We start from the raw sequence: 234,805 nt of genomic DNA on the forward strand, positions 1-234,805 counted from the left end.
TCTCACTGATCCCAGGTGTGCATGCTGTTGCAGCATAGCATTTCAAACCTCCTCAAACATCCGTCAAACAGCCATTTCTTTGTTTTATAGGAGCGTCTTTTCTAGAAAACCGCTATATATCGCATGACATAGGATCAGGCTCAATACGGATCTTCATCAGCAAAGATTTCCGGGATCAAGGATACGGCTTCGAGGCCATGAAGGGAGTCCTGAAATATGCTTTTGGATATATGGATATCAAATCCACATCAGCGTCGGCCACTCATGGTGGACTCGTCGGGGCGCCAAAACAGATCTTGCAAACTGTCATCGCCCACGTAAAAAAAGACAATGGAGGCTCTTCTTTGCCTGAAAAGATTGGCATGAATAATTATAATGAGAGTGACCATTCTTCTTATACGAGGTGGGAGATAACTCAAGAGGACTTTAAACAACGTTGGATGGATTGAACTGGTTCAAGATGTAGTAGTAGTTTTAGTTTCTGGTTATAGTGGTTTAGTATTTGTTTTTACCCTCAATGCTTTATTTAACTGTAGCATATACATTTCTCTAGCTTATTGCAATATAAAAAAGTACATAAACGCCGTGCCATCGATCTCACCCCTCATTACTTTTGTAAAACTGTCTGTATCATACAACTACCCACACTAGATTACTGTAACAGCAAAACGGCATCAGTTTCATGGCAATTAAATGCCGCTTCGTTGGTCATCGTCGTATTCGTCCATGTACTCATTCCTGGCAACCACAGATTCACGAATAGGATCAAACCCTTCAAGGACTCTGCTGGCACGCACATCTTGTGCTAACCCATCCTCTTCGTCCTGAAGCTCTGCAAAAGATGGAAACATTGTGTGGGCATCCCGTTACTTTCACAGTGACCGTGTTGAGGAGAACCTTACCTTGCACGTGTTTTTCAATAGTCTTTATCATGTAAATTCCAAGTCCGGCTGCCATTACTGCGCCAAAAAGAAGAAGGGGAAGTCGCCACATATGATCAGTTCCTGCTTTCCCGTGAATGACATCTGAAAGGTCACTTGCGCCAGCGCCAAGGTTGACATAAATCGCCCCAAATGGAGCGTTAATGATGAAGATCTATGAGCTGTGGGTCAGATATTGGGCTTACGGTTAAGTCATACATGCCTACCCCAACTAGTGTCTGTCCAAATGGCAAATCGGTCAACGCAAGGAAGTATGTAGTCAACCAAACCTAGCAGGAAACGAGATGGCTTTAGGTCTGCCTTCTTTACTCAAACCTTGGCCAGGTATCACTTACTGGTATTGCGGGATTTGAGCAACTCAAGAAAATCAGCTTCCAAACACCCAACTTTTCTCGCATCCTCTTCATAGCCTTCAGTCTTGCACTCAGCCCGGTCTCTTGTTTACGTTTGTTTCGAGGACGTCTGAAATGCACAGACGGAGTGGTATACGACGACTCTCCATATTCTGCATTCTGACTGTTTCTTACTCCAGCTATATGAGCTTCAGCATTCTCCAACAATGCAGATTCTTCATCAATATCTTCTTCGACCACCGTTGACAGCGACCCGTATAGTCCAGTTCTGATAGTGTGTTCAGTAAAAACGTCTTCGTCGTCAACCAGAAATGGTCGTAATATGAATCGTCCGACAAAGAGCACACTGGCAACGCCTACTAGCGTACCGACAGCGTCAATGACACAAGCAACACTGAACGGCTTGAATGCGAATCCGATTAAGGCCGATAGTAAAGATTTTGGTACTAGCAGCACCCCCAATGGTCCATCTACAACAGAAATTGGAGATTGAGTGCAGCAGGAATTGGAAGAAATTCAACATATTTACAGCTGCAAACTGGAATCGGCATCGTCTCAATCGGTCTTTGCATCTTCACAATAATATCACAAATGTACTTACAACAAGCAACCGAAAGCACATATCCAGCTCCAGCAGGCATGGATTCAATAGAGGCCACAGCGGAAGCAATCCATGCTGGAGCATAGACAATTACAAGCACCCCAACAACAAGTACAACAAGGGCAGCAGCTCCAATAGTTACGGGTGAATCCTTGAATTTTCGTTTTATGTATTGCACCCCATCTTGGAATGACTCCATCTCGTCAATCAATTATCGGATCTATTGGATCTATCGACTAACTGTGCAGTGAGGGCAAAGAACAATCCAAAAACAACTTTGTTGGTTCGGCGTGCGAGAAGTGGAAATTGTAACTGACGCGTTCCAGCAAACAAGGGCCTCTTTAAGAAGTAAATTGTTCAGATTCAGAGCTTTTGGCAACCTCTGTATATTCTCAAACACGCTGCGGTATATGGCATCAACTCGTTAATGCCGGTCTACTCGTCCCTCCATCCACAAGAACCTCAAGCTAGACAAGACAAATCCTTTTAGAATGGCCACAATCAGGACATTAGAACCTCATATAGAAGCAACTCATCCCTCTTCCCGACCAAACACGCCTCTATCCATTGCATTGCCAAAACGAGATTTGCCGCCGAAACCTCAGGGTGTATCGTCACCACCAAACCATCAAGAGGAAGAAGAATTAATACACAAACATTATCATGGACACTATCTTGCACCTGCAATAGCTCGTCTTCCTTCCCCCTCGACACCAACATCAGTATCGTCAAATAGGTCAGCTCTAAAGTCACCTACAGGAATCCAAGATGCAACTGTTATGGCTCAACCACATACTATACGTTATCGACAAATACCGTCGCTGCCACCTTCTCGTGAAAATTTTCCAGGAAAGACACGGACAGCATCACTGAAAACCGAAGAGCCGCAAACTCAACCCGGAGAGTCTGCATTGCACGCTTCGAAACTCGGTCTAGACGAATTCGATACCGAAGCTGTTAAAGCTCTCATGATGCTGAGGTCATCGCCAATACCTATATCACCAGATACGTTGAACCCGTCAATCAATTTGAACACACCCAGTGAAACTCGAGCACCGCCTCCAACGCCGTGGGATACAACTACAACGCACCAGGACTGGCCTAACTCGATCAATAGAGTGAGGGCTCCTACTATTCGGACTCGATCAGGACAAGGACGAGAAGCACCACGTGGTGCAAGCAACAAGAGAACTCGAGACGTTCAAGATGATGATGACGTCGAATTATGGATGGACCCTGCTTCTAATGAGATTATGATGGTTAAAGCTCGAGCAACTCCCGTGCCTGGTATTGAAAAGGCAGGGTCTCTTCAAAGTCAAAGACAAGGATCTCCTGCTCACAAGTCCAGAAAAGTCGCCAAACCATCATCATCGGCTAGTGGTGATTTATTCAGAATGTTGACACCTTTTGAAAAGTGAGTGCAGAAGTGCCTACGAAATCAACTTGTTTCCCTTGACTCACAACAATCGCAACAGGTTATTGCCAGATCCTCAAGCCCGGGAAATATGGAAATCTCACGTACAAAAATTTCTGGATTTTCATACAAATGGCGGATCCGCTGAATGTGTTTTGCACCGCAGTTCTCAAGTTGGAAAGACGACTGAAAAGTGGTGGACGTATGGGATACCGGTTTTGCTCATTGAGAAATTTAACCTTTGGATGAACTCGACTGATGTCGGCCGAGAGCAAACTATTTAGAGTGTGTCTGACGCATCATCGGCTTCGTGGGGACAGGTTTTTAAACAAACAAGTCTTTTTAAGATCTCAATTTATGATACATCATATGCATTCTTTGTGAATGGTGGCAGAGAAAATGATTTCTGGTTTCTTTTTGAGTTGTGTCCTTTTTCGTTCCTAACTTAAATTTTTCAACATTTCACCCCGCGCAATTTAAACCCTATCGTTACAGCACGTCCTCCAAAGCGACTTTGTACAAATTATTGTGGTGGGAGTTCGTATGGGAAATCTGATTTGAAGAAAGATGTTAGGGCATTCGGAATGAAACACGGAGAAAAATGTTGTGATTGACAGAATTCATTACCATCTTTTCCAGTCAACCAATATGTCTTGAGCAAGCCTTTGCCTTTGACTTGAGTCTCGCCACGGAATGAGGTCTTGTAGCCACCGATTGTAACCAGCTTCTCGTAGGTAGTCTCAGAAATTTGGATCTTCATAGCTATTTAGTCATGAAAGCAAACGTCAGACAAAGGGGCATCCAACATGAGACAAAACTGTGTTTTGCTTACAAGCTCCAGTAGACTCCATACGAGATGCAACATTCACGGTATCACCAAACAAGCAGTAACGTGGCATCTTGGCACCAACGACACCAGCAACGACTGGACCAGAGTTGATACCAATTCGTACTGCCAATTTGTAGTCAGGTTTAGAGGGTATGACGAATTTATCAACCACAGAGAGGAGATGTAAAGCCATGGTGGCAATTTCACCGGCGTGTTTCATTCCGTTCCTTACAGGTACACCGGAAACGACCATGTAGGAGTCACCGATGGTCTCGACTTTGTATGCATCGTATTGAGAAATGACCTAAAGGATTGGTGGCTTGGTATTAGATCAAGATTATCCAAAATATCTGAAAATATATCATAATACTTGCATCATCAAAAAGAGTGTAGAGCTCATTCAAGATTCCGACAATTTCAAGCGGTGAAACTTGGCCTAATTTGGAAAGAATGTGTCAGTGAGTGAGAAGCGATTAACGTGTAAAAGAAACCACCAACCTGCTAATGTCGTAAATCCAACAATATCACTGAAAAAAACGGTAGCCCTTTGGTACTGTTCAGGAGCCACTGGACTCCCGTTCATCAAAGCCTCAGATATAGTAGCAGGTAGCATTTGGGAAATCAGGGAGGCAGAACGAGCCTTTTGAGCATCAAGTTGATTAATCAACGTGAGAAGCTCCTCTTGTTTCTTGCGTTCTCCTTCAGCCAATTGACGTTCAGATTCAACTTCAGCAGTCATATCACGCACGATTCCGGTAAAGATATGGGCTCCTTCTTCCTTGACTTCGGAAATGGAAAGGTGAACTGGGAAACGTCCACCGTCCTTCCTGAGACCATGCACACGACGACCATTGCCAATGACCTTCTTGATTCCAGTGGTGAGATAGTTGAGCAAGTATTGGTCGTGGTTGACAGAGAATTCTGGAGGCATGAGGTCCCTGATGTTGCGACCAATGATTTCTTTGGCAGTGTAGCCGAATTGTTTCTCAGCAGCTCTGTTGAAACGCAAGATCGTTCCAATGGGGTCAATGTTGATGATTCCGTCAATACAAGTATCCAACACAGCGTTGAGCATCTTGCGTTCCAAAAGCATACGGAATTCAGCTTCGTGAACGTTTTGCTCCATCTTGATTTCCTTTTCTTGTAAAGTGACCAATTCTGAGATTTCATTCTCTTGAACATCTCGAGTGGTGGTCATTTCGAGGTCTTGGTTTTGCTCTAACTCTCGAAGACGTTCGATATTTCCTTTTGGAAAAAGTGTCTTCTCAGCACAACATACAATGACCAAAAACCCTTTCGTATGTATGCATACCTTTCTCTGCAGTCTCCAAAGATGCCTTGTGCTGAGCAGCAAGTTCAATCAAAGCTTCCTTGTGACGCAACTTCAACGTTTGCAAGTTCTCTTCCAATCTTGCAACTTGTTCTTGAATGCCATCTTGAGTGTCAAGAAGATTATCACCATTGGTGAATCCGGCACCAAAGACCGCAGCACTGATAGCATTGGTGGTATTGGCGCTGCCGGTCCCGTTGTTGGTGTTCAGGTGAGACGAACGACGAGATTCGTGAGATTCGATAGAGCCAGTCGATGTTGATCGAGAATCGCCAAGAGAGCGGAAGCGAGCTGAGCGACTAGCGCTGACTTCCTCTCCACGGTTGGCAGCCAATCTAGCCTTTTGAGCTTCCTTAACTTGCTTGACGATCTGCTTTTGCTGCATTTGAAGGCGTCTGAGCTCGCCATTGTGCTCGGCTTCCAACTGCATCAGTTTGGCAGTTTCTCGAAGGGCCAAAAGACGATCCCTAAAGAGCAGTTGTGTTATAGGCTTGTCTTGTCAGTGTTTTCTATGACTGGCTGTCGACTTACTTTTCGTTATAAATCTCTTGAGCTTGGGTATGCTCCAAGTCCTCGGCTTGTTGTGTGTTTGACATGCGAAGACTGGCTCCCTCTTCAAAGCTCTGATATCTACGTGGAGGTTAAACAGTTTGAGATTGGTGTTTCGGAAAAGAATATTTTTGAATGGCCGTAAACTTCCAAAAGTTCCCAAATTAATCGTGACCTGCAGGTTACAAACACATTCAACAATTTGAAAGTGAACGCATCACTTACTCGCACTCGAATCTCTCCTTGGCATGTTTCAGTTCAAGACGTTGAATATCTCGCAAATGATCCGCGAGCCTCTTGTCCAAAGCTTTACGATGATTGGTGAAAACTTGGAACTTTTTAGCACTTGCTGCTCTTGCTTCGTCTAATTAAAAGCATGTTGTCAAAATATTTCGGTTGATTGGAGTTTCATTTGACTATTGCTTCCGATAGCTTCATAACAAACCTGAAAGATGACGTGTTTCCAGCTCCGTCAAGAGCTTCTCGGACGCGATTCGTCTTTCTTGGGCGGCAGACAACTGTTTGAGCTGTTTCTGATGTCTAGCCTCCATGCTGGTGGAAATCATCTCAAAAGCTTCCCGACGATAATTCAAAGCTTCTCGAAGCTCAGCAGTGGCCTTTCCTGCCAAGTCTTGTTGCAGGATCTTGTTATCTCGAAACTATCAAGAGCAACGAACATTAGGAACCGCTGACATCTCGAAATTTGTGACTTGTAACACAACGCCCCCGAGGGCATACCTTGGTGTCACGCATAAGCTTCTTCATCATGGTCTTGGCCTTCTTTCGTTCGGTTCTTGCAGAAACTGCCTTCTCAAAAGCCTCACGCTTCTTCTTGCGTTCGGATTGTTGTTGAGAAGTCAATCTTTGCAACTCGACCTACACAATGTAGAGCAAAGTGTAAGACTTCTGGAAGCGTATTATTTCGTCTTCAGGAATGGTATGAATGAGGATGTACGCTCATTTATCGTTCCATGGGTATACAGTCCAGACCGAATAAAACAGACACGAAAATAACATACTTCAGATGCGTGCATAATAAAGGCTTCTTCCTCTTTGCGGTCGACTTCTCTCTCGGCGTCACGAACATTCTCCTCAATGCGTGTGCAATCATGACGAAGATTGTCATACAGCGACCTAATCCAAATTGTCAGTTTTAAGGGTTGAATCATGGATAAATTGACTAACCGTAACTTACTTATTAACAGTGCTTTGATAATCCGTAAACGAGTTAACGCCATCTCCTTTTGGATTCCCAGATGGACGACGACTTTGGGTCAAGCCAACCTCGCTAACCTTGAGAGCTGACTCATCGTAACTAGAGACATTTCGCTCTTTACCAAAATCTTCAGACGTGAAGCTACCAGAGAGCCCCGAAGAAACATCATTGACCTTGAGTGTCATCTCACTTCCTTCAACAGCAGTGGTAGGTGAATTCAACGTTGGATTGTGCAGGGTTGAAGTTGCAGGCTTGAATGGGCATCCTCCACCAGTGTTTATAGCTAATCCAGCGTGACCAGCCATTGGTTCTAACGTGTGCTCTGACATGGTTTTCGTGACCAAGTAACTAAACGTGAAACTTTTTCAATGGAGAGATTCTCATGAAATGCCGGATTTTTTTGACGCGAAATGCACCGTGTGTATGCAAACATTTACCCTTGTCAAAGTGAAGGTGTTTTGAGGGTATTCAGGTCAAAGCGCAGTCAGCTACCCATAAAAACTTTTGCCAAAGTTCCGTTGTTGGCAATCATGGCGATGAATCACCTTTCACACCAGATCGCCCCCTATTTAAATCGGTTGTGGGGTTTCAGGGAAAGTTAAAGCACACCTTTAACCAAACGCAGGATCCAAGCTTATGGGTCAACAAGGATATAAACTGAAATGAATTTCTAAACAAAAGTGAGTCAACGTTAGTCGAATGCATTATTCATGTTGTGTTTTTGTAGTTTTTGTCGTAATACATGGCTGCCGTCCATTAAACCAGCAGCAGATTTTAACTTTGATATTTTGATGACATTTGCATGACCAAAACCATGCACTCCTTGGTCGTGTCTTTTATCAAAACATACAGATATTGCGAATAGCTCCATTCTTGATGCTTTGGAGTTCATCCAACACTGTTGGTCTTAGTTGTCGAAGCAACTTTTTTGGAGATAAACTTTTCGGATGGCCATAATGGCTGTATGGAAAACACCCCTGATGCATAGTAATAGCCAGAAAATTGCCTTCAGAGTATATATAATCCAGGCTCTTCAATACCTCGTTGTCCCTTGGTAATGAGTGTTTGTAGTCCTGTCTGGTTCAAAAATGAAACAAACGACCTCTGAGAAATCTGAGAGAAAAGGTATAGCGATCGCTTTTATCTCATAAAGACTATAAAGACGAATTTGTGGGAACTATGTAATTCAACCATGCTTTCTAGTCGGTCCTCGCTTGAAAACGCGTCGCCCTTGCCGCAATTGCTTGATTTTGTATTTCGGGTGCCGAACGTCTGTTATAGCGCTACGATAGAGACCGACACAGCCATCAGACTGGTTTCTATTCGAGTTTTCTTCGACACGAACGCTCTCGTACACGTCTAATTGCGTCCGTTTTAGTGGCTAAGACTTTGTTCGGCAAGACCTTTTGGATTCAGGGTGATTTTTCAGCAGCAGCAGCACGGCCAGCTCTTTGAAACCTCAACCTAGCCAACTGTAAAGGACTCCCTGCCGCTTGAATAAGGCATCATGCTCCTAGACATCCTGAAAAAGGCTGTACCGATGGTGAGCATTGTGCTTGGAACTTGGAACAGCATCCAATTTTTATTTGGCATTGGAGACGAATTGATCCACTCGTGCTTTGAAGTTTTGAAACTGACTTGATCTCCCCTTCTTACATAGAGCTTGATCATCTCTGCAGTCTACTATCTCTGTACTGCACTATATCTCGGAAGTGTCTACCAAGCTCCAAATTACTTGGGTAATCTCAATGTGTGAGTTCGGCATCACCTTGCCCTTGTAGTCACCATGTTTATGAGTGATGCCACAAGACTGCGAGAATGCACCTCATTTGCATGCCTTCGCTCTGCTTGTTGGCGTTCCCCATGTTGGACAAAGCTGGTTGACATTTCTCTTGACACGTCACGAGCTACAACTGAAAACATGCTAGAGTCACTCTTTACCTCATTGATATAAAACAGGACTAAAATCACTCATTTATCTCATCCACGCAGACTTGTCGTTGATCTTGATGGCGGTTTAATAGGCCAAACGTTTTTGAACGTTACCAGAGGCATCATTGCCAATCCACCAGAACCGCTGCCCAACTTGAATATCCAGCCTGCCAGCTTATATCCCAACGTGAGCTTCATCATGGATGCCGTTGACAGAGGAGACGCATATGGTGCAATCGTCGTCACGCCTGGCTATACTAAAGCTCTACTGGCGGTATACTCTCAGCCAACCGTTATACTCGACACATCAAAAGCCTTCTTCATCATCTATGATGAGGGTAGAAATCAAAACGCCTTGAACTCTCGAGTCATAGGACCAATAAGAATAGTCATGGCCATTGCCGAAGCAGCAGTCTCCCAAATTGTAATTACTCAACAGTTGCCAGCCTTAATGGCACGAAATTCCACATCGTCCTTGTCAACGATCTTAAAACTTCAACCTGGCTTATTGACGAATCCCGTTGGAAGTACCGATATTAATTTGCATCCGGTTGGAATCAATACGCAAAACCAGATCTTTTCTGTTTGTATGATTCTAGTCATTGTAAGTGCTGTTACAAATCTGTCTGTTGACACTTGAACTATCTGACCAAATGCTCCTTCTATAATAGGTCTTCTCCCTCGTATCGTCGCTAATGACTGTAACGATAACAAAGCCGTACTTTGGCGTCGCATCATCGAGTACGGTGATTGGATTGAGGCTGTTCGTAGTATGCATCTTTTGTATACTGATCCCGTTATCATTGACGGCATGCTTGTCGACATTGAGTGTACCCTTCTCATCCGCGGGGAATTGGATTGGATTCTCCTTGACATACAGTTTACTGATGGTTCATTTCGCACTCGTAAGTTCGGGTGACATGTAAATTCGCCATAACACAATCTCATGCCACTTGTTTTAGCTTATAATGTCGCTCATGACTATTGTTGGAGAGAACAATGCAACGCCGTTACTACTGCTCCTAATTATCTTCTCCGCCACAGCTGGATTCTCGATACTGGAGCTAGCACATCCCTTCTTTGTTTGGGGATACGGATTGCCAATGTGGCGTAAGTATACCTTCTCATTCTAAACCCGACAGTAACTCATACGACGATTATCAAATAGACGCTGTCTGTGCTGGAAGAACGTTGCTGTTTGGATCTTACAACCGACTCCTATTGAACGAGCTGATAATCTTTGCTTGGATGGTAATTTCATTGCTCATCTTCTTGGCAGTGACTGTAATTGCAAACTCTCGAGCTATACGATCGGCAGAGAAGGCCGAAGTGAACGAAATGGTCAACCTGACGGCAAAGATAACACAAGAGGAATAAAAGTGCTACACAACATCAACAGCAGCACCACGGACAAATATACTAAATCTCATATTTTATAATAATACACCATACTTGTTTATAAACAAACTACACTTGCAACTGTTGCTTTACAGCGTTAACAATATTCTGAACATCAAGACCATGTACTTTATAAAGGTCGATCAAGTCACCACTCTGTCCAAATTTCACAACACCCAGAGCCTTGACTTTACATCCTCTCGCACTACCCAACCAACTCAAGGTCAGAGGATGTCCATCCTGTACTGTTATAAATGACAGGACTTGAGATTCAGGTATGCCTTTAAACAGGTCTGACAAGTGTGAAGCATTCGAGTCTCCATGATCGTTCCAGTCATGATACAGTGAATCAGGTGATGTAACAGCCATCACAGCAACGCGTCCGGGGTTAGTCTTTTCTATTTCCTGATATGATTGCTCGACCTCTGGAGCGACGACACCACAATACGCGAGAACTACTTTGGTTTTGGCTGTGGCTGGATGTACCCAATATCCTCCTTTAAGAATGTTGGCTTTGAGTTCATCAGTCATTGTTCTTTTAGGTTGTGTCAGAGGTCTAGTTGATAGTCTCAGATATACAGATCCACCATCCAGTTTCTGCATGTATTCTAAAGTGTAGAGTGTGGAATGTTAGTATTGCGAGTGTATACAACCTGTCAAAATTCGCATACCAAAACTCTCTCGCATAATGACCGCAAGCTCGTCAGCAAATGCTGGCTCATAATATATTAGTCCAGGTTGTGAGATGCCCAGGAGCGGAGTGTACACTGACTGGTGTGCCCCACCTTCAGCAGCTAAAGAGATACCACTCCTTTTAATTTGAAGAGTATGTGAGGATATGTGAAGACCTTGACGTTGCTCTGACAACACGTACGGAGTGCAGACAAGCATGAAACGTGCGTCCATGTAGGCAGCATAATTCAACGAGTCGAGACCTCTGGCGATAAATGGATCATACAAAGTACCAACAGGCAGTAGGCGTTTACCAAAGAGAGAATGCGACAGTCCAAAGGCACCTGTACATTATTGTAGCAGGATTCGATTAGAGCGTCGAAAACGATGGCAAAACCAAAACATTGTTTATACCCAAAGCCAGGAAGAGATTGGATTCAGCCTGCCAAAGAAAACCGTTAGGAAATGCAGAAATATGCAAGATTCTTAGAGAGGACTTACAATACCAAGACCAATATGCTGCCCTTGTGGTGACGTTTCCCATTTTTCTAAAAAGAAAAGACAGTGGAGACCGTTGTGACGTCTGACAAGTCAAACGAAGAAGACGCATGAAACGTGACTTACGAACAGAAGCGATTTCATTTTCTTTTAGATTGTCAGGAACCTTGTTAACGCCAAACACACCACGTTGATTTAAAAATCCACCCAAATTAGTAGATGTCGCCACATCTGGCGATATAGTGACGACGGCATTAGAGAATTCACTCTTCGATTTGCCAATTTCAGTCATGATCCTTCCGAAAAATTCTTGTGTCGATCCAACATCTGCAGGTCGATAATCAAGAGTGGGAGGTATTTCAAACACCTCAGCTTCATCGTCGAGCCGCCTTTTAGCCTTTGCGTGGAAGGGTGAAGACTTGATGTACGACTCTAGGCTCTTGGTAAAGGATGATGGACCAATCAATCTAAATGTCGAAAGTGAGAATATAGCGAAGAGTTAACTATGCAGTGAGTTCAGATACCTCTCCCATTCTTGACCTGGAGCAACGCCTAGTTTAGCTTGAACTTCCTTCAGTTGTGCTTCATTTAGCAAACCTCCATGGTTGTCACGATGGCCAGCAATTGGAAGTCCATGACCTATTCAGGAGTCGTCCAATTGAAACAATGAAAATTCCATAGTGAAGTGTCCTAAGCAAAGAACCTTCGCAAGATACCTTTGACTGTATAGGCTATAATGACTGTCGGTACTGAATCGTCTATAGAATCAAGCGCTTCCAGTATTGTAGGCATACAGTGTCCAGCAAGATTTGTCATTATCTCTTGTAACTCGGCATCTGTATATTTTGCTAGTAGAGCCTTGAGCTCCGGATTGTTTGTATCTGCGAGAATTTCTTCTCGAAAGTATTTTCCGCCCTTGTACGTCAGGGCTGAATATGTTGAATTCTCGCATTCATCAATCCACTATGGAGCGAATGGTTATTGAGCGTGTGGTAAAATAGACAATCGTGCGAAATATTCAACTTACTTTCTTCAAGCTCTTCCCACCAGGTTGCTCAAAGGCAGCTTGCATCTTTTTGCCATACTTGATAATAAATGTCCTCCAATCAGCAGCTCTAAACAAGCGTTCAATCCTCTTTACAAACTTTTCCGTAACAATCTTGTCCAATGACTGGCGATTATAGTCAATAATATAAATATTGTTTGATATGCCAAGTTTCCAAGATTCGAGCAGACATTCCATAATGCTACCCTCATCCAGCTCTGAATCTCCAACTGTAGCGATAAAGCGTCCTGGTTCACCTTCCTTAAAGTTCTTTGGATGTTTGCCGTGTTCGATCAAGTAGGTTTGCACGAGCGATGCAAATGTTGCAGCAGCGGGTGCCAATCCCACAGATCCGGAAGAGAAATCTACATCATCTGGATCTTTTGTTCGACTAGGGTAACTTTGTGCCCCTCCTAATGACCTGAATTTTTTCAATGGCTCCACGTCTACATTCTGATGGAGGTATTGGATCGCGTGGAAGCTAAAGTGACAAAAATTGGGGAGTGACAAAACGTTTCCAGGCAATAGGAGAGAAGACAGAAACATTGAAACTGATGACGGGAAAGCTTACCTCGGAGATGAGTGAGGCTTATGAGCAACACGATCTTGAGGTCGAAGTGTTTTGAAGTAAAGAGCAGTGAGAATGGTAGACAAGGACGTTGAAGATGCAGCGTGCCCTCCAACTTTGAGCCCATCACGTTTCGGCCTGATGTTATTGGCATTGTAGATCTATGGGCAAAGTGGTTAGATCGTGAATGTTTACCACGCAAATGTCCATCATTGTTGCAAGTCCATCGTTGTACACAGTCCATCATGGTATCATTCTGCAGGTCCAACGATTCACGTGTATAAATTACTCGGAACAAGCATCGAATTTAATGAATGTACCATATACGTCGAAAGCCAGATTACTCGTTCCTCCAGTGCACTAAAACAACGTGATGTTAGGTTAAATGTTGATCAAGTTCACTGTCAACCAAAAACAAAGCATGAAACCGGCTCATATCAAGTTCTCAAGGATATCAACGCGCAACTTACGCCAATTGGGCAAGATCCTTCTCAGTATACTTGGGTGGTTGTGAATAACATCGTGTTCCAGCAGTGTGTGTACAAGACACTAGCCTGCCAAGATGTAGTTTGCTAACACGTAGCATAGTTATTCGGCTGTATATCTAGACGATAGATTGGATGTTAGGTCAGATAGTATCCCAATTCCTGCTTGCGTAGGCAAAGATCAGAGTAAATCACGTTTAAATTTCGAGACTGAAACCAAGATCAACTCGCGAATTCACCATCGAATTCAATTAAGGATGCGTCTATATTACTCAATTATTTTATACTTAGATACATATCATATAAAAGTGAATTCCGCAAGAGTTCAGCACATAATCCTGCAAGTCTTAAGCCCGTCCAGATTTCTCTATTGCGGCCCAAAACCCTCTTGCGAATCGGACAATATCTTCTCTTCGACCTCTGATATAAATCACACACTGACCATCAGCAATACGCAACACAGCTTCCGTGCTTTTAGTGTATTGGCTTTCTACTTCCATAAGTTCAGGGGCCTTTCCAATCTCAAACGATCTGATTAATTCCGAGTCGATCGCAGCGTTCTGAAACGTTCCTCCATTGGCTGCTGCGGGAGACGGAGAGTCCAATATACGACACCAAAAGAAGGCATCAGAGAATAGCATGAATCTGAATTCTTTACCAGTGTGAGTGCCAAGACCATATATAGGATTAGCACCTCCAGATGATGAAGGGAAGGAGGCCATAGAATCACGTTCTGAGCCATCCCGTTTACCAAAATACGTTTCTAGTAAAGGTCCTAGCACTCCTTGTCTGATACGGTCCCGCTTACCCCCTACAGCAGCTACAGCGTCTACCTTACGTTCTGCAGAAGCGTATTCCACCATTTTTACTATTGATAGGCCTCGACTCTCCATCAAAAATCTGCGGCCCTTACGAGACACCTGGAGTCGCTCGCCACCTATCGACTTGGGCGACAGCCGTACACGAGACAAGATACCCATACCACGTTCCCGGTGCTCAGAGTCACGTTTTTCTTCGTTTAGCGAGTCCAGCTGGGCTTTTACTTCTTGCGCGGCAGCCTTCAAACTTATATAATCGGGATGTGTAGGCACCGTACAAGCCAGCAAGTCCTCTAGTAGTAGCACATATCGTGGTAATCGTTGTACGGGCAGGATCAAGAATGATTGTAGTGAGATCTGGCTTCCGTGTCTAGGATCTCGTCTGGCAGATTTTATAAATATTTTGAGTTTCCGAGTAGCAGTTTTTGGCGGTGCAGCATAATTTACGAATGATGCGCTTGATGGTGGTCGACCTGTTGGTGTAGATTCTACTTGACCAATGTATGCATTGGCGACATCAAAGTTGTTGTAATAGTCACAATATATCTTGAAGAATGGCGCGGCGGCCAAGAATGTATCTCCAAAGCACGGTAACGGCCTCAGCATTTGATTTTCCAATTGTGGGAGCAGGTGACTAGAATGAAGATGCGTTAGATGTGTGTTCTGTCGCGGTGCAAGCCAGCAAAAAAAACTATCACAGAAGTAAAGGATATAGTAACATAGTACGGTTTGCTTACCCTCTATGAAAGTTCTGTATAGTCTTGATATTAGAAAAGAGCAACTTTTGCTCAGTGGGGGATATAACTTCTGGATTAGCAACTTCTAACGGTATCACGTATAAGTCTATTAAAGCCTGGAGTTGATGTATATAAGTCCTCTCAGTAATCAATATCTCCTGGAGCACTCTAACTCTTCTATCTGGAGCATTATTTCTTGCTATTATAGGAGAGTTTGGTGGCAGACTGCTACGTCGTGTACTTGTACTTATTTGAGATGATGTGTCGTCACCACGGATGACTTCAACCCTATCAGTACGACCACCACCTGCTCGACGATCGAGATCGTAGAGGTCTCGGAGATAGGCCAAGACTCGTAATAACGGTACTCTATCGGTTGAGGTATCTAGAGTCTTTGACGATGTACTCAGCCTGCTTGAGGCATCAGTGGCAATAGAAGCACGTCTATTTTCTATCGTGTTGTTCCACCGAATCTAGATTACGCGATTGTTAGAAAAGGTCACTGATGATAAAACAGCAACATAAATATAGATTCTACAATCAAACCATACCTCGCTTGCTGTATCACCTATACTGGCTTCTGATTCATGACTACCATGGCTAGAAACAGATCTATCTCGTGGTCCTCTGACACGAGGTATAGCATTCAATCGATGTTGCTCGGCACCATACGACATTTGAGTAGCTGTTATCAACGGTGTAATCAAAGACTCCAAATCCGTCAATGGATTATGCTCCACAAACAGCCACTGTAATGTCGATGCAGCAAATCCAAGCGACGATGGCAGACTTCTTAGCTGATTACTCCCTAGTCTTACGGTATTCAATTGATGCATTTTTCTAAAGAATCGAGGTTCAATCGATGATAGCTTGTTACGCGATACGTCAAAGACTTCTAAGAGTGCTAGTTCCGATAATTCTCTTGGTAGACTAGTCAGCTTGTTTTGGGCAGCGTATAATTCCCGCAAGTGTATCAGTTCACCAAGTTCGGCTGGTAGTGATGTAAGAGCATTCCGGGACACATCGAGCACTATAAGATGGACTAGCTCAGCTATGGCCGGTCCTGGTAGATGAGTCAACAAGTTGCTATCCAAATACAATCGTGTGACAAGTCCAGTCGATGATACAGGAAGCATTTTCGGGTATTCGTCTAGGCCAGCCGCGGAGAGAATCACCTCCGATTCTGGAAGGGTATCTAATTCAAGAGCCTGTGATACCATAGTGGATGATGAATCGCTGCGATGATGATTTTGAGCTATCGAGCGTAAGCGTGACGGTGGCGATGCTGGCGAAGATGGTACTATAGCATTATACTGTGTCGGCGGTGATCCTGAGAGAGGTGATAAAGACTGCGGTGACCGAGACTGTGGTGACATGGGTGGTGATGATCCCATGCTCCGGGATAACGACCGAGTCCGGATTGGCATTTTATCTTCTTCAAGCTGCTCTGCTTCATCTAGAGCAAACCGGATTTCTACACCTTTGCCTTTACTATTAGTAATGTTATCTCTATCACCATCAAGTGAACGCTGAGGAGATGCGTCCGGGCTGGGTGACGATGCTTCTGAGCCCGAGCTTTCTAGATATCCTGTAGCGAGACCAATAGCCACTGCTAGATCTGGATCCATTTCATTTGATTCCGTTGATGGTCCTGCTGTACCTTCAGCTGCTACGGCCGTAGTTTCCGAGTGATTACACATTTGACATATGCTATCGGATGGCTGATTGAGGAATGTACATTCAGGGCACGTCCATAGGTTTTCACCGTTTGGTTTTGGCGAAGACGGACTTGGTGGTGCTGGTACTACTGCCATGAGTGGCATCGAACTTCTTGGTCTCAGCATTGGAACTGTTGGGGGGGACATTGTGGAGGTATACCTCTGTGGCGGTGGCGGAGTACGATGAGCTCTCTCCATGAGCGGTGGGGGAATTGGTGGCAGCTCTCTTTGCCTCCTCAGCCATGTTAGATTTGCTTCTACATGTCCTGCAGATGTGACTCGTGTCGGAGGCGTTGTTGGTTCTCTGGCTTTAGCAACAACAGGAGTAACAAAGTTTTCTGATGACCTCTTCCTTCTTACAGTGTTTGAACTGGCAGGAGAGTTTCGTCTCCCACTTCCAAACATACTACGTATGTTGTAATTGGTTGCCGCAAGCAGTAAACTGAATGCTAGAGGGTAATGTAGTATACGGAGCCAAAGAGATCGTTTTCGACGGCTGAGATGCTTTGATATATGGAATATCAGATGCGGTATGTAGAATGCAATGACCAGATTCAACAAATTATCTATACACAAGAGAGAATCAGCCTTGATGCACTCAGAACTGCAGGCAAAGTGCTACGTTTCATACATTTGCAGACGACAGGGACAGTATCGACGGAATCAGTCCACAGCTGTACTCTTGGAAACGTGTAGCCTGTTGACCGACAAAATTGTGTGTGTGAGTTCATAATGGTCATGATACGATTCGAAGTAGTCAATGGGAAAGGCCTCTCACCACTTTTCGAGACGAATTCATTCACGTTATGCTCTGACTCGTCGTCCGAATGACTTAGTTCGGCGCTCTGTGTAAAGTGTTGTGAGTGTTTAACAGCGTCCAACCGTTCCATGGGCGAATCTAATTGAGTCTCGGTCATCCTAGCTCATGAACTCGTACCTGTGATGAGAAGATGGAAGGCCCTAGCTCACGATGCGAAGCAGTTCTTGGTTGGTTACGGTTTTTGGTTTCTGGTGCTCGAAAACCTTGAAAAACTTGGGTGGCTGAAGACTCAGGGCCAAGTTTTTTAAAACATGAAGCGACAACACTGATTAACGTTGTAAAATAATAATATATTTATATTATATTTGCGATCTACTCGTTGCTTACAGCCTGAGATATATTCCATTGCGTTCCAACATTAGAGAAACTGGCATCACCACGCCAAGGGCCCAGAACGATGCCCAAACAAGTGAGTTCCAACCATAAGGAAGCAGTTGCTTCACAGTATTGTTGTACAAATACAGTCCTGGTGGACTATAGTTAATTCTTGGGCCAAACCATAGACACAGTGCCAGCATGTCGTGTAAGATGTAGCTAGCATTGATATAAGACTTAGTCGCGTCCAGTTTGCTTTGAAAATTTAAAATTGGTACCTCAACAAGGGGTTCTTGCCCAAAGCTGCCATATACCTTACTGGAGCCCTAGTATAGGTCTTGATCTCCACTGCATAGTCTATTTTAAACACGAAACGTCAGCCAATTGCAACCCAAGCACACTACACATACTCACAGATACAACTATAAGTCATCAACGATATTCCAGTGGTTGCGAGAACATAGCTCGGTGTCCACAAAATTTTGGACAACGGAAGCAAGGTCAGCGTATGTAAACCCACAGCCAAACCAAGACAAGATGCTCCAGTGAGAGCCATCGATTTCGCTTGTTTCGGTTTAGCATCTGGCGCTGGATCTGTATGTGCTAAGAATAAGGAACTCCCCAACATAGATCCAGCCCAACAGCTCACTATAGCTGTTACAGTAGACAACAATCCTTCATTGTCATATCCTTCAATAGGTCTATACAGATGAGATCGTCCAAGCACCGATTGATCGATATAGGCAGATGCAGTGTTGGCCAAAGGATCCAGCACTCCACGGCCAAAAACAGGCACATCTAGGAAATACGTAAGTCCCATCCATACGGCGATAAGAGCCCCCGGGAATATAACACGGAACGCGTCCTCTGATAGATATCGTAATGCAGATGAGACTGCCAAATATGTAAGCCCTGTCCGCTGCATTACACCCATTATTCTAATATCTTCAACAAACGTCGGACTGCCGAACTTGGTAATATTCGTGGTAGTTAGCCCAAGTGCAAAGAGGCTTGCCGAGCGTTTGGCAAACGTCCATATTCCTCGAGGCCTGTACTTTAAAGAGAGTGGTAGAGCTGTTCCTGATGCAAAGAGGAAGGCTGGAAAGACGAGATCTGCAGTTGTCATCCCAAGATTTCTATTTTACAGAGTCAGTCTTGTTATAGCAGCTGCTGGTAGTAACCAGTAAACCCACCTGGCGTGCACCAATGTCCTGAAGGCATCGTCCTTCATTTGGTAATTAATCACAAACTAAGCCGACGTGATGAATATCAGAGCTGTGATACTGCAAATGACAGATATATGCATCAATTGCTTTACCATTCCAACTACAGTCAGACCTCGAAACACATCCAAAGACAAAAGCCTTGGAGCTCTATTTGCATTCCTCAACAATGGAGTAGTTTCAGAGGCTTCCGCACCTCCATCTATGGGGGTATTACTTGGCTGCAAGTCTCTTGGTAGCGATGAGGGGTTTCTGTCGCTCATCCTTCGTCTTGTCGCACTATAAATTGATAAACTAGCCAACGAAGGTCAGTACTCGCGTAACAAAGTAGCGATCGCTGTTAACACGTATAGAATGCTCATTCTATACTAGATTTTATGCGATACTATACAAATAGCTACAGTTGTTGAGTACGAAACATATGGGGTATCCTGGGATTTAAATCATCACGACTTCTTTGCCACCATGATCAGTTCGGTATCAGTGCCTGTGCACATATAGCCAGTATCTGCAGCCGGTTTACAGGATCCACGAATGGTTTTGGCAGCAATTTGCTGTTCACAGGTATCGGTTTCATGACCTTGTGTTGTGTCGAACGATCTGTGTGTGATTTCACATGCCTTTGCAAAGCATCTAGTCTGGCGAAACTAGAGATAGTGAATTCGTTAGATCTCTTGAAGTTGCCACCCCTGCGGTTTGAAGACAAACACTTTTTGGTGTTGTGCCAGAACAGATAGATCCAAAGTTGCAAGACACGTTTCAAACGAGTAAACTTACGCCTTGGTACATTTAACACACCCAAAGGCCTTTATGCTGGTGTGCGTCGATGCTTGGTGTCGTTTGAGGTGCTCAATTCTTGAAAACTGTTTGTTGCATTCACTGCAAGAGTGTTTTCGCTCACTGTCCGAGTCAGTTGTATCAGATGTCATGGCGAGCTAGAAGGCTTCAAACTGTTTGAAAGACGGAAACGTAGAAAGTTGAAAGGTGCTCATCGTTGTTGTGAAATGTATGGTGCAATTTCCAAAGCCAACTTTTTAGGTGAGCTCAACACAGCTGCTGGCATAGTGTAGTAAAAGTAACGAGCAAGGCATACCTTAATACACTATATACGCGTTTCTGTATACGTGATAATACTAAAGATATATTTGTAGATACGAAGTCATCTCTTATGACGCGAATAATGTACGTAAGGACTCCGACGCAAAAGCCATTCGATTAACTATACCAGCTCCTCCTTCTGTATCAATTTCTTTACGAGCTGCAGCGACTCTGCCGTTTCGAGCCGGTTCAACCACTTTACTTTGCCATTCCATCAAGATAGCGTCCATATTACCCAAAGCTGTTCTCACTTTAGCTGCTCGTTGAGCCGCAGCAGGATCACTTCGTGCTCTGCTTTCCATGTCTCGTAACTCGGAAGCTGCACTATTAGATGCCAGATTACCAAATCGTGGGACGGATTCAGAGACGAATTTCTTGAGGAACTCGTCCGATACCACCACCTTCTTTGACGGGTTTGCACCATCCTCATCGACAAATCCTTTTAGGCGTCGTAGCACACGACGTAAGTCCACAGTTGCTTTATTAATATCCTCTATCGATTGACTTGATGATTGGACTGGTGGTGGGCGATATGGCGGGGGAGCTGCGCCGGCTGGAGAGGCTGAGCGCGGTGGCATATTATTATTCATATTCATTGGAGCATTCTGTGGTGGTACATTCTGAGGCCTTTGTTTGGGCATACTGGGTGGTTGAGGAATGTTTTGCATTGTACTAGGTTGCATAGCGTTCACGTTGGGCATGCCATTGGGTAGCAGAGCGTTGGGATTCATTCGTTGCACTCCTGGCATCCTAGGAGCTCCGACTCCGCCTGGCGGAGGTGCCAATCTCACCATTCCAGCAGGACCTCTATATTGTTTAGTGATGGGTTAGCACCAAAAAGGCCGAAATAGCAAAGACGAAATGACTATTGCTTCAGTTGACTTACCCGGCACCGGTCGCTCCGACGACAGCACCACCTGGCGATATTATAGGCGCCTTATTCAGCTCAGACTGCAATTGCGCAAACTGTGTCTCCATATCCGCCGAAATGGACTTCTCTCGTGCTCTAGCAGCGGCATCCATATTACCAGCACCTCTACCAGCTGGTGGTCTAGCATTCATCTGTGACGGTATAGACTGCATATCGGTGGGCGATGGTTGTCTAGAGGGAGGACCTGGAGTAATCATAGGACGAGGTCCCCCTTGATTTATAGGTGGACGACCAGTATTATTAAGTTGCATGGGTTGTCCTGGAGCCTGAGACCTCATTTGTTGCTGTTGAGGTCCATTTATGTAAGGTGATGGTCCCATTTGAGCCTGTTGATTTATCTGCAGCTGTTGATTCATCAACTGCTGCGTCATTTGCTCTTGGCTCATCGGTTGCTGGTTCATTGGTTGGCCCATTTGATTTAAAGGTGGTCTCTGGTTTAGCTGACCAGCGCGTGGTGGACCTTGCTGTTGTGGTGGTCGAGACTGCATTCCGTTAGGTTGTTGCATTCCATTCGGAGGTCTGGGTTGTCCTGGTTGTTGTGGCCGACCTTGTTGTTGCATGCCAGGCTGTTGCATATCCGGCTGCTGTTGCTGTTGCTGCATTACATCACCACTTTCTCCTATTGGCATTCCAGGTCTAGTATTAGCTGGTCTCATTGGTGGTCGGGGTGCTGCCATCATTCCAGGTTGTTGAATTTGCTGCATTGGAGCAGCTGGTGGTCTAGGTTGAGCCATTGCGGATGGCAGACCATTAGGTTTTGCTGATTCACCTTGCTGACGAGGGGTGACGCCAGGAGGAAGAGCGACTCGAGATGAATCTGATCGTGGTGCGACAAGAGGATTTGGCCGTGCCTATTAAAACCGAGGAACAATAACTTGTAAGAGATTTGATTTTAAACCAAAAATGGTGGTTTCAATCTTGAAGTGACACTCACAGCTTCACCACTCGGTCGACCTTGAGCTTCAGTTGGAGAACTGCTACTATTATTACTATTTAAGGCTCCATTCTGTTGCACTGGTTGTGTCGGTGTCGTTGCTTTAGGTTGTGTGTTCTTCAATATCGTTTGTGGTTGCTTTGGCACAACCGGCTTCTGGAATCCTGGTGGTGCCTCAAACGATACCACATGTGCTACAGATTTAGGATCCTGGGCAATCATCTGCTGAGTCTCGGTACGCCAAGCTTTGGCTCGACGAAGTGCAGCTTCAGCTGGTGTTGACGGACGACCATTTCCAGCATCTCCAGCTCGTATGACGGCAGATAATAGACGTAGCCATCTCTCAAATTCGGGTGTGGTTGATGCTCGTAGTATGTAAATGGTCTCTCCGGATTTGATGCTAAATGTCATTGGTATAGCATCAGCGGTTTTATTGTCACGGGGGTCTAGTGACTTAATACTTCGAATGGTACCAACAGCAAAAGACCACTAGTTGACATAACGTTGAGTTATAATACTACAAGGGGACAAAAAACAGAACGAGTTTGCGTAACAATACCTTGGGAGGATGAAAGAGACCTGTAGCCATATCCGGGCTCATATCATCATCACCAGGAGCTGCTAATAAAGGACCTATAGCAGGTGCACCTACAACAGATGGATACGCTACCCGAGCTACAGTAACAAAGGCTTCATTTACATCAGCCGGTGCCAGCTTTGTCAAATCCTGTTTGGCAGTCGAATCCGCAGGCGATGAACCAAGGCATACAAATAAGGCCCCATCGAATCTAAACAGCCGTTTCTGGTATTTGCCAGTAGCAGTTCGCTTATAAAGCCAGCCTGAATAGACCACCGACCAAGAGTTTTCTGATGGTAATCGTTGTGGGTCTGATTTGACAACTGCTTTAACTTCTTCAACTGGAGGAGCTGGTTCGTCGAGTTCGATAGATTCTTCAGAGACAGCCTTCTTTATAGTTCGAGCTTCTGCTGTTGTTTTGACTGGTGATACAGGGACCGGCGAAACGGGGGATGCGGGAGTTTCGTCGCCTGTCTTGGTTACGGTTGATAGGCCCAACCCAGCGGTTATAGCGGCAGCCAATGCTGCAACAGGTCCAGATACGCCAGCGACTGCGGCCGGAGGAGTTGAAGCTACAGGTGCTGGTGGAGGAGGTGCTACTACCACAGGAGAAGGAACCGGTTGGGGCATAATAACAGGTGGTACTAAAATCGATGGTATCGAGATTGGTGACATTCTCAACTCTATATCATCGTGAATTTCGATATGTTGCTCATCAGGTTCTTGAGCCTCCTTTTCTGCCCGTTTCTGAGCAATAATCTGTTCAAACGGCACTGGAGGAGGCGGGGGAGGTGGAGGAGTAACAGCTAATACTTGCATTAAATGTCCTTGCATCATATCAAGTTTGCCTTGTCGCTGTTCTAATATAGCTTGCCGTTGATCAAGCAGAGCCTGCTGTTCGTCCATGGCTTCCAGCATCTGCCGCTGTAAATCTAATGATGTCATGTTTGTTGCCAAGGGTCGGTTCAATATAGTTTGACTTAAATTAGTTGGTGGTGGTGCTACTGAGCGTTGGGAGCCCAATGCGAGAGACACTGACGGTGGATTTGTAAGCATGGCATTACTCAACATTGGATTCGGTGCATGCTCAGCTCTTGATCGATTTAATATTGAATTGTTACGAGACATGTCACCGGGTACTCTCAATGCTGATTTAAGACCTGGTGGATTACCACTAACATCACTTCCACCTCTAGCTCTATTACCCCCATTACGTCGACGATCTTCTTCAGAGTCTTCTTCGTCAAACCCACTAGCAGAAGGGCTATCTGTCGACATGTCTAAATGTGATCTACCAGGTGCTAGCTTTGTATTGATCTTGGGGTCAGGTTGGTTTCGAGACTCGTTATTGACTTCACGCTCCCGTTTTGGAGTATCTTGCGCTTGAGGCTGTTGGCGCATTTGTAGGCGTCTCTTCATGGCTTCAGCAGCTATTCCAGCTGCAACTCTTGAATCACTTTGAGGTCCTGAGGATGGTCCCTTTCGTTGTTCTGCCTCATCCGATGATGGATCTCGACGACGGTCAGTGCCACGACGAATATTACGGTGCTCGTCCCGTTGTTCTGTCGGGTTGTTTGTTTTCAGGCGAGAGTATTCCTATTTATGATTTAAATTTAGTCAGTTTCGTGTCAAAGTGCGGTGTTGAGAACACCAAAAAGCGTCCTTGTATGCGCGTATCATCCTTAACGTCTCTAGCACCACTACGTACCACTTGAGCAGTAGGCTTCTTGCTACCCGACTGAGAATCGAGAGACAAGCGACGCTGCAGCCTATGTTCTACAGCGACTGTATCACCAGACACAGACATATTACCATCAACTGAATGACGGCGTCCTAACGTATCTGCATCAGCAACATCTGAGCGGACATCTGCGGATGGCGCCCGAGCTCCTCGTGGGTATGGTGGACTGCCTCGTCGAAGCTGTTGCTGAGGGCGCTGTTGCGGCTGTTGCTGTTCTGCTGCAGCTTGAGACTGTTGCTGTTGTGGTCGATTATTGTTATTAGGTCGAGTAGGATTACGCCCAATAGGGGCTTGCTCACTAGCTCCAAATCTGTCATCTCGAGCTGGATCACGACGTTCATTTCGAGACTCGTTCCGTTGAATGCGTTCACGGGGCTGGTCGATACGATCTTCTTGCGGCGGTGGTCTTCTTTCGTTGCGTTCTATCCGTTCTTCTTGCGGCGGGCGTCTCATGCCTTCCAACCGTGAATTCGGACCAGTAGGCGATAGTGGTCGCTATTCAAAAGATACGTTTAGCGTCAAGTTCAAGCATTTTGTCGGAGATAAGAAACAGGTCATTTGAAGAACACAATTTTGTACCGATGGTGGAGTAGGTAGTCTCTGTGGGTTCTGCAAACAATTAAAAAGCCATTTTAATAATCTCATCTTGTTGGTACCGTTGTATCAAGAAACTTACTCGATCAAGACTTCCAATTCTACCAGGCGGTGATCGTCTCCCTGATGCCGGAGGCCCTCGAAACGTATCATCAACCTGAGAGTCCAATGAAAGTCTACGAGCCGTTCGCCGCTCATCGTCATCAGCTGGGCTCAAAGGTCTACCAGATGGATCTGCGCCACGTCTACGATCAACAGGACCTTGCCGTTGCCGGTCATCGTAATCTCTTGGCCTTTGTGCACCAGGACCTTCACGTCTACGTTCTTGCGGTGGGCCATTGTTGCCTCTTGGAGGACCATTGGGTCTACGTTCTCTAGGTGGGCCATTAGGATTACTATTTTCTGGCGTTCTTCTTCCTGCTTGGGGCCCAGCTCCAAGAGGCCTTCGATCTTCGGTAGGCCGTGGTCGACTTGCTCCTCTCGTTGCCATTTAATGCGTGCTATAAAACCGTGCTGTTTTAGTGCATTCGCTTATTAGATTACAACCCCGAAAGCTTACCTTTTACTAGCAATACATGTAGCAAGTCAACCGATGAAAATCTATAAGGTGCGACTGCCGATAGCTCTTGGGCCTCAACGCTTTCTTTTCTTCGTGAATCACGGAGCAAAAAAATAAAGGTGTGTTTCTAGGTGAACCGCAAGAATCGTGAGGCTGGGTTTTCGAAGACCGCAAAACAGAAACTGCTTGGCAAGCTGAATCACGAACGTCTGAGTTTTTCAGACAACTACCGCGTAAATCTCATTCTTTACTGCTACGTCCCTGTGACACTCTCCAATCTAGAAGATTCAACATTTTCAACTTTATTTTAAAACTTTTGCTGCCAAGTGAGTTACAACCAACAATATTCTCTCCAGCATCATCTAATCAAGTACTGAAGAATTCAGCATGCTCATTTTGCAGAAACCAACCCCAATTGTGTCTAGTTCTGTATATACGCAATTCAGGATATTGCTCAACTCGAATACTGTATGGGGAGAGATAATTTTCAGTATTTCAAAAATTTGGAAGTTGTTTTTCCCGCGTTACCTCGAGTTATTATCAAAGAATCTGTATCTCATGACGTTGTCAAATATGTCCGGAATGACCAAATTGAACTTGTCATCAAACGTGGCCTTTACAAATAGACCCTCTTGCCAATGACGGAATCGGAACTTCCATTCGATTCCAGTCACTTCACCTGTAAAGAAAACACAGTGAGATCAATGCAATAACAAGAAATTACAGAGATCTAACCTACTTTTTGTAATACGGGTTCGTTTTGAGTCGAGTTCAGCAACAATATACGACGTCCTCCACTTCCCCGAATTGTTCTTGGATGGTACAGTTGGGCTGAATTGTGGCAGCGACTTTACAACAGCATCAGCCAGTTCACTCTTCTCAACCAGTCCAGCGACAGATACCTGTCTGCGTTTCAGCAAAGACTTCATTTCTTTTACAGAGAGGCTCTCCATCAAGTTTGTATAATCAACTCTAATATGCAAGTCCAAGTGATGATATAGCTTGTTCTTCCAGCGGCGTTCTACCAGCTTCATCCACAAAATATCATCGCTACAAAGAGATTGCTGTGTAATGAAGAGGCCAAATAAGTCAAAAGGCTTTATGTCAAGTCATACGGTCGGGATACTTACCCATCTCCGCGACACCCCATACAACTGCGACAGTTTCCTCGGCGAGTCGATAAATGACAGTACCCGTAACGCTAACTCCCAAGGCAGTGGATATGATAATGGATCGACTAAGGTAGTGGAGTTGCACCCTGAACTACCCTGGACCGGTGAGTGCTCTTCGGCAGAGGCCATGTTAAATGTGATGTGGATTTCGATTTTTGTTCTGATGTCTGGGGTTGACAATTCACACAGGCAACAGACGCCGGCGATTGGGATACCAAGGAATCTAATTGTTTTTCAACAGTTCCGGGTCCTTTGGAAGCTATCTAGTTGAGAACTGTAGCCGCTGATTAATAATTATGACGGAAGCTCGACGAAGCAGTCAAGGATGGTCAGTCTAGTCGTGTACCGGCGAGACTTACACCCAAATGCGATACAGTGAAAGTCCCGTGGCCTCTCCGTCAAATTTGCTTGGCAAAGGTGGTTCAAGTAGTTCTTGTGTTGTTGATGTGTTGGCAAACTTTCGCAACTTCGCAACTCACTCGTTCCAAGACGATGTGACCTGACTTAATATTACTACATATAATGCGCCAATCTACAATACAAATGCAATTATGTAAAGGACGTGTTTCTATCTATGAAGTGACCATTGTTTACGCTGTCTAATCAGCCCATCTGGTTTTGTTGCCTCACCTCCAACTCGGATGCTCTTTCTTACACGAGACTGTAGCTTCCTCAGAATCCGTTCCGTCTCTTCCAAAGTCTTTTCAGGGAATGTTTCAGACTGGATCTTTCTTACTAAATCGGTATGGTCTTTAAACCGTTCCAACCCCAGCCGAGCTCGTTCCACATCCTTGTCTGATACCCGAGAGAACTTCATTGCTCTAAACTTTAATCTCAGCCACCTCTCTCTAACTTGTTGTGGCGACCGATCCTTTAAATTACGGGAAATGAGGGCAAACTTGAGCCCAAGTTCACCCACCATTTTAATAACGACCTGATCTTCAGCAGCAGACCATACTGTTCGTCGACCACCTGGATATCTCAATTTATCATCATACCGTCTCATGAGCGACATGGGACATCGGTTTAGACTGTATTTCGTGTTTATGTCACTCCATCTACGACCGTGAGCTTTTACACCTTCTATTAGGGCAGCATCTTCCTCGGGAGTGAATCTACCTCGTTTTATATCTGGATTTAGGATGTACCTCCAACGCCAGTATATGGATCCGGTAGTTCTATGTGGCAAGTATTTGGATTTGATGATGTTGTAACTGGCTTTAGTGATATTGTCTCCTTGTAGTGCCAGTTTAGCTTTACGAAGTAGTTCATCTTCTTCAGCAGTCCACATCAATCTAGGTCGATAGTACAGGAAACTACTTGTTGACAATGTTGTGTTTTCTTGGTCCTCTTTGAGAGCAGAAGAAGGCAGACTACTAGCACCACTACTATATAGACGGCGATCACATAGCGCGTATCCTCGGACGGCACATCTCAACAACGGAAACAACTTCATTGATCGATCTCGCTAACGTTTGAAAGAAAATTCAATGAGTGAAGGGAAGTTGAAGAGTGACAAACTTTCACCAGGTATGGCAATAGCACATTTAAACATGATTTTATCGTGACTTTCGTATGGAAATTCTGATTCGGGCCTTCTTGTTTTGTCTTCATAGCGACAAAAATGGCAACAAACCTTAACGACGTCCTGCAGTACTCGAATGCACCTGCCCTTGTGATTCCAAAAGCGTATTCGCCTACTCAGGACGCACTCAGACTATCGTATTCTCATTTACGAAGTGCAATATCTCAATTGTCAAACCAGTCGCCATTCACTCATTTGACGCAGGTGAGGTTTATCGGGTACACTCTAAATACGAACTGCAGAACCTAAATTATGGTTTATTAACGTTCATGCAATCGATATTTGCTAGGGTGATCGTGTAGCTTTCTTGATTCCAAACGGTCTTGAATTCGTGGTGACATTCTTTGCCATTACTGCTACACGCGCTGCAGCGGCTCCTCTCAACCCCGGATATACAGGAGATGAAATCAAGTTCTATTTTGAAGACATTCAACCTAAATTTGTGATTGTTTTGCGAGGGTATGAAAATGTGGAACGTGTTGTCAGGACAGCAAACGATATGCATGTACCTGTTATGGAAGTGTGGGCTGAGATCAAGGGTGGTCTTCCCCTTGTAAATGTCCATTGGTTGAAGCCAATGCCGAATGCGGCCATTCCTGCATTCTTGGCACAAAACGCACCTGCACGAGGCGTCCCGGTTGGTAGTGACACTGCATTGTTTCTCCAGTGTGTGCCTTTACTGTTCTCCAGTATTCTTCGAAGTCATCAAGCTCGATACATTGCTCACACAATTGTCGCATCCCCTATAGCACTTCTGGGACTACGTCAAGACCTAAAGGTGTACCACTGTCACATTTAAACATTCTGACATCGCTACGAAACATATCAAACACATACAGCCTTGCTCCAACAGACATCACATATATCGTGATGCCGCTCTTCCATGTCCATGGACTGTTAGGTGCACTTTTCTCAACTCTTTTTTCTGGCGGATCGGCTGTCGTTCCACCTAAATTCTCTGTAACGTCTTTTTGGCAAGAATTTTTGGATCATGACTCTACTTGGTATTCTGCTGTTCCAACTATTCATCAGGTACGTCCTGGTACTGGTGTATTTGTCAGCTCAACGAATCGCTCAATCCTAACTCAAAACGTAGATGTTGCTGTCTCGTGTCAAAGACACTTTCCCAAACAAGACCGGACGTCTCCGGTTTATAAGAAGCTGTTCGGCTAGTCTTGCTCCTGCTACACTGCAACAGCTCGAAACTGTATTCAAAGTTCCTGTGGTAAGTTGTTTAAGAAGAACATATTTCTGATTATTCAGAGGGTCCATCCAGCTCATCTGGCTCAAAGAACTAAATGCCTCAAAAAGGTTACGATTCCGGCTGTCTGACGTTCCTTTTGTTATTGCGACATAGGTCGAGGCATATGCGATGACTGAAGCAGCTCACCAGATGACTTCCAACTTTCTGCCCCCTGGTCTGAGAAAGCCTGGAAGTGTGAGTATGAGTATAAAATTATTTGGATTCTGTGATGTGGTAATAATAGGTATACGTCCTGCTAGGTTGGCAAGGGACGCGGTGTTGAAATTGTGATTATGGACGAGCAAGGCAAACTCGTGCCTCAAGGAAGTCCCGGAGAGGTTTGCATCCGTGGTGCCAATGTCATTACTGGTATGACAATTGAAACCATGAACGAATTGTGGCGTCTCACACAGATTCCTTTCTGCTAGCCTATCACAACAATCCTACAGCAACTGCAACAGCCTTCCATCCAGATCCCAAAAAGGTCAATGACTCTGCCAAGAAGTATTTTAGGACTGGAGATTTGGGATATGAGGTGAGTAACCCGCGAAACATCTGAAGATTTGCAAACGACACCTTCTTGACAAGAGTTTGTTAGGACGAGTCTGGTTTCGTCTTTTTAGTGGGTCGAAGCAAGGAGCAAATCAATCGTGGCGGTGAAAAGATATCTCCCCTTGAGATTGATAATATATTGCTCTCTCATCCGGAAGTCAATGAAGCTGTCGCGTTTCCGGTTCCGTCAGAGATGTATGGACAGGAGATTGAGGCTGCGGTTGTGTTGAAGAGTCAAGTCACTGAGGATGCTTTAAAGCAATTTGTGTCTTCAAAACTGTCGAAATTCAAGGTTCCCAAGAAGATTCATTTTGTCACTAGTGTAGGTTTGGTTGTTTTGGTGGTACTAAAGAATCTGAAAGACTCGTACTCATCAGATGCTGTTTCTAAATAGATTCCGAAAGGTCCTACTGGAAAGATCCAGCGTAATATGCTTGGCTCACTTATGGCCAAGCTTTGAACACATGTTTGTAAAGTAACCTACCAATAAACTTACGGCGAAAACAAACCGTGCTAGTTTCCGCGCGTTTCGGTTTTGAGTGATGATTGAAACTGTAGCGAAAGTTCTTGAAGAAATTGCCTACTCGGACGTTGGTTGTTTCTTTTTTCTCTTGTGTTTTGTTCAACACACGAAAACAACGAGAGATACTTATTCGATCGCCCACGTTTAAGAGCGTCGAGATGGATAGACCAGGCCAATACGCTGGCACGCCGTCCAACTATCACTCGCAACAGGGTCCTCCTTCTTCACCATCCGACGACGGTTCACTACATTCGAACGATGAGCAAGGCCGAGCAGCAACATTGAGGAGAGCATATAAACCAATGCCCAAGATACCAAATCAATCATCAGACTCTGGATTCTATACTAGACCGCCGCCACCTTCACGTGGAGCAAGTAATAGCCAGCGACCAAACAGGGTCAACAAGCAACTATGGAGCAATGTAGCGGACGAAGACACCAGAACTGGAGTAGCTCCTGTAGATACTTTAATTCCAATGACAATGGCTGGATCTTCGTCGACGGGAATGCAAAGAAGCTTGACAAGTACTAGTGCACTGCCTACCACGATTATAAACAACACAGCAACAACCAACCCGTACATAACACCTGCACCATCACCGCCAGTTTCGTCTTCGTCTCCGGTAATAGGGTACAAGACTGCCTCGGATCCTGGTACTGTTCAGGCCGGTACTCCATCAAGGTTACGAGCTTGGATGGCCGAGACTCTGACGGCCGAAAAGCTAGATGCGTTAGCAGATCTGCCTTCCAGTGCTAGTACCGCTCCAAGTGACAAGGTAGTCGTAAACAAGAACGTGCCACCTCCAGCAACCGGTACAACACGCGGCATACGAAACTTGGCTCTATTGAATGGTGATATTCCACCACAATCCCAACAACAACAATTCCAACAAAAAGGCCGATCAACGTCTGTGCCGGTTTACAGAGCCCAAAAGGACTACTCGGTACCATCACCAACAGAAGATCGTAACAATATCGCAGCTAAATCAAGTGCCAAAGTGCATCGTCGTCCAACCACCAATACCATACGAAAGGGACTGCAGCTCATAGCACCTAAAGATGACTCTGATGATGGATCAGCGTATATGGATGATGGAGATGGTGGTTACGACGGTATACAGTTGTCTTGGAGGAACTTGAATTATGTTGTCGATACTGATGCTGGAAAGAAACAAGTCTTGTTTGATTTGAATGGACAGGCTAAGCCTGGTGAATTGTTGGCTATCCTCGGTGGTTCTGGTGCTGGAAGTACGTCGCAAATCTGTGCTTGTCGGTTTTTTTGTGCTGGTATCCACCACTCATGCTTTTTTGTAGAATCGTCTCTTATGGACGTGTTGAGTGGAAGAGCTACTAGCGGTCGCGCTACTGGTGATATTCGATTCAACAACTACACATCAGAATCGGGTTGGCGTCAAAAAATTGCTTATGTTCAACAAGACGACATCTTCTATGAAATGCTGACTGTGAGGGAAACGCTGGTGAGTGTTCATGCAAACTTGTACTTCTACTTCTTTTTTCGCTGATTCTGTTGCTTTCGTTTGCATGAAACAGCGGTACGCAGCCCTCCTGAAACTCCCAGATACCATGACGTACAAGGACAAGATGCGAAGAGTGGACAAAGTCGTATCAGAAACCCGTCTCACAGATTGTCTCGATACCAAAGTGGGCGATGCCGTGTTTCGTGGTATATCAGGTGGTGAAAAGAAGCGTCTCCATATTGCCCTCGAACTTTTGAATGAACCTAGTATTTTGATATTGGATGAACCTACTGTAAGTTGATATCTCTCGTCGATTAGTGACAAGAGTTGGTACTGCAGTTTCTCCAATTTTTTTGTTTCACCTTAGTCTGGGTTGGACGCCTTCAACGCCCACAATGTTATTGAGGCTATTCGAACAACAGCGGTGGAAAACAATCGAACTGTTATGATATCCATTCATCAACCTCGAAAAGAGATTTTGGACTTGTTTGATCGTATTATGATTCTTGCGGCTGGAAGGGTCTTGTTTTATGGAAGTCTAGATAGTAAGCCCAAAAAACTGTTATTTGGCGTTACGAAATGAATTGACTCTTATATATGTCACTTAGCTGCACTACCATACTTTTCACATGTGGGATTCGCTGTGCCATTATTCATGAACCCCGCTGACCACTTCCTCGTAAGCGATAATACACTTGTTACGTGCTGTGATTTTTTTCTTTGACACATTTGCAACACACATTACATAGGACGTTTCAACAATCGACTCCTCATCCCCCCGAAACCGTGAAATGTCTGTCGCTCGTATAAGCGGTCTCACATCTCTATGGCGAGCCCAATTCGACTCGATTGCCTTCCCACCCTACGCCGGTCTCCCCGATCGTCTTCGATCAAAGAAATCAGGTGTCCTCTCATTCAATTCCTCATCAGCTGATGCAGCAACACAATTGCAAAAAGATGCTCATGAGACACAAGATGTGAAACTTCCAGAGCTATCAATGTTTGGATGGCTGAAACGGGCTGAATTGTTGACGTCGCGTCAGCTGTCAGTGTTTTATAGGGATATTGGATTGATGATTATGACTCCGATATCTAACACGGCCAGTGTCTTGTAAGTTGCCCCCGCCCTCGAGAAAAGTACAACATGTGCAGAAGCACCAACCTCTCTTTTTTTTGCAATCCTCATTTTAGGCTCTTTTTCGCAATGTGGAGATTCTTGCCTCTAACTCAAAACGGAGCTCAAGCTCGACTGGGCCTCATGTTTTACTTTTCAGTGGATCGTTACATGACGTGGGTGAATAGTGTTGCTATTGCAGTGCCGTTGCGACTGGCTCTGTTCACGAGGGAACGGACGTCTGGAATGTATACCGGGCAAATGTTGTTTTGGGCAATTGTAAGTACACATCGTCTGATCAGCGGTATCAATCGAAATATCTCAATTTTTGTGTCAATAGTACATCGGCGGTTTCGTACAGGCACTGCATCAGTTCATTATAGTCGGTCCTGCCATCTACTTGCTGTGAGTAACTAGTTTAGACGTCGCTGTGTGTTTTTAACCAGAAAGTCTAATCATAATCAAACATCTCAGGACTGGTTGTCAAAGAGTCTGGTCGAAATTCTGGATCTTCTTTGCAATCTACGTATTGATTTGCATAGCTGGTCATGCACATGGATTCTTTTTTGGCGCCATGTCGCGGAATATGGCGTTTGTGTTGACGTTCGCTATTCTTCATCTTGGAAGTATGTTTAATCCTTCGTCTCTCTTTTTTGCTGGTTAAAGACAGACAGAAATTTTATTAAAACAACATTTTTTAGTTTACGCCGCGTATGCTGGATATGTCATTGACCCGTCATCGATACCGAAGCCTCTGATTTGGATTTCGTACATTGCGCCGCCGTTCTGGACGTATACAGCTTGGTACGAGGAGTAAAACAATTGACGCGATGCCTGTAAACTTGATGCTCATTTATCATTTGTCAAATCAACTAGGTCTCAAAACGAGTTAACCGGACTTGTTTTGACATGCTCTCCAACAGACACACGTTGTCTACCAACTGGTGAAGTGCTGCTAGACATATTATCCCTTCGGACCATTTCAGTTGGAGCAACTGTAGGAGCCTTGATTGCCATCACGGTAATTGTCTCGATAATGGCCAGCTTCATATTTGACAAGACGACACGACCTCCGTGGGCTAATGCTGTCGCTGTGCTGAGAGAGGATGAAATCATGGATACTGTTAAGCGACGTGGGACGATAAATCGACAGTGATTGAGAGGGTGGGACATGTATTTATTGCAAAGAAAGGACTGTACTAGTAAAAGATTATCTAAGCACATCGGCGTGATATAATTATTTTTGGATTCCTCTTGGCTCAATAGAGACCTGTTCTAAATTTACAATAGTTGTGATGCGTCTGTTTCTTCCTCTTCTCCATTTGCAGTATCCGTGAGATCAACCAGCATGTTATCGTATTCTGAGAGGGCAGCTTGTTCTCGCCATCCACCTCGTCGTCGTGTAGTGGCGCTGGTGCTCGTTGGACTGGTACGTTCACTGATACTCTGTTCAGCACGGGTAATAGCCTCCATAAGCACTCTCAATATCTGTTCCTCAACATGGTCTGTAGAAGCACGTCGTTGTCCTCGTGTCGTCAATGCCATTGGACTTGCGTTGTCTCGCTCCCTTGTCGATCCAGAGGATGTCATGTTGGCTCGTCCGGTAGGTAAACCACCCATAGACCCGATATTCGTTGCAAATGTAGCATCGCTCCAATATCGTGGTCGGCCATGTGCTGACGCAGGTCGTGATGACGAGGCTATCCGTGTGCTCGTTGTATCCGTTTCTGACCACGAGTCGATTGGTTCGTCGTCGTCTACTTGCATGCTGTAATGTGACGCGTATGTTTCTTCTGGTTGTAGGTCGTCCATTGGTTGGTAGTTGTGGGTATGGAAGGGTGCTACCTGGTGCCTTTGACGAGAAGGTGCAGATCCTATTCCACGTCCTGCAATGACTAAATCTCGTGACAGACTTAGACCGCCTGTGTTCATTGACGCTAAATCCTGATGGGCTGATACAAAGTCCTTTTCTATGTCACTCTGAGTCCTTGGAACGACATCTGCAGACATGAACCTGAGTATGAAGTCATCGCGCTCACTGGACGTGCACGATGAGTAAAGAATGTCCGCTGTGGCAGTCTTTGCTTCCAATGGCATGTCTTTGAATAGTAGGGAGAGGACTGTAGTCTATGCTTTAAAACTGTGTCAGATGAGGCTGAAATACTACTGACATGGCGTTTATGTGACCTGGACGGTCGACCGAAACGATTGTCACGATTCTTACCAGCTCGGACGTTTCAATGGTACGCAGCCCTCTCAGCGTCCCGGCAATACTAGTGTAGCGCAACGGTGCCGCTTCCGCTTCTGTTTGTTGTCCCATTTGCAGTTGAAATTGTGAAAAAAAGTGGTTGGAAAAGTTGAATGGTGATTTTAGCGCAGTCAAGTAAGACCACAAGATAGAGTTGTTTGAATCAGGTTTTGACTCTGAATCCAGACATTGTGAAGCTGAAGAAAAGTCCGTAGAGAGACGTGATGTTGTTAGTCTACCATCAGATATGGGGTGGGTCTACTATACTTTTTGAATCTAAGCTTTTGGAGTCGTTCTTACTTGATCTGTCGGTTCCATGGCAGATAAACTAGATGGCTACCAGAGCCAAGCTTGTTACGTCCACTGAGACCTATATGCTCTTGATCCTATAGGTGTAGGATGTCAGCAGCAGCGCGACAGAGTGGAAACCCCGAAGGAAACTCGAGTTTGAATGCGAGGACATGTGAGGCTGATTCTTGACGCGTCTAGACAGGAAATTCGCTTCATTTGAATAGTATTGACATAAAGAGGTAATTGGATTCACGTGCATATGTCTCCGCCGGTGCAAAATTACAACTCTGATTCTTAAAAGTTGGTTTGCAGAGTGAATTGAATTTTGGTTATTTCTTCCTAAATTATGAGCAGGAAGCCAGCTCTGAAGGGCCTCACGAGTAGCTCTACAGGAACTGGTCGCCATATCACCGACTTTTTCAGTAAACCAACGCTCGCACCACCACAATCGAGCAGCACTGCGACATTGCCTATACCCTCCCTTCCAGGCTCAAGTAGCAATGCCAATATGGATCAAGAAGCTGCTATATTCAAGACATTAAAGAAGGGTAAGGTCTCCTACCGCTTCATGTACATCAGCATCTGCATGTTTTTAGCAACATTACATAGATCTGACCAATTCACATCATCCTAGTCTTCAAACTGAAAGAGTTTCGGGGAGCCCAGCTCAATATTGTCAAGGCTACGTTGGCTAAACGAGATGTCTTTGTTCTCATGGCCACTGGAGGTGGTAAATCCCTCACATTTCAACTGCCTGCTATGTTGGACACGGGAGTCACGCTAGTAGTGTCGCCACTGATATGTATGACCCATTATTATACGCACTTTTCTATTCGATCGCACCAGACTAACCAAATCCTCGTCTCTTAGCGCTGATTGTAAGTTTTCACACATCATGCTTTTACAGAAGAGGCATGCGAGACTGAACCAGATCACATTATAGCAAAATCAAGTGAATGCTTTGAAAGCCATTGGTGTCGCGTGCTCGGCTCTGAACTCCTCGCTCAAGGAATCAGAAAGGAAGGCAGTGTATTCTGATCTGTCTATGCAGAAACCACGTGTCAAGCTCCTATACGTCACTCCCGAGCTGATGGCCACTGATGGATTCAGAGCAACGGTGATGAAACTCTACAAGGCTGGCAACCTGGCTAGATTAGTCGTCGATGAGGTACATTCTCGACAGGTCTTTCTTTTTAAGCTTTGATGTCGTCTTCTGATCGCCTCGTTATATAGGCTCATTGTATCAGCCAATGGGGACACGACTTTAGATCTCAGTATCGTAGATTAAATTATTTCAAAGATACTTTTCCGACCTTGCCTGTTATGGCATTGACTGCATCAGCAACCGATGAGTATGTGTGGACGAAGAAGTAGAATCAAAGAACCACTGTTGCTATGATCGTCTCACACGTCTCTGTTGTAGAGTCCAAAAGGATATCATACAGCAGTTGCATCTCAAAGACCCCTACATGGTCAAATCGACCTTCAATCGACCCAACCTCCATTACGAAGTCCGTTTCAAGCCAGTCAACAATGATCCTTTCGATGACATTCTCCAAATGTTGCAGCAGCAATATAATTGGCGAGAGGATCGTTTGAAAAAGACAGGACTTGATGAGAGGCCTAGTGCTCTCTGTGGTATAATATACTGTGCTACCAGAAAAGGTTGTGAACAGCTAGCTGAACGACTGTCAGAGAAGAATGTCAATGCCAAGGCATATCACGGTGGGATGGCAGCCAAATCTCGTACCCAAATTCTCCAAGATTGGATTAATACAACAGCCAGGGTTGATCAGAAAGGAGACAAGGTCGATATTGTATGTGCCACTATCTCATTTGGTATGGGTATTGATCGGCCTGATGTTCGATTCGTCATACATCATGATATGCCAAAGAGTTTGGAAGGCTATTACCAAGAGTCTGGTCGAGCTGGTCGAGATGGTGAATTGTCTCGCTGTATAGTGTAATCCAAACAATCGGCATTTTATATTTCAGATGCACCTTTAGTGACTTGTTTTTATATTCTTTTTTCATGCCCCAGCTATTACTCTCGCGAAGACCGAGACAAGGCCTTGTTCTTACTGCAGGCTGGAAAATATGGCGACTCTGGCTATGGTGATTCTGGAAATGGAAGTGAAGACAAAGTAGATGGAATCCAAAGTTTGCACTCCTTCAATCAAATGGCTGCGTTTTGTGAAGATGTTGCTCAGTGTCGGCATGCCTTTATCGTCAAGGCAAGTACCTGCATAATGAATCGTAGATACTCATGCTTGCTAACGAGTGAAAGGTCTATAGTACTTTGGTGAAGAAGTCCCCTCAACGGCAGAAGGAATTGAAAAGTTATGTGGCAACCAGTGTGATGTTTGCAAGGATCCCGTCAAGGTGCAAAAGGCGTTCAAACAAGCATATCCAGTCGATGATGATGAGAAAAGGCCATACAAGAGGGATCTTGATGAAGGGTAAGAATCAGTGACAAATTTGAAGTGAGGAAAAAATAGGAATTCAAGTGTATAAACTCCCGTTTTCTAGCGTGTTTCGCATGGTTGATGGATCACTGGCTCGTAAACGCCCAGGTCCTGATGATGACGGAGGTTCTGGATATGGCCGTTACAATAATGGGAAGCATCCCAGGACTCGAGCAGAGGATGTGGAAGACTTTGACGACATAGATCCCGACGATCGTCCATCCGCAGGTGGCTTCTCGTCTAGCAATACTACTATGAGTGGTTTTGTTAGTGCCAGGAGTCTCAAACCTCAGACCACGATGGAAATAATAGCAGCGAAAAAGTCGATCTTTGGTATGCAGTCTGCATTATTCATCTTTTTCAGACAGAGTCATACACTGTCATTTTCTTATACCTTTCATTAAGGAAAAGGTCATCTCGTCACGAAACCAACCACCTTGGGCAAATCGCAAAAACACCATCAAATTATTGAACATCCATCACACGCCGCTATCAACATCACCTTGGAACTTCGAGAACGTGCTTATGAAAAGCTCGTTGAAGCGATGACAAAGGCCTATCCCATAACGAATGACAAATTCTGGGAGCCTGTAGGATCGAATCTTCGAATGTATGTGGAGAAGCTTTCATGTCTTTTTCTAACATTAAAAATCCGGACTGAATCGACTTCTTTCTTGATCTAGAGCTGTGCTAGAGTCAGCTTCTGCTTCTATCGAATCTCGATGCTATACCACATCAAACAACTCCAACATGTACAAATCAGCGTATACGAACAGGTTACTCGCAGCAAACCGTTTGCAACAGGGACAAGATAGTCCCAATAACCAGCCTCTGATACAAGCAGTAGAAGAAGCAAAGAAACGTGTCATGTCATAGTGATTTGTCCATATCATGTGTACTTATTGGTATCTATATTAAAGGAAGATTTATTGCACTATTACGACATGAAGTTGCTTCAAACCGACATGTTATTGCGAATGTTAAGAAAATGAAGGATTGCTTCTAAAATTATATGAATGAAAATTGATTGCTACGCTGACGATAATAATAGTAATGGTGATAACGATAAAGTTGATAAACGACAACGAATTCAGATGCCTTTGTTGTGGCAGATCATTTTGCTGTAGCCGCCTCAACACGCTTCTCAATTCGTTGCACTGCCTCACGCAGCGCAGTGAGCTCTCTCAGCATGGCAGCGCTCCCCGCAGGCTGGGAGTTTATGGTCCTGATTTGAAGAAATTAGTATCAGTACGCGTTTGAACGGGACAAGACTTACGAGTCAACACCACCCCCAGCAGCCAGACCTGCTCCTCCGTGCACAACAGCGTCTCGCATCCGTATAATGTGCTGTCTAGCTCCCTGAGCGTCTTTGACGGCAATGAGGTATGCCTCTGGGCTGAAACCAAGCCAATTAGATAACACACACTGACAGCAGTGGTTGAGCAAACTCACCCTTGACTTCCGGATCCAGCGGTTTGAATCGCGATATTCTGAACGCCGTAACAGGCTGCGAGCCACCCTTGCACGATATTAACGTCCTGCACTCTGTCAAGTGGGATCCACTTGTCGTCCTTGTTCATCCAACCAGAGAGTGCATGGATGCGTCGCTCGTCGACGACACAGTGTTGTCTAAAAATGGAGTGAATTTGAGATTTTATTGACGCTTTCAAAGCGAGACTCTTCATACCCTTCCATGTTCTTTCTCGCCCACCACGGTAGACTAGGTGCGAGCCAAATGTGTGAGTGATTTTTGGCAATACACGTCAATACAGGTGGACGATGGAAGGAAATTGAATGAAAGGAATATATTCTTTGTTCATACCATGGCCAGACAACAAACCCAAGACCAGAGGTAGCCAAACAAGACATGATTGATGCACTGCAACATCGATAATTTGAACCCTTCCTTATATCGAATTCAACATTGTAGGTGTTCATATCTGCCATTGGCAGGATTTGGTTACTCATTTATGTGCCTGGTGTATCTGAATAATTCGCTTAAGTACTAGCTTTTCGTTTTAAATGGAGACCTATTAGCGTGACACGCGACACAGCCACGAACAAACAGACTTGTAAGACTCGAGGGGATCCTAGTCATGATATCTTGCTCTTTGATCAGTTTATCGTAACGCGGTTAGAATCAGTGCCGTGTCTTTTCTATGTTTGGACCTTGCGTCAATCTTCAATGTCGGAGATATCCACTTTCAGGACTGAAGCCACTCTGCCTACTGCATGTACTTGCAGCGCGGCATCATCAATGGAGTTTCTGTCTTGGCCAGCAGCGCAACCCCCATAAAAACCGGGGGACCAGTTTCATTTCGAATAGTTTAGCTTATCAACGGGCTCAAAGGTTCGTTAACAAAATGTCGCTGTGGCAAAAGTGAATAGTAGAGCAAGAATGAGATATGTACTTCCAGGAGCCAGTTTTGTTTCACTGAGCAAACCTCAGATCGGAGTGGTAAACCAACTTTCCCATGTATTCCTGATAACGCTGTTAAGCCCACACACATGGTGCTTGACATTCGCCAATATTTCAATTTATCCTGTGCACAGCATTCACAATGGTATCAAGCAATTGTACATATTGCACGTTTTTTCAGATCTCATTCTTGTTACGAGATTTTGCAGATGTAGTGGGAATCCTCGGTGGTTTTATCAGTGTTACTATGGCATTCGTACTGACTCGACCTATTCGGCAACATCGATTCATTTTTTTTTGACTTTGTTGACATTCTACAAGACTACAAGTAACAGTAACAAAAATTATAACTGAAAACAAAGATCACAAACAATTGAACGTTATCTGCATCACTTTGCGCGAGGCTTGAAACGGAATTGCAAGCCAGGCTTGTATCCAGTTAGAGAAACCGTGGTACGGGCGAGATCTTGGCCTTCCGGTAGCTCAATATCAAAGCTAGAACAAGAAAGATGGGTGTTGAGCCCTTGAACAATCAATAATCAATAGCATAGGCAGTAACTCACCTCTGCAAGAGCAAAGCAGCAACTGTACGACTCTCAAGATTTGCAAGACGTTGGCCAATACAATTGGCAATACCATCGCCGAATGGCACGTAGCTACCAGGAACTGGCATAAAGTCGCTTTCCCAACGTTCAGGCCAGAACTTGTCTGGGTGGTGCCAGTATTCTGGATTGCGATGAATGGCTCCAGTGTTGATTGAGATGGATTGGCCGGGGTATACTTGGTAGCCACACAGCGTAGTAGGTGCCACTGGTGTTCGAGCTTGGACAGCAAGAGCGACAGGAAGTAGACGCATGACTTCCTTTACGGCACAGTCCAAGAATCTAAACGGGAAACGAAACTCGTAAGAATAAGGTCATCTAATCAGGTAAGACCAACTGCTCTTGTCACAGGAATTATCTACTTGAGTTGTGGCAACATTTCCTGGGTGAATACACCCTTAGCTCCGATAACAGCATCAATTTCGGCCTGTAGCTTCTTGACCACATCTGGATGGTCTGCAAGCTGGACGAAAAGGTTGGTCAAGGTCAAGGCCGTGGTATCGGAACCAGCAAGGAAGAACACAAAGGTTTCGTCTGCTATTTCTTCGTCATTGAAAACCTGATATTAAAACAATCGTTTTATGAGACTATAACTAACAACAAAGAATCGAAACACTAAGGATCATACCACACCAACACCTTTAGCTCCGACATTGCCAGCAAGGAGACGATCCATAACATCCCAATGAATAGTCTTTTCAAACTTTTCATTGACCGTTTTGGCGCTCATATCGATTGGAGCACCAATAGATTTGAGCATGAGCTTCTTTTTTTTCAATCAGGTTTGACAAGTAGCTGTGGAGGTCTACAGTCTTGCGATTGATGTCAGCTTTCGAAAGGCCAAACAAAGGCCACAGCATGGAAGGCACTGACAACCTCTACCAAGAAAAAAAAAGTTAGCTCGTGCACTTGGAGAATAAGTAGAGTGAACATGTACCTTCATGAGAGTTTTCACCACAGTATTCATTTGAGACTTGAGCAGCTGCCCTTCAGGAGTAGGATTGGCGGCAGATTCCACCATTCGAAGATCTTGGCTAAGAGCTACTTTTCCTATGACGTCGAGCGTGATGCAGTTCATGTTGTGCAGCAAGTTGCAATTTATGTCTCCCTTTTGAGATTTCCATTGCTCAATCAATTGTTTGGTTGACGTGACAGATTGAGAGAAGGCATGCCTCAAACGGCTAGGACTAGAATATGGAAATGTTGAAGGACAGTCAGAGAACCATATACATCACGACTTTCGAGCTGTAACTTGACAATACACTCACCCGAAAGCAGGTTGCAGAGCTTTTCGATGTAGCTTATGTTTGTCTCCATCCAATCCTATCAAACCGTTCTCCGCAATACCCTAAACACAGAATGAAGAAATGAGTTGACGAGTTAATCCAACGTTTAATGTCGTACTCTTCATTAATGCAATCAAAACTTACAGCAAAGTTTCGCGTATCTACCGTTTTCTCGAATTCCGAGGACAGAAGGATGCGCTTGGCCTGGACAAATTGTTATGGGTGAGCGAGTGTAGTTAAATCTTTTGACGATTAGGAAATAGCGAAGGAAGAGTAAGAAATAGAGATGCAGAATTATTTTCAATATATGGTATTATGAGACCAGGTTAGAATCTCGGTAATTACCTCGGCAGCGTCGTTCACCATAATACGTTCAGTTCCGACAACAAAGCGAGCAATCTTTCCATATTTTTCACCAACGAAGAGGAAATATTCGTGCACTAGATCTTTTCCTGCGTATTTGGCGATTTGAAGCATGTTTCCAATAATAGGATACACGTAGTCGCTAGGTATTTCTTTGGTTCTGCGTCGAGTGACGATGTACAACGTAGTTGCGAGTGCAACACCAACCACAGCGACAGCTGTTCCTTGTAAAACTTTGATATTCGACATTGGTAATCTGCTTTGGAACTGTCTTTGAGATTGTTGGGATGCGAGGAGAGATTCGTTTCATTTTATAGTCTCGTTAAGGCTACAAAACATGTCACATAACGCCTGAACGGGAAACGAGAACAAGATTAGACAGAATTCATTCTTCATTCAAGCTCCGGTGCTGAAGCTGAAGGTAGGAGGAGACGATGTTGGAAATTCGTTAGACCTTGCCTTGGACACACATTTTATTCGCTCAAAACGAATGGTACTTGAGAAGAAAACCTTGAGAGGTGCCAAGAATTAACAATTGCAGAGAAAAATTGAGCCATTTGAAAGAATTACAGTGCTTTGATTGAATTCACAGTGCTTTATCAATACAATTTGACAATGAAAGTATAGACATTGAAATGACTGCAATCAGTTTTCAATACGAGACTTGAATCGAAACAAGAGACCATCATTGTATCCAGTCAAGAGATGAGTGGTTCTAAAGACTTCCTGCCCTTCAACCAGTTCAACATCGAAGCTAGTAGTAAACAAGTAAGCACCTTCACCGAACCCCCTCAACTTGCAAACTTGCACCCAACTCACCTTTGCAAGAGCAAGGCAGCAACAGTACGACTTTCAATATTTGCCATACGTTGACCAATACAATTTGCAATTCCGTTTCCAAATGGTACGTAACTACCGGACACTGGAGTGAAGCCGTTTTCCCAACGTTCAGGCCAGAATTTATCTGGATCTTGCCAATATTCTGGGTTTCGTTGAATGGCACTAGTGTTTACGGCGATAGGCTGACCAGGGTTGATGGTATATCCACAGACAGTAGTAGGTACCAAGGGTGTTCGAAATTGAGTTTGGATTGCGACTGGGAAGAACCTCATGACTTCCTTCATGGTGCAGTCCAAGTATCTATAAGATGATGGCATGTGTTTATGAGAATCAATCTCAAGAATGGAGTAGAATCACGTGTATGTATCAACAATATGCTTACGTGAGTTGTTGCAAGATTTCTTGGGTGAGAACACCGTCCCGTCCAAGAACAGAGTCAATGTCATGCTGTAATTTCTTAAGTACATGAGGATGACTTGCAAGAAGAGCAAAGAGTGTCGTCAATGTCATAGCAGTGGTATCACTTCCTGCGAGAAAGAAAACGAAAACTTCGTCGCTAATCTGTTCAGGGGTAAAGACCTAACAATACCAATGTAACATGAGAGGTGTATCAAGAATGTTCGGTCAAACAGAAAGATAGTCCTACCACATCGACACCTTTTGCTCCAGCATTTCCAGCAATAAGACGATCAATTACATCCCAGTTGGTGGTAGTTTCAAACTTTTCGCTGTTTGACAAGACGCTCAAATCAATTTTCCCAGATAAGTCCAATGCAGCCCTCTTCTTTTGAATTATTGAAGCTAAGAAGTTACGGACTCCTTGAGTTTCATGTCTAGCATCAGCTCCCGTAAGATGGAGGAAAGGCCAGAGAAAGTGAGGTGCTGTGCGTCTCTATATAGTCAGAATCATTTTCATGAGATTATACTATGAAACCTGTGGTTTGATGAAAGCGACAGCTCATACCTTCATCTGCATGATTTTCAAGTTTTCCATTTCAGCTTTGATGACCAGTCCATTTTCAGAAGGTTGAGATAAAGATGCCACCATTCCTAGATCTTGGCCGAGCGCTACACGTCCGATTACATCCATTGTGATGGCGTTCATTGATGCCAACAGCTCGACAACAAAATCTCCCTTGTGAGACTTCCATTGTTCAATGAGTTGTGTAGTTGATTTCGATGATTGCAAGAAGGCATTCCTGAGATGAGCTGGCCTGAAAACAAATGAAAGAATTAGTCAAAGTGCATGTCACTAGGTTCTCGAGTTCCAACACATCGAGAAGCAGTCGTCATACCCAAATGCAGGTTGAAGAGCTTTTCGATGACGCTTGTGTACATCTCCATGCAATCCAATGAGACTGTTGTTGAATATACCATCAGTTGCAAGTCCTTGGTCAATCTTGTCCCATTCCGGAGATAGTAAGATGCGTGCAGACTAGAAATTGAAGCGAACATACTGCATCAGTTCAAAGGCTCAGCCTCAAGATTTCGTAGAGGGCATACCTCGGCTGCATCATTCAGCAAGATTCTCTCCGAAGACCCCACAACGAATCTTGCAATCTTTCCATACTTTGCGAGAGAGAGCATGTATTCGTGACTAGTAAGAGACAGTTAGGCAGATGAAAGGAACAATGCATACGAAATGAAATAATATTGCATAAATTTGCACTTACAATGAATTCTTCTCAGTATATTTTGAGAGTTGCGGCAAGTTTCCAACAAATGGGTAGATTATGTCGCTTGGAATCTGATTCTTTCTTCGACGTGAAAAGTATAGAGCGGCCAGAGCAGTGCCGACAACTGCAATAACTGTAACAGTTGCTGTAGCCTTGTTCATTTTGTTTTGTTGTTGCTCGATGTTGTTTGTGAAAGGAGTTTAATTTTGATGCTTTGTGATTTGCTTCAAGATAATTTTGTTGGAATTCTTGGAGTATAAGAAAGTTGTGGATCGCGATGCTGTTTTTTTATACACGCACGTCTGCCACGACGAAGTCATGCGTAATCTATACCCTTCCTTGTCAAACTTGCAAACGTTTAGCCTGGAGGTTTTCCCAGAGCACTGCCACTCTGTTGTCTAATATCATGTGTATGCATGTGCTGAGCCTCTAGAATGGAAACGATATTATTGCACTGCGTTTACATCAGGTGCAAGATTATGAATCATGCGTTAACCTGTCCAAACTGTTGCCAGCCGTTCGGATTTGCAGCAGCGTACAGCACTGATAAAGCGACTTCTAGAAAAATGAATAACAAAAATGAATAATAAAATATTCCATTATCGATTTGCAAACGCCTTTGATGGAAAATGACAATAAATTCATGAGTCGCGCATTCTCAAAGGTCACTCAATGAATTGAGGTCTACTGTAGTGACCTTGGTTCGTTGTCAATCGATGAAAAAACCATCTTCAAATTCTTAATGACAGATTTTATTTTGTTATTTGAAACAACTAAGAAACTTACAGACAAGAAAGCGAGCCAGCTTTACATTGGTGACATGATACATATTGACAATCTGATGAATGATGGCCTTTATATTTGAACATTCACATAACAAGACCACGAACCACGAGGCTTGAAACGGAACAGAAGACCACCTTTATAGCCAGTCAAAGTAGTTGAGGTCCTGACGACCTTTTGATACGGCATCCTTGTTTAACTTCGATTGATTGATGAGCTGTTTCGTCGATGACAGAGATTGCAAAAGAGCATTCCTAAGATGAGTAGGACTATGGTAGAGAGATGACGATCAGAAAGGATGTTGAAAAGCCATCACCGTTCATTTTCTGACGTTCAGATGAATAGACGAGGCTTTTGAGGAAGGCGCACTTCTTAACGTTGCTCGACTGTTCACCTACCCTCAGATAGAGCATATATCTATGACTGCCATAGTGCAGGATTGGTCAGCTTTGATGCATTCTGTGTGTTGATGAATGAGTGCCATCTCGTTTGGAATGCCTGTAGGCACGGCCCATTGCCACCACATGCTATATCACAAGCAAGTTGAGTTAACGTTTTTATGGGGGGTTACACAAGTCAAAACATCGAAGCTTCACTGGAATACTGTTCTTTCGTAGTTGCTTTATGCTGTCTGTCAGCTGGTGTCTTTTGGTGGATTTTGCCTAGAAAAGTGGGTAAATATCTGCGAGGACTCTTGCAAGTGCTGGCTTGACCTTCTGTTGTGTTGGATTACATTTATGTAGATGAGTCTAGTAGTCTTGTTAGTGAAGACGGTTCTAAATGACTTCTAACTCGAACTCACCACAATTATTGTTACTATTAGCACTTATTTAATTTTGTCTCCAGCATCTCACACACACACACACACACACACACACAAACTCTCATAATAACAAAAACGACATTTAAATCTACCACACGCCCACATCAATAACGACAATAACAACAAAGAACAATCACAATGATCTCATTCTTGTCAAATCGGTCGTCTCTCTCCCGTAACCTGTCCCATCAGCTATTGTAGTCAGTAGATAAACACCGCAACCCATTGTGAGTAGTAGTAGTAGTAGTAATCGGCAGCAACACCCTACGATTTACCACCGATTAAGCCAAGGATGTTATTGAAACGGTTGCAAGTCTTGCCTGGTCTGGTTGGCTCTACTACATATTACGACATCAACACCACATCGTCCACCACCATGTGAATCACAGAACAGTTATTGGTTGTCTTGGAATCCTTCTACAAAGCTCTAAACCTCAGGACTCTTTCTATGGCTGGTATAGGGGAAGTATCAGAATCTCTGGTTGATAAATAGGTCTTGATTATTTTTGCTGCTCGTCGCTCATGTCTGGTAGTATGGGCTTTCTACAGCGTCAGAAAACGAGGTCACCATGTACATAAACATTCAACAAATCACGTATAATGGCAGTAAATAGAATAACAATTTTGATCACGCAAATTGGATGTCACAAAGGCTTTCACCATGTAACGTTCACCCGGTATCGCAAAGGATCCATGAATATTAGAAATTGTGTCAGCTCCAGCGTCATCACAGCACCATTGCATCCGAGGTCACATTCGTCACGTGTCCATTTCCTGACACTTCTTTCCCTCATTTTGCTTTCGTTTGATTTCTCACCGCCACTAACTCAACCCACACACACCCAAGGAGAGGAACAGGCTCTACGAGAGGCCCAAGCTGTGATCTTGAGCTGCTCATGATGCTAGTATGTTCGTCTACTCCAGTAATGGTACCACGACAGGAGTACGGCATTGTGCGTGATTGATCAACCAACTTAGCGAAAAAAAATAATTAAGCCAGCCGAAACAAAGTCTAGTATCCCTGAGAGTGGCTGTTGGCACTATCTTTGGAACGAGAAGTGGGCTCTACAGAAAGCTTGACGTGCCTTGTTTGTATGCTGGCACATTCTCGTTTCGGAATGCTTCAACCAGAGAGAAGGCGTTATGATATGGAATATGTATACATAGCAGTACATGTGATCAAGCTTCCCGTTTCGAGACGCAAGTTAGTGGTTTTCATTCAGTAGCTCAGAGCGTCAAGTTGGTTTGCTCTAAGCGCAATTTCGCTGTCACGAATGGCAAACACTATAGAGTCGAGGGACGTTAGTATTTTTAAACCGACTGGATTTGCAACGTTAACCATTTAATGTATTGAGCAACAATAATTTATTGTCTTTTTTGGTATAAGCTGAGCGGTAAAATCAATCAACATCAATGGGTGATTCCTCCTCCTCCTCTTCATCATCACTATCTCTACCACGAGGGTGTTCTTCTCCTGCGTCACTCCAGTATTGCCATTGGCCTTCAATACTTTCTTGGCCCCATTCACCTTCCTCAGCTGTATGATGTTCTTCAGCCGTGGCCTCAGCTGCTGGCAATCGATTATCATCCTCGTCGTCTTGTTGGGTTGCTACTGGTGGCTGACCAAACAAGCCTAGTCTAGCTATAGTGTCACGGAAACCCTGTATAAATGCTTCACCCCCATTAGTTCCTTCTGGTGCATCAATACCTCCGTTCTGCTGCACTACATTGGGTTGTGGAAACAGACCAGGGAAACCTCCTGCAATACGATTTATGAGGCCATCGGCGTTGTGCTCTTCTTCGGGAGCTGCAGCACCTTCGTTACGATTCACCCATGGTAGAAGGTTTTGCAAGAAATTCGTCAGAGCATCTACTGAATTCACAGCAGCGGGTGCTTGAGCTGCTTCAGATGCACTGTCGTATATAGACTCTTCCATCGATATAGGTGGTAGTGGGTCGTGCGCAGATTGCGTGCCTGATATCGACGGCGGTACTCGTACATTATTGAAATCTGTAATCAAAGACATATTGGTCACTGCCATTTGCTTAAAATCCTAAACTAATGCCATAACCAACATACCAGTCACAAAGATGTGTCGATACATATCTAGTGACAAGCCTTCTGGGTACATGCTCTTCCATGACTCACGGCCTTCCGACAATGAATCGGGCCTAGAGAGTACAACTGAGCCTGCAGATCGTAACCACGACAACACCTGAGCGAATAAAAGGATGAGTAAGTTGTCAGAACGTTTCAGGTAACAACAAGAACTTGCCTCCGGTTCCTTCCACAAGGCATGACATCGCTCCACATATAAGTCACACAGGAGCTTCACGGCAGCTTCTGCGGTATTTTGACTATTACAAGACCACTTCAGTTCAAGGTGTTGGTGAAGCCAAAACGACTGACAAGTTCCGCACATACCCAATGCCAGCAGTGCAATGAAAGAAATCATTATCAGCAATTCGTGCGTCTGTGATGGTAGCCTTCTCATAAAGACCAGGCAAAACAAAAGGAAAGCTGGATATAGCTTGTTGAAGCATCGTTGAACTTTGAGAGTGGTCCTAAGAAGGAGCGAACGAAAAGAGGCAAAAGGGCAGATCAATATTGGTCACAATGTAAAGATAGAAGTGCTTTCACGTACTCCATTGGTTCCTTCTTTTGTATACTGAGCAAGCGCCATTGAATAAGCAAAGTTCGGCAGGTAGTTAAGATGCCTTTCTTGCTTCATTTGATCATACAATGACGAGAGCCAATCCAGCTCTTTAGCCTTCACGGCCATGAAATCAATCATGAGCAGAGCACCCAGTGGATCTGTGTGAGGATTGAGACTATTCCAACAAAAAAAATCAATTCCACATGAACTTGGAAGAATCACAAGTTGTTAAACCATCACAAACCTCAATAGCAGCTTATTGACTTCAAGTGCTGTTCTCCAGCATCCTTTCCTTGTGAGATATTGAACATGTCGAAACAAGGCAATGAAGAATGGTCTGGCAGGGAAAGAGGTCAGAATTTTCAGCATAAAAAATCTCGCTGACAGCATGAAGAATACCTGTTCTCGACCCGATCATAGGAAAGCCTACACGTTCCAAGAGCCATGTTGAACATGGAGTGGAATCGTCTCTCGAATGCAAACAAGACTTGTTCAACAAGCTCAGACGCTTGTGCAATGTCTCCATTATGCTTCAAGATTTCACTCAGCTGCAGAGCTGTATCGATATGATATGGATACCTGAATCGTAAAACAACAAAAATGTTAAGCTCCTGAACCAGCACGTCCATGAGACAGCAAGCTTACATTCGTAACAGTCCGGCAATATGCTCAGGATTATGCGTTCGTAGCACCTGTAAGAATTGATACTGTATGTCCGAGTATGCTCGAGAATGGGAGAATGTAAACCACATCTCTCCATCACTAGCTTCCAGATACTCCATCGACATGCCTCCGGTTTTGAATGGCGGCCAATGCTCCTTCGGTGTCGCGAGATACGTGCGCCTCATCGGAGCGGTTGCCACTGCTCGATGACCTGGACGCTGATGACGTTGAGGACGAGCATTGTCCTTGATGACTCGAGATCCAAAGATTCGTCGCATTTCGTGTTCTGGATCTAGATTACGTACAGATACGGAAAGGAGTTGAGCTAGGCGTTGCTGAGGTGTGACTATGAAGGAAGATGCTCCAGCTGTCGTTGTCGAGGCTACGGAGGACATTGAGGCAGACATAAAGTCCGGGGTAAACTCTTCGTATCTACAGCACAGAAAAGGCGTCAAATCATCATCATTCAGGCGCGTCAGATGATCATCGAAGAGGAAGCATACTTTTGTCCCAGTTCTCGTAGAGTTCTGTCGATATCGTCTTCTCCAGCCGTAACTGGACCGGCCTGCTTGCCCTTCTTGGTGTGTTGATCATTGGAATCGGGCTTTTTTCCCTTCTTTTTCTTCTTCTTGTTGCTTTTGGAAGTGTTTGTTGTAGCTGGTTTCTGTACGTGAAATGAGCATACTGTTTAGCGAGCGAACGGTGGATTCATCAAATACAGCTCCCAGCTTACATCTTGGGTATCCTGATCTTCATCCTCTTCATCGGCGGCGTTACCAGACTCGTTCGTATCATCAAGCTAACGAAAAATGTCTCAGTTTTGCAAAAGAAAATGTTGATGTTTGCAAAAACGATCGTTCACAATGCAACGAATTACCAGATCAAACAGATTTCTCTTGTCATTTTTGACGACTACTATATCATCGTCATCTGTTTCTTCTTGGCCGTCGTCTTCTGCTGGTTTTGGTGCAGCTGAATTGATTCGTTCTTCTTGAAGCTTTTTGAGAGCCCTCCTTGACATTACCCACTCTTAGTGGTAGTGGTAGTAAGCTGCTAAATGTTCAAGTCGCAGTTTCAGTTGTGGTTTGCTCTGTCTGACTTGCTTCACTTTCTATGTACAGATTGGTTCTTGCACTATGTGTGGTGGAGACATTCCAATCGTTGGAGAACAGGCTGAGGCCGTTCCAGCAAGTATTCCAAACACCTTCCAAACTGCTGACGCTCATTGCCATCCAACGGATACGTTGGCATCGTTGAAAAACATTTCATCACAAAACACGACGTTTATGTGCTGTATGAGCACCAGTTTTCATGACTTGGATCACGTCGCATCGCTCTACCGAGAACATCCAACAAAAGTTGTCCCCGCTTTTGGTATGCTCAAGTGGTGTTGATGTTCATCTTGATCAACATATCTTGTCTTTTACCGTTGCTTTTCAGGCTTTCATCCTTGGAAGTACAATGAGATTGCTAGTACAGCTGAAGTAATGACTCCAGAACAAGCTTTGGAGGCCTTCTCGCCTGAAGACGCTGATTTGGCAGCCAAGTTGATCGAAAATCAGCGACCGCTTCAGGTTTGAGCTCAAGAGCCTCCTTTAACTACTGCGTCATATCTAACATGTCTCTATTTTATCAGGAATGGACGACCATACTCACTGAGTATTTGACGAGTCATCCTAAAGCTATTATGGGCGAGGTTGGGATGGACAGAGCTGCATCGTTACCAAATACCAACTTTAGACTCAAACTCAATCAAGAGCATCAGTCAAAAATCTTTGAGGCTCAGCTTCGGATTGCAGGAAGATTGAAGAGGCCTGTTTCTTGTCATTGTGTTCGTGCCCATGTGAGTAATCAATACCGAGACTTCGTTCTCTTTTCTTCTCAGTTTCTGCTGTCTATAATAGGGCTTGATGATCAATATGTTTAAACGAATTGGCAAGGAATCTATCGAAGAGTTTCCACCGGCTATATGTATGCACTCGTACAACGGAGAGCCTGATACAATAAAAACGCTGCTGAAGATTCCAAAAATTGGGAATCGAATCTACGTTTCATTTTCAACCGTCATCAACGGAGGAAAATCTGAAAAGCTAGAGAAACGCATCAGGGCTGTTCCAGAAGACAGGCTGCTCATTGAGTCAGGTGAGTCGGGGACTTTGTTTCGAGGACTTTGTGCCCTGCACTCCACATCCAATTAATCTGATACACGTTTACAAACTCCCCAGATTACAACACGATGGACGCCATTGATTTGCAAATTGCCCAGATAGCTCATGTAGTTGCTGAAGCTCGAGGTTGGACGCTTGAAGAGACATGTGTGAAAACATTTCAAAACTTTTTGAGGTTTTCCAATGTTGACTAAAGTCAAGGAGCACAACCAGTATGAATATAATATAGTTATAGTGTAGTCTAAAGTTATAATGTACAGCCCTTACTCTCAAAATATGCATGGATTGCAATGTTTTTCACAAGTGATGCAAACTCTTTCTCGAACAAGATTACCAAGGACTTCCGCTGGTAGATAGTCCTAATCCGAGTCCTACAACTACTTGCGATCCAGCATCTCCTTTGCCTCATTGATCTTGCTGGCAAGATACGGGCTTCCACCTCTGTCAGGATGATTTAGCAACATGACACGACGGTGCGCTTCCTTTAGCTTTTCCTTTGGTACGTTCTCCCGTATTCCAAGTATCTGAGCAGCTTCTCTCTTTGACATTTTAGATTCGAATCCTCCTCGTAGGAAGGCTCGACCTGTTGACGATGTCACAGACCTCAATGCTTCTGGTGACGATGATTGCCAGGCTTTCATAGCTAATCGAGCTGCAAAGGCGGTAGTTGCGACCCCTAATCCTACTAGGACGGCTGTAGTCATTGCCTATCTATATATTTTGAAGTAGTTGTATGTTCACTTAAATTTTTGTGATGACAAAAAAAACGCAACTGAAACGTGTCCTCTCGTTCGACGCGGAAGACATCTGGATCATGCTGGAACGTGAGTGTACATATACCGAACGTCTATTAAGTGTTATTGCCTCTCTCTTTTCGTTATTTTTTCGCAACGCAAAACAACGTGAATAACTTGAACAGTGCTCAACCATACACACTTAGCAAAGATGAAGGCACCACCAGTTACAGAGGATGTCTCAGTCAGATTTGAACGCGACGGCAGAGTTATGGTCATCACAATTGAACGACCAAAGCAAAGGAATTCGTTACCAGCTAAAGTACAGCCTTTTGCTCAAACTTGCAGTTCGGCAAGGCTTCCTTTCTAAAATTCTCAACGCTTTAAGGTTCAATGGGGCATGCATAGGCTATTCGACTACTATGAACAGAACGATGACATTTGGTACGTGAGACATCTTGTGTGTTGCACCAAATTGTCGCCATGTCAAGACGGGCAGATGAACCACAAAAGGCGCTCAAATACTTGGGATTTCATACTATTCACGCTGATTTGATGTCTGGCGTTGTTTCAAAACGTTGGGAAGATTTGAACAACCGGCTAATCACGTACTCTACGAGGATTTGTTTTCTGTTGAGCATTCGCTTATTGACCATGCCATGTCGACCGCCTCTGTGCTGAACTTGCCCTTCATGAGGTTTATACTCACGCGAAATCCATGTTGTTTCTTAGGTGCGCCATCATAACAGGCGGTGAAGCTCCAGGCGTGCCTCCAGCTTTCTGCGCTGGTCAAGACCTTAAGAGCGTTAATTCCGCTCTGGGCCCTACCGAGTCGGCAGCAACATCGAAGCTGCCACCATCGGGATTCGGTGGTGTGTCTTTCAGAAATTTAACCAAACCACTTATAGCCGCTTGTAATGGGGGTGCTTATGGTGGAGGTAAGACCTTGTCAGTACGAATTCAACGATACACGACTCACTCTGTTTACATTTAGGTTGTGAAATCGTGCTTAACGTAAGCCGTATCAGCGTATCTTGTTAACCAAAAAGTGAATTCTTGTTAACCAAGACCTGCAGTGTGATATCGTAGTCGCAAGTGAATCAGCCATGTTTGCGTTGCCTGAAGTGAGATCTGGTGTCGCAGCACTTGGTAATGGACTTATACTGCTACCACGAATCGTGGGAAGACATCGTGCTATGCAGATGATTTTAATGGGTGCCGTCATACCGGCGAAAGAGGTACGAGATGCTCGGTATTGACACTCGTTGGTAGCGAGCTTACATTTTATTTGCCAGGCCATGGAATGGGGAATCGTTAACGAGGTGGTTCCTCACAAGGACGTATTGAAGAGAGCTCTGGAGATCGCAGATTCCCTTCAAGTTGGTTCGCCCGATGCTGTGAGGGCTTCTAAGCGAGCAATAATAAACTCTTCTGAGATTGCGGATTGGTATCTTGCAACCGACAAGACTGCAACTGAGAAGGAAGTCATCGCATTTCAAGGTGGAAAGGATGCCAAAGAAGGTAAGATATTGTAGTTGGAGGGGTGTAATCGGTTGAATGTGGTAAATGACAGTCTGTCTCCCTAGGTCCTTTGTCGTTTGCTCAAAAACGAAAGCCAAACTGGTCTGGATACTCAAAGCTTTGATAATGTTGTAGTGCTTGTTCAAAATAAATATACGTATTCTTGAGAATCAGGGTTTAAATCAACTTGTTATACAGAATCAGGCTTGAATCCACATGCTGTACACAACTTTGCTACCGCAATATGATCCTCTGTACATTCTCGGATAGATTTGAGATACTTCATTGGAAGGTGAATATCTAGATAACCATAAGAAGCATTGAGCTAGAGTGTTGGGATCGAGTGTAATTGATTTGACCCCCTTCACGTCGAACGTACGTGATGCATCACAATATGGAGGAGCTTCAGTGTATTTGCAGCCACATATAGAGTCTATTTGAAAGTTGAATAGTAAGCTACGAGCAGACCTGGAGTTCGAACGGTATCTCACAAATGGCTTGTTCTCCACCGTCTTTGACAGTTCCAGGCACAGTCCACTTCATGGGTGCGATTCCAGTTCCGACATGACTTCCTAAATAACACAAGGATTCAGTCATCCAGAGTCTGTAACGACTTGCATGCGACATTCAAGAGTGAATGTCGCATACCATCACACCAAGGCTGCTTCTTGCTGAGCCTTGAAGAGGAAAACCCAATGGACACCAGGTTAGAACTGCCATTAAACGTTAGATCTAGCTTGTTGGTGTCTCACTGACCCGCATCGACACCTATACATTTGTTGAAACCAAGTTAGTCACGTTTCGAAATGTGAAACACTGCAGAACTCACCACATCTTCACATCTCCGACTTTTAAGTCACGGATCAGAAATGGTCCATACTTCGACATGGGTTTCAGTGGTCAGTGCATCTTACTTCGCTACAAAAACATGTCATCCACATTTTGTAGCTTCTTACCAAGGAAACGCATGGTTTTAGAGGTTTGTCCTTGGTAACAAGATCTTCTACGTCCTGCATTATTCAACAGGCTATCTCTTCAATCTCTTCAATCTCTTGGATCTATGCGTCAACGGGGAAAACAGTGCGAAACAGTGCGCTGAGTGAATTCACTGTTTTTGGGCTATTTTGAAGCTATGGTTTGGAGCGGCCCGTCACGGCACCAACGTAGATCGTTCCTAATTCGTATGTGCCCTTCGTGCACTGCAATCTCATAAGCTATGGACATTCCAATCGAACAGGGAAGTGAAGAAATCACAGTTTGTTTGGATTGACGTGTCATTGGGGCCATGGCAGGACCTCGTTCCCTCGGAATAAGATGACGCAGTTATTGGATAAGAAATGGCGCCTGTTGTCGAAAGGGAGTGTTTCTTGCTCTTCAACCTTTTACCATGAAGGAACGCTCCTTCTTGGAGAGATTTTAGTTCTAAGCAAGCTCAAATCGTCTCCACCTTGCCTTGTCGCTTGCTTCTGGACACCAGTCTGAAGTTAGTGGAAGCATCGGGTAATGAGTTACCACCCCATAGTACAATTACAAGCACTATCTGGCCTAGCATCGTTCCGCGAGTCCTCTAGGACCACCGCGTCGCGAGTGCTTACAAGCACTACCGCGTTAGACAGCAGTTTCACTTAATAGGGTTTGAGGAATTGTGGTGTATGATCGTTCACCGAGATGGTTTTTTGCTTCAATGATCCATTTCATGTGATTCAAACTAGGGCTTCTACTTTACTGTATTGATACCAACACCTTTTTCATGTTAGATGCTGTTGGAATGGCTGTTCGACAAGACTAGTGCCTGCGCTAATTCTATTCATAACATGACCTTCCTTCAATTGTTGCACTTCGAAGACTTGAGCAGTGTACCATGGACCTCTTGTGTTGCACTTTGCAGACTTGAGCAGTGTAGTAAAAACAGGATTACTTTGTATTTCAACTGAACATAAACCCGTATTACTAGACTTGACTGATGACTACATCTCATTGACTCAGAGCTTTGTGTATCCATTCCATTGTGGCTTCCGCTTTTGAGCGAATGCTATTATTAAAATCAGGTCGTCAGTCGAATTCGTCGAATGCAGCAGTATTAAGACTTATACGTACCCGTAGGTCCTTCAGTCATATCTTTGCCTCGATACATTGCTTGCGCTTCAGGGGATGATGAGGCCAGTATGCTAGCTTCAGTCCACGACGCCACAGACTCGGATATCATGACTGCTCGTTTCGATGCCCGAATTCCGTCAGGAGAACCAAGCTTCAGAAGTTCAGCGACTTCGAGAGCCTTCTTCATCAGCATCTAGAGGGAGGTGGGAGTTTCTAAGGGTCGTCCACCCTGACACATGGCGAAAATACATGGATACCTCTTTAGGCACTACAAAATTCACTACGCCCATCTCTTTGAATCGTTGTGCGCTGATTGGTTCACCAGTTAGCATCATTTCCATAGCATTCTGCCAACCTATGAGCCGTGGCAGTAGGGACGCGGCAACTAGAAGGGAACTACGTGAGACATTGAAGGGGAAACCGGGCCTGCAGATGTACATCACAACCACATACATGGAGGCATGAGACCTCTTTTTACTTCAGGCAGGGCAAAGGCAGCATGCTCTGCAGCGACAATAATATCACAACTTAAAGCTAATTCGCATCCTCCTCCATACGCCAACCCGTTCACGGCAGCGATAATTGGTTTGGTAATGTCGTCGCGTCGAGAAATGCCACCAAATCCAGTTGGAGGCCAGGATGATTCTTCAGCCTTCAGAGATGTAGCAGCATTGTCTGGTCTTACACTCTTCAAATCTTGGCCTACGTGAATAAAATTGTGAGGAAATGTACCACCATTCATATTAGTATCTGATGTCCAAGACATACCAGCACAGAAGGCCTTATCGCCCTCACTAGTTAGTATACAAATCCACAATTCATCGGTACGTGCAAAGTACGAAAACAGTCTGTGCAGTTCCCATTGGACTGGGTACGACAATGAGTTCATTGTCCTTTCTCGTGTAATGGTTATTTGAAGGACATTAGGGATAGGAATTGACAATTTCAGACTTGAGGAAGTGGCTGGCAACATGTTTTCTCTCTGTTCGTTGAGCGACCGGTACTGATTATTTGTGTTCTAAGTTTCAACTGTTCACGCTTCGTGTTACAGCAGCAAAAATGGAGGAAGTCAAGCTCCCCGTGTTTTCAACTATAAAATTGTCAATTCCCATTCCTCATTGTCTTCTTATAACTCTAAATCGGCCCGAGAGTCGCAATGCTTTTGACGGTATGCTCTCGGAAATTCCAATCTCGTCGCAATTCACCGTTTCTGACTTGTTTCTGTTAGGAATCACGCATTGGGCCCTCAACTCCATTTTGAATTATTATGAACGAACCGATTACTTTCGTGTCGCCGTGCTTACTGGCAGTGGAGATGTGTTTTGTGCAGGTAACATCAAATTGAACAGACCACGAAGCCATGTGGTGCTGACTTTACGGGCAGAACGAACGATTCTTAAAAGCCCTTGATTTACCTGAAATAACGTGAAGATTCAAACGGTTTCTCAAGTCAATGCACTCATCGTTAGGTCAAGATCTAAAGTTTGCATCAAGGATTGCTGAAATCGCTCAAACTGAACCTTACAAGTCTATTCCTGCTTTGCTCAAACCAACCCCAAATGGTACGAGAAGCCGGAATGCTGTATTGGGCCTGTCGCGCATGCTAGACAAAAACGAGGGCTTCCGCTCACAATCTCATTTGTTCGACTAGGATGGGGAGGATTATCTCGTAGACCTACACTCGTCAAGCCCTTGATCTCAGCAGTCAATGGTGCTGCACTAGGCGGCGGTTGCGAGCTCGCCCTCTCGTCAGATATTGTTGTGATATCAGACACCGCTATAATTGGTTTACCAGAAGTAAAAGTGGGTCTATACGCTCCGTGGAGCGGAACGCATTTCTTGCCGAGAACGGTTGGATTACAAAGATCAAAACAAATGATTATGACTGGAGATCCAATCTCTGCTCATACTGCCAAGTTGTGGGGGCTCGCAAATCGTGTAGTGCCACGGGAACAAGTACTGCCAGAGGCCTTAAAGATTGCTGCTAAGATATTAGAGGTTTCACCTGATGCTACTCGTGCTGTTAAGAGCATGGCGATTAGGTCAATGACAACCGCTTCATGGTAACAAACCTCTAATTTGACAAGATCAGTAACTTTGAGAACTGACAACGTGAATACCGTCTACATTAGGATGGACGCGTCTAGAGAGGGCGAGACATCACGAGAGAATGATGCAATGTATGCAGGGGAGAATCGAGCTGAAGGTGTCAAGTCGTTTGTCGAGAAACGCAAACCATCTTGGAAGGGTTATTCTAAATTGTAGTTTCTTTGTCAACAACCAAACAAGATTATGCTATATTTCGTATTCATGCACGTGAAAAATGTCAACGCCGTCTATGTTTCTGCTCAACCTGTCAAACAACAACTTCTCCACCAACATTGTTGGTCCAAATCAAGACTTGTTATGTATTTATACACGTGAAAACGAGTCGAAGCTTCGTTATCTTCCCACAAACAACAATCTTCTCAACCTGTCAAGAAAACAAGCTCTCTTCCAAAATCCCTCTCCACTCACCAACAGAAAAAACCCCCATCAACATGGCAAAATCAATTTTAGGAGTATTGAGCGCTTTGTCACTCATGATGATACCAACTCTAGCACTTGAACTACAACCTCTCTGGACAAATTATGTCGCAAACTTTGAAGCTGCTGCTGCTGATCGAGGATCTGATGGAAGCATGCCAGAAACAGCTGACTCCTGGTTCTTACCATACCGCTGGGACGAACATCGTGAAATGTTGCGCTCAATGTGGATTGCCCCGTTCGTTATATTTGTCTTGTGGTGGTTCTTGCAGATGTCCATGCATGGTAAGCAAATGGCATGACATGATGAGAGTAAACGTACGCTAGTCAAGACTGGAGTTAGCATTGCGTTTAAAGTGATTGACAGTGTTTGTGGAGTGATGGTTCTTACATTTGGAAGGGCATCATGATGGTTTTCCAGTTTTAGTCTGAACATTGAGGTGTGTTGTTTTTCAAATAGCACTTCAATGGCTTTCTGGTCGAGGAGTTCGTCGTGGTGAAGAAAGTCGAAGTCTTCTTGCTAGGGAAGAAGAAGCAACAGGAGTTGAACCCTCTGAAATGGTATGAGATTCATTTGAATAAAATGGGCACATGTCGATCGGCGCTTGACACTTGAAACCAAAAGCTCTTCTATGCAACCGCATCTGGCAATATTTCAATCGATCGATTTTCTGACACAGTTCTCAAAACCTCCTTCTACCACTAGGTTGACCGATTGGCCAAGGCATCAATGGCACTCAGGACTGCATTCATCATGTCACTTGCCACAGCAGTAGTGGCATCTCTCCCATTGGCGTTTGACTGTCCCATGTCAAAGACACCTGAGCGATCTCCAGTGCCAATCCCTCCTGGTGCACGATGTGGAACTTGCTTTGACAATGGTGTCACACTCTCAGTCGTAATCCTCCAATGGGTCTTTTTGGGATTGACTGTTCTCTGGTATGCTATTGATAGCGAGGATTTACAGTATACGTGGCCGGCATCTTTTATCCTTTACATCATGGGTTTTTTGTGACAGGCGTCTTATATGCTTCAAACTAACACAATAACTGATAACAATGTTTTTAGGGCATTGTTGGAAACGATTACTATTGATAGTGCAAGTGTGGCCATCACCAGATCCATTCGTAAGTACTACTACTTTGACACTTTGATTGTCGAAAGTCATGTCAAAACCTGAGGTCGAAAGTTGAATCCTCGATGTCAAACACTGAGGCCGAAAGTTAAATTCTGGATTCCAAAGACATCATACGCATGTTGCAATCCTCTCACTTGTAATCTTCTCAATAGTCGCTCTGGCATCCTTCCCTGTCATCGCAGCCATATTCATCATTGTATTCGTCAAATGGCACGGTAAGCTTTCAGATTTTCTTTTCAATTTCGTCAAGATGACTATGAAAGTGATTCAGCACAGTCACAGTTTTGAAGAGGTCAAGTCACGTTCTAGAACTGACTTGGGTCTTTTGTTTTGGCAGGAATTTCCAACCGTGACGCTGCAGCTAATTGTCAATAAATTGACAATCATTCCAGGCAACAAGTATATCAAAAAGCTTGTATCAACGTATATCAACATATCACCTATACTACTTTGCAAAATATAACAAGAAGATTTGCTTATAGCAGCTTTGTCTGCTCGTTGCGAATGCACATAGTTACGACCATGACAGTACACGTGTCAACGTGAAATGCCCTTGAAGGCTTGAACGCCAACGACAACACTGTCCGCGTCCAAGTTGCGTTCTTCAAAATTTGAAGCCAAATGTTTTTCAAGGATGGCAATTCTGGCAGTAGGCACCACATTTCGATCAAGCCACGGTCTCCGATTGTTCATAAGAAGCGTACATTCACCTTGAACACGGTAGGCATAGCTTGTTATCTTGGCAGTTTTTGTCCTGAATGTTTTGAAAACTTGATTCCATTTTTGGCTGATTCCAATACAAAACAATAGCGTCGAATCACTCGAGTCATTGGCTTCCTTCTGATTGTCCTCTTTGTCGCTCAGATCTATCGTACATCGTCACGAAAGACTCAACATTTCGATGTACCTGAAACTCTGGATCAGAAGCTCAGCAGGCCGTAAACTAGGGACTGTTCTGTACTTGTGTAATGGTTTCAAATCTAATGTTTTAATGTTTTATTAGTGATCAGCCTCCTCCTAAATACATAACATGTATATTTGGCCCTTGGACTGGAATGGCCAACAATGTGATTTCGATTCAGACCAGTATGGCCTTTGCTATACATTATAACCGGTAACAAACGCCGTTACCATATGAACTTGATTCCATACACTCAGCGCAAATCACTACTTTTAGCACTCTCATTGTGCCTCCACTGGATAATTGGGAAGTAACACCCTCATACTGGTTTGGTAAAGTAGATGGCGAAAAGGATTCAACGAATCTAGATAGACAGAGAATAAGATTATCATGGGGATCTGACGCATTCAGTGATCCATATCGTCGCTTCTCCAAATACTTTGAATTCGTATCAAGGTCTATTGAAGTTATAGAAATGTCTGACGTGGATCCTACACGAGCCGCATCAGTAGAACTAGCTCCATTATGGCATGATGGAAAAATGTGGTGTTGGCAAAATCCAGCTCCAGATACCGACTTTTTGGAAACGATGGAGGCTAGATACCCTGTGTCGTTATGGTCGAACGAGTCGGTAGCTTGTATAGGTGTCCCGTTTGAGATACGACTGCATACGGCGCGGCCAAAGATCCGGTTATCGCAATGGGCTACTCAACATGCTGTGTCGTTGCTGGCTCTGAATGGACTGACGGGTAGTAAATATCTGGGTATACATCTACGACGTGGTAATTGGGACGAGTACACATCATGGGGTCGCTTCGCTCTATCTACGTTTGCTCAGGGTACGCTGAAGGATGATCCCATAGAACGACGAGCACCCAGAGACGAGTATGTCGTCAAGGCTGGACAAGTATTAAGGAAGCGTCTAGCAGAGGAGTATTCCATACCGGATTTTCCAGTAGTAGTGACTACGAATGAAAAGAGTAATGATAGTATACGGACGTTTCAGGATGCAGGATGGATTGTATTGCAGACTAGATTGCCAGACATCCCCCCATTTGCTCAAATAGCACTTGATCTAGCAGTTTTAGCAGGCGGAACTGGATTTGTAGGTCAATATGGATCGACTTTTACAATGCTGGCGTTGGAGTTTCGCAATTGTGATATCGAGCACCCCAAATATCCTTGTGGGACCTTCTTTGGCGATGCTGATCTCGTACCGTAAAAAATAGTAATTTAGTAGTTATAAACACATGTATATAGAATCAAAATCTCGCCAAATCACGTCCACTGTTGTTCTGCTTTGTAATACCTGAGTCAGGCAAAATTTTAGTAGCATTCAATTTCCAACGAAAAGAGAGGAACGAAAGAAACCGTCGGTTTTTCGCCAATCAAACGCCTCTTGCAACTGCCGTCTGCATCACATAGTTTGGTACACATAGAGCATCTGTTTGAAGAGACTCAAAAGCCAGTTTACTTTGGCAAGTTTTCGTGACGTATTGAGAGGTAAAGCTCTACTTTCTCCCGTTTTTGACCGTGGTTGGGACAGTGAATTGTGATCATGTTGTGAGAGAATTTGCATTGGCAAGTCCTTCTACCTTCGCCTTTTAATGAGGGGCACTTGAAAGTTGTAATTTGGACAGTTTTTCTTTTTTTGGGGATTTTGGTCAACATCTGTCCAACCGATTTCGATTTTTGAACGCTTTCAACTTGTTTGAACCAAGTTTCGATCTATTACGAGGCTCTAATACTCAATTTGATTCTTAATAGTTAGAAGAAGTCATGTCTGCACCTGTATCATCAACTCCAGCTGTGATCGCAGCAGCTGCTCCAGCAAGGGATGCCAAATCCTTTGACTGGCAAAAATCACTAAACCGTGCTCTAGGAGGAGGAATGGCTGGAGCTTCTGCTATGGTGGTCCAAGTAAGATCCTTATGGCCCTTCATAACATGTGTCATGGAAATTTCTAAACTCCGACTTTTTGTCAAACTTACAAACCTACATACATACAACACTCTATAAACCTATATGTAATTCACACTCTTCAAACCTAGGTCCTCACTCTGATGCCTATGCGCACAATAATGAACTACCAATACCGCCATGGTGGAACGATGGTTGAATCCGCAGCTGTATTATGGAAGGATGGTGTTGCACATGGTGGTACTGCATTCTCTGGAATGCGGCGATATTACAGAGGTTTGGCACCTGCTCTCATTCAAGGTCCTCTATCACGGTATGTGAATGCCTTATGCACGGAATTTTTGGAAGCTATTCAATGCTAAAATACGAACCTGTCATTGTAGATTCGGTGATACTGCAGCAAACCAAGGTGCTTTGGCTTTACTTGATTCATCAAGTTTGACCGCAGATCTTCCTATTGCAGTCAAGACATTGGGGGTAAGTTCCTCGATGTCCAACGAAGCTCTCCATCGTATATCTTGCGAAAAGGAAACCAGAAGACTTAAACGGGCCGTATTATTAGGCTTCCTTCTTTGCCGCCTCCTTCCGTATCTTCTTGACACCAGTTGATACCGTCAAGACGATTCTGCAAACCAACGGTGCTCAAGGAATGCCAGTGCTTCGGTGAGTGCTTTAAAACACGCCGTGTAGTCGTTTATTTGAGATTAACGCGTTCTACATGGCACAGAGCTCGTTTGGCCAAACACGGTCTACCAACACTTTGGTATGGTGCTGTCGCTACTGCAGCTGCCACATTTGTTGGACACTGTAAGTTGTTATACCCTTTTCTCGCCTATGGCCTGTTGGAAACATCATTTTAAGCAACTTGTCGAAACACTCTGTCACGCAAACATTGCTTTAGAATTCGTTTTCTCCTTGTTAGACCCATGGTATGCTGTTTACAACTACCTCCAAGTCACCTGGCCCAAATACAATGACATGATGCCAAAATTGGCTCGAAACGCAGCAATTGGTTTCACAGCCTCAGTCGTCTCAGACACCATCTCAAACTCGTTACGAGTCATCAAAACTTATCGTCAAACTCACCATGAAAAAGTATCATACGCTCGCGCTGTGCGTGAAGTCGTTGCTAAAGATGGTGTTACTGGATTGTTTGGTCGAGGTCTCAAAACACGTATTCTTACGAATGGTTTACAGGGGTTGATGTTTTCCGTTTTGTGGAAACTATTTGAGGATGAATTGTTCGGTGGAAAGAGCCGTAAATAAACGATTGGCTGTCCTCTGAAATAGTTTACAAAAAAAATGTTTAAGTCTTCTAATAGATGGTTTCTCAATTGCGGAGATATATGAGTAGAATTGCTGCTGTTATTTACAAAAGCCTTTGTCTATATTTGCTTTCCCATGGTTTCATGAAACCATTCGCCGACAAGAACAATGGTCTCTTTCAATCTTTGAGTGTTGATTGGATCATCAGGATTCATCCTGGCACCAGCATATCCATGATGAACGTCATCAAACCGCACGTGTTTGTTGCTGACTCCTCGATCTATCAAGACCTGCATCTCTGGCAGCTAGGAGAGAAGGATGAGTCTTCAGTAATGTTGCGTACTGATTACAACGCTTACCATATCGGGTTCATCTTTTGTAGGTATCATGAAGGTGGGACATGAGACTGCCTGCATATCTTCCACCGTGACGCGGGAAGGATGAGCAGAAGCAATCGACTTTAACCACTTAGTGCCTTCTCCGGATGATTTAGATGCCAGAACACACATTTTGCCTGTAGGTAGCAGTCAGCAAAGTAGATGGAACCAGACAACGAGTCAAGCAAACTCACCACCCCAACAAAGACCAAACATGCCATACCCAGTCTCCCCAGCAGAGTCCAAATGTTTCGTCAACGCAGCCAAATCACGTTCCAAGTTCTCAAACGAGCCTGCAGTAGCTCTCCAATTCGGCATCTCTGCACGATCGCGTGTAGCAGTCCATGAATCACCTCGGAAGAAGTCTGGCATGACGCATTTGAAGCCTGTAAAATGATAGGAAATTAAATGGACGTTCACATTGAAGTGATTCAAACTCAGATGCCACCTTGAGAAGCGAGAGCATCACATGTCTGCATTGTTTGATGAGTCCACCCAAACACGTCATAGACGAAGTAGATTACAGGTCCTTTTCCAATCGTGTAGAGTGGAAGATCTCCTAACATGGATTTGGTTCCTTTCGGTATGTAATCTACTTGAAATGGTGGCATAGTTGCGCAAATTTCTTCGACTCGAGACATGGTGACCATCTCGCTGTCAATTGGAAGCTATGAGAAGACAGATCCGGCGTATTCCCTTGCTCCTTTGGTGAGGTTCACTTTGTTGGCTTTTGCTTAAGACGAGACAGTTGAAGGCGATCGATCGGGAATGAGAGCTACAATCTTCTCCCGCTTAGTATAGCTAGTATACTGATTTTGAAGATTGTTTAACGATTTCGGTGATCGAGCCTGGAGCTTTATACATCATTCATCGAAAACAGCGACAAAACATCACCACATCTTGCAATTGTACGGGTTTTTCGTGATTTGCCAACCGTTTTAGACATTTCTACCCAAGAGACGCCATATAAATTATCAGACATAGTAACTAAACGTCAACTTGAGTTGCTGTCTCAACTTTTGTTCCATTCGTCTTGTCACACCCACATTTCACTTCAGCTCCCATTTCGTCACGATTCGAATCATAAGGTTGTCTGCGATTTAAAGAGCTTTAGACTCTTACCAGGTATGTGCTGTAGTGATTGCACCTGCTCTTTTGCTCCCGTTCGACCGATTGCTATAAGCTAATTTCCAATCGAAAATCTTAGAAACTAGCACCGTATAATACAAAATGTCACAATACAAGGCCGTAGTCTTTGACATTGGAGGTGTAGTCGCTCAATCGCCACTGGCTGGCATTGCGAAATACGAAAAGAAGCATGGAATACCTGTCAAGTACATTGATGCCAACATGTGAGTGAAGCTTGTCAACATTCAAAACAACAATTATTATTTCGATCTTGGCACTGCTACCAAGCATACATGACGCTCATTTAGCATCTTCTTGTTATATCGATCGTACCAGTCTGCCGAGCGTACTTGGACCCTCATTTGACACCCTTTTTTATTTTGATCATATAGCGCTGCAAGAAACGACTCTGGTGGAGCCTTCCAACGTATGGAACGTGGAGAGTTACATCCGTATGTGTTCATCATTCAGTTTTTGTCGCAATACATCCAGCTAACAAGTTCGTCCCGTAGACCAAAATTCTACGCTATTTTCGGAGCCGAGTTGAGTGAACCAGGAAACATTGAAGTGTATAAAAAATACTTAAAGCTCAAGGGTCGACGTAAGAAGCTGCCTTGCCATAACTCATCGTATTCCCGTCTGGAGGCGAGTCTCACACCTTCCATTGACCTTCAATTTAGCAATTCCTGACCTTCCAAAAGAAGGATACAAGATTGACGGAGAAGAGCTATTCCACATGATGATGGGAGAAGCCAAGAACCTGGATCCCCTAGTAGTCAACGCCATCAAGAAGCTCAACGCCAGTGGCAAATTCAAAGTAGCCGCCTTAACAAACAACTATCAGCCAGCTGAAGGAGCCGACAAGGACGAATCTATACTGAGTTCAGACAGTCATAGTCCACAAGCCGTCAACCTCCGTGAATTGTTTCACGAGTTTGTAGAATCTAGCAAGACTGGAATGAGAAAACCAAACCCAAAGATTTATCAACATACTTGTGATCTGATTGGTGTCAAACTTGAAGAATCGGTACGTGATATCTTCGTTGTGAGAGGATATTTACAATGCTTGACGTTCCTACCTTGATTAGATCTTTTTGGATGATATCGGAACCAACTTGAAGGCTGCGAAGAAGCTCGGGATGGCAACCATTCGTGAGTGGTTGATTGCGTGTGATAGTTTGGCACGTTCTAGTTACTAACTTTACTGTATAACTTTAGAGGTCAACATTGGTGAATCTCGTAAAGCCATTCAACAGTTGGAAAAGTTGACTGGACTCTCATTGATAGATGATAGCAAACTCTAGTCGAGTCATAACAATAGATTCTTTTTACACTTGACTTTGAAATCAGTTTGCCCGTCTATCTTTTGTTCTGTATTATGGTTGATTCAAAGTCCACAACTACTCGGACGAAAACTGGGCCTTTCACAGTCATTAGACGAAATTCACGCGTTCTAATAGCACAAAGAACTCATTTGATACCTGTGAATCCGTTCAGGTGGCTATCTCCTCTCATGTCTTATTGTCATTATTTTCATTCACCCCCATATCAACATCACCACTAACTGACCAAACGTACGCGAAAACAGTCGTTCTGAACTAGATCCCGTACAAGTAACTCGGTGAAACGAACAGGCAGTACAATGGCACCTACGACTACTAAAAACAGCACGGCATTTGAAGTGGAGGTGATTGTTTCACGGGCCCACAAGATTCCCAAATCAATCAATTCCAAAATCGAGGCTGCAAAGAAGGCTAAGGAAACGTACGTCCCGTTCTACCGCATTTACATCGAATCTGATGTATATTCCTGTACTAACTCTTCTCCTCTCCCTTTATCTACCCATCTCGCCCCTCTTCTCCGTCATCAACATTTCCGACATTTTCGCTGTTTTTTGCATAAATCATATGTTCTACGACATACCGGGACTCTGTTTATTTTGGAAATTACAGTGTCGACCCAAAGGCAATCAGTGCCAAATTATCGGCCGCGGAGGGGCGTAAGAAGGTACGACAACCTTCCTCTCTTTTCGTTTTTTCCAAATTATTTCCCAAATTTTTAAAAAATGGGGGAGAGAACGAGGAACGAGGTGAACGGAACGACTAGTTCCACAATAGATATCGCTATATTTTATGTTGTAAAAGCAAGACATGCCGTTTCTAGACTCGGATCTACTCTCCTTTTGTTTGAGTAACACCCCGCCCTTCCAACCAAAAAACCACAATAGGAACTTGAAACCCAAAAGGTTACCAAAGCTAAGGAGACCGTAGACAAGGCCAAGCAGGTCGCTTCTCGATCGAGACAAGCCTCTGAAAAGGTATATTGGCACTCTGTTAGAGATGTTGTACTTGATATACTCACAATCCCATTCAAACTCTGTAGCAAGAACACGAACAACTCCAGCATTTGAAGGAGAAATTGGACCATGCTGCTGAAAAGAAGACTGAAGTTGTAAGTCTGCAATGATTGTTGATTCCAAGAGGTGGTGAACTGACCAATTTATCTCATCAATAGCAACGCCAAAAGCGTCAAAAGGTCGAAGCCCAATTGACTCGAGCTCGGTAAGCGCGTCCATGATACTTATTTTTCACAACAAATCACTCATATTCTCTTCATCATGCAGCTCAACCAGCTCCATCTCATCTACCTCCGTGGCCGTTACTCGTGAAGCTCTCGACTCTAAACTGAACGCTGCCAAGGCCCGTCGTGAGACTCTTGAAAAGGAACAAAAGGCTAAACTGGCTGCTCATGAAGAACATGCCAAGATTGTCCGAAAACGAAAGAGCCAACACGTCGAGTAAAACCAAATGGACCGTATAACAATCTATAAAAGTGTGTTTTTCTCGCTGTAAATCCAAAAGTGTTATATGAGATGGGTGCAAGGGGGAGGAAGAGTTGAGAGATATTGGAATGGAAGGGATACGAGTCGTATTTTTTAATGTATAATATGTTCTTTTTTGACCCCTGAATGGATGGAGGGAAGGGGATGAGAGTGCTTGTGTTTATCGTGAAACTGTAAACCAATGTTTTTGAAACAAAATCGTAAAAAATGTGTGGAGTTGTATATAAAAACTCAAATCAAAATGCAAAAAATACCATTTATGCCAACTAACTACAGAAATCAGTGCTCAGGTTCGTCAACATCTTCGTCAGCAAGTTGAAGATGCTTTACATGTTTCGATACTGATTCGGCTTCTTCGTCATCATCCTCGTCTTCATCTTCTTCATCTTCAAGGTCGTCCTCCAAATCAAAATCGTCCTCGTCATCAGCGTTAGTAGCTTGAGCCTTCGCCACTATCTTTTCAGCACCTTCCGTATCTCCCTTATCCATCTTCCTGAGATATGAGCGGCGGTGTCGTTCACTCATACTTGCCAATAGAGCTTCGAGTGATTGTTGTTCGCTCAATAGTTCTTCTGGGAGCTTCACGGTCCTGCGACATCGAATAGGAGTCAGTTCAAGATCCAGTATAACATACAGATTCCCACCAACATACGCAGGTAGCACGGTCTCAGACAGTCGACATTTAGCACAAACTCCGGCCTCGTTAGCACACTTGTTGCAAATAACGTGGTATGCATCGGTGATTGCCTTGTTTCTGCATTGAAGACATGTCTTTGGTTGCGTTAGAGGCTTGTACTTGTTATACTATATAAGATACAAGGCGTTAGTCGACATGTTGTTGGTGCTCTGGATCACCAAAAAAAAAGATGAATCTACCCTTCGCCTCCATTCGATAATGTCTTTACAGTGCCTGCAGAGACCTTTAATTGGGAGCTTTTCGATATCTTGGGATTTGGTTGACTTGTTTTTACTATAAACGGAACGGGTTAGCTTAATTGCTTGTACGTGCGATTCGTTCAAGTGACAGACGTACTAGGCATAGGAGTTCTTGTACTTCTGGGGCCTGTTTGACCTCTTTTCATTGCCTGTCGAGACTCGGCCTGTATCCACCATATTCAAGTAAGTCTCTTCCTAAGTTCAAAGTTGAATGTTGTCAAAAGTGTGAATGTTTTGCGAATTGCAAATGTGCATGGAAGGACAAGCACCGGAAATAGTACTAATTTATTCTTTATTTTACAAAGATATCACAATGGAGCGACGATCTCGTGGAGAATCATTCTCTTCACTTCCACCATTATCGACATCAACTGGCAGTCAGCCGAATTCAAGTTTGCTATCACCACCACTACCTCGGAGACCTAATGATGTCACTTCCCCGCCACATCAAAGGAATATCTCCACTTCTTCCATCCGCTCAAACCACTCGTTCGCTTCCTCCCAATTGGCTTCGTCACCGGACAGATTCTACCAGTCCAGCATCAATTCTCGATCAACTACTCCCATACCAGTGTCGTCGGAAAAGGATGTAGCCATTGCGATGCCTCAGACAGAGATCTTTGTTTGTCCCATTTGTAGTACGTTATGTACACTTGCTGGGTGAATATGTTGAAGCCATGTATGCAAACTCACTCAAACTCGTTCCCCAACAGATGATGTGATGGTGTCGTTGGCCCAATTGAATCAGCATTTAGACGATTCACACTATGACGATGAGTGAGCGCGTTTGTTTCTAATACCTTTTTGTTTATCCTATGTTTACACCACACTTTCCAGCCCGGCTGCAGCCATCGCAGCCTGGTTTAGAAAAACGCAACGTCAAATACTAAACCCATTAGAGAAATTGTCCACGCAATTCTCAGCTGCTGCTGCGGTACCATTATCAAAATCAGTCTCAAATCTAAACATAAATTTCAACTCTCTACTACCACCACCTGTCGCCGCCGCCGTTGGAGTCTCACAACAAAATAATCTGGAACTGAATCAAAACATATCATCAGTCGTACAAACATTTGGTCTTCCCATTGCTGGCAATCCAGGCGCCTCATCGTCATCATCAAATCATAACAGTGGTGCATTTACAGCAGCCATAGCATCCTCAGTACAAGTCACATCTCCCGAATCAACATCTGAAATCACCGTCACAAAAGACCACTGGCAAAGAGAGGGGCCATATGATACATGCTCCTTCCCAACATGTAAAAAAGCACTACACAACAATGCACCATTTGAAACCACTCGTAAACACCATTGTCGGAAATGTGGCAAGATTTATTGCGATACTCATGCAAACTACCAAATGAAACTGGCTCCGCACGACGCGAGACATGATGCTGTGAATGGGGTGTGGTGTAGGGTGTGTGAGACTTGTTATAAAGGTCGGGAGGGGTATATAGAACCTATTGGTACATTGCGGAATCGGACGAATCTGTTTATCAATGCGAGGAGGGGGCGTGTGGATAAGATTAATTTGGATGTCAACAAGCTAGAAAAGAGATTGGAGAAGGTGTGTGATGCTTATCGACCTTGTGGTAGCAAAGTATTTCCGGGCTGATTTTGTGTTTTTGTTTTGTTGCCAACCTTAGCTCGTTCGAATGTATTCGGAAGGGGCCAATTCAACAGGTGCCAAGGCGCTTGCTAGATCATTACGGAATACGAAATGTAAGTGAAGTGATTCGAATCGTCATCTGTGGCACACACATTTACAGCCTTTAACAATTTTTTCAGCCATGGAACAAATGGTGGTCGCATGGCAAGACGATCGATCGGTTCTAAATTGTCCTCTCTGCGGGTATGGATTTTGTGTACTGGCTGATTTGCAATTCACAGATCATAACTGTCCACGTTCTTTTGGCCTTCAAGATCTACCTTCAATCCCTTAAACATGCGACGTCATCATTGTCGTTTATGTGGACGAGTCATTTGTGGACAGGAGTCGTGTAGCAGCATTGTCCAACTATACGAATCCATGGCTGGTCCACCTATACCTACTCCTTCGACATCAAGTAGTACTCCACAACCATCACAACAACGACCATCAACCCCTTCCATAAGTAGTGGTGGTGATGATGACGATGATAAAGATCAAGTGGTTGGTGAAGTTCGTGTGTGTAGAGATTGTAGGAGGCTAGTTTTCAGGTACTGAATGATTGATGGAGCACGGTAAATTTTTTATTTAACTCTGCGCATGCTTTCAATAGGAGGAGAGAGCAGATTCTAGAAGCTGCGAATCAACCAGCGGTTATGAAAATATGTCAGGTATGATTACTTGGTAAAGGTGAGGACGTGATCGTGTCCGTTGACTCGATTCCTTTGACAACAGGCTGTTGCTCGGTATCGAAACTTTATTGAAGAGCTGCTTCCCAAGTTCAATACTCTGGTGGTTAATATGGTGTAAGGACATGCTTGTCTACGGAACCCATTCATCGGGACTTTAATCTCTTTGCTTTCTTGATGTTTAGAGGACGAAAAGTGGCAGTCGAAGACCGTGATTATCAACTGGCGCTTCGATATCGCAAGAATCTGCTCGACTACTTTTCACAGTTGGATGCATTGGGTAAAAAAGCCAAAGCTCTACCATCAAAAACATCATCCACAGCACGATTACATCAAAACATTTACATGGCAACCAGTCAATATCTACAAGCCAACATGTATACTCTTCAATTGATGCCCAAAGTATTCAAAGATCAGCCGCAACTACCATCTAAATCTATAAACGAAGTCGTTGGAAATGGTCATGCTCCTGAATCCATAGGGAAATTACGAGTCTTGACTGGTGCTGAGAAGGCTGAACTCGAGTCTTGTAAAGGCAGTTTGAATGTCTTGTTGGAACAGGTTGCCAATGTAGAAACGTTTATAGCTGATGCGACAAAGAAGAGGCGGTTTGAAGATGCCTCGTCGTTGAAGGAGTCTCTGGAGGAATTGAAGAAGGAGATTGATGGTGTTCGGAAACGAATGGCTGAGTTGACTAGTGGTAGTAGTGGTAATGCGAAGTAGGAAATATTTAATCATGTTAATAATTTGTATAGAATTGCATACACATTAGGTATGTCTTCATCACACAAACCAGCTTGGTTGACAGACGCCGAGATGTATTTGAAGTTATTGATTTACAGTTATATCAAATGTTCTCTTTACACAGAGCGCTATTAGAACTGATTGCCTTTCCAGCGAACCATTTCAGTCCTTTCCACCATAACATGCCTTTTGACTGGTATTTCGAGGCCCAATAAAAGTGAAAGTGAAGTTAGATCGATTAGGTGACCGTCCGTATAAAAGTGCTTAATTGTTGGCATACCGCCTCTGCAACTTCACGGACACAGTCTACCGAAGAAATGCGAAGCGAACGACGCACGTCTTCAACCGAGTGGAGAATGAATGCCAACACGGATTGTCAGTCAAAAAAACGAGATGTTGATCAACAAAAATCCAATGCCACCCGAGATCTCAGTGCACCAAAGCAACCCTCTTGACCGGCGTCCGTACTAATTGTTCCAATACTGTCGAATTTCGACGATCTTCAACAGATATCGGAGCGAACAGCTCGTCAGTGTCTCCATAGTCAATGAAACTGTGAGGCTGACACTATGGTGTCTAGTGTGTGTTCAAGCTGCCCACCCAAAGCTTCGAAACAGGTCTGTCAGAATGCCTCATCCCAAGTTTGTAAAGCCTCAGACTCTTTCACGGCCACTCATAGAATTGTTGAAGGAAAACAGGATGTAGGATATATTGCTGGAGAGGCTTAAAATAGAGCCTTTCTACTTACATTAAACGATAGACGATAGTCGATAGTAACATTTTCGACGCGGACTTTGCCCTTGAACGCGTCGCAGTGGTCTTCAGCGTTGAAATGCTATGTGACTCCAAAATCCGGCTTTTCGGCAAACTATTGGCCAGAACTCATATTAGCAGCCGGAACGTCGCTCAAGGTATGCAAGTCTTACATCCAGAGCTTCAATAGGTCGCGACTCTACTCACAAACACGCACATCACCCGGTCTTCAAACGCACAATCACGCTTCACTATTCAGCAAGCCAAAGACGCATCTAGGCTAACCAAAATCCTATCTACTGGTAGTAAATCAACTATAATAATGGAATCGTGGAGATCACAGCCTACGCAACAAACGGGAACTGCCAAAACCGAACCAAAAAAGAAGGACGACGACGATTGGGATTCTGATGTTAGTTATTCTCAATATGCCGCTTCTAGACGTGGAGATAACACTGTTTTTCTATTAGCCAAGCTTTGTCAACGACGTATCAGAAAAGAATTCCCGGTGGGGCTCCAAGTCGAATGGTGTCGCATCAAAGGCCGATAAAGACGAGATTGTCGATATTGCTGAACTGAGGAAGCACATTACCCAATCACATGATGAAAAGACATCAAAGGAATGGATTCAGAAAAACGGTGGAGACGTCAAGCAGAGCTATGTATGTGTCATCAGTTTCGAGATCGTGTGGGTTTGCTAACACGGTGATTTTTCTCAGGGCGTTAAACTTGACGACAAGAAGTAGATCATACCATATATACTACTGTAACCACTATTCAGACGTTTCGAGAGGAAATTATATTTTCAAGGGGTATTCAGTCAAGTACACACATACACACACTTCTACTATACATTTCGTTTCCCAAATATCAACACACTTAAAGTACAAACCTAAGAAATATGAGAATCATGTGAGAAACTACGACGACACAGTCCAGGCATAAAAGCGATTCAGGCCTCACAGAAATTGCAAGTCTTCTTCAGAGAGTTTCGCCAGCGCGTCCATATCCTTGCCTATGGCAGACTGGAAAAGAGCCGCCTTCTTCTCTTGCAATTGTATGATACGACTCTCTATAGAGTTCTCGATAATCAGTCGAGTGATTTTGATTGGGCGTACCTGCCCCAATCTGTTGTGAAAGATGTAAGAATCCTGTTCTGGCATTCTCGGGGAAGATCAAGTTCAGTGCACCGGCTGATACTCACCTATGAATGCGATCAAAAGCTTGATCTTCAACCTGCAGAATGAGAGTAGGGTCAACATGAATAGCAACATATATAGCGTCAGACTCGACATACCGAAGGATTCCACCAGGGATCCATTATAAATACATTCGAAGCTTCAGTCAAGTTCAATGCCACGCCTCCAGCTTTGAGAGAGACAAGAAAGACGGTGATTTCAGGATTCGTCATGAAACTTCGGATGACTGAGGCGCGTGCCTCAGGTCCCATGCGTCCATCGAGCTTTACTGCTGAAAATCCACCTGCAAAGACAGAACGGGATTTTTATCGATGTTTGCGCCCTGATCCGAATATGAAGTACTATACCTCGGGAGAGACGCCATTGAATGAGGTCCAAGAAAGACACAAACTGAGAAAACACAATGCTTTTAGAAGTATGGTCCTCCGAGCGTAATTTGGTAAGTTCTTCAACAAGAGCTATCAAGGGCGAGCATTAGTCTCAAGCTTTTAGATATCAGTAAACAGAGGGAGCAGTTTACCTTCGATCTTGGTAGAGCTTCTCCAACGAGACAAATCAATCTTGTTGACGATACTAGTCTTGAACAGGCCTCCAGAACCAGAAGATCCACGACTTTCTTCCTTTGGCTCAATGGTTGGTTGCGACAAGTCAATCGTCACATGTTGAGAGCATACAGGGCAGCGAGGATGTTCATCATCCGGAGCACTTTCTATGTACTGTTTGATATCTTCTCGACAGAATATCTACATTCAAAGCATTAACGTGAGTTAGACTAAAGGATCGAACGTTGTATTGAAGCTCGCAACTTACATGCTTGCATTTAGAAACGATAGCGTCTTCAGCAACCTCACTACAAATTCCACAAACCAGACTTTCAGGGTTCGAAGAATTCGCTCCTTGGAGCTTGGTAAGGACCAAATCAGGATGATTTACAGCTAATCTCATACGGCTGAGTAACGAGAAAATCGAAGCTAGATGTGCAGAATGTAGTCTGTAAGTCGTTTTCAACGAGAAAATGGAGTTGACAACGCACCATAGTTGTTGAGTACAGTCCCAGATCTGACATATGTAGAGAACGTCGTCTGTGAGTCCGTGTACAAAGACTCATAAAGCTCTTCTTCAGCTTCATTGAATACATCGCGTCGAATAGATACGATACGTGGAGGCAATCCAAGATCATCAGCTTTCTCAACCTTAGTTCGTCGGATCATGATGCGATCAAGCAACAATCCAAGCTTCCCAAAAGCGTCTCTACCCTCTCCAGCTGATCCGAAAGCTTGGATGGGTTTCAAAATTTCTGCATTCCACCAACAAAAATGTCGATGCGACGTATGGCCACACTCTGAAGCAAAGATGGGATTGGAAGGTAATCAATTTTTTGGCTCCAAAACGTGTTTTTTTGGCACAAACACATACCACATCTCGAGCTATTTTGAAACGACCAAGTCTTGAGCTGGCAGGGGCAGTCTTTGCAGTAGTACATTGAGAATGGCTTTGCATCCAAGAACCGAATGAGCGAATAGAGCTCCCCAACTCTATTTTGCAAAGGAGTGCCCGTCATAGACCATCGACGAGTCGTGTCAAGAGCAAAGACAGCACGGGCAGTTGAACTTGAGCGATCTTTGATTGCATGAGCTTCATCCTGCCATGATGAAGGGCCAAATATTGTTGAACACCAAAAACTGGCGAAGATAAAGGAAGGTCATACCAGAATGACACGACCCCAAGTAATCTTGTGAAGGATCGACTTTTCCTTGACAAGCTGTCCTTGTCGTTTGAATCCATAGTGCTGCTTACGATGTCCAGATTCAATGATCGAGTAAGTTGTCAATACGACATCGAAAGCCTCGAGCTCTGCAGTTTTGGTGATTCGATTGGCTCCATGAAAGACGAGCACCTAGTGGCGAGAGAAGATATATCTTGCGGGTGAGCTGCCATACTTTTGCCCATGCTTTCGGTGTTTCATTGTTTACCTTCAAGAGATCGGGTACAGTTCGTTCCTGAAACTCTGCATACCATTGTAAAAGAGCACTAAATCACGGAGGAGCTGGTGAGACCCCCTCTTCAGGAGGAGACATAGGGTTTCGAGAGATGAAGGAAGTTGAACTTACACAGTGGGACAGATGATAAGATTCGGCTTAACATCACGTCTGGTTACGAGCAGCGATATCATCTGAAACGATGAAAAAATCAGGAAGAATCAAGAAAAATCCACCCTATCGAATGCAACACAATCTTACTTGAATAGTCTTCCCCATCCCCATCTCGTCAGCTAGAATACCACCATGGAACTAATCAAAAAACAAGTCAATATCAATACCACATTTTGAGTAAGGATTAAACCACCTACATTGGACTCTTCCTGTGCTTGCAACCAATGAACACCCTCACGTTGAAAAGGCAACAATTTAACTGTAATCTCTTCAGGCTGATCAATCATCTCAGGTGTAACTGGCTTGACATTTTCTCGTAGTTCGTTCCAAACAGTTTCAAGATGCGGATGTATCTTATAGACTCCCTTCATCGGGTTTCTGTATACAGGTCGACGAGGAGCAGCTGGCCGACGTCGTCTTCGTGCAACCGGCTGTTCTGCCTCGGCGGCTGCTTCCGGCGCAGCAGCGGCAACAGGAGCGTTAGCAGCTACTACTTCATCATCACCACTATCACTGTGTTCGGACAGTGATTCATCATCACTAGATTCACGAACAATACGACGCTTGCGAGGTAGTGCGGGCTTCTTTCCTTTAACATCTACAGCTGGCTGCTTTCCTTTAACATCTTTAGCAGGTACTGGTCTCGTTGATTTAGATTTAGGGTTCGAGACTACTATTTCCACGTCATCGTCATCGTCTTCGTCCACGTCATTGTCATCTTCTTCTTCCACGTCAGCATCATCATCAACAACAAATCCAGCGTTCTTGCTACTATAATTTCTTTTAGATCCAGACATCGATCGATTGACTCCAGCATTCGTCGTTTTTGGAGCCTGGAAATCATCCTCATCGTCATCATCCTCTTCTTCAGGTTCAGATTCCTTGTCCTCCATTTCAAACTCACTAGCGGAACCATCCGACGAATACTGCTGTTCTTCTTCGTCTTCACTTATAAGGATGGCCTTGTCGGGTGAAGAAGCAGGCTTGCCTAACTTTGAGCTTTTCGAAGCTGGGGGCTTTTTTGACGTGGACGATGATGCCGAGGGGGTGGCAGATGCAGATCGTGTGGTTGAGGCCCTGCGAGTCGAAGATCTACGAGTCTAATATACGGGAATCAGCGTAAGCTCGAAAGGATCAAATTCCGTGTGCAATAGTTTGATGACAATTTACCAATTGAGAAACAGCTGAGGGAGATGCCGTTTTCGACGCTGGTGGAGTATCATACATCATTTCAGCATCATTTTCGGAGTCATCGTTCTTGAGCTTTGGGGCTTTGAGTCGTTTTCGAGCTGCTGTAGCTTCGGTTTTACTTGTCGAGGCTCGTTTGCGGTGATGAGAGAGGGGAACGTCATCCTCGCTATCAGAGTCCATTTTGGAATTATGATGTTGAATATGTAAAGCTGGCCCTATCTCCCCCAATCCACTCTGCTCAGTCTAGAACGAATGTTGAAACGAAATTGTTGGAGAAAAACAGTGACTGCTGGACCAAACCAAGTCAAAACAGCTGTGCAGCTCTGGCGAATTAACGAACGTGATATTTTCAAACTGACAACTAACTTATGTACATTCTACCAATTCTCGTAACTTAGCACATGCGTTTTTGAGCTCGTGAACTCTGCGGAGCTTCAATGGCTTCTTTTCGTTTTCCAACTGTTTTACTCGGAGATTCTGATGCACTTCCAACCATTCCTCCTAGATCTTCTCTCAATGCACCCGCATGTATTGCCAGACGTGATGGAGTCTTGGCCGGATACTGCAGGGTACGAACTACACTCCTGGGCGTAGTAGGTTTCGAGGCAGATCTTGAGGGGGGTGGGAGTGTTTTCGTCCTATATCGAGATCAAGCATCAGTCTGCAGTTAGTGTGTCGAGAATGGAGCCATTTAAACTCACGTTCTCGTCGGAGATTGCCATAAAAGTGGATTTTCCAGCAATGACGTGTCGACAAGCTGCGTCCAGTACAGAGTACGTCAGACTAGTTCATCCTCAATATCTGGAAATCGACAGGCGTACCTTCAACTTGACTTCTTCACGTTGCAACCCTTCCATTCGAGCCAAGAAAGCAGTAAAGCTGTGTTCAATCTTTTCTTCAAGCCGGGTCTGCACTTGATCGATGCTGGCTAGAATAGCGGTAACACGGGCAGAAGTCTCCTTCTTGGAAGCCGTAGTTGCTGTGTCCGTTGTGCTCTTGATTTGTCTCACGGCAATCTTGGATTGCTCGGACACTACAGACAGGAGTAAATGAGATTGTGGAAGTCCATTATCGCTAAACTTCTTCTTGATGTACCAGCCGCGACAAGTATGTTAGACTGGCGTTCAAAATGCTTTTGAATCAAATCGGACTGCTCTTGTGCAAATTTGAATGTCAATTCCGATAGTTGCCGTGTAAAAGTCTCGACATGTGAAGCACTTGAGGTATGGATTGACTCTACAGCAGCTTCACTATTGGCTACTGTCGTAGTCTCAATACTCTACAAGAAGCGAGAATGAGATTATGTGGGGGAAAAAAAGGATGACACGTGTAAAAATTACCTGTCCGAGTTCCGTCAAAGCGTCCTTGGTTATTTCGCCCAAAGTTGATATCTCATGATGTATTTTGTTTAGCATGTCTTGCTTTTCTTGAGCGATTGCTTTGTTGAGGTGATCGGTTAGCGGCACAGTTGAGATTTCAAGGTCAATCCGCTGTTACCTTGACATTGCTGTTCGATCTTCGCCTTCCACTCTTGCATGACCAGTTTGTTTGAAGCATTGGCGGCTCTCATTTCAGCTAAATCAGGAACGACGATTAGACAAGAAGAAGAAGAACGGCTCGAAGTGCACAATGTCTTGTTGACAACTTACCCAACTTGGGCTGCAAATGCTGGTAGGTATCCACTTGACGTGTTAGGGACTCCAACTTTTGTTGTAGACTGGCCATCTCTGCCTCGTTTTGACTCATCACAGCCTAGTTGAAAATAGGCTTCAGGAACGTCTCAGTTGCACACATACCAACGCAGCACACTAACTCTAATGTACTCGGAATCCACCACTGGACGATTTCGAATTTTTCTCACACTTGAAGCATACGTCAATGTATTGTAGCTTTCGAAATCAGTGAGAGGAGAGAGAGTGGCTACCATCAACGTCCTTGCCTGACCACCGATGCTGTCTTGCAAAAGCCGAGTCAACTTGGAATCTCGATACGGAACTACTTGCTAAAGGTTAGATTGACAGCGAGGTAGTGAACAAATAGCAAAGGAGACTTGCCATGAGCGGATCCATCATTCAGAGCGTTAATAACCCGGCCCAACGCCAACAGACTGACATTAATATTTCCAGCTTCTTTGATACTGCCACCTACTACACCAGATCGCTCTATATTCTCAGAGCCAGCTAGATCAACAATTGTTAATCTGCCGCGACAAAGGTAGTCTTGTCGGTTTGCGAGTTTCTCCTTAATATCCAACATGCATATAGTATGAGATCGACTGGATCGTTGATTGAGGAGAGTTTCTGAAGTCTTTCGTGCTTCAGCACAACGGATTATAGTTTTTAGTAAATCGGTGCTGTTGTGGAAGTCTTGTGCACTTAATCCTAGCACTTTGACACCAGATCCTTCAGCGTTCGAATGAATACGTAATGATTCTCGAGATGCGGTTTGTGGTGCCATCAAGTCCATCATTTCTTCATTGTAGATTTCCAAATAGCTCATTTGAATGATAGCATCACTGCCCTTGAGCTCATCAAACAACATGTTGCATATACGAGGAAGGATTCCGGCTCGTTCAGACAAAGCAGCTACATGCATAATTGTAAGACTTGTTCACATACATGTTTAAACACAGCAAAGACTCAACTTGTTGGATCATCTTCAGAAGGCAAGTCAGCACCGAGTATTGTATGTGTCTTTCCAGAAGAAGTAGCACCGTAAGCGAATATAGTGCCACTAAAGCCACATAGCGCAGATTCCACGACCTTTGAGACGGCTTCATCAAAGACAGCTTGCTGATTGCATTCTTGAGGAAAGACATGGTCAAATTCCCATCTCTTGTCACCAGCGATGATTGCTTGTCTTCCATCTCGATCACATTCAAATGCAGTGGAGGAAGGTACTTCGCTACCATTTGGAGGCCTGATTCTGACGGCAACTAACAATTGAAAACGTCAGTATTTTGTTGCGAGTAGTTCTTTGCGCAGACATGACAAACTGAAGAGCGCAAACACGACGGCCACATGCTGATGTAACAGATAACACTTGCCTCTTATTGTTTCGTCTGTTCCTTCCATCTTGACTGTGATTCTATTGGGCTATCGGATTTAAACGTTTGTCGAGTTGTGACACTGTGACGAGCGACGCATTGCAAGTTGAAGGACGCGTATACAAAGATTATATAACATTTCATTTGATTTTGAACTAGATTGGGTGCTCGAATATCAGTGTTTCGCGAAACTCAAGTGCATTGCGCAGAATACACACGTCGATCAAGAGGCCCTGACAGCACGGACTACCACTTTTTTGTTGGATCGCAGAGCAATTCATAACGTTCGAGACCTTCTAACCCCGTCTTGCTTTGTACATAGCCCGTCTCGTCTTTTCCAACTGCTCTGCCACACTCACAATTTCAGAAAGGCCACGCTCACAGTTTTCAGTAAACGCCACCAAAGAAGAGTGCATTCACATTCTTTACATACCAATAGCGTCACATAAACCCGTCAAACCTCTCTGCATCCGCCACTGAACCACTGAAAATCAAAAAAATGGGAGACGACAGTGAAACCACCGTCGAATTTGATGATGATGTGATCGCCACAATGAATGTTGACACCTCCATGGATGATTTACGTGCTGCGATGGCCCAGCTAGACCGCAAAAAGGGTGAAATTGTATGTGCTTGTGTGCTTCGACAACGATTGCATCACAACAGTTAGTGTTGATGGAGCTCACACCGTCCAATACACGGTTGAAGACTGCTTTCGCATCACTCAAGAACGTGTCGATCAAGCTCATACCGCACAATCCACGGTTAATAGGAACGACGACGGGATTTTGAACAGCAAAATGAAGATCGACGACGGGAGATGATTGAACGTCAGTCGTCAATGGCTGATCCCAAACAAAGGGACATGTACAAGAAACAGCTGGATTTGATGAAGTAGGTCCTAAGCTCTCCGTCTTTCCAACTTGATGCACCCGGTAAATACTAACTGTCAATTTCAATTTCCTGCAGAATGGTGGCAAGAAATTCGGAAATGAGAGTTCGAACAGACACCCAAAATTTAAATCAATCAATCTACCGGCTTCAAAAGCTTACACAACAAAAGCAAGATACTGGTACGATTATGGGCACTCCTTTCCACTTCCTCCAACTTATTGCCTCACATTCACTTACACACGCACTTACACGTTCGCTTGCACTCAGAATCAAGGAATCTGGCAGACAAGCTAGACAAAATGGGTGCTAATTTCAAACAGCTTGGTTTCAATCCGGATGATCCGCTATTGGCGGCAGTCCAAGCTCGAATGGCTGACAAGAATAAAGCCATAAAATCGTTTGATGTCATGTTGTCGTATAACTGGAATCATCAATCAACAGTCATTAAGATCATGGAGGCCCTTGCCGCCCGAGGATTTACAGTGTGGCTGGATCTAGATCAGGAATGTGGTTGATTAGTGTTTACGACAACCAATATAGTCTTACGATTTGAAGTATTGTTATTAGATGGCTGGGGACGTGTATGCTAAAATGGCGGAAGCCGTTTTGGGTGCTCGAGTAGTGATACCGTGTTTAACTGCTGCCTACGAGGTATTGAACTGCAGGCAAACAAACTGATCCACAAGTTTCTGATCTTTTTTGACCCTGTAGGCATCACCAAATTGCAAGCGAGAGCTGGCTTTCGCTGCAGATCAAGTCAGGACGGGAAAGAAGATTATACCAGTCAGATTGGAAGATGGTCCCTTCACATGGTCCGCACTTATAACGGCTGGACTCTTGTGTATGTCGTGTCGTCAAGATGCTGAAGTTGACCTTCTCGTTCTTAACTCTACCTTCTCTCACATCAGACACGTATATCGGGCCAGACCAATTATCAACTGATGCAAAATGGAATGAAGTGATGGATTCACTCGCCAAAGAAGTTGGACGAGCGATTGACAAGACACCGACTTTAGCGTCTCCCGTGGAAACAACACCTGGTGTTGCTCCCTCTGGTTCGGAAGCACCTATAACTGCTGCTTCAGCTGTCACGGGTGTTGCGACACCGCCAACAACGCCCAAACTCCCTGAATTCAAGACATTGCCAAGGACACCACCATCTGGAACAATAACCCCTCCGATACCATCAAGTAATAGTGGTAGTGCTGATGTTGTGGAATTGCAGAGTAAAGTGGATGTATTGGAACAACGGGTGCATCATATGGAGGAGGTAATTGAAAAGCTCATTGATGCACAGAACCGCGGGAGGTCAAAATCATGGTTTCGTGGTCGACGTGGTTGATTAGACACGTTGGAGTAAATGTCATTTGCATCTTGTTAGCCCATATACACAATACATGACTTAAGTGTTCATAATCGTTGTGGGTGAGAAGCACGATGTTCTTGTATGACTGTTCATTCCATATAGTTCGAGGATAGATTACAAAGTTCCTTTCCCTTCAAAAAAGACACAAATGCACACCAAAATCCGACAAAACAAAACCTGTAAGCTTATCGAGGCACTGTCCAAAGTTCTTCTTTCAAAGCATGCAGAGTCAAGATCACATGGTGAGAAGGTTTAGTAGCCCTTAAAAAAAGTCCGACGCGTGTCGGCTGTCAAACTCCTTACAACCATCGTCCTGGTCGATTTTGTAGAATCGTTCGTTCAGCTTGACCTTCCGAAACAACCTTCTGTTACGTTTGAGGAGTAGCAGCCATGGTAAGAATGCATTACAATACCCGCTAATCTCGCTTGTTGACTCGGTGTTTCCCTCTTCAATCAATCGAGCTAACTTTTTTTCTTCTGGGTCTAGCCTCAAAACGAGCACATTGAAGAATCCATCAAAAAGCATGGTAGACGATTGGATTACGACGAGCGAAAGTATGTACAAATATTAGATCAACCACCGTCTCGTTCCCTTGGTTGTCTGGTTATCATTGACAACATTTCTCACATCAAACACTTTTTTTCTTAAAGGCGAAAGCGTGAAGCTCGAGCTGTCCGTGATCGTTCAGACAAGGCTCAAAACCTTCATGGTCTAAAGGCCAAGATCTTCAACCGAAAGAGATTCGTAGAGAAGATCCAAATGAAGAAGACGTAAGCTACTTTCACAAGAGGTGTGGTCGTAAAACTTATAACATTTCTACACTAGTATCAAGATGCATGAAGAACGAAACAACAAGAATAAAGCTGCAGAGCAACCATTACAAGAGGGTGCCATTCCTACCTTCTTGTTGGATCGTGAACAACAGCAACGGTCAAAAGTTTTATCAAACATGATTAAACAAAAGAGGAAGGAAAAGGCTGGTAAATGGGCCGTGCCTCTGCCCAAAGTACGAGCTGTCGATGAAGCTGAGACGTTTAGAGTTGTCAAGTCTGGAAAGAGTAAAAGTGAGCAAGTCAAAAACCTAGCTGTCGACAATACACTGAAACCCATTTCTCAACCGCGTGGTACTAACCCTCCATACTCATCTCTCTTTAGCCAAACAATGGAAGCGAATGATTACAAAAGCTACTTTTGTGGGTGAAGGATTCACTCGTAAACCACCTAAATACGAACGATTCATTCGACCCATGGGTTTACGATACAAGAAGGCTCATGTCACTCATCCTGAATTGAAGACTACCTTCCAACTCCCTATATTGGGCGTAAAGAAGAATCCTCAATCACCTTTATACACTCAATTAGGTGTCATCACAAAAGGAACAGTGATTGAAGTCAATGTGTCTGAATTGGGATTGGTGACTCAGAGTGGTAAAGTTGTCTGGGGGAAATATGCTCAAGTTACAAACAATCCTGAAAAGTGAGTGTCTGCTCGCATTCGACGAGTCTGGCCGGTGTTTTTCTGGCTTCATCCTCTCTTTCAGCAACCAACCCTCTCTCTTTCTAGTGATGGATGTATAAACTCCGTTTTGCTCGTATAGTCGTATTTTGTATAGCATAACAACTCTCTTCTTTTGTAATTTTATCCCGATTGATCTATAAAACACTCTTCAACAAACACCAAAAGAGTATTAAGCAAACTATGCATTATTTAACCCTGGTTCACAACCGTGAGGGATTTGCAGGTACACTAGCAGTAAACACTTCTTTCATTTCTCGAAGAGCAGCCTTCAAATTTTCTTCAAACACTTCTGGTTTCATCTCAGCCTTGCAACCAACACCAAAACGAAGATCCCTTGGCTTCACATGATAACAAATGCCATAGCCGGTTGGTGTTACCTGATAGTAAAAGATTCGGGTTGTCAGTGCCTGATCGTTGAAACTTACACTAGGTTACTTTTCCTTCTCGTATTTTACCTCTCCAAACCCAATCTGCTCCACGTATGGATGATCCAGAGTCGACGTGGACATGTACCATGTTCTTGTCTCATCAAACATGGGATCACTGAATATAGATGGCATCGTCTCTGAAGAATCCACCAACAATTTTAGACCTATTCAAATATGTTCGACTAAGCACAAAAACGGAATCATAGGACACAGCTAATTGCACGGGAAACCGTAACGTATTTCATACCGAAAAGATGCCTATCAAGTCCTTGTGCCATTGCACCATCAGAAGCATTGGTCTGATGCGTTTTGGCAGCCAGCCTCCCCAACTCTGATTTCACATTCACGTCGACACTAGCATCACTCATAGCTTTACACCAATTAGCAGAATCAACAGAACAACTACGACATGTTTCTGTTCTTCCATATTGGAATTGGCGGGTCTGTACTGATTCATACGTTCCACGACATTTGCCATGAGTCTTGTAGTATGCTAACTGCATAGCCAATTGTGCATATGCATCTGGTGGCACTCCCATCTTTTTGATGTGGTCTCGACCGTATTCGGAAAAAAGGACTTGTCGGAATGTATGTGTTGATATGAGCTTGTCAAAGTTGGTTTGGGCGGTGTTGATGTGTTGTTGAAGGGACGGGGTGATGTCGAATTCAAGGTGTTTGGGCGGCGGTAGCTTCGATGCTTGATGTGGCTCTCGAGACACGCCATGGTCTAAATCGTTCTTTACCATCCTTTGTAAGAAACCAAAGTGTTGGTATGTCCGTAGACAAACGAAGAAATAGCTTCTTTTCGCGACCCTACCGTTCACAGATATACTCAGTCATAGTACTCGTTGGCATACCATCAAGCATCGAATGCTCCATCAGCAATCCAAGTCGACCTGAGTCAAAAACGACCCATTGTATTGGAATATCAAACCACCTGTTCTTGCCATCACCGTGCCAAACGCCTCGAATCGACTAGGTTGCAAAAAAGGTCAATAAAGCATTGGAAATCGTTCTACACGACCAACGACCTACTTCGTAAATATTAGAAGGAGTTTCTGCTTCTAAACTAACTAGGAAAGCAGCAGTTTCGATATCTTCTATCGATGCTTGATTTTTGATGGAGGCGTTGAGTAGATCCGTTCGAGCCTGAATAAAGGAAGTACGGCGTCAGTGCTTGTTCATTTAAACGTGAATTTTCAAGAATCTTCTCGCTATACCTTTGTCCAATTATCACGATTATCAGATGTCAAAATACCAACGGGAACATCCGCCTTTGATTTATCCGCCATTTCGTAAATCTTTAGCAATTGTCTAATGAGCAGATTGAGACTTATAGGGAGTGATAAAGTAACTAATTTCAGCAACATATTACCCTTCGATTTGTTCTGTAGAGATGCTACTAGGCAAGTCCAGCCGAAAGAAACGACCTTGACGAACAACAATGATATGATTATGTATAGCTGGATCTGTCACTCGAGTCATGTCGCTCGGTATAACAGGTATTCTGCAAGAATTAAACATCCACATATAAGGATCCATGCTGAGAGGCGACGTTTTGACCATTTCCGTTTCTAGCATGCCAGTATTTATCAACTTGCGAAATCGTAGTGTTGCTTGAATCGTTTCTGCAGCTCTTCTAGCAGGTTTGTTGACCAAACGAGGTACATCACTTAGAACAAAGAATGGCGACACGTATATAATTACTGGATCTCGATATGCTAAAATATATGAGCAATGTTAGATATTTCGTCACGAAAGTGTAACTTTCGCACGTTACCCATGTAGCCGTGAACTCTCCACCAATCGTACAGCCAGCTAGTCTTGCTTTTGGCTGGTTTGCCTATTCCATTTATATCCTTGTCTGCTACTATAATGGCTTCGCTCCAGTCCGTCAAGTGTGTAGCAGCACGTTCCTGTAAGCGTGCTTGCAATTTATCACCCATGCCTCCTGGTTGACGGAACGTTTCGACGGCTTTAACTGTATTGGCATATTCTTCATCATTTGCTATAGCTCTGACGGATCTTAGATACTTTTTCAGCGTTGATGAGAGCTCGGGAACGGGTAGAAATGGTATTTTCGATTGATGCTTGAAGAGTGGCTTCTCAGCATCAGCAGGAGCTAATAATATTGCATGTGTGAGTGCTACAGTGAATATTATTTGTTGGATGAGCTTACCTATTGTCTTAAACGTTTTCATGTTCAACAACGTTTGTGAAAGAACCACTCTAGCACGAGGACTGTCAATATTGACTCGATGGCGAGCAGACAAGATTGTTGTGGTCAACCGCGCTAACCGTCCACTCATCAGAAGCACGAGCGACCGGTACCGCAACTGACGCTGTTTTTGTGCTTTCGAATGTACGACGTATCAAACTTTGAACTGCGAGATCATAAGAGTTGGAGCATAAACGATCTCGAAACTTGACGCGTTTTGCAGCTCCGAATCGTTTGTTTTGTTTTCTATCTTTTGCTACTGTGCAGATACAAGAAAGTGATCAAAAAGAAGGAGGCATTGCGACTACACCTTAATTGTCATAGGCCATATCCCAAAATTGAATTTCATACTAACATGACGTCTGAAGGTTAGCCTGAGAATCCAAAGAGCACGTAGTTGGTAAGAACTTGCCTCCAATACACGTTCAAAGACCAGTTGACATTCATTCCTTTCAAACTCGGACGTGTGCCTGACGTGGTGATTGACAGTTTCCTCCAACCACGAAACATGCTCAACAAGACTTTGATGAGTCCAGTGCTTCAAACATTCGTGCGCGGCTTTCGGCATGTTCTTGGACATTGTAGCCAAATGAGACACTAAGAAACAAAGGTAAAAGTGTCGAAAATTGATTTAAAACTGGCTTGATAGCTTACCATGTTTCCACGCATCCAACCAAACACGTTCAAAGGTCCAGCAGGCAACAAGGCACTTTTCAAATGTATTCAATGAGAGCAAATATGAAGCGTACGAGACGCATTGCATATTTGGACGTCCTTTGGGAGGAAATTGGGAGAGTACTTCTTTGACTATGTTGAAAGATGACGTGAGTATCGATGATGTTTCTGGTGACGAGCCATGTTGATGTGCATAGTAGCATCGTTTTTCAAAAGCAACACTTACAGAATGGAATTTCATCTTTGACGGTAGTATGAATAGCATTCGTAATTCCAGCCATCAATCGCTACAATGCAAAAGTGCGAAAAGTGCACGTGTCAGATAACACATGCAAATCAACAACCATATCCATAGTTTGAATGAATGGTCACTCACTTCAGTCTTGTCGTATTCATGCTCATTGCAGTCTTCACTGCATGGAACGAGACGAAGAATATAGCCCAAAAATTGAACTTGCTTCATGACAAAGTGACAGTCTATAGTTGAATATGATTGAAATAAGGGGTAATATAAGTACTTAAAGTACACTGAAATATCACAATACAATGATCTTCAAAACACAAACGACTCTTGAAATGAAACAGACGAAATTTCAGAGACTCCTTACAACCATTCTATGACACAACGTACCTTGAGCCAAAAAGTATTGGAAGCATTTTTCAGAGATCTTTCCACCTGCCTGCAAGATAAAAAACAAATGTTATAAGACATCATCGATCTGCATCATGAGGATCTCGCACAAAAGTCGTTCGGTCATAAGGTTACCAAATCATTCAAGAACTTTGACTTTTCAGTAGCCTTTTCATACAGCTCATAATGATGTTCTTTGAATTTGTCAGTGATGTTTGATATGGTCATTGCTGACTTTTCCTTGTTGCGTCGTGTTGCTTTGGAATTTTCGAATTTATGAGGGAGAATGGTGAGCGAGGCTGTCACATGAAAGAACCAGGGAAAAGCTAGAAAACATTGCTTTTCAAATTATTGGACGTGTAAAGACGCGTCTCTTACCTCCGTAATGTATTAAGTCATCACCGTCGCTCAAATGGTACCATCGAATCATGCTCGACCCTTCACTCAAAAAACAAAAAACACGTAAAATAAATACCAGCCATGGAGAGTGAATGCGCAATCGACCGCATTGACGCAGCATTACGTGAGTTAGACGATATCGCAGCCGCTCAACAACACATCCGTGCTTCAGCCTCAAACACGCTCACCAAGAAAAGCAATATCTTTTCACGACTTTTTGTACCGAGATTGCCTGGATCATCTACATCGAGTAGACATTCACGAAATACGTCATGGAGTACGTCGATAATACACTCCAAGGCAGCTGCTGCTGATATAGAAGTCACGTTTGAAGCTCTAGCAGCAAACACGGTGAAACGAATGCAGGCACGAGCACAGTTAGAATCAGCAAGAGCTACAATCAAATTAAGTGAAGACACAGTGTCTGAGATGTTTTCTCGTAGCAGATACATCATTAATTCCGAAGACAGTTTGGAAGTAGTTGATGAATCAGTCACCACCACCACAAAACATACGATTACGATGCATCATGTTGACCATCCCAGTAACAAGTACAAGGCTCCCATACTGAAATACGGATGGAAAGAGCGTGCTGAATCGGAAAATGAGGAGGTTATCAAGCTAGTGGCTCCAGACGTTACAAGAGACAGTATTGCGGCAGTGTCTCAAGATATCACTGCAGTAAATTCACCATTCGATGTATCGCCGTTAAACAATCGTGGATCTGTAACGAAAGAAAAATATGGAATTGATGATGATGTAATGGTAGCACCCAGGAGATTGTCCGCTGTGAGACCTGTTGGAGTCAAGGTATTGTGGTGTGCAAGTACTTTTTTTGTTGTTGGGAAACACCTTGCGTCCCACACTGACCCAAACCTCTATCAATTATACAGATCGACATGTTAATAAGCAAACTCGACGCCGAGCACCGAATGTCTCAATGTGCTGCCCGCATCTCCACAACACAACGAGACTCAGTAGCCACCATAACATCCCAGAACCGTCAAGCCTCTCCAGACCCTTTAACTAGTAATAGCAGACCACCACTCATCCCTGAAATATCACCAGCAAAACGCCGTGAACAATTCCTTGATGCCTGTAAATCGTATACTCCAGCAGCATCACCGTCTCATTTAAACCTCCCACAACTCGACCGCATCTCTTCGTCAATGTCGTCAACGAGATCCGGTCAAAGCCCTATTCGATCATGGATGACTCAATGGTTTGAGTCGTCACACCCACAACAGCAGCAACATGTTTCATCTTCTGCTCCAACCAGAAGACGAGTATCATCGTTATTCGATGATTTGCATCTAAGTGATTTGAGAGATCAGGTGCCGATATCGCCATTGGACTATGTGTTGACCGAGTATATATATAGCAGAGACTCAGAGGATAACAGTGCAGTTGAAAATTTGAGAAGTGAGGTGAATGGCCTGAGAGGAGTGGTTGATCAGATGAAGAGTAGATTGCAAACCGCTATTGAAATCTCTGAAAGTGGACTCTAGTAGTGGTGTTAGATAGTAGTTGTAGATATTACAAAACAAGGTGCTAGTCAACAAAATCCAATGCCTATGCCTTGTCGATGCTTATATTCAAAGTTTGTTTGGGGGGTTTTCATGCAAACACCATAGATTTTATACATTTTTGCTCCTCTTCCGACTGCCCTTGGCTCCCCTCCTCCTACTCTGTACACCTCAACAATCACACCCTCTTCAGAAATCATTCAATACCATCATCATATAATCTAATTCTTGTTCAGCAACTTTAAAGCCTTGATTGATTTTATTGAGCATATCCAGACGCCGCTGTTGATCTGGAGACATCTCTTCACCCAATTCCAAATGTTCCAAAGTTGTGGTAAACTTTTCCACTTCCATTGCTCGACGTGCTTTGAGATTTGCAAGTGCTTTTGTTATGGTTTCGACAGTATTTGCTACGACCAAGTCAAAGTTGACAAAGTATAGGAAGAAGGTGTTTTGGGTTGTGAGATCAAGACGTTTTGGTACAGCCTATCAAGACCAATTTGGGGAATGAGACGAATGTTTTCTTTTCAATAGCACTGAAGAAACACGACAACAAACAAAGGAGCGTGTCCACTCGACAATGGCAACCTACTTGCATCTGAATGTATCCCCGATCGAGTAATGGATACAAGGCTTTTCGGGTCTCTTTGCTCGATGTCAATGCCAGTTTGCTGATCTAGATAAAAGAAACAGGCGCGAGAGTTGAGCAATCATTTGCGCAGCAGCTTTTCACCAGCCAGCCCAAATAACACGTACTGTCTTTTCATCCAGTTTGTTTTCTGTGAGCAGTAAATTCCATAGCCGAAGCGAGACTTTTCCAAAGCTTTCAAGTACATATTTGCGGAGTATTTCAAGTTTCAAGAAGTGGTTGTGTTCCTAATGTAACCGAGAATCGATAGTGCGTTAGGACACCATGATTTGTATAAAGAAGACGATATTTTTGGCTTCTTCATATCCTGTCCGTCCGCCTTGCTCCTACCTTGAGTGGAACAAGATACTCTCCACCACCCATCATAGAATCACCTGGCTTGATGACTTGGAAATGACCATCATATCGAGCCAGTCTGAGAAGTATTTCTTGTTCGGGGAATGGGACTGGCGAGTATACTTCTTGTTGTTGTGCCAATGGAGCCCCATTTGTACGAGGGCGAGGAGGACCGTTTCCAGTAACAGAAGAAGAACCATTTACGTGGCCTTCTTCTATATCGCGTTTTGCATCTTCGTCTACATGATACACCGCGAGAGGTATATTAGCAGTTTGGAGGAGGGCTTGGAGTTCGTATTGTTTCATCGGCACTAACGCAAACGAAACATACGGTCGGTGAGTGAGTAAATTTGCAAAAACAGCGGAAGACAATGAAGCCAATACACGCCGATGCATCCATCTCGTGCCACCACTTACAACTATCGATATCCACTTTGCAAGAAATCATCTTTGATTCTTCAGCATCCAAGATGGCTTTGGCAACAACACCTGCTGGAGGACCATGTTTTCGAGAAGCTAATGAAACAATGGCCTAGGATAGCTTATAGGTCAGGCTTTTGCTGCTTTGATCTTTAAATATGTAAGGGTTTCCGTACCTGGTTTCTCAGATTGATATGGAACTGATCATAGTTCAATCTCCAGAAGATGGCGTCCTAGAAAAGGATCCAGAAAGGTGAGCAAAAAAGGATCCAACGAGATCAAGGCACGGGAACTTACATCCACATATAATTCGAAGACGGTCTTTCTTTTCTACAAACCAAAGTGTTTTGTTAGCGTTCATTATGTCGCAAATATGAAAATGACCCTTACCTTGACTTGAAGAAAGGATTCATCATCGTCAAGCACATATTTCCGTTTCTACAACAAAAAAATGCATGTCAGTGCTGTATTCTCGACAGACTTTAAGCGAAGACCTAGTATTACAAAGACATACCAGGCCATCCAAAGTCTTTTCGACGGAAACTTTACGATCCTCGTCATCCAATTCCTTCTTCATCTTGTCCTTTGTTCGAATGTTGAATGTACTAGATGACTTTTCCTTCCATTGTTTCTCAGCTTCTAGCCGCTTATCAGCAAAGGTTTGGACATCGTCGGGAGTGGTAGGTTGTATATATTTGGCGTCAGCGAGTTGCTGGAATGAGTCCAAGAGCGCGTCGTAGTCTGGATAGTTGGTCTTGACGGCATCGAAGATAGAGTTGAATGTACGACGACCATAGAGGAGGATGTATTTGACGATGAGTTCACCCTGTTTGAGGGAGTGACGTGTGAGTGCTGATGGTGGACGCGGCCTTGATGAAACGACCAAAAAACTAGAATGCCGCTATGAGCATACGCAGCAGCACATCCTTTCTCTCCCGCTTCTGCATGAGACTCTCTCACATGCTCTCATCACTCTTCTGCAGCCAACAGATACTCACCAATTCACCAAACTTGTCCTGGGCAATGACGAGATAGAGACCGAATCGTGCCCTGTATAGGATTTTGCGTGGATCGGCCGAGTAATAGGAGACGAGTCTACTTCCTTCCTGCTGCTCCTTGTAAGAGGCGAGGCCGAGGTCGAGCAGAGTGGTCAACGATTCTAGGATGAGTCGTTCCTTGTAGGTAGTGTAGTCCATCAGTTGTCGAATGTTCAATCTGCCCCTCTTGAGGAGTTCATGGGCTACAGCCTAGGCGAAAGAAATAGATTAAAATATGTTGGTTCGACACATGGAAGCTCGAGATATGAAACCCATTTTGATGGCAAGTCACTTTCTTTAGCTGAGCTTTTACCTCGACAATCTCTCCCAAGTGCTCCCGTATGATGCAGTCGCAGAGACGAAGCAAATTGGCATTAGTAGATGGCATCGTTATATCCTGCTATGGGCAACATCTACCCTGTTTCAATCTATCTTTCTGTCGTTTTTGAAGTAACGCACTAGGAAGGCGACGAGTTATAGAAATGACGAGAGTGACGGGAGACTGAAAGACGCATTGTGTTTACGTGTAATTTGGTAATTTGAGAATACATAGACTGTAAGACCTTCTCTCCACATGCCAATTCAACAGTTTTGATCATCCTCATCATATGCGATCAAGAATCTGAAAAAACCTAGTTCTAACTGACGGAACCACGTTTATTACGTGTCTACATACTATCCTTTCATAATAGAGCCCTTTTAGTACCGTGGAACTACCAGCCAAGTCCTTGTTCTCTAGGTTCAATTTTTTTTTTTCGCTTTTTTTTCGCACTCTTAAAACCCATACTTTGAAGCTTGTTTGAGGCGAATCACATTGGACTAGAGACGAAACTGGGAAGATATCTAATCTATATTAGCAGCTAGATAGGCTAGGCCGGATATACAATGGCCAAGAAGCACCGCCAGCAACCACAGTCGGCTTTTTCTACTGCAAACTCGGCTGCCTCATCCTCCCTCGCTGCATCTACCGTCGCAACCACCGCATATCCTATATCGGCTTTTGGATCCACCAATGCCCAATTCGCAGCCATTTCCACCGCCGTCGATGCTCAAAGACTCAAAATTTGGGATACATGGACATCCACTTTGCTCATCGACTGGCTCATTCCAACTACTGATAATACTACCAGCACAAAATGCACTTGTCTAGCTTGGGGTGCTTTGATGTTGGACACTATCTCATCTTCTTCCTCTGCTGAGGTATGTGAAAACCAGATCTTTTTTTGTCGATTGGACAAAACACTCAAACAACCCATTAGGACGGTAAACGTAGAAAGAAGAGGAAACATCATGCAATGACCAATGGTATGGCCACTGAATCGCCTGCCATAGCCCTCGGAATGGACTCTGGAGATATCAATCTGTTCCTAGTAGCTCAATCCCAAGTCTCGAAAACCTTGTCTGGCGTACATACTACTCCAGTAACTGATGTATGCTTTGCCCATACATCTCAACGACTGTATTCTGGTTCTAGAGATGGTATCATTGTAGAATGGGATTTGTCAAAGGGATCGTCATTAAGGTAGTGGACGCCACGTCTCGTTTTTGGGGCGTTTGACAAGATCTCCCTAACTTTCTATTATACCCAAAATAGATCCTTCGCGTCAGATATGCCATCTATACAGAGACTCGTATTAAGCCACGACGACAAGAAATTGTTGGCTGCCTCATATACTATACAATTGTATGATTTAGAAACGTCTGCAATCTCAAAGGTATGATGGTGGTCATCGAATCCTTTTTCGGGAGTCGAGGTTAGATTCTTATGCTCTTTCTTCTCGCTTTAGACATTCACAGGTCATGCTGCTCCAATAACGCAGTTGTCATTCAATGCTGATAGCACAAAGGCCATCTCTGCTGCTGATGGTGATAACTTTATATGTTTATGGGATTGTACTGAAAATGGAATCACGGGAAACGCTGCTGGTATGTGCGAACTATTCATAGTTGTATTACGTTTTTTTGCGTCGGTAAAAATCTCCCCAAACCTCTAACTCGCGATTCTCGCCATAGCATTAACTATGGACGTGCCACCTGTACATGTAAATCTATCTGAAACTATGCACGTTCTAGCCATCACTGGTGCTGGCCAAGTAGACATATGGGATTCATTACTGGCTGCACCACCATCAGCATCAACAGTGTCAGAAGCCGCCCCTAAAAAGAAAAAGAAGAAAAATTTGGTTGATACTAGACGTCCTGATGGTCATATTGTCGTGGGCTGTATAGATCAACCTGAATCGATGGTACCTATACTAGCAGCTCAATTTGCGGATGGCCAGATCGTTTGTGCTCGTGGTAGTCCTTTGAAACCTGCTTTTGAACGTTTGGTAAGCTGTTTATGTGATGCTACGAAACCGCTTTTTTGTTGAAAAAAGTCCAGCAAAAAAAACATCTGTGGGAATTTGCTATGTCTGTGCAAAACGCTAATATTTCTTTCTCGCGCCGTCATATCAATTAGGCCTATCTGGATGAGTCAGGACAAGTAATATCAAATATGCATTTATTAAGACCTTCTGCATCATCCTTGCTAGTCGACGAATCAACTCTGACAGAACAACGCCTAAAAGCATCACACAAACCCCATAATGATTCAGATATGCAAGTGATTCAACCCGAATCTCTTGTCATGCCTGAAGTCCGTGATGTTGACATGTCAGATTCAGATACACCACTCATCGCAAACGAACCTTCACTAGCGGATCGAGTAGCTGGCCTGATAATTACACCACCTATTACACCCTTACGTGATGGTCTGTCAAATAATAATGGCGATGATCAACAGCAGCAGCAGACGAGACTACCCTTTAAACCATCAGCAGCATCACTATACGGTCTCTTATCACAGGCCATACAATCAGGAGATCGACACTTGATGGAGCAGGTACTATCATTACGAGATCCTAAAATGGTTGCTACCACTGTATACCGTTTATCAGGAGCACAAGTGCTGCCCTTCCTAGACGCCATGCTGGAACGTCTCCAAAAGAAACCACTACGAGCTAGTGCGCTAGTGGAATGGATACGAGCAGTGCTAGTCACTCATGCACCATACTTGACCACGGTACCTAATCTAAGTACCCGTCTAAGCACACTATATTCCACACTAGAAACACGGACGGGAGTGTTTAGTAAATTGGTTTTGCTGCAAGGGAGATTGGATTTCGTCATGACGCAAATTGAAACTAGGAAGAAATTCGCTGGAGGTGACATTCAATTTAATGCTGATGAGGAGGCTGAGGTTGTGTATAATGAGGAGGATGATATTGAGAGTGAAGATGGTATGGATTATCGTAGTCGTGGAGGAGATGACGAGGAAGACGATGAGAATCAATGGGAGGATGAAGTGTCGTCCAATATAATACCTCGTGTTGACGATGATGAGGAGGAAGAAGACGAAGATCAAGATGACGATGACGAGGTAAGGTTATTTTCTCACTAGGGGAGCTCTACGTTTTTGCTTGGTAAATGCAAAGGAGGACCCCCACCCCCGTCTCTAACGATCCTTTATATAGGACGATGTTGAATCAGCCATGTCTGAAGACGCCGATGACATAGTCGTCGATCAAGAGAGTGACGACGAAGAAGATGGTTCTAAAAAGAGAACGGGATGGATTGAAGACGACGAGTAGCTAGTTAGTAATTAGTTTATAACAAGTCGAGGAGTCCTCATAACCGTCATCTACCATCTACCTAAAATCGAAAGCAAAAAACGTTTGCATATCCACCCTTCCCGCACGCAATTTATAGTTATAACCAACAACAAGCTAGCAAACCTGCTAGTTTACACTTTGTCAACCGTATAAAAACCAAATAGAATGAAAAAAAAAATTCAAAAAGTCGATATGAAATATGTTTTTGAAATACTAACACTTCGCGTGTTTTTTTACTTCTTTTCGTACTCGTAAAAGCCTCGTCCACTCTTCTTTCCTAATCATAATTCAAATGCGATGAGCGAGCGACCGAATGAGAGAAAGCAGACAGCCAAAAAAAAACTCGGAATTTCAAACAAGGATTTGGTTGTAACTTGCCTAACCAACCAGCGTCAACATATTTAGTCAAAAGGGGAGCAGGTCTATACTTTGTATCGCCCAATTGCGTATTCAACACCTTCATAATCGCCAAACACGTATCCAACCCAATGAAATCGGCCAGCGTCAAAGGGCCCATTGGGATATTAGTTCCCAATTTCATTGTTGTGTCAATGTCCTCTTTCGTTGCAATTCCCTACAGAAATCAGAACAGGTCATTTTTACTTGAGATCATTTTTTGGTGTATAAACTCCAAATCCCATACCTCTTGCAACACGTAAACAGCCTCATTGATATATGGCATAAGGATTCGATTAGCGATGAATCCAGGCATGTCCATACTTTCTGTAGTCACTTTGCCCATCAATTTGGCAAGCTCATGAGTCGTTGCCAATGTTGCGGCGTCAGTCGCCAATCCAGGAATGATTTCGACTAGTTTCATTACTGGGACTGGATTGGCGAGGAGAAGTTAAGAATTGAAGACACGGGCAGCAATGGAGACCTCTTTCTACCTGGATTCATAAAGTGCATTCCAATAACCTGTTATGTTTGGTGAGTTTGATGAGAAGCAATGGCATTTGAATGGCGGTGAGTGTTTTAAGTACTACCTTGGTTGGCCGCTGTGTCGAAGCAGCTATTTTCGTAATAGATATCGAGGACGTATTTGAGGCCAAAATACAATGTGGTGGTGTAAGCTTGTCCAGGCCAAGAAACAATTCACGTTTCAAGGCGGGATTTTCACTGACTGCCTATTGAGTTCGGAGGACGTATAATCCATAATGAGACCCTCCTCCAAGTTTAGTAGGAAACAATCAATAGAGGTATTCCAACGTTACCTCAATGACATAATCGCAAGAAGAGAAATCTCTAATATCTGATGTACTTTTTATTCTTGATTTCGTTTCGTCCTTGTCAGCAGTGGTGATCTTGCCCTTGACAACATCCTTTTCCAAGTACAAGTCTGTGAGAAGGTGCATATGTGTGAGATACCCCAAGTTCTAACATCGAGGGTCCGCGTAAATGTCCAATTCAGTAAATGCTCTATCGAAGATACGTTCATCACATCCAATAAATAAGAAACCTCATTAGCATTACGTATCAAACACCAACCTATAAGCTTCATTCCTTTAGCAACTTGTACAGGGTTGGAATCCAGCAAGATGACTGATAATTTAGCTACATGAGCTGATACATGAGCTATTCCAGTTCCCATTTGGCCTGCTCCAATGACACCAATAGTGCGAATACGACTGGTCTAAAAAAAGGCGGATGTTTGGAATTTGGAGCAAATTGATTTTGGGTTTTATACAAGATGATGACGTGATTTCCGGTGTAAACAAGTAGTTCCCATATTAATTGAGTGACTATAGTTCTTCAGTGTTCAAGCTTACATCATGACATACTCTCGTCGAGTGAATGGATGCTCTCTGTTAATTTTGAGTATACGGACGTGGACAATAATTAGCAAAGGCACAATTAAGAACACAATGAAAATATGCACCTATACCTGTATATGGCCTACTAGCACTCTGGCGAACGTTTTATATGCTCTCATATCTGTTTCTGGTCTCGTGTGTTTTACTATTGCCTCGCTTTCAAGCACACCGACAATTCATGAATCTGGAGCTACAGCACACAATTTTCTGTGAAGTAGACTTGAACCACTGATAAAGCTCTTTTCTATGACTGTTACGCGGTGTTTGGCGGCATGGACAGAAGGAAAAACGCCCTACAGATTAAGTTTTTTTCTTCAAGTTTCGAACGATTCAATATAAACAGCCTGAATTGACCATAAGCAGCAATAAGCACATTCAAATATGGACGTAGAGACGCGTATTGGTTAAATTCTCAAGGTCGACGTAATGAAATCTGCTGCCCAAGTATATAATGCTTATGCCAGTTCTAGCAGTGTCAACTTGCAGCTCGCTGAAGCGGCCACCATGGAGTGGTTCACTCAAAAGAAGCGAAATCAGTTGAATGGGAAGCCCTTGAAAGTCTGGGATGTCTTGCGGGCCGATCCGGTAAGCAAACTTCAACTTTTCCTGATTCGAGAGATATCACAGAAGTGATCAAACACTTGTATTGACCGTAGAAAGGACTTCAATAGACTTAAATTTGATTACCCATAGGCCACAGGTCCTTCTGGAGTCTGGAGGAACAATCGTACACTTAAACGGAAACGGAAAAAGGGCAGGTGCTGTACGCCCTGCAACTCCCCATCTGTAAAACGAAACCAACCAACCACACCATCAGCTCCGTCATCGTCCTCATCGTCAGCTGGGACGAATGCTGTCACTTCTAGCCAATCCTCGTCATCATCAACAGCAGCCCCAATCGGATCAACAACAGTACCACAACCGGTAGTATTACCACCACCAGCACAACTTACAACAGCAGCTCTCCCGCAACCAAACTTTTCATTGCCAAGCCCACGTAAACCCAATGTACCCTTGCCCGCCCATGCATTTCTCGTTTTTGGTGCCAAGTCGACGCGAGTCAAACGACTTTTCGAACAATTTCAGAGTGCTCTGTTGCTGTCCGGGTTGTTGTTACCTGGTCCCATTGACAGATTTGCGTCAATTGTTCGTCACTTTGGTGGTTGAAAATGCCGTACGAGGTTTGGAGCTAGTTTCCAGTAAGAAACAAATTCTGCCACCGTGATAGTCTAGATAATACTCGAATCTCGACGACCGGAGTGTCGTACCGTCTCGAATCCTCGTTGCATCTTCGTGTTCTTTGTCCGTTTTCGACACACCTACAAACTACATTCAGAAAAATCTTTTGATTTTGAGGTATCCGCCATGGAGTTTCAGCATTAGAGAGGCCGACAATTCATTCAATTCTGGGCCGATGAGCCGATACGTTGCTCCCCAGTGCCTCCACAAATCACCCGCCAACCACCGTTTGCGTCAACGTTTATTGAAAACTCTGAGGGGAGACGAGCAGATGAATGTTATGTAAGACCTGAGAAAGAATAGGACGAGGATCAGCTAGTATTTAGGGTGATGCATCATTTGCCAAGTTGAAACACGGTGCTCCGATATTTAAGAAATTCAAGAACTGATACGTCATCCAGTGCAAAAGTCACTCGTCCCAAAAGACGGGACGTTGTCATGAGACTGTTTAATTTGCTTTTGCTGATTTAAAATTTTAATTTAAAGAGTTTGGGGTCGTGAAAGAAGGACTCTTGTGGTGAAAGGTACGCTGGCGAGCATGTTGCGTCGAACAGTTGGGAACGCGTTGAAAACAGACAGTTGGTTCGTGAAAGCTCATTGATTACGTTACTGCCTTTAGGTCTCCACCCCTGAAATGTTACGAACGAGCATTGCCGGTTTCAAGTCACGCGCCGCTGTATCTCTTGCAACTTCTATCGCTGTCGCCTTCGATACACTACCAACAATACCGAGACTCAAACAAGCCACCATCATAGCTTCACTGAGCGTAATTGGTCTCTTCAAAGCGCTGAGATTAGACCTGGTGCCTCGGCTGCCGTACAATGTCAAATCCAATTTTCTTCAGCAGAAAGGGATTCAATTCACGATAGTGCTCAAGGACATAAGGTCATAGAATAGAATTATGAAAAATATCTCAATATTACCTTTAATACCATTTGTACTTTTTGCCCCTGAAAGCTGCTCAGTGCCTCTCCAACTCAAGTCTTTGCTTGAAAGTTTTGACAATAGCGAACAACGTTGACTTCGAGAACTCCCTATCAAACCGCTGAATGTTAGCACGGTTAGCTGTAAGCTTGTGTAGTTCAGAAATAGCGTGAGATCATGATTTCGTCGAACGATGGTCTCAGACAAGCGTGTTGTTTGTTACTTGTTACTACGTGAAATTCTTTGCCTTGATTCTCAGGTTTCGACATAGCTTTAGCACACCCTGAATTAGCACGTTGGAGCGTCTCGCTTTCAACGATCGTGAATTGGAGACTTTCCAAGTTGACCGAAACCAACAGAAATTCTCTGCAGCATGCTGGCCAGCAATCGGAAGGAGAAGCAAATATCTGCTGTAAATCTTCATCGCCTAGATGAGAATGACATTGCTCCCAGTCCTTCACGTTCATCAAAACGAGAATCATCTGCAAGCCTTGCGGACGACATTGGATCATTATCGAACTCTGAGCTGGTGGAGCGACTCGTTGAAGCCTACCAGCGGCTTACTGAAACCGAAGAAAGTGAGTCTTACCCTTCTCATTACAGAGAACTAGGCATTTCACCCAATGCATCAGAACCGAATCTGGAGATAAATTGATCCCCAGCTTTTATTCTCTACTTACTATTGTTCGACTACAGATTTGGTATTGGCTGCTCAATATGGCAACGATCTACTTACTCAAAACGGGATTCTGAAGGAGAGACTGAACGCTTCGCTCTCAGCTGCAGACCCAACAATAACCCATCGGGTTTTCAAATCCCAACTGGATCCTGCAGATGCTAAACATATCGAAGATATAGAAAAGTCAAATGTGGAGTTGAATAGCAAGCTGGAGCGACTACAGCATGACTTGGAAGTAGCAAACCACAGAGGTGATCGTGAAGCCAGGAAAGGACTGGAACACGTTGAAGGATCCAAACGCCATTTAGAGGCCGCTACACGGCGTATAGCTGAGCTTGAAGAAGAACGTAAAGAATGGCTACGAGAACGAACTGGTTTGGTTCGTTCTCGTCGAGACAGTGTCGCTCCAATAAAAGACTTCGATGCTGAACGACGAGAGCTCTTGCAAAGAGTCGACGAACTTGAAGAGTCTATATGTCAGCTTAGTACGAACCTAGAACAATCCCAAACTAGTCTTGCCCAAACCGAAAGGAATTGCCATCTATTTGAAACCAAATCTGCTGAATTGGAAGCTCTTCTTCAAGAGTATCGAGAATACCGTGAAGACGCTGAACGCGCCACCGAACAAGTAGCATGCCTGTCGCAACAATTAGAACAGGCACACGATATCATAGACGAGCTAAAATCTGTAAAATCTGATGGAACTCAACCACTCGATCAGACAGGTGAAGATGAAGGCTCTCGTACGCTCTTTGGAGAAGTAGATAGCAAACGACGAGAACTAGAGGAGAAACATGTCATGCTGGCACGTCGACATCAAGGACTTATGAAGGCTCATGAAGGTGCAATATCTCAGCAGGAACGAATGCGGATGCATTTAGCTAGGCTGGCCCAGATTGCTAGTGCTAATGGTACGGTTAGCTCTGCTGGAGAGGACAAGTATACGGTCATGCAACGTGCACTCGCACAAAGTGAAGCAGAATGTCGAGATTTGAGAGATCGAGTTGCGGCTCTCGAACGAGCCAAAGACTCTCCCTTGTCACTACAATCAGATGATAGTGCTCAAGACGAAGTAGTCCAGCTGTTGAGGTTACATGTAACTCAATTAAAGCATCAATGTCGACAAGCCCGAAAAGCTTCTCAGACTTCCGATTTGTTACGTGTATCTGAAATGGAACGAGCTCGTAGTCTTGAATCATCACTAGTGGCTAAAAACGCTGAATTACAACGAGCAACTGCTGGTGCAGTTAGATTGGGCTTCGAACTGGATGCCGCCAAAGCTAAAATCAAGTTACTGCTCTCCACCAGAGAAGAAGTTGTACATGTATTAGTAGTAGGTGGTAAAGACAAATGGCACAGAGCGACTCAGACTGAAGTTATACCGAGTCATGTAGAAGGTGAAAAGGAGGGTACAGTGAGGGAAGAGGACAGCACAGTGCAGAACGAGGTGTCACTGGATCACGATGATAATCATCCGCTGGACGAAAGTATAGATATATCCCTATGGCCAGAGACCTCAAATACTCCAGAAGAAGTAGCCATCCCATCATCGACCGCAACTTCCTCGACATATGTAAATAGTCCCGCAGTATCGCCAAGTCGAATAATACCGATACGGCCCGACACGCCAACAACTCCCAGAAGCAGTGTCTTCAGTCCCATGAAAGACATGCCTAAACACGTCCAAGTACATGTAGAATCAGGAAGGACTCAAGTTGGTGAATGCGCTCAACAGTGATTTGGTTTTAGTATTGATATAGGTACTGCATTTGTGTTTATAATTAGATATAGAGTATATTACATATTGATTTTCAATGTGCAGATCGGGGTTTGAGATCAATCAAAACAGGCTGATGCTTGTCTTGATGCACTTTCCAAATTGCGATCAGCTTGCTCCTTTATGGCGCGTCTGGTCCAAGTGGAGGACGGCCAATCAGCAATTGTCTTTTTTGATGAAAAGAGTTCAAACGTGGAGCTATTTCCTTTCAGGTCTGATAGCCTAAACTCTGAATTCTGCTTTACAGCCTGGAGAGGTGCGTTCACTGAGGTCGTCCGCTGTTTCTTTTGCTGCTTTTGGTCCAGCCGATACTGCCAATAGCCTTCTGGATTGTAGAGCCCAAAATGAAGACTTTCGAATAATCGTAGTGGTATCATCTCGACTCGGGAAGGAGGCACAGCTTCCATCTTGGCTCCATTCTGAATAAGGGCCCGGACGAGAAGTATCATGTTTACGCCAGGTCGAAGCTCTACGTGCTCGGTATAGTAATGGAAGAGTCGGTTTCCAAAGTCCAAGCTCGTAATGGCGCTGAGGGAAGCCTTGGCATGGTCGACGATAGTACGGAAGTGGGATAGTTCGTCGTCTTGCGATGTTTCGCCGAGTGATAATGGTGAGCTGGGCGTCAGTTCAAGGAAGCTTGCCGATGGCGGAGGTGACGGTGAAGACATGGTTGGAGTCAATGCAGAAACTGATGAAGCTCGTCCTTCTGCTTTAGACGCCACATCAAGTTTCGAGATGTGGATGATTTCAGCCATGCTTAAGTTAGCCTGATCTCGGATCTTTACCATCGGTATGAGGTTGTGGCGGTCCTTTTGAGCTAGTATGGCTATGGGAGAATGTTTGAGTGAACCAAAGCACCAAGAAACATCAGACTCGTGACACTTACAGATGCCCTCCAGTTCGACCTTGACTACCAACACTCCCAAATAGAGGCCAGGTTGCAGTACAGTCACAGACTTCCAAAATCGACTTGTTGGAGACTGAAATAGTGTGCCATCGGAATGATCACACTTGTATGCCTTGTACTCAAAGTCTTTTGTGAAATGTACTCTACAAAGTCGAAGATGATCAATTTTGTGATCATCACGCATATCGACCGTTCAATCTTACCTATGTTCCTTGAAGAGCTCCTTCTTGGCATCGATAGTCTCTTTTGGCATATACTGTATTACCAGCACCGTTTTTGATCCTGAAATTCTATACACTGTATCATGCATAACTCCAAAGGTCTCCAATTGCAAGCCCCGTTTCAGAGCCAATAGTCCATCCAGGAACCCTCGTTGAAATCTTCCACTAGCACCACAAGCAAAAACGTCATCCGCCCAACCTTCACTGTTGAAGATGTCACCAGGACTATGAGGTTCTACATTTGGATTGTTTGCTATGGGAGGCTCCCAATCTTTTGCAGTTCGGACTGCCCATTGAAAGGCCTCATGAGAGATATTGAAGCTTTCGGTAAAGTCCTTCTCATCTGAGCTCAGTATGCTCACAAACGGCAGTTGACCGTGACGGTTTACGAGGACGTGATTGTCGTGATTAAATATTAAGATGGAAAGATAAAGGTTGTCCTTTGTTTGGACATTTCGACTAAGGAGCGATGTGGTTAGCATCTGGAGAGTCGTGGCTCTCACACAAACGAAACGACAATACCCGCTGAATTTAGCTGAATCGGCCTCTTTCAGTGGCGAAGGAGTTGCGGGAGAGCTATTCCCTGATGATGACGTTGTTCCTGCCGAAACTGGTGATGACGACGCTGGTTTCAACCTGAAACTTGTCTAGAGGGCGGAGGGGATATGTGAGACAGTCAGTATTTATCAAGCAACTGACCCAAGAGTGCACCTCTTCAGAGAGATCATAAACGCCCAGGTTCGAATCAGGTAACATAACTATTCCCAATTCATCACTCCATAAACAGTAATCTTCTATGTTCTTGATCGTTGCAAACTGTGATCTGATTTGCAACATGACGTCCTTGACTGATGCCGAATTCTTGAATCGGATGGTGGCTGTTTGAGGACTACTTGCGTCACCAATGGTGACTTTGGCGGTGATGTCTTGCACTTTTTGGGGTCCATTTATTGACGTGAGGGATTCTGCTCGACTTGATCTAGACTCTCGACTGTGAATAGATGAGGCGTCGCCATCTGCTTCAAATGATGCTGGCAGAGGCACGCAAAGTTGATCTTTCGAAAATCCATTCTAGCAAATTGAGAAAGATTATCGATATCAGTAAGACTATAGCAGCTAGTTCAGCTTCATCCATCACGAAAACTAAACTTACCACGACTTCGAAACACGACCGATCCAAAAAGGCGTTGGGATCATCTGTTGAAGTACGAGCAGGTCCAACTCCTCCTCGACCAAATACTCGTCCATGACTACTAGAGCGCTGTGTGTGATCTGGAATACCACCAGGTGAACGGTTCTCGGCCGACCTAACAACACCTCTTGCACTGACCAGTTTGGGCGAGCCAGGCTGCGAGGTCGATGGTGAAGAAGGTTCCAAGAGCGTGCCAAGTGAGGTCGATATACCGAGACTGGATCGAATACGGGGTGAATTTTCGTTTATTGAAAGTCTCAAATTCTCCTTCTTCTGAGGAACAGGAGCTGGTGAACCCAGTGACACTGTTACTCTGCGAACGTTTCCTCTAGCCATTGTACTAGCCGACCAGGTCTTGTAAATACTTAAAACGCTATCTTAACAGATAGTTCCGGAAATGGTTTACGGACTATAGGATGGCATATACTGGGGACGTTGCCTTAACTTTTTAGATTTGGCAACTCGTTCACAGCACCCTCCCCAATCACTACCCCAACCCCTCGGAGGTGAGCGTGAATTCAGTGATTTGGATTCAGAAAACTAGACGGATTGCAATCCTACAAATTCCAACAGCCCAAGTTGGAGGATAGAATCCCACCGTCTGCCATCCTCTCGTCCAAATAGTTGCGACTAATACTTTTGGAAGGTGGAAGCCATGTTATCCACCCAACCACGCAACTTGAGGTTTCCTTAGGTGACAAGTATGTATATATTCCGTTTGCCAACATATATTTTACAGATCAGGACTAGAACAAACAGATTCCAATTCTCGAGATGACATCAGGCATTAGCAGCAGTCAACTTTCGAGCATGTAATATATCCTTGATCATATTCTGAGCTTGTTCAAATTCCTTTTCGAGTCTAGTCTGAGTTCGTTCTAGTGCCTTGGTCTCCTTTTCTGCATCAGCAGTCTTTGCTGCGAGTTCCTTTTTCAAGAGACCCAAATCAGCTTGAATAAACCTTACAGCAAAGAAATCGATTAGTGATCAATTGTATAATATGGATTCTTGTAGATGACGGCGAAATACTACATTTTGCCAATGGCCCTGTATGTTGCAACATCGCTTCCCAATGCAGATAATTCCTTGGCAGTCAGTTCTCCAACCCGCTTGTCCCGTTGCTTGGTAGATAGTTGGCTCCTTACTAGAGCTAATTGACGATTCGTCTCCTGCATACGCACTTGGGCCTCTGCGAAAATCTAGATTCAAAAAGGTGAGAAATGTTGATTGGCAGTTCACAGAAATAAGCTTGTGAATTTAGAAGGAGTATTTTGATTATGAACGGAATCGATATTCTCATCTGATTACCCTTTGCAATTCCTCGTCTGAGACAGACATGGTGCTGATTTAATCTTGTGGGAAGGTCGCAGCAAACGATAGATGAGCGAGAACACTATAAGAACGCATTATAAACGTGGGAATTATGCTAGAAGCACCAGAAATTAGATTTAGAATGTATTTGAAATATTGAAACTCTGCAGCGTTCGTTTACACAGTATAACATCCAATCCAGTCCTACAAATATAGGCCTTTGGACTGGCATTTCGAGGCCCAAATAGATTGTACAAGAAATGAGATTGACTAGATAAGCTTCCGTAGCAACATAACAAAAACCGAGTCCTTAACAACAATAGTCAACATTCCCCCTTTGCACGTTCACAACATAGTCTACCGAAGACATGTAAAGCTAACGGCCAACGTCTTCAACCGTCTGGCCGCTTTGACAGACCGAGTGGAGAATGAGTGCCAACATGGGTCGTCAGGCGAAAAAAACAAGGTGAACAATTAACAACAATCCCTGCCACCCAAGGTCCCAAAGTCTACCAAAGCAGCCATCTTGACCAGTGCTCGCACGTTGTTCTAATAGTGCTCGCACGTTGTTCTAATACTGTCGAATTTGGACGATCTTCAATGGTATTCGAGTGAACAGCCCTTCAAACCACAGAAGCCTTGTGGTAGAATCCAAGCTGCCTACCCAAAGTCACCGAGTCCACCCATCCGTCAGAAACCCTCCTCCTAGGTCTGGAAAACGCCAGACTCTTTCACAACCACTCATATCGGAGTTGGTCACGAGTTTTTGAAATGTCAGAAAAAGGAAGAAAAGAAAAATCATTGAATTCCTATCAACTAGAAACTTGAGATCTTCGAGGAGACAAAACGATGCTTGTTTCCACGTATTCATCATTATTTGGAGTGCTTTTAGACGCGTCGGAGGCTGTTACCACTATAAATGTTGAGACAGTAGTATTGACGCAAACTCTATATCTCTTCCCACCTGCCGTCTTCAAGAGTCAAGTCAGTTCCCGGCACGTTCGTGTAGGGTAGCTGTTTCGTCTCACGCTCTTAAGTTCCATTGCGATAGTAAAACCGGGACGTGACGATTCATTTCGATTATTTCAACAAGTCTGGTTATGTTTGTACAATATCAGAGAATGTCATTTCTCGACAATATCTGAAAGACACTATGCTACACTTCGTCTCCTTTGTTTTATTTCCTGTCACTACTGTTGACTCAAATCCCAACAAGATTGTTTATGCCTTTGAGGCTCTTGCACTAGCTCTTGTGATTCGTCTTTCACCTCCATCACCAGCAGCATCTTCAGCCGATTCAACGGGAGTAGTAGGAGCTGTAACACGAGCCTTCTTATTACGTGCTTTTTTGCCTGACACTTCGGTGTTGATATCTTCAACAGTCACTTCATCCGAGTCAACTGCACTATTCTTCTTTGACTTTGATTTTCTACCACGTCCTCTGCCCTTCTTTGGAGGAGTTGTGATAGGAGAGTCAATTTCAGTAGTACCAATCAAATCTATCGGTACACCTATAGGGCTATTTGCTTTACTATGGCCGCTACGACTTCTTTTTCCTTTTGCTGCAGTTGTGTCTTCATGATCATCGTGTACGGCAATCACATCATCTACACTAGAGATACTCGATTGACTATCATCTGTGCCTGATCGTTCGTCATCCGGAGACAAGGATCGTGACATGGTTGCTCGTCTTACAGAAGCTGGTAAAGGTATTAATGATTTTCGGTGGCTGCGACCTCGTTTAGTCTTTCGAGCAGTTTCTGATTGTACTATGGGGCTGGATGGACGAGGCGTGGCTGGATCTTCCTCAAAGGGAGGCAAATCAGCCAATGTCCTTTCGACAGGAGCAGCCAGGCTATACATCAGTTGAGGTTGCACCTTTGGCACTAGCGCGCCTCCCTGTTTAGGTTTTTTAGCCATGGGTGTAGCGTCTAGATCTATAGTATCATTGTCCATGTCACGGTGTCGTTTCTTGTGCATTGGAGTGACTGCAGACAAGGCGCTATCGTTATGAGCAGGTGGTGGTGGTGAAGTTTTAGCAACGCTAGCTAGTGCCAGTGAGTCTGGAGGTATGGTGTTTATGAGATCTACCGTGTCTACAGAGTCGACTATCATATCGTCACTGGCCATATTAGAATCTACAACGACAACGTTCTTTTGATTCTGTTCCACTAGTAATGCAGCGGATGTTTTTACTGGTGATGGACTATTACCTCGTACCGGTGTAGGTATCTTACTTGTTTTGATAACTTCCTGTGCTGCACTATTTTGCCCCTCAACACCTACACTATCTTCATCATCACTTATATCAGCCATGAGAGCAAAGATATCAACATCATCCATATCCTCATAGCTCATGACCAGCTCAGCGAGTGTGTCTTGACTTTCATTCGTGACATTAACCAGACCCGATGCTTCAAGAAATGCGACAGTCTCGTCATTCTTCGTCATGCTTTTAATGTTACGGACTGATTGCTTTGCCATATTCCATAAAGACTTTTGTTGGCGAGTTTGTATCGAAGCTTGAAGCTGTAATCGTTGTGAGAGTTCAACATTCTTGAGACCAGATTCCAAGACTTGAATTTCGAGATTCAATCTATCTTTTAGTGTTTCATCTACATCGTTATCATGGCGGATAGTTGAAGCAGTCTGCTCGATTTTCGTAGCCAGCTGTTCCATCCTGTTGGCAATCTCGTCAGAGTATGCCGTCAGATTGGTGCCAATCTCGGTCAAGGTCTCTCTTCCGTTTGCCATCAAGTCACCAAATGTATTCCAGTATCCTGTAGAGTCATCATTATTTGGAAGCTCATCTTTAATGACACTTATAAGTTGCGACCAACTTTCGTGATTTTCCATAGTGACTCTTGCCGTTACATTTTGACGGGTAAGATCTGCAAGCTTGCTATATAGTGATCGAATTCGACGTAAATCCGATTCGAGTGGCTGGTGATGACCTATTGGAGCTGGTTTTATAGGAGTTCGTATTGTTGGCTTAGATAATGGTGCTCCCGTGGATGTTTCTTGCAGTCTGTAAGTTTCTAGTTGTCCTTTCAGATCATCTACTTGTGCTCGAAGCTCGGCTATAATCATTGGATATTGGGAAATATGATAATCTAGGTTGATAGCATTTTGTTCGACTTTCGTCTGCCCGCAATGAAAATGTCAGCAGATGTATCAATAGACTTTGGTTTCCGGCGTCCACTATACCTCAATATTCTTGGCTCTGTTTGCGTATTGGAGTGTGTTGCGAGTCTCTTCATAATGTTGTGGAGCTGGACTCACATTTGCAATCATGACGACTTTGCAATTACCTCCAAATGAATGCTTGAGCAATCGCGTCAATTTCGAATCCCTGTGTATCATTGTTAAAATCATCGTAAGAAGACATACGATTAGCTTTTGATTACCTATACGGTATGTGATTTGTCCTTCCTATACACAAGGCGTTGATGCAATTACCCAAAGCCAAGAGCGACCTATCGACGAATGCTTTGAGAAGCAAGCTTTGATGGGAAGGAGCTGATTTGACTTACCGATTGATATTTGCTCCTTCATGCAACAGTTTACCCTTGTTGCTTGTGACAGAGGCTCTCTACAGTGTTAGCGGCTTTAGCATCAAACTGCCTGAAGAACCCAGTAAGATCGTTTACCTCACTTCCAGCCAAATCGATAATAGTGAGAGTGGCATTTGTATAACGACTGGAAACATTAACACCGCGTTCACGTTGCTTGATATGAATCTGCAACACAGCATGGCTTCGGGAGCTAGTGGCATTAGCTTCTGTACTAGCTTTTGTCCTATTATTGTTTCCCAACAGCAGCAGCTTCATAACACTATCGACCGACTCTGGCGTATGCTCACTCAATCCGACTGCTTCGACATGGGTTTCATCCTCTCGTAAATCCAAGTTTTCAGATTGCGTCAATAGATCTCGGATGGTCTCATTATAAACCTCGAGATACGATAACGAGGCTTCAATGACCTTGTTTGCCTTTTCGTCGATAATGCGTTGATACAAGTCCTTCATGGCTCGGAAGATGATACCAGGTTGTGAGGATGTTCCAGTGACGGTATGAGTTTTACCAGCACCGGTAGCTCCATAAGCCAGTACAGTAGCATTGAAGCCATTCAATACGGAGTCAATCAATGGCTGTGTAGTTTTCTCATAGACTTCTTGCTGCGTAGCACTTTCCCGAAAGACTTTGTCAAAAGCGTACCGCACCTCCTTATTTCTTCGACTACCATGATGATATTTCGGTTGCTTTAAGCCACTCCTGTCAACAGGATCTAGAAAGAACGAATGTAACGAAAAGATGTGAGTTTAAGAGTTTGATGATGACCTGATTCCAATGCCAACAATACAAGGAAAGGAACGTTCTAATAGATATTGCGACATACCAAATATCAATACACGAGAATCCACTACGCTGACTACAGATCCTTTCAAGCCTTGGTCTGGGGGAAGTACCGATGCTGAAAAGCTTGCACCATTGTTGTCTAATGGAATCCCATCCTTTCCCAGTGGTCTGACTCGGACTACCACAGATACAGTCTCCGCAGCCGATCCACCTTTATTGCTCCTTTGCTCAGATGGTGCTCCGTTCATTGTCACTAGATGTTTGGTGATGTGCTATGAAACAATCGCTTAAATCCAAACAAGCTTCGGCAACACGATCAATGTCAATACCAGTTCTTTGCCTAGTTCTGAGACTATCCGAACTGAAAATACCCGTCGGCACATCAAATCTTTCACAGCAAAATATAGGTGTAGCAAAAGTGGTAAATAGTAAATTACAACAAAACACCAAATACAAATCTAGATCAAGTTGACAAAATTGACAGGGATGAAACCCATCTTATCGCCGACTCTGGCAAAGCACCAGCCGTCTTCGAAGAATTGATACTAAAGGAGAGAAGGCGATGAGATAACTTGTGAGACAGCAACCCAAAGTGAAACAGGATGGAAAAGCTTACAATATCAGCAAGTGAACCAACTTGCAGAGGCAATTCATCAGGCAAGACTGCCTCATAATTGTGGGACACGATTGCAGCCCTTCCCAACACAAGTTGTGGGTTCACAACACCACCATCATTACCATTATTTACTCCAACAATAGCAGGATCAGCTGCATTGCTAGCACCACCGAATGCTTCAGTGCTAGTGGCGCCAGTGCCACCAACTGTTGCATTGCTAGCCAACGCAGCAAAGTTGCGATTCATACTTTGACGACGTTGAGGACTTTGTTTTACACCCAAATTAGCAGGAAGGGGCATTGATGCTGCCAATGCTTCCTGAATGGCGCGTTGACGAGCAAGACTACTACTGTTACTACTCGTCATTGAACTGACACTGATTTCGGAAATGTCTGATCTAATGGCACGATCGTATTGAGGAGCTCCAACGAGTCGTGGATGGAAACCATTTTCTCCAAACACCGGAGGAGGTCGACGTGTTGTATTATATGATGGCCTAAGCGGCTTTCCCAGATTTCGAAGTCTAAGTAGCACCATCACTAAAACAATGATGAATAACAAGCCAACTCCTCCAACAATCGCTCCAACAGTAACAGGCACATTGACGACCACTTGTGAGTTCTGATCAGCGAGACTAAGGAAAAGTCAGAAATAAATTAGCCGTTGCAAACAAAGCAAAAGAATTAGCCATTGGACGTTATACAGAAATAGTTGTTAATAACGTACCTTGTGGAACTTGAGCCAGGGGTTGAGCTACTAGCTTGGATTGGAACTACAGTGCTAGGTATAAGAGATTCCAAGGCGGGACTCGAGGTGGTGTTCGAAGGAATTGATGAGATGGTTGCAGAGGGCGGTATAATACTATTGATAATAGGAGCAGGGGAGACTGCAGTAACAGGCGAAGCTATGGCTTGTTTGCTTGCTGCTGGTATAGGTGCGGGAGAAGCCATAATTGTTTGTGGGCCTGCTTTTACAGTTGATGTTTGAATGTTTGTTGCGGCAGTTACCACTCGATTTATTAAAGGAGGGATAGTTGTGGTGACCAAAGTGCTGGAAGCGGTGGCAATAGGAGGGCTGTGTGTTGTGAGAATGCTCATTTGCTCATGTAAGGTTCTCTCTCTCTCAATCTGCGTCCGGTGCGTCGACTTGAGTTGTGCGTCACGAGTTGTGCACGCAAGTGTTTTGGAAATTATTTTTAGGTATTTACTATGTAAGTTTACGCGTATTCAGCAAGATAATTGACATTCTTTTGTATGTCTCACTCTTGGATACGTGCTCCTTGAAGTTCGATTACATGACGTTTCCATGGATAGGTTGAAGTTGAATGATATGGTTCCATAGGTAATCCTGGAGCTACTCCTTCATTTAGGTTATTACCCTCTGAGTGATCACCTGTGATTGTGCTCTCTTTGGTGTCGAATCTATTTGAATGCGTGTCATCCGGTACAATCAGGTCCTTCTCGGCCCCTTTTGATACAGGCACGCGAGTCTTGAGCATATATACAAGCCCACTCATTAAAATAGGGACCACCTGGACTATAGAGAAGATCACAAACGCAATTCTATAGCAATCAGCACCATAACATATCCCATTAGAATCAGAAGAGCTATCATAGACTATATGGGAAAAAACGAGTCAGTCAGGATGGCAATCAGCCTGCGACATTCATTCAACCACTACTGTAGCTTCTCTGTCATGCTTAACTTACATCTTCCAAAAATGAGATTTGAGCAAAATATATACGCAGGAACAAAACCAGTCACAAGCGCCATAGCACTACCATAGTAACGCGAACCAAAGTACTTTCGAGTAAGTGGTGGCCAAAGAGCACTTGAGCATCCAAAGGCAAGCCCGATCAAGATAGAGCACATCCACAGTATTTGTGGAGACGCACTTCCTGCAGCCAATACAGCATGTGGAATCACCAACACTATCTGGGATCCCAATAATAGACTTCCAGGTTCATGGTACTTTCCAATGTAGTCCAACGCGACTCCAAAAGCGAGTCTACCAAAAGCAGAAGAAAGGGACAAGGCTGTGACATGTGCATTGATGATGGTACTTGAAGATGATGATGTTGTACCAGGTGCCTGAGTAGCCAAAACTATTTGTCCGATATTATTCCAATATGTGAGACCGTTTTGCAATAAATACGTGAATGCAAATCCCCAAAAGATGGGTGATTTAAGCATCTATTCGAAAATTTTAGTAATCAGAAAATCAACACACAATGCTACAAGGTCGAGAATGCTGACTTGCCTGAAGAGGAGTCATACTTGAGTCATCATCCTCGTGTTGAGTATACTCATTCTCTCGGCTGATCGCAGTTTCTGGTGGTGTATGAAACATGAATATAGTTGCCAACACCGTGACTACAAGAGTACTGCTTGTCAAAAACAACAAGAAACCTCCAGTATCAAAGGCCTTGGAATTAAATATTTGCGCATAGAGTGTAGCAGAGAGGCCATAAAGCAATTGTAAGGCTCCAGTCACACGGCCAGCATATTTTGAGTTGAAATTCGTCAGCGAGGCACCAAAGCATGCCATATAACCACAGGTTGAGCCAAATCCTGCCAAAAAATAGTAGAACTAGACGAGCAAAGTGTGAATCAAAAGCTGAAAGTACTGCAACGTGACAACAATCGATGAGATCAGATGTTGATGCACGACCTGCACCATGTCTAGAACCGATGACTTACAGCAAGAAGACCAGAAGAGGTATTCGTGATTTTTCCGATGAAACTCATATACATTAACGAATACCCCAAAGTTTGCGTAGTACAGCCCACTATAAGCGATGCTCGAGCACCAAACCTATCATAAAATGGCCCTATTACCAGGTCTATTCAATAAGGCACGAGCGTTAGGTCACCGATGTGATCGAAGGTAGACAAGCTCAAATTGCGAATTTCGACCGTTCAAGGCCTACATGTAACATAAAGACTAGCTGTTCCAAGCCCAGAGATTAGGTTCAGATCTGTGGAGTTGTACTCGAAGCGTTCCTTGCTCATTGCTGAATGACGAGAAAGAAAACAATGATCCAGCAGTCGCCTTTTCAAGAAAGAGTGTAAGAACTTGCTGACTCAGTGCTACAAACTGGATTTTTATATAGCTTGCCATGAAAATCAACGAGAAAACGAGGGTGAGCCATCTTTTCCAAACTGATGATGATCGAAGATTGCCCATCTTCGCCGATGACGTAGAGAGCCTATCGAATTTATGAAATACAGACAGTTTAGAACTTGGATCAATCTTCAAACTACTCAAAATCTTGAGGTTCAAAGCATATTGTTCTCACGAAATCGTGGGAAAATGTGCAGTGCAAGTTCAACGGTGTAAAGCAACAGAAGAAGCGACTGACGTAACCGATCCCAATTTCTAATCTATACAGACCTTTACGGTTCCTCCGCCCTGACCCAATTTTCAGCTTTCGTTAGCTATAGCTGGAGTCCCAGCTGGAATACTACCTAATGAGACTTACCCAAGCTGCAGGTGGTCCATCAATCTGGCCATCATGTAACTTCAACGTAACACGAATTTAAGGCTTTTATAGATTATGAAGAGAGATCATTTATTATTCAAACAGACTATATTAAACAGCAATGCAACAGTTATAGCATAGCCCTGATTGACCTTACAAGATGAGGTCCATGTTTCAGAGCAGCGAACGTCACCAAAGTCCTAAACATCAAGCTCAAACCGAGAGACAATCTTATAGCGGTGCCTATTGAATTTCTGAGATTAGCACTGAGAACAATCAACAAACGCATTCACAGCTTCGTACCCCATTCCATATGATTCTTGTGAGAATCTGTAGTCACAGGCTTTCTCAAACGACTAACACCACCTGTTTCCACACCAAGTCCAACCCTGAATGGTGTTCCAGCTATAAGCGTATGGAATATAAAGTCAATGTCTGGATGAGAGTATCGAGGAGCTCTCAAAGCGTTCAGCGATAAAGCGGGTAGGTCGTCGGGGTGAAAGCACAAGTCCAAAAAATCGCTGGTCATCCACAAAGTCAGACCCCTAAAGAGTTACAGATTAGGACACAATATAAATATGATGTTCCACACTTTGTATTCCTACCATAGTAGCAAACGTTCATTTGTTGATGTTGCAATTGCAAATCCAATTGGAGAAGCAGCCCGGCCTAACTTGATATTTGGGGCATCTGCCGCGTGGTGGTATGGATGATACTCGTTTGGCAGTAAGATACCGTTATATCGTATTTCACCGACAGTGACATGTACGAGGCCTCGTAAGAAACCTCTAGTATAGCTTCTCCATGTCGCTTGACCTGCTAGAAATTTATCTGGCACTACGACATTGGATATACTGAGGGGAATTCCTCTCCATCTCTTTGAATCATCAACTCCAGTATTTGGAGCGGGCGGCAGGAAGAATCCCAATGGAACCCAGTGCGCACTGGCGATCTCAGTTAACTGACATTGCATTGGCAAGTCGAAGGGTGTGACTTGCAAGAAGACTAGTTTTTGAGAGATGAAGATTAGCAGGCTTTTGACGATCGCAGGCGAAAGCTATAAATTCATATTCCAGACATATTTAGCAGGTAATACAACCAGCTGTTATCCTCGAGCTAAACCGCTAAACGGCCAGAAGCTTAAACTTTACAACCAACCCCGGTCACTCACCAAATGGGGACAATACCAACCACCTTTGGCCCCCTTGCATTCCGCGGATCTCCCTATCGTCTAGCTGGCCAAGTGCTATAAAGTGTTCCGATGTGATATCTAGTCCAATTTCCTCCAAGGTTTCCCGTTCAGCTGTTTGTTGATCTGTTTCAGGAGCATCTTGTCGTCCTAGGAAATCAAAGGACACGTCACATCATCGAATTCCTCTATGGATTTTGAGACAAACGTTTGAAATGGAGGACTCAACATACCTCCCGGAAATGCCATCTATGGTGAAGTATGTTAGAAATCACGAAGAAGGTGATGGACGAACAAATGATTCCAGCGATGAGTGTCTTACATGGCCGCTCCAGCGATCTCTTTCATTAGTAGCTCTTCTAGCAAATAGAACTTCAGGCGTTGCCCGTTGAACCCACGGCAACCGTACAAACTCGAACGGACTGGAAGCTCTTGGTGAATTCTCTACATATGATATCTGTAAGAAATCGAGATTTGCTTTGCAACCAAGGGCGAAGAAACACACCAGCAGCTTCTTGATCTTCTTCCTTTGGCCTCAACCGCACAAGTATGGCAACACTCGCCCGTTTTTCGCCAGGATGAGAGGAGGGGATTTTTGCAACAGGCAGCACACTTAAATGATGAAAGAGGTTGAGCAGGGCTTCATGTGGCGTTGGGACCTTGTCTGATGTAATGTTATGAGTTGATGTCAGCACATATGGTCGAAAGGCAAAAGCCTAGGGCAATTGTCATTCCAACGTAACTAGTATTCCTGGTTCTGAAGATTTGTCCAGCGTAGGTGTCCATGACCAGCGTTAACGTTCTAAAATTCAAAAAGTGAATCGTTAGTTGATTTCCAGTTGTCAGCTTTGCCTGCTTTCTGTTCTTGATTTTATATAGCATTCAGTCGATTACCTAGGAAGACTCCTTGTATTGGACTGTGTAGATCAACGTTTTCCACCGATTCAACTCCTGCAAAGTTTGGTTTTTCGTTCAAGGGAACAACTGACCGAGAATGGACCAAAACCAACATTGGTATGTTTGAATTATTGTATTGGCGTATATTTCTGTATTGACTGCAAACTCGTCGTAACCAAATTTCCTCCTTACCAAACCAAACATCATCAAAAACCGGTCGACGTTGGAAATATCAATCTACTCTACATTATCTTTCGACAAACATATATAATAGGCAACAGCAACAGCAGCAATATTACTACATGCAGCAACAGCAACAAGAACAGCCAGCTCCACCAGGCCTGAACGGAGCAAGCTCCCCATACAATCAACAAACACAACAATACGCTCAATATGGATACGATCCATCAACTCTCCCCCCTGGAACTGCTGCGCCCGCATACGCTTACGCTAATGTACAATACTATTACCCTCAAGCTGCTACTCAACAACAACAACAACAACAATACTATGCGAATGGGTAAGGGCTTCACCATCGCAATTGCTCAGCGAGTCACTAACACCTACCCCGTTTATAGTTACGCAGCAACAACAGCATACGCAACTTCACCGACTGCGGGCGCTTCTTCATCAGGACCTACAGCAGCACAGCAAGCACAACAACAATCAGCATACAATGTGCCTCCTTGGAAGACTAACTACCAAAGACCAACCAGTAATACTGTTGAATCGCGCTCCTGGTTGCCATCAATTGCTAATATGCACTTTTCATCTGTTTCAGAACCTGAATATCACTCTGTCAAGCCTGTTTCTGGTTCAACGCCGCCTCCAGCTGGAGCCCCAGTTGCTCCAACTCAAACTTCAACTCCACAGCAACCTACCACAGCGAAATATCCACCATCTCTAAAGTAAGCTGGACGCGCAATTGAGTAAAAAGGAAACGGCAGAACGCTAAGAAAATTCCATCAATTAGGGCATATGTGTTTCGCGCATTCGAGAATGTAGACAAGAATAGACGGGAGGCAGTAGAAGAGTTTTTGCAAAAGTTGGTCAAGAAAGCAATGACTGACGGTACCTTGAATTCGACAGATTGGGATAAGATGCCTCTGCCACAGTGAGTGTCATGTTGCCGTCGCGTATTTTTTTGCTAATCATACGTTCTCTACTAGGGAAAGTATGGACGCAGCAGCAACAACAACCACAGCATCAATAGCACCTACACCGACAGTAAAAACAACCAAAATACCTGCAAATAGCAAACCCATCACCAACAAACAAGTCAACACACCACCACAACCGACCAAAGAACCAAACGCCAAACAGAAGAAGAAGAAGATAAAACTGGAAGACGATGTCGACATGGAAGAGACTCGAATCCAAGCTGATCTGGCTGCTATTGGCGCTGACGACCATAAACGAGCACAGAGAGCAGCCAGATTTGGAAGTGAAGACAAGGTTCTCAAACCAGGCAAGAGGAGAATGCAAGATCGACACCATTCTGATGATGTTAATTACGATGATCGAGATCCACATGTCATTGTTGGTACTTCAACTACTCTGGAGAAGCGTTACTTGAGATTGACTGCCGTGAGTCCTTCGTTTAAGTCTCGTCAGCCTTTTTTCTGTCTCATACATGGTTTTGTATTGTATAGGCACCTGATCCATCAACAGTGCGGCCATTGTATATCTTGAGAAAGTCGCTAGACTTTGTTCTGAAAAAGTTCATGGATGACAACACAAACTATCCAGTAAGAAATGACTTTAAAGTTGAAGGACCTCATAATTCTATACTAAAGATTTTTTTTCGCGCTAGTATGTAAATGACCAACTCAAGTCTATTCGACAAGATATGACTGTACAGGGTATCAAGAATGAGTTCACCGTCGAAGTCTACGAGAAGCATGCCAGAATTGCGTTGGAGAAGGTGAATACTGCAGCCGAATCATCCGACTTTTGTCTTTTAGGCTTTCACAACCACAAATGCAAAAATCTCACATTACTCCTTCGCCATCATTGCAGAGTGATTTGGGCGAGTACAATCAATGCCAGACCCAGCTCAAATACTTGTATTCTTCTGGCACTCCATCCAAGTATACAAACGAATTCGTGGCATACCGCATTCTGTATATGCTTCACACCATGAACCGAACGGGTATGATTACGTCGTATCAATTTCCTTTTTTTTTCCTTTGACAACACACAACAATACTAACATGCTTTGCTTGATTCTATCTAGAACTGAATATCGAAATGTCTGAATTGACGGCTGAACAAATGAACTCTCCTCCCATAATACATGCCCTCAAAATACGTAAAGCCATCAATTCCACCGACTACCACACCTTTTTCAAGAACTACACCAACGCGCCCAACATGGCAGGCTACCTCATGGATCATTTCGTGGAACGTGAACGCATCAAGGGACTACGAGTCATGTGTCGAGCCTATAGACCTTCACTTGCAATATCACTCGTAGCTTCTCAACTAGGATTTATTATGCAAAACCACCATACGGATCTTGTGACTGATCAAATGATTACAGAAGGTATCAGACAAGCGAATGAATGGTTGCATGCTACTGGGGTGATATGGATTGCTGGATCTGATGGGAGTTTGGTTTCTACCAAGCAGTCCACGTTAATATTAGAAGCGAAGGAGAAACAGATGGTTAATAAGGGAGTAGATATTAAAGGCCAAATTTAAAAAAGGAAGTACTAGTTTTGGCTAGGATTTAATGTGATTTTTTATTGGCATAGCGTAAAGACAAACAAGTGTACAATTTTCAAAATCAACACGAGACAAAGTGAAAAGTTGGATCGTTGGCGTCTAGCATGTTTGCTTATGGACTTTGTCTTATTTTGGAAATGCGAGGGTACGCCGGATATACGTCGAATCGCTTCCGTCAACAAAGTCGACAGCGAGTGTTTTGGCCGCAAATGGGTCAGTAGTCAATTCTTACAAAAGAAATCGTGTGAAAGAGCAACATATACAATCTGAAGACCCCGACCGCTTCAATCCGTGTAAACACGTATCTAGCACCGGTGAAAAATTAATGTAGTGCTGAACTGTACATCTACAACAAACAAATTTTGGTTCACGTACTTTGGAAACTGCAATTTCTCAACGTCGAGAGCATCCCGAACATACATAGAAGCAGCATAGGTGTCCTTTCAGTGCACCTACCTGACCAATTCTTCTTGGATATCACTTTGCGTCAAAACGCTGATTGGAGAATCTGTCTCTCAAAACTTCGCACCACAGCACCCAAGCTTGGAAGCTTTGGAAGCGACCCCGATATTAATATAATAGCCTAGCTGCAAAGTCGCCCATTCCGGTTGTATGGCATACCGTGGAACGACTGCAGGTACCCGATTCCAGTCATACTCACCATACCAACAAACAAGGAACACTAGTATAATCCAACCACCGGAAACCGTCTACACAATCGTATCGCGACCCGGAATGGGCAAGAAACTATCACGACTACCGCCTCAGCAAAACCACCAACACCATACCGATGCTGCTGCCTTTGGTGGCCCAACTGTGATTGCTGGAACCCGCACAACACAACCAACAAAAACAGTGTTTAATCAGGTAAACAAGTATAAGCCAGTCGTTATCGTGTCGCCAAGTCTCGATTGCATACATATCAGCACACCGGCTGTTGTAGAACATACCGAGAATGCTGCTATTATTGCGACTCCAATAGTGCAGCAACCACAGGAACCATGGCTGATTGAGTATCCGGAAGATGATCTAGTTGAGTATGAACCGCTTCGTGAGCCCGTAACGCCGTTGGCTATATCTGCTGCTATTGAAGTCATCTCGTCATGGACGATATTGAAGAGTTATAATAAGCAAATACATAGTAACAGTGTTGGGATGCCGACACCACCAATGTCGCCGGCGAGTATGATGGTAACCGAACGTGCTTCGCTGGTAAACATAAGTGCCATGAGCCAACGGGTGATTAAATTGATGAGGGTTGGGAAGGTGGTTCTTGCTGTAGCTCTCGTGTATCTGAAGAGATTCAATGCTATTGTGGCCAAGACAGAGTCTAATCCGAGCTTGCGTGCTGATTCATATTATTGGGCTGTTGCTCTGGTGAGTTGAGAATGTCGTCGATTGTTTGGTTGGAAGTTACATGTTGTGATGCCTCTAATCCAACGGTCATCTGTCCCATAGACTCTTTCTGATGTGTATACGAATGACAATGCATTCCTCGTTTCTTCGTGGTACTGGGTGTGCGAGGTTGATCGACAGCGTCTCATTTGCGCTCAACGGCACATGTAAGCTACTTGTTGCTCACTTGTTGCCATTTAAAAAACAGGCTCATCATTTCCGTTATCGTAGGTTGCAGGTCTTGTCATTTGATCTTAGTGTATCTGACCAAGACTTGCTACAAAATCTTGCCGAGCTAGATGACGATGCACATACTCTGATGGACATACCGAAGCTGCAACACCCGATCGGGAATCAACAGGTCTACTTAGTTGAAGACTGATACAACAGCAAGTGATGCCATTTGGTCTGTGTGATCAAATCATATATTTACAGCGACATTTCCTACTATGCGTTTTCTTTGTCTGCCACCACCACACCTATGTACATAATATATTCTCACTGTTTCACACCCTTTGATGATGTTGATGATGGTGGGTCGATCTGATGTTGGCCTGTGGTCAATTCCTTTGATTCAGCAGCGTTTGCTGTGAGTTCCGCTTCCGATAAGAAGGCGTCTAGTTTACTCATAAGGCTGTCTGTTTTGGATTCCAAGGCATCGAGGGCTCGAGAAGCTCCTTCCTACACGATTGTGAATGAGTTAATGATAAGAAATCGGACCAGATGTTGAGCGACAATGCCCAAGTTTGTGTGTTGATTGAGTAAATGATAACAAATCACATAAGATGTTGAGCGACAATGCCGAAGGATGTGTTGATGGAGCAGTGTTACAAGTACCATTTGCTTCAATAGTTGATTAAAGTCCAGAGTATCGATATCGAGAGTCTCGAGCGATGCCAGTAATTGTTGAAGATGCTGAGTCGACTCTGCAGCTGGTGGTTTTGTATTCTTTGCTGACTCGTCTGCAATCATTGTGTAGTGTCCAGCAATGACGTGGGTATATATGCAGCTTTAGAATATCAAGTTGCGGTAGCAATTCGACTGGCAGCTGACTTTCTGTGAATTATTATGGTTTGAGCAGTTGACACCAAAATCACGTCGAGAAAGCAATCAAACAGGACAGAGAAGACCAGATCCACCATTTTGACACGTTGCCGAGTGCTCAACAAATTGAACTCGCCGTGGAAGTGCGACTAGTTCCCAGTTCACGTTCCGAGCACACACCAAAATCTGCCAAACTGCCATTCAACGGAGAAGGAGGGAAAAAGATACCAATGGCTCCTCAGGTACGCGATGCATCAATTCTACTGCACTTTGCCAGTATCCATGGGTGCGGTGGTTGTTGGAAGCGCCCTTCATTGGTTTGGGCGGTGCTCCTTTTGGCGATAATGTGTTTAGCAGACGTTGAAGCAATCACCAAAAGTCGTCACGACTTGAATTCCAAATACATATTAATGCATGTATTCTAAACAAACAAATGTTCTCACAAAACCATTCCAACTTACATAGGGCTTTGCATCACACACATCATCTGCGAGTGACTCTTCTCCAAGAATCACTAGATCCGCTTCAAAACGGTCTTCCTCCGTATCAAAATCCATATCGCCGCGTAACGGAGTCATAAATGTTGCCCTGAACGGTCATGCCACCATCAATACCTCCCACACAATCATCAAACATCATCGAAGCCCAACAACAAGTGACTCGGAAAACGACCTTTTAGCAAGAGGACCCAAATCTGCTCCTGTATCTGGTCCTAGCTCTCCCACAAGGACAAAATTGCCTAAAAAACAGCACTTCAAGCCGAGATTAAGCAGGCTGGATCGAGAAACGCTGGAAGCTGAAAACAACCCCATGGTACGATAGACATGTTTGCTGAAATGTATCTATTGTCTATCCAATCACTTATATACCTTTCTACCTCTGAACAGCGTGGGTTCTTTGTTCTATTTTGGATGTCATGCTTCTTTTATGGCACCACTACTATGTGGAAGTCGTGGTCTGAGAAGGGTGTCCCTGTGGGATTCCAATTTGCCAGACTCATATCTAGAGATGGAATAGGATTGGCATTGTCCGATTTCGCAATGGTCTTGTCGTGCTTTACTGTCGTCGGAATTCAGAAACTCATAGTCACATTTAAACTACCTCGTGGTGCTGGACTGCTATTACAACATATATGGGACTCATTCTTTTTGGGATTTGCTGTTAGCTGGGTGTTCTATAAAGATTGGCCTTGGGTAAGGCGTTGATACGTTCCTCGTGAATGGGTTTTTGCTTGTTTGTAGAGATCGGTCGCTGTCAAACTTGACTGCCAAATTCAAGCCCAAGATTGCCCAAATACGAGAGTATCATCATTCAAATCATTGACTCCGTTTGCATAGGTTCAATCCGGCTTCTTCGTCTTGCATGCCATCACAATGCTCATGAAAATGCGTACGTTATAATCGTATACAGCTCGTTTTGGCACGCCAACTTACATTTGAAACGTTTTTAGATTCGTATTTGGACTATAATCGAGAATTGGCATACAAGACCAGCCTCGTCGAGAAGCTCTCCCAAGAACACGATACCCTGACAGGAGACTCCAAAAAGAGGTTGGAAGGAGTCGATGTCTCAACGCGTCTAGAGCAGATTCAACGACAACTTGGAGAATTGGATTTTGAATTGAGTAAAGGTGCTACATACCCTCATAATGTCACTGTAGCCAACTTTGTGGATTATATGTTGATTCCTACTTTGGTGTATGAACTGGAGTATCCACGAACTTTGAGGTATGGGCTGACTCGTGCAATCATATGTTCTTGCTCCGTTTCAGTTTTTTTTTGTTTGTTGAGGACGACAAGAACTTATGATCTATCTCATCATCTAAAAGGGTTCGACCACTCTATGTCCTGGAGAAGAGTCTAGCTACTCTCGGTACCTTCTCGCTTCTATACATTGTGAGTCAACAAATTCGATACCCTTCGTGCTGTTTTTGTTCTCATGCACCCTCGTTCTAGACCGTGGAACACTATGTAAACCCAGTATTGGATCGAATGCCATATTTATCGCTTTCAGATACACTCATTCAACTGCTGTTACCATTCATGGTCTGTTACCTGTTAATATTCTACATCATCTTGTGAGTATCCGATGGCAAGCATGTTTTTCTTTTTTTTGTTGACTTTCTGTGCGAACATGAGATCTGACATTGACTCTCTTTAGTGAATGCATATGCAACGCATTTGCAGAGTTGACTCAATTCGCTGATCGTGATTTCTATCAAGACTGGTGGAATTCGACCACATTTGATGAATTTGCTAGGAAATGGAATCATCCTGTAAGCATGCCTCTGTATTCATACCGTTTTCTTTTGTCGCTCTGACACCTTGCATCAACACTGACTTCATAACAAAAACCATAGGTCCATGAATTCCTCCTCCGTCATGTCTACCTGGAGTCAATCCAAACATACAAGCTATCCAAAAACTCTGCTACCTTCCTCACCTTCTTGATGTCATCTTGTCTTCATGAATTGGTGTTGGTGGTAGTTGGCAAACGGATTCGAATGTATCTGTTTGTCTTGCAGATGCTACAAATCCCATTGATTTATATTGGACGTATACCGGCTATTCGACGACAGAAATTACTTGGGAATATCTTGTTCTGGGTGTCAATGTTTTTGGGTGAGTAAAACAAAAGGCAAAGTGGTCATGTCAGGGAACAGTAACGATACTGTTTGGAGACAGGGATGAATATTGTGAAAGAGAGGAAAGAGCCGTTGTCGATGATGATAACGATGTCCCCAATCGAGGAGCTTTGAATCGTGCACATTCGCAACAGATGACTAACTGACTAACACTACACCTTGTCACGCTAGGGCCGCCGTTACTTGCCTGTGCTTATTGCCACGAGCATTTCCACTGATACTTCCAACACCTTTTTAAGTTCACAAATGAACAAACAAAAATCTATTAAAGACAAATGATTCCTACGTCACATTGTAAACCCTGTATCTTGAATTTTGTAGAAAAGAGAAATCCAAATGGCCCATACATCAATTACAGTCGTCGTTGGTAGTATCTAGAAGCGATGTATGCGCATGGGTGGTCTGATTCATGTCTTGGAAGTGTGGGATGGAAAATGACAAAGCATTGAGACCTTGAAGTGTTGCCAAGGGATGCGAAGTCGCCCTCGGCAACACTTCAGACGACATATCCACGCTCTTCAGTGACTGGATCTATCATAATTTAGTTCAAACACACAGCTTACATCGAATACCAGGTGAAGGTCAGAGGTCAGTCACCCACCTTTTCTTTAAATTGACACGACGAGCCACCAAGTCCGATGGACGAGAATCAAGAGATAATATTCCATGACTCCAATGCAATTAAAATTCGATTTTTTCATCCCTTGCTTGATCCCTTTTGAGCTTGAATTGGTGTGTTGTGGTTTGCGAAAAATGTTGTTTTTTGGAGAGATGGATTTTGAAATGGCTTTCAGTCTTCAGTCTCGAACTGTTGTGCCTCACCAAATTTTTTTGGTTTAACACACAATAGTTCGATCCTATGGCTATTTAAAAATCCATGTTATAAGAGATTCGTCGTTGTTTGGCTCTTGCATCGTTTGATTTGGCACCTCGATCGAGCGTAAAACAAAAAACAAGGGTTGTATTAAATGTGTCTATTTCAAGCCTTCTACGATAACATATCAACAAGAAGTAGATACAGACGTTCTAAAACATTGTATGGCGCATCCATTTAGGATCCTTTCAAATCCAAAAACGACGGGATTCCACCCCAAATTCGGATTTTGGAAAGCAGCTCTCTTTTCTTGTTGAAGCGAATTTGCAAGTCTTGCTGCCTTACCAAGAGCTAATGCAAGAGGGCACATCAATAGTTGCCAACATATTCGCTAGATATCCAACAAACTCCTCTACTCCACAAGCCAAACCATCCGTATCCATTGATTTAACTGATTTAAACAAAACAACAAAGGAAATGACTAAATCTGGACCAAAGGAACTCACAGAGGCTGCTAGAAAGGTGTCGTGTCGTGATTTCGTGTATTTTTGTCTTGATTGAGATCTTTAAACAGTCGTATTTTCTATTTGCAACATGTCAAACCTCTATACATTGCGCTGTTTTAGAGCTTGGATGCACTTTCAAGAGCTCCCCTATTCACAACTTTGACCAAGGCAGAGTTTAGAAAGAGATTTAATGAAGCTTCGCCTGAATTTGTCTATACTGATGACTATTTGCGTGAAGCCAAAAACTTGAAATTGACGAAATCAATCCAATTGCTCAATACACATGTACACTTTTGATTTTTTTGTATGAAGGATTTTTTCTGATTTTTCTATTCATATATTATAGCATTCTGAAGAAGCTGGTCAAAAAATCTCGACCTTTTTGTCTTTCATCTTGCCCAATTTACAATTTGCAACAAAGGAGGCAAATGAGTAAGTAAATGTTATGTTTTTCTTTATATTTCGCTAATAGCCCAATTCATTGACATTAGAGGCGCTACTCCAGACTCTGATTTGCGAACTGGAATGAAGGTTTGGCCATCCTTTGTTTTTTTCTAAGCGAAGATTATATATTGTGAAGTGTGATCTACGATGTTATATATAATGGGCCTGATTTTTTAACAATCATGACGTAATTCCCAAACCTAAAACCCCACCTCCATTTTTCAAACTCAGATGACTGCATTCTCTGTCTGCTCTCTAGTGTTGAAGATGCCAAAATGTGGAACGCATGAATGTATCATGAATCCCGGTGAATCTCATGTTGTTTTGCACTTTTGTGCATACTGTCATGAGAAAGTATGCAAGCTCCTTGGATGGGATTCTACGGAACGCGCTGCTAGATTGGCTGCCTTCTTCGAAGAGAATGGTTTGACGGAAGATGCTGCTTGGGAGGCTAAAATGTTCAAATATCTCAGTGGTATCGTGTTACTTTGCTATTACGTCATTTTTCACATGCTTTCACGTGTCAGTATGTGTTTTTTTGATTTTCGCTGACTTTTTATATTTATATTGTTTAAGACAAGGTCCAAACTCCAGAAAAGCGACGACGCTCTAAAATGGCTCGAAACGTTGCTCCGGCTGAGGTTTTGCCTAAACCCAAAAAAAGGCGTCAGACTCAAGAGGCTCCTGAATCATCTGCTGATGAAGCTGAAGAGTAAGTGCAAATGGTTTCTTCGCTTTTTTTACTGTTTTTTTCCTTTTTCCCATCACTTACACCTATTTTTTGTTTTATTCATAGAACTAGGTCAGTGACAGAAAGCAGCTTGGCTGGTCCTTCTTCTGCTCCTGCTCAGGGAGCGCCCATGTCTCCTGCCAGAACCAAGCCAAAGGGTCGCAAAACTGCTGCTAAACCTCCAATCTCCAAGACCTCATCGTCAAAGGATCTAATGGCTGATGAACCTGCCTCTGGTTCAACTGCTATGGACTTGGACGGCAATGATGATCGTTGTGCCAGTGCCACAGATGCCATTCGCCAAACACCTCGTGCTTCTTCTGCTCCGGTTTCTGCCGAACCCCAGTCTCGTGATATCAAGTATCGTGATGAAGTAAGCTGGCGTTGTTTGTTTGCGGTGTGTTTGGTAAACAAATCTGACGTTTTATATTGGTTGAAATAGATTTTGGCCTACATCAATGCCAACTCTCGCGGTGAAGCCGTCAACTGGAGAGTCCTCCACCACTTGCTCGCTGGAGCTGCTTCATCCGTAGCAACCTTTGATCTTGCTGACTCGGATGATTTGAGTGAAACTGAAATGTTGGCAGATGCTAAACGTCATCTTATGCGTAAAGACAAACAGTAAATCATAAAATGTTCTACTTTACAACATAATAGCGTATCGTACATATTAGCAAAGATACATCAAATGTTTAAAGAGCCTATGCAATAAAACTGAGCTGTAAAATGATTCAAAGCAAATATTTCAGGTTTTATGATACGGAAATGAGTTCGGATTGTGGTTTCTGCGATGTGCAGAGACATTGACGTAATGGTGTAATGTCGAGGTGTGTGTCAGAGGCAGGCAAAGAGGCATCCCTCCCATATTCGCGGTGAATGAGCGACCGCCGTCTTCAATTTTCTTGAGTTGAAAGAAACAATTAAAAATCAAGAAAAATAAATCAAAAAGTCATATTTATCAGCGTTTTGCTTATTAAATGTAGTTAAGCTGCACCTACCATCATGTTTCTGTGGTGTTTGCCCGACAAATTGGCCAACCCCTTTTTTGGGTCGTGTATTTAGCTTTTTACGGGATTGGAATTGATTTTAAACTATATGATGCTGTGTTTTTTGGATGATAGAGGATCATACTGTAACATGTGTATTGTTTGTCATAAAACAACACACTGAAAACCTTCAGTCTAATCCGTACAAAGCTTGCCAAGATTCGTGTTAGAAAAGGATTCTTCTTTTTTGTATGCAGAAGAAGGTGGTGATCCTGATTCTTTGCGATCGACTATGCGAAAAAGTTTATTTAGTGAGTAGTATGTTACTGTGCTTTAAAAATAGCTGTGATACTTTCTCAGACATTCGTGGTCAGACACTAGTGCAGGGGATGAGCTCAATGACTGCCTGCAATCATTTTTCTATATATTAGACTGTGCAGTACTTACTTTGCGTGACTGAGGATTCAGTGTTAAGAAGTGCGTCTACCACAGCTTGCTTGTTCCGTTTCTCAACTTTATCAACAGCGATCATAGCGCTAAATCAAATATTTACGTATGAGCATGACATGTTTGAATATGAAAGTGCATTTCATATTGCTACCTCAAGCAGAATTCAGCATCGAGTTAAGGCAGAGTTTTTGAGTTAGCTGGAAAACATTGCAGAACACTGATTTAAGGGCAGGTACACTCTGCTCCCTGGGTCTGCTCTCAAGTAAAACTAAAAGGCGAATATCTACGTGATTTGAAATGAACTTTACGTGTTTAACCTTCCGTAGATCGGTATTCCAGCCTTCTCAAGGCATTGGACGTGATTAGTCTCGAGGTCTCCTATTACGAACATTGAAATTACCATTTGCGTTGTATTCGTGACGACAACGAGAAGGATAAACGCATTGAACTTTCGCGTAGAATCACTCGTTTGGCCTGTCACTTTCGACAGCAGCAGCAATCACAAAGTCAAAGATGTAAGCTGGCAATAAAAAGCGAGAATAACGAATTCAAGACTGAATTGGTAAGAGGGCTCGAAACGTTTGATTACTTAGCTTTACTGTACTTGTGACTGCACTACTCTTAAGAGTTCATTCATATATTAACCGTGCATGGCATACTTTATGAGATTTTCCGGCAACCTGTCTGGTATTTCCACACCTCTTAGTCTTTCATCAATGAGAAACATTCCTAGAAGGGTGCTAGAATTTGAACACGTATACAACAGACTAAATTGAAATGGGCGAAACATACCAATGCAGAATTCTTCTTTTGTCAACGCTCCGTCTTCATCCACGTCAGCTAATACCCTAAAAGAAATACCGTTCGATGAGTTCATCAAAGTTCTGAGTATATTGAATGTTCTCATACCATATCTGTCCAAGTGTTGGAGGGTCGAGGCCAGAACGCATCCAGATTGTCCGTACTTCATCACCACTGAGAATGGCTTCATTATTAGCATCATATCGTTGAAACACATCCTCATATCTTGTTTTGGCATCGTCTGGAATGTCGTCTGCACTGTTCGATGTTGTGTTCCCTGCTGCTACTGTTGATTGGCGTACTCCACTCTTGAGTTCGGCTGGTTTTACAGGCCTTGAAGGAGGTGGTGCTGGCTTTTCCTTCTTGACTGGTTGATGATTGGGTGCAGGAGTTGATGTAGAAGTGGTGTTGCTGTTATTATGTGTGTCGCTGTTGTTACTGCTGTTGCTATTATTGAATGATTGTGTGGCAGATGATGATACGACTGTAAATGTAGCACTGGATGGCGATGTGATTGATTTGGATTTACTACTGATGTTGCTGGTTGATAGAGCTGCTGGAGCACTGACTGAAGAAAAGGTTGTCTTCTTCAATGGCATTCCTCCAAAAATGACACTACTATTAACACTATTATAACTGCTGTTGGCATTAGCAGCTGCTTCAAAGGCTTTAGCAGCTGCAGCAACAGATTTAGGTCCTGACGTTTCTATAACACCCGATTCAGGCTCTGGTTCTGCAACCACATTTCTTGGAGGTGTACTAGGAGGTTGAGCCAACAAGTTGGATTGTAGCATTGGTGGCCTACGTGGTAATGCTGGACTACCGCCCGCAGACACTGATCTACTCGTCAATGACGAGGCTGAAGTTGAATGAGACAATGTTGGGCCTCCTACAACTCCAAATTTGGCAACGTTGGTGGCTACCGATGATGTAGAACTGCTACTAGACCCACTAAATGATCTTGAAGGCTGAGCAGCAGCTCCTGTCGTACCACCAAAACTGGCAGCTATACTATTTACTGTTCCAACGTTTGATGGGGCTCGTGAAGCTGCAGTCTTTTCACGAGCCATAACTGCTAATGTAGTTGACTTTTCCATAAGAGCTTGTCTAGTAGCCATTGCATCGATTTTGGGTTTGCGAGGAGCAAAAGCGTTTCGTGTCCAGTCCGGTATTTCAGATTTTATCGGTTCTTTCGTCAGATTATAGGCTCCAGGAAGCGTTGGACCTGCTGCTGGACCCTTAACAATCAGGCTCGACATCTATAAATTAGATTTTGCAAATAAGTTTGGCTTCAATGGCCAAAAAACGAGGAACTGCTGGTTGAGGTTTACAGGTCGAGCAGCATCGACAGGCTGCAGTTTAGCAGAGAGAAGATTCGGTCCAGGCAGTCCTTCCACTCCTTGCACTCTAGTCGCTCCACGAGCCGGTATATTCACGTGTTGTTCCTAAATGACAAACATTGTCAAACACCCAGTTTCGAAACAAGTATTTGATTTCTTCACATACAACTGGATCTTCCTCAAATCGGACGTAGTTCCCTGGGAAGACACCGAATACAGATGTGCCTTCCACTCTTCCTTTGTACCATCCTTGGTCTTCAGCTTCGGAAACTACAAATCCAAATGTTAAAATGTTGATTTTTGAGCTTGACAAACAGAGAATGCGACATACCATCTATGATTGTCTGTCCACTAGAGAAAGTAAGCTCTGTTGGATCATCACCCACACAATCGTAGACTGCAATCGCCCTCATTCTATGGCCGTCGAATTGGAATGCACAACCGAGGAAGCTTCAACAGACGTGATGGCGCGTATGGATATGCGATGCGGCAGCCTATCTAGGGAACTGCTTGGCCGACACTTCTGCCCTTGTCCTGCAAATTTGGTGCTCGAAAAAAGACGAGAGAATGTATTGGTCACCGCATGCAACTAGGCTCTATATATACAACGTGTATAATTTACAAAATATGAATGATTTACAATTTCTCGACATTGGCAGTCAATTGGCAGTAGATTTGTCGCGTCTGAATCGATTTATCAGGGTTGATGGTATCAGTTCGACGTGTTCTCTTTGTTGATTCATGTACTTGACGCTGTATCCTGTAATCATGGCATACACGTCCTGTAGTACTCCTATAAAGAGTCCGCATCCACCTGATATCAGTACAGCTGAACGTAGGTATGAATGTGTAAACCCATCTACAAGGAAGAATCTCAGATCATCACAGCTCATAAAGCCCTCGATCATCCATCAATCCATCAGGGCTGCAACGGCTTACGAGAAAAGGAAAATCCGGCTCCAGTCAATACTCCACTAGCAGTTGTACACATCCAGCTTTCACCACCAGTCACATATTTCTCCAAAACTTGCTCCGACACTGTGAATGCAGCAGCAATCAATCCAAATTTCAGCCCATTACGTGCACCTCCTAGAGTACCACTATATATAGCTTCATAATTCTTATACTTGTGATACATGTACCATCCCTTTGTTGTTTTTGGTTGTCGATGTGCATTTTCAGCTAGGAATTGTAGCCCTCTCTGCCGTCCAGACAAGTAGAATCCAGATACAAATCCTGTTATGAAGCCAGCAGTAGTGATTTGAGACAACCAAAGTTCGTTAGGATGTAGTCTGGCAAAAGCTTCTGTCCTCAATGTTGCAACTGGATGTGCTGTATATGCGAGGATGTTCAATGCTGACTCGACAAGAGATCTCGACTTTTCTACAGGCTCATCACGATCGTATGGCATCCTTGATGACCGATTGCACTGTAATCGGATTACTTCACCTCTACAAAAAATTTTCAAAAATGACGTTGAGGCAGCAGCAGTCAACTCAAGAACGAACGCGAGAGGAGACTTCGGAAACAAATTTTGGTCGAGATCTAGTCGATAAAAGACAGAGGACACCGTGTCCAGCGTTTTAAACCGTGCAAAGATCAAAGCAAAACAATTCGCGTCCAAGGCTAAAAACATGCAACACAACACAGTTTAAATTACTGAATTGAAGTTAAACAAGGGGTCTAAAGACACATTAAAAAGTACACAAAAAGTCTCACAAAGATCAACAAGATGTTGAATCACGTTGAACGACGCTTGAAGCAGAACTTCAAACCAGCTTTGTACGAGTCAAAGAAACAGTGGTACGAGTAAAATCTTGACCTGGAGGCAGCTCAATATCAAAACTAGAGCAAAACTGGTAAGATTTAAGAGTCCTTAAACTTTTAACAGAAAACCGATGAGCAATCACCCTATCACAGAGCATGAAACTGCAGTCTTACATCAAAGTATATAAGTAGATATTGAAAACTGACTTTATAGCCTTAAACCTCATCCACGGTTTGTCTATATGGAGCCTTTTAATACCATCATGAAGGTTTCATTTCATGAGTGCATCGGTTGACAAGACGAGGCTTGAAACGAAAAAAAAAGGCCGTAATAGTATCCAGTCAAGAAGAAAGTGGTCCTGACGAGGTTTTGGCATTCGACCAGTTCAACGTCGAAACTAAGAACGGTAAGAAAGAATTCGTCTAGCAATGTGCAATGCATTCAAACTCACCGTTGCAAGAGCAAGGCAACAGTACGACTCTCACTACTTGCAAGTCGTTGACCAATCCAATTTCCAATTCCATTCCCAAAAAGCAAATAACTACGAGACACAGGGATAAAGCCGTTTTCACATTCGGATTTTGTCAATATTCTGGAGTGCGATGAAGAGCATCAATGTTTATACTGATGATCTGACCAGGATTGACTTCATAGCCACTGCTCCTTCAGTGATGTTGTCCCATTCTGGAGAGAGTGAGGTGCACATGGAACAGAATGAAACGGTCTTCCAAAATCATGACATTTGTGTCAGTTCGACAGAAGTAACATACCTCAGAGCCATCATTGAGGTGAATCCTTTCTAAAACACCAACAACCAATCTTGCAATCTTTCCATTTTTGGCCAGGCGGCAGCAGATATTCGTGAGTAGCTTGACGATGCACATTGTCAACGGACATAAAACACGAATGCAAAATGTAACATAGTCCGACTATCCCAGTTCTTTCAAGGCATTCTTCTTGTATATTGTGACATTTGCGGCAGCGTTACAACAAATGGTATGTATAGTCACTCAAAATTCGTTGGTTGGGACGGCGTGTCAAGTAAAAAGCAGCTAGAGCAGTTCCAACAACTGCGATGACTGCAAAAGTGGTTAAAGTCCTGTTCATCGTGTTTTTACTCGACATTGTTATGGTTCTTGACTTGATTCTTATATTGCTTCATACTATCGTCCTTGGGATGAATTGCAAAGAAACTTGTATAGAAAGTGAAAAAGTTCAGTGTACGTCAGAAGGCAAGATCAGGAACTGTCAAACGGTTGACACCTTCGATGAGCTGAAATGACGATTCAGCGTTTGTTTGCATGCTGTACCGAAGAACATGAGAATGGGAGGAGAGAGCCCCGGTATAAAGTCCAGATTTGATTACAGTCATGAAGCCTGCAGTTGTTCGTTTACATAGCCATGTTTCATTGGGATGTATCTGAGCGAAACCTTCCATCACTTAAAAGGCTCAAACTAGAAGGGATGTCAATTTAAACTGGCTCATCAGAGTACATGGCATTGTTGATGGACGATTGCTTGAATTCTGATAGGTCTTGGTTACTTGTGTGATTTTGTTGAACCGATGGGTTCTTGCCGCAACAGAGACTGCTACTGCCCATTACAATGACGCTACAGAGAGAGCTGAAACGCGTTGATGTATACCTGAAGTCCAACGACACGAATTCCAGTTCTGTAAACCGTTCAATGATCTAAACGAAACAGTTCGTGTCGAAGAAATGCAACACACAAGCGATTCTCCCAAGCAAACCTGTGTGTATTGCAAACGTATAATGATATGCTACTACTTAAACTAAGATCTTTTGTATGTTCCAAACCATCCAATGGTGTTACTACTCTTTTTGGTGGGTGAGGGCGATTTAGACCCTATAGATATAATGCCACTGCCATTGTTCCATGATGAGGATGACCTATCAGTAGCTCCATGTACCCTATCAGTAGCTCGTAGCCTTTGCAGATCAACAGCAGATGGGTTCTTCAGCCTTTGCAGGTTGGGTGCAGACTTTGTCCTTCGTTCCAAGACTGCATCGTCTTCGATGTTACTATTCCTGAGACGATCTGGCCGAGCATTACTCATAGATGATGATGTTGATGATGAAGATGATGACAGACGCGATAATGATTCAGACATGGGATCCTGTCCAGACCTAACAATCAAGTCGAATTCTCGATCAACTCGATCTATTTCCTTCCAAGCCTTTTGCTGCTTTACTGGGTGATTAAAGGATTTGGTATCTTCGGATAGCGTTTGTAGACGTTGAAGTAATAATTTACGTTGTGTTCGCGAGAGGATGGTAGCAGCAGCTGAAGTTCCGGATGAGACACATAGCGTGGGCTCGGCCTTATTTATAACACTATTTTTGTTGTTACTGATCGTGGTTGTCGTAGCAGCAACAGCTGGAAGAGATGCCTGCAGCCCTTCGTCACTTGAAGCCTTTTGAGCTTCTACTTGAGAGACACTACCATTGACAGTTATTACTGGATCCTCGGTTGGAGATACAGAGAAGAAGGGTTTTGCCTTTCTGGGTATTAAATTACTACTATTACTATTGGTGGTTGTGGTGGTATTATTGGTGGTTCTGGTGGAGGTGGTTTGCTGTGCCATTACTTGCGGGGTCTTATCGGACTTTGCGACTTGATTCTGCATGGCAATCTTGGCAGCAGCAGCTACTAGTCGTGGATCCAAAGGGGCGTGAATGACAGGGGAAGTGCCAGTCGATACACTCGATCCACCAGGTTGAGTTGATCTCCATTGTTGGATTAACTGTTGCTGTTGTTGTTGTAATTGAGGATGGTGCTGTAGATGCTTCAAGTTATTAGCACTATGATGCCTCCTCTGCTGTTGTTGTTGTTGCTGTTGGCCTGCTGTTGGTCTGGCATGATTATTATATTTGGTGTGTTGTGAGGGGTAAGCATGTGACGACACTTCATCGTCGGATTCCGAGTCGCTCGAGTCAGACGAAGATTCAATACGTATGGGATGGTTTTGCATGCTCTTTGCGGCTCCAATTATGGGCAATGGCCTCGATTGATCGATTGACATGTGAATTTCATCATCGGCTGACTTTTCCACATTTCGACGTGGAGTGTCGTAGATGAAAGTGGCCTTTGGCATCCTGATGGGTTGATGGAGTGTTTGCGGTTGCATTACTAGAGCCATCACTGAAGACTTTTTGGGGTTCTATGCATCGAACGACGGGTGAGCAAAAGTCCCTCCGCTGAAAGTCGGAGGAAGAAGGAAGCAATAGGGAGCAGGTGGTAGTGTACATACCTTTCAGCCTTCCTTTTAGACGAAGCTATATTGCTACAAGAGGTTTCTCTCCCACTAATAAATAATGTTCAAGATGCATGTGTTGTGTGTGATCGCCTGACGTTCACTTTCACATGCCATCATGGGTAAAGTGATCACACGGTCCAGCACACGGTGAATCAAAAGCAGGTGGACTTAAAAGCCGCAAAGTATAGCATCTTGCTTAGGAATTGAGTAATAAAGGTCCTACTTTTGCGTCGCAAAGTCGCAGAGTTCACAAGTTCACGCGAAATTGTCCACCATCACCAAGAACTTTTGATTAAAGTTTTCAATTTTTTTCTGGGCATCGTTAGTCTACAAGTGTGACAAGTGTTGTATCATGCAAGATCGATCCATGCCTACTATATACACTGCACCAAGAAACGTGCTTCTACACCGAACGCCCACGGTTTGGAAGAAGTAAGTCGCCACCACGTGATTGATGTCATCTCTGTGCTCCACCAACCTTCCTTTCGTTTGTTTCAAAGGCTGCGATAAAACACAAGCGCCGCTCCAAAGTTCTGGATCTAGTACGGTCGCCGGCCGATGACTTGGGGTTGATTTCATTCAAGGGGAACATACAAGATACAAGATGCCCTACAATTGCCTCACGAGTTAATCCACAACTTCCTGTAAGGTTTCCTTCTCATTCATGTCCCAGTTCTTGTCCACAACCACCATACTATTTCAACCACCGTGACATTTATTGCTTCCAAGCGAAGATATGTATGTATACCGTTGATGACTTTGAGATACCATGAGATATGCGTTTGATGCTACTAAGCTACCTTGATAACATTCATGGGAGCTCGAAATCTGCGTCATTAGGATCATCTTCACCGTTGTACGAATGAACTTGCTTGGATCAACCCAGTCCAGTTCCAATAGGCCTAAATAGACCAGTAATTATGATACATATGCACTATACCTGAGTTCTTTGCTGCATTGGGTCGTTGAGCTTTTGAGAATTCTTCCTATAAGTACCTTTGCGTCCGTTGCTGATGACTGATGAGAAAGCTGGACAGACAAAACACAGTCCCTACCAACGGTTTTGACTTTTGACATGTGACGCAGCGGATTTCCTGTCATCAAATTATGCTTAGGGTCATTCAGCTGATCAAATTTAAGGATGTTTTTGATATGATGTTTACATGGGCTCCATACGTTACCTTGACCTAAGGCAAGATGAATTGTGCATTAGAATGATATTTCTAGATGAACATGATCATATTCAATCATAACTTACCTGTTCAGAACAGCAAGTCTTGCACATGGGTTTAGGTAGAGTCTGTGAGAATGCGTCCGAGTTAAGTTTCTTGTCGTATGCGAAACAGTAGACCAGGTCCATGCTTGAATCTGCCATTATGTATATCAAAGAGGGTTTTTGATTTTACAATTGGCCTCGCAAACACGATGTTTTGTCGATATGTTCCAACACGTGATTTTCGAAGCTTTGTGAGAGCAACGCACTCTCATAGTTATAACTTTCAACTTGGTATTTAATTATATCTTCATATTTTGTGTACTAAGGTGGTTAATCTCAAGACCAAGAGACCAAGTGGTTTGCTCATCAACCGCACAGAAATTTCCATCATACTGTTCCACTGCGCGAACAAACTTACTAATTCCTTCGCTTAACGTGTTTTCATAGCCTCTGAAAACTGTTCTATAAGATCTCTCCATAACACAACAACTGACCAAGCTCAATTTATGACACTAGTGTGGGAGGAAGCATAACATCAATTGACGTGAAAGATATCGCAAAATTATTATACAAGCTAACACTTGAGTGCCTGAGGGTTTTTTCCCAACTCGAAGCACAGCCTTCATTTCCAGCAAACCTTGACTTTTATTTCTTTCACATGCCTACATTTGAGGTTTGATACCTTTAATTGAGATTTCTTGAATGGTGCGTTTTATGTTATCGGTTTGTAGCCAAATTTAGAGCGTTGTAGGCATATCTAGAGTAATCTCGTGGCAGTACAACTTCGAAATCCGCAACAGTGACAGAACTTTCATCCTTGTCCTGTCGTTCACGGTCACAATTTAGACAAAAGACACCTAGAATTGCAGATTCGGAAATAAGGTGGTGTGAGAGTGAATGACTAGGATAAACAGGTTTGTTTGAAAGTTTGAAACAGTTGGTGTGTGATTATTCCGCGAAGTTGTACAGTCAACTACCCGAATATAGCAAAAGTTGTGATTCATATAACTGTACCTGAGTCTCTTGCTGCGTTGCGTCGCTGAGGTTTTGAATTTTCTTCCTGTAATTCAAATTCGCGTCAGTTGATCGAAAAAAAGGGAGAAGCACACAATACCAAGGATTTCGACTTTCGACAAGTGACGCAGCGGATTTCTTAGCATCAAACAACATTTGGAATAATTGAGGTGATGAAGGTTTGATCATTATGACCATGATGATGTGTCAATGTCCGGTAACCATTAATGTGCTCTGAACCATTACCTCGCCCTATAACATGATTGATGATTAGCAAAAATAATATTTATAGCTAATTATGATCACCTTCAATCTTATTGTACTCGTTTAGTGCTGCAAATTTTGCAAAGGGGCTTGGCCTAATAGCCAAATGTCAAAATGCTTCTTGTGATGTCGGGGTCAACGCGAGCTAAGTACCTCAACAACAGAAGAGTTTCGGCCTTATTTGCCATCAGTGTCAAATGTCATTTCATTCAAGGAGAAAAAGAAAAGACAACCTCGATCCATCGACATATTTCTAGAGCTGGGATTGAGAGAATGCGTTTGAGTTGAGTGACCTTTTACTTGAGAAGAAGTAGACTTTATTTAGAGTCTGTTCTGCCATCTTGTATTTCAAAGAGGTACTTTGGATCTTCAACACGATGGTTTTGGGAAATTGTGTTTGCAAGGATGGAGGCTGACCATACCAGCAGGACCTCACCGCGTCGCCTTCACTTTTAAAATTCTTACTTTCGAACGTGATATATATATGCTATGAGTTTTGTGCACAACGTTCTTACAAACTCGCCTTCTTTATCGCAACATGTTCATTGAGCTCAAGCCCAAGCTCATTCCTTAGCAAATATCCAAGCAGTTCCTTCCTAACACCATCAGATTGTTCCAATGCTGAAACAACCGGAGCCCATTCTTTTGCCGGACGTGTTTTCATTGTTTCTGGAGCATATTCAATGTGAACACCAGACAATACAGCTTGGCCCAGTGCAATTTTGGAGGAGACGATAGCAGGCAGCTTAATATCTATTGAAGCAAAGGCCGAGGCGCAGTCATTATACCATGCGAGGATACGAGTGTTCTCTGGGATGATGGATGCATCTTCACCACCCAGTACGAAGAAGGGACCACCGTTATGATATATGTTTACTCGTTCTGATGAGACGGTAGGCACTGACGGATCTATTACGACTTTTGCAGCTTTAGCGCCCTTTTCAGACCCGTAGATGAAGCCACTATACACTGATCCTCTAGCTACTCCATTATAAAACTGCAAGTCCCGATCTCCGATTACCTCGTAGTACTTCCGTTTCACCTCGAATTCACATCTAGCGCTGGCAAAGTACGCGCCAGCACATAGACCAAAGTATTTACCACCTGCTTCTACATATTGTCTTATACGGGAAGTACCCTCCGGATGCAGTGCCTTGACATAGGGCAAGTCAGCACCTCCTGGTATCACGAAAAGAGCAGTATATTCTTCCCAAGGTTCATGTAAGACGAGTTTAGCTTTTACTAAAAGGACATTATATGCTGGAGATAGGGTTGATTTCAATGTGGATACGGTATGGAAGACAGCTTCTTCGGAAGTTCCTTCGTCAGAGTAGACCAATACATTTAGAGGCTTGTTTGATATCGCATCGTTCGGTATAAAGTGTGGTGGTATACTTTTACTCTCAACTCGACCATTGAGCTCAAGTCCGAGTTCGGTACCTAATATATATCGAAGCCATTCGAATCGTGTCTGATCAGATGAAGCCAGTTTTGATAATAGCAAGTCGTCGTATATAGTTGGTGATTGTGCCTTCATAGCTTCTGAATAAAACTCGATATGTGGGCCCGATAATACTATTTTGCCCTTTCCAGCGTTTATTGATAGCAGAGCAGGGTATTTTCCATCGGCTGATGGTTTGCCAAAAGTGGCAATGTCGTCGTCCTTATAGTGAGCTAATACTCGAGTGTTCGTTGGTAGACTACCACCATCAGCTGTAAAGTATGATCCACCATTGTGGTAAATTGTACATGTCCTTTCAGACACGTGTGATATAGAAGGTTCAAAAGAGATATTCGCTGCCCGACTTCCAGCTTCAGACCCATACACATAACCACTAAATGCAGATCCACGAGCTATACCATCATAGAACTTGAGATCACAGTGTCGTATGATTTGGTACTCCTTCCTGCCAGCCTCAAATTCAACTTTATCAGAAGCAAAGTATGCACCAGCACCAATTCCAAAGTATCTGCCACCGGAGTGTACGTATCGTTTTATACGTGCTGTACCGTCAGGCTGCAGTTTATTGACGTACGGTGTGGCTCTTCCGCCAGGAATGACTAGTAATGCACACAAGGGTTCCCAATCTGATGTCAAGATAGTGGTAGCATCAGCCAGGACTACATTATAATTTAATGGATGCACGGCCTGTTTCAGTGCTGATACAGTGTGATGGACACAGTCTTCAGAAGTACCTTCATCTGCATAGACAAGTACGTTCATCTGGCGAGGGCAATTGATGAGTAAAGTTGTAGGATGTGTACTTCTTCGCAGCAATACTGCAAAAGATTTGATCATCACCTGTGAATCTTGCTGCTGCTTGCGTGGTTGACTGCTCACTGTTGCTCCAACAGCACACTGCGAGAAACACGGGATTGTCAAATAAGCGATCGCAACAACAAATACGATAAAGCGAGGTACCACCGTTGGTACCATCGTTGAAACTCTTCAAGAATGCGTTTCAGATGGATGAAAGTTTACTTTTTGGACACCGTTGACTTGTTCGCGTCAGCACGTACTTAATTCTTTCTCGTTTTGACAGCAGACTTTGACATGCAAACACTTGTCTATGTAGAAATGCTAACTATTTTTCTACTTTTTGCGAGCAATCATTCCTTTCATCATATCAAATGAATTGCCATCAGGTTGTAATAAATACTCGGCCTGGTTTTCACCTACACATTTCAACAACCCAGAAGGATCAATACCAACGATGGTAGCTTGAACATTGTTGTGGTCCTCCAGCACGACTCGTACTTGGCTTAGATGTAAAGCGAATGATTCGTAAGACAACTAATTCATCAGCACACACACCAAATCACATACCTGTGAAGCCAAGCATTGTAATAACGAGGCAAGAAAGGCTCAAATGCAAATCTCCACTTCTTCTTATCCTTAACAGCATCTTCCATTTCACGATAATAGCATTCGAAGGTAGTCAAGACTTGAGCCAAGACTTCTTCCAAATTCAATTCAGGAAACCGAAGACTCTTTGTAGCATTGTGGACTTGGATGACTTCATTGACTGATGTCGTTGGTCGTGGATTTGCGATATTGATGCCACAACCTACTACCAGCGAAAACACTCCAGATTGGTAGGAAGAGTTGACTAGTACACCGCCAATCTTTTTCAATCCATCGTGACCGGGTCTCAGCTGTACATAGATATCATTGGGCCATTTCAAATGAATCGGGAGATTCTACAAATGTTCAATCGTAAGTGCATGCTCTGGTGTCTTCATCAAATATATGTTGCTCACTTCGTAGCCAGGTTTGGATTGAATTGCATCTACTGCAGCCAGAGCCATCAGATATTGTACAAATATGACGGAGGACGCATCACGATGCTGCAATTTGAATGAGAATTGCAAGCATCCCATAGACGAAATCCAAGCATTTCGTCCTCGACCTATCAACGTTTGAGATTTCGTTCAGTCGATGCATACTGCCGGAAATAGGTAGCAACTCCCTACCTCGCCCAGCGACTTGATGAGAAGCTATAGCAGTAAATCCGCTTGGCAAATCCTTTGAGAATTTGAAGTTCCTAACAGCAAGCTCATAGAATGAGCGACACCATTCAGTCAAATACAACACGGTAACAACCAACTCACTTGTCGAGAATAGTTTGAGTTGAGGTAACGATTTCCCCATACATGACAGTAGATCCAAACGAAAGCTCATCTTCCAACGCGACACCCTTCTTTTCAGCCTCAGCTCGTGCGATAGCCAGCATGTCATAATATTTCGGTAGATTGAATTGCGGAGTAGCAGAAGGTACAGGGTAGTCTCCAGCATTATGTATAGATATGTACAATGGTATTTTAGCTCCTTCTTGTTCTTCAGCCTTTTGTGGTGCAGAAGCTGATGTTTTATATACATTGAATATATTGACATCATCTTCGAGGACTTTCATGGATGTTTCACCAATGAGGGCATCCGTGATGGTGTTTTCGAATGTTTGAGTCTTCCAGGTCTTGCCTGGTCCAAAACAAACGTGTAGTTCAGATAGTGTGGGACCTGCAGACAAGTCATCATCTACTGGTGATGTTGGTTTTATCTCGTTGAGAGTAAGGCCTAGCTCGGTACCTAATATATATCGAACCAATTCTCTGCGAGACTGGTCGGATGAGTCTAGTAGTGGTACCAGTTTTGATGTCGAGTCTGAATATGTTGGATGCGACTTCATGGCCGATGCACTATATTCGAAATGTGGGCCTGATAATACTGCTTGACCACGTCCGACACTACAAGATACAATAGCTGGTAGTCGTGTGGAACTAGTTATGTCTGATTTATCATCATACCAAGCTAGCACTCGAGTATCTTCTGGGACTACATCCACCCCGTCAGGGCCTTCAGCCAGTACAAAATACGGTCCACCATTATGATACATGGCAATACTGGGCTCTGTAGTTGGTGATGACAAGGGAACCGATGGATCAAGTTTGACGCGAGCGGCTCTAGCACCCATCTCTGAATCATAAACAAAGCCACTATAAACCGATCCTCGTGCTATTCCTTTATAGAATTTCAAGTCTCGTTCCCCTACAACCTGGTAATCCTTCCTTCCAAGCTCGAATTCCACTTTTTCACTAGCAAAATACGATCCAGCACAAATGCCTATGTATTTACCACCAGATTCTACATATCGTCTAATTCTGGTCGTCCCATCACCATTTAAAGCCTTGACAAATGGCAAATCTCTACCACCTGGCATCACTAAAAGAGCAGTATATCCTTCCCAAGGTTCCGTTAACAAAGTTTTGGCATCTACCATCATGACATCGTACGAAGACGACAAGTTTTCCTTCAAAGTTCGTAGGGTATGATCTATAGGTGTTTTGCCTGTTCCAGGGCCAGAGTAGACGAGCACGTTCAGGGCGTTGCTGGACCGCATCGGTTTTGGGGGAACGAATTGTGGTGTGTTGTAGAATCGAAGGGACGCAGATGGCTGGCCCACATTTTTGATGGGGCCTGGCCCTAGAAAGATACTGCTTCGACTCAGGTTTCGTATCAAGCCCTTCGGCACACACTTCATAAAACTGCTTGTTTGCTGCTGCCAGGGTTGGAATTTTGAGCAACCTGAACGATGATGCTGATCGAGTTTTCCCGAATGCCAAGATCAGGTCTGCAAAAGGGATCAATCAGTTTAAATACATCAAAAATCACGACCGTTAACCATTAAAAACACCAGGTGTGTTGATCTACTAGATCCACTAGATGGAACGAGCCCCATGTTGATCAAAGACCATTTACAGTGCCAAACATTTGAACTAGTTTCAAGCTTACAAGCCCACCTATATTTGACCGTTTTACTGTAAAACGAAACGAAATGGAAATGAACGTGTTTTGATCGGGATGAAGCGCCGTCGTTGGTATTTTGAGTTTGGAGGATGAGGGTTAAAACCGGCAGCTGTTTTGAGCTTTCCGGTGAATCCACGTCTTCCAAAAACAGATCACCTGCAAACGAGGTCTTCTGAGATAGTTGCCTCGTGTTAACGACAGCAGACGGCGGCTCTTTGCAAATTGGCTTTGCCCTTGTCTGGGAATATTGGACGACCCTCTGAAAACTGCTTTCGCAAACCGTTAAACTCGAATAGATAAGGATCAAGTAGACATATATCACTCTGGAACTGTTATCGATCATGCAGGCCCATATAGTCAACCTGTCTAAAAGTGGTGTTTCCAACTTTCTTCTTTGGAGTACTGGAGACGCAATCTCACAGACCATTCGAAACCATTCTCTGGAAGTCGATGACAAAATGCCATGGACCGAGCGTATCCAGACATCTTTGTCGAAGCTGAACGCTCATCAGAACGTGTCTATGGGTAAGCCCCTGAAATCAGAACATTTTGTAGGCAAATCTTAACCACTTCGCCCATTTTACTAGCAATGTTTGGGGCCTTTGTGAATGCACCATACTTTTATATGGGGTAAAAAACCGTTTGGATTTTGGTTCTAGTCGTCAAGCCGCTTTGATCATGACGACTGTTATGTTTTTGGATTTTTGAAGGATTTTTGAAGGATGGTAAGCTAAATCGCTTTCATTTATCTGCAGATGGACAGCTCTTGATCGCGTAATGGGGACGTCCACTTCCATAAGGCAGTCTCTCATGAAGGCGGTGGTGAATCAAATAGTGCTGTCCCCGCCTTACCTCGCTACGCTACTAGCGTTCCCACAAATTCAACGAGGGGCATCATCTGAACACATAAAATCAACCGTGCAGAACAAGTTCCTAGATTTGTACATCCCGGCTTGGTGTATTTGGGTAAGTCAGCTTTCCAAGCTTAAAACTCAATATGTCCACTGATTCACACTTCTTTTGATTTAGCCTGCAGTAAATGCATTTACTTTTAGTCAAGTTCCACCTGGCTGGAAACGACTCGCTTTCAGCAATGTTGTTGGTGTCGCATGGTGAGTGCCATCTGGGTCTTGCTCTCAGCAATGTTGTTGGTGTTGCAGTTTGAAATTATAGGTATGGAATTTTAACTCACAATGACACCGACAAATAGGGTTGGTTGGGTCTCATACTTGCATGCCAAACCGCACAGTTCAACCCTTGAAGATGGGCAACTGATAATCAAGAATGTGCAGAGCTCATCTGAAGCTCTACTATCGTCGAGAAAGGCCCTGATATGATCCCTAGCGTAGTAGGGGCTAAGGTCAACTATGGCTACTAGAGTAGAGATGCCCGTATAATTATTAGGATTTGCCAGAATCAATTCGTCGTGTTATTATAGAGATCCGGCAACCCGTTTGTAAGTTTGCTGTAGAGAGACCATTACTTAGATTTAGATCGTAATGGATAGAAGTACTGAAACATAGAGGGAGAATATATAAACTATTTATTTGAACACCGCACCATTTGAAGCGTTGTACTGTTTTTTGGCTCGAGCTGTTCCACTAGGACACGTCAGTCGAAATATCAATCATGCTAGTCGCGTAACATTAAGATATTTCTAGCATATTGTCGGGTGAGAATACGTAATTCTAGCTTTTGTTGTGAAGGTTTTGTATAAGGTTTGGCTGCAAACCTACACGTCCGTCTGAATTCTTTCTTGACAAACAAAAAAAGTTGAGTTTTTGAAGCTCAGCTGAGAATATCAACTCAATAAGACCACGATGATTCCTAGATTAAGGCTGGCTGCTAGTCATGCAGTGCGAGTGTCTACCTATGCTGGAACGAGGAGGCTACCGATACTAGCTCAAACTTTTGCTACCAGCGTCACCAGGAAACAAGCATCTGAAGCACCAAGCAGTTCTAGCAAGCCCAGTGCATCTGCATTGAAAATATTCCCTCCTCTGAGTTCAGCAGAGGCCTTTTTATCTGGATCTGCCGCCAACTATGTTGCTGAAATGTACACTTCCTGGTTGCATGACCCAAAATCGGTGCACATCTCGTGGCAAGTCTACTTTAGAAACATCTTGTCGGCTGAACCGGGATCGCCATTTATTCCGCCACCTACTATATCGTCGGCCTCTACTGCTGCTGCCTTCTCGCTCCCTTCGAGCCTCTCAGGTGGTGTCACCACTCCACTCTCAGTAAACCTCGATGAGGTTATTGGCGATGCTATCTTGGAACCTGAAGATTTCGAAAAGGTTCCTGCTTCTGAGGTCATGGATCACATGAAGGTCCAACTTATGGTCCGCGCTTACCAGGTGCGAACCACATGAACATTTCAGCACGAAAATTTTATGCGGCTTGAAGCTACACGACAATTATTACCCAATTTCACGTCCAAAACGCGTCAAATCTAACTCGTATATCCATTGTAGGTGCGAGGTCATCAACTGGCACATCTAGATCCATTGGGTATTAGCGGCACAAATCCATCAGATGCTCCTGAATTGGACTACAAGTTCTATGGTTTTACTGAAGCTGATCTCAAACGACAATTCTTTCTTGGTAACCATTTCCTCTAACTCTTACAGTGTTCGCTGTAGTTGCTGACACGACACCTTTCTTTAAGGTTTGGGTATTCTACCATGGTTTTTGCAGAACGAGGGAAGGAAGAGCATGAGTCTTCAAGAGATGATCGATCGTCTCCGAAAGACTTACTGTAAGTATTGACATGTCGCCAACTGCATCGCCCACCTCGACTATGTGTAATTCTATTTGCTCATTCACACCTGAACTTTTTTGCGCAGGTGGCTCGATTGGTGTAGAATACTCTCATATACCCGACCGTCGTCAATGCGATTGGCTACGTCAAAGGCTCGAAGTCCCAACACCATTTGAATATACCAAAGCAGAAAAGACCGTCATTCTAGATAGATTACTATGGGCCCATCAATTCGAACGCTTCGTAGCTGCCAAATACCCATCAGAAAAGCGATTCGGATTAGAAGGTTGTGAAGCCTTGATTCCTGGAATGAAGTCCATGATCGACAATTCAGTCGAATTGGGTATCGAAACCATAGTAATGGGCATGCCACATCGAGGCCGATTGAATGTACTATGTAATGTAGTCCGAAAGCCATTGGAATCCATATTTACCGAGTTCTCGCATTCCGCTGAATCTACCGTCGAAGGATCTGGTGATGTGAAATATCACTTGGGTATGAACTTTGATCGTCCAACACCATCTGGTAAACGTGTCCATCTATCATTGGCTGCCAATCCATCGCATCTAGAAGCAGTCAATCCAGTAGTACAGGGCAAAGTCCGTGCCACTCAATTCTACGATAACGACGAAGCACTACGAAAGAAATCGATGGCAGTATTGATGCACGGTGATGCTGCTTTTGCTGGACAGGGTATTGTCTATGAAACCTTGGGCATGAGTGACTTGCCATTTTATACTACAGGTGGATCCATTCATATTATTGTAAACAATCAAATCGGTTTCACCACCGACCCTCGATTCTCACGATCAACACCATATTGTTCTGATGTCGCCAAAACTGTATCTGCTCCCATCTTCCACGTTAACGCTGATGATACCGAAGCTGTAGTGTATTGTATGGAATTGGCGTCTGAATGGCGTGCCAAATTCAAAAAGGATGTCGTACTGGATTTGGTCTGTTATCGAAAACACGGTCACAATGAAACTGATCAACCTCAATTCACTCAACCAACTATGTACAAGGTATGTCATCTTATGCAGTGCGGATATCGTTCATCTCCTTTTCCCGGGATGAAGAACGTATTAAACAACATAACAATGCTCTAGGTCATTAAGTGAAAGCGAAGCTCACTCTCGTCTTCCCCCAAATTAGCGTATCGCTCAAATGAGGCCTACATTGGATTTGTATACCGACAAGTTGATTGCTGAAGGAACATTCACTGCTGCTGAAATCAAAGCCATGACTGAAAATGTGTGGAACATATTAGAAGACAAGTACAAACAATCCAAAGACTACAAGCCTTCGAACTCTGACTGGGTTTCATCTGCTTGGCATGGTGAGATGCATTTTTTTATTTCAGATAGCGACTCTTGACGTTTGTCAATCGAGACGTCGAATGGCCCTCAATCATTCCAAAAGGATTCCTGACTTTTTCTTTCGCTTTTAGGATTCAAATCACCACAAGAGTTGGCTGCCTCTACCGTCCAACCACGATTTACTGGTACTGAATTAGAAGTATTGCGAAACATCGGTGTTGCCGCATCATCCTATCCAAAAGACTTTGCAATACACCCTAACTTGGCTCGTATTCTACGAGCTCGAGAAAAGAATCTGAGCGATGGTGAAGGTATCGATTGGGCTACCGCAGAAAGTATGGCTTTTGGTACATTGTTGGGTGAAGGCAACCATGTTCGATTATCTGGTCAAGATGTTGAACGTGGTACCTTCTCTCATCGTCATGCAGTCTTGCATGATCAGAAATCTGATTCGACTCATGTCCCATTGAACAATTTGGTCGCTGCTGGTGCTGCCAAGAGCGCTAGTCCATTCATTGTCTGTAACTCCAGTTTGAGTGAATTTGGTGTATTGGGCTTTGAATTGGGTTATTCTATGATTGATCCTGCTCAGTTGGTGTTGTGGGAAGCTCAGGTAAGCATACATCTGTGCTGAACAGTGGTCGCTTGCTTTTTGTTGAGTCCGTGTTAATGCTTATCTTCGTCGTTTTTACTAGTTCGGTGACTTTGCCAATACTGCACAATGTATCATTGATCAATTTATTGCTGGTGGAGAGCAAAAATGGTTGCAGGTGAGTACTAGAAATGTCTTTACGAGGATTTGGAGTGTGAGAATCTTGTTGCGTAACTTTGACCACTTTTTTTTGCAGAGAACTGGATTGACATTACTCTTACCTCATGGGTACGATGGACAAGGTCCAGAACACTCTTCAGCTCGTATTGAACGATTCCTGTCACTGGTGGATGAAGATCCATACATGCTACCTCCAACAGATCGAATGGATAAAGGGTCATATGCCCGTCAACACCAAGATTGTAACATGCAAGTCGTCTATCCATCTGTTCCATCCAACTACTTCCATGTATTGAGGAGACAAGTTCACCGTGATTTCAGGAAGCCTGTAAGTCTTATGCGAGCAAACGAAGTCCAGCCCTTTGGTTTTTTTGTGGTCGAAAGATTTAATCTCATCATTCGAAATAACTCTCTTCCAGTTGATTGTTTTCGAATCCAAAGCTCTACTCCGTCACCCACTCGCCAAATCCCATCTAGCTGAAATGGGTCCCGAAACTCGCTTCCAACGTATAATTCCGGAAGTCCTTCATCCAAACCCCTTAGAAGGAATGCAACTATGTCCACCACCGCCTGATGCAACATCGCCAGTAGCATGGTCTGGAAATAACGCTGAGCCACGTATTCCATATGCCCTACAAAAAACAACCGATAATTTTGCCCTCTCACCACCGTCTGAAACGAAAACACTAATTTTCTGTTCCGGACAAGTATATTATCTATTGTATAAGGCACGAGCATTGAACCGGTTAAAGGATGTGGCTATTGTTCGTATAGAACAGCTGGCGCCATTCCCGTTCTGGGAAGTAGTCAAGATTGTAGACATGTATTCCAACAAGTTGCAGGAAGTTGTATGGTGTCAAGAAGAAGCCATGAACAGTGGCGCTTGGTCGCATGTGCAACCGAGGTTGGAGACTGCTATTGCCAAGTCCAAGTGGTGGGAGAATGGAGGTGTAAGTGATTCTCATGTTGCGTCTATTGCCTCCTCTTTTTTGTCTGTGTCGTCGTCTTAAGCCCATTATAAACTGAACCAGAAACCCGCTATAAAAGTAAATGTCAAAATGATCTGATCATTTGCTCACTCCCATCCTTCACCATATATAGGCCAGGAAAGCTGAAGACAATCTGCACAAGAGCAGGTTCCCAGGCGGTCTAGCCAATGCCAGTGATCGACATGGCCGAGTCAAAGAATCGACATCTATTCGTGGATCACGAACGATTCGATACGCTGGACGTGATCCAGCAGCAGCTCCTGCAACTGGATTTAAAACCCAACACGACTTTGAAGAACGAATGCTAGTAGCTGAAGCCCTAATGGGTGGCAAATTACTGAAACCTAAAGATATCGTTGATAAGGTGCCTCTCTTTGTTTGATTGAATACAACTGAAAGAAACAGAATCAATATATTTTCTGTTATTACTTCGCAAATAGAATTTGGTTTTATTGATATATGCAAAGAGACAGTTTCGTCTGTACATAAATTGGGCTAGTTGCTGAATTGTGCGAAATTCGAGCGGAAACAGCACCCCCAACAATTCATAGCTCATTGTGTTAAGCCTTGTATGGTAACAACAATCTTCCTACTCCCTAATGATGGTTAAAAATATTGAAGTAAGAGATCGATAGAAATAGTGTCGCTGAACTAAGAAAAGGATAAAAGTGTGTTGCAATCATATTGACATCACAGAAACGACAAAGATACAAACGGCGAACATACCTCCTGAATTCCTATGCTCACATAGCCAAATGCCTGAATAACGATCCACTGAGTTCATAAATAGCAATTCTCCAATGCGATTCTTTTTTCCATACCTTGCCACGTTCCAAGATTCAACGATCCTGACGTTATAGGTATATTCAAGCTGACTCCAAACAATGATGACTTCACATGTCCTGGCATATCATCATCACCCTCTGCATCGTGTATAAATTTGGTTGATTCAGGTACCAGCTTGTTAAGCATCATCTCCATGTCTTTACGCACATCGGAATCACAGTTCTCGTTGATTGTAAGCGATGCGGATGTGTGTTGTACTATAAGAGCATGGTGTTAGTTCCAAAGAGCGTGATGAAACTATACACCTTGATTGATTTCACTGAAGAAGTTTGCCATTCCGATTTTGAAGGTCTTTATTTCCGGCACTTGTTTTAAAATCTCATCAGTTACTAGATGGCAGCCTCGTGCTTTCCTGGGTAATGACAATGTCTGGAAAAATGTGGTTTGATACTTAGTTTTGATGTCAGCGATATACACCACCGTCACCACCTCGAATAAGACAGAAAGACATTGTAATTGAAGATTCGCTCTTACTTTTTGAAACCATGTTGATGTAGCCATCGATTCAGATTGACTATAATAATAGATTTGATGCTACAGAGTGCTAGTGCAGGTAAAGCTTAAGCAAAGTTTCACCAAGTTCAGACGGCAGCAAGAGGAAGAAGACGACCTGACAGATATCACAATGGTAAACGTTCAAATGGCTGCCCTTTCTCGCGTAATAAACACGCACTCTTACTCAATAAGGATCACGTTTATTTCTTTTTCACATGTAATGTAAACTATACAGACTTGAGGACTCTGGTACGATACCTTCCAATGTCCGTTTTGTGCTTTATACGCAATCTAGATCGAAAAAATGTTTGTTGGGAGATCAACTTGCGAGAGGATCAATTCATTGTTTACCAGGGCTATGAGAGAAATGAAGATTGTGTTCAAATAATGAAGATGCCTAGAGAATAAATTTCATCTTACTGTCCATAAGGTAAAGTGCCTTCATCGGCATCGTCGAGAGCACCAAAGGTGTATTCCTCTTCGGGCTTGTAGGAACGAATCTGCTTGCTTGGATCAACCCAGTCGAGTTCCTCTCGCAAGACGATGCATTTCAAGCAGCGAGCACCTGTAAAATGTGGTAGGAAGTAAGCTTGAATGTTAGTTCAGTCTGAAGAAGCATTTGACGACTCAATGAACTTCAGAAATGCTATTCTTGTTCGAAGAGGCTGAAAGTGTGATGACGACGAGGAACATCCAAATATGTGATTTGAAACACCGTTACCTGAATCTTTTCCTGCCATGCGTCGTTGAGCCTTTGAGAATTCTTCCTGTTATATATCTTTGCGTCATTTGGTGATGCGACCCATGGATTGAACCAACATAGTCCTTACCAAGGGTTTCGACTTTTGACATGTGACGCAGCAGATTTCCTACCATCAAAGTATGATTGTGGGACTGATGTCATCAAAATTGATGATATTTGCTTGACAGTGATGATGTGTCATGTTCATCATACGGTTCATATGTTACCTTGACCTACAACATGATGGATGATTAATTAGATGAAGTTTCAATATGAAAATGATCATGACTATCTAATCACCTGTTCGGAGCAGCAAGTTTTGCACATGGGCTTGAACTTTGGGGGCAATGACACGTGAATGCAGTGAATACCGCGATGAAGTAACAAACTACCCATACCTCAATAACAGAAGAGTTCTTGGCCTTGTTTGCACTCTAAAATGCGTGTTTCGTGTTTGAGAAATGACATATTGGAGGTCCATCAACAAACTTACGGCATTGACGTATTTGCTGAGTTGAGTTTGTGAGAAAGCATCCAGGTTGAGTTTCTTTGCACAGGCGAAGCAGTAGACACTGCTTGTACCCAGTACTCTCTTGAACTCTAAACGTAAAGATATAAGCTGATTAGCTAGAATGATTTCAATCTCGATGTTTGGATTTGATGAGATATCATGAAATACAAAGACGGACACCGCATGATAATTGAAATAAGCCAGAAATTATCTATGCAAGTGAATAATTCATTCCACCTAAAATTCCAAACGGTCTCCCCATCCTCCAAATGTCTCATCGTTTTGACAGCTTCACAGATTCAGTCCAACACAAAGCAGACAAATACCCTTGAGTTCTTCAGTCTTCATGACAACACTGGCCATCTTTGCTCAATGTCTTGAGCGGTCTTGTGCTGTTGAATATTGGTATTGTGGACTGACGATTTGTTTTTTTCGAGAGTTTGAACGAGTAGGCAGGGTTCTTTTGACCCAGGGGCGAGTTAAGAAACACAACAGCACAGCCCCAATTATTGTAGACCTACATTTTCGCGTCCTTTACGCGTAGGAGGAAAACCACGCGTTACCTTGACTAACACAATTTCCAACGTCACCTTTGAATTGAGATGCATGTTCTTGCATGTTCTTCCTATATTCACTACTCAATAAAACTCGCTGAAGATGCTAATTCCCATGCAAGGATTTCTTCGTCTCTGGTCATTGCATGTCAACCAAGCAACCATTGAGTTCATGACCCGTGACGAATTAAACATGGCAACATTGGTGCATCTCGCATCAAGTGCAGGGAGAGGCACTCGACCTGACGACCTAGTAATAACTTGAGACTAGACCAAACAGTTGACTAGCAAAAGCGTGTTGGCCTAGGACAGTTTGAATCTCCGAAATGAGCCTACATGCAAACCTTATTTTAAGAATGTGTAACATTTCATTAAAACTTGCAGCAAATGAGGCCTGCCAACACTACTACACAACTATTGCCTTTATCAGTACTTTAAGCCGTGCCAAGATTGCGGAGCTTCTTGCAGTCTTCTGCGAGGTTGTTTGATTTCTCAGTTTACCTGATGCTCAACCTATTAACAACAATGTTCAGTGTCTAGCCCCAATGCTATATTATTACATGAATATTTGGCCCCCCTGGTAACGAGCTCTAAAAAATTGTTTTCGTTTGCGTGATTACATCACGTACCAGATCTCGACCGAAATACCCAATCCAAGTCTTGGGCAAAACGCCCAAATTTCAGGAAGAAAAAGAAGAAACCTGCACACACAAAAAAAACCAAGTCGATCCATAATGGGAGTTTCTCTAGCTAGTCAGCGAATGTATGGAATGCTCTTCGTCCATGGAATAGCGTTCATGGTGCCCTTCTACATGACGTTCAGTCGAGAGCGTTTGGCAATTATTGTTGGATGCTATGCCGCTGCAATGCTATCAATTACGTGAGTGCAATGAGCGCGTTTTATCGCTACTCTGTCATATATCAACTAATCCCTGTCTTCTTTTGATAGCGTTGGGTAATAGTTGACGGGGATCGAGTGTCATCACTTGCGGTTTCTGATTCGCCTTGGCACGTTTTTTGCCTCGGTCTCATATGTCAATATCTAAAGCTCATTTTTCCAGTTATCATCGTATGCACAGTCATCATTCATTCAAGCCGTCCCTTATTGTGAGGTTGTTGGTCGCCTTATTTGGTGCATCAGCATTTCAAGGTATTAAAATGTCGACTTCCTAATATTTTACACTTTTTCTGATTACATCTTCTTTCTCTTTGTAGGAAGTATCAAATGGTGGGTTGTGAGGCATAGGCTCCATCACAGATTTCCGGACTCCGGTACGTCTCACAATTTTTGAAACCACGTTCAAGCGAACTAACGCCATTGTATTTGGTAGACAATGATCCATACAATGCCAGGCGTGGTCTCTGGTATTCGCATATGGGCTGGATCTTTCAAACCGCACACTACTCCAAACTGAAGGAAATCGATGATTCAGACTTGACTGCAGACAAGAGTAATTAGACTTTGCTCCCTCTTCTTTTTTCAACAGATCTCAGCTCACCAATTGATTCTTGGTAGTCGTTGTCTTTCAGAACAAATATTTCAACCTCCTTGCCATATTCATGTGCTTCATATTCCCCGCAATGATCGGCGCCGTGTTCTTCAATGATGCTCTGGGTGGGTTGATGTACGGAGGCTTCGTCAAGGCAGTCTGCCTGTGGCATGCCACGTTTGCCGTGAATAGTCTATCGCATTGGAATGGTGATCAACCATACACCCTGGATTCAACGGCCAGAGATAACTGGTGGCTCTCTTTTCTGACCAATGGTGAAGGAAACCAGTAAGTCATTCTTTGAGAGCTTTTACAAATTGGCAATAATCGTACAGATCGGATTTGAGGTAGAGTTCTCATTTAACTATTTTTGTTTAGCAACTTCCATCACGCTTTCCCTCGAGACTACCGATGTGGATCATACTGGGCGCAATACGATCCAACTAAATGGACGATATATTTGTTGTCACTCGTGAACCTCGCTACTGATCTGTACAGGATTGACGATGAATCTATAGAGAAAGATGCCATCGTCGTGGGTGAGATTGTGCTCAAAAAGAGACGTCAATCTGTGAGCTGGGGCATTCCAGATGCGGATTTGCCTAAATTTACTATGCACCAAGTACGAGAACAGTGTTCTCGCAAAGCTATGAGCTTGCTAGTGATCGACGGATATGTCATTGACGTCGGAGGCTTTTATGAAGATCATCCAGTAAGTTTAGTTTGAGCCCACGTGAATAACATTGTTTTTACTGATACTTTACGTTTTAATCTCAGGGAGGCAGAGACCTGTTGGCAGAACTGGTAGGTCAAGATGCGACAACTGCATTCTATGATCGAGCCCACAATGAAGGAGCGCATGTCACCATGAGAACTCTCGCGGTCGGTAAATTGATAGATTAAACATAGGGTGGAAAGCCCATTGGAAGGAGAGGAAAGCCCGAAGTTGCTCGCACCCTCCAAAGATTATTTATTACAACAAACACATCATGTTAAATCTCTCATAGTGTTTTTGATTGTACATTTAGCATGAAACTTCAAATAGACTTGCTTGGCTACAAATACTTGCAGAACATATTGTGCAGAAAAAAAACGGAAGCGCAAACACACGAGATTATGAAGGAAGTGCATGTAAAAGTGTAGAATATATGGCTCAAGATGGCAATATTTATTGATGGGGTCTCCTAACGTTACGTATGGAGAGCTGCAACTGTCTGGTGATCAAACTGAGGGCAGCACACAACGCGCACTACAACTGCAATGCAGTATCATCTTTCTAGACGGAGCTCTCGGAATGCAACACCGCCATCAGCAGACCGTCGACCTTCACATGTTAACAGTTCAACACAGACGTGTAATGACGAAACCTTCACCGCGCATTCAGAGTTGAAGCCTCGAAGCACCAAGCATTTTTAAGCCCTTACAGCACCTGCGCTGCTCCAATTTTAGAATAAGACAACAGTCGCCTCTGACTTCGTTGGAACAGCTTTACAAAAGTTCTTCGTCACATCAAGCACCAAAATAAACAAGACCTCATTCTTATGCAGGTAACGACACTATTTAGTCTCTGAAAGTGTGTTCTCCAACCTCATGTCACTGTACTCACAACGATCACCGTCCTTTCATAGCGACGTACAGTGCCACGCATTCTCTGGCCGTTTGTCTCTTTGGCTGCAGCTGATGGCAGAAACGAAACTCAAGCAGTTCGCAGCTTCTTGTCAACTATGATCGACAAGAAGAGGGCTGCTTCGAATGTAACTGGTCAAATCGATTTGAGCAACTCGTCACCCAAAAACAAGCGAACATACTGCCAGCTGGGATGTTATGGATCGACTTATTGCTGGAAATGCTGGAGCAAAAGGCGTTGGTGTGGTAAGAGGCCCATTTTAGTCCTTTACTCTTTCGTGTTTTCCTTAACGATAAGCCAGGCTCATTCACCCGTTCGCATCATTTAGGTCTAGGGATGAGGAAATTGGTGATTCCACTTTTTTTTTCTTCTTCGCCGGATCGGACACTACTGCCATGACCTTGACCAACCTCTTTGTTCTTCTTGCAACTCATCCTCATGTGCTTGAGAAAATGCAATCTGAACTGGATCAAATTGTTGGTCGTGATGGTAGTCTGACCCAAGAAATGTTGTCGCAACTCACGTAAGTAGCAGCATATACAACATGCTTTTCCCATTTTCCATTGAATCTCACAAAGGCCATCCACGTAGATACTTGGATTGTGTCATTAAAGAAGTCTTGCGTTACTATCCTGGTGGAGTACAAACTCAACCTCGAACTCCTTTGGTACCTACCACGGTCTGTGGCTAGATCATCAATCCTGGTCAACAAGTGGCCGTAAACCTTGGTGCTCTTCATCATAATCCAGAATATTGGCAAGATCCCGATAAATTCTGGCCTGAAAGATGGGAAAACGGCTTCACTCCTGTGCCTGGTAGCTATTTGCCTTTTGGAAACGGCATTGCAGGTTGTCTTGGTCAACGTCTTGCCAATATTGAAAGTCGTACGGTTGCTACCCTGCTTTTCCAATAGGAAGTGATACAGATGCAAGTATCGACTGGATAGTGAGGTGTTCACACATTGTCGTTACTAGTTTCGATATTGAATTGGTTGAAGGACTAAGCATTGTCAGGAGCACTTTCCTCTTGACTGGGTTCTATAATGGTCTCTTGTTTCGATTCAAGCCTCGTGTTGGTAAGTAGATCCAGTCATTGAAGCTAAGATTTATGATGGCTGTTGTGTATATTGCTGTATCTGTCGTTTAGATTGCTGTATCTAGTCAAAGTTTGTACCAAAGTTAGCAATGTAACAACTTAATCATTCCCATTTTACCAAGCTTATAGCTAGCGAACTTGGAACCTTTTGTCGTGCCTTGTAGATGATTTCATTAGATTTCCAACCTTCAATAAGAGAAACACGTTACAATTGATCCGTGTTGCTGCCAAACGAGCGTGCCTGGCGAGCATGGTCTTGCGCGGCCCTGCCAAAAAACCCCTTTCAAATGAGAGAATGTTTAATGTTCACAAACGGAGGAAATTGGCAATGGGCGAGTCAAAGGATGCAAAGGTGCAGCACGACCGTAATGAACCCCTCTTTGCTCCTCCTCTCTGGAGACAGCGTCGAGCGAAAGTCCTGAATCTTTTGCGAGAATCGAAATCAGAATCGGCAAGCACATCCAGATTGACATTCTCATGTTTCGAAGCGAAAGTGAAACGAAAATCTAACTTGTTCCTCTGCTTCCTATAGATATTGGACCTTGGATGTGGCGAGGGAGCTTTGCTCGAAATCGTACTAAACGATACATCAATCACAAGATGTGTTGGAGTGGATGTTAACGAGTCTGTGCTGGCGCAAGCTCTCTTGGAATGTTCCCCAACTGAATCTGACAAGCGGTTCTTACGTGAACGTCCTGTGAAATTAGAACTATACCAAGGTGAGAGCAGCTAACTACTTCTCAACCTTGGCGTCACGTCTTTTTAACATTATGTTATACGTTCGCACTAACTAACTACATGCATATTGTTTTCAGGGTCTGTAGCTGAAGCTGATTCAAGGTTGCTGGGATTTGATGCAGTCGTATCTGTCGAAGTGTAAGCAATGAAGCACACACTTATTAAGAACACGTAGTCACGCTTGAGCATGCGTCTTAACATACATTCATTTGAATGTATCATAGTATAGAGCATCTGGATCCACCGGTTCTAGCTGCATTCCCTCGTACCGTCTTTGGCGTATATCGTCCTGGAACAGTCATTATAACCACTCCAAATGCTGAATTCAACGTCAACTTTCCGTCATTAAAGTATGGAACGCCTGAAGCTATATTAAGAAATGATGATCATCGATTCGAGTGGACGAGAGCAGAGTTCCAGAGTTGGTATGAACAGCGACGTTAACGTTAGTTTTTTTCACCAGTTTCACGTTCATACTCAAGTTTCCTTTGTTCTAGGTGTGATAAGAATGCCGCTCAGTACGGATATGTAGTGATGTATGATGGCATTGGATTGCTGACATCCGGAGACACAGGACTTGGTTGTTGTACGCAACTCGCCGTCTTTACGCGTATCGATGATCCAGCCACTCCTCTACCACAACAGCAAGATACTCCTCTAACACCATACAAATCAATCGCAAGTATCGACTTCCCGTATTTCGAAGAAGACGGATTCACAAATGCAGATATAGTGCAAGAAATGGTTGAACGGACTCGTTACCTAGTATATATCGAGGTCTTGTCGAATGCACCTGAAGGCACACTACCCACTGCGCAATCGTCAGAAGAAATAAAGCATATCCATATCGATCGATTTTGGGCGGTGCTACGAATACGACAAATATGCAAATTAAAGACCCGTTTGTTCCAAGTTGTGCAATCGGATGATGCAAAGGCATGGTATGCGTACTCGAGAGATAGTGGGATGGTCACGATATTGTTTGATCCTGCCATGTATGATACTAGTATGGATGCACAATGGAAGGATGATGATGAGATGCAACCGAAAGATGTTGATGAACTTGACGATGAAGAGGAAGGAGAAGACCACGATGATCGAGAGCAACAACTTTATGACGAACACGAGCATGATGGAGAAGTGAATCATTCAATGCAAACTGCTTGGCCGGAGTATAGGGATAAAGACGTGAATATGTTTTGGGGTTCACCAGACCCGAACGTGAATGAACAATCGAATGATGTAAATCATCACTGGGCTGAATCAGTACCTGCAGAGTAATAAAAACAAAGCGAATAGAGTGAGAAAAGGACAATATTGTAAGCAAGTAAATTAATTATAATGTATTCTCTAGCATTATTTGGATTTGGCTGAAACTCTACTCTATTTCATAATGAAGTGTGAGGCGTTTGCGTCGAGTCTCGAATAGATTTCTGATATTATCAAGTATGTCGACAAACTCTTGTCGGTGATTCTTGTTCAATGGAATAGTGAGTCTTTGAGCCACACTTTTGGAATCACCGGACGACCAGCTTCCAAATACTCCATAACTATACGGCTGTTCTAGTATTATATCATCCACATCTACATATGCCTCCACTCCCACTCGATACACAACCCACTCTAGTTTACTGCAAACATTGAGAAGGGCCTCAAAATGTCGAACCACCAACCCGTCTCTATGAGTAGTATTGCCCCAATCTAGTTCGAGGTGTCGTAGTTGCTTCAGATGACCGAATCCTTCTAGAGCTTCGTCCCAATGACCCTTCGTTGAATCGAGAAAGTTGGTGATGCTAAGATGTGTCAGGGAGCTAAATGCGTGACAGACTATTGTTCCAAAGACGAATGTTTCCATATACTCGGTAACGATAGATAGATGTGTCAGTTTCAGTGGAGCTAGCTGGAGCACTCCTTCAAGCACCATTCCCCAAGGGTGACGATAAGTGACGTGAGTAAGGTTTGGTAGCATCATGGCTAATTGCAGCATCGTTGTGTTGTCCTAAGGAAGCGAAATCAGCAAACCCGTGTCAAAAATAAACGAATTCGTTCAAGATTATAAACCCGTACCACGACATAGCCGTCACTATCACAGTACACTTCAAACCTTTCCACATTCTTACACCAACGACCCAAGGATTCGATTATGACGTGGAGATTATGCTGGATACTATTATACGCATTCTCATCAACCCGGAAGGCTATTAGATTATTTCCTATATGACGAAGCAATACATCCATGGCATTCAAGAAGGGCGTTTCCTCATCAGGCTGTCGAACTCCCTCCATCGTGTCTAAAGCATCCGGTTCTTCCTGCGAATGACGGATAGTCACTAGATCCAGAGTCTTTATACTTTCAGCGTGCCGGATCAAGACCTTGGTGAATGCTGTAAGGACTGTGAACCGACCATTCAGATGGATGTGATGCCACATAGCGGGTGTATGGTTGACTACATTGTTGAAAGCTCGATTGACACTAGGAGAAAGAAGTGAGTGGACACGTCAGTTCCAAATATTGTCAAATCAGGAAGACCGCTTGGTAGCATTAAGGAAGAATGCTTGTTCTGAACCACCTTGATAGTTTGGGCAAAGAGGTGCAATCTAAGAATGAAAATACGTGCAACAGACAATCTTCGTTCAGCATTCGATTAGGATTTTCCATTGTTTCTAGAGACAGATGGGATACAAGGTGTCAGAGATCATCATTGAATTCCCGACCAAATGTTCATCACACAATCGCGATGAATTGCACGTCAACGCAAACAGGCAGTTGACTCACCGATATTGACCTACGGTAAAATTCAAGAAATGTACCGTTCCTTTACTTCATGTGGGACGTTTGTCAATACTTCACCACCACCACCTTAAATTTTGACGATTTTGATAGAGGAACTCTACCGAGGAGACAGTCTAGATACCGATATCAAGACTAACAGCAAGATACACGATTCTAGGGGGCAGGAACAAGATCTGGTAAGTTGGTATACTTAAACGTGATATTGAGTGTTTGTCAACGTGCGGGGAAGATGAGCACGAATGACAGTATGATAATGTCCAAATATGTTTGACCTGTATTTTTGGTTCTACGTTATCATTTGCTTTGTACTGCTGTCCCTCGATGTTGGTTCTCATCGAAAATCTCATCACACATTTGGACCAACAAGCTCCTTAAACAGATTCAACTAGCAAATCTCACAATCTCAAGCTCTTAAATTGACAATGGTTGCATTCAACTCTCCAGCCTCGTTACATGTGCTTGGGTTGGCTACTCTTACAGGAATGACATTGCACACGACATTTATAAATGGTTTCATTCAATTCAAGAACCTCCCACGTCAACAATTCGGGAATTTGCAAGCACGCCAGTTCCCCCCGTAAGTACCGCAAGCACTTCGTCGATGTAAAAGCTGGCTCACTATAAACTCAACACAATGTAGATACTTTTTCGCTCAAACTGCCTTGTCGGGAGTGCTATTGCTGACAACTGGCGCTCTTCTTGGAACTGGCAAATTCAACTCTGCTTTAGAAGTGATTATGGATCGGATTGTCAGGCCAAGATCTTTTAACGACTGGCAGATCGTTCTGTGGGCCGGATCTCTGGTCGCAAGTTTTGCCAATTTGACATATATTGGCCCTCAATCGTAAGATTTGCATATATCTTTGCATCAATCTGATAATCTGATGATGGCATTTACTCATTGGGCCTTGAAATCTAGTACGGATAATATGTATGAGCGCCATCGCTTGGAGAAAGCGAATCGAGACGTGCCGAAAGAGTTGAATACCAAGTTTGCTTACCTTCATGGTGTTTCCTCCTCTCTTAATCTGGTACGAACAGACGCGCTTGTGTTGGCCATAAATTGCATCGTCTGTTATCACCTTCTTGGCTAACCCCAACTCTTTTCAACGCTTGATCTATCTCGTTAGGTTACTGTTATTGCTTCTGTATGTAGCTGCTTCTGGGTTGCTGATCTTATCAAGTAAAAGAAACTCCTGTTGCGAGGCGTTCTCGATTTGTGACACACAAATGACCCCCCACCATATGGTATCCCTTTCTACGTTATTTTATTTACGTACATCATCTGCCCTGGTTCTATACATAAAGCGAAGGAGATACTACTATGAGACCTCAACCCACACTGAGCTGTTTTATAACAAGACTATTTGCGCTGCTTCCCCTAAACTTCACCATCATTCTTATCTCTGGCTTCCCAACCTCTTTATTCATTCCATGATAATTCGACAGTTTCCCTGACGCGACGATTATACTCCTTTCGATTCTCCTGAAACAGCTTCGCAGCTTCTGCGTTTGCGGGACTGTTTGGATTTGGATCGTGTAGCAATGATTGAATGGATGTCAGGATGGCTGCTACATCATATGTGGGAGACCTGATATAATAGATTGTTGTTGAATGTTAGCTATCATCATCAAAGTCCACACAACGTAAAAACCATAAACCACACAACACAAACCAAAGCCCAGGATTACCATCGATTCTGCAAGATATCCAAGCACAAATCTCCATTCGCATATACATTCGGATGGCACATCTTACTAACAAACTTGACATGCGGTGGTTTTGTTGGATATGATTCGTCAAATTGTAAGATGAGTTTGAATGTGCCGTCTTCAAAGGGAGTTTCTTCTGGTCCGAATATAACCGCATTCCATAGTAATACGTTATCGGGATTGGGAGCTCCACTGACTCCTTCTGGTGGGTCGGTTTGCAAGCGTTTAAAGTCTCGCATGAGTCTGCGTTTTGCTGGTGTTGACATCCTAGTTATTTATGGGCGATGGTTGTACTATGGGTGTACGCTGTATAGTGCTGTGGAGTGTCCTTGTGCTTCTTTGTTCTTGTTTCAAGGAGCTGACTGATAAGTCACGATGTTGGAGCGATGTTTGAACGAGTTGAGGGCGATTACGCCACGTATAACTTGTAGGAAGGTTCGAAACTCCAAGCACGCGAGCTTGAACTCATTTAATTCATTCAGAGTTGATCATGTGTAAAATACAAGTGTATTTCTGTTTGATTGAAAACTATGAGTGGGTTGTTCTATGTCAATCTACCATGTCCAATGTCGATCCATCTTTATATATGTTCAATATGTTCATGAGACTGTACAGTTCTCAGACTATACAGGGAGCAACGTGTTTTAGTACTAGATTGTGCATTTAGACCATTGCGTTTACTAAACTTGCATACCGACCCAGTTCGTTGGCCTTGGTGATGTTGGTTGTTCTAAAGACTGTTGTACTGCCAAAGCTATTTGTTCATCTTCAGTCAAGCCCTGGTGGTATAATAAGCTGAGTTAGTTGGTGTGAATGTGCTAGACCAAAACAACACGTACAGATGAGAGGTGAGCTGCCAATACAGCATCATTCATCCTTGGTTGTTGTGCCTTAATGGCAGGTAGTGGTGGCTGTGGTGGATGTGGTGCTTTGACTGGTTGTTTCGCTGGTTGTGATGCCTTGGATATTTGAGTTCGAGCAAGAGCAGCCCTTGCAGCTGCGGTATTCCTACTATTTCCAGTTCCCACAGGCGTACAGTTGTGGTCTGTTTCAAAGCGATGCTTCAAACAGTGAGATTTGAGACACTTCTTGCATAGTATAGGGACGACTTCTTTGGTCTTGCACCCTGGCATCGAACACTTGTTTGTATAGGCTTCTGTAGTTGTTGTTTTGGGAGTTGGGCATCCGTTGCGGATGTGTTCATCGACCTTGAGGTTTGGGTCCTCATTTCGAGGTACTGGCACTACTTTTGAGCAGACCTAAAACAAGCGACAAGGTCAGTAAATGTAAAAAGACGTAGCAGACCTGAAGACGGATGACAGAGTTCATTCACTTACTGGGCAAACGGGTGCATAGTAATCTGTTGGTGCCTTCTCACATGAATGGCCGCTAACTCTCCAATGATCTTGACAATAGGTGTTTGCACAATAAGCACAGTTGAATGGCAAAAAGTCTGAAACACGGATGGAAAGGGGCAATGTTGAGGTTAGATTGTTGTCGATGTGCAGCAATGTTGCAAAGAAACGAGCAAAAGTAGACACCAGCGACCCCAACTAGTAGTCATTCAGGCCCAGACCAATGTCAAGCCAAGAAATCAGCTCTTGCACATACCTAATTGGTTGCAGTTTGGCAAGAGACAATGCTTGCCAACATGGGAGAGCTCCATAAGAAGAAGATAGAATAAGAGCGAGAGGTGAAGTAATTAATCAAGCTGGTTTGCAGCGGATCCAGCACGCTTGAGTGCGCTTTTTATAGGATTGGGTGCTACTATGAATGATTTGAAACTTTTGGAAATTTGGGGCTTACGAATCACACAGGTAATAGACACCACAACATCCGTTCCAGCACGTTCTATTACGGCTGTGACGCGTATAGACACGGAGTCAGATCATTCATTTGATTCATTCCTAAGTATATTAGTTATATATAGAGCCGCCATACGCATGCGCCATGCTAAGCAACATATCAAAGTGAATTGTTGAACACCAATAGTTTATATATCAGTGTTAATATATTCTGGCGTGTCTTACAGTCTTACAATCCTCTGATCCCTCGAATTCTGAAATCACGCATCTCTTCAATAGAAAACAACACCTCAAAGTTGAACTTTACGAATCTTGTTTAGATAATCATGGTAAGTGATCTGCTATGCTGCAATCAGAGGCACATCAGAATGGTTGCAAGAACTAGTCCCTTTTGCTCACCTTGTCTTGAAATCTGAATTCAAATGTCGCCGCCCTAACAGTTTTGGTTTACAACACAAAATTGTTCACGATGTCGTTGATTAAATATTTACTGTTGCGGATTCTGGATTTATCTACCATAATATGAAACTATACCTAATCTTGAAACACTTGCTTGACATTCAATCTTGAAAGCCACCAAATTCTCAACCCTGCATTCCTTCACTTACACGCTCTACCCTAATGTAGGATGAAGAATATGATGTGGTGGTTCTCGGTACTGGTTTGACTGAATGTATCCTGTCGGGCCTGCTGTCTGTCGATGGCAAAAAGGTATTGCATATGGATCGAAACGATTACTATGGTGGAGAGTCGGCTTCCTTAAACTTGACCCAAGTAAGTTCTGGGCTTGCGTTGATCTGAATTTGCCAAGAGTCCTCCTATCTCATTTGTTTAAATCATGTCGCGTATCATCAATCACTGACACGTTGGCTCAACAGTTGTATCGTAAATTCCGTTCTGGTCAAGAACCTCCCAAGCAATTTGGTCGAGATCGTGATTACAATGTAGATCTGATTCCCAAGTTTGCCATGGTATGCTCCGAAACACCATCGCTTTTCGTAAATGGGTCGACTACCACATCTCAAAGTCCTATCAAAACTAAAACATCCAAATCAAACAGGCTGCTGGAGAGTTTGTCAACATTTTATACCACACTGATGTCACCCGATACCTCGAATTTCGTCAAATCGCCGGTTCGTTCGTATACCGAGATGGTCGTATCTCCAAGGTCCCTGCAAGTGAAGTCGAGGTCGTGACAACGCCATTGATGGGTCTTTTTGAAAAGCGCAGGGCCAAAAAGTTCTTTGAATTCATTCAAGGATACAAGTTTGATAACCCTGCTACTCAACAAGGTAAACAGAATCGCGTCGTCGTTCGACTGGGCAAATTATTTGATTTGAGGTTCTTTGTCGCACTATAGGAGTCAACCTCGAAACCGCAACTATGGCCGACGTATATAAAAAGTTTGGATTGGAGGCAGGCACTCAAGACTTTGTTGGACATGCTCTCGCTCTTGAATTAGACGACACTTATATGACTGAACCTGCAAAGGACACCTATGAACGAATCTGCTTATACATGAACTCGATGGCAAGATACGGAAAGTCACCTTACATCTATCCCATGTATGGTCTGGGAGAGTTACCTCAAGGTTTTGCTAGGTAAGACATACTTTGTGGGTAACATGTAGCTTGAGTCTCATTAGTATGTCTGAACTTTCAAATTTTGTTGCCATGTATAGGCTAAGTGCAATTTATGGAGGTACATACATGCTCAATAAGCCAATTGAAGAAATTGTATATGGAGATGATGGTCGTGTAATTGGAGTCAAGTCGGAAGGAGAGGTAACAAAAAAGCTTTGTGAGATTTCGTACTCATCACTGGGAGTTAACTCACATATAAACTTGTAATGCTGATAGACTGCCAAGTGCAAGGCTGTTATCTGTGATCCCAGCTATGCTCCAGACAAGGTTAAGAAGGTTGGACAAGTAGTACGAGTAATCACCTTCCTCACACATCCCATTCCCAACACGGGTGATTCCGACTCGGTGCAAATCGTCATTCCTCAAAATCAAGTCAACCGAAAACATGGTGCGTATGGACCTAATTCAGCAATGGCTGCAGATGTGCAGGCTCCAACCACTGTTTTGTCTGATTAAAAACCAGATATCTATGTTGCTTGTGTCTCTGCTGCTCACTCTGTCAGTGCAAAGGACCATTACGTTGCCATAGTGTCGACTTTGGTTGAGACTGATAATCCAGAAAAGGAATGCGCACCTGCATTGGCTCTATTGGGTCCCATTGCCGAAAAGTGAGTAAAACAAAATGGACTAAGCTGAGAGGATATGAGAATCGTCGCTTGAGACAAAGCGTTGACACACATCGACGTTTTTTAGGTTTGTCGCAGTATCAGACATCTTTGAACCAATCGCGGATGGTACTGCAAGTGGCCTCTTCATCTCAAACTCATACGACGCTACATCGCACTTTGAGACTGTTTGTCAAGATGTGAAGTCGTTATACAAGCGTGTGACTGGCAACGAACTCAAGGTCGAGGGCAAAGTCAAGAAGGACGGTGAAGAAGACGAGAAATAATTTTTTAGAAACTGAGGGATCTCTTTTGTTTTTATCCATCAATCAAACAATATACAATATGTTCTTCCACGTATAGGATACGAAGCACAGTTTTATGTCAAAACCCAGAGCGAGGACTGAAATAGAAGGCTGCAAGTTTGGTTTGAACGAACGGATCACCAACGATGGCTGATATACTGATCTGAAAAGCTTGCAGGTTTAGTTTGAACGCACGGATCTCCTCTCTCATCGCGCTGTCGTAACTTCTACACTTCAACCTGTCGACAAAAATCACACGAACAACGTCGAGCGGAGAAGGGACATCATTAAAGATTCAACGACAAGGGAAGGAGTACAAGTAGATCAGCCTCTTAATTTTGTTCAAGCAGCAACCACTTGCGCTGGAATACGTTTCGAGACTTGGTTTGAGATGGTGATGGATGGGTGGGATGACGAAGCACTTTTCGTTTTTCCACCACCCTAATCCACATTTCTGGTTTTCTGACCAAACAACTGTCTAATCGCTAATTGTTCGCTATTCTACGCCAGGCAGATAACAGATAAATCGCTATATAGCGTTAATATCTCTTGCATGTGAGTGTTTTAACTTTTATGAACGCGTTATGCGCTTCCGCAAACACACATGGAGAATCTAAAAAAATCTGATACTCGCATAAAAAAGCTAACCGTACTTCCTGAACTAGATCACAATGATGGACACCGACTTGGATCTGAACTTTGACTTTATGTCTAGTCCACAATCAACCAACATTTGGACAAACCAAACCAACGATCGCAATTTTGCTGATGGGCAATACCAGCGGAACGAATGGGACGTAGAGGCTTACTCTGACGACGACAATGATGTCCCAAATCAACTTGAATCTATCAGAAGGGATTTTAGTAGCTCGAATGCCATAATCGACACATATAGTTCTCCCTTCCAGAACGATGTCAGTAGTGGCTTTCCAGAACTGCTAGAAAGCTCTGGATCTTCTGGAAATGGATCTCCTGAAGGGCTTGAACAGAGTGGATCTGGCTCTGAATCTGGGTCATTGTTGATCAACAATGAGGATCTTGTATTCCAGCACTTGTTGACACATCATGCTCATCAGCGTCAGTCTCAGCAGCTGCAGGAGCCAGTCACGGATATGGTTGAGACTACAAAGCCTCCAATACCCGGATCATCTATAATATCTATTTTAGCAACAGAGAAACTTGCCCGAACAACTCCATCACCATCTAGTAACGTTTCCTCAGCTATCCCGTCACCATACACGCCCGGCACACCATCTGAAGCACCTGATAATGAAAACGATCATAAAGCCGCTACCTTATCACGTAATGTAGCTTGTGTATTGGCCCATTTTACTGCAACTCATGATGGTTTCACACGCCTTCTAAACGAACTGGACGATTATTTACATGTTATAAATCCAGCTGGACAGCTGGTATATAACTCGCCGTCCGTTGCCAACTTACTGGGTATAGAGGCGTCATCGGTAAACAACAAATCATACAGCGAGATAGTACATCCGGACGACTACCAAACCCTAATGGGTAAAATGGCTGGGGCGTTCGATAAAGGAACTTCATTTGGCATGTTTGTTAGGTATCGTAATCAGAAAGGAGCATATGTCTTGGTGGAGGTATTCGGAAGACCGTATCATAACGATGGATCACTGCCACCTGATATGTCAAAACGACGTCAGAAACGAGACAACTTTGTAGAACCGATATATATTGGAGCTGATGACTTGAGGCCGCATATGCTAGCAGACTTACCGAATACAGAACCTGTTACTCCGGCCAAGTTTGTGGTCGCAGTTGCTCGCCAATATCGAGCCAGGGGTAGTTTAGCTGTAGATTCTATAGTGGAGCTGCGTATAAAGAATTTCTACTTACGAGCTCTCTTGGCTGAACAGCTGCAAACGAATGATGTTGATCCTCAAACACATCCGTTGCTTCAGTCTGCCGAATGTAGTAAAGACGATGTTTCAGAGAATCTTTTGGAAAACGAGCCCCAGAAGGTGGATAATGTTAGGAATACCGGTTCTCAACCACGTGTCGGGATTGCAATACAGCTGGCTTCCGCAATCTTGAGCTCTGGTACACAACCACGCCGACCGTCTGTAGTTATATCTAATCGAGGATCTTTATCAGCTGATGCTGCATATGCAGCATTGAATGCATTGATCGCTAAAGATGAGTGGGGTATTGGTGTGCCACCGAGTGGTCTTGACATATTGGGCGAGAGTCCTTTGAATATAGATGCTGGACGTGCTCAAGACGGTGCACCTGATGCTGATGGATCAGAAGCTAAAGGTGTTGTAGATGGTGTGATGGAAGCTGTGGTCAAAGCCGAATGCAAGAAATCCAACAAACGAAAGGTCTGCACCATTTTTTTCTCATTCTCTCGCTTAAAATTCAGATGTTAACCCAAGATTTCAACCTGTTTAGAAGAGTGGAAAGTCTCGACCTCCGCCGAGTGATGGCTTATATTGTCGACAGTGCGGCACTACCAACTCGCCTGAGTGGAGGAAGGGACCTTTAGGGCCGAAAACGTGAGTAGCCTTAGAATCTGGTCGCGCATGGTTTAACCCCTTACTAACCTATCTATCCACGCAGGTTGTGTAATGCTTGTGGTCTTGCCTTGGTCAAACGAAGGAAGATTGCTGAGAGAAACCAAGACTCTGAACATATCACAGAATCCCAGACAGCTTTACCAGTAGGCCCGCCTTTAGCTGAAAGTAGGAGTACAAGACACAGTTCTGGTGTGGCGGCATCGACTATACCGTCCCCAGCCCCTCTGTTAGACACAGCGCCAGGAATAATGTCAGCCAATCAGTCGCCGGTCCAATTTAGCAATGCTTGGAAACCTGCAGTCGAGCATCAAATATCTTTACCTTCCAATAGCAGCAATTATCTATCAACTCCCGTACTCTCATCAATAGCCCACACTCTCACTGGTGGACATAGGTCAGAAATCGTACCACCAATAGCTCCATCTTCAAACCAAAATAGTCAAGTCCAGACGTCGAATGTGTTACTAGCACCAAGATCTTACACCTACGTAATAGCAAATAGTAACCAGCAACAGCTTCTATTGCCTCCTCCTCAACTATACCAACAGCAACGCCAACAACATATACCACAACAATCTATTGACTGGAATAATAATCATAATAACATGATGAGTGGTTTCACACGTGATTTTCCCAGTCAGCAGCAATGGTTGTGGTCGCCCTCTCCGTATACCCAATACCCCAACACTCAGTAGATCATTAATGTAGTACTTTTACATAGCTCAAATATAGTATATATGGTAAAAAAAAACATGAGTACATGAGAAAAAAAGGAATTTCTCTGTCTTGTTTCAGTTGAGCTCTCACAGTTTCTCAACTTCAACCACACTATGCTTGCAAGTTTTGACCCAAACACCATGTTGGAAGGCGTACTAGCAAGCTTGCGTGCTGGAACAATGGAAACAGATAATACATCATTCAAGCCTCTAGCTCGTTTTGATGTTGCTGAGAAAGGATGGGAAACTGTTTTGGCAGAAACATTGCAGAACGGTAGCATTATGGAACCTATTGTATATGGAAATGCTGTATATGGCATTGATTTTGAAGCAAGTGGAATTCAGAACATGCTGAGCTTTGGAGGGAGTGGTATGTTTTGGAAGCTTGACATCAACATTATTTGGCAATATTTTTGGAATGGCAGTTCTACATTGATCTCAAGGCTTGATCGGGCTAGAAAACATCAAAAATTATGACAAATGTGTATATAAAATTGATCTCTTATTGATTTATACTCGTTTTACTATTTTCTCTCTAGACGTTCCAAGAATGACTCTTGCCTTTACTCATGCGCTTGGAAATGCAGTCAACCAAAAGATGCCTGATGCCTTCAAGAGTCAAGGACCCAATGACTTGATGTGTATGTATCTTGGACGTCTCAATCATTTTGATTTGAACTTGATTTTCACTTTTCACATGTCACTAGCTTTTGGAAACGTTGATCAAGCAATGGTTGTTGTTGCTCCGAATTCAAGGAATTGGATCACAAGGATGGAAACATGTGCTACTATTGGCCATAATGTTATGGTGCATGTTGGGAGTCCTAGTGAGTGGAGTATTTCGATCACATCACGTTTTCTTTTGGTTTGCCCTAGTGTGATATCTTTAAACGCCCATTATAACTTTACAGGTCCAGCTTCTAGTATTTGGTTCATTGTACACCCTCAAGATCAAGCTGCTGCCATGACCTACTGGAAGGAAAAGGGTGGAAGTATTCATCTTGAAAACTTTGCCATGAGCTATGAAGACTTGGCCGCTGCTCCATTCACAATATGGGTAGTGGAGCAACGTTTTGGAGATCTGATTGTGTTGCCAACCAATTCTATATATCAAGTCGCTTTTATGGTAAAGATTGGCTGTGATGCTCAAGTCACCAGAATCCTAATGTAAATTTGGTTGATACTCAAGGGTTCACCGTCTGTACATGTGCACTGGAATTGTCACACTATTGAAAGCCTTCAAGTTTGCTTTCGAGAAACAATACCTCATTTGAGAAGGTAGGTATCTCTTTCGTCACAAAATCGAAATCTATCGCTGAAGGTTTGGGTGTCGCTTTCCTTTCGGAACCTTAGGATCTTGAAGCCTGAAAGATTCCAAAACACGAGACTTATATACGATGTACTTTTCGGATGGACTTTCTTGTTGGTTGGAGGCAAACGTGACTCTATATCTCGTGCCTTCTATCCCAATATTTGTGATGACTTTCTCAAACTGATGGCATTATTTTGCAACGTCATTGCAGATGAATGGATTGAACTTGACAATGACGACGTAGCAGGAATGTCTGCATCCACATCTCCCATCGAAGTCAAGCCAAACGATTTTCCATTCGCACTGCCTCTTGACGGACGTCCACCGAGTGCACAAACAATGCCTGTACCTATTAAACATATTGTTACTGGGCAGCACCCCACTACGTGCGAGTTTTGCAACTCAAACATCTTCAATCGCTGTATGAGATGTGAAACATGCAAGGCCGAAGCTGGTGGATATAATATATGCCTTCATTGTTTTGCACGTGGAAGATCCTGTCAACATGAGGGTAAATGGATGTACATGATTGAGCGTATATGTATGGACGACATGTTGGCACTACTCAACTCTGCAGTACTTGCCTTTAATCAGTATCTTTCAAACGAAGTCAATTATGTCAACCTTGAGAATCCATTTTATAAGACGTGAGCATCTCCAGGCCCTTATACGTGACTCCCACACAATTGAAACTGATAGACTCTGCTTTGAAAGTAGTGATCCTATTTTGCCGGGACAGTCTTCTTTTTCTGATGGTACCGTCGCTTATCGGATGATGGCTAGATGGAGAAACGAACTTCAGTACGATTGTCACCTAATCCTTAAGATATGCATTAGATGGTTAATATGCAGTTCCTTGTCAAAGATTTTATTGTCATCACTGTCACTCAAGAAGATACCTGAATGAATTGATGAGATGTGAGACGGTGGAATTATCAGAAGAGAAGAAACGGTACGATTGTTTGTGACCCTGTTGTGTAGCTGGAACCAAACCAAATGTGGATTAGACTGAATTTCTGCTCGCCTTGCTTATGGAACCGCTACAATCTCACACTGAACGACATACTTCGAGATCGTAAACGTGATCTCTGGTTGTGTCCTGTTTGTCATGGTACTTGCAACTGTAAAACTTGCCTTGCTCAAGAGGGATTGGCTCCAATGTCTTCCGTTTATCATGTCCGAGAAGAGATTGAAATGTTTCGAAACTGGATGAACAATCCATTCAACAAAGGCAGCGTCTCAGATATTCGCGAACGGTCTCGGGGTAGAGCCGTAAGACCTGTTTGATTCTGACAAGGCGACATTGAAAGAATGTGGCTCACATGTTGATCTTCTGCTCAGAAAAATGAAGGATCTTCACAAAGCACGAATTCGATGGCTCCAAAAAGGACCAGAAGTCAACGTCCAAATGCACTTTTGAAAGTATTGCAATCACAAGAATCACAACAATTGTCTACATCGTCAAACTGTGAGGCTGTAAACAAGGAAGAACCTTCTGGTGACAAATTCTATTGGGCTGGCTTGGACATGTTACTCGCTGCTGCTGTATTTTTGGAGCAAAATCCTGATTTTGTGGTACAAAATACCGATACGGCAAACGCGGAACAAACTCTTATTGCAGCAAATGTGCCAAATACAGATACTGTAATTGAAAATACCAATCAAAAAGCTCCTCAATCCTCGATCAATTCTTCTCATTGGAGCAGGCCCCAGGTGACCACATACGTGACGCAACCTCGAGCCAAAGGTCGTTTTCAACGTAAGCCCAAGAGTACTAGAAGGTCGACACTCAGCCTTATTGTAGAAAACGAACAAGTACAGGATGAAGGCGGTGTGTTTGATGAACGTGTTGGTATTTTCCAAGGCACTGTTCAAGAGACTAAATCTCGGGTAATGATTTGTCATCGATGGGAGGTTTGAAAGAACAAATAATTAAACTTCTTTTTTTAGGAGTTGATTGCAGAAACGTAATGTTTGGGTGCAATTGTATATTTCTTTGGCACCGCCTTTAGTTGCATTGCTTGTATTTAAATGTATTTAATAGCAAGAGAGACATCATTATGCAAATAAAACGAATTGTTAAGCTGGAAACTTTTGTCTGTGAAACGTCTTCCCTCCCGCTGAACTAGAGTGTAGCGACCGCTCATAGCAAAGAAAGCACGGTTCTGAATTGAGCTTTGTGTATTTTGCAAAAACTTTACATTGCTTGCTCAATAAATTAAGATTGGTGACATTCTTGATTCTGTGGCAGTTGTTTGCTCGCCGTTAAATCCTTTTAAGGATCCTCTTTCCAGGAAGAGAGGAAATGCAGGGTCATCTGGACTTCCAAGATAGCCTTCACATACCAGAAATGACTCTAAGGTGTTCAACCAATCTCATTAGATTGGATGTTTGACGAGATCACGAAGAAAACGCAACAAGCCTTACCCATGCTAGACGGTCTCGAAGCAGGAGGCTTATGAAAACAAACATCTTCAAACAAAACCTCCATTTGGCATTGAAGCAAAGGAATGGAGCCTTTGCAAAAGACCTTGGCTACGAAAGTACCTTCCCTTCTTAGTATCTTCATCATAATCGTCACGGCTGCCGAGATGAGGTCAGCCTGTATGTACATGTCCATATCTGACATTCCCGTGACATCTATACTACAGAGTACTAAGCGCTTGGTTGGATGATAAAACAACTTGTGTAATGCGCTCACCAGGTGCGCCATCACATATAACCAGGTCAGCCAACACATCACCCATAGCATGTATCACTCTGTCCACAGTTGATTGCTTTGTGATGTCTCCTCTGAGAATATGAACCCCCGCAAGTGGCTTCATGGGTTGTAGGTCAATTGCCACAATTTTTGACTTTTCACGTTCACGGAGCTTTTGCACGGCTACTTGAGACCAGGATCCCGGTGCTGCACAGAGGTCAACGCATTTGGAAACTTGATCGTTGAACAAGTCAAATTCTTCATCTAGATTTGGGGCGAGAAGAAAACTATTGGTTGATGCATGTGTTGCGAGAGTAAGAAGGCTGGATTCGTAGCGTTACCTAGTTGCATCAACTTGTATGCACTCCTAGCGAGATAGCCCTCTTCTTTGGCCGCACGGAAGTATATGTCTCGTTTGTCAGGCGTTGCTCTCATTTCCCAAAAAAACTAGTACCTAAAACGCTGATGAGAATGAATCAATTATTGAATGAGATCGTAGTGAACGTAAGTAACCTGCAATATACGCAACCCGCACCTGCTGGATTTGATTTTCTCGCTACGTTGGTTCCGCTGCCTGATGGTAGGTACATTCGTTATTTATATTTTTTTGGTTTGCGACGCTCAAGCTCTGACACTTTGATAATATAGTGACTTCTCAAAAGGAACATATATTGAATCTAAGTAGTCAACTAAAGAGAACTCTCATCCAAACACGGTTGGAAGCTTTGAAGAAACCAGGCATCAAACTGCAACATGTACGCACTGGTTTAGATCTATGAACAGGATGCTCAAATGCTTATTTTATGATGCATACCATTATTTAGGAGATCCATACTCTTCGTAAAGATTTGCTGCTGAAAGAGGAGTCTCTCCAGTACTCGGTTGACCTACTCAAATATTACCTACCTATACTTACGAATCTTCAGCAGGAATCGCACCAGATCCTAACGAATTTACGACTACGGGCCACGCCAGCTACTCAAAACATAGATACCACGCCTACTGACCTGGCATCATTCGCTCAATATGATCGCTTGGACGATTATGATGAGGAACCAGAGTTGTTGGCGGACAGAATGGATATGGACTTTTTGGAGGGATCAGAAGAGCCTGCATATGTATCTGTCGCTGTATCGGGAGTCCCAGATGTGAATTCAACTCTGCCAACGAGTATGTTGGATTCTGACGACGATGCACCACAAACGCCATTGGCTCAAACGGAAGCTCCTCAAGCTCTAGGTCAAGCGATTGATTTAGATGATTTCCTAACTCTATAGCTTTGCATATACCTTCTAAATACGCGTCTCTTTATAAAAAGTTATACATATCTAGTTTTTGGTCTCGCAGTTTTAGCTCAAGAATGGTGTTGCCAGACGAGCAAGTAGAAGGCGTCGATGCTCTTGAATATGCTGATCAAGACATAGAAGTTGCCCTTGAGCAGCTGGAGGAAGAGGGCGAAATCGCTGAAGACGCAGCAGTTCAGGAAGCTGTTCAAGCCTTCAACAAGTCCAGATCATCAAAGAAGAAATCAAAGAAGAATCGCGTATTCTCTCACGTAAGTTTCTAGTTTTGCTACATTGATGCCTGCTTGTTGAGCTTAAACATCCCAACATTTTGCTGAGAAAACTGGGTTTGTCGTTAGGACGAAGTATGGGATGATTCAGCTCTGATAGCTGCATGGGACGCAGCTGTACATGAATATCAAGTACGTGGTTCTCTCATTAGTTAAATCCTTGCGTTTGAAACCAGAGCTTCAAAATCCAAGTTTGATGAAAAACACTTAAAGCTCGTTCATCCCTCCGCAGCATCTTGCCGTAGTCACTAATATATACTTATATAGATACGGCACAGTGCTACAGGCTCTCAACCAAAAGCAATGGAGGATCCTGGGGTGAAAAGCTACAAGAAACGGAGTCGCGCTGATACCGACCAGTAGGTTTTGATGGACGTTATTTAGCTCAAGAAGGTTTGCTGAATACTCATTAATCATGTTATTTAGAACACGCGAGTGGTATGACTATAAAGTGGTATGGTTATAAATTTGCCTTTCAAGATCTCTCTCCTCCGATCCTAATCATTTCACACCCGTTGTAAACAGAAAAAGGTTAAGGCTTGGATTGACGATAGCACACTACAGTCATATAACACGTCGCATGACGACCACACGAATGAAAATTTATCTCATGCAGGAGGAGAAGACGTGGATCCAGACGACGATGATGTTACGATGGATGAGAATGGTGATGATGAAGGAGCCATGCATATCAACGAAACCAACACGATACCACAACACGTAAGCCTGAAAGTCGCGGTCGTTGAGCCCTTCTGTGTAGATTCTGAACGTGCCCTTTTTTACGCTTCTGCAGCCGACAGAGACACAGACAACACAACCACCTGCTGATGATACTCATGCCCATGCTCCACATGTTCATGCTCCAGGCCAAGCTTGTACAGAGTGTGGCGGTGCAGTGGATCCAGCAGAAGGTATAGAACCATTTCTGATAAATGTTTACGCAGGAACACATTTTTTGCTTATTCTCACCATTTAACAACAACAAGATGAAGCTACGACTAATCTTGTCATGGCTTGGTATTGGGCTGGTTACTATGCTGGTTTGGCACGAGGACAAGCAACTCCAACTCAGGCAGGAGCATCTTCGCAACCGAAGGAATAGCATGCAATTCTTCTGGAGGCGTCAGTGTATAAAAGGAAAGCTATATTTAAGTCGCAACAATTGTTGTATAAAACGTCAATAGCATCGGCGTCTCGCATCGGCGCGGCTTATACCTCAAACAGCAGTTTTTGCAATTTCGACCCGGTTCATGACACAATGACACGTTATAGATCATACGATTTGAATGTTTCAAACGCGTCTGCCTGTCTTGAAACTTTTGGACTTTCAAAAGTTCAAAAGCCAGTTCTTGGTTTTTTTTTGGTGAAGCAAAAGGCAATTCAAAAATAAGATGGCAGACGATCTCTTCGACAAGATCAGGCATCAGACCAGCTCCAAGCTGGAGAATCAGCGCCAAGTAAGCCTGTACTTTATGATCTTAGCCAAAAACTTTTGAATTTTTTTCTGGAGCAGAAACGTCGCTCAGGATGATTGACGCTAAAACATTACTGATCGCATAGGCTGCATTGGTACTGCGAGCTGTAGAAGATACTATAAAAGAGCAAGGCGAAGAGCTTGTTCCGCTAGCTTATTTCGGTGCTATGGTATGCAACATCAATAATCAAAAAAAAAAGACACTAACAGCGATCGACTTTAGATGACGATGCTAGAGCAACAACAAGCAGTTAAAGCAACTGAATCAGAACAAGAACAGCTTGTAATTGCTGTTACTTATCTGTTATCGTTTGTTTTCCCAAGGTAGGTTCAACTGCTCTGTTGCTCGACAAAAAAATCGAAGACTTGGTGGTTATCAACACGCCAAATCACTCGTATAGGATACCGCCAGCTGTATTCCGTGCAAAACTCTCTGATATTGCAACCCCCTTAACGGCCACGTTGGAGTCGCATGTACAGAATGCGCCAATCACTCGTGCCGTTAGTATCATACCACAATTTTCTCCGTTTTTTGTCGAGATAGATCACGCTCAACTAATCATTTTAATTTAGGTCCTGACATGTATAGAATGCTTGCTACTACCACAAGACCTATCATCATGGTCTCAACCAACATGCAAAAGTCTCTTTGTCACATTATTAGGAATAGCTCTAGATATCCGACCCAAAGTCAGACGGCGAGCACAAGATGGTGTCCGTCGCCTTCTATCGCGTCCACCACCGCCTAGCACGCTTCATCCATGCACGTTAACTGTCATTGAATATTGTCAGAACTTGGTAAACGGCATATCAAATGGCCAAGAGGATAAAAAATCAAAAGAGCAAGCTGGACTACATTTATTAGGTTTCCTCAAATCCATGTTACCCATCATAGCGCCTCAATCTAGTAATGACAAGACTCGTGAAGCGTTTGAAGCACTGTCAAATTCAATCATTAATTTGGCTATAAAGGGATCCGTCACTGCTACGCCCATGATGACACAGCTAGTATATGATACTTTTACTGCATTATTCCCCGTATTATCTGATGAAGAAGAATTATTGAGCATTGAACTGGCTGATAGCATTCTTCAGTCATTGATGCAAGTACGACCTTACCAAAACGATGTTGTGCTCACTCCGGCATGGCTGGCATTGGTAGCTCAAGGTCTTGTCTGTCTCTCTGGCAAACTAAGAAAAATCGAATCAGATCCTGCCTCGGTCGAGGAACGTGCATACGCTACTCAAGGGTATCCAACCTTGTTTGCTTCCTTCTTTGCCAAAACCTTTACGCCATATCTCGGCAGTAGCAGTAAACCTATCGTGCTGGAAAAGACTGTAGAGGCTTTCACTCATGTCATAAAGAATGGTGTCTTGGAATCTATGCTGCTTGATGTCGGTGGTGGTGACGACATGGAAACCATAGATGATGAATCGGCTATAGAGTCTGTTTATTCTGTCATCAAATTGGTCAACGCGTCGCTGATTAATGCACGATATCGTGATGCTTGGGGTGGGATATTGAAGTTAGCTCAGTCTATTTTTGAGGTGAGTTTCAAACCGTCGGTTTTTTAGCTTGCAGGAGCACAAGCACAAAGGAGCATTTGACACTCACCACCATATTCTGCTGTCTAGCGATGTGGAATCAGACACTTCAATCTAGTTAGAAACACCCTCATTCAAATAGTCAGCATCAGAGATGATTCATCATACGCTTCCAGCTTCCCCTTTAGAGCAGAACTCGAGGGTGCATTAGAACATGCAACTCGATGCTTTGGTACTGAACTCTTCACATCAGCCGTATCGCTCAATGTCGAAAAAGAAGACCCATCACAACCACCGCGACCATACCTTTTGGCATTGTTTGGTAAAGCTTTGCCTCAACGTAATGCCACATCAGCAATAGCATTCGGACCACCAGCCATTCGATTCTTTGTATCGCATTGGATTCCGTTTGCTACTAGAATGATAGAAAAGGCATCAGATTATAAAGCTAAAAACCGTGACCTCGAGTATAAATTGTATGAAACACTAGCCAAACAGACTTGGGATTTGTTGCCTGGTATTTGCGCATCACGTCCTCGTGATGCGTATGACCATTTTGGTAAACTAGGTCCAACGCTGGGTACCATCTTACAAACACAACCTGAAAATGTATTTGCCAATCACCCTATTGCACCTGATTTACGACCTGTAGTATGTACATCGTTGTCGCTTTTAGTGGAGGGGTTCTTGGAGTTGTCTAGTGTCAGTGTAGATGAAGAAGGTCATGATCCCGAACAACAACGAATGCTAGGCGTAAAGCAACGAGCTACCGCAGGATTGACAGTCTTGAAGAACTACGCTAAACGATTTTTGAGTGTGTTGTGTAATAATTATACTCAAGTGCCTCCAGAGTTACTTGCTGCCAAGGCCAAAGGCCAAGCTCTGCAAGAAATGCACGAGAAGGCCAACCAGTACTATAAGGCAGCCATCTCTAGTTTCCTCAAAATTGTGGACAGTTCAGTAGGTTTACTGTATTAGTATGCTTTTTGTCCTCGGCTTTTTTGCGTTATTTTTGATTTTTTATCCCGAACCTCGCTTTAGGTCGTGGATGATCACTTCTTAAACGTGATGAAGGCCTTGTTGGCGATGCAATCGGCAGGCGATGCATCAGCTCAACAAATAGCGAAACTCCGTAGTTACTCTATGCACGATCTGTTAATGATGATGCTTCCACACCTCTCTCCAGACAGAGTATCAGAAGATTCACCATTCTCGCTCTTCCACAAATTCCTGTTGGGAGAACTCAAAGAAACTGATACCCTACTCCAAAAACGTGTATACCGTTGTATATCAGTGCAACTTGATCTGGCTACTGCTCCGGGCCGTTTAGACATGAAGGAGCTGAGTACCAAGCTCATGGATACAGACGTAGTAGCAAACTGTGCATCAGGATCGAAAAAGGCTAGATTGGGATGTCTTGGACGTATTGTAGAAGCCATTCCCGTCAGTGAAGCTCCAATCTTGCTTGCTTTTATACCGCAAGTGCTTGGAGAAGTATTATTGGGCACCAAAGAGGCTAGTGAAAAGGCTCGTGTAGCTTCATACGAATGTCTCGTATCGATGGGTCGTAAAATGTTGGAATGTGGACAGGAGGACGATGATGATACTCTTTGGGGTGATATTGGAGAGGAGGAAGACGATGAAGATATGGAGTCTGCTGCTGATGCCGATAAAGCTGCTAATGCAATGGAAACGGATGATAAACCAACTGCTGTCAGGAAGCTGTCATTTAAAGAGTATTTGATGATGGTGGTCGCTGGATTGACTGATTCATCTGCTCATATGCAAAGTGCATCTATATCGAGTTTGTCGAGGTTGCTCTTTGAATTTAAAGGTAGCTCTGTATGAGATGTGGGTTCTTTTGTCAGTCTCGTTGCTCATTCAATCTTTCCCCGACTGTAAGATTTCTTGTCAGAGTCTATAGTCAAAGAAATCCTAACAGCCGTTCTCTTCTTTGTTGAATCCCCTCAACGAGAAGTAGTCAAGGCTGCTCTCGGCTTTGTCAAGGTTGCGATTGTAGCGTTGGCACCTGAAATACTGGAAGGACATCTTGAAATCATTGTATGTCAGCCTTGTACCGGATTTTTTTCCGCTTCGTTGCTTGCTTACTCCTACTCCTCGTTTTATAGATTACAGCCATATTGAAGCACTCTCGTGACACTCGCTCACACTTTCGTCAAAAAGTTCGACACATCATTGAACGTCTGATCCGACGATTCAGTTTTGAAGCTGTAGAAGGATTCATCCCAGAACCAGACCGAAAACTCTTGTCGAATATTCGTAAGAGACGAGAGAGATCAAAGAGACAAAAGGCCGTTGAACGTCATAATGAATCTGCAGCAGGTGTTTTGGATGACCTGGATGATGATGTCTTGCCAACTGGATCAGCTTTAGCCAAGAGTCGTGCATCTCGACAAAAGGAGTTTGAAGATGTTCTTCATGACTCTGATAGTGATTTGAATTCGGATAATGAGGATTTGGATGATTATTTGCCTGAAGCGCTACGTGATGGATCAACTCAAAGGGTATACCTTTAGCCTGTTCCCAGATTTTTTTTCTCAGTCTTAACCCACAAGCACAATTCCTAGGGCCGGAAGAGTGGAACGTCGATTCGAGAAGACCAGCAAGACGTCCTCGATTTCCTTGACCCTCAAATCGTTTCACGAGTATCATCAACAAACGCGAAACGCTCGAAATCAACCTCAAAACCATCGACATCTAAATCCAACAATTTCTCAACATCAAACGATGGCCGAATGGTCTTTGCTGATTCCGATGAAGAAGAAGCAGCGAATGCCAAACCAGTTGCTCCCGATTACTATAAACAGAGTCGTGAAGGAGAGTCGGCCTTCACACGAATGGCAGATGGTCGAATCAAGTTTGCTAAATTCAATAAACGTAAACGAGATGCAGATGACGATGATGAGGAGATGGAAGAGGGTGGTGGGAACGCTGGATCTAAAAGGAACAATATTGGTAAAAAACGTGGTAGGGGTGATTCTGGACGTCCGTTTGGATCAGACTATAAAGCTAAACATGCTGGTGGTGATGTCAAGAGGAAGGGTAAACCTGATCCGTATGCGTATATTCCTCTTAATCGAAAGGGTGCGGGTAAAGAGTAAGTGATTGGTGATCAGCATGTGCGATCTTTAGACGTAACTTAATTGCGGTTTTTTTCTCTAGCACAAAGAAAGGTGGTCGTCCAAGTAGTTTCAAGTCGATATTGAAACCTGAGAGGCCAAACCGAGGAGAACAGAAAGGTCATTCCAAGTTTGGAAACAAGGGCCATAAACGTAGATTTTAAACCAGCTTTCGTTTATTTTTGCATTACTTTTTTGTATTTGTTTATGAGTATAGAAGCAATCTACAAGTTTTACATATGGTTTCTTTACAGGTTTATCGTATCAGGTAGCTCATAGTCGGAGGTTCCTGTGAGTCGTAAGGCTGATTGCATAGCTGGTGATGATTTTACAGATGGTGACTGTTTTGATGGCAAGTGATCCAGTCCTTCGAGACCTTTTTTGAAGATATTTCCCATATCTTCAATACACGCCATTGCTGTGTCGACATCCGATCGAAGGCCATTTAGAGCTGAAGACAACATGGAAGTGAGTTTCTCTTTGCGGTTTTCTAGGCGGGCTGTTTGTTCCAGGTACTTCAAGGCAGCTCCACCTCCCAATCGAGGAGACTTTGGTGGTGCCGACGGTGGCAATGGAGTTGATATCTGCTTAACGTATTCATCATGAGTAGCTATTATCTGAGTCGTACTTCTACTAGCTGCTATAAGTGCCCGTTGAGCACGATTCATAAATGATTCCCACGTGGTCTCACTAGTCCTCAAGGCAAATGGAGATCCTGATGCTAGAGACGATGTTTGTCCACGTATAACTTTGATTCGAGACTTGATATCCGTCAGCTCTTGAGCGGTTAATTCTCGATCAGATTCTACGATCATACGTCCGGACTGCTCCGTTTGCAACTGTGTGCTCATTTGCTCCAGCTTCAGGGTCAAGGTGGCAATCTCCTTTGAGGCATGGACACGAAGGTTTTGGATCATTACGTTTCTTTTGTGCAGCTCGTCTTGTAAAGCCTTTGTTTGAGACTTGAGGTCTTCTTGCATAGCCTTGAATTGAGACTTGAGCTCCTCTTGCATGGCCTTGGATTGAGACTTCTCTTCAGACTGTTTGGATTTGACGGATGCTTCAGTCTGGTTACGAAGACGTTCGATTTCATCAGCGAGACCACGAGCAGTGGCATTCAGAGAATCAATGTTTGATTCTGCTTTGTGTTTGGCTTCAGTAAGCATGTGGGTTAGATCACGGTAATGGGCTTGTTGGATCTTGGATTCAGTTAGCTCAGTGGTGTTTAGTGAAAGTCGTTGTTCCAGTTCGGCTTTCGATTTTAGCAGGATTTCCGTTTCACGCTGAAGTAGTGACAGTCGAGCAACGAGACGAGTGTGCTCTGTCGTATGATGACCGGTTACAGTCTGAAGACGTTCAAATAGCTCGATAAAGTTCTTTTCCAATTGTCCACGTTCCTGTTCTGCAGATTCCTTGGCTTGTTCGGTTTGCTGAAGTGATTGTTGCAGAGCATTGAGCTTGGTAGTAAATGTTTCATTCAAAAGTCGCTTTTGTGCTTCAACTTTTTCAGCAAGTATCGATTTATCCTTGTCTGCTCCAAGCCTGAGTGCTAACATATCGGATTCCAGTTGCTCGATTTCAGAGTGTTTGCGTTTATCAGCCTCATCGAGCTGGCTTTTCAAAGACTCGACTTGAGCTGCTAGAGACTTGCATTCATGGGTCTTAGACGCTAGTCGATCGTCCATATTCTTGAGTGCCAAGTTAGCGACCTTGAGCTCCTGCTTGATAATCTTATTGAGTGATTGAAGTTCTTCATCTTTAGACTTGTACAATGCAATATCACTCTCTTGCTGATCTTGATACAATCTCATGTCATGTATCCTGCTCATAATCTTCATGAGCCACTTTTCATCCACTTCGTGACTGGTAAGCTGAAGAGCTTGATGCGTTGGAGACGACGGACGACTGAACGTGGGTTGAGCAACCCAAGTATCTACTTCAAGAACTTGGCTGATTTCCGTCAGAAGTGCAGCCATGGCAGCTGCTTCACGGGTCTTGAGACCTTCACGTTCTCTCAATTTGGCCATTTCAGACTCGTATTCCTTGACAGCACGGGTAGCACCAGAAAACTCGTCACATACGGTAAGATATCTCTTATCAAGATCATGGAACAAGTCCATTCGTTTCGACATGGCTTGTAAATCACGTTCCGCTGCATCAAGTTTCGCTGAGAGTTCTAATCCTCGATCCTTGGCTTCTGTAGATGTCTCGCGTAAAGTATGGGTTTGCGATTCCAGTCGGTCGACTTGGCCAGTCAAGTCTCTGACGCGTTCTTCGAGATCCTCCTTGATGGTCTCAAAAGTGTTGAGACGACGTTTCAGCTGGTTTATGGTGGATTGCTTGTCCTTGATTTGGCCTTCCAACGAGGTTATCTTATTGTTGAGACCTTGGTTCTCTTGAATGACTCGTTGTCTGACTTCAGTCGTTTCCTTTTCGAGACGTTCAACTAGTGCCAGCTTTTGGCGAAGCTCGGATTGATCAGAATCTTTACGTTCTACAGCCATAGTGCGTTCTCGAGCCATCTGCTCCCGCAATTCAGCGTTCTCTCGTTGTAAGCGGTCTCGAGCCTCGTTACTTTCTAGCTGTAATCTATCTCGTAGCTCGAGAATCTCACGTTCAAGTCGTCCGCGAAGTCCATCCTGTTCACGGCCCATTCGCTCCTTTAGATCAGAAGTATCACGAAGCATTTGATCCTTCAGATCGTTATTCTCACGTTCAAGACTTGCACGTATACGATCGACTTCACCTAGACGAGTTTCAAAGACTTGGATTCGAACCAGATTACGTTTGATTTCTTCATCTCGTCGTTCCAGGATGTCTCGACTGGAGTTGGCATTAGCTTGTAGTTGAGCCATCTCATTCTTGGTTTGCGCAAGACGTTCTTGCAGGGATGATATACTGGTGTTCGCTACTTGCAAGTCGGCAACAGCTCGCCTTAGAGCATCGTCTTGCTGCTTTTCAGCATCCTTGAATCTGGATACCTCCATAGATAGCTTGGTAATAATTTCGGTAGAATCCTTACTTTGGTTGCGTACGGCTTCTAAATTCATGACTGCTTCACGATGAGCTCGTTCTGCCACTTGAAGCTGCTCGGTAGATTTCTCTAAAGCAACACGTTGTTGCATAGATTCGGCTTTGATTCTAGTAACGATCTCTTCTTGTTGTCTACGAGTGTTCTCTAAGTCAATACGAGCCTGCTCTACATCCTTTTCGAGACGTTGACATTTCTCATGTTCAGCGGTAAGACGACGAGTGAGTTCCTGAGCATCAGCTTCTTTACGAGCTAACGATTCGGTTCTTTCTTGAAGCACTCGTTGAACATCTGCTACAATGGCACGGTATTCACTACGTGCTGATTCAAGGGTAGCAGAATTACGAGCAACTTCCGCCGTTTGGTGATCCTTTTCAAGTTCCAGTTTCGTTACTTGACTTTCTAGACGAGCAATCAAGGCATCTCGTTCTCGTATGGTATTATCACGAGTTTGCACGGATTGTTGAGCCTCAAACAGAGATTTCTTGAGTCCATTTACAGTTTGTGAGGCAGACCACTTTACGGAATTGACTTCGGCGGTGAGTTTGGTCTGAAGAGCTTCCTTGTCTTTAGCAGCTTCTCTCAGGGCACCATCCTTTTCAGCAATGAGACGATCACGTTCTCCCACTCTACTTTCCATGGTCATTTGCAAACTGTCGATAGCGGCGGCTTTTTCAGATCGTGTTCGTTCAAGCTCAATCTCTAGTCTTGATTTAAGCTGGGAGTGCATTTCGGCAGCTTCGGCGACTTTAGCTGACGAGTGTCGTTTGAATGAATCTTCAAGCTCACGACGATGATATTCACGAAGTTCATCCATTTCACGGCGAGAACGTTCTTTGACTTCATCAAGTTCTCTGCGAGCTCGTTCTCGATCTGTATCGGCTTCCTTCTTGCAGCGTTCAATTTCGCCATCTTTTTGCTTGATAACCATTTGAGAGCTAACATTGATTCGTTCCAATTCGAGGTCCAGTTTCTCGGCTTGCTTTTGCCATCGACGACATTCTTCAGTCAGTTCAATGACTTTGCCACCAGTAGCATCTTTAGCATTAGCAACTTCCTTGAGCCTGGTCTCTAAATCACCGACTTGCTTTTTTGCAGAAGCTAAGACTTGCTCCTGCATCTTTTCACGAAGCTCAGATTCCTTGTATCGTCGTTCAAGCATATCAACACGAAGATCAGATTCTCCAGCAGCCAGCATAGCCTTTTGAGCACGGGTATCGGCTTCCAGTAAACGAGCTTGAACATCCTCAAAAGCCTTTTGACGTTCCTGGTTTCTAGAAATCTGTTCAGCCAACTCACTACGTAGTTTGAGGGCTGCTGTAACTTCAGCGTCAGCACGGCGAGCTATCTCATCTGATCGTTTCTTGGATTCCTCTATTATGGACTTGGCAACTTCTAGTTCAGCTCGGACTTTGGCTTCTGCTGCAGAGGCTTCGGCAGCTTTTCGAGCAATGTCTCCTGCGGCTTCTTCATCATCGTCTTCATCATCATCAGCTGCATTATGAGCTCCGGCCTTGACATCAGTGTTGACATCAGCCAGAGCTTTGGTTTGGATTTTGAGCTGGGTGAGTTTCGAGTAGGTTTCTAGCCATTGCTTCTTTATATCAGGAGCTACACCAAACAGATATCTGCTGCCATCAGACTCTTCAGGTCCGATGAGCATTTCAAAGAGATGGAGACCGTTGGGTGCTATGCGAAATCCAGTTTAGTCCTTCTTTTGTCTCTACTTAAATGAGACACTGCTTACTTTCACCCTTGACATCCCATACATGACACACTCGAATAGAAGCCTTTTCAATAAGATGATATTTATCTCTCCAGTCCTTTCGGGCCAAGATGAGAATATCATTAAAGAGAAACAGTCTTCGAGGTTTCTTGATGTCACCAAAAACCAAGTAGACCGAGTCTTCTCGTACAAGACATCGTGTAGGAGTAACGATATTCATTTTTTCACTGAATCCAGCTTGAATTTCTAGGATTCGTTTACTGCCTTCTGGTGTTGAATCTTTTGCTCCTTCATTCACAAGCGAGACAACTCCTTGCATTTTTTCCAATGCTAACTTCAAGGCGGCATGATCTGCTCTTGTTTCAGGCGTGTATTTGAGAATTTCCTGATAGTTTAAAAGTGTCAACAGAGGGGAAAAAACACAAAGTGAAAAGCAGGCAACAATACCTTCAGAAGCAATGGATATTTACACAGCCTTTGTACGGGTTTAATTAGGAATCCACCAAGATCAAGACTCCTCAGAATAGGTAATCTGTAGATTTCCTATTTCGAAATGGTTGTTCAACACCTAATGTGATTTCTTTCAGCGCTGCCATGAGAACACTAACCTCAAGAAAAGCTCGCACAGCTTTATTAGAGTGTACCATAGCTTGCATCTTTGATAAAGCGTTCCCTTGATTTCCACAATACATTGTGTATACCAAGAAATGTTCGCCCTAATAGAAATTGATTTAGAGATAGTAAAAACAAGTGTAGGTCTAGTGTAAAATCTCACCATAGAGACAAAGATGTCACCCAGTTTATCAATAAGAGGATTAGCAAGACGTCGTTCTTCAAGACGTTTCAATAAATCCTATGTTAACGTCGTGTCAGCATTTGAGTTTACAGATAAAACAAGGAAAAGAGTCGGAGAATGGGACTAGTACCATACCTGATTTACAGGCAACAACTGTTCCAGATTCGAGAACACAGATTCCACATTCTTAACACTAAGCAATTTCCGATCCGCCAACTGCTTCATAAACACGTCAATTAAAATCCCCAAATCTCTCACATAGTCACGTTCAGTAGCAATCAACTCGAATATAGCCAGCTGTCGTTTAACTTCATTTCCATCAAGCTGGTCAAGGACTTGTTTGGGTATACCATCAGACCAGACTTCCTTTTCACCGGGTAGTCGTTGCACACCGTCACCCACGTGAGCAGCGACGATGATTTGCGACAATCGGGCATCAGCTTTTGCGTCTCGGGCTGCCGCACTAGGTCTGAATATCGATGTGCGTGGCGTAGGTGTTAATGAAGCTAGAGCGGCGACTGGTGTAGGGGGTGCTGAATTTGCTCGTCGATGTGGATGTCCTCCGTTTGCACTCGCACCAACTATTCCCAAAGTTCCAGTTCCATTGGTTGTCTGTGATCTTAAATCAGCTACGAGGTCGAATATTGACGTGTTTTCGGCTGATACTGGAGCTGATAGTGGTTGTTGCTCTGGTTCTTCACCATAGTCTTCGTCATCTGCAGTCTCCATTTCAACACCCTGTGAAGCGGATGCTGATCTTCCACGTTTCGTTGGCTTGTCGCCCTTTTTAACTAGTCGTTTGTACCATGTCTTGGTCTTGTCTGTTGACGAGTTGGGTGGTGTTGGTATAGACAAGGACATGTTTGAGGCACCTATTGAACCTGATTTCCCATTGGTGATTATCGATTCGGACTTAGTGGTAAGCAGGGAAGACTTGGATGTCTTTTTACTATTGTTGCTATTGCTTGTGTTTGTGTGTAAGCTACTAGCACTTGGTGAAGATTCCGTTTCTTCCATTACTTTGACGACTGTAGCTGGAAACCATCCTGACTTGGCTTCTTTGCCGCCAAGTCCCTTCATTCCACGCCACCAACCACCATCTGGTGATTCCAAGATTACTATAACATCGCCTTTGAATAGAGCTAATTCATCTGCCTTTTCAGGTAAGTATTCTTCTTCTGCGACTACTTTTGTTCCAACAGGCACAGGAGGAGGGGGAGTCGGGTAGTCATCACTCGGTTCTGCAACCAGAGGGGCTTCCTGAATTAGTGTTTGAGGTGCTAATATAGGTGAAGGCAAGGAGGGCTTTGTCGGAGATATCGCATATGCCGAGTCAGGTGTATCGAGAACGACACAATCATGAGGAAAGTAACCCGTACGTCCATTATTAGGTCCCCAAGATCGACTAATTCCACTCCACCAGTACTCGTCGTCCGATCCCGGTGCTGTAACTAGTTCCACTATATCGTCAATCTCAAGCGGTAATTCACTCTCGTCTGTAGCTTTGAATGCTTTAATAGCTCGCAACGAGGTTCCAGCTTTCAGTTCAGAACCACGTAACTTGTGTATGTGTGGGTTTACTTGTGTTGTGATTGTCGACAGCGACTCAGAGGGTAGACCACCGGTATGAGACGAAGAAGAATGATCCTGATAATCATGATCTGTTTCCATTCCTACAGTGGCTGAATCTACTGTATCCTGCAGAGCGTCCGACATCGGTCCAGCTAACGATGTAGCTTCACTAGTCTCATCTGCAGTAAACATATCTTCTGTATGGCTAGGTCTGCCCGATGAAGATCCTCGTGGCGGGAATGGTAATGGTAGGTTTGGTGGTTGTGAATGAATTGAATATGTGGTTGACGATGATATTCGACGAGCAGAAATGTCTGAGTTGCTTCCTGTGGGAGACGTATCTGAGACATCGTCAGGCATTACGAGTTCTATGGAATTACCCTAAGCGTTGAAAAGATTAGTTTTGTAGGATGATTCGACTGTTTGCGTCAAAAAACCGAAATCGTGTAAACAACAACGAATCGTATCCATCTAGCAAGCTCACAATATGGACGGCTCTAGGAAATCCAGTCGACTCTCTAGGCTCATATGAGCCAGAGTCTGCCATGGACCTTAGATTCGTGCCTCTATTTTCCCTCAACTAATTAAACTAGTTAATTCCTGTGAGGCGCGTATCTATGGAGCTCCAGCGCAGCTGAAACAAGTGAGAAAGAGGCAAAGGATATATTATTGACAATTGAATCAGCTACTTTATATATACAAGCATACGTCCTTGATGGCGTCTGGTCGCATACCGCCAAGTTAGCTACAATCAAACAAACACAGAAAAGTGACAACATACCAGTAATCTGATCTGCCGAGCATCCATGTTTCCTATACGGACGACACCACTAAGGACGATAGGAAGAACCAATGATTAGTCTTCGATTGCGACAGGATAATGATATAATGGCTTCACCTCGTCGAGGTTCCAGGGACATTTCGAATCCAAAGCTTTAAGTGCAATATGCACACAAGTAAACGCTAAATCCAAAGGCTTATGTCTCATGACAACTCTTTCATGAGACACACACAAACAAGCATAATCCCAAACGATTTGTGCAAGCAAACTACCAGACCGTCCCGTCACTGATGGTTGGAAGAGAAAAGGTATTGCCAGAAAAAGGAAGGAGGACTCTTCAACATTTCAGCAGTGCTTTCATACCGCCGCCAGGCCATTCCCGTTTATCCTCGTCAAATATCTCATCGAGTAGTGCAGGTATCCATTCGAAGGGCAGTTCGACGTGTAGATCAAATTGTAGCATCCGAAGAACGACAAGCTCGGTCTTTAATAATGCATCTCTCCACTGCCAATAATCTTGTCCTATTTTGAGGTGTCCTTGATCTTCGTTTCGTCGATTTCGAGTCCTGCGCAAGATACGCAACGTCAGAGTGTGTATGTGTGAAAGAGAGAAAGCCGCTTCTAGGCTTCATCGGTATATCCAACGACCAAAAAAAGTCCAGTAGAGCCTTACCAATACGTGCAATTCACGATATCACGCAGCTTGCGATTTGCTTCCGTTTGTTTACAAGACAAGTTCAGAATTGCCATGATTAATGCCTATCATTCAATTGATTATGACTGTGGTTTCAACATGACTATAGCGACTGGCGTCTGCCAAGTATCTTCACTCAAATGTTGGCAATTACCTCTTCTTTCAGAGTACTCTTCGGCACGTCATCCAATTTCTCGTTATTTATGTAATCAAGACATCTGAAAAAGAGGCAGGTGGCTGTAGCTCTCGTTGTAGTTGGCCTAATCGGTCAAATGTTTGTTTTTAGAATTTGAAGCTCAAACAAAAGCGCGATTGTGACTTATCGCACGCATCAGTCACTCACAGGTTAAGGAGACGGCTGCAGGTTGATATCCCAGTGAGTATGGCCTTCTGAGCCTCCTTCTCCATTCTTCTTGGCCTCTTCTGTTCTGAATTCTTGAAAACTCACAATTCAATTTTCGTTAGAAACCAAGGAATCAAGTCAATCCCAGGAGGATCTCAAATATCTCTCTGTTCTTATTTTCGCGTAAGATCTTCTTCTGGACTGGAATTCACGTCGAGGCATCAACTTTGGAGCTTTGCATTTGTCGCATTAAGTCGGGAACATTTGATCTCTGCACGCAAGTCCTCTATAGTGAATCTCAAGATCATCATCGTATCTGCGACACTCCTAATTTCCTCAAATTCTCCAAAATGTCGAAAGCCGGACACAAATTCGTCGTCTGTGAGATCTGTGGTCGTGACTTTACGAGTGCATCTATACCCATTCACAAACCACAATGCATCGAGAAATTCAACCTTGAACAGAGCAAGGTTCCACCAAGTGAACGACGAGGACTACCCAAAGCCGTTGATGGTATGCAATACAATCGCAACCATGTTTTTTGCTGACTTGCAAGGTCTAAAGCACGTCTTTCATATTTAGGCAACGGCATGTCTCGAGAACAATACAACGAAGCCGCATACCAAGAATTTATGACTTCAGGCCGCCAGCTCTGCCCGAACTGTGATAGAGGATTTGTTGGTAAAGCATTGGAAATTCATCTACGATCATGTACTCCAGGTGGCTACTTCGAGAAGAAGAAGAAGGGTGTGAATAATCAAGCAAGTGATGAAGATATAGGCAAATCTCCAAGTGCCCAAGCACCTAAACCACAACCGACTACTCGACCAAAGACTGGTGCTAACGCTACTGTCAAGACCGTCAAGCCTATACAATGGGGTGAACCTATTAACGCGCCGATACAAACCAAGACGAGCAGGTCGCCTACTGTAGCAACGAAACCGAGTATAAAGTCGCCTACACAACCAACACAAACGTCTTCTTCGGCGTCATCATCACAATCGCAGCTGGAGAACAAGGCACCTACAGCACGATCACCAACAAGTCCAAATAGTAGTGAGGCTGCCAAGTTTTGCGTAGAGTGTGGAACTCGGTTTGGCAAGGTTGATAGTTTTTGTAGAGAGTGCGGGAACAGACGCTTGTAAACCGAGAATACGACACTTCTTTTGCTAAAGTGGACATATAGTTTTGTTGTTTGAATCATGAGGGGGTATACACTATTTGATACCATAATTCTCTACTTTACAGTTTGACAGGCACAAGACATTTGTTGAATATTTTTAATGGACTGCCCATTTCTTGGGATGGAAGGGATGGATTCCTTTGTTATAGTTGTTCTTCTTCTACTTGTTGTTGTTGTTGTTCCTCTACTTCTTGTTGCTGTTGTTCTTCTTGTTGTTCTGCTTGTTCAGCTACGACTTGTTCTGCGACATCTTCGCGGAATAGAGTGCTGGCTTCCGATCGAGCTCCAACAGTTTCGGCGTCGTTGATTGCTGCAGCAACAGATGATCGAGGTTCCACAATTGTTTCTTCTACTCGCACAGCTGGAGAGGATCCTGCGACTGAGTTACGACCACGGTTAACACCCTTGTTTAATGAGACGTGACGAGTAAGACGGGCTTCCTCACGTTCAAGAGCAGTCTGAGTAGAAGATTCCCTTCTGAATTCACTTTGATGATGGGCCAATTCGTTGCTATTGTTGTTGTTGATGGTGCTAATTCTTTCACTGACTGATGTCCTGGTAGTAGTATTGTGGGGACGTTCACTGACTGAAGCTCGAGTAGACATAGATTCACGTGCAGCTACAGATGCCCGTACGTTTACAGTAGTGGATTCCCGGATTGGAGTACCCTCTCTAGCAGCGACTGAAGCTCTGACTGATCCAACGGTAATGGGTTGTTCATGGGAGACGGATTTACGAGCAGCTACCGAGTTACGGACGTATCCAGAAGTAGTAGCGATTGATTTACGTGGAGCAACGTAAGCAGAAGGTGTAGAAATAGATTCACGAGCACCGACTGAACGTCGACTAGCGGTAGCTGGTGTTTCAGCAGTGGTGTTTGCCATTTCGTTGTATTTTTGTAGTCTGTCCTTAAGGGAAGTGTTTGAGGAGTCCGATTCAGCAGCACGAGGAGATGTAATAGAGTTGATGGTAGTAGTGGGAGACGAGTTGGAGGCGCTGCTGATCGAGGCTCGTCCAGCAGCAACAGTGGCTGCAGGAGTAGGACGAGTAGCTTCTTCAGTGTTTCGGGAAATCCAAGCTTTCTTTGGGTCTTCAGCACCGAAACCTATAAGGTGAAAGACGGAGTTAGGACCAATCACCATCGGCGATTTCTGTGAATAAATTGTGTGGTTCTTTTACCAACATACCTTCAGAGTAGTTTCCCTTGAGACGGAAAAGTTCCTTGAAGTGAGGCTTGCAGTAGTAGTTTCCATTCATGGCAGCAAGATTTCCCAAACGCAAAGTAGAGTGACAATGAGTACACTTTAAACAAGTCTTGTGGAAGTACTTGTTGTCTAGAGAGATTTCTTCCATAAAGTAGACTGTTGGGAATGGAACCAGTTACTTTCAGATAACAATGGGGATTACTTTTCATGATAAAATAGACGGCTTTTGACCTACCAGTCTTGGCACAAAGTTCACATTTCTTCCCACCAGACGCTAGATTTCCTTGTGAGCCTGAAGAGGCTTTTGAAGCAGCAAGAGGCTTGACTGGGGCAGCTGAGCTACTAACGTTTCCACCACTGGAAGATACACTAGATGTGTACGCATTGACTCTGTTTGACAATGGACCTAACGTGAGTACTTTGAATTAGACGACAACGTTATATCTGACAATACAGTAAGAATATGAGGTACGTGCCAGCAGCAGCAGCACTTCCAGATCGAATGTGGGCCGAGTCATCATGGCGAGCAACACTGTTTACGATAGGAGCACGAGCAGTAGCGGTTGGACGAGCAGCAGCAGCGGCCGTGGTCTTTGGTACGGAAGCGGCGACATTGTTTGCACGTTCAAATGGTCGTTCGATGGCACGACTAGTAGTAGTTGTTGTGGGTTTTGGAGTGGGGACAATGGAAGCAGCTGAGGATGATGCTTCATAGCGACGAAGACGCTCCTTCAACGAGACGAATTCATCGGTGGCATTGTTGGTAGCAGCACTAGTAGTGGCAGTAGTAGCACTAGTTGGAGTGGCTGATGATGGAGAACTGTCCTTGGCGGGGGAAGTAGCTTCGAGCTTTTGAAAGTATTGGAGCCTATCAGTGATTGTCATTGTTGTATGAGATGAAGAGCAAGAACGATATTCGTGAATGAGTGCGTGTGTTTGATGGACGAGAGGAAGAATAATCTGTGTATTGACAAACAATGTTAGCGAGGGTTGAGATATTTGGCTGCGCCGACTTGTTACCAAGGCAAACTCAAGGTTGCTTACTTTGTGGGTTGCAAGGGGTCCAATCACTGTTGCTCTCCCTTGAAGCAACGTGTCCTCTGCTGTGTTAGCTTCGTGTTGGAAGTGGTCTCAAGTCTCAATTTATCACTAGTCAATCACCTTAAATAAACTTGCAATAAAAGCAAATTGTACGCGTAGATTACATCTAATAGCAAGATAGCGAGCTCGTACCATATTTTGTAAGACCTCAAAACACGCTCTTCATCGCTTTAAGCTCACATTCAATCCAAACCTGTGCGTGACGAGATTTTGATGACGGAACTCAGATAGAGCTCGCGAAATGTCCATAGACTTGTCATATGTCGCCACCGCATTGTCCTCTGTAAGCCGGTGCCTCGTCTAAACCGTGATTTTGTTGCTCCTCGTTGACATCAACTGAATTTTCAGGATCAAAAGATACAGCTACCTAGGAATGAGTCCGAACGCTTCCTGTGAGGATCCAACATTGTCTCTAAATCTTGTGTTCTTCGTTGCGATGTTCGCTAACACCCTGGCATCAACATCTATAGAGCTGTCTTGAATGAGCTCACATCATTGAGCAAATGCTTCCATTCTGACCAGAAATCTACTGATCTTCCACGACCATCCGACTTTATGCAGAGCTTGTCAAGCCTCGAAATCGCTCACGTCGTCATCACCTCGCTAAAACTCTTCAAGCACTTGATACAGACCAGAGTAATGCTCAATGTGAGGTTGACGCACTTCAATCTCAAGCTAAAACGCGTCATTAGGACTTGTTTGTGCCTCTGCTATTTCTATCTCAATGTCGAGAGATCTTTCATCAAGTTATACCTCAATGTCCAAATGAATTCTTGATAGTACGCACAAGCCTTATGTTGCAAGTTTGAGACTAGCATCAATCAACCCCACTTCCTCTTGTTTATGTCAGATCTGTCGAACTCTTGTACATGTGCATCGGAACGAGCTACTTGCGGAGAACACGAGGTATAAAAGAATGTGCACTTGCCACGTCAGGCATTATGCTAAAAAAAGACGACAATCACCCTAATGGCTCTTCTAGGGCGCTCATGAAATACGCTTGTGGCGTAGGACACCAAAAGCTGCTTCGCTACATGCTTATGGAAGCCAAAGTCCTTCCAGACTTATGTTGTTATCTGACCATCACGTATCTCCATGATGAGGTAAAGGTTGGCTAGGGAAATCACCGAATACATTCCCTTACCGTGGTTAAGTGCTTTGTACTTGCGCAACCTCAACAGGTCTTGTTTCTCAACTCGATCCTGGACACCAATATGAGCTGGACGTTTGAGACTGTCGATCAACTACCACACACTTCTGGAAGCACTCTACTCATAAAAGATTATCTACCAGCACTGGTTGATCGAGTGGTGAATGGCATTCAGCAAGCCTCGCCTGTTGACGTCAAGATGAGATTGCGTGCGTTATGTGGGTTTGTCGGTATATACGGAGTCGTGTTGTCAGATGCTCAACTGGATTCTATTGTCGTGGCCATCGCCATGAATGCCAATGAATCGTCTGGCGGACAAAATCTCAGTTTTCCAATTGTTTGCTGGATGCAGATGGTTCGTCGTTTCAACGAGGTAAAAAGCCACATAATTATATGATATTATGTCTTCTGACGTTTTCCCGGTGCTCACAGATGACGACTGTTGAAATGGTCTCGACCCTTCTTCAAACAACACGGTCACATGTTACAATGCTCATTTGCATACACATCTTTACTGATTCACCAGTCAAAGTTGCTGAACAATTGAGAAATCACTTGGAGATGAATGTAACAATACGTATGTTTGCCCTTCGTCTGAGATCTTTCTATTACATCGCGACACTGATTTTCTTCCTGCTCCTTGAAAAATCTCTAGCATCTCAGACATTTAGCAAGATGTGTGAAGCATTTCGGTCACGATTGTTAAATGTCAAGAAACTATGTCATCGTGCTCTCGAGCTACGAGTGGAAGACGAAGAGGTAACATCAACCAGCAGTAAACGGTTGTTCTTCAACCTGGTTCCACGTTTTCCCCCCGCCTTGTTTATCTTACTGTATGAACCTGTTGACCGGAATCATTGGATTTCTAGGTTCAAACCAAGAGTGAATCAATATCGATATCACTAGTCTCTCAAATGCTCGCTGCCGAAATGTTTCATAAAGCACAAGTGGATGTTGGCCCATGGATGCAACGAGTCATTACAGACAGAATTACATTACCATTGCATTCCTCATTGCTTCAATTGTTGACGATTTACGTCGAAAGGTGACTACAGAACTCCATATTGCAACTGTGGTGTCATTTTTACAATCAAATCATCTATCAAGTCCTTCATTTTTGTCCTTTTTTTTTAGCATTCTCACCACCACATTCGCAACTCGAATACCAGATTCGGTTGTTCGTCAAACTTTTGACGACTCGAATGAGTTGAAACCATCTCATGTTATAATGTTGCTTTACGTGCTGTTGCACGATTTTTCTCTTGTTGCTGGCATTAGGAATATTCACGGGGACCAGATTTATGCTCTTGCGGGTATTGACATTCGACGTCGTATCCTTTTTCTCGTCTCATATCACTGAAATTCTCAACCACTCTTCAGGGAAGAGACCATATCCGACAAGACTGGCAGACTCCTTGCCAATCAAACGTGTCCTCTTATTTGCACGAACTCATGATGGTGGCAAGACTTATTCGTCTATTTATCCACAACTGTATTCTCTTATCAATGGCTGCTATCCTGAACTCTTGGAGCCACTCTCTCTATCGTGCGAGGAGTCTGTTGTGCAAAGGTAGATTTGATTTATCTTTTTTTTTTAAAGGGAGACCAAGAAAGCAATGACATATGTATTCACACCCTTCGAATAGTGCATCACTGGTACTGCCATCTACATGGTATGCTCAGCAATTACAGCCTACTGGTGGTGCAATATCAGCGCAAGCTATTGGAGAGTACCTATTGCGGCCTGCTTTGACAACCAAAGGTACGAGGGGAACGAAAAAATCCAAAAGTGGAAGTATTGCAACAGGCTAACTCTTCCCATCCTTCGCCGTCAGTATTTGAATATCTGGTATCCTTGACTCCTCAACAACTTCTTCCATACCATGATATTTTCTTGGAGTATATAGTACCAGTGCTGCCTCTTGTGGAGTGAGTGTTTGAGTACGTGTGATAAAGATTTACGAAGGTATTCTTTGAAACCATTTTTTTCGGTTGGCCGCAGATGGAATGATCCAATATGGCCATCCTTTTCCAACATTTGGCAGAAGCTGAACAGTGTGAAAGCACCAGATACTTGGGTAAAGACCATCAAAATACTTTCATTACATCGCCCAGACATTGATTTACTGGATTTACAGTCTTTGATTGAAAATCCGCAAAATCAAGTTGATGTTGATCGGCGTGTGTATAGACGACCTGTGCTGTTTGGTATTTTGCTACAAGTAAAGAAGTCTTCCCAGCCACTCAACTGTTGTTATGACACAAGATTGAATGTTTTTTGGTTGCTAGATCTTGACTTGTTTATTGGCGGCTGCAAGGTCCCCATTCAGAAAGCAAGTTCGAGTACTGGTGAGAATCCCCTTAGCATTGATGATTATGTCGTGTTTCGTGGCTGTCCTAAATATCTGTCAATCAACTAGGAGTCACCACATATCACTCCCATGGAAGTTGAACGTGCAGAGCCTAGCATCATTCACTTCTTGTTGGATGCCTGCCTGGCTAGTCCGGAAGATGAGAGAACTGCAGGTACAAAGAGTTATGGATTGAAGCCTTAGATTTTTTTGTGCCTCGCTATAGAATTAAAAATATCCCTCTAGACGCGTCCACTATATTGAAACAGATTCGACGGTCGACATGTGATTATATACATTCAAGGTTTTGCAATAGTGCTAATAAGGATTTGATACGAGTATGAAAACTTGTTATTCATCTTTGCTTATGATTTCCTTTGGCTAACTTTTCCTTGTTTTGTTTTCAACACAAAGACCATTAATCAAAGAGGTTATGCTATTGAGCTTATTCCTATACTTGTCAAGGGAATACCATCCATGCGTAAGTGAAGACAACCTTTCAATCATTCATCGGTAGTAACGGAATAGGTTTGTTCTGTTTACTCAATCTAGATGTGGTCGATGTCATGTTGATACAGCTCTACAACACATCACCAGTGGACAAGTCACCATTCATTACAGAGTTGGCCCGACACATTTCTGACAATAATCCAACTGCCCGAATGTAATAGTCACTACGGATCTCAAATCATGTTTTTTCGCTCGTGTTCTCACTCACAGTCTCTTTCCTCACACTCAGAATGGATCTAGTCCGCCAGGCAGTCTTCCCATACGTCGATCGCATGTGTGGATCACTACCAGGATACAACAAGTTCATCGCTTCAGAACCAACAGAAGCAATTTTGCCTGCTCCTCCATCATTACAAGCCTTTCCATCTATGGATTACTTGCCACAAGTGTTGAGGAGTTTGGTTGAACTTACTGGAGTGTTTTGGGATGATTATCAACAGAGGACTAGAGGGAGACTTAATGGTGAGCTTTCATGGTAGAACAATCAATTGTCAGCTTTGGTCCCTTTTTTTGTTCAACTTGAACTCTTTGCAGACTTGGAAGTACCATTCGAAGTTGCAGATATCCTTGCCAGAACACCTTCAGAGTTGATGGATGCACGGCACTACGAGTTCTTGGAAAGGATACGACGTGCTGTTCGTGACTGTCAGCAGAGAATGAGAGAGTTGGCTGAAGCACCTCGAAAAAAGCAGTCCAATAGGTAGTGCTGAGAGAGAGGAGAGAATCGAGGCTCCTCCTCCTCTCGAAAAAGACTGACGACAACGCAACACACACGAAGCACGTGTTGGTACATAAGTAGCATAAACACATAGATGGCATAGTAGTATCTGAAACAATTAAATTGCAATGTTAAATGAAGCTTGAGATGTACAATCCCCAACTGGATCCCCAAACAGTTTTCCATATGACACGGCGGGTTTTTTCCTCCTCCAACTTCACCCACATCCTGTACTTGATCTAGTGTAGATCCGAACTGATTCAACCGGTCGACGACAACACGATATCAGTCACCAGATATGCAGGTATCAGAAAGTGACAAGCAACAAACATCCACACAGAAACTGGCATCTCAAATCGAAAAGAATGTGTCAACGAGCATGTTGTCTCGGACGGGCGGAACCGCAATTGGAGATGATGAAGGTCCGACTGAATATCTGGAAAGACGAGTATTCCCAGTATGCATATTCGCTGAGATGTTCGCGTTTAGAATGGTTCATTTCAACACCGTGCATTGCCCCATTTTCATAATTTTTTTGTTACTGCGATCACTGACTTCTAATCATTTAGATATTATTACCAGCTATTGAGAAGGTTTTGAAACTTCATAGTTCTGATGATGCCGGCAAGGACGTTCTAGCCCGTTTAGCTCATGTAAGTATCTTCATTCAATCAATTCGAAGACCAAAACAATGCTGATTCATATTCACATACAGTATCTGCTACAAGAGAATACCAGTGGAAACGGTACAAAGAACACTGTGTCTCAGGAGAACCTCAACAAGTAACCCGTATTTGACCCTATTGAGTCCTCGTCTTTTGCGACACCACAACGTAATGCATATAGCCTTTCGTAAATGGGACTATCTCCTTTTATATATTGTTTTTAATAATCATCAGCTTCTCCTTCTAATCTCTGCACTCTTGTTGTTGATTGCCCACACAAAAACATACAAAATAAACAAGACCACTCGGCCTATACAATTCGTTCTAATTCACGAGCATAACTCAATGTTTGACGAATCATCTTTTCAGCAGGTATCTCGTGATGTCCACCATCAGATACGGCAAACGAGATCTTGTTCTCCTTCAAATTCACATTCCAGTCCTTCTGTTGATATGTAATATTGAAAGAACCAGTTAGAAAACCTCTCGGAATCAACAAAAAATGACATGTCGTCTTTGAAAGTCATACCCTTTTTGCGAATTCAAGCACTTCCTCGCGAGTCTTGAAGTATAACAATGTTACAGCATCAGGAATCGGAAGGCTGCTGTATGCTTTGGCACTACAACTTGCAATCTCATCTCTAATCGTAAAAGGTAAGAATCAGTGATTTGACCAGAATTCATTGAAGACGTCATCATTGTAGCATGAATCGAATCCATCACATCTATCACATCAACATGAGTTCAATCAAACATCATCTTTTAAGCATGCAAATCCATTCCATCACTGTAGCATGATTCATGTGTTCGGTTGATCGCTTTTTTGGCTTTCAACTGCAAATATCAACCACACACTCATACCTGATGGTTCCCATAAGGATATCCATGAAGAAAGCATAATCAGCAGCGGGTACATTCTCTCTGGAATGCACGACCTTGCCATAGGAACCCTCCATAAGAGACTGTTCGACTTCAACAGGATGCCGTATGTACATGTTTTTAGTCAATTCATCTGGTGGCAGTGATTCCAATTCAGTATGGAATTCACCAATCCTGTTTTGAGCGAGCAAGTTGAGTAAATTGAGGCCCAATAGTGAGTATTGTTTTTCAGATTGCGGGAGTAGGGTTCTATTGGGGTGAAAGTGGTATGTGTTGAGTGTTGGATCTTGCGAAAGTGAGTCAGTGGAAGCGATGCCCTCCATCCAGATCAATAATGACGAAACAGGATACAAGACAACAGATAATTACCTGTAGTCGTTGTAATAAGTCTTTAGCTGAGACATGTATCTTTCAAACTCGTCAATCTGTCCAGTCTTTATGGCATAATGAGCACCCAATTCCAATACATCTCCTACATAAATAACAGATTTATCATTGATGCAACAGAGACAAGATCAATCTGTAAGGAGCAATCAACGCCCGGGATGTATCAAGATCCAGTCTAGGGTGACATACGTGCCAATATTAATTCCTTTCCATCTGGGGCTCTGCTAGCATCAACGACCAGGAAACTCAACTGAGTTAATAGCACCTAATATACATGTAATTTACTAGTTGGATTGCTGGCCTCAAAGTCAAACAACAGCCATGTCAAATCAATCGACAAACACATTTTACTTTTAGCTGAGAGAGGAGTTGACCACACTTGTCTAGATTAGATGAGGATGCAGATAATTCCTTTTTTAACTGGTCGCGAAGAGTCGCTGCCTGTGCTAGTTGTGCCATCTGCTTAATTTCTTGGAATGTCCTTGATGTTTTTCGGTGGAATGTTACTTGTTACAACACAGGAGCAAACGATCGAGCGTTGGTATCAAAGAAGGACTAGAAGGACAATAGCGTGTAAAGACTGCATTCTGCTGTTGTACCATTGAGTTACACGTTGTCCAGCTCAAATTCAGCAAAAATTCGATGGTTAGCGAGCCAGCATTTATACAAGCATAATCATCTCTGATCTCTGTTATCTGTTACAATCAATACACGTGCAAGATTACTTAGGGCCTGCTTCGTTTCCTCTGTTTGGAAGCTGATGATGATGCAGCAGCTTTTACACTACCAACACCACGCTTCTCTACCATATCACCTTCCTCTGCCTCGTCTTCCTCATAATGATCTGGTCGAGGCAACGCAACCCCCATCGATTCAAATAATGTAGACGTTGGACCAGGTAAACCATCTTGAGCTTGGAAGCTTTCCAACATATTCTTGACCAGATTTACATCCATATCTATAGGCATGTACTCGTCATCTTCATCTGATGTAGTGTCATCATCGTCATCATCTGAATCTGGCTGTCTAGTCTTTTTCGTCTTTTTCAAGTTACTCTTTTCAACACGTTCAAAATCACGGGCTAGTCGTGTTGAAAACAATTCACGATCCATGGCCTTCATATATGCTTCTATATCAGCTTCAGTGTCTTCGTCCGAGTCATCACTCATATTGGTCGTCTTTGGTTCTTTACTGTTATATGTACGTGGTGGTTTAGGTGGTTGTGGGCCAGACATAGGATCAGCAGGAAGTAATGTTTCTTCGTCGTCGTCATCTGAAGTGATTTCAGTGATGGTTGGACCGCTTCTAGATGATGAGGCTCGATTGGGACGTAGCTCGTCCATAGGCATACCTATTGTTTTTAACAGGAACCGTGAGCAAAAGAGGGAAGCGTAGAGAAGTGTATGTCTTACCTAGTGCTCGACCCATTTCACGAAGAAAACTGTCTGGATCGAGGCTGATTTGACGTAAGACGTCTTCCTCGTCCTCATCTCCAAGGATGTCGTCGTCTTCATCATCCTCGTCTTCGAATTCACTAGCAAAAGGGATGAGATTAGAATGTAAGCGAGGAGAAAAAGGTTGTGGAACACGACTGGGATGAGCGTCTTACTCTAGCATTTCAACGCCATCCAATCCAGATTGTCCACTCATAAAAATTTCCAATTGTCGAACCATGTTCGTTATATTCGACATACCATCACGCTCCTCCATGTCTTCATCCTCCCATTCACCGTCTTCATCGTCCTCATCAACATCCTCTGCTTGAAGTTCTTCCTTCATTCGTTGATAACGGCGAGGAACATCAGCCTCGTCATCACTACTATCTTCGTCTGATTCTTCTTCCTCTTCGTCAGAATCTCTGAAATTGACAACAGCACGTCGAGCCGCAAATGCGGCTTCTAAATCTGAAGCATTCATGTCCATCCAAGCATCCGAGTCTTCTGGAGTAGTGTCTAGTTCGGCATCTTGTATCAATGGAAGTGACAAGAGACGCGACAATTTCAATGATGGGTGTTCGGGTTGTTGCTCATCTCCGTCCCTACTCATATAGAAAGACGTTTAAGGAGATTGTTGCAAGGAAGAAGTAACCTGTTGTAGGTCAGGGACTTGCCTGTCCGCAAACTTGTCTCGAAGATGCTGCTCTTTTGCAACAATCTCTAATTGTTGATACAGCTTGGATCCTTGCGTTTCTCCCTATTTTCTGGTCGGTTACATACTAGCAAAACCAAAGCAGAGTCAAAGTACAAATTTACCTTGAAGTATCCCAGCTGCGAGAGTCTATTCCGAAACCTGATATATTCATCATCTCGATCAAAATCATATGTATCCAGAGTGGCATTCTCAGTATGCGTTGCAGACGATCGTGGTTTCTCAGCAGCCAACATTTCCATACCACAAGCTAACTTCATACCCAGTTCAGCAGCTTTAAACTCTGGTGAACTGACTGGAGGTAGCCGAAAGGGCTTCGGAGCATGAAATCGTTGCGCGACGAGTTGAGCATATAACGTTCTGGTCACGGGTATAGTACATGATACTGAATCAGCGGGTGGGAATCGTTCCATTCGATGGATGGCCTATTTTTGACATGTGAGAAAAATGTTAGGCAAATTGGAGGGCAAAAACACTCCCGGAACCGAAATGAATATTAGCAAACACGGTGCGAATAGCAAATCAATGACTTACTCGCATGGTGATAGGATCTCTCATATAGAAGGACTCAACAGCTGGAGCCACCATTTGAGGATCTCGTTTCAAGACACTGGCAACTGCACGTGGAATCATGACACAAGCATGATGAATGTTTTGACGAGCCTTGTCAGGATACCTTCACAAAGTCAACAAGAAAAAGTTAATTTCCAACTCCAGCTGTGCTATGCGTCCAGGCAAGAAATACTTACGAGGATATACGATCAAAAACAGCAGCTTGCACCTTGTCTGCTGCGACAGTGGGAGTTGTTGACGAAGCGACCAATTCAATGCCCTGAGTCACTGTCAATTTGCCTGATGGGAACTCTTCTCGTTCAACAGGAGTTTTGGGTATTGGAATTATATGCAATTGGCCTTTATGGAGAAAGACCTGGATACCGATTCAAGAAAAGACGAGTCAGAGGTTTGTAATTCAATGGAGGTATATTATTAGCTGTTCTTACTCGATTGGTACTATTTGAAGGAGTCAACCATTTTGGTATCTCTTTGGCTGCTTCAATCAGCAAGAATTCACCATCAGAATCCGATACACTGTCAGGCACAGGGCCACAAAGGGTGAGCAAAAAATTGGAAATCACACGATGGAAAGTCTTCAGTACCTTATCACGGCTTCTTGCCATTGCTTTGATATCTCACGTAGCAGAAACACGATAAACCATTCGTCTTCAATTGCATCACCAAATCGCGTTCGTCCCTTGAGATATGCAAATGAAGGTTCTTGGGCTATCAAAGAGTGTTGATATCACGATCAACTGTTCCAAAGCTCAGATCGAGTGACGAGGATGATACGCATACCTTGAGTTTGAGTTGAAGAGACGACTACTAGACCAAAAGGGTCCTTTTGCCAGATGTACCCATCCGTCCATTGCAGCACAAATGAAGAAATCAATGTCGCCTGTTGTTGAAGATGGACAACATCTTTGGCATCAGGAAGGTATATACAGTACTGAACATAGTCCTCAGACGGTGGTGGCCTTGAAAAATATTCTTGCATCTGCGATATTCTCCAATCTGCGAGGTGATTTCTTGATTTTTGGAACTGCTTCACAAAGAGACAAAGCTTCACGAAGAGACTGATAGAAGACTAGTAACGAGGATATTCGCTAATGATTGTATTCTTTAAGGCAAAAAAATGCAAAAATTGAGCTTACCGTGCTGCAAAGAGATACTTCCAGAATCTGCGTAAAATCTCACTTGAAACAAAGAGAAGTTCGCACGTTTTGATTTCATGGTATGGCACGTGTTTTCGAACACTACAAGGCGTATAAACACACATAACAATCTCAAGTCACTTATTCAACGGTGTTTCTGTAAGCTATTTATAACAATTGCTCTACCATGTTCTCGGTTGCTTCGCGAACGTGATTCTAACTATTTCAATATAGATTCAAGCACAGGCCCTCATAAAATAGCTTTGATTACTGGAGGATCCCGCGGTATTGGACTTGGCATCGCTCAATCCTTCAAATCGAAAGGCATCAAGAGTGTTTTAGTCGGGAGAGATCAAGCAAGATTAGATGCTGCCAAGGTCCTTCTTGGTGATTCTCATTGCCTCGGTACATGTTCAGTGGATGTGTCGGACTCGACTCAAGTACAAGATCTAGTTCAAGTACGCTGACATGCTCACAGCTTTATGACCTTTTCCCCAAAACCAGACTTTTTACACACACCTATACTTTTCGCAGCACGTTTCACAAATTGGAGACGTGTCTATTGTAGTCAATGCAGCTGGTAAGGTGAACGCGTCTTCTTAGTGATGACTTTGCATTGATCCATCCACAACTTCGATGGATTACTCGTCTTCTCAGTGATGACTTTGCATTGATCCATACACAACTGTAGGTGTGAATTTTGATGGATTACTCGTCACGATGAGCCCTGAAAAGATAGAGTCTGTCCTCAAAACCAATCTTCTTGGTTCCATACTCGTAACTCGTGCTTTTGTACGAGGAATGCTGAAGACGAGACGAGGTTGCATCATTAACGTGACATCCGTCGTGGGCCTGATGGGTAGCTCTGGGCAATCTGTCTACGCCTCTTCGAAAGCAGGCGTCCTTGGCTTTACGCGATCTTTGGCTCGAGAAGTCGGTTCTCGGAACATACAAGTAAACGCAATAGCTCCTGGAATGATTGAAACTGATATGACCAACAGTATGTACATGTCCTGCCTTGTTTAGTATTGATGTTCTCGCATAAGTATATCGCTCTAGGCCTCTCAGATGATGTTAAGGCTTCTCTGTTGTTAAGAATTCCTACAGGACGCTTTGGTCGCGTCGATGTAAGACACCAACATTTTGCAATAATTTTTATTTGCTGATTACCTTCTAAACCTTAATTCAGGAGGTAGCGCATGCCGCAGTGTTTCTCGTAGATGCAACTTACGTGAACGGTCAGGTAAATATATATGTTTTGTGGAGAACTTTGATGATAGAACGTTCGGAGATTTAATGCCGACTTGTTCTTTATGTAAAAATTAGTGCTTGAATGTGTGTGGTGGCCTTAGTGCATGAAAGTTGGGACTTTGCTTTGGGACCTTTTTGATGGCATTTGTACGTGTTCCTTCACTTCAAATGTGGTCATAATGCAAGGATTACTTGGTTGTTAAGTACTTTATTGTATAAAGTTTGAAAATACCCGTATAGTTTTGGGCACGTCCCCACATTTCATCTGTTCGTTCCAAGTTATTCAAAAATTTCTTATCGGAAAATCAGCAACAGTTCCACTGAGCTGGCATGTAGATCAAGGATGTTGGGTCCAGAACTAAGTAATCATACTATCGATAACAGTCTCAGAAATCAAGAAACACGATACAATACCCTACCATTCGATGGACAAACAGGACTAACAGATTTCAACAGTGCATCAGCAGGAGGATTAGTAGGAGGCGGAAGAAAGACGATGAATTCTGGTAGTTCAGCATACGATATGATGTATTATTCAGGTTTCCCTATGAACTCCAAAACCACCAGTCATCAACATCAAATGTCTGAATCACATCCTCACTTATCTATCGAGTCATCGCATGTCTCATCAAACGACACATCATCAGCAGGCTCGCCATTAACTGTAAATCATCCATGGAATCCGGCTACGTCGATAGACATGATGGGTGGTGGTCTGTACATGTCGCATCAACCTGCACAAAGTCCTATGATACATCAAGACCAACACGATGCAGAAATGGATGACAGAGACGCACCTCCTGTTGTCGGAAGAGAATTTGAAGAAGAAGAAGACGAGGAAGAACAAAACGAGGCTGATGAATCGGACGATGACTACAAGTGCGTGTTTGTGAAGGAAATGAGGTTGAACACACGAACGAAGAAAACCTTGGTTTTGCAATGTTTACAACCATCTCGGTTAACATACACATTCTTATCATTGGTCTTACACGCTCCCGTCTGTCCTTTTAGGCCAGAAAAGCCAGAAAGACCTGCAAAACGACAACGGCGCAGCGTTGCAAGACAATCATCTCTACCGTTTATACCACAATCTACACAACAACCCCTCGAATCTATATTATCTCTAGCCGCAGCTGCTCAAGTCATCCAAAACCAACCAATGTCAAGCTCCACACCACCACCATTATTATTATTATCTCCCATAGCAACAGCACCAAAACCTGCTGCTCCCGTCTCTACACCTCCTGTAAAGAAGCCATTCGTGCCAAGTGCGGTATCGGATGATGATCCATTAAAGAATATAAAAGGTTTACGTCACTTCTCCAAGATGGTGGCTGATAAGGTTGAAGCTAAAGGTGAAACAACATACAATGAGGTACGTTGTGATGAGAAGTCTTGAGAATCTTAAAGAAGTTTGCGAAGCAAGCCCAATGATGAGACATTATCAATTATACTGCGTTATTTTTCTGAATCCGGAAGACACCAACAGAATCTGAGGCGCTTGCATTTCAAACTAATGTTATAGAATGGCACCTGCGAAGTTCTTCATTACTAACACCATGGCTTCATTAACAGGTTGCTGATGAGTTGGTTGTGGACTTTACAGCTCAAGTAGCTCAATATGGCGGAGTAAGTTGATACCTCGTCCCGGAATCATGTTTGTCTTTGCTCACGTTCAACCCTAACTCCACTATTTAGAGATTCGATCAGAAAAACATTCGAAGACGAGTTTATGATGCTCTGAATGTGCTGATGGCTATGGATATCATAGAAAAAGACAAAAAGTACATTCGATGGATTGGTATGCCCCTTGATGGCAAACCTGGTGTGGAGGGTGACGCAGCACGACCACCAGCAGACAAATTAGATCTGGAAGCATTGAAGAGACGAGAAGCTGAATTGAAGTTCTTGATTGATCGAGAAAGACGTGAAATGCAAGAGAAGTTACTCAAAGTAAGTCCCTTCAGCCTCCTATATCTTTGTTTCTCGTTCTCGAACTCTCGACTGACGCAATTTTTCCACAAAGGAATCGCGACTGCGACAATTGGCATATCAGAACGAACAGATTGAACGAGAACGTCAGCGAGAACGTGAACGATATTCTGCCGAAGGCATAACTGACTATCCACCTGATAGCCATGACCAACGTATCTTCCTGCCATTCGTCCTCGTCCAAAGTCCCAAGACGACCAACATAACTATAGAAGAAGGACCAGAGAAGAGTGAATACATGTTCACGTTTTCCGAGCCTTTCACCCTTCATGAGGACAATGATGTAGTAGGCCATATCGGAGGATTTATATCTCCTCTGAACCATCCGATACCCAATGTCTCACCACCGAATGTATCTCAAGCCCAACAACAGCAACAACAACAGATTGGGATGAGGATTGCTCCATCTGGATCTGTATCAACGGGATCACCATCGTCATTTCCTAGTCCAGCACCTGTGTCTATGGGCTTGCCAGGTACTTATCAGCAGATTGGAGGGTTGGTTGGATATTCTATGCCTCAAGGTGAGTCTGGAGTTATTTTCCCCGCTTAAAGATATTTTTAACCCATTTTCTCTTTGGTAGACTACTCATATGATCCTGCATACGAATCAACAGTCAAGTCAACAGATGCTTTCGCAGCATCCTTGGCGACTCGATTGACTTCAGAGAGTCAAAAGTCAGTCCGTCAACGCTTTAACACAGGTGGCTCTACAGACGCGACTCCAGTATCATCAGTACCAGCATCACCTCGACAAATGCTTCCCAGTATGATGATGCAAAACCATCTTCCACTACCGAATCATTACACATCGTCTGAGCAAGCAAATCACCAGTATGCAGTTCCATATCCACAAAACCCGAGCCGATGGATGATGGGATACCCAGCTCATGCTGCATCGCATTCCAACAATACGAGTGCAACTGGTAGTGGAACAGGCACACCACCATCCCTCTCTCGAGTTGCCAGTCCTCATTTATTCGCACCTACGTACGCGTATGGCGCACATTATAATTAAGGTGGTTGTAAAAGGCAAAGAAAATAAGTGTTAATTGTAAGATATCATATATCATATATTTGCTCTGTTGGAATGAGACAGAGAATGTAAATTGTAACGTAGAGCACACAAGCCACGCGAGGGGCGTGTAATAGTAAATACAAACATATTTAGCAAGATTTTAATTGTTTGAAGCGTTCGGATCAAGCCGTGTGATTTCCACGTATCCTCTTCTTGTCTTGCCCTTTCAATCCTCACCCAAAAAGCCAAAAGCGTGCAGAAGAACGGATGAATTTGGGCCAGTAACTTTGAGAGATTAGCTGGAGTCAAGTGAGGGTAAGTGCTTGAACTAGTAATCTACTTCATGCCCGAGTCAGTTTTGCCAAGCTTCTTGCTTTACCAACATCATCTCATCAGATCAATTGAGCTTCAGCTACTTAGCTTTTGGACGATTAACCCGATATCAAGTCAGGGTAAGTTTCTGATCTGATCATTTGCATCGCTTCTGAACCAATCTCGTATGAGTTCCTGTCTGATTATCATGATCTCATCGCAATGTCTCAGGATCAACCTTTCAGCTTTATCAAACTTGTGTCCGCCTTTGGTTACAATGACCAAGACGATAGGATCTGCCTCGTCTAATGGAGTCAAGAAACGTAAATCTCTGGAGCACCCTTCATGCTTGAGTTGCATCAAGTTGAAACAATCGTGTGATTTCGGAAGTCCTTGTGCTCAATGCAATGAGCTGGGATTGGATTGTCACTACGAATCTAGCAAGAAGAACAAGAAGGAAATCGCTATGCCAAAACCTACAAAGAACTTTAGCAGTGGTCGGATTGGTAAAACGGCTCGAGCAGGACACGTCAGAAGTCTCGAGAATCAAGTGACAGAAGCCGAGAATCTCTTGATCAGTAAAGGCGTACGTCCTCCACCCGTTACTGAACCTGTCTTGCTACGAGTGCTACAAGAACTAGGTGGTGATGACAATACAAACACTTCTCAAGGCTTTGGAATTGCCTTGCAGAACGTACTTGCAGCCGCTGAAAAAAGAAAAGCTGAAACATTGAATGAACTCACCTATCGGAAACGAGCTAGGAAGCATCCAGTAGATGAGTTTGGGGTGGATATGTCACAAGAAGGAGATTCGTCAAGGAGTAGTTATAATAATACAGGGCCTTCGGTTGTTCCTCCACCTATGGATTTACATATAGTTACTGAAAAAATTATACCGGCCGACTTGTCTAAAATACCTAAAGAAGTCATCCACGAATTGGTTGGATTGTATTTTGACCACGTTTCCACTTATATGATGTTAGGTATGTGATGTTAGATCCACACGGATTGGTTGAATTGTACTTTGACGGCTTTTTTTATAGATCCGCTCCATCCACATTTCTTTGACTTTGAAGAGGATCAGCCCAACCGTCTCATACTCGTCAACAGCATGTGTGCTCTCGCTGCTCCATATTCTAATAACCCATATGTCTTGAACATGATGTCTGATTCAAATACCACCGCAAACGGACACCTTAGCAGTAGCAATAATCCATACCTGACGCCTGTATCGAGTGCAAATAGTAGTAACGCCTCCCCTAGTATGAACTCTCCGATTACTGGTAGCAGTTGGCGTCGAGGTACTTGTCTGTTTTACGTTTATTTGTAATCAATGCAATCAAAGCTTACAAATACTCTCAAAGGTCTCCCCTTTTTTGAGGCTGGAAAGGCCCTGATCCATGCTACAATCGACCAGCCCTCAGAAGATGCCGTGCTGGGGCTGCTGTATCTGGGCGTCTTCGCGTCATCGGCCTCAAAACAGTCGGAAGCTTGGATGTTGTCATCCATTGCTCTAAGGATGGCTGAAGGTATAAATTTATCTTATGATCCAGATAGGCTTAAAAGTTGTCAGAAAAGTACCTGGTTGAGCAAAGAACGCAGAAGGCGTATTTGGTGGTGAGTTTTCCATCGATGCCTTTTCCTTTATCAACACACGAATCCAAACACAATGTGTTTTTTGACGTTAACTTATCAACCACACTTCTCGAATGAAATCAGGCTGGCTGTATTACAGGATTTGATGTTTTACTTTATCAGTGATCGACCACGAGGATGCACTGCCTCAAATGCTTGGACCGGTGTCAACGCTGTCTGCACAGAAGCAGCATACATGAGCATTACTGAAGCTGATGGTGTTCCCAACTCCGATTATGCGTCGCTTGGACGTATGCAGACAGAGCCAAGTAAGGCAACGTATTACTATATTATTATACGCCTTTTGAGACCTTTTGTATTCATCATTTGCTCCCGTTGTCGTTAGTGAGCCACTTGCTGGTAATTCTTGAAGAGATTACCGCAATCACCAAGCCTTTGAAAGGAGGATCTCAGGACGACGAGCTCAAATATCGTCAACAGCTGCCGCAGATAGATGCCAAACTCATGACGCTGTGGAATTCCATGCCAGAGAGCTATAAGAATCTTCCTACAACGTTATCTGATGCAGCCACAGAGATGGTCTCAGGTCAAACGTACTGCCAAATTGACATCATCAAACGACTGGATGTTGTTGACCAGCCGTCATACTTTGGTATAAATCACTTTATATTCTTCCATGCGGCTCGGCTATTACTACATAGGCCTCGTTTTCTCGCACTTATAAAATCTCAGCAAGTCTCACCTTTGGTAATGGAACATGCAAGTGTGCAGACGTGCATAGAATGTGCTGCTCAAATATCTCGAGTGAGTAAGCCGCAAGATGTTATATTTTACTTTTGGAGGGTTTTGGTTTTTTTTTGGTTTACAGAAAGCAATGTCTAAGCCTCATATCTTCCCAAATACAACAGGTGTTACGTGCCGAGACAGTCTTGAATGCAGAAATGGATTATTTATCGCCAATGATTAACTACTTAAACTATGAAGCTGCTCTCATACACATAATGACCTATCAGCTCGGGACAGAGGACGGATCACTGCCTCATATACCTAGCAAAACGACCTCACTAAATCGTCTTGCCGTCCATATAAAATCGGTCCAAGCATGTAATGACAAATGGGCTTCTTGTGTTGGTTTGGAAGCCATGTTGCTGGAGTTATCGGAACGAGCTGGGGTAGATCATTCTCTCTTGACCGCCGCAATCCGGCAAATTGATTCGTATTTTGCTCCACGAGAGATAATGATGGAAGCCAATACCACCACTGGTGCTAGTAACAATAATGTAGAGATAGAAGCGGAACCCGAACAATGGAATGACCTTGTGAAACTGGTTATGGGAGGTGGAGAGGAAGGAGAGATGGAGTCGTATTGGGGCCTTGGTGTTGTTAGACACGATGATAATATTTACATAGGTGGAGGTACGAGTCTGCAAATTGAAGGCGTCAAGTTCAAATATTATAAAGAATTCTAACGGTTCTCTTTGTTTAGGTATTGGCGATGGTCCTGGGCAAATATACGATTGGAAGGATGGTTGCTAATTGCCATTGAGAGAGGTTTGCTAATTTATATAAAACTGTAGTCTGTTTTCGTGATCTTGCTCATATTGAATATAAACTTTTGCTAATCTGACTTGAATGGAATGGTGCGTAGCGCGACAGCTTCGAATATCTGTACGCGGAAAGCTGAACATCTATAGGAAGTGAAGGTGAATGTTTGAAGGTGATCGTTCGAAAATGGTGCGATGGTCCCCCTTTTCAGCCCTCCACAAGAGAGATAATACAAACTAGATGTCATTTAAACGACCGCGACTTATTCTTTTTACTACTCGTAACTTGTTTCACCCTAATGATCAGATTGCGGCAGATGTTTCTTGTATTCGTCATAATCTCAACGTCGTCGTGTTTTGTGTATAGCAACAGCCATCGAACAAGCAGCATTAAGACGCTCGAATCTGTTCCTCATTCTCTTACTAGATCACCTTCGCATGATTCTGACTCCAACTTCGCTTTTCTGTGTGATCTGCCTCCCAGACAACAGACGAAGCAACCAGGACTCACAAATTGTCATATTCAGGGAATGGCAAGAATGATCTGGGTAGCTCTGAGCCTCATATTATTATGTATGGCTTCTTCTGTTTGCTCTCTTTGGAGTGAGATCCAGTCAATGGATGGATCTGGTAACAATATAGTACATCCTACTTGGGGGGCCGCCAATAGTCCATACAGACGAGCTCCACCACCAAATTATGCAGATACGTCTTCGAGTAAGCGATTGTAGTCGTTGCTGGTACTAGTCTTTAGGTACCTTGAATGAGAAAAGTGACTCAAAGCATTTTGCATTAATGTTAGCACCTAATGGAGTAGGTCTACCCGCACCGCGAACGATATCGAATAATCTTATTTCCAGAGGAGATTCACATACGAATTATGATCTGTCGGGTGCTTCAGAGTTTATGCCTGCGTGGGGGGTCTTGCTACACCTAGATATCACACTTGCATGTCGAAACTCGTCAGATCCACTACCGATTCCGGTCCCGACTGGAGATCCACAATTTGATCCATTCAGTGTGGGCAATATGACAATGCCGTTTTCGCGGACTTGTCGTTCATATACTGATCCAGTTACTGGAGAACGAACGATGCCAAATACTTTTTCATCGTATATTGATGGAAGTGGATTGTATAGCAATGACCCGAGTATTAGTACGGCCCTAAGGAGTTTTGTTGGGGGGAAACTGAATTCAGTTGTTGACCCTGTCGCTGGTGAATTGCCACTCTACAACTCTGGGACAAACCATTTCCTTTGGGGATCTGATATCATCAACATATTGCCAGTATGTAAAACTGTTTTTGCAGTGCAAGCCCGTCTCTACGCGAGACCATCGGCTTACTTGCTGTTTTTTTAGCAATTGAATATTCTGTACATCTTGTTGTTGAGAGAACATAATCGACAAGCTACTCTCTTGGCAGCTGCCAATCCAACATGGACGGATGCTCAGTTATTCAATAGAGCTAGAAGATGGGTTATTGCACTTATACAGCGGTTCACCCTCTATGTCGTAAGTCCATCGTGTCACATTTTTTGTGGTTGTGATTGTCGGCTGAAAGTCTTGATGTCACCATTTTAGTACGTGCCTCAGCTCACTGGTCTTCAAGTTCCTTACTACGCTGGATATAATTCATCAGTCGATGCAGGGACAGAGCTGTTTTTCGCAAATGTCGCATTTCGATATGGTCATTCCGCAGTCAACTCGGCACTATTTCGTGTAGATGACTATGGGGAGCCGACCGTACAAGGACACATGGTATTTGATTATGACTATGTGCAGTCTGTCTTTTTCTCTCATCTCACAATCACCACAATTCTGTTATTAGCTCGTTCGAGACTTTATTTTCAACCCTGTCGAAATTCGATCCTACGGCATTGATGCCCTTCTTCGAGGTCTCACAATCCAGCGTAAACAGGAAGTAGACATCAAGTTCGTAGACGACATTCGCTGTTTCATGAACTTGAATGCACCATACGGATTCGATTTGGCCTCTGTTGGAATTCAAAGAGCCCGTGAATTAGGATTACCATATTACAATGCCGCACGAGCTACGTACGGATTGAGTAGCATCACGTCTTGGTCACAGTTGACGAATGATACCACTCTACTTGCTTCTTTGGCATCACTTTATCCTGCTGGTCCGGCCACAGCTGATGCATATGTTGGAGCATTCTTGGAACCACATGTTGGAAGTTCTCTGGTCGGGCCACTTATGACTGCTTCTATACGAGAACAGTTTTTGAGATATAGGGATGGTGATCGATGGTGGTATGAAAATCCAGGTGTCTTGACAGATGAAGAGCTATCTGCAGTACAAAATATGACACTGGGCAAACTCATTAAGCTCAACACCAATATTACCTGGTTTCCTGACAACCCATTTGTCGCCTTAACGCTACCAGTAGTCTTTTCAGCATCAGCTGCCACTACCGAAACCAACGTCGTGACTTCAAAGTCGTTACGTATAAGTGATACATATCTAGTGTCTTGGACGTTAGATAGTACCGCTTCCACCGTTACATTCAGTATGGAAACCAACAACACTGGCTGGGTTGGTCTGGGCTTTGGCGCAGACATGGTTGGCGCAGACATGTATATCGTCACTCCGTACTGGAATTCTACGTGGAATGTCTATGATTGCTATGCTAGCACAAATAATCGACCTAGCCGAGACATTGATGTTGGAGGCACCAATTCAATCTATAACGTCATTGATCTAGTGAGCACTTCAGCAACAACATCACTCCATGGATTCAGCTTTACACGGCAATTGCAGACTTCGGACTCATATTACGATACCGTTATTACCAATGCCAACTTGTCCATGATATTTGCTTGGTCGGATGATCCAGCATTCAATTATCATGGTGCGAACAATCGACTACACGCCTCAGTCAACTTGTATTCAGCAGTCAATCCAGGTGTAACAAGTGCAAACCTAGCCAGTCTCAAATACATGCATGGAGTAGTCATGTTTTGTAGTTTTGCCTTTATTTATCCACTGGGCATTTTTGTGGCACGATATTCCCAAGACTTGGGTCGATGGCTGGATATTCATCGAGCTCTAATGATGACTGTCACTTCTAACGTCCTCGTCGTGGCGCTTACGGCTCTAGTTGGATCATATGGTGATATGGGATTCACTCACTCGAAAGTGGGTTCGACAGAAATCGCATTGATCGCCACAATAAGCATTACTGGATACCTGTGTTCTACTTGGGCTGTCGGATGGGCTGTAACATATTCCCATCAAATACGTCTTATCCATCGATATGGTGGATACCTTGCTTATGTAATGGGACTGGCCAATGGATATTTGGGAATCTGTGATTTGACTAGTGGCGCCCCATCCTCACTATATCTTCCCAAACTTTACCTTGTCGCCGTAACGATAACACCACTGTCTCTGGTTGTGTATGGTGAATGGAAGAATCGTCGAGCGTCCAAGGATCGCAGAAAGGGAAGACACTCGACAGCTATTGCAGGACAAGACTCTCTACCACGTTTCTCGTGGCTGGATGTAAATGATCGAGTTGCTAATGGTGCTAAATGGATTGTTATTGACGATGTGATTTGTAAGTGTTTCAAGCATAACTTGATTACAAGCTCATCACCTACATTCGCATCATTTCTTCAAAGACACCCTGATGAATTTGTCGTCACAAAGCCAACACTTACAATTTTGCAACGGTTTTTAGATGATGCAGCAGGGTACTTGGATCGGCATCCTGGTGGGGCTAGATTTATTCTGAATGTTGTTGGAATGGATGCCACCAAGTACTTTCACGGAGACTATTTCAGTGATGCAAAAACTGTTGGTTCCAAGTCTCGTGCGAAAGGACCTCGACATTTGTCTCTAACAAGATCAGGACGAACCGATGACGATGGAATGGGATACCACTATCATTCTCGTTTAGCACGATTCACGCTGTCGTCGCTTGCGGTAGGGCGACTAACTGTCGCGGATGATATAAATCGATCCGAAGACATGTTGGTTGGATCTACCATTGACTTGCTGGGCCCTAGTCAAAACGACTCTGGAAAGGATGCCAAAAGCCATTTACAACATAGCAGCATGAATCTGTTTCGACAAGCGCCTCTGAGACCCGATCGATTCAAACCCTTTACCATTAGTAGTCGAATTACTTCCACGTCTGAAGGATCTGTTAAACCAGTTCGCAAAATCACAATGGAATTCGGATCTACGTCAGATGTTGTCAAATGTCACCCCGGAGACTCTATTCTGCTTCAGTTCGTTGATAAAGATGGTCGGCCAGTGACTCGAGAGTATACACCCATTAAAGTGGAGAATCGTGCATCGATATCGTTTTATATCAAAATGTATGACGGACAAATGACTTCGTATCTTGGCAATCCACAGAATACCTCTATTCGAATGAGAGGTCCCGTACCGAATCGAGCAACGCTGATGAACCCTCGAAACGCAAACGGATGTTGGGACGTGCTAGGATTGATTGCAGGTGGATCTGGACTTTCACGGATGCTGTTAATATTGGATCATCATCTGAAGAATGGAGCTCGGGACAAGGAAACCAACAGGCTCACCACACGAATCCACTTGCTCAACATCAATCATTCCGACAAGGACATTTTCGCACATGAAGAATTGGAGTACTATGAATCTGAATTTCAGGGTGCTTTGACTATAACGAATTTGGTGTACAATGCACCGCCAGACTTTGTGGGTCTTTCTGGACACGTTGACGCCGAAATCATTGCAGAAACCATGCCACGCATTCCTGAGAGCAAGCAGGGCAAGACAGCATCATCTGTACATACAACGATCAATAGAAGTGGATGGAGAAACGAAAGTAGAACAACTGGTATTAATGTAGACAGTGGTACCCTACGACAACGGTTGCAGAAAAAGTCACTGACTGGATCAGGACCTCGAAATAGTAGTAGTGTAGAAATACTCAAGAGTAGCTCTATGGGAGCAGACGAGTCACTTCGGAGATCTTCATCCGATGTAGCGGCTGACTCTGAGGGGCTCATGTTGACGGTTACGGAAGAGGAGCAGAGCAATTTGGATTTGGGACCTATTTCCAGACCGGCATTGAAACAAGCTGTAGAATTGCCGTCAGAATCCAATGATACTATCATAGTGGTCTGCGGGTAAGAGAGAGATTGAGCATCAGTGAATAGAATCGCTGAATATTAACCATGACTTGTTCCATCTTAGACCGACAGTCATGAATATCCAAGTACTAGATTTGCTGTCATCAGCAGGATACCCACGAGGCTGCATTGTCTCGCTTTGATTTATAGAAATAATACCTCATACCTCCACTCGTTAACTCATAAATGATGAAGCGTGGTATTTGTGTGCAGAATCGCTTTGATGCGATATGAAACGACATAACTGCGTGTCTTTGATGAGTTTACGTCTTGAGATGCGAGAGAAAAGCGTGAGTTTTAGGTAGCTTGATGCGTGGTGGTTTTTCATAACCAACTCGCGCGGTAGTGATGGCACTAGCACATGTACGTATAAAATTCCATGTAAAAGGAAAAGAATTGAAATTGTCCAAACACGTCCAATCAAACTTGGCCGGCATGCGCTTGACCAGCATTCTCACATTCCAACAAACACATCAGGGGCCGATACAAGATGGCCCAACGACCTTCGAAAGTCAAGGACAAGCGCCCAGCTCCGGTGCAGATCACTGCCGAGCAGATCCTGCGTGAGGCCAAGGAGAGAACAGCCCCGCAGCTCAAGATTCCAAAACAGAAAATCAGCGACAAGGAGGAACTTGATGAATATAAACTAGCAAAGAGAAAGCAGTTCGAAGATGCCATCCGTAGGAATAGAACTCAGGTTCCAACTTGGATGAAGTATGCCATGTGGGAGGAGTCACAGATGGAATACGAGAGGCAAGTGCAATCACACATTTGGAATCTTTGTTGCAGGGAATGGTCTGTTTGATTTGACGGTGATGAGTATCATCGCAACATGACGCAACACGTTATACGTGCATCACTTCGTGCTTTCTTTCATTCTACTGCATGCTACGTACCAACCAAAACTTCACCTACTTTAGAGCTCGCTCTATATTCGAACGTGCTCTCGAAGCAGACCATCGCAATACAAATCTATGGATGAAGTATGCTGAAATGGAAATGAAGCTTAAAAATGTAAACATGGCTAGAAACATCTTTGATCGTGCTGTCGCTGTCCTGCCCAGAATCGACCAATTCTGGTACAAGTATACATATATGGAAGAAACACTCGAGAATGTAGCTGGTGCCAGACAAGTATTCGAAAGATGGATGGAATGGGAGCCTCCAGAAGAAGCTTGGATGGCTTACATCAAGATGGAGAGAAGGTAACCTAGCCGCCAGTGTTTATTGTTGTTTAAATCTGTATACCTTGGCTGATTTTTTTCCTGGTCTTCACTCAATCTTGTTCTCTCTTCCAGGTACGGCGAGATTGAAAGAGCTAGAACTCTTCATCAGCGTTTTGTCTCGGTCCATCCTGAGCCAAAGAATTGGTTGAAATGGGCAAAGTTTGAAGAAAATATTGGTAAAATAGGTATGAGCTGGCACATACTCTACACATACTCTAAGGGCATACTTTGTGGCTGAAGTCTGGTTTTTGCTCCTCGCTCACACAAAACTCTCGAATAGATCGCGCCAGAGCAATCTATGAACAATGTATCGAAGCATTGGGTGAAGAACTCATTGATCAGAACGTATGGGTCTCGTTCGCCAAATTCGAAACTCGACAAAAGGAAATCGATCGTGCTCGTGCCATCTACAAGTACTCGTTAGACAGGCTACCTAAAGGTCAACGAGAGAATCTATATAATGTATATACACAGTTCGAAAAACAGTTTGGTGCGAAGGAAGGCATTGAAGATGTTGTTACTGCCAAAAGGAGAGTCAAATACGAAGAGGCAAGTGCATCACGAAGCACTCCCGGGTACCCTCTTCCGCCTGTGGTGAACGAAGGGCTCCAACTTTCGGTGGTCAAATTTTAACGTGAGCCATTCTAATCCTAATCTCTCGATACCACTACGCAGGAGCTTGCCTCAAATCCCAAAAATTATGATGTTTGGTTTGACTATGTCAAGCTAGAAGAATCTAATGGAGATGTCGCAAAGATTCGAGAAGTCTATGAGCGGTCTATTGGTCAATTACCTCCTATAAACGAAAAGAGATTCTGGAGGAGATACATATATCTATGGATATTCTATGCTGTCTGGGAAGAGCTGGAAACCAAGGTATGTAGATTACCTCGTGACGTCAATAACCATCATAAAGTTTTTGTTACTGCGGTAGAGTTTTTAACATCAGATTTTAGGATCACGAACGCACAAAGGAAGTTTACATACAGTGTCTCAAAACAATACCTCATAAAACCTTCACCTTCGCCAAAGTCTGGCTCTTGTATGCCCAATACCTCATTCGACAGGGCGACCTAGATACAGCTCGTAAAACATTAGGGGCAGCTATAGGAATGTGTCCCAAACAGAATCTTTTCAAGGGATACATTGAACTCGAAGTCTCATTACGCGAATTCGATAGAGCACGTAAACTATATGAACGATATCTAGAATGGAATCCAGCAAATTGCGTTGCTTGGATTAAATTCTCGGAATTGGAATTACAATTGGGCGATGTAGACCGAAGTCGTGGTATCTATGAGATTGCTGTATCTCAACCGTCTTTGGATATGCCCGAAGTCTTGTGGAAGGCGTATATTGACTTTGAGGTCGAGCAACAGGAATGGCAACGTGTCCGAGACTTGTATTCACGTCTGTTGGAGAGAACCGAACACGTCAAGGTACAATTTTGAATGATGGGAATCGTCTTTTTTTGTTGCCCAATTACGGATGTTCCCCTTAACTAAGTCCCATAACCCTTTTTTGTAGGTCTGGATTAGCTTTGCAAACTCTGAAATGTCGGCCATGGATCATCCAGATGATGCCACTCGTATCTCAAAAGCTCGCGCCATCTTTGAAAAGGGTCATGCAGCTCTAAAAGCCAAGGATGCTCGAGAAGAACGAGTCATATTATTAGAAGCTTGGCGAGAGTATGAACGAAGCTTGATTGACAATTCCACAGTACAAAATGATACTGAATTGAAAAAGATTGAAGCTCGAATGCCCAAAGTCGTCAAGAAACGAAGGAGGGTTATGGATCCTATTAGTGGTGAACCAGCTGGTTGGGAAGAGCACTACGATTTCATCTTTCCTGAAGATGATAAAGATAAACCTAGCTTTAAACTGTTGTCTATGGCTCAAAAGTGGAAGATGCAGCAAGCACTTGGTAATGATGACGACGATGAAGATGATGAGGACGAAGACGAAGACGAGGACGAAGATGCCGTTGACACAGATGGTAAACTCAAGTCAACAGGTATCGGGAAGTGGGAGCAGACTGCTGCAGATGACGCTGATGAAGATGACGAGGAAGAATGAACAAAAGTCACACTAAACCCCTTTGTCTGATCTTTGTATCTAATCCTCTTTATAATATTCAAGCTATGCACCATACAAGGTCGAAGGCCTCGTTTTGATGTGTTAAAATTGGACTAATCTTGAGCTGTGTTATAGGATTGTAAAGGTTGTTTGATGATTCGCCACCAGCAGTCCAGACGTGACCCCAAACTACCACCCCATGTCAAACCTCTTTGCAAATCCAACACAAATATGATGCAAACCTTCTATCTCTCTCGTTCACAAAATATGACAAGAGTGAGCAAAGGATCAACAGCATATTCAAACTTCAATCCACCTCTACACTTTCAAATCCATGCCATCCAACCTTCATACATCGAAGCAAGATTGTCAACACTGGTTGATTGTGTTATAATCATATCCACCTGGAGGTCGCAAAGAAACATGATGTTGAATGAGACCATCCTGTTCACAATCTATGAGGCGGGCCTTTGGCCAATTCGCACTTTACCTGTTCAGAAACACCCAATCTTCGAAAATCACTTCCGTCTCGTCCATCCAATTTAGCACGCACACGTTTCAGTACGTGAATAGCATGTGCATTACGTTCTTGTCCTAAGTGTTTCAAATAGTGTTCAGCAGTGACAAAACAACCATTCAGAATCACGAGATATTGCTGCTTACCTATAGCCAATCTACTAGCTTGCTTGATACGTGATACCTCAATAGCTGCATTTGCAGGTTTCAAATCTACCGACGACGATTTCAAACCATCAACACCGGTAACAACGCCGTCTGGAGTAGCAGCCTGAAGAGGACTATTATCGCCACCCATGACTTGTGTACGACGTTGTGGAGAAGTAGCTCCGTCGAAGGAAGTTGCGGTAGCCCCCTTTTCAGAATCCAATGCAGCGCCTGTTGGTCCATTGACTACACTAGTATTACCACCACCACCAACAACATCCTGCTTTTCTAAATCCAAAGGTTCCAGAGTTGAAAACGACATGGCTGTTACAATGACAGATTCAAGATGAGTATGAAGTTGTTCCATGAGTAATTTCTAATCGAGGTCATTGTTTTGAGTCAGCCAACAAACATCATCTTGAAGTTGCAGCAGAGCATACACGCAACATACTCGTCGGGTCAAATCAGTCAATGAGGGAGCTTGTTCAAAGAAAGCGGGTGTCGAGACCATCTCAGAACTAATCGTCTTCGTAGCAGAAGCTTCGGCCAAAAATTCCTACAACAGTGAGAAAGGGCGTGATTGGTGACTTGTAATAGACTGGTTCTCAGACACACCATCTTACATTCAATCGCTTCAAAATCTTGTGAGCTTCTGGAAACTCTTCAGCAAGAGACACAACCGACATTACAGGAGCCTCCAAATCTTCAAATAAGGTCACTGCAGTTGGCAGTTGTGCTAGTACTGTACTAGATACTTCTCGTACAGATCGAAGAGAATCATCAATCGACAATGACTGTAATTGTTGGTTCATTTGGTCTATGAGGAGGACTCCAGGCCCAAGTTTGGCAACACGATCTACTTCAACAGTGACCCATTGCAGCCTTCGAATTGACTGTAAAATCGAATCGTCAAACTTCCTAGTTGAATCACATGAAAAGCGATGCTGTTCGAGATGCACTAGCCCATTCAGTAGCGAAATGAACTTTTCGTCCTAATTCAGCCAAAAAAGTCAGCTACTAAATACGACATGAATGCCTGAGAACTCTTACTCGATCATGCTCTTGGGCGAAACGTTGATGTCGAGCTTGTGCCAACTCTTGGAATCGTTTCGAAAACATCGACGAATCTATGCTCTTGAGTACATCTTCTTCCAATGCTCTGCACATGTGCCGAACATTGCTTTCAGCTTCCTGATGGCTCAATAGTAACTCAATGGCGGATTGGAAGTTGGTAATAAACTATGAAACGTGTAAAGGTTTGGCAAAATCATTGGAGCCAAAAAACGAAGTGTACAGTGAAACGTTGCATACCTGAACTCGAATCGAATCCGTTTGAGAATCGTCATTCAGATACTTGACTCGCCAAACTGGTATCCGTCTTGCCTGAAGTTTGCGTTGCACACGAATGGCTCGTGAAGCGGCCTCTCTTACAAGATGTGGTCGTACTTGTACAGCTGCAACTTCTACAATCAAAGTCTGGAGCAGTCTGACTTGTTCCTTTGTTACAGCTCCATTCTCCAACAGTTGAGTCAAACACTTTCGACCGGCAGTCATAAACCATCCTTCAGTCTTGACCCCAGAGTCGACAGTCTTCTTCGATGGCTTTGGATCAGAAGATGTACTAGCTGCATCAACTCCGTCAATAATATTCTTGACTAGATTGTTTATATGCTGCACTATTGGTTTCAAGACGAATTCACGAATACCAAGGTTGAGGTATCGCCTTAAGGCTTGAATGGTGTCTACAAATGTTGGATTCTTCACCACGACTTCCAACAAGTCTGTCGGAGATAGGTCCATGACTTGATTAGTGGACAAGAACGTCTTGCAGTCGGCATAAAGATGGCTCATCACCTGTTTCAACAACGCCGTAAGATCCCACCAAAAACGAAGCAAAGAAGAAAGGGACAGCAAGCACATACCGACAACTTGAACGGAAACAATGTCGACACAGAATCATCAGCAGAATCCCCCTCTCTAGGTGAGACCGACCGAGCGGCAAAGATGCTCTCAATACTGGCCAGGACTATTGTACATGGTTGCTTGATAACTTCGGGTATTCTGAGAAGAATGCTCTCATATTCGATATGCTTTTGATGCATTGAGAAAAAAAATCAGATAAGATCATAAAGTACTTATGCCAGGTTGACGACTACGTACCAACGATTGGCCGATTGCAACAAGACCAGCCAAATCATTGGGCTGGTGAGCAGAAGGGGTCTGGTCAATTTGATACTCTGCAAGCAGCTTTCCAATCTGGTCAAAGGCTACATCTAATCCAGCAGCTACAGTGGGGTTGCTGATGGATTGCAAAATAGCTAGGAGTCCTGTACTATCAGATAGTTTCCAGGACACATCGGCAAGATTCTGTGCAGTGCTGGCCAATGCTGCTAATCGTTCAATTGATTTACGATCGATCTGCAATTGCAAGTCATTGTGCTGAATGATATCTAGATGAAATACAAGTTTACAAAGAGGACAGTACACGACCTCAGTATATGCAGCGAAAATGTTCTTACCCAAAATGCACTGCAACGAAGGTCCCAATATAAAGCTCAATAACAACGACTCGGGAAAGCAATCTGGTTGGACTTTATGTATGCCATAGGAGACCCTCGAGTCCGCAACTACAGCTTTCAACAAGGCTGAGGGCAAAGTTGCCTTGGCTTCCAGACATGAGAGAGCAGTAGATCCCAGAGCAATCAAGACTTCCAAGATGGAACCACGTACGAGAGTATACACACGTGGAAACTTGGGTACCAACTGATTCATTAGAGCTACAATTTGACTTCGTAAATCTGCTACTCTTTTTGCTATAGCATCCATAGGCCATGAAGATACAAATACAGCAAGAGCAGAAAGGTCACTCTCATACTCTGCTAGCACCTGATCCATCGCTACCGTTTGCTGCAAGACTTCATCGTTTCCATGAGTAAGAGCAGATGCTATGGTCGAGTATGCACGATCAAAGGCATCGTAAGTGAGCATTACACCATCTTCATCACGGGTAGCGTTAAAGATATCGGCAAGGATTTGTTCCATTCGTAAAAAGTAATCCTGGGCCATCAACGTTGGGAGGATAGGCGTAACGAGAGTGTGATATAATTGCAAATGCTCACCAAGTGCCCTATAACTTGCCACACGTTCCTGGGCAATACGAACAAGCTCTTGATTGACTTCAGCACATCGGTGCAAAAGTGAATTCATCTGGGTCAGTTTGATTGTGGCATTGGACACCACGCCAGCGACAAAAGTGGGTTCAATGCCAATATACATCGCGTTGACATCAGCATTCATAACCTCGGCACAAGCACCGAGAGAGAATGGATCCTATTAAAAGCAAGTTCGTTAAAACATCAAGATTAGAAAAAAACGGCCAAAAACTACGCAGTAAGAATAGACTCTCACTTGGAGCTGAACCAGAGACTCTTCGTGCTGGCCACGCCAATAAGCGCACTCTTGTGCTTTGGCAATGACCGTTTCCTGAGCAGAATGCAACTCAGTCTGCAGAGATAAAGGAATGGTGCCCTTTTCTTGTGGGCCAGAATCAACACCAGACTTCATACGTTCAATGGTTTCTTCTACACGTTCACGCTGCTCGACAATCATTAGCAATCTATCTACACTGGATGTGGCCGTCAAGACTAGAGGCAGGATACCATCCTTGAGAAGATCAAGAGGTGCTTTCATTTCGGCAATACGTGATGCTAATAGACCCATATTGACATTCAATTCACCAACTCTCATCTCTTGAGCATCTTCAAGGCTTTGCGTCCAATCTACTAGAGGGTCATAGACAAATGCTTCGAGCAAAGTGACTAAGACCTCCCTGTTTTGTCTCATGACTCGCATAGTATGTTCAGCGGCTAAGCGAAACATCCCTTCTACGCCAGTGAGACCCAGAGCTCGTTCAAGATTCTGAGTGAGCCGGAAGGGTACGATCTCTGGCACTCGTAATCGTTTACCCTTTTCAAAGCATACATTATAATCAATATGGACACATTCACCAGTCTGTACATCCAAGAGCAGATTATCTAGATGACGATCTCCAAGACCAATGATGTAGCCAATAACTGACATTACAGCTAGAGATCTATTATATCCTGCAATCTTTTCCCACCATGAAATCGAGTCGGGAGACGAAAACCAAAGTTCTCGTTCCAACAAGTTTCCAGGTGTCTCAGTCTTGAGGTCAGCAAAGACTTCTCGTAGCATATGTGCAGGCCAGCGACCTCGTGGTGATGATCGAGATAAGCCGTGTCTCTTCAAGGCCGAGTTGATTTTCGAATGGAAGAGCTCAAGTGGTCGTACTGGTCCCTGTGCTGCTTCATCTTTACCACCTTTACCATCTTTGCCATAACTCTTTGGATCTCTTGCAGGTGGCGGTTGTGGCTGCACACGGGAACTACTCATCTGCCATCTCTTATAAAAGGCAAACATGGGAGTGACGTTGGTTACCCATTGAATCATTCCATGGTGATCACCTAAAGGAATGACTGCATAATGTCTAGCTCGTAGACGACGAATGGCACTCTGTCGATCCCGTTGCAGGAGATGATTTGCGGTTGATAAGAATTGGGATACACGTTCATCTAGATGCAAGTCTTCTAGACCTTTGAAGAGGAAGGGATATCGACGACCATCCGAACCAACCAATTCTATCTTTTTAGGTTTGGTTTTGGTGGCAATGACATGTACTTCAGTGTTGAATCTTTCAATATGGACTGTGGTGTCTGTATGTCCAGGTATCGGAATAACCCATCCTCGTTTCTCAGACAAGATAGACGAGAGCTCCGATAGCTTCAAAGTACGATTACGATTCAAATGCTTGGACAAGTCGTTATAGAGTTGATTAAAGGCATCCCATGCTCTCTTCGGGTTCTCAAAGTCTGATGGTGTTCTCAACTTCTCGAGTGCTTCTCGAAGTCGAGTACCATAAGCTTCACTAAACGATATATTACATGGAGACTTGGTTTCCGAAGGGCCCTCCAAAGTCTCACCTACTAATTTCTCTACACTGGCAACTACGGGTTTCAATAGAGTTATATACGTATCTTTACCAATACGAATCTTTTCATCTGCAGCCAAGGTCGCGTTGGCCATGACACGACCAACTTCCTTGCTAACACGCTCAAGTCGTTTGGCTACATCTCCTGCCAAGTGCCCTAATCGATGCAACCATAACTCTTCGGGCAGCACAGTGATTCGTTGGAGTTCTGCAGTCAGAATTTCGACTTCATTGACCAAGAGTACGGCACCACTACCAGATGCTTTCAGAGCATTCAAGGGCTGAGTATAAGCGATATGAGCACCTTCTCCAAATCGAGTCGACTTAGCTCCCACTACAGCATGGTAGACAGCCAAACTTGGAAATTCGAGACCAATGCGAGTAACGAGACTGCCTAGTTCTTTTTGGACTGTACGATCAGGATGGTAGAGCCTTGCAAAGAGTTGAGGTACAATATTCGACCAAACTCGTAGTGAAGTAGCATTCAGTCCATTATGGAAGGTCTTCTCTAGATTACCGCCATACTTGACGAGAAGTCGAAGAAGCCTCAGAGTCACGGTAATTTCGTTGCACTTTACAGCGCTCTCGTTTTCCTTGTCTCTCTGTTTAGAATGTCATGTTAGCGCAAAAGACTAGAAATCAGACCCAAACATCTCATACGTTAGAGTTGGCTCCAATTTGCAAGTGAGTGAAATATGACTGAGAAGCCGAATCGAAGTATTTCAATACCCGTTGTCGTATATCCAACACCATCAACGTAGCTTCATCAATATTGGCAGATGACAAGTCAGGAAAGCCTGTACGCAATGTAGTTTGCACATGTACAGTAGCTTCAGACTGCGATTCAGTTCCTTGAGCGTCTTCAGCAGATCCATCAGCAGACTCGCCCAACTCCCACAATACAAGTGGTCCCAATACTTTCTCTATATCGGTACCTGCATTACTACGTAAATATTGATGAATCGGTTCAAGTTCACCACCACATCGGCCTGAAGCAGCTTCTTCTAGCATCTTACGTCCACGACGGTACCAGAAGTTCCCAATCTCCAACCAAGCTTTATAGTCTTGTGGGGATTCACGAATAACTGCTTCTAGAGCACTCTGAGTAATTCGACTACCGATATCAGATTGTTGGTGATTATCTATTTTATATTCACCAATAACACTAGCCAAAGACTGTTGGAGCTCTTTTGATCCAAAATCAAATCTACCGGCCCAGCCCCATTTTGCAAGACGTCGCCACATTTTTGACCGAAGTGGTGCGATAGCAGAGTCATCAGTCGGCTGAGTCAGTAGCTTCAGAATCATTTGCAAAGCGTGGGTATGATGTGACTGGTCAAATTGAAGCTTTGCGACTTGAAATTGCTGTCTGAGCTGCAGAGCGGCGGATGGAGAGTCTAGAGGTACAGACAACATTCGCGTTGCGAGATTCATATTATGCTGTTTGTGTGCAATTCGAGCAGTGTAGAGTCTCAAGTCAGCAAGATTGCCGACTTTTTCCAAAGTCACTGCTTCAAGAGTGGAGACAGTTTTTACATAGTGAGTCCACTGCTGTAAATCTTTGTCACCCTCTATAGATGCTTCAGCAAAACCGATTGACGTTAAAGGTGGTCTTGGTGTTTTAGATAAAGTGAGCTCAATCTGGTTTACTAATTGAGCTCTAGAAGCAATCCGAGTGACTTCTTCTTTACGGGCGAATACCAAACCTTCAAAGGTATGTTGGCATTCACTGAATAACCTAAAAGGCTTTGGTGATTCATGCCCATGAAGTCTACTCAGTACATAGTCATCAAGTGCATCAGCAGTGGCTTGATGCAGTCCAACATCTACTAGACGATTGAATTGGAATGGAGGTGGAGGTGGTGACTTGATCGTATTATTATGATTGCCTACGAGATCAGTAGCCCACAATCGGAGATACTCTACGGATCTTGCTGCCGCCAAACCATGTTGACCATCGTCTTCCAACATGGATTGCCATTCCTCGACTTGAGTGAGCCAGTCCTTCATACCAAGAGTATCGTTCAGTTGAAGGTAGCATTCAGTTATCTAGGTTGACAAAGTTTAATGTCAGCCTGTAAAACGACGCCCGTATCACAGATCGATTCGCTTTGAGAGCTGCATTGTGCGTACTTGTTGCAGCATAAAATTCAAACCAGCAGAAGTAGAATCATAGCGAGCGAATATGGGGTTGATGGTTTTAGTAAACTCGTTGATAGCACTTTCCAGGTTGCCTTGAGCCATCAATACTGAAGCTGGAAGATATGGAAATGACAAGTCTGATGGACGAGAATCTATCACTGGATCTGGAGTTCGTCGTTGAATAGTGATGGCAGGAGGTTCTACATGAAAAGTCGGAGTGGCCAATGAGAAGAAAAAAGCCCGTTGAACTAGCACTGAATCATCACTTACTGCTAGTGTCAACCATCTTTGCAGGCGAAGCACTTCCAAACGCATTAAAGCTCCATTTGACTAGCCCCGCAATAGCATCTGCATTTCTCGATGCAATCAAAGCAGTAGTCAAATCTTCCATGCCTCGTTCTACATCCTTGGCCCATCCACTCCAATCCTTCAAACCACCTTTAGTCATTGTAGCTTGTCTCTCTCCCAACAAAAAGTGAGCTTGGCGAATCACTGATGATACAGATAATCCAGCAAGTCGTGCACCATGAAGCATTCGTCCTCTCAATCGCTGAAACCACTCGTCGCAAACTCGACGGTTTGCGTGAAAGAATGCAGCAGACGTACGAGGTGCAAGAGCCAAGTGCAATCCAGATCCTTCTGCGGCATTATGGATCTGGACTTCCAAGGCATCAAGGAAGGTGAGCAGTTCACGCAAGCGTGATAAAATGGCTGAGGACCTAATGAGAAGAATGAGCAAAAAAGGACTCAAGCCAAAGCCAGAATGGTTGAAAGCAACAAACTATTTCCAGTGACATTTCTTACATGTCAATTGGAGTATCTCCACTCTCCAGACCCTCAGCAGACTTGACTAGACCTGTCAAAGCATGCTCAATAGCATCAAAAGTCTGTGGTGGTGTTCCATACGGAGTTCGTAATCGAGCAGTGATACAATATCGTGCAACTTCCCATCCAGACCAATATGATAAAAGCGCATCATTAAAGTGGATACGGTCCAACAAGTTCTCAGCATCTGGAGTTATCTTCTTTGCATAATCCAATCCTGGCAAAGTCTTTAACGCATTTTCACTTTGGCTAGCGTGAAAGATCCGTTCTCGCCAACCAGGAGTAAGGTCTTCGGCTTCTTCTGGTGGCGGATTGAGTGGTGCAAGACCCATATACCATGCAATGGTAGAGAAATGGCGTGTACGGAAGGTCCCAACTAATGGTGACTTTGTGATTTGCATCTTTAGAGACGATACCCCTTCATGCCAAGCGTTTTCTTCTGACATGGTCATGGTGGATATGGCATCAAGCGAGATCAATGCAGCGAAGCTTTGAGTCCTAACGCTGTCATTCGTGTCTTGCAATCTACAATGGAGTAATTCCTGGTGAGACTAGTCTTTTTGTAGCCTTTCGTAGTTGAAAGCAATACCTCTTCATCAAAGTTTCCATGACCCGTGGCTGACCTTTGGAAAGAGTGAATATGGACAAGTAACCATTCCAGAGCTTCAAAGCCGCCTCCCGAATTTCTCCATTCAAGTCTTGGTCTGACCAAAAAAAGTCAATCTTAGAGTGCCAAGTATGTCAAGAGTAAAATCACATCACTTACCACCCAATTCAAGGCAATTGAATGCTGCTTGGTCCAAGATGACTCGCCAGTCCTTTGCAAGTTCCATATGATCCGGTATGGCGGCAACGACACCAATAAACCAAGTCAATGCAATCCGTCTCAAATCCAAACTGCAAGGACCTGGAGCGAGATAAGTGCACATCAATTGGAATGATCTTTGCAACAAGTCTGGCATACTGCTTGAAAAGTAACCAAAGCTGCACAAAAGAAACAGTCAGAAAAGAGAACACTGAATGTCATTGTGACGCTCTACCTTGCGCAAATCTCATGTAGGCACCAAAACATTACAGCAATAGCTCTAAGAACCCATCCAGATGGAGGTCGACTGCATAGCACTTCTGTCAATTCAACCATTGTCAGAGCGACGGCTGGAATCTCAAAGCCTGTCATGCCCTTTATGGTAGCTTCAGTTACCAACAAGGAATCAAAGGCTACCAAGGCTTGAATACAAGTCACTTTCAAGCCTCGTACTACTTCTGGCAAGCCTCGTTCTATCTCAGATTCTAATATGGATGGGTCATCTCGATCCAAGAGATATTGGAGCAATTGCACAAGCTCTTCTACAAGTGCAGTCCCAGACACCAAATCAGCAGAGCCATTATTTACAGAGAGCGCTATACATTTACGACACAGTGCCAGCAATCTGGATAACGTCTTTGCTTCACCAGAGCATCGAACTCGTAATCGACCGAGCTGGATGGATTTGGGATGAATAAAGGCTGATACAATGAGTGGGTTCAAGTCTGTGCCCCAAAGACTAAATACTTCGCTGATGATTTCTAGCCAGGTATTGACACCTTCTGATATTTCCTTCCACCCTGAAGTCGCATCAACAACTAGATCTTCAGGTGGTCCATCGTAGGTATCTAGTAGCATTCGTACCTGCACTTCCATGCAGTCGAACGCAATCTTTTGGAGTTGAGCCATACGGGTTGTCCCTTCGTAAGCACGAGAGAGCAACTTTATCAAGTCGACCGACATTCCCACCCATGCCTTGTCTGTATATTTGTTGTTGAATCTAAATAGCACATCGAGCATCTGGTGTACGATAATAGAGATCTGTTCGTCTGTCTTTGGATCCAGTTGAGGTTCTGATGGCAATAGAGGATTGACGGACGGGAAAAAACTAAAGCACAGTACAGTAAAGATCGAGTGGAAACACCTCAAGAGTATCATGGCTCTGGAGGGCAATCGATCTGATTCTGCTTCACCCTCAGCTTCTATGTCTGTAATTAATCGTGACAGAAGATCTAGTTCAAATTCAGGTTTTGACCTCCAAAAAGGCCAAAATTTCTTGAAAGAGTCTATTGATAAATCGTGAGATGGTTTGCAAAAATGAAACGCTGAAACCGGTCCACACCTCCTAGTAGAGAACAAATCGTTTTTGTGACTGTTTCATCAATATGCCATCCAACAAGACGATCCGCAACATCCTAGCGGACTGGCTGGTGAGCAGAAAACCCAGCATGCAAACTTCCTAAAAGGACAAACCTCGAAAGCTACTTGAAACGCAGCTGGATAACGATCAGCTATAACATGCAACACGTCCAACACTTTGGGCAAATAATCTTGCGTTTCCATAGCATCAAGGAATGATGGAATATGTTCTAGTAAGCGCTCTGCTTGCAAAGGATACGAGAATGCTGCTACAGTCTCGCCCTGTTCTTTGACGATAGATCCAAATTGGACGACCTGTGGATAGATTTTGATCATTAAATTTCTTTACTGATCGTTCATTTCAATCAAGTGTTTACCTCTCGTAAAGCAATCAATAAGTATGTGACCAAATCCTTCTCCTTTTCAGCACCGCGAGCAGATACATATTTCAGCTTATTGAAAATCCAATCGTAAAATGGTAGAATGTCTGCCCTAAAGGCGATTCCAGTTGCAGAGATGCATCTAGCTACGGCTTGTTTCAGTGGGATCGACGCTCTAAAATGAATGTTTTGTGAACCAAGCTGCGAGCAAAAGGAAATAACTGGAAGTGCCACCGTATAACTTACGATGAGTCTTGCAACACACTAACAATCTCTCTAATAGGCTGATTATTCTGATTCTTCAAAGTCAACAAGTATTCTCGTGCAGTCTCTGCACTCCATCTCGCAGTAGACACTCCAACATCACGTCCTGTTTCTTCCGCCATTCCAGAAATGAGTTTTTCCAGTTGACCGGCAGCAGCAATACGTTTCGAAAAAGACGCATCGTCTTGATCTTTGAATATCCGAGCAAGAAGGCTCTGAGCACGTCCGACTTTGGCTGAAAACACTGGATCAGTGTCAGTGTAGGACGTGTTTGGTGAAGACATGGTGACGTTGCTGTTCATGGGGTTGTACTCTTGATGTCGTTGCTCTCTTCGGCTGCTAGTAGACGTGGCAGGTACAGCGACGTGAGCTTCCATCATATATCCAGAGGGGTATTGCTGCTGTTGTTGTTGAGATTGTGAAGCATATCGAGGAGCGGCTCTACGAGCGTCTCGATGTTTCCTGCCTCCATAGCTCATCCTTCAGGTGAGAAAATCTGAAAAAAGGAATAAGAATCACGCGAAAGGGAGTCTGAGTCAAGATAGACGAGTTTCTTACCAAAAAAACCACGGTGACAGACACTTCGGTTACTATAAGTACACGAGTCAGTTGCGTCCAACAATTTAAAAAGATCGGAAATTGAATATTCACTGCTTACATTGGTTTGTTCTTCTTCAATGATTGTTGGTATGTCTCGTTTGGAAGATGATAGTGAGACTCGTTCTTGACAAGAGTACGCCATTTGAAAAACTGCGATTGCAAGTTGACAGTCTGACTATATTCTTGATCTCTCGGACGAAGATTGTATCTCTCGTCGGTTGGAGCACAGGTCTAAGTAAAAAAACGAAACTGAGCAAACAATCAACTAGGTCATTGACGGGAAAGAAGGATCTTACCAAGATGAATCTCAAATGAGACTTGCTGATTCCTTAAATGTTCTCTCACCAAACTGCGTTTGGTTGGAGAAATGCGCTTAGTCTTGAGATTTTGGATTTTGAAAAAGCGACGTCCGGTGTGCGACAAGAGGCCAAGAAGTCAAATTTCGCGTCTTAAGACGCGACTTTATTGCTCTGACTGCTCTGACGCGTTCTAAAGTTCTAAATACTGATTATTACAATTTATATCTTACAACGACGATGACGCCAACATGGATGAATGGTTTCATTATGAGTACCATCTTAATCATCATCGCTACTACTAGAACCAGAATCCGATGATGTACTATCCGTATCATGACGATCTAAAGTAGCGGGAGAAGAATGTCCACTAAACATCACCAACAAGCGGACATTACAAGTAAGAGAGACTTACGATTCATGCCAAACAATCCACCACGCCTGGGTTGAGCCTGTGAGTTGTTGAATTGTATTGGTGGTGGTGGTAATTCAATGGGCATATCCGGAACAGGTTGTTGGTCACTCGTCCATTCAAAGGCTTCATTAAGCAAGTCGTCTAGGCCGTCCTCTCCATCGCCTTCAAAGCCAAAAGCGTCCATATCTGTATCTGGGTGTATTGGATATTCTAGTGCCTGATGTTGTAACATTGCAAGTGCTGCGGGTTGCTTTGCACCCTTTGTTTCTCGTATGGGGGGTGGTGGTGATGGTGACGTATATGATATTTGTGGTGCTGAGGCTGCTGTTTTATTACGTGATGGGGCGGGTTGACTTGATGATCTACCGCCTTGTGAAGAGGATTTCGGGG

At 43.7% G+C, this 234,805-nt stretch overlaps 56 protein-coding genes across 56 annotated transcripts; 27 read left to right on the plus strand and 29 right to left on the minus strand.

Annotated features, from left to right (window-relative positions):
- Positions 1–3,832: 3,832 nt before the first annotated feature.
- Positions 3,833–7,562, minus strand: SmJEL517_g00653 (uncharacterized protein; the record flags this gene model as incomplete). Its single annotated transcript, XM_031166582.1, has 12 exons — positions 3,833–3,861; positions 3,937–4,071; positions 4,142–4,442; positions 4,552–4,574; positions 4,637–5,383; positions 5,451–5,935; positions 6,000–6,098; positions 6,243–6,381; positions 6,463–6,676; positions 6,756–6,893; positions 7,037–7,151; positions 7,213–7,562. 12 exons carry the CDS (start codon positions 7,560–7,562, stop codon positions 3,833–3,835), a joined length of 2,775 nt encoding a protein of 924 aa, XP_031027503.1.
- An 18,587-nt stretch (positions 7,563–26,149) lies between these two features.
- Positions 26,150–27,197, minus strand: SmJEL517_g00654 (uncharacterized protein; the record flags this gene model as incomplete). Its single annotated transcript, XM_031166583.1, has 6 exons — positions 26,150–26,157; positions 26,232–26,258; positions 26,334–26,362; positions 26,425–26,575; positions 26,636–26,960; positions 27,027–27,197. The coding sequence occupies 6 exons, from the start codon at positions 27,195–27,197 to the stop codon at positions 26,150–26,152; spliced, it is 711 nt and encodes a 236-aa protein (XP_031027508.1).
- Positions 27,198–28,692: 1,495 nt separating this feature from the next.
- On the plus strand, positions 28,693–30,908 carry SmJEL517_g00655 (uncharacterized protein; the record flags this gene model as incomplete). The annotated part of the gene is made up of 9 exons (XM_031166584.1): positions 28,693–28,857; positions 28,943–29,319; positions 29,403–29,685; positions 29,750–29,878; positions 30,011–30,091; positions 30,157–30,265; positions 30,325–30,431; positions 30,495–30,770; positions 30,843–30,908. The coding sequence occupies 9 exons, from the start codon at positions 28,693–28,695 to the stop codon at positions 30,906–30,908; spliced, it is 1,593 nt and encodes a 530-aa protein (XP_031027509.1).
- Positions 30,909–31,129: 221 nt separating this feature from the next.
- SmJEL517_g00656 (uncharacterized protein) lies at positions 31,130–34,719 on the plus strand (the record flags this gene model as incomplete). The annotated part of the gene is made up of 11 exons (XM_031166585.1): positions 31,130–32,219; positions 32,286–32,449; positions 32,523–32,741; positions 32,817–32,994; positions 33,058–33,128; positions 33,199–33,560; positions 33,641–33,842; positions 33,904–33,968; positions 34,038–34,189; positions 34,265–34,367; positions 34,440–34,719. The coding sequence occupies 11 exons, from the start codon at positions 31,130–31,132 to the stop codon at positions 34,717–34,719; spliced, it is 2,886 nt and encodes a 961-aa protein (XP_031027506.1).
- Positions 34,720–36,448: 1,729 nt separating this feature from the next.
- SmJEL517_g00657 (uncharacterized protein) lies at positions 36,449–39,443 on the plus strand (the record flags this gene model as incomplete). The annotated part of the gene is made up of 11 exons (XM_031166586.1): positions 36,449–36,650; positions 36,737–36,904; positions 36,973–36,980; positions 37,046–37,270; positions 37,336–37,454; positions 37,526–38,065; positions 38,144–38,330; positions 38,398–38,561; positions 38,632–38,900; positions 38,973–39,177; positions 39,251–39,443. The coding sequence occupies 11 exons, from the start codon at positions 36,449–36,451 to the stop codon at positions 39,441–39,443; spliced, it is 2,280 nt and encodes a 759-aa protein (XP_031027507.1).
- A 237-nt stretch (positions 39,444–39,680) lies between these two features.
- SmJEL517_g00658 (uncharacterized protein) lies at positions 39,681–40,436 on the minus strand (the record flags this gene model as incomplete). The annotated part of the gene is made up of 5 exons (XM_031166587.1): positions 39,681–39,792; positions 39,844–39,963; positions 40,020–40,196; positions 40,255–40,287; positions 40,390–40,436. 5 exons carry the CDS (start codon positions 40,434–40,436, stop codon positions 39,681–39,683), a joined length of 489 nt encoding a protein of 162 aa, XP_031027500.1.
- Positions 40,437–41,375: 939 nt separating this feature from the next.
- On the minus strand, positions 41,376–43,486 carry SmJEL517_g00659 (uncharacterized protein; the record flags this gene model as incomplete). The annotated part of the gene is made up of 9 exons (XM_031166588.1): positions 41,376–41,481; positions 41,550–41,870; positions 41,951–42,147; positions 42,217–42,354; positions 42,398–42,466; positions 42,526–42,775; positions 42,857–42,936; positions 43,019–43,078; positions 43,220–43,486. 9 exons carry the CDS (start codon positions 43,484–43,486, stop codon positions 41,376–41,378), a joined length of 1,488 nt encoding a protein of 495 aa, XP_031027501.1.
- Positions 43,487–43,882: 396 nt separating this feature from the next.
- On the minus strand, positions 43,883–45,914 carry SmJEL517_g00660 (uncharacterized protein; the record flags this gene model as incomplete). The annotated part of the gene is made up of 8 exons (XM_031166589.1): positions 43,883–43,991; positions 44,057–44,377; positions 44,460–44,656; positions 44,724–44,969; positions 45,042–45,291; positions 45,373–45,512; positions 45,581–45,674; positions 45,751–45,914. 8 exons carry the CDS (start codon positions 45,912–45,914, stop codon positions 43,883–43,885), a joined length of 1,521 nt encoding a protein of 506 aa, XP_031027668.1.
- A 2,845-nt stretch (positions 45,915–48,759) lies between these two features.
- SmJEL517_g00661 (uncharacterized protein) lies at positions 48,760–51,700 on the minus strand (the record flags this gene model as incomplete). The annotated part of the gene is made up of 11 exons (XM_031166590.1): positions 48,760–49,370; positions 49,440–49,575; positions 49,696–49,717; positions 49,785–49,924; positions 50,005–50,191; positions 50,261–50,353; positions 50,416–50,595; positions 50,662–51,111; positions 51,183–51,343; positions 51,413–51,478; positions 51,557–51,700. The coding sequence occupies 11 exons, from the start codon at positions 51,698–51,700 to the stop codon at positions 48,760–48,762; spliced, it is 2,190 nt and encodes a 729-aa protein (XP_031027488.1).
- A 115-nt stretch (positions 51,701–51,815) lies between these two features.
- Positions 51,816–53,041, plus strand: SmJEL517_g00662 (uncharacterized protein; the record flags this gene model as incomplete). The annotated part of the gene is made up of 5 exons (XM_031166591.1): positions 51,816–52,053; positions 52,120–52,253; positions 52,316–52,522; positions 52,584–52,821; positions 52,905–53,041. 5 exons carry the CDS (start codon positions 51,816–51,818, stop codon positions 53,039–53,041), a joined length of 954 nt encoding a protein of 317 aa, XP_031027441.1.
- Positions 53,042–53,224: 183 nt separating this feature from the next.
- On the minus strand, positions 53,225–53,551 carry SmJEL517_g00663 (uncharacterized protein; the record flags this gene model as incomplete). Its single annotated transcript, XM_031166592.1, has 1 exon — positions 53,225–53,551. One exon carries the CDS (start codon positions 53,549–53,551, stop codon positions 53,225–53,227), a length of 327 nt encoding a protein of 108 aa, XP_031027487.1.
- Positions 53,552–53,792: 241 nt separating this feature from the next.
- On the plus strand, positions 53,793–55,226 carry SmJEL517_g00664 (uncharacterized protein; the record flags this gene model as incomplete). The annotated part of the gene is made up of 7 exons (XM_031166593.1): positions 53,793–53,903; positions 53,970–54,025; positions 54,314–54,519; positions 54,576–54,595; positions 54,658–54,819; positions 54,877–55,102; positions 55,168–55,226. The coding sequence occupies 7 exons, from the start codon at positions 53,793–53,795 to the stop codon at positions 55,224–55,226; spliced, it is 840 nt and encodes a 279-aa protein (XP_031027637.1).
- Positions 55,227–55,292: 66 nt separating this feature from the next.
- Positions 55,293–58,088, minus strand: SmJEL517_g00665 (uncharacterized protein; the record flags this gene model as incomplete). Its single annotated transcript, XM_031166594.1, has 9 exons — positions 55,293–55,402; positions 55,482–55,535; positions 55,594–55,674; positions 55,751–55,779; positions 55,855–55,870; positions 57,200–57,392; positions 57,457–57,584; positions 57,653–57,901; positions 57,968–58,088. 9 exons carry the CDS (start codon positions 58,086–58,088, stop codon positions 55,293–55,295), a joined length of 981 nt encoding a protein of 326 aa, XP_031027489.1.
- A 170-nt stretch (positions 58,089–58,258) lies between these two features.
- Positions 58,259–59,464, plus strand: SmJEL517_g00666 (uncharacterized protein; the record flags this gene model as incomplete). Its single annotated transcript, XM_031166595.1, has 5 exons — positions 58,259–58,367; positions 58,428–58,529; positions 58,669–58,761; positions 58,851–59,262; positions 59,332–59,464. The coding sequence occupies 5 exons, from the start codon at positions 58,259–58,261 to the stop codon at positions 59,462–59,464; spliced, it is 849 nt and encodes a 282-aa protein (XP_031027636.1).
- Positions 59,465–59,739: 275 nt separating this feature from the next.
- Positions 59,740–64,950, plus strand: SmJEL517_g00667 (uncharacterized protein; the record flags this gene model as incomplete). The annotated part of the gene is made up of 14 exons (XM_031166596.1): positions 59,740–60,010; positions 60,186–60,286; positions 60,432–60,664; positions 60,794–60,852; positions 61,016–61,059; positions 61,674–61,801; positions 61,867–61,977; positions 62,041–62,977; positions 63,532–63,684; positions 63,816–63,997; positions 64,068–64,161; positions 64,247–64,347; positions 64,412–64,491; positions 64,607–64,950. 14 exons carry the CDS (start codon positions 59,740–59,742, stop codon positions 64,948–64,950), a joined length of 2,838 nt encoding a protein of 945 aa, XP_031027635.1.
- Positions 64,951–66,557: 1,607 nt separating this feature from the next.
- On the plus strand, positions 66,558–67,759 carry SmJEL517_g00668 (uncharacterized protein; the record flags this gene model as incomplete). Its single annotated transcript, XM_031166597.1, has 6 exons — positions 66,558–66,679; positions 66,848–66,907; positions 66,968–67,056; positions 67,136–67,482; positions 67,544–67,607; positions 67,674–67,759. 6 exons carry the CDS (start codon positions 66,558–66,560, stop codon positions 67,757–67,759), a joined length of 768 nt encoding a protein of 255 aa, XP_031027670.1.
- A 1,817-nt stretch (positions 67,760–69,576) lies between these two features.
- On the minus strand, positions 69,577–70,410 carry SmJEL517_g00669 (uncharacterized protein; the record flags this gene model as incomplete). Its single annotated transcript, XM_031166598.1, has 4 exons — positions 69,577–69,886; positions 69,950–70,101; positions 70,174–70,267; positions 70,331–70,410. The coding sequence occupies 4 exons, from the start codon at positions 70,408–70,410 to the stop codon at positions 69,577–69,579; spliced, it is 636 nt and encodes a 211-aa protein (XP_031027669.1).
- A 136-nt stretch (positions 70,411–70,546) lies between these two features.
- Positions 70,547–73,293, plus strand: SmJEL517_g00670 (uncharacterized protein; the record flags this gene model as incomplete). The annotated part of the gene is made up of 9 exons (XM_031166599.1): positions 70,547–70,871; positions 70,947–71,010; positions 71,071–71,800; positions 71,880–71,955; positions 72,022–72,085; positions 72,157–72,432; positions 72,495–72,552; positions 72,617–72,687; positions 72,756–73,293. 9 exons carry the CDS (start codon positions 70,547–70,549, stop codon positions 73,291–73,293), a joined length of 2,202 nt encoding a protein of 733 aa, XP_031027477.1.
- Positions 73,294–73,941: 648 nt separating this feature from the next.
- Positions 73,942–74,813, plus strand: SmJEL517_g00671 (uncharacterized protein; the record flags this gene model as incomplete). Its single annotated transcript, XM_031166600.1, has 5 exons — positions 73,942–73,959; positions 74,130–74,225; positions 74,327–74,479; positions 74,538–74,729; positions 74,787–74,813. The coding sequence occupies 5 exons, from the start codon at positions 73,942–73,944 to the stop codon at positions 74,811–74,813; spliced, it is 486 nt and encodes a 161-aa protein (XP_031027478.1).
- A 133-nt stretch (positions 74,814–74,946) lies between these two features.
- SmJEL517_g00672 (uncharacterized protein) lies at positions 74,947–78,790 on the minus strand (the record flags this gene model as incomplete). Its single annotated transcript, XM_031166601.1, has 15 exons — positions 74,947–74,959; positions 75,031–75,195; positions 75,272–75,303; positions 75,365–75,549; positions 75,614–75,724; positions 75,787–76,009; positions 76,077–76,237; positions 76,300–76,608; positions 76,683–76,908; positions 76,975–77,163; positions 77,240–77,297; positions 77,378–77,439; positions 77,507–77,557; positions 77,617–78,519; positions 78,590–78,790. 15 exons carry the CDS (start codon positions 78,788–78,790, stop codon positions 74,947–74,949), a joined length of 2,889 nt encoding a protein of 962 aa, XP_031027479.1.
- A 214-nt stretch (positions 78,791–79,004) lies between these two features.
- On the minus strand, positions 79,005–81,684 carry SmJEL517_g00673 (uncharacterized protein; the record flags this gene model as incomplete). Its single annotated transcript, XM_031166602.1, has 11 exons — positions 79,005–79,248; positions 79,312–79,367; positions 79,432–79,643; positions 79,706–79,889; positions 79,951–80,048; positions 80,108–80,185; positions 80,260–80,362; positions 80,424–80,612; positions 80,699–81,195; positions 81,255–81,545; positions 81,606–81,684. 11 exons carry the CDS (start codon positions 81,682–81,684, stop codon positions 79,005–79,007), a joined length of 2,031 nt encoding a protein of 676 aa, XP_031027480.1.
- Positions 81,685–82,155: 471 nt separating this feature from the next.
- On the plus strand, positions 82,156–85,398 carry SmJEL517_g00674 (uncharacterized protein; the record flags this gene model as incomplete). The annotated part of the gene is made up of 11 exons (XM_031166603.1): positions 82,156–82,281; positions 82,429–82,550; positions 82,626–82,729; positions 82,818–83,032; positions 83,118–83,201; positions 83,262–83,391; positions 83,459–83,820; positions 84,404–84,471; positions 84,568–84,687; positions 84,743–84,981; positions 85,073–85,398. The coding sequence occupies 11 exons, from the start codon at positions 82,156–82,158 to the stop codon at positions 85,396–85,398; spliced, it is 1,896 nt and encodes a 631-aa protein (XP_031027481.1).
- A 238-nt stretch (positions 85,399–85,636) lies between these two features.
- SmJEL517_g00675 (uncharacterized protein) lies at positions 85,637–89,616 on the minus strand (the record flags this gene model as incomplete). Its single annotated transcript, XM_031166604.1, has 12 exons — positions 85,637–85,813; positions 85,892–86,028; positions 86,112–86,611; positions 86,682–86,839; positions 86,900–87,013; positions 87,085–87,178; positions 87,240–87,585; positions 87,645–87,986; positions 88,984–89,044; positions 89,134–89,234; positions 89,389–89,437; positions 89,524–89,616. 12 exons carry the CDS (start codon positions 89,614–89,616, stop codon positions 85,637–85,639), a joined length of 2,172 nt encoding a protein of 723 aa, XP_031027482.1.
- A 1,886-nt stretch (positions 89,617–91,502) lies between these two features.
- Positions 91,503–94,143, minus strand: SmJEL517_g00676 (uncharacterized protein; the record flags this gene model as incomplete). Its single annotated transcript, XM_031166605.1, has 11 exons — positions 91,503–91,799; positions 91,906–91,989; positions 92,070–92,189; positions 92,293–92,609; positions 92,716–92,830; positions 92,895–92,951; positions 93,016–93,048; positions 93,109–93,156; positions 93,233–93,544; positions 93,717–93,965; positions 94,069–94,143. The coding sequence occupies 11 exons, from the start codon at positions 94,141–94,143 to the stop codon at positions 91,503–91,505; spliced, it is 1,707 nt and encodes a 568-aa protein (XP_031027483.1).
- A 497-nt stretch (positions 94,144–94,640) lies between these two features.
- SmJEL517_g00677 (uncharacterized protein) lies at positions 94,641–97,387 on the plus strand (the record flags this gene model as incomplete). The annotated part of the gene is made up of 7 exons (XM_031166606.1): positions 94,641–94,955; positions 95,015–95,277; positions 95,350–95,470; positions 95,543–95,681; positions 95,769–96,085; positions 96,217–97,176; positions 97,271–97,387. 7 exons carry the CDS (start codon positions 94,641–94,643, stop codon positions 97,385–97,387), a joined length of 2,232 nt encoding a protein of 743 aa, XP_031027484.1.
- Positions 97,388–97,641: 254 nt separating this feature from the next.
- SmJEL517_g00678 (uncharacterized protein) lies at positions 97,642–99,341 on the minus strand (the record flags this gene model as incomplete). Its single annotated transcript, XM_031166607.1, has 9 exons — positions 97,642–97,685; positions 97,796–97,982; positions 98,052–98,236; positions 98,299–98,326; positions 98,395–98,535; positions 98,623–98,747; positions 98,897–99,041; positions 99,190–99,213; positions 99,294–99,341. The coding sequence occupies 9 exons, from the start codon at positions 99,339–99,341 to the stop codon at positions 97,642–97,644; spliced, it is 927 nt and encodes a 308-aa protein (XP_031027485.1).
- Positions 99,342–101,758: 2,417 nt separating this feature from the next.
- SmJEL517_g00679 (uncharacterized protein) lies at positions 101,759–103,802 on the plus strand (the record flags this gene model as incomplete). Its single annotated transcript, XM_031166608.1, has 2 exons — positions 101,759–101,963; positions 102,082–103,802. 2 exons carry the CDS (start codon positions 101,759–101,761, stop codon positions 103,800–103,802), a joined length of 1,926 nt encoding a protein of 641 aa, XP_031027486.1.
- Positions 103,803–106,941: 3,139 nt separating this feature from the next.
- Positions 106,942–107,499, minus strand: SmJEL517_g00680 (uncharacterized protein; the record flags this gene model as incomplete). Its single annotated transcript, XM_031166609.1, has 3 exons — positions 106,942–107,122; positions 107,194–107,360; positions 107,470–107,499. 3 exons carry the CDS (start codon positions 107,497–107,499, stop codon positions 106,942–106,944), a joined length of 378 nt encoding a protein of 125 aa, XP_031027341.1.
- A 1,194-nt stretch (positions 107,500–108,693) lies between these two features.
- Positions 108,694–112,079, minus strand: SmJEL517_g00681 (uncharacterized protein; the record flags this gene model as incomplete). The annotated part of the gene is made up of 6 exons (XM_031166610.1): positions 108,694–110,616; positions 110,680–110,824; positions 110,880–110,948; positions 111,006–111,064; positions 111,123–111,760; positions 111,872–112,079. The coding sequence occupies 6 exons, from the start codon at positions 112,077–112,079 to the stop codon at positions 108,694–108,696; spliced, it is 3,042 nt and encodes a 1,013-aa protein (XP_031027340.1).
- A 6,033-nt stretch (positions 112,080–118,112) lies between these two features.
- SmJEL517_g00682 (uncharacterized protein) lies at positions 118,113–120,718 on the plus strand (the record flags this gene model as incomplete). Its single annotated transcript, XM_031166611.1, has 9 exons — positions 118,113–118,132; positions 118,290–118,535; positions 118,594–118,923; positions 118,989–119,129; positions 119,185–119,602; positions 119,668–119,763; positions 119,829–119,939; positions 120,035–120,167; positions 120,252–120,718. The coding sequence occupies 9 exons, from the start codon at positions 118,113–118,115 to the stop codon at positions 120,716–120,718; spliced, it is 1,962 nt and encodes a 653-aa protein (XP_031027343.1).
- Positions 120,719–123,411: 2,693 nt separating this feature from the next.
- SmJEL517_g00683 (uncharacterized protein) lies at positions 123,412–125,810 on the plus strand (the record flags this gene model as incomplete). Its single annotated transcript, XM_031166612.1, has 9 exons — positions 123,412–123,423; positions 123,647–123,994; positions 124,069–124,374; positions 124,519–124,570; positions 124,632–124,908; positions 125,010–125,076; positions 125,137–125,258; positions 125,342–125,456; positions 125,541–125,810. 9 exons carry the CDS (start codon positions 123,412–123,414, stop codon positions 125,808–125,810), a joined length of 1,569 nt encoding a protein of 522 aa, XP_031027342.1.
- A 4,585-nt stretch (positions 125,811–130,395) lies between these two features.
- Positions 130,396–132,309, minus strand: SmJEL517_g00684 (uncharacterized protein; the record flags this gene model as incomplete). Its single annotated transcript, XM_031166613.1, has 6 exons — positions 130,396–130,484; positions 130,548–130,603; positions 130,665–131,815; positions 131,888–132,001; positions 132,063–132,166; positions 132,228–132,309. The coding sequence occupies 6 exons, from the start codon at positions 132,307–132,309 to the stop codon at positions 130,396–130,398; spliced, it is 1,596 nt and encodes a 531-aa protein (XP_031027345.1).
- A 246-nt stretch (positions 132,310–132,555) lies between these two features.
- On the minus strand, positions 132,556–133,307 carry SmJEL517_g00685 (uncharacterized protein; the record flags this gene model as incomplete). Its single annotated transcript, XM_031166614.1, has 2 exons — positions 132,556–132,755; positions 132,836–133,307. The coding sequence occupies 2 exons, from the start codon at positions 133,305–133,307 to the stop codon at positions 132,556–132,558; spliced, it is 672 nt and encodes a 223-aa protein (XP_031027344.1).
- A 6,639-nt stretch (positions 133,308–139,946) lies between these two features.
- SmJEL517_g00686 (uncharacterized protein) lies at positions 139,947–141,872 on the minus strand (the record flags this gene model as incomplete). Its single annotated transcript, XM_031166615.1, has 3 exons — positions 139,947–141,659; positions 141,738–141,794; positions 141,858–141,872. 3 exons carry the CDS (start codon positions 141,870–141,872, stop codon positions 139,947–139,949), a joined length of 1,785 nt encoding a protein of 594 aa, XP_031027347.1.
- Positions 141,873–142,028: 156 nt separating this feature from the next.
- SmJEL517_g00687 (uncharacterized protein) lies at positions 142,029–144,474 on the minus strand (the record flags this gene model as incomplete). The annotated part of the gene is made up of 5 exons (XM_031166616.1): positions 142,029–142,197; positions 142,263–142,636; positions 142,697–142,845; positions 142,910–142,980; positions 143,048–144,474. 5 exons carry the CDS (start codon positions 144,472–144,474, stop codon positions 142,029–142,031), a joined length of 2,190 nt encoding a protein of 729 aa, XP_031027346.1.
- A 729-nt stretch (positions 144,475–145,203) lies between these two features.
- SmJEL517_g00688 (uncharacterized protein) lies at positions 145,204–146,077 on the plus strand (the record flags this gene model as incomplete). Its single annotated transcript, XM_031166617.1, has 4 exons — positions 145,204–145,265; positions 145,496–145,706; positions 145,770–145,852; positions 145,951–146,077. 4 exons carry the CDS (start codon positions 145,204–145,206, stop codon positions 146,075–146,077), a joined length of 483 nt encoding a protein of 160 aa, XP_031027349.1.
- A 483-nt stretch (positions 146,078–146,560) lies between these two features.
- Positions 146,561–150,964, plus strand: KGD1 (oxoglutarate dehydrogenase (succinyl-transferring); the record flags this gene model as incomplete). The annotated part of the gene is made up of 10 exons (XM_031166618.1): positions 146,561–147,097; positions 147,215–147,344; positions 147,409–147,498; positions 147,587–148,527; positions 148,658–148,841; positions 148,953–149,434; positions 149,517–149,591; positions 149,670–149,921; positions 150,013–150,543; positions 150,695–150,964. 10 exons carry the CDS (start codon positions 146,561–146,563, stop codon positions 150,962–150,964), a joined length of 3,492 nt encoding a protein of 1,163 aa, XP_031027348.1.
- A 207-nt stretch (positions 150,965–151,171) lies between these two features.
- SmJEL517_g00690 (uncharacterized protein) lies at positions 151,172–151,929 on the minus strand (the record flags this gene model as incomplete). Its single annotated transcript, XM_031166619.1, has 5 exons — positions 151,172–151,233; positions 151,309–151,341; positions 151,404–151,625; positions 151,689–151,797; positions 151,903–151,929. The coding sequence occupies 5 exons, from the start codon at positions 151,927–151,929 to the stop codon at positions 151,172–151,174; spliced, it is 453 nt and encodes a 150-aa protein (XP_031027545.1).
- Positions 151,930–154,464: 2,535 nt separating this feature from the next.
- Positions 154,465–156,123, plus strand: SmJEL517_g00691 (uncharacterized protein; the record flags this gene model as incomplete). Its single annotated transcript, XM_031166620.1, has 8 exons — positions 154,465–154,610; positions 154,680–154,685; positions 154,792–154,880; positions 154,946–155,002; positions 155,062–155,181; positions 155,247–155,508; positions 155,599–155,932; positions 155,998–156,123. The coding sequence occupies 8 exons, from the start codon at positions 154,465–154,467 to the stop codon at positions 156,121–156,123; spliced, it is 1,140 nt and encodes a 379-aa protein (XP_031027546.1).
- A 1,176-nt stretch (positions 156,124–157,299) lies between these two features.
- SmJEL517_g00692 (uncharacterized protein) lies at positions 157,300–159,961 on the plus strand (the record flags this gene model as incomplete). Its single annotated transcript, XM_031166621.1, has 8 exons — positions 157,300–157,370; positions 157,439–157,487; positions 157,539–157,695; positions 157,761–157,918; positions 158,475–158,661; positions 158,758–158,818; positions 158,905–159,105; positions 159,178–159,961. 8 exons carry the CDS (start codon positions 157,300–157,302, stop codon positions 159,959–159,961), a joined length of 1,668 nt encoding a protein of 555 aa, XP_031027543.1.
- Positions 159,962–162,897: 2,936 nt separating this feature from the next.
- On the minus strand, positions 162,898–163,453 carry SmJEL517_g00693 (uncharacterized protein; the record flags this gene model as incomplete). The annotated part of the gene is made up of 2 exons (XM_031166622.1): positions 162,898–163,066; positions 163,167–163,453. 2 exons carry the CDS (start codon positions 163,451–163,453, stop codon positions 162,898–162,900), a joined length of 456 nt encoding a protein of 151 aa, XP_031027544.1.
- Positions 163,454–163,786: 333 nt separating this feature from the next.
- On the minus strand, positions 163,787–164,853 carry SmJEL517_g00694 (uncharacterized protein; the record flags this gene model as incomplete). The annotated part of the gene is made up of 5 exons (XM_031166623.1): positions 163,787–163,794; positions 163,882–163,966; positions 164,027–164,446; positions 164,525–164,640; positions 164,799–164,853. 5 exons carry the CDS (start codon positions 164,851–164,853, stop codon positions 163,787–163,789), a joined length of 684 nt encoding a protein of 227 aa, XP_031027541.1.
- Positions 164,854–164,956: 103 nt separating this feature from the next.
- Positions 164,957–167,527, plus strand: SmJEL517_g00695 (uncharacterized protein; the record flags this gene model as incomplete). Its single annotated transcript, XM_031166624.1, has 9 exons — positions 164,957–165,004; positions 165,620–165,766; positions 165,871–165,963; positions 166,053–166,284; positions 166,353–166,593; positions 166,674–166,776; positions 166,852–167,076; positions 167,146–167,243; positions 167,329–167,527. 9 exons carry the CDS (start codon positions 164,957–164,959, stop codon positions 167,525–167,527), a joined length of 1,386 nt encoding a protein of 461 aa, XP_031027542.1.
- A 6,802-nt stretch (positions 167,528–174,329) lies between these two features.
- SmJEL517_g00696 (uncharacterized protein) lies at positions 174,330–175,255 on the minus strand (the record flags this gene model as incomplete). Its single annotated transcript, XM_031166625.1, has 4 exons — positions 174,330–174,475; positions 174,547–174,759; positions 174,821–175,084; positions 175,162–175,255. The coding sequence occupies 4 exons, from the start codon at positions 175,253–175,255 to the stop codon at positions 174,330–174,332; spliced, it is 717 nt and encodes a 238-aa protein (XP_031027539.1).
- A 2,529-nt stretch (positions 175,256–177,784) lies between these two features.
- Positions 177,785–182,716, plus strand: SmJEL517_g00697 (uncharacterized protein; the record flags this gene model as incomplete). The annotated part of the gene is made up of 11 exons (XM_031166626.1): positions 177,785–177,850; positions 177,954–178,037; positions 178,091–178,191; positions 178,269–178,368; positions 178,441–179,415; positions 179,503–180,372; positions 180,454–181,246; positions 181,316–181,473; positions 181,542–181,937; positions 182,001–182,530; positions 182,596–182,716. 11 exons carry the CDS (start codon positions 177,785–177,787, stop codon positions 182,714–182,716), a joined length of 4,194 nt encoding a protein of 1,397 aa, XP_031027540.1.
- Positions 182,717–182,800: 84 nt separating this feature from the next.
- On the minus strand, positions 182,801–191,560 carry SmJEL517_g00698 (uncharacterized protein; the record flags this gene model as incomplete). The annotated part of the gene is made up of 14 exons (XM_031166627.1): positions 182,801–187,272; positions 187,331–187,694; positions 187,757–187,852; positions 187,918–188,025; positions 188,085–188,162; positions 188,241–190,058; positions 190,162–190,257; positions 190,386–190,399; positions 190,459–190,507; positions 190,576–190,745; positions 190,822–191,024; positions 191,132–191,217; positions 191,307–191,412; positions 191,496–191,560. The coding sequence occupies 14 exons, from the start codon at positions 191,558–191,560 to the stop codon at positions 182,801–182,803; spliced, it is 7,725 nt and encodes a 2,574-aa protein (XP_031027537.1).
- Positions 191,561–192,821: 1,261 nt separating this feature from the next.
- Positions 192,822–194,768, minus strand: SmJEL517_g00699 (uncharacterized protein; the record flags this gene model as incomplete). The annotated part of the gene is made up of 4 exons (XM_031166628.1): positions 192,822–193,783; positions 193,866–194,039; positions 194,119–194,273; positions 194,356–194,768. The coding sequence occupies 4 exons, from the start codon at positions 194,766–194,768 to the stop codon at positions 192,822–192,824; spliced, it is 1,704 nt and encodes a 567-aa protein (XP_031027538.1).
- A 457-nt stretch (positions 194,769–195,225) lies between these two features.
- Positions 195,226–199,699, plus strand: SmJEL517_g00700 (uncharacterized protein; the record flags this gene model as incomplete). The annotated part of the gene is made up of 22 exons (XM_031166629.1): positions 195,226–195,267; positions 195,333–195,376; positions 195,455–195,620; positions 195,677–195,763; positions 195,835–195,890; positions 195,967–196,087; positions 196,166–196,507; positions 196,567–196,711; positions 196,790–196,893; positions 197,004–197,179; positions 197,269–197,447; positions 197,515–197,704; positions 197,781–197,896; positions 197,970–198,063; positions 198,137–198,356; positions 198,424–198,483; positions 198,555–198,660; positions 198,732–198,823; positions 198,900–198,966; positions 199,038–199,149; positions 199,225–199,457; positions 199,530–199,699. 22 exons carry the CDS (start codon positions 195,226–195,228, stop codon positions 199,697–199,699), a joined length of 2,922 nt encoding a protein of 973 aa, XP_031027390.1.
- A 312-nt stretch (positions 199,700–200,011) lies between these two features.
- Positions 200,012–200,500, plus strand: SmJEL517_g00701 (uncharacterized protein; the record flags this gene model as incomplete). The annotated part of the gene is made up of 3 exons (XM_031166630.1): positions 200,012–200,170; positions 200,283–200,366; positions 200,429–200,500. The coding sequence occupies 3 exons, from the start codon at positions 200,012–200,014 to the stop codon at positions 200,498–200,500; spliced, it is 315 nt and encodes a 104-aa protein (XP_031027391.1).
- Positions 200,501–200,688: 188 nt separating this feature from the next.
- Positions 200,689–202,103, minus strand: SmJEL517_g00702 (uncharacterized protein; the record flags this gene model as incomplete). The annotated part of the gene is made up of 6 exons (XM_031166631.1): positions 200,689–200,823; positions 200,908–201,019; positions 201,240–201,506; positions 201,627–201,729; positions 201,834–201,909; positions 201,996–202,103. 6 exons carry the CDS (start codon positions 202,101–202,103, stop codon positions 200,689–200,691), a joined length of 801 nt encoding a protein of 266 aa, XP_031027392.1.
- Positions 202,104–202,369: 266 nt separating this feature from the next.
- Positions 202,370–205,344, minus strand: SmJEL517_g00703 (uncharacterized protein; the record flags this gene model as incomplete). The annotated part of the gene is made up of 10 exons (XM_031166632.1): positions 202,370–202,995; positions 203,057–203,178; positions 203,254–203,682; positions 203,767–203,837; positions 203,897–204,217; positions 204,327–204,468; positions 204,542–204,720; positions 204,794–204,881; positions 204,950–205,073; positions 205,146–205,344. 10 exons carry the CDS (start codon positions 205,342–205,344, stop codon positions 202,370–202,372), a joined length of 2,301 nt encoding a protein of 766 aa, XP_031027393.1.
- An 877-nt stretch (positions 205,345–206,221) lies between these two features.
- On the plus strand, positions 206,222–206,860 carry SmJEL517_g00704 (uncharacterized protein; the record flags this gene model as incomplete). The annotated part of the gene is made up of 4 exons (XM_031166633.1): positions 206,222–206,501; positions 206,561–206,628; positions 206,691–206,744; positions 206,828–206,860. The coding sequence occupies 4 exons, from the start codon at positions 206,222–206,224 to the stop codon at positions 206,858–206,860; spliced, it is 435 nt and encodes a 144-aa protein (XP_031027394.1).
- Positions 206,861–207,095: 235 nt separating this feature from the next.
- Positions 207,096–209,762, plus strand: SmJEL517_g00705 (uncharacterized protein; the record flags this gene model as incomplete). Its single annotated transcript, XM_031166634.1, has 6 exons — positions 207,096–207,631; positions 207,764–208,127; positions 208,328–208,381; positions 208,451–208,705; positions 208,779–209,268; positions 209,329–209,762. The coding sequence occupies 6 exons, from the start codon at positions 207,096–207,098 to the stop codon at positions 209,760–209,762; spliced, it is 2,133 nt and encodes a 710-aa protein (XP_031027395.1).
- A 4,069-nt stretch (positions 209,763–213,831) lies between these two features.
- Positions 213,832–218,499, plus strand: SmJEL517_g00706 (uncharacterized protein; the record flags this gene model as incomplete). The annotated part of the gene is made up of 6 exons (XM_031166635.1): positions 213,832–213,931; positions 214,017–214,501; positions 214,574–214,726; positions 214,796–214,972; positions 215,043–218,353; positions 218,421–218,499. The coding sequence occupies 6 exons, from the start codon at positions 213,832–213,834 to the stop codon at positions 218,497–218,499; spliced, it is 4,305 nt and encodes a 1,434-aa protein (XP_031027396.1).
- Positions 218,500–218,846: 347 nt separating this feature from the next.
- Positions 218,847–221,658, plus strand: SmJEL517_g00707 (uncharacterized protein; the record flags this gene model as incomplete). The annotated part of the gene is made up of 7 exons (XM_031166636.1): positions 218,847–219,070; positions 219,277–219,561; positions 219,655–219,767; positions 219,863–220,176; positions 220,258–220,458; positions 220,539–221,021; positions 221,110–221,658. The coding sequence occupies 7 exons, from the start codon at positions 218,847–218,849 to the stop codon at positions 221,656–221,658; spliced, it is 2,169 nt and encodes a 722-aa protein (XP_031027397.1).
- Positions 221,659–221,903: 245 nt separating this feature from the next.
- On the minus strand, positions 221,904–233,583 carry SmJEL517_g00708 (uncharacterized protein; the record flags this gene model as incomplete). The annotated part of the gene is made up of 23 exons (XM_031166637.1): positions 221,904–221,907; positions 222,013–222,062; positions 222,149–222,252; positions 222,322–222,697; positions 222,773–222,877; positions 222,945–223,313; positions 223,372–223,560; positions 223,633–224,175; positions 224,244–224,411; positions 224,482–224,771; positions 224,841–225,651; positions 225,730–227,931; positions 227,990–229,378; positions 229,463–229,671; positions 229,742–230,190; positions 230,276–230,821; positions 230,886–231,000; positions 231,063–231,280; positions 231,337–232,387; positions 232,444–232,516; positions 232,575–232,775; positions 232,838–233,015; positions 233,087–233,583. The coding sequence occupies 23 exons, from the start codon at positions 233,581–233,583 to the stop codon at positions 221,904–221,906; spliced, it is 10,137 nt and encodes a 3,378-aa protein (XP_031027398.1).
- Positions 233,584–234,805: the final 1,222 nt, after the last annotated feature.

This window comes from Synchytrium microbalum (assembly GCF_006535985.1).
Source record: "Synchytrium microbalum strain JEL517 chromosome Unknown SmJEL517_scf0002, whole genome shotgun sequence".
In the NCBI taxonomy this organism is placed as follows: Eukaryota; Fungi; Chytridiomycota; class Chytridiomycetes; order Synchytriales; family Synchytriaceae; genus Synchytrium; species Synchytrium microbalum.